At 36.0% G+C, this 249,856-nt stretch overlaps 1 long non-coding RNA gene across 1 annotated transcript; it reads right to left on the bottom strand.

Annotated features, from left to right (window-relative positions):
• Window positions 1-27,340: 27,340 nt before the first annotated feature.
• Window positions 27,341-165,894, bottom strand: LOC138696085 (uncharacterized). Its single transcript, XR_011331230.1, has 3 exons — window positions 165,688-165,894; window positions 35,029-35,219; window positions 27,341-31,666 (listed from the first exon to the last, which is right to left on the bottom strand). It is a non-coding gene; the product is annotated as an uncharacterized lncRNA (long non-coding RNA).
• Window positions 165,895-249,856: the final 83,962 nt, after the last annotated feature.

The following is a 249,856-nucleotide window of genomic DNA, read 5'->3' as shown; positions in this document are numbered from 1 at the left end:
ATATGTTAAAAGATTCGAAGAGAACGTTAGGATGTAGACCTTCGGATCCTCCCTCCTACCAATAATACAGAACACAATATCAATATGGCGGTTGTTGTTGTTGTTGTTGTTGTTGTCGTCTGCGGTACAACGAACTTTTTTTGTTGATTTCGAGTTCGTTATTTTTTTTTCTGGTTATTATATGCTTGTATAAGTTGCGTTAACTCTCGCTAAGTGGTTTTGTATTTTATTTGATCAATTTTAGTTATTTTATTATTGTTAATATTTTTATTTTATTATTATTAATTAATTAATTTGTATTACTATCTTTGTATTATCTCTCTCACTGTTATTCTATTACTACTATTATTCTTATTAATTAATTATTACTATTGTTCTATTATTTCTATCATCAACACTATTATTGATATTGATAATAATAATAATAATAATAATAATAATAATAATAATAATAATAATAATAATAATTGTCTTTTTATGGTCTTAGAAGAGAATTAAATCCATCAATCACAAGAAGTATTTATTACTTATGGAAGAACTGTACATATAAGATGATAAAGTATTATCATAAATATCTCATTTCTCTTGACTTTATTCGCTGTTATGTGAGTAGTTGTTTCTCAGACAGTCTCACTTCCTGAGCTGAGAGATCCCTAGTGCTTATAACCATGCCTCTTAGGTTTGCTCGGACTGTCGTGGCAGCATATTACATGCTCTGTAAACATCATATGCCATTCCAGGAGTCTTTACTGTTTATAATACTGGAGATTCTAATCGTGGTTACCATTATCGCTATTACCTTTGATGGCGATTTCCGAAAATGTAATTATTTACACACTAGGCCATTCTTCGTTCAGTCTGGACAACTGCTGAATTACCATAGAGCAGCATTTCTCAAAGTATGTTGTCGAGGTTCTGTGAGCCCTATATGATTTTAAATTTTGTTTTATACTTTTTTATTTGGTTATTTAACGACACTGTATCAACTATTACGTTATTTTGCATTGATGGGATTGGTGATAGCGAAATGGTTTTTGACGAGATGAGACCAGGGATTCGCCATAGATTACCTGACATTAGTCTTACGGTTGGGGAAACCTTGAAAAAATCCAACCAGGTAATCAGCCCAAATGGAATGGAACTCGTGCCCGAGCGCAACTCTGGATCGGTAGGCAAGCGTCTTAGCCGACTGGGCTGCGCCAGTGGCTATTTTATACTTAGTGAATACTATAAAAATATATGTTACGAAAATATGAAACAATAATAACATGAAACCACCGATAATAATAATAATAATAATAATAATAATAATAATCCAATAATATGCGTAATAATAATAATAATAATAATAATATGTTTAATGAACATCTAAAACGGAAAATAATACTTATCATTTTCATCATTGGATTCTCTGTGTATGTGTTCATTCAAAATACCGAAAAGACAAAATGCAGAGGTAGAACTGAGACTACATCTTTTAGCCATAAAACTAGATTCGTCCCACTGAACAGAATTATTGAGATACTAGCTTTCACTTGTCTGTTAATTATTAAACACTAATGAAATATTACAAAGATTCCGCAGTTACACTTTAGATTAAAAGGGGTTTCGCAGTGGAAAAAGTCTGAGAAACACTGCCATAGAGGAAAGAGTTTATGGATTTGTACACATGATAACCGTGATTGCGATTAGGTCGATAATCTCGAGTAGAGACTCTAGTCTACCACTGGTATTAGTGTTTAGTTAAAGGAATTGATGAGAAGGACATAATTTCTTTTGTAAGGGAACAGCTTATACATGGGATTGTCCATGGCTGATCTTGCTCCATAGCTGACGAAAGTAATCCTGAAAGGGTGATGTGTTGAACGAGGGTAATAGGCTACTAACTGCACATGCGGTACCCAGGACCTCCTGCTCTCCCTCTCTGCATATTGCCTCGCAAAGAAACAACTCAGGAAGTGAGACATGGGCAGTAGTCAGTCATGCAAGCTAGAGTCCCTGCATATTATGTATATTATTATTAGTAAGAGTTAAGAAATGTGGAATTTCATGTTTCATGGAATGTTATGTTTTATTTAATGATACTCGCAACTGCAGAGGTTATATCAGTGTCACCGGATGTGCCAGAATTTTGTCCCGCAGGACTTCTTTTACATGCCAGTAAATCTACTGACATGAGCCTGTCGCATTTAAGCACACTTAAATGCCATCGACCTGGCCCGGGATCAAACCCGCAACCTTGGGCATAGAAGGCCAGCGCTATACCAACTTGCCAACCAGGTCGACTGTTTCATGGATTCTAAGGCTCCTTTTGTCAATGATTAATTTCAAGTATTTACAACAGATCTGTTCTTTGCAATCAGGCTCATCCCTACCACCAAAACCGATACGTTATTGTGGAATGAAGGCGTTGAAATGGATAAAAAAAGGTATCCCCGTAACATACCATGAAGGCACTTGGGGGGCATGGAGGTAGAGCCCCATGCTTTCCATGACCTCGGCACTAGAATGAGGTGGTGTGGTCGGCACCACGCTCTGACTGCCTTTTACCCCCGGGAAAGACCCGGTACTCAATTTTATAGGAGGCTGAGTGAACCTCGGGGTCGTTCTGAAAGTATGGCAACGAGAAAAAATCCTGTTACCACCTGGGATCGAACCCCGGACCTTCCAGTCCATAGCCAGCTGCTCTACCAACTGAGCTACCCGGCCGCCCGTTGAAATGGATACCAATAATAAATAAATTTCTAAATGAAAAATTGATATTTTACAGTAAATGGCGATTTTAGAAACTTCAGATAATTATCGATGCTGATCTTTTGGCAATTAATACAATAAATTGATCAATGTTCTATTTGCATTAGAATGAACTATATGGGATTTAATGAAATAATTTTATAATGACAGGAGATGCTGTCCAGAAAAAGTGGAAATATTTACGTGGTTATTTTCTTCTGCACTGAAAGTGTCAAAATACCTAAAGTGTGCCCAGGAGATCCTGGAGACAATGCAGTTCGTCCTGGCAGTTCTACAAATTGGTATTGTTTATAAAAGACAATTTGGAAAGCAGAATGGGTTCTGCTAACATTGACTGGCAGGTGTAACATTTGCTACCAAGCTGACAATATCTGACATGTTTCATTATGTTCTTTCATTAATAACTCAAAAAGTAAGGATTTTCGGACATATGTTTTTATGAACTTTTTTCTTGTTTTGTTGTGAGGAACATGCCCCCAAGGTTTGTCAAAGTATTTCTGAAACACTCTGTATAAAAGATGTCAGTCTAAACAAAGCTTCTGTGGTACTATGAAGACTCTTAAAATCAAATTGAACGTGATTCATTCTTTCATGTGAGTTTAAGATTTGACTGAGGCGATTTAATATTAAGTGTTAAAAAAATTTACTTAGAAAGTTCAGCAAACTTATTGGCCTGTAGCTGTGGGGATTTATTGGGTCTCTACTAGGCTTAGGAATAGCTCTGATGTGAGCTGTTTTCCAAGCTATAGGAAAATAGTGATAGCATAGGCACAAATGAAATATTTTAGTGATGAGGAGTCGTTTCAGTGCTTCAGTACAAATTGAATCTGGGACTGGTGCTTTATTATTTGGTAAGTTCTTAATTATAATTTTAACTTCCTTAAGCCAACATGAGGTATGATCTTCGATGGAGGTCTAGTAAGTATTTGTTTTACTTGCTGAGTAACATTTATAGTGAAATTGTCATCTGAAGGTTGTGTACATGGGCAGAATCTTTCATAGAAACTATTGGCCAGAATTTGTACTTTGTTTAGGGGTTCGTAAAACGTATTGCCTACATTACTGTATCTTGCATAGGAGTTGGAATTTTTGACTTAGATTTTCCAAGAAGTCTTTTAGTGTAAGTCATTGAGCTTAGTTTGTAAATTCTTCCACTATGCAAGCTTGACTTTTCCTGCCTATTGCTCGCTGATAACAATAGTAATCTCTCTTTGCCTGAACATCTCTAAAACGTTGCCAACAGCGTCTTGCTTGATTTTTAGCTTTAACGAGGAACTGCAATTCTGTGTTGTTACTTGTTTGTACGTTTTAGGTAAGAAAGTTGTTGTTTCATCAAGAGTAATTATGGTATCAGAAAACATCTGTATTGCTGTGGCAATATCACATTTGTTTTGAATTGAAGGATTTCCTGGGATACTCTCATGTAGACGTTTGGTATATTCGTTCCATTTCCTCAATTTAACATTTTTAACTAGTTTAAAATACCTAGTTATGAATCTGCTAAAATTATAAGCACTGGTATAGCTCGCGCAAGGAACGATTACCGAAAAGCAATGGTGCTTTGCTATCTGTTTTGACGTGTGTATGTTGGCACGCCGAGGGGAGGAGGGGCGAGGGGTGCGGGCCGATGGAAGTACAGTCTCTTCCAAGAAGATGAACAAATGAGGACTCGCCGTGGAAATAAAGAACGTAGAAAGAGAAAAATTCGAAGCTAATTAAACGCGCAACATAATATGTTTACGAATGAAATAATAATACCGTGCGATATAAGACATGTATTCACATGCGATGGAACAAACTAAAGTAATGTAACTATCACAACGCAAGACCGATTCTATCGATGTCATTTCTCTCCCGACTATACTCTTGAGTATCATTCAAGTTATCACGTGACCTTTCCTGCCCCCCCCCGCTCTTCCTTATCGCATTGTTTCATTCACATTCCTTCCATCGGTATTCCTTCCTTGCGAGACCTATATCATATTCTGTGTTTCTCAAATATCTAATTAATAGTAAATATACAATCTGAACAGGCTCTGCCTTCCCTGAATCCATTTATTCTTTTTTCTTTTTGATTATTTATTCACATTATTTTAGATAATATGTCATTTTATTTTAATCCGAAATAAAGGGGATTTGCTACATAAATAATATATCCGTAATTCGCACTAGTCTAGCTATTTAGTAGGCCTAGTATATCGTATTATTATTATTATTATTATTATTATTATTATTATTATTATGCTTTATCATCATCGTCATAGTATATTATTCTGTCGCAACATATTTTTGTAATACCGGTATTTTATTTATGTTTCAAAGTTACCATAAAATTCAATGTTTGTCATAAACAGCTGACTGTATGGCGTTTGCATTTCAGTACTCATTATGGCAGGCAGAGGATTATAGTTGTCACCACAGTCTAGTATATACAGTGAAACCTCTCATTTACGGACATCGAAGGGACGTAACAATCTGTCCGCATCTGGGAGGTGTCCTTTATTGGGAGGGAGGCTCCTCAATCTAACAGTAAATTTATAATATATGCATTATGTATCCCTTCACGCTTTAAATGAAATGTATTAGGCCTAATGTAGTTTAATTTTAAATACAATATACATTAGTAAATTCTTTGCAACTTTGAACTACAGTAGATAAGACCGAAAAAGGAAAATACAGTACTATGCCAAGCAATTTTATTCTAGGTCTACAGTTATGCAGTATTGTAATTTACAGTTTTCAACTTAAACTTTACGTTAGGTGCTATGTCTCTCGAAACAAAACAACTGATTGAAGTGAAGAGAATAATCCTACTAACCCTATCATGTGTTGAATACAATTTTCACGATCGCGGAAACCTAGGACCCTTCAGACAGGTTAAATTTAATGACTTTGTGTATCCACCCGCTTCCAGCTACCAAGGGGTAGCCGTCGGCTAGACTAGTGGTAGCGTACAAGATCCTTATTCTCTGCTTTCACGTTAAGGAATTTCTGTACTAAATTTTCCATTTTTGTAACACATTAGGTCTTCAAATCCAAGTTCTGTCCGCAGTCAGGAGGTAAAGCACGCTTTAGGACTGTGAAACAGCTGTCCGTGTCCGTGTCTGAGAGTGTCCGTAAACGAGAGTTAAATTTATCATTATTTCTATATTATTTCAGTTGAGACAAAAATCTGTCCGTATATGAGGAGTGTCCGTATCTTGGGGGTGTCCGTAAGGAGAGGTTTCACTGTAATAGTCACGAAGCTTGAGTTGTTGAGGCTACTAGGAACAATAGACTGTGCCGGTACTATTTCGCATTGTCTGTGATGAGGCGATAGTAGCGATCCTAGTGGTTAGCAACTATCTATGGATGCATATTCCCTACATATTGAGCTTCGTGACTATATACTAAACTGTGTTATCACGAACGTCGATCATAATACACAATCTCTGAACGTTCGGTAGAAGTTCAAACACGGACGAAAGCAACAAAACGTAACGCAAGCGAACGTTGATCGCAATCCCAGCCTAAAAGTTATTTGCGCATTTTCTAACTACCGGTATATAAAATAACAGAAGTAAATCTATTCCATTTATTCGGTTATTGAAAGTACAAATAAACTAATATACATATGTTTTTTTGTAAGCAATATAACGCGTTTATATTTGAAGCAATGTTTAGTTGCAGTATTAGATTTACTTCTGCTATTATACGTTATAAAATACATAAATAACTTACTTTAGTTACAGGCTATTACAAAGAGGGAGATGCCCGCTAAGAAGATGCCTGTACAGGGTGTAAGGGGTATAAGTGCCGTCCTTTTCACAGTCGTCGGGGACGGTCTACAGGATCAAATAATGTTCATACAACGTAAGATCACAACTTTATAGTTTTCCCAGAAAAAAAATATTTCTTTGCTTATTTTATTTGCATTATACTGCTTATATCGTTACTAAAATTACGAAAGCAGTTACATCAGTAGGTATATCTAGCAAAGAGTTAATATTAGTTTAAATAAATATTTGTGTTTTCTATTACGTTTTCGTGAAATTAAATTTGTTAATATTTTTGCGTGAGAGACGTGACAGTTCAGCTGAGTTCAAGCTCCCTGTCCATAGGTCTCCTGCCGAGCGGATGGCAGTTCAGTACAGGTATTCGATAAACAACTTACAATGCCATTCACAGTTCAGGAATATCATATGTTATTAATTTATGGAAAAAGTCGTAATTCAAGTGCGGCAAGAAGGATGTACCGCCAACGTTTTCCGCAAAGAAGGTTACCTAATCGGCGAACTTTTGTAGCAGTTTCTCAACGAATATTAGAAACTGGGCGTCTTACCCTGTTTCGAAAATCACACAACCAGAAATTTATTTTAAAATGATACTGCTTTACGGAAGCGGGAGAGATTAAAATTTTGCATTAGAAAAAAATTCGTATGATTTTGTGCAGTAAACCATTATCGTTTCTTTCTTAGACGTACATTAAAAATGGAGCAATATTGTTAAATATAATGGAAATTTACCATAATGTTCTATTAATAAGATTGAAAGTTTGTATTTGCTGCTCGTTTTATGTAAACAACAGTATTGTTCTGGTCTGCCCCTGCATTAGAACAGAGCATCTGTTTTGTACCCACTTGAGCTGTACTGTGTACTTATATACCTCCTCTTCCCCATCCAGCAACGTTGTAAAACGTATAATATTGTAAACTTTAATAATTAGTTAAATATTGCAATTATAAAGAAATTGTAAGCACATTTTTTCTTCCTTATGACATGAATAATCATCAGTTAAAAAAGTAATGGTCCTTATACCCCTTACACCCTGTATACCCAATGACATTTTCTAAACTCCGAATGCTCTATAGAATCTCGTCAAGTCCAACTTTTCCCGAATGTTGAAATCTGTGCGTATTTTCAAAGTGTGTCTGCTGATAACACCTCGTAAGCCTACAAATGTTTTCATATTTTATAAATAAATGCTTAACAGTTATTTAGCTCGAGTTTTTAAAAGGGTTAAGATCAAGAAGTTACTTTGCTCCCCTGTACAATTTCCTGAAACGCATTTACGAGGTTTAGAATTAGGCAAAATATGATATACAGATTAAACCTCACAGTCTAATTGAACTTGTACGTTCCTCACTTTGTAGTCTGCAAACCAATGAGGACACAACGCCTGCACACGACACAGCAAAGAGTAGACACAAAAACAAAGAACCCCCAATAAAGTAGTATCACAGTCTAGTATATACAGTCACGAAGCTCAATACGTAGTAAATATGCAAACATTAGATAGTTGCTCACCACTAGGCTCGCTAATATCGCCTCATTACAGACAATGCGAGATAGTACCGGCACAGTCTATTGTTTCTAGCATCCTCAAAACTCTAGCTTCGTGACTGTATATAGTAGACTGTGATAGTATCATTCAGCATGCCGTTCTCTTGACATTTAAATAGCAGTGTTGTCATATTGTCAGAATACGTTGATATGGCATTTTGACCAGACAGCTTACAAGCATTGTTTATTGTTTATATTTTTAAATTTCAATTTGTTTTTTAATTTTTATTTCCTATTTAGGGCCCTCCAAATGCTGGGCCCCTAGCATTTGCTACATTTGCTAATAGTGTCAGTCCGATACTGAGTTTTATTTATGTTCTTATGGGCTGGTCATTTTGTACATCCGACAAATTCACAAGGAGTTACAATCCCTGATGCTCGAGAGCTTCGGTTTGAGTTATTGTTGGAAATAACGGGGAAAGTGTATTACTTTATTTAAAAAAAGGGTGAGCAGATATAATGTCTATCGTAGAATGTCCTATGCACAAAAATGTCCACATCATATTGTCCTGCACTATAGCGTCAAACCCAGAAGGTCCATCACCGGAAATGTCTACAAGGCAACTAAACGCCATTTCGTACAAGTTGAGATTGAGAGGATGCGAAGGCATTTCTTTCCCCTTCTACTTTCCCTGAGTCCGTCAGTGACAGACGGTGGCTGTTACCTCGTATATCTGCACCCCCTAAACTGTACACATTAGAAAAAATAAAATATTAACCAAAGTACATTGGTGAATATAAAATACAGTGACACAGATATTTGACAATTACATGTTTGAGTATATTTTAGTGTGGTTCTTACAATATTTTCAACTAATAATTAATTAAATTAAAGAACGTTAGTTTGTATTATGAAGTCATGGGGGAGTGACACAGTGCAGATTGTCCCATTGTGTATGCTTAGAGTAGCAACTAGCGGTAAAGAAAACATTTATCTCCTTCTGTCGGTAGCTTTTTAATTTGCCATTTAATATAAACAGCAATAAAATGAAATGAATTGGTCAGTGGAATAAGGACCGAAATCCAGAGAAGTAAATTTTTCAGGAGACGAAAAAAACATCACATCTCCTAAAACATTAGACCAACACTAACAAAAATTTGCACAGTTGTAGGTCACAGTGCACCACTCTGACTGATAATGAACATTCACGTGTGAGGTTAATAGTATGGGTAATAAATAGGATGATAAGTGGTGGACTTCGGTCCTTATTACATTGTTTTATTACGCAAGTGTAAAAGACAAGCACAATAATCTGAAATAGTGAATTTTATTTATTGAATGAATTGTATTTTCAGAATACACATCACTTGAGCTAATTGTCTAGAAAAGAAAAGGATATGACACCAATATGAATAATAATAATAATACTTATAATAAAGAAACTATTTCAATGTAATGAGCAACTGCTTTCTGTCCTTAGTCACTGCCAACATTCTGAGTTCTGCTACCTTCCTCACCCTTAATACTCTGCAAGTACTGCTGTGCATTCTCTCATACATATTTCAGGAGTTTAGATACATAAATGGGAGGAGTGATAGCAGGAGGAAAAAGAATAAAGTGTATAAGATTTGCTGATGATATGGCGTTGTTAGCAGAAGAGAAGATAATACTAAGGGATATGCTGCTGGGGCTAAATAACAGCTAACAAGACGAAGACTATGGTCATATAAAGAAAAGTAAAGAAGATAAACTGCGAATTATTCTAAATGAGGCAGTAGAGCAAGTGTCCACTTCAGATACTTGGGGTGTACTATACGCAGTAACATGAGCTGCTGCCAAAAAGTCAAAAGGAGATTAGCAATGGCAAAGGAAACTTTTTATGGAAAAAGGAGCATCTTCTGCGAACCTCCGGAGAAATAACAAAGGAAGAGACTAGTTAAGTGCTTTGTGTGGAGTGTAGCATTGTATGGGGCAGAAACATGGACATTACGACGAAGTCAAGAGAAGCGACTAGAAGCATTTGTAAATGGAAAATGATGGAGCATGTGAAATGGATAGAGAGAATAAGAAACGAAGCTGTATTGGAAAAAATGATGCTGAAACTGATCAGAAAGAGAAAAAAGTAATTGGCTGGTTCACTAGTTGAGAAGAAACTGCCTTCTGAAAGATGCTCTGGAAGGAATGGTGAACGGGAGAAGAGTTTGGGGCAGAAGAAGATGTCAGATGATTGGCGACATTAAGATATATGGATCATATGAAGAGACAAAGAGGATGGCAGAAAATAGGAAAGACTGGAGAATGCTGGGTTTGCAGCGAAAGACCTGCCCTTGGACAGAACACTACGAATGAATGAGTGAATAGATACATCACGTATCTTTGCACTTTTAACTGCCCGTAACACAGCTGTGGTACATTGAGGTTGGGAGTCATATTATTCTTAAGGTACGGTCACACGTCGCTACTTTTGCAGCGCTACTTTTATACTGCAGCTGCAAAAGTTGCGTGTTGTGTTCACACGTAAGCCAAAAGTAGCGCGCTGCACGCTACTTTTCGCGCTGCGCAACCCGAGTGCTGCAAAAGTTGCAACTGGAGGTTGCGAGTCTGTTCACACGCAAGGCGCTACTTTTGCAGCCGCAGTCATGCTGCAGGTTCCCATCTCCGTGTTGATTTCTCAATATACATTTTGTGGTTATGTTCGCATTATTAAGAAACTCATGCGAAAGCTTCCTTATCTATTATTTGCTTTTCTGTCGTATCTAGTATTCAGAAATTGACATTATTGTTACTATAAAGCTTTTAAAAAGGCCTATATACTTAAATGATAACCAACAGTATATTCACGTAATCAATGTTGGCAACCCTCCTGTTTGGAACTACGCTACGGAAAATTTAAAAAATGAATTATATCGTCACCAATTATGCTCAGACTGTGTTGTGTATTTAATAACTGTTACAAATAATTTATTTTCATCACATTTAACATTAAAATATATCCAAACAATAAAAGTATCATTGACACATTTGGGTGGTAACACTGGTTGCAACTGCAGCAAAAGTTTCAACAAAACCGATATCAAAAATGCTGCGGCTGCAACCCTGAGAACCCTGTTCACACGTCGCTACTAAGTTGCGCGCAGCATGGAAAAGTAGCGGGCAGCAGGTTCGGCAGCCGCTACTTTTCGGGTTGCACCGTTGTTCACACGTCGCAGTACAAGAGTTGCGCAGTTTTTTGTACTGCAGCGCTGCAAAAGTAGCGACGTGTGATCGTACCTTTAAGGAGACGGAAGCTGCTCATGACCATTCCGCTCATTACTTTACGACCTCTACGTGGTGCAAATGATAGTATGGGAAAATCTTGTATTTTGATACCTGAAACACTTCACCATTTTGAGATGCGCTTTTCTTGAAAAACTGTGTGAAATACCCATCAAAGTCTTTGAAAACAGTATGTGTCATTTCAACAACTTGGAAGTGACGTTTAACAATTTCAATCCATTCACTTGGGATATCCACTTTTCCACCTGCAGCGCCTCTATGAGACACTCTCCAAATCATACACGTATTTCAGCCAATACAATAATGTCCGAAGTCCCGGACATCGGACCTTGTTCCATGGATTGAAATTTTTAAGCCGCTGTAAAATAATAACGGGCATGGATATTGGTCATTTTAATAGTGCATAATGTGCCTTTAAGAGTAAATTGCACTCATAAAACCATTTTCGGCAAAACTTGGACTTCGGCCCTTATTCCAATGACCGCTTCAAATATAAACGCTTAGTATAGACTTTCGAAATATAGATTACTGGTAAACACTTTCAATAATAACATTTGTCACTATATTGATAGTGAATTAGTCGAACGTTAGTAAGATGGGCAGTAGCATCTTCCCCTTCACTGATGGTGGAGAGAGTGAGTAGAGGGGAAAGGCCTATCAACCAAACTGAAATGGGGAGTAGTTCATACCAAAATATCCACATGGTCAAAATGTCCACGTAGTAATGCAATTTCAGTATAATATTATGACCAAGAAAACTGCTGCAACAGTAGACATAATAATGAGACGGAGAAGTAATTAACACGTTACAGTAACTGGAATTCTGAAAAATGTTCAGTCATGGCTGAAGTTGTAACATCACAAAAAGGGAAGTAAATTCTAATGGTAGACAGTTACATGTATAATTTACACTCAAAGAATAGATATGAAGAGAGTTTTCACTGGGGATCTTGTGAAAGACTAACATGTAACGCTGCTGCACGACAAATAGCAACATTCAAAACATTGACGTCAGAAGGAATGGCAGAGGAAATGACAAACATTTGCTTGACCTTGAACTTGATTAGAAATGCAGCTACTATGCGAGCACAAGATGCACCAATTCAAATAATTCGTGATGTACTGGTTTATCGGATAGAAATAACGTGATCAGAATGGTGAATAGACAGCAGAACCAGATGCTACCTCGAAATGTTTTCAGCTTGAGGATATTGGAAATAGTTGCACCACAGTATACTATATACAGTCACGAAGCTTGAGTTTTGAGGGTGCTAGAAACAATAGACTGTGCCGGTACTATCTCGCATTGTCTGTAATGAGCCGATATTAGCGATCCTAGTGGTGAGCAACTACCTAATGTTTGCATATTTACTACGTATTGAGCTTCGTGACTGTATATACTAGACTGTGGTTGCACCGTATGAAAACACGATAACAGGGGAGTCTTTCCTACGTGAGCAGGAATTACGTAATTTTCTTAACTTGATGAAATCGTGTAAATTCTGTAACTTTTCACTTACTCAATGATGTAATTTTCTTATCGTTAATCATGCTAATGCTGTCTCTTCTCACTTACTTAATTGCACACATTTAGTAACCGTTTTCATTAATAAATTTGTGCAGCAACTTCTATTAAAAAATTAATTTTCTAATAATTTAATCTTAATATCTAGTTCATTCAACAGATGGGCATTATTGCGTGAACATTTTGGCATAAGGAAACTGGACATATTTTTAGTGGGGACATTTTTGTCATTGGACCAAATATCGACTGGACATTCATGTAATGGACATCCTGCGATGGACATTATGACCTGCAAGCAAAAAAGTAATATATTTTTTCACGTATTTTTTTAAAGTTGAATACAGACATACGGATGAAGAACATGTATGTTAAATGTGATATTTTGTTGACATGAATAAGAAAAACGTCCGCCATAGCGGATGAGTGGTAGACCACGGGTTTCCTGGCTAGATGAACGGGTTCGATTCCCGATGTGGTAAATGACGAAATTAATTTTAACTGATATGTGTTCTTTGTCTTAGACCATCCTGTGTTGTCTCGGTGGTGATCCTGTTTCATACTAATCTCACATCCAGGAAAGCTCACATTGTGCACTTGTCTAACGAACAATATAAACAAAAATAAATTTTGATGGCTGGAAAGAGCACAAAGAGATATAGAAAGAAGATAATAATTTGTGCCTCTCTGTGAAAGATGTTGACATACTCGTAGATTTTACGCTGAATCAAGTTTATTTCATCTAGAATAATAGAGTGACAGTCCATCCAGCTATACAGATGGAAGGCAATTTATGTAGATATTTCAAACAGTTTTCCACGTTATTATCAATTGAGTCACCCACAATCAAATTTCACTTTCTTCAAATTATGAAATATGAGATTAAGGCAGAATTTTGCAGACAATGTGATAAACTGCTCGGTTGGAGTCAAACTGGAATTTATCTGCCTTAACTTTAATAGTAGTTGTTTTCTAATGCCAGGCGTTTGACAAAGTCATTTGACCTCTTGCACTACAATATTTTTCAAAGATATTGTCATGGTCAGCCACTGAAGCACAGATTTTGAGGTGTTCCGAATCCATTTATTGGTTTAAGTTGCACAATGGGCAGTTAGGGACTGATACATTCCAATTCTATGCAGGTGTTTGGCCAATTGCATGGTAAATCGGGAATTAACTGTGGATTATGATGCAGAGAGTTCCATTTTTTCCCTTGAGATTGTGTTATCAAATTTTGTTTGTTGAAGTCTAAGTATGTAGATTTAATAAATCTTTTCACAGAGTAACAGTGCTGCCCTTCTTTGCTAAAGCATCCGCATTCTAGTTTCCCAGAATTCCACAATATGATGGTATCCATTGGAATACAATTCTTTTATTGAGTGTCATTAATTGAGAGAGCATTTTAGTTATTTCTGCTGTTTGAGATAAAGGTGTGTGTCTAGAGACTATTGATAGAATAGCTGCTTTGGAGTCTGATAATATAACTGCATTCTTAAATTTATTGATGTGGCATAGAAGATTCCTGATACTTTCACTTACTGCAATGATTGCTCCATCAAAACTTGTTGTTCCATATCCAAGAGATCTATAAAGTGAGAAGAGACAGTACGTAACACCTGCACCTGCACCTTGTTCCCTGGAGATCAAAGATCCGTCCGTGTATAAATGAAGCCAATTTTGTGGAGGATACCTAATATTAATTGTCTCTAAAGACAATTGTTTCATTATTTCAGTGTTTACTTCTGATTTCAGTATTTCTTGTGTTAAATTTAGATTATACTCTATATTCAATAGAGTTAAAGGATTTGGTTTAATTTCTAAGTTTTCTTTTAAATTCGGGATGTTGATTTTCTGTTTTAATTCTGCCATGGATATGATTTTTTTTTTTTTTTTTTAGTTTTTAATCTACAGAGAGGACTGTATGAATGCCAATTGTTTCCTGGTAATCTGATACGTTTTTACTTTAATAGTAAAATCACCTTTTGGAGTCTAACCGCACTAGTTTTTTTGTCTTTTCTGACAAATCAGATTTTTTGATAAAGTTCAGTTTGACTCTAGGTGACTCAAGTATTATCGTAGAACACTTGTCATTTGATTCACTTTTGCACACAACTGTCATACGTATAACCACGAAAGCAATATAAATACAAAAAGAGGAAACTTGGATATAATCTCGTATGTTCACTGTCCGCAAACAAACGAGGATAAGCAGTTCATTAGCAATGTACAAAGATAAGGTCCGACCGGTTCGACAGAAAAAAGAAAGCTTGTAATAAGCCGGCTCGAACAGGATGGCCGCTTCAGCCTTATCAGCCGGTACGTTCCATGCCGTCTTCTTCAAAATTATGCAAGATAAAAGTAATTGCTAAGGAACCTGATAATCGGCCGGTTTTTCTTGTTACAAAATATATGTTAAAAGTCCGATAAGTTAAAGACCAGGCGAACCAGACTGGTCTGTCATCTTCCCCAACGACTAACTCTCCATTCGAGTGGGTCTCAAATTGTGAACTATACCCACAACTCCACACCTTAGCCGCATAGAGCATATTCATACATCCACCCAGCCATCCGTACTTCGGATAATTAATCTGTTTTTCTATATTAACTTAGTATATCTACATGTTTATCCATATGCTAACCGATCTATTCATTTATCTATCTAACCATCCATCCACACACCCATCGACATATTTATTTACCTTTCATCCACATCCACACAAGAACCTGCCCGTGTACAGGGTTGGCCGCGTAAATTATACAGGGTGTAAGGGATATTAGCACAGTCTAGTATATACAGTCACGAACTCAATACGTAGTAAATATGCATCCATAGATAGTTGCTAACCACTAGGATCGCTAATATCGCTCATTAGAGACAATGCAAAATAGTACCGGCACAGTCTATTGTTCCTAGCACTCTCACAACACAAGCTTCGTGACTGTATATACTAGACTGTGGTATAAGCGCCGTCCTTTTCACAGTCGTCGGGAACGGTCTACAGGATCAAAAAATGTCCATACAACTTAGGGTCAAAACTTGATAGTTTTCCCAGAAAAAAATATTTCTTCTCTTATTTTATTTGCGTTATACTGCTTATATCGTTAGTAAAATTACGAAAAGAATTACATCAGTAAGTATATCTAGCAAAGAGTTAATATTAGTTTAAATAAATATTTGTGTGTTCTATTACGTTTTCGTGAAATTAAATAAAATTACATGCTTAAATTTTTAATAATCTGGCGTGAGAGACATGGCAACGTGTTCAGCAGGCAATACTCTGCACAGACATACGTACATGTCAGCTGAGTCAGTCATAAAAGAGACAGCAGCATTATATTTTCTCTATCTTAAAAACAAAACAAACAAAAAAACATAAAAAGCACCCGATGGTGTTCGAACGCACGGTCTATTTTGATTATTTTATGTAAACGCTCTCCACAGTGTTTTATTTAAACGATTTTTTTTAATTATTGTAAGGAAATAATTGTTAAAAATTAAATATCAGCACATAAAATGATTTTTTAAACAGATTGTTGTCTTCGTACTAGAGTCGGGCAGACTGCCTCATATTATCGCCCGTTCTCGGTTGCGTAATCTCCGCAGTCTCGCCCAGTGCGCGAGTACCTAACGTAGCCAAATGACTCATTGATAGAGAACACGAGATTCTCTTGGTCCCGAGATTACCGATACTAGATCACTCCCGACAGTCTCGGACGTCTTGGCGGGACTGTAGTACTGATAAGCAAGCAATATCGCTCGGGCCGTCCTCCTATACGAAGCATTGGCTTATACACTTCCCGGTTCTTTAAATATATATCATGTCGTAGCTCCTATAATACTTATTCAATCGCGCTGTAAATTTTTGGGTTGATAGCTCAATGTCTAAGGAAAGCATAGAAAAACAAATCGAACTGAAAATCTTTTTTGGAAAGTGAAAAAAATATATATATTAACTTCGATGGAGATTGATCTGTTCAGACTTCACCGCTGGTAAGCGGCAAACTTTTTTGTTTTTCACGTTAGATGGGGGGTCAAAGCGAGAGAAATGTTGAGAAAGGATGGAAATTACTTTTAAAAGTGATGGCAACTCAAAATTTTTACTGGTTCTCGAATAACGGCGAGTTAACCTGTTAGCGCGGGACTCATGACTCAAACGTTTGTTCCGTAAAATTTGTACGGAACCCTTCAACGCTTGAAAACTCGTTATTGTACGGATGGTATTAAATGGTATTTTAATACAGGTAGTCGAAAATGAGGCTATATAGTCCAAGATGGTTTACACTTTATAGTAATTAGGCTATCTTTTATAACAACTAAATAAAAAAAAGTTTGTAACACAATGATATGAAACATGAAAATATTAAAAGCTGGTTCACAATAAACCTAGAACGGAAACGGCAACGAGAACTAGAACGGAAATATTGTTAAAATAAATGTATTTAAAGGTAAGCATTCACAATTAACTATTCTGAATGCTCACATTTAAATATTGTACATTTATTTTAACATTATTTCCGTTCTCGTTTCCGTTTTCGGTTTATTGTGAACCAGCCTATACTATAGAAAACTACACTTTCTATTGGTGTGCACGTTATAAATTATTGTTACAGAACAATCATTATTGTATTCTAGCCATGTTACAATATAAAATTATATAGGCCTATATGGTTTATAATAATTGTCCTATATATTATAGGAACGAGAATAACAAATTAAGAATTAGTCAGATTTCTAATACTTGTACCGGTACCTAATGATAACTTACAAGACAGTAATAAATAATAACCATCATAATAATCCTGATAATCATAATCTTAATCATCCTAATGATTACGATAATGATGATGATGATAACAATAATACTAATAATAATGATATAATGATAATAATAATAATAATAATCGCTGTAGAGTAACGGTTAGCACACCTGACTGTGAAACAATCGGCTTCCGGTTCGAATCTTGGTTGGGACAAGTTAAGACTGGTTCACAATAAACCGAGAACGGAAACGACAACGATAACGGAAATATTGTTAGAATAAATACATTTAAATGTGAGCATTCACAATTAACTTTCACGTTCCCGTTTCCGGGTTCCGGCAATCTTCTCGTTAATTGTGAATGTTCACATTTAAATATATTTATTTTAACATTATTTCTCGTTGTCGTTTCCGTTCCCGGTTTATTGTGAACCAGCCTTTACCTGGCTGAGGTTTCTCGTCTCAACCCATTGAGAGCAAATGCTGGGTAACTTTCGGCGCTGGACCCTGGACTCATTTCGCTGGCATTATCATCTCATTCAGACGCTATATAGCTATAGCAGTTGATAAAGCGTTGTAAAGTAACTAGGTAATTTAATAATAATAATAATAATAATAATAACCCTCTTTTATTCTCTGTTGTTATGATAAAGCAAATATAAATGACACTCAGGAAGAAACGCAGAATAAATATGGGGGGGGGGGGAAATGCCTGTTATTATTCGGTTGAGAAGCTTTTGTCATCCAGCCTGCTCTCAAAAAACTTGAAAGTTAGAATTTATAAAACAGTTATATTACCGATTGTTCTGTATGGTTGTGAAATTTGGACTCTCACTTTGAGGAACAGAGTTTAAGGGTGTTCGAGAATAAGATTCTTAGGAAGATATTTGGGGCTAAGAGGGATGGAGAATGGAGGAAGTTGCACAACGTAGAACTGCACGCATTGTACTCTTCACCTGACATAATTAGGAATATTAAATTCAGAGGTTTGAAATGGGCAGAACATCTAGCATGTATGGGCGAATCCAGAAATGGATATAGAGTGTTAGTTGGATGGCCGGAGGGAAAGGACGTTTGGAGAGGCAGAGACGTAGATGGGAAGCTAATATAAAAATGGATATGATGGTAGAGACTGAATTAATCTTGCTCAGGATAGGGACCGATGGCGGGCTTATGTGAGAGCGGCAACGAACCTCCGGGTTCCTTAAAACGCATTTGTAAGTAATTATGATCAATTTGTGAAAGGATCTACTCTATTTCGTAATTCTGTCCTTCCCCTTGCAAAAGTGTTTCCATTTCACATTCAGCATTTTATCAGTTGGGAAACAAAAATATCTTTTGTCAGAGTCTTTGGTCCTTTATAGTAATATAAATAAGTATTAATTATTTTATTTCGTCCTTATACAGCGCAATAATTACCCATGCTGATGAAGATGCCCTTGCATAACAACGAAACATCCAGATGTGAACGCGCAATATAATAATAATAATACAGTCGTGTGATATCCATTACTATAGCGTATACAAAACACTATCGAATGATTAAATATGAATGTCAACAAAATGCTGATAGCTAGAAAGTATATCATAGCTCCAACCATAACTTGTTATTATTTTAGACTAGCTTAGGATTAGGTAACGGCTGAAAGTGCTGCATTATTTTGCTTCTCCGGAAAGGCAATAAATAGTTCATTAAAATAGTGTGACTTCTTTAAGAATGTCGACAATCATAATGTGCTATATTATTGCATACCACACTGCTGTGCCTTCTTAAATTACTTTATGAACATTAATATTTCAGAAAGAGTCACGAATTGCAGCGATGAGCGGCAATTAAGCCGGCAGTCAGTGTACGCATTTCATAACGATAAGTCGGCCGTGCGATAACAGGCCGGGACCCGGTATTCCTCGTTCCCGAGAGTGCCAATCTCGAGAATACGATTCTCGGAACTGGCGTTATCGGCCAGCTAGTCTCGCCTACGAGAACGAGCGGGAGTAAGAGGCTGTTTGCCCGACTCTACTTCGTACCTTGTGAGGATCTTCAGAAGGATCAACAACAGCAGGAACAGAAGAGCCAGAACCTACATCTAGCCCTTTTACAGTTTGTTTCATCAGAGAAATGTAGAGATATGAAATGTATGGCTTACAGATTTTAGGTCTGTACAGCTGTCAAAAGAAAAAGTGGCCGCTCTCTAGATATTAAGTTCCCTTCGGGTATCTCCGCTACAATTCGGAGACAGGCGATGTTACATGTTTTATATTATGTAGTGTACTATCCTCCAATCAAAAGTATACGATAATTTGGAACCAATTGTGCAATGCAATCTAGCCTCAGGGCTGGCAACGCTGTTCCGAAGTAACTTCCTTTCTGCACAGTACACATGTTGTTGGACCACGATGCCTGCTATATACAGTTTTAATTATTAGAACATTCTATGTGTTACACTTGTAGTGTAATGGTAGCGTTCCGGGCTGGTAGTTTAGATACACTGGATGTAGATTTTTTGGAAGTAGGACCTACTAGGGCCGCTATCACTATCTTCTGATTCTATTGCTACTATTTGACGTCAGAACCTATCACAATGAGATCTGATTTCTTACTGCCCGTACACTACCACGAAACACGACTGGCACAAGCAAGTACCCTACATATAACAAGCTGTTCCTTGTTCTTTTGTATGTACAAAATAGGCCCATATATTGAATATGTTTATTTTCTTTTTCTGTTATGGTGTTCTCAAAACATTACAACCAACTTATGTATTAGTTATTACATGCTTACGTGGCTACAGCAATTCTGTTTAGACTATCGAGAGTATAGGACATATTTGGAAATAAACAAAGGAATGTTTGTCGGCATCATTTTTGAATAGCCACAAGTAATGGTCACTACGTGATACCTTGTCACTATAATAATGTTTACTAATTCAAGTTGTCATGTCGCGTGGGCTTGGAGACATAGGAGAGCAATGTTTATAGAAATATGTTTTGCGACAGTCGAACTTGTACAGTAATTGTAACGCAGAAGTGCTACATGCAGAAACTACTATAAATGTATAAATGAAATATACCCGTAATACTGGAGAAATGTATACATAAAATTTCATTGTAATAAATATTTAAAATCCTCTCCTTTTGATATGTTTTACCCTCTTTGCCGATAGGACCCTACATTTTACGCACTATCCGCGGATCGCACATGATACCAAATTATCGCACATGCACGATCCATATTGTATGGTTGGCAACACTGCTTCGGAAGTATTTTATACGTAGTGATAGCATTGTGTGTAATTTTGAAACATGGAAACTCCGCCTACGATGTCATCGCGGGAAAAATACGTTCGCAAAGTAGAAAAATAAAATATAATCTATTTAAGTTCGTAAAGAAGAAAAAAGAGCGGTCTACTTAACCCTCTGAAAAGAGCTGTGGAAAGAACAGCGAAAACAGTGGAGAAGAGTGAAAAATCGGTAAGAAACAGCAAAAGAATGCGAGAAAGCTAGCATTTCGGGTACGCAGTGTATGCCTATAACATAGCGCATTTTCCCAGCTATGGATAACATTTTGACTTGTAGTAGTATGTAGTATCTTCCTCCAGGCCCTCCTCTCTGCTACGATTATAATTATTACATTCGATGTAAGTTCACGCTCTGAGTTACTCATACGAGTCTTGGGTAGGTAGGCTACTGCATTGTTGCAGGTTGTGTACATGCACTCTCCCTTTCCCTCCACTCGCCTAATACGCATATAAACATGATAGTGGCTCCCTCGAAGAGCAGCGGTGTTCCTATTTCCCCGAGTAATACGGATTTCTTCAACCTACGTTCTTAATTCGTGAGTACTGGATGCATTTTAATTACTGTAGATTATAGTATTTTACTACGTATTTCACTATTTTATATAGCTACTCTAATTCTAACTGCAGTATATTTCATATCAAACAAATTACATTCTTGTAATGTGGATCTCTCAATTATTTTGTATACGGTGCCACAATTACATTAATTACTAAAGACCGTTTTCTTAGTCCAACATTGGAATTAGTATAAGTGTGCACGGGGATACATTACGTCACGTGTCCTTCTGTAGGCACTCTGCTCATAAATACAAGTAGCTAACGCATACTACAGGATCACTCTAAAACAGGTTCCTTACTCCTAAACAAGTACAGTATGCTTCAGGTTAGCAGCATTTATGATATTATGCACTACTAGTTGAAATAAAGCTGTCTAAAACAAGTGTAGGAAATTACAGTGGGTAGAGAAATTCGGAAGAGAGTATGTCTGTGTAAGTTACGACATAATTGTGTGTAATTTTTGTAAGTCTGACATAATCTGTTCTAAAAGATGGTATTTACAGCAGCACTGTAATAAAAAAAGCATATAAACCATTTGAAATTTATGGAAAGAAGTGAGTCTGACGATCTACCATCAACTAGTAATTCAGTGCCAGCGGACGAATTTAGCAGAGATCTACAGTGTGTTTCCGAGGTGGTGTTACAAACTTTCAGGGATGATGGCGAAGGGCACATGTATCAATTTGAGATAAGGAACCATGGTCCGGAAATGACTGAGTCGAAAGTTATAAGCAAAAATAGTTGTGTGGAAATGGAATTGTAATTTCGCATCACGTGCCCTCCTTCCTTTAACCTTTGGAACAGTCGTGGAAAGATGGTACGGGCCGGATGTCTCCTACGTGGGTACTTGCCCCGATACAATCTGTGAGCTTGTCTACTGTTCCCATTGGCTCATCCGTATTCGAAAATCAGGTCTGCTTATTCCGCTCTCTTCTCCATTTCACTAGGACTGATCGACTGAACACTGCAACATGTACACATACACTGCTGTCTACAGACGTGCATATCAGGACCGACCATGTCCGTTACACATTACGCTATCTGCATTGCTTTAGTGTAGTTTCCTGTCCCCATCCCTCAGACAGCGCACTGAAAGGAATACTGTAAGTAGGCAACGTAAACAACGTCAGATGAATACAGTATGTGTAAGATGTACAGATAAATACACATAAATAAGGTGTACAGAGGAATAAAATTATTTCATTTCCACACAACTATTTTTGCTTGTAACTTTCGACTCTTATCATTTCCGGACCAGGATTTCTTATCTAAAATTGATACATGAGCCCTTCGCCATCATCCCTGAAAGTTTGTAACATCATCAAGGAAACACTCTGTAAATGAAATGATGGTGCATACCAGGGGGCGTCAAGTGAGTACACTCTCGTGCGTACGTACAAACCCTCAAGCCCTGACATACGGCTGCGGGCAAGGGTAGCTGCTGCCACAGTGGCGGAGCTAAGAACTTGTATGTGAACCAAATTTGTGATAAGAATATAAATTAATTTAAGCTTTTAATTGAAGCACACCTTTCACTGTTAATTGCACTATACTGAAAACAATACGCTATACAATTTGGTACAATTAACTAACTATATACGACATAAATGTTTGTATGTTTGCACAACAATGAAAAAAAACAAAATACTGTATACACTTTTATACAGATTAACATACTACGAAATAAAACTGTTCACTGTTTGTCTTCTTCTCATTGCTATACAGTTCAATTAACAAAATAAAACAACAGTACAAACGTTGTTATTCAAATCTCTAATAATAGTACTTTTTCTTATACATCAGAGATCCGCGGCGATTTTTACAGTTTTCTGTTAGTAAGCAGTTTTCAATTCGTGAAGCTATTGTTTTAGTACCACCAAATTGCAAACATGCTTTCAAGTGTTCATTACTTAATTGGCTTCTGTGACGTGACTTTGTAAACTTCATTAAAGAAAACAGTGTTTCGCTTACGTAGGTTGTCCCGAACATGCACAACGTTCTTGCAGCAAGATTGTGCAGTTTAGGAAGCCTTTCTCGTGGAAAACAAGTATAGGAGTGGTTAATACTTTTTCTGTTTTGATACTTATCCTTTAGCTCAATATCGCTTTCTAAATCAAGTACAGTATTTCTAATTGTAGTTCAGCAGGAACATCCAGGACACTCACTGAAAAAGGTGTTGCAAATATCTTAAATTGTTGTTCAAGTTCTCTAATTTCCTGATATCTACGTTCGAAGTCTTCGCACAATTGTTGCATTATTCTTATATTCTTTCATGTCCAAGGCTTCCAACAGGTTTCCCATGTACATCCATAAATAAGGCAATCTCATTCCTAAGTGAGAGAAAACGTTCCAGAACTTTTTCTCGACTTAACCACCTTACCTCGGTATGGTAGAGTAAATCCCCATACTTACTGTTAATATCACCAAGTAGTGCCCTGAACTCCATGTGATTAAGCCCTTTAGACCTTATGAAATTAATTGTTTGCGCAACAACATTCATTACATTGCTAAGGTTCATATTTTTAGCACATAAATATTCCTGGTGCAAAATGCAGTGCACCGGTGCCCCCAAGCGACCTCGATAGGTTCCACCACTGATGGACTGTAGTGTACAACTGTACTGCCCGCAATGGAAGCCGTACGCAGGCCTGTACGCCCTCTCGCGATCTTGAGTCGGCCTGGCGGAGCCTGCATACCAACATTCCTTTCAACGAAGTTGAGGACAACCTCTTTAAAATTTTATTGGAAAATAAACTTGTACACAAGGGCAGTACCTGTGTTATAGTTGTACCGGTATTTTAAGTTAAATTTTACAGGAAAGAGTATTGTAAAATAGGCTTAAACCTGTGTTACAGTTGTACCGGTATTTTAAGTTAAAATTTTACAATAAAGATTATCGTAATTTATGAACTTAAACATTGCATTAAGAGCGGTACCTATGAAACAATAACATTTCAAGTTACAATTTCACATCGGAGATTATTGTACTAATACAGACTTAAACATGTTAAGAGTAGTGCCTTTGATATAGTAACATTTTAAGTTAAAAGTTTACATCAAAGATTGTTTTAATATATACTTAAACATTTCATTAAGAGTAGTGCCTGTGAAACAATAACATTTTAATTTAAAAGTTCACAGCAAAGACATGTTTATTATTTTGTAATACACCACATGGCCCTATTCTTGAAATCATTATTTTATGTGTATTTAATCATTATAGATGAATTTAAATTTTATGACAGTGAACTGAAAAGTGGTGAAGTGAAATGGAGGTGTACGTTTCGAAAATGCAATGCAAAAGTTTATACAGTATCACAATGACTACGGCACTAAGCAATGGAAATAGAACAGCTGTTATATAAAATAATACGTTGTATGCATTGAAATTGGAACACACTTCGCAAATGGAACGGATTCTATCGGTCTTCCATACGGCAGGGACTGAAGCAGACAAGGAAGGAGATACTGAAGTATCGCTGTCTTTGTCTGCAGTATGTCGTCTTATGGAATTTGCCTGTGTGGTCTTGTGCGAACTTAAATTTACATTCTAAGATTTATTTTTGACTCCATATGAAGTTAACAACTACTTAAAATTGAAGAATAGTGACTTCGTGCATAGCATTTGGCTGCAACAACTTGCAAGATGAAAGAATTAAACGACAATTCTACATGCAAGTATACACTAGTAACTAAAACTTATTGATGAGTTCATTCTGATACTTAACATCTATATGCCTACACATTATTTATAATATCGAAACATTATTGTGACATTATGGGTAAAATGAATCATTAATTGCATAACGAAATATACACAAACTTATTTTGGTACAGGTAAATATTTATACTGCAAAAATTGATGTTTCACCATGGCAAATTTTGTTTATTAGACATTTTAAAATAAATCTTCAGTAAATATAAGTTTATATTATATATCATCAAATAAACAAAGCCACCGGCGTAACTTAGGCACGTTTGCCTGCTGATCCTGAGTTGCGCTCAGTCGTGGGTTCGATTCCCGCTTCAGCTGATCACCTCGTTGAGGTTTATCTGAGGGTTTCTCCAACCGTAAGGCGAACGTCAGGTAATCTATGGCGAATACGTGGTCTCATCTCGCCAAATATCATCTCCCTATCACCAATTCCATCAATGCTAAATAACTCAGTAGTTGATACAGCGTCATTAAATAATCAAGTAAAAAAGTCATCATTTTCAAAATGAAAACAATCATGGCATGAGTGGTATCAGTTTCACTTTAAAATAAACTATATTAGCTAGTAAAACAATATATCAGTGGATGCTAATATAAATAGTAATATCACATATTTTTCCTCGATGTGGTAGAGTTTTCATTAAGGTTTCAAAAAAGTTGAAAATGATAGAGATTGAAATAGACCTACCCTCTGAAACATTAGAAAGGTAATGAGGCTATTAACCTGTAAAGGAGTAGAATTATATTTACAATATCTAACAAGATAATTTCGACTGCAGAAGATTAAAAGAAGTAAATGACTTTAAAATTAAGATTTTATATAAACCGAAAACTCATATTATGAATTAGGTTACAGGTTTACACGCCTTTAAACAAAGTTAATAACTTTAAAATTCCATTTTATTCGCATCTAATGCCATCAGCGTAATAGAAACTAGCCTATGAAAGACAAAGATAGCAATACTTCACTTGTGTGGGTTGCATACTTTTCTGCCGGCCTCAGCCAATAGCGCATGGAAGCCGTTCAAATTGTGAACCATGTTCAGTGGTTGTATGATATTGCTAGGATTACTTTAAATAACTCTTAGAGCAAAATAAAGTGTATATAGTAGGCACTATTTGTGGACTTGGAAAAGGCTTTTGATAGAATGGATTGGAATAAACATATGAGAATCATGAACAAAACAGATCTGAATTGGAAAGAGAGGAGACTATTCTGTAACCTTTATATGAAACGAGTCAAAGTCAGGATAGGAGAAGAAATGTCAGAAGGAAGTGAAATAGGGAGAAGAGTAAGACAAGGATGCTCTTTATCATCTACCCTGTTCAACATCTACTTGGAATATTTGGTGAAGAACTGTTTTCAGAACATGAGAGGGGTAAAAGTTGGAGGAAGAAGAATGAAGTGCACAAGATTTCCTGATGATATGGCGTTGTTAGCGGAAGAGATGACGATACTAAGAGATATGCCACTGGAGCTAAATGACAACTGTGAGCAGTATGGGATGAAGATATATGCAATCAAGATGAAGACCATGGTTATCGGAAGGAAACTAAAGAAAGGAAAATTACGAACTCGAAATGAGGCAGTGGAACAAGTGGATAGCTTCAAATACTTAGTGTGCTATAAGTAGTAACATTAGCTACTGCCAGGAAGTCAAAAGGATCGAAAGGAGAATAGCAATGGCAAAAAGGAAGCTTTTAATAGAAAAAGGAGCATCTCCTGCGGACCTCTGGAAAAATAACTACGGAAGAGACTAGTGAAGTGTTTTGTATGGACTGTGACATTGTATAGGGCAGAAACATGGACATTACGACGAAGTGAAGAGAAACGATTAGAAGAAATTTAAATGTGCATGTGGAGAAGAAAGGTGCGTGTGAAATGGACAGACAGAATAAGAAATGAAGCTGTGTTGGAAAGAGTGGATGAAGAAAGAATGATGCTGAAACTGATCAGGAAGAGAAAAAGAATTGGCTAAGAAGAAACTGTCTACTGAAGGATGCAGGGAAGGAATGGTGAACGGAAGAAAAGTTCGGGACAGAGGAAGAAATCAGATAGACGACATTACGATGAATGGATAGTATATACGGAGACTAAGAGGAAGGCGGAAAATAGGAAAGATTGGAGAATGCTGGGTTTGCAGTGAAAGACCTGCCTTTGGAGAGAACATTATGAATGAATGAAACAAGGAATTATAATGAAATTCTGCAACATTTTAGTTATATTCTGCTCTACATGTAACATCAATTAATTACATAAGTGTAATCAGAAAATATACTAAACAATCTAAGAAATTGTAGTTACGTGGGCAGTTACAATATTAATACTAGTCTTACACGACGCTACTGCAAACAGATTAGAAACGTAGATCACTATAAACTGGGAACCATTAGGCCTACATATACTCTTTTTTTCAATCTCGTAGACGTGTGGATCAATGACTAAGCAGTACGTTACGAACCAGCAACTGGTCATTCACAAATAATTTAGGCCAGTGATCGGCGGGATCAGTGCTCTGTGATGTCACCTCTCAGAGCATTCGTCCTCTTTTTTAAGAACATCGGCATTCAGAGGTCTGAGGGGCGAAGTATAGCTGATAAACCTGAGTTGAACTCTACGGTGACGTTCTATACATCTGATTTCGTGCATATGATACGTAAAAACGTTTCCGATAGTACTGATAGCATGGTAAATTAAGATAGATATTTCAATTCTTCAAAATTATTACATATTGATAGTAGAATTCCTATGGACACAAAAGAGAATTACTGTAGCAACTGCAGTACAAAGAAACCCTTACCAGCTTATCTTTCAATTGTATTAGGCCTACATTCACCCATCAACTCGCTCACATTTGTCATATTCATTGGTATGGCATGCTGAATAATGATGCTTTAAATTTAAATTTTTTACATGTTGGAGTACCTTACAACAAATTAAACAATTTGTCATTGCTCACATAGCCTACTCCATAAATATAAATTTTTCCACACGAATAACAATGTTTATATGTTGATAGTCTTTATATGTTAATAGTACGGTACTTTCTCCACCAAATCATTTACTCTCACTTTAATATACAGGGTGTAAGGGGTATAAGTGCCCTCCTTTTCACAGTCGTCGGGGACGGTCTGCAGGATCAAAACTTGATAGATCTCCCAGAAAAAATATTTCTTGTCTTATTTTATTCGCGTTATACTGCTTATATCGTTAGTAAAATTACATTAGGCCTACATCAGTAGGTATATCTAGCAAAGAGTTAATATTAGTTTAAATACATATTTGTGTGTTCTATTACGTTTTCGTGAACTGAAACAAAATTGTATTCTGGCGTGAGAGACGTGGCAACGTGTGCAGCAGGCAGTACTCTGCACAGACGTACGTACATATCAGCTGAGTTCAAGCTCCCTGTCCATAGGTCTACTGCCGAGCGGATGACAGTTCGGTACCAGGTGTTCGATAAACAATTTACAATGTCATTCACAGTTAAGAATATCATATGTCATTAATTTATGGAGAAAGTCGTCGTAATTCACGTGAGGCAAGAAGGATGTACCATCAATATTTTCCGCAAAGAAGATTACCTAATCGGCGAACTTTTGTAGCAGTTTCGCAACGATTATTAGAAACTGGGAGTCTCTTACCCCGTTTCGAAAATCACACAAACAGAAATTTCTTTAAAAATGGTACTGTTTTATGGAAGCGGGAGAGATTAAAATGTTGCATTTTAAAAAGTTCGTGTGATTTTGTGCAGTAAATCATTATTGTTTATTTTTTAGAGGTACAATAAAAATGGACCAATATTGCCAATATTGTTAAATCAAAATGGAAATTTACCATAAAGTTCTATTAATGAGATTGAAAGTTTGTATTTGCTGTTCGTTTTATGTAAACAACGATCCGCCCCTGCATTAGAACAGAGCATCTGTTTTGTACCGGTATGTCTGTATCCGCTTGAGCTTACTGTGTACTTGTAAACTCCCTCCTCCCCATCCAGCAACGTTGCAAAACGCCTAATATTGTAAACTTTAAATAATTAGTTAAATACTGCAATTATAAAAAAATTGTAAGGACATTTTTTCTTCCTTATGACATGAATAATTATCAGTTAAAACAATGGCACTCATACTCCTTACACCCTGTATAGACAAATTTCCACACATAAATAAAATCAGAACTTAAACAATTCTCCCGAACTGCCTATTACAGAACTCTGTACACCGGAGGTAAAGACACTATGTCACAAATACTGAATTTTACAGGAGGGCTAAACGAAAGTGCTCTTTACCTCGATAGCATAAGGCATATAGTATCCTTTCCAACAGACTAAATCGCTTATTATTACACGGAGTTAGTGTTTTGCACCACTGAAAAGAGCGCGAGAAATAAAATGGAAATGTAAACACCTTAATTCCGTAAACAATGGACATAGTGCCCTTTACCTTCGGTGTACAGAACTATACTAGCTTGCCACTGCGCGATTGCTGTGCTACTCTTGGGTGGCTACCGATTCCCTTCCGCGGTTCATTTTTCTTCCCGATTCCCTCCGAAGCAGTAATTGTAAATATACCGATTTCCTCCGCGCCAAGAAGGAGCTGCTGGAATTGAATATTCCGATTCTCTCACGTAAAGTCTGGCTGGCTGGGTGGGTGGGTGGGTATGGTCTATCTGTTTTTTGTTACATATCGTCGATTATTTCATTTCACAGATGCCTAATTGCGAAAAAGTAAGACCATTCTGTGGCCACGTAACAGACAATTACATACGGGTAGATAACGATGCCCTTTTCTCACCAATTCTATGGGCTGGGAAAATGATACCGCAGTTCGAACGACGAAAGAGTGTGAAAGTTTCCACGCAAAATTTAACAGTTGCTTTTACACGTCACACTTCAACATTTTTGTGTTTTTGCAAAAAGTAGACAGATACCAAAATTAAAATAAATTCTGCCGTTATCCACCCAAGTACAACTACAAAGACTTATAAACAAAGAATAAAACTGAACAATTAGATAACGGATAGGTTAGTTTTTCTCGTATGCTATTGCAATGCCATGTCCTACAAGCCCTTTTGCAATGCTTTTATGTAGAAGATTAAACACACCAAGGGTATGGATTGGTTATTTCAATTATATCCTTGACAGTCCGAAGTCAATCAATCGACATGATCAATTAACATGATTTTTAAACACACCAAGAGTATGGATTGGTTATTTCAGTTATGTACGAAGTCAATCGACATGATCTATTAACATGATTTTTAAATACACCAAGAGTATGGATTGGTTCAGTTATGTACGAAGTCAATCAATCGACATGATCAATTAACATGATTTTTAAATACACCAAGAGTACGGATTGGTTATTTCAGTTATGTACGAAGTCAATCAATCGACATGATCAATTAACATGATTTTTAAACACACCAAGAGTATGGATTGGTTATTTCAGTTATGTACGAAGTCAATCAATCGTCATGATCTATTAACATGATTTTTAAACACACCAAGAGTATGGATTGGTTATTTCAGTTATGTACGAAGTCAATCAATCGTCATGATCTATTAACATGATTTTTAAACACACCAAGAGTATGGATTGGTTATTTCAGTTATGTACGAAGTCAATCAATCGACATGATCTATTAACATGATTTTTAAACACACCAAGAGTATGGATTGGTTATTTCAGTTATGTACGAAGTCAATCAATCGACATGATCAATTAACATGATTTTTAAACACACCAAGGGTATGGATTAGTTATTTCAGTTATATCCTTGACAGTTCGAAGTCCATCAATCGATATGATCAATTAACATGATTTTTAAACACAATCGACATGATTTTTAAACACACCAAGAGTATGGATTGGTTATTTCAGTTATATCCTCGACAGTCCGAAGTCACTCAATCGACATGACCAATTCTGTGGTGTTCGGGTAAAGGGGTATAAGTCATTTTTTGTGCACGTGGAATTTTGTTCCCCAGATGAATACACAAGTTAAATTATACAAGTGGGTGTGCAAAAATCAAAGAATACTAGCAGTTGATGTGTTTTATTTGTGTAGAAAATTACTTGTAATAAGGGTTCCAAGTTTAATTTTCATTTATCCCCGAACTCATTTTTATGACTTATCTCCTTTTACCCAAACACCACAGAATTAACATGATTTTTAAACACACCAAAGGTATGGAGTGGTTATTTCAGTTATGTCCTTGACAGTCCGAAGTCTGTGTAAAGTGTGACGGAAAATTGTGTCTGGTTAAGGCACGGAGGGAATCGGACTACACTGAATTCAAACAACAAAAAATTGGGAGGGAATAGGGCTGTATTCTTTTTGGGGAGGGAATCGAAACCTCATTTTTCGGAGAGAATCGGCGTTCTTCGCTCCTCTTCACGTGCTCATCTGGTCTGACCTTGCACCGACGTCACAAAATGCACAATCTGTCGACCATTGATTAGACCTATGTCGGTCGCTACTGAGATGCGTTGATAACTGGTAACAAGTTTAATTGTCTGAAACAAAATGAATAAACAGGCTTTAATATAAAATTTGTCCAAGAATTGGAGAAACACCCTCTTTGTACACTTGTGAGTTGGCTAAATACTCCAGGAAATATTTTATAATTGAAGAGAATGATTTTACGAATATACTTTTTGCAGATGGCCCGATAGTAATTTCCAGATCAGAAAATGAGTTACAAAAAGCAGTTTTTTTAATTAACCAACTGCAAACAATTTTAAAATGAAGTTAACAAAAAAAAAATAGCCTCTGTAGCAAACATATAATAAGAGCTAAGATATACTGTAGTTATAGAGAATGATATTATTGAACAAGTTAACTGTTTTATTTGTGGGTGTCAGATTTCTTAAATGGAAAATAAATACATCTATATAAAAATCAATCAATTTAGCTAATTTTGTGATACAGTTCATTAAGAACACCTTTAAAGAATATATTATATTATTGCGATGTACCGAAATACATATATTTCCGTGCAGGAATTCTGCGTTATCATATGATGAAGGATCGTAATGAGTGCACTTCTGCACATTAGTGTGTTAGACATTGTGCCACTGTACAATCTGTGACACAGTGCATGAGGGTTGGCCACTAAAGGGAAACTAAGAGGTGGAGCTTAAACTGAGAGGATTCAATCCGGCTTCGGAATTGGAATCCGGTGTGGCTTAGTGGATAGGGCGTCAGCACGTAGAGCTGAAAACCCGGGTTCGAATCCCGATGCTGGAGAGAATTCTCCGCTCCACCGATCCTTCATCATACTTTTAAAGAAGGTAAAATTTCTGAGGAAAAAAAAACCTCTTTGTGAAGGCCCAGTCGTATATGGGAGGATAATATTAAAATTGACTTGAGAGAAGTGGAATATGATGGTAGGGACTGGATTAAACTTGCTCAGGATAGGGAACGATGGTGAGGTCATGTGAGGATAGCAATGAACTTCCGGGTTCTTTAAGTAAGATAGGAAATTATATCCAAGTTTTATAACTTTTATCTGTAAAAAATATTATCAATGGCTGCACTACTTCCAAAGTGTATTCCGGTTGGGAAACTTACTGTATGACTAAGTTTCAAGAAGCGGGTTTAATTTTATGGTGCGCGGTAAAAAGGGCATAGTCAGAAATTGATAATTTTGAGTTATGACCGCCAGGTGAATACAAGAAATGTACTTCTTCAGATAGTATAAAGGGCATATGTCTATCCTCTTCCCATCTTAATGATATTGGTCCTCATTTCAAACTTTGTTTTTTGCTCTACTGAACACCTGACATTTATGATTTACGCTCCTTTACCGCGCACCATAGAATTTATTTCTACGTAAACTTTCTGAGAGACAGGCCTAATTTATGTTTATGTCATCACAAATTACAAATTCCATACTAGGTTTTTAAAGTATTTTCATTAATAAATCTAAGTTGGATATAATATTTTTAAAATCTCCTACTGGTGTCCTATACTCGTATACACACAAGGTAATAACCACCAATATGAATCCCACAAATTTCCACATTCTGTTCATTACAGAAATCAGATATATAAATTTTAATAAATAAATAGATCGTTCCTAAAAATACTGATACTAGCACTCACTTTTTGAAAGATACCTGTACAGAAATTAGAATCCAATATGTATCCATGTAAAGAAACTCTAATATTTACTGTTTCATACGATGGTCAGTGTTGTACCTAATAATATTGTGTGAGGTTTATGATTTTGAAATTGTAAAGCAATGATCGATTCTTTTTTAATCCTCAAATGTTTTTTTAATAGTCAAATTCCTATGTTTAGAATATTAATTATTATTTGAAACTTCATAATATTAATAATTTAGTTGATCTTATTTCACACAAATTGAATGGTTTGATTCCAAAACCTGCTGTTTTGCTCAAAACTCGATTTTGACCCACCTATATCTGTGAATCAAATTGTAAAGTTATTTTTTTGCCAACCCCTGCTATTTGTCACTGAAAATGATATTAAAGCACTCCCCCCCCCCAAATCTTCTATTTTATGTTTTGCAGGCCAAAACCTACTATTCATTTCATTCATAGTATTCTGCCCAAGACCAGGTCTTTCACTGCAAACCCAGCATTCTCCAGTATTTCCTATTATCTGCCTTCCTCTTTGTCTCCTTATATGATCCATATATCTTAATTTCGTCTATCATCTGATATCTTCTTTTGCCCCGAACTCTTCTCCCGTTCACCATTACTTTCAGTGCATCCTTCAGTAGGCAGATTTTTCTCAGGCAGTGACCCAACCATTTCCTTTTTATCTTTGTGATCAGCTTCAGCATCACTCACCCACTCTTTTCAATACAATTTCATTTCTTATTCTGTCTGTCCACTTCACACGTACCATTCTTCTCCATATCCACATTTCAAATGCATCTATTCATTTTTCTTCATTTCGTCGTAATGTCCATGTTTCTGCCCCATACAATGCCATACTCCACACAAAGCACTTTACTTGTTTCTTCCTCAGTTCTTTTTTCCAGAAGTCCGCAGGAGATGCTCTTTTTTCTATTAAAAGCTTCCTTTGCCATTGGTACCCTCCTTTTTTGACTTCCTGGCTACAGCCCATGTTACTGCTTATAGTACACCTTAAGTATATGAAGCTGTCCACTTGCTCTACTGTCTCATTTAGAATTCGCAAGTTTACCTTCTTTACTTTTCTTTACTTTTCTTCCTATGACCATGCTCTTCGTCTTGTTAGCATTTATCTTCATCCCATACTGTTCGCAGCTGTCATTTAACTCCAGTAGCATATCCCTTAGTATCATTTCCTTTTCTGCTAACAACGCCATATCATCAGCAGATCTTATACACTTTATTCTTCTTCCTTCTACTATCACTCCTCCCATGTTCTGAAAACAGTTCTTCATTAAATCCTTCAAGTAGATGTTGAACAGAGTAGGTGATAAAGGGCATGCTTGTCGTACTCCTTTCCCTATTTCAATTCCTTCTGACATTTCTTCTCCTATCCTGACTTTGATTCGTTGTTTCATATAAAGGTTATTGAACAGCCCTGGCTTTCCAATCGACGCCAATTTTCTTTAGGATTCCCATCAGTTTATTCCAATCCACTCGGTCAAACGTCTTTCCTGGAAAACCTACTATATTACATTTTAATTTAGAAACTATGAATTCTAGTACATTAAGTACATCGATTGGTAGGCCTATAAAATACCTGTAAGATAAAAATAAACATGTATTTTTCAAAATTGGCTCGTTTATTTTAAAGCCGTTTCCTGTAAAAATAACTGAAAGTGAAATAGCAGGTTTCGGCAACACCATTAAATTACTGTTGGGAGGTTAGTGAACTAACAAAGGAATATTGCAACTCTAATTTTAATGTTACCTTTGATGCTATTAGCAAAAAGAAGGGAAAGGTGCTCCTTGCCTCTACCGTTCAAATGCAGTGCATGTGATGTTAATCACATCTTCGTCCAGGACTTGTATCTGTTTTGATGCCTCAGGTCTCATCAGGGCCCGCACAAGCTGTTCAGTATTTCACACTTCACATACCCTCTTTCGTTCATACTGAAAAGACTGAGAATTCCATATAGTTATGGTTACTATTTTCAGTTTTATTATTGAGGTATTGTTCAATAATTATAATTATTTTTATCCATGTTACTACCTGGCCCATCCATATGATTCTTCTTAGAGAAGTTTGAACTTAGATTTTTTGAATCATCAACATTTTTAAGACAGCGATAGATTTAACTTACACATGTAAGACACTTCGAACTCATCACCAAGTTTTGAAATTGGTAGTGAAGAAATACCTCTACCGTGACTACTATCTAACAATAATACTTTACTTTTACTATTACTAACCGTTTTAGGTTTATAATCCGCATTTACTTACGTCGAGATTGGGCCTGAGTTATCCTGACCAATATTCAAGAGCACTGAATTTGCTGGCCAGTTTAAGTGATGCAGCATCTGTAGAGAATTTCTAGAAAAGGACATTTATTGAGATTGATTTCTTGCGGACAGCAATGTACACACTATTCGTTTTTTACCGTATATAACTTAAATTTCATTGTAACGGTAAAAAATCGAATCGTGTATACACTGCTGTCCGCAAGAAATAGATTCGAATAAATGCCCGTTTCGAGAAATTCCCGCACCGTGTGAACGGGCCCTTACACTTGGAGAAATTTTTCTGTTCAAACTACCTGTAAAATCCCCTCTTACTCTTAAAATGACTGTTGTCTTTCATAACTTTCAATTTACTAATTTCATTCTTTGCTTCATTCAATTCCAGTGCTAGGATTCTGTCTATCCATTTAATCAAGGATCCATTTTATATATATACAGTATACACACAATTTTTATATTCCTACCTATCATTTCCATCACCATTATCAAGATATAGGTAGTACATGCACACATTACATTTCCAATGGAAGCAGAAATCACAGTTTCTATAAATTAAACCTTGTGATACAAGCACCACACTTTTCAGATGAAGCATATATAGAATACATTATATAGCCTAATTTATTTATAGTTTTAAATTCAATTTCACTTAATTTCGAATCAATGTAGGCTATAGATTGTAATAAAATAAAACTGTAAAAAGGCCTTGGACAAGCCCAAGACATTGAATAAGATGTGACATACCCGTTCAATTGAGATAAGCATAAACTCCACCATATCGTGGATTTTTTTTCTACGTTTCTTCACTTGTTGCTGTTACTGAACGTCCACTGGGGAGGTTGTCTTCCACACATTCTCGATCATGTTTAAGTAGTGCCGCCCAGTTTTTCACAGTCGAAAACGCTGGAACGGATTCCCCCAACGTAGCATCCACGTGTGCTTTAATTTCTGTCGAACTCATACCTTTTTTTACGAAATATTTATTGACAGCACTAAGTTCGATATTTTCCATTTTTTCCAATCTGTTTGGCGCATTAACTTCAAAATTAAACTACACAAAATGTACGGTAGTCAACATAAACTTATTTTTCGTTCTTGAACTAATGTAAAATGGCGCTAACAATGGCAGCATTGTTTACACGTTTTCAATGCCATCTATGTGTCAGGCCACGAACTTTTTCAAACGCACCTCGTATCTATAGAAAGGAAGACCAGAGAAAGTTCTATAGCTTTTATTGTCACCGATAAGCATGACACTGGTGATTGTTCTCTGTCGAAACGGAAATTACTCAACATAAGATTTACACCTACAAGGTATAAACTGTGCAAGATATCAAGCAAATCGACAAATCTCAGTGACAAGAATTTTTAATTTAGATTCTAGAGCGTATTTATGAAAGCCAAGTTTTTTTAGTCATGTTATGCTTTCTAACAAGGCAGAGAAAGTTAACCGGTAAAATATCCGAATATGGGGCTCTCAAAACCCCCGTATTATTACGGCGCATATTCGAGACAGCCCTAAATTAAATTTCGTGTATGCAATATATGATAACTGGGCGTTTCTTTTTCATTGAATTTACTGTCACAGCATCATCGTACCTAGACATGCTAGAAGAATACATATTCCCACAAATTACACATAAACAGCTCAGCATAATCTTCCAACAAGATGGAGCACCGTCTCACTAGAGTACCATTGTGCGTACAGCACTGGACTACACTTTCCCGAACCACTTGACGGGACGTGGTGGTACAATAGCATGGACTCCTCGTTCTCCCGACATTACTTTTTCAGAATATTTTCTTTGGTGCTATGTCAAGGACATTGTGTATTCCACCAAGATTAGTAACTTTAACTACATATGTGATCTGATTGTGGAAACAGCAGAAACTATTACACCAGATATACTCAGAAAACTTGAAATTGAGCATCGTTTGGATATTGCTATCGAGAAGGCTCATTCAGAAATCTACTACTGATTGTTGTAAATTTGTTTGAGTAGTACTTTCTAATAAAGATGGCATAAATACCCCGACATTTTCCTATTTCTTTTGAGAGGCAGTTAAACTCAGGGAGGTTCCAGAGGACCATCCGAAAAATACAAAACTATTAAAAGCTGACACCATAATTATATTTTCAGGTTGTTGGATTCATCGTCGGTTTACAAGCAAAACACATTAAGTAAAAATATAACTTCTGAGAAAAAGGCGTGTATTATAATGTACATAATGTATGTGTATAACTATAAACACAGAATTGGAGAATAAAATACACATAAAGAGAAAAAAAACTTTGTCAAAATAATATTTCGAGGATTCAGTTTTGTCAAGAACATTCAAACGTATTTTTCTCAGAAGTAATATTTCTTACTTAATGTGTTTTGCTTGTAAACCGACAACATGCTTTCTTTATCATTTCATATATCGCATGATTTTATCTAAGAAATAAAATCATAACAATATAGTTATATCCGATTTTAAGTGGTACTGTAAAGTGCGGTTGTATTTTTAATAACGACCCATTAATTCAGTACTAAAAATCATTACAAGTTAAATCATGTGTATATAATTCCCGGATAAATTGACTCGTAAATACTGAATATGAACAGAATTCGTCCAATAGTTTAGGAAAAAGTCCACAGACGGTCAGCAAATAAAAAATCATGAAGAATGGGTAGAACGGACAAAAATTCTTTCCGGCACCGGAACTCGAACCCGGGTTTTCAGCTCTACGTGTTGACGTTTTATCTACTAAGCCACACTGGATTCGAGTTTCGATGATGGATTGAATCCCTCTCAGTTTATACCTCTCTGTTCCCTTTTAGTGGCCTATCCTCATGTACCGTGTCACAGAATATGTGACAGTGGCACATTGTCCAACACTATGTACAGAGGTGCACTCATTACGAGTGACTAGGTGGCCGGGGTCCGGCGGAACTGAGAGGGATTCAATCCGGCATCGGTACTCGAATACGGTGTGGATTAGTGGATAAAGAGTCAGCACGTAGAGCTGAAAACCCGAGTTCGAGTCCCGCTGTCGGAAAGAATTTTTCTCCGTTCTACCCATTCTTCACCATATGGTAATGCAGAATTCCTGCACGGAAATATCATAATGTACTTCGGTACATCATAGTAAAACCAAAAATCGTTTTTATTTTTCGGTATAAGAAATTCTGAAGACATGTATTTCAGTGAAAATCTTGAACCTAATATTTTTCTGTCTCACTGTACTTTCTGTAGTCGACATAAAAAATAAAGTAAAAACATTGCCTCTAGCGTTTATTGTTGATATTTACGTCTGGCACTAATCTCTATCCTGCCTGATAGCAAGGCAAAATATTTGTGATAAGTACAACTTTACGCTAGAAGATAAGTTTCATTGAGTCCGCATGTAGGTACACCGCAGCAGAGCGATAATTTCTGTTATCAGAGATGAATGAATGAACGCACGAGAGCCAGTTGTGACGCGAGCCTACCAGGAACAAATATCACGAGAGTGAGATGACGTGCAGGGAACGCGTACGAAAGACGAGGAAAATATAATTAAGAGAAGAAAGGAGTATGGAAAATATAAGAAAAGGTGACAAAGTAAAGACGCAAAGAAAAGAATAACAAAGATAATATAATGAGGACAAGAAACGAGACGGAAAGGAAAAAGCAACGAAATAGAAAGAAAAATAAGGAAATATGAGAAGTGGGTGAAAGGAAAAAGAAGATAATAGGTGTTAAATAGAAGCAAAAAGGAAAGTACAAAGAATGGGAGAAGGGGGTGAGAATGAAAAGAAAAAGTGAAACGGAAAAAGGAATATAAATAAAGAAAAACAGAAGTACAGAATATACACACTATTTAAAATATAATTTTGGTCATAATGCAGACATATATCCACTTTACACTAACTGTATGTGCTAAGTATCCAAAGGGTCAGTATGACACCATCATTCTACTCACACAAAAATAATGCGTCGCCAGGTTCGGTGTGACATTCGCCTCAGCATTGCTGGTGTAATCTGTTGCAAAGCGCGTCGCACGGCGTCCTTCAATTCATCAATGATGTCGTACCGTATCTGTGCAACGATGCTCTTGATGGAACTTCACAGTGTGAGATCAGGGCTGCGAGGTGGACAGTCGAGAGGAGCTCTTAAGATGGGTGACCTACAGCAAATCCAGCGTTGTTTCAATTTGAAATTATTCAAACTTGCTTTACAGGGAGCTACTACCTGAAAGCCAGATTTGCATATTTGGGCATTATTACTAAGTGGTTGGCGAACTACCATGGCTACAAAGACGTACTTCTACGACGAGAGATAAGAAAATGAGAAGACGATGACGTTAATGATTGTGAGTTAAGAGCAATGGGACAGTGATGCAGAATAAACTCAATTCAGCGCGATACTTCTACTCGTCGTGACCTGAAGCAACATATAAAACTTTGCGTGGAAAAAGACAAAGCTAGGACAATCCCCCTACCTTTTTTTATACCTTAAACTTTATGACTCATCAACTTTGTGAATGCGTTCCTTACAAAAAAGCATAGTGCACAATGGGAAAAATCAGAGAGTAGGTACTTCAAATAATTGTCTTATCATTTGAGCTGAGAAATTTTAAAATTACTATTAACAGAAGTGTCTACCTTAATTGAGTCGTGAATTGAAGAAATTCCACATGTCCTTTTGAATAAATTTCTCAGGAGACAGAAAAAACTGATCATCTTCAAGGGAGTTTGGTATTTTGAAATTACTATTTTTATTAATGCATAATAATAAGATCTAGTGTTTCATGTATATGAGCTTGAATTTTTTTCCTCTAGTGGGCTATTTTCTGGAAAAAAAAATCTGAATTGCTTGGACATGTCAGATTTCTGCAGTTCATGACAGATAACAATGATTTTACTCCTTTACAACAGGATGGAAAAAAGACAATTTTTATCTTATGTTGTTTGGGTAAAGGGAGATAAGTCACAAAAATGAATTTGGAGATAGATGAAAATTAAACTTCGGAACCCTATTGCAAATAATTTTCTACACAAATAAAACACATCAAATGCTAGTTTTTTTTTTCGCACACCCACTTGTAGAATTTAACCTGTGTGTTCATCTGGGGAACAAAATTCCATCTGCACAAAAAAAAATGACAATCCCCTTTACCCGAACACCATATATATTAGAGACCGGCAAATCACACATGACTCACGCCCGTACCCGGTTGCCGTCAGGCTTGGGTTCCGATGACGCTACAAAGCAAGTTAACTTTTAGCCTCAACCCATTGAGCCCGGGTTTTATAGGTTCAGTCCAGGCGGGACCCAAGAAAGCCTGCCTGTTTGCTCGTATTATAAGGTAGAGTGACTTGCATTCACGGAAGCCAGTCTGCGCTGGTTAAGATGAAACAGTACTAGTTTGAAACCTAAGTTCGTTGGCTATTTAGTCACTTAAAAAAATATTTATTTTATGGTCCAACACGGCAGATATTTCTTGATTAAAGAAACACAGTTTTACGATTTATTGCGCTACAGAATTCATAAAGTAATAAGACAATATTATACATTTCATATTCCTGCAAAGTGCATCTGACTCAACAAAATAATATTTCGTAACTTGTGACTAGTTGAGAAGAGAAGAGAAGAGAAGAGAAGAGAAGAGAAGAGAAGAGAAGAGAAGAGAAGAGAAGAGAAGAGAAGAGAAGAGAAGAGAAGAGAAGAGAAGAGAAGAGAAGAGAAGAGAAGAGAAGAGAAGAGAAGAGAAGAGAAGAGAAGAGAAGAGAAGAGAAGCGAAGAGAAGAGAAGAGAAGAGAAGAGAAGAGAAGAGAAGAGAAGAGAAGAGAAGAGAAGAGAAGAGAAGAGAAGAGAAGAGAAGAGAATATTTCATTTTAACTTTTTCCTTATCAACAATTAAAAACCTCATGAATACCTGTAAAATGTTTTTCGTTCTTCAGAATATTGATTTGCTATTTAACTTCTGAGGGACAGATTTCTTTTTATTTACGAAGCTGAAAGTTTGAATGGTTTGCATTAAATTTATATTAATACGATGAAAAGGAAAGTACAAGTAATTTATAATAACTGTTGGCATTTAATGGATATTATGTTGACGAGAAGGGAAGGGAAGGGAAGAGAAGAGAAGAGAAGAGAAGAGAAGAGAAGAGAAGAGAAGAGAAGAGAAGAGAAGAGAAGAGAAGAGAAGAGAAGAGAAGAGAAGAGAAGAGAAGAGAAGAGAAGAGAAGAGAAGAGAAGAGAGAGTAGTATGTTGAAAAGATATTGGTAACAATTATTATGAATATCAACAACTATTATAGAAAAATATTTCATTTTAACTTTTTCCTTATCAACAATTAAAAGCCTCATAAATACCTGTAAACCGTATAAAAGTTTTTCGTTCTTCAGAATATTGATTTGCTATTTAAATTCTGAGGGACAGATTTCTTTTTATTTATGAAGCTGGAAGTTTGAATGGTTTGCATTAAATTTATATTACTACAATGAAAAGGAAAGTGCAAGTAATTTATAATAACTGTTGGCATTTAATGGATATTATGTTGACGAGAAATAGTTTTCTTTGTCTTTATTAACGGTACGTTTCAGAAGACAACGAATTAAGTTTTCAGTAGTTATCTATATCTATAGGCTTCTTGTCAGGTTTGAATGACTTGGTTCATATTTATCATGCATCTGAAAGCAGCAGTCTGCTGCAGGTTGGCGGAACCCAACAGTCCTTTCGGGTCACTCTTAGGACTGTTTGGGAGTCACGTGCAACCACACTGCCTGCCTGCTTGAGAGGGAAGGTTGCAGGCGGGCGAACGATAGGAAGCGTAAGCCCGCTCACGGACGTAAACAGTCATGGGCAAGCCTGATCGACAGTTTGCCGGCCTCTACTATATATATATATATATATATATATATATATATATTCTTTTTAAGCGAAGTTTTTTAAGAAGTACACAGACATAAAAAAATGTAAAGTTATGTGAATAGTATATTTTATTCCTTTAAACTTAAAAAACAAAGAAAAGCAAACTGAAAGTTTTTTTGGTTTCTAAAAATTTACACTTCTGCTTTTTTGCAATTTACTATAACTTACAGCTGTAGTGAAAGCTAGAATTTTCAGTGGAACATGGAGATTGGGGATTGAGGTCTCTTCTATCGTGACTCATAGTCTGTTTCGTCGAAAATCCGCGAGAGGCTCGTTTCCTTTTGTGTAATGGGTGCAGCATGAGCTGAAGTGTTTTAAAAATTGCCTTTCCTGCACAATTTGCTCAGTGGTGCTTGTCCAGTTCGGCCGCACGCAATTCACGATTCAATTGTTGGAAGCAAAAATGTCACTGTGATCACGAAACGCGACTAGCATTCAAAGATTACGTAAAACGTTCGACCGTATAAATAAGAAGAAATTGTGGAATATTATAACAGCTCATTGAATACACTTATTAAAGCCATAAAAGGCTTACATAATAGTCGTAGAACCATGAGGAAAACAATCAAAAGAATAAAAGCAAAGCAGTAAAACATAACTTCTTTTTCTCGCCCACGCCATTGTACACCCATACATATAGGTGTTTCAGACTAAATGTGTAGAAAACGAAAGAAGCATTTCTGTTAGCTCTCTAGTTTAAGTTAATTCAATACATCTACAAGCGAAGTTATATCCTTAGGAAATTACTTATATAAAGAACTTTGGAATTATAAAACGCTTTTGTCATTAAACCAAGCATAGGCGGATTTATGGGTTGGCATAGGGGGACACTGCCTCCCCCCCGCCAAACATGTTTCAACTCTTTTCTTTATATTAACGTTAGAAAATATTGAATTAATTTTTTTTCTCTCCCCCCCCCATACTTAAACTGATCAAGCCATCGGCGCGTGGCTCAGTCGGTTAAGGGGCTTGTCTGCGCGTCTGAATTTGCGCTCGGCGCGGGTTCGATCCCCGCTTGGGCTGATTACCTGGTTGGGTTTTTTCCGAGGTTTTCTCCAACCGTAAGGTGAATGCCAGATAATCTATGGCAAATCCTCGGTCTCATCTCGCCAAATACCATCTCGCTATCATCAATCCCATCGACGCTAAATAACCTAGTAGTTGATAAAGCGTCGTTAAATAACCAACTAAAGAAAAAATAAATTAATCAGTTAATGTCTACAGACCATATGTCTGGACTATAATATGTATTTTAAATTTATGAATGTATAAGAATTTCTATACCTCATTTGAGGAATGGAAGCACTGTAATGTTTCTTTTGTAACAGCCTGTACTCATGTATTAGAAGTCTGCAGGTATTCAGGCCGCCACTTGGAGAAATATGAATAACACTGCACAACAACGCAGAAAAAAGAAACGTAATCCCGGTACAATGTGTAAACTTAAAGACAAGATTAAATAAAATAATTACAGTTTACATTTCATATATGAAGGGGTTCAGAGCTATAGTGGGCCAAGCGCCATTTATTAAAAACGGAGAAAGCAAGGGTTAAAGTTAAGTGAATACCATAGTTTAATGAAGATTGACATATCATTTAGTTTTAATGTGTGTACTTTATATTACTTGCTATATGTTTCCATTGAATGGTAATAACTTCATTTTAACCCTTGTTTTCTACGGTTTTAGTAAATGGCGCTTGGCCAACTATGGTTCTGAACCCTTCATATTATCTTTAGGAAGGTAAATTTCGTATAAAAAGTTTGTTAGCACTGTTACTTAGTTTTATTGATGTATGCGTGTGTTTCTGTACGAGAGAGAAAAAGAGGGAGATTGTTTTGAGTTATATCCTATTATAATTGGACGGAGTTTTGAAATAATAGACCAAGCGACAATTTGAAGAAGAAAAAAAGAGATATTAGCAAAAATCTGTTGATGGCAGGCTAATTTAACTCGGAAAAAATCAAGAATGCGATATCTGAATTTTGCTGCTATTTATAAGCAAAAATTCGTTTATTGCATAAAATTCGTTTATTTATTTTGCTTTGAAATGTTATTTCAACTGCTAGTCTCTTATTAAAAATCGGTTTAGCCTTTCTTGGTATTATTTGTGCTATTTTTTGTAATAGATGAATGTTATAATGCTTCTTGCATAAAATGTTTTATATAAAAAAAACAGATTTATTTCAATGGCCAATATCTCGAAACAGGTTTTTGGCGCTTGGTCTCTTATTGCGAAACTCGATTCAATTTGTAGTAGACCTACAGTTCAAGCCTAATACAACTAGGTCCGAAACATAGCGGATATGAATGTAACACTGTAAGAAACATGCCCCCCGAAAATACCTTTGTTAAAATGATCATATTCCTATATACTGTATCACGGTCAAGCTATAACAGGGGGAGGTAAATGATGTCCCCCATAACCCCGTTATATGGGAATTCTATGGTTTTGCTTTGCCCCCCCCCCCCCCCCAAGGAAACGGTTCTCTTTCAGCCAAGCGCTCAAGATTACAACAGACTTTGAAACAGGAATAACCACATTATATTCTTCGTTTACATGTTAGAAAAATTGGGGCTATTGGTGTAGCTCAAGTGGCAGGTTGTTTGTATGCTCATCTGGGATGTGATAAGTACATAAGAATGATGTCATATTTAGTTAAAAATTGAAAAACAAAATCTGTACAAAGCTATTGATAACACATTTTTAGCTTCAGAACACTAGCCAATTAAAGAAATGACACTTCTGAACAGTTCATTCTCTATTTGTAATATTCTTTACCCTTAAAACTAAAGAAAAAGGTATTTTACTAACAACTTCATATTAGTGTAGTTCTGAAAATACTGAGATAAGGACAAATGTTTATATGATGTTTTTTGCCCAGAATGTCTTCGGAAATAAGCTCCGTAAGTGACGGTAAATCCTCGTGAATCACTCTGTATAAATTTGTGGAAAATTACATGTTTCTGTAAACCGTACAATTTATAAATGAAGTCACATTACTTAATTTTGGGACTTGCATTATGTGTATTAAATGATTTCATTTAGGTAGGCCTACCCATGTATTTCGAATAATAATAATTCAAGCAAATAGACTACAAACGGTAATATCATTCACAACATAATAAAGAAATTGAATTGTAGGAAAATATGTAAAATGAATAATGTCCATCGCTGTGGACTAATGGTTAGCAAGTCTGACCGTGAAACGAGCGGGCCCGGGTTCAAATCCTGGTTGGGGTAAGTTATGCGATGGAGTTTTCCCTCAACCAATTGAAGCAGAAATGCTAGGTAGCTTTCGGCGTTGTACCTCGGATTCATTTCGTCATTATTAATATACATAAACATCATTATCATCCATCGCATAGTTCGGGTTAAGTTCACGGTGCGGAGTGTTGTACTTGTACAAGACTCGGTCGTTCGGCTACCCAATCACGCACAGAATAGGAGTGGTAAATACAACAAGCCTCAGGTTGCAGTGCAAGCCTTCGGGTTCTTCCGCCGTACAAGAGAACAGAAATGAATAATGAAAAGTATGTATTACTTTTGCGACAGTCTTTTCTTAATTTTGGATACAATTGTGCTTGTTACAAGTCCAAAATCAACAAGGGAGACTCGTGAAAGGTTAAGAGAACCCACTAGCCGGGCTTTAATATTCATACCAAACTTAATTCTGTCCAAAATCTTCCTTCGTCACACTTTATAGCAAGAAAGTATTATTTAGAACTACGATATGACAGAGAATAATAAATGGTACATTTGATCTAATTCCTTCTTCTCTGTGAATATTAAAAATGTGCCTAACACGTCTTGATCTTGGTGAAAGTATTAAGTAAACATTGTTAATGAAGGTTACTTACTTATGTTGCCTTAAATTTGCTAGTGAACAATGTTCATTGAAAGGATTTCGAGAGGGACATTACATAAACAATGACAAACAGGCAAACGTAAATTAATGTCGAGTCAGTTGACTTCAGAGCGAGAAATGAACATGCATTGGTGCTACCATAACTGCTTGTTCTGCGCACGCGCTATTTGTTTGAAATGAGAAATCATGCTGTTTAGCACTAAAAATTTAAAGCTAGGAAGTGAAACTGCATGGATTGGTTAGGTCTATGTTTGCGGGATACAGCAAGGAGTGCCCAAACTAACTTGTATTCTTTCAAGTATTGCAACGTTGCATTAAGTGAAGAGAGGATTGTCAGATAGACAAAAGTGCAGCTTCACAATAGATATTTGTACACGCAGCGTTGCCAAGTTTTCAGAAAGTAAATAAGAGGCAGTTGCAACATTTAACTCGAGGAAAATAAGACATCTTCCAAAAGAGAAAACACTTGCACAATGTTCATAATGTTTAAATACTATACTTAATTACTTACAAATGGCTTTTAAGGAACCTGGAGGTTCATTGCCGCCCTCACATAAGCCCGCCATCGGTTCCTATCCTGAACAAGATTAATCCATCATATCCCACCTCCCTCAAATCCAAATACATGTATAAAAGGTTTGTAATGTTTGTATTGAAAACTGCACCCATATTTTTGTTTGATTACTTTATATTCTGATGATGGCTCAATAGAGCCGAAAACGTTCAATTCAAAATATATGTAACAAAGTATTGAAAAACCAATAATTTTGTTAAGAGGATAAGCATAGACGGTATATAAAATAAAACCTCGATTGTTATCATTAATAAATCAGCTTATCGGTCTCATCATGCCTTTAAATTAATACCATCAATTATTTTAAATCGGTTATTTAGCGTCGCTCTATCAACTACCAGGTTATTTGACGCCGGTAACAAGGTGATATTTGGCGAGATGAATTCCAGGATTCGCCGTAGAATTACCTGACATGCGTCTTATAGTCGGGTAAAATATAGAAAAAATCCAACCAGGTAATCAGCAGTTTGTATCAGGTTGCTTGAATTATTCACAACCCATGAACCACAATTTTGAATTTTGTTTACTTAAATTCAAGTTCACTCGTTTCAGTAGAAAGTCGACACTGACAATGACAAGATGCCATCAAGCAAGTTTGTTTGTAAACAACTCCCACGCAATCCTACTCCTGCGTTGATTGGAGTAAGGAAGAAGGGATGGCAAAGTGAGCAGGATTTCCCTATGGTTTATATTCACCATTCTCCGTCCTCATTATTGAGAGAATTCTGAACTATTATTAGACAACCACAAACAGTGCAGTTCTCTCATGCTATCAGCATGGTGCAAATGTGCCATTGGAGACAGAACAAAGATAGAGAGGCATATGGAAGGGAAGAGAAAGGCATATGGACAGGGCCCGATTTAGGCAGGAGCCCTTGATGCTCTGCGCAGGACCTCATCTTTCTGGGGGCCTCAAAATCCAGGAACTAACTCTTTTAAAACGAATTATGCAAATGAAATAGATAACTCTGCCAACTGAAAATCAGAATTGAGGAAATAAGTAATTCCGTAATGAATTATTATGTTAGAAAACGCATTAAAATCGCTTTATTGTTTGAAGTTTAGAGTCATAAGTTGATTGCAGAGTTTAATATGTTCAACTTGTAAACATTGGCTACCATATACAGTTTATTCAAACCGTAATAGTAGGCCTATTTAAATAATTAATAATGAATTCAGCAGCCAAAGTCAACAACATTGTCAGTTCTCATTGTATTGAGTGTTAAACCAAGTGTCTAGCTTATCTAATTTTTGTTGGCATAGGACCATTATCGGTGTGTAGTGGTAGCGTTAAAGTGTTTTTATAGGAATGTCCGTAATTAAAAATGGAATCCCAAGCAAATTTGAATTAAGAGCCAATAAAAGAAAACGGAAAGCTACTGAAGTTCAACAACAGCAAAAACAACGCTGATCATTGAGCAAGCATGTTCGTTCATAAGCAGTAACTCCTTTGCACACAGAGACCTCCAGTTTCAAAAAAGTTAAGAATGTTTTAACATAGACTAATGAAGATTTTGGCATACAGAGGCAACAATTACAGCTACTAAACTGTGGACAGCCGAGGTATCTTTTTGTGTAAGCTAAGCCAAAATTGAAGAAAATGAACATCTCTTTCAAACTTCTGAATTACTGCACTAGAGGAAACAAGGAGCAGTACCGGTATAGTGGCCACGTTCAATTAGTAGGCTAGCGGTGTCAAAGAGGACGGAAGCTTTGTAGTTTCAATAATTTTAATTATGTCGCTCTGTCCGTTGTCGTCGTCAAGTCTTTTGAAGGCCGCTCCAATACTCCACGCGGAGTGTATAAACCAGAGTTGCAAATTTTAGCAGTGTGTCTTGTTCTAGTTCACAGTGAAAATTAATTATATTACAGTTCAGTGTATAATAAAAATGTGGAGGCCGTGGGAAGCGAGTGAAGTGTCGGAACCGATACCCATGAACGTCAATAACGACGATGGTAATAATAATAATAATAATAATAATAATAATAATAATAATAATAATATATCAGTTAAATAACAATTCAAATTCAAAAGCTAGACCAAAATTATGTAAGCAGTGTCAAACGTTTGTGTGCAATGCTCACATGTATGTTCTGAAAAACAATTTAGGTCAAGAAAAAATTTCGGAGACATCTAAAATTCTTAAATTAAATAGAAATACTGTAAGTAAAATTGTAAAACAGGGATCTAAGACACCTAAAAAGCGTGGACACAAAGTCACAAAATTTAATAAAGTAGATGGTTTTACGTGTGATTACATTCGCCGTGAAATATATAGTTCTTACAATAAGGGCCAATCCTTAACAATAAAATAATTATTACAAAAAGTCAAACTTTCCGGTTTTCCTTATGGAGAAACAACCTTAAGAGAATTGGTTAAAAAAACTTGGGTTTCGTTTTCGTATCCTGAAAAGGAAACAAGCTATTATGGAATCCGCAAGAATTGTGGCATGGCGTTATAATTATTTGCAACGCCTAAATAAACTTCGGTCTGAAGGATCCCAAATTGTATTTCTTGATGAAACATGGTACGATACGCACGATGCTGTTCGGAAAGGTTGGGATGATGGCACATGCAGTTGTATTTTGAAATCTCCATCTTCAAGAGGGAAGCGTATCATGGTGCTTCATGCTGGGGGAAGAGAGGGATGGGTTCCCAATTGTCTTTATTTATCTGCAAGAAACATACAAGATTCTAAAGTGGATAGTCACGATGAAATGACAGGTGAAGTTTTCGAAAATTGGTTGAAAACTAGATTACTCCAAAATTTGCCACGAGACAAAAAATGTGTTATTGTTATGGATAATGCGAGTTATCACTCCAGGCAAGCTATCAAATCTCCCACTCTTAGATCATCTGTAAAAGACATCATAAATGTTATGCAATATCACAAAATTCCAGTGCCTCATCCCATTCCTATTAAAGCAGCCATGATGCAAACAATTAGGAAAGCCAATATTAATAAAACATACATAGTGGACGAATTAGCTACCTCTTATGGACATGAAGTTCTTCGTCTCCCCCCTTATCATTGTGTTCTTAACCCGATAGAGCTAGTATGAGCTCGCCTTAAGTCCCATGTGAGAAAAAACAATACAACCCCAACCCTCAGTGCTAGTGTGTGTGAGCATTTAAGAGAAGGAGTTGAAAACATAAATTCTAACCTCTGGTCGTCCTGTGTTGACCACACAATCAAGGTCGGAGAACGGTACTGGATACAAGACACAACAGGAGATAGGGAACGTTTCATTGTGGATTTAAGAGAAAGTGACACGGATGATGAATAGATATTAAAAAGTAAGTACGCCTATTTTAATTAATTATTTACATTTAAAATAAAATTACATAATTTTTACTTATATTACTTTATTTTATTATTCATTTATTCTATTTAATTATTTCTTTAAATAATTAATTTAAAATAAATAATCTAAATAATATAAATAATCTTCAAATTAACTCAAATTAACTCATGCTTTGAGCAATTAAGCCTAGCCCATATCCATGTTATATTAATATATATAGCAGCAACAAACAAGACGTGACAACGTCGCATTTTCATTTTATTATCGGTGCATGCAATAAAGACCTACAAATCTTAAAAGGAATGCCGCTGCCTAATAATTAAACGAGGCTACTATATTACAACCAATGCAATCATCTCTGACTTGTCTTGTGGCCACACATAACAACTGATACCTTATGGAACCACTTTATTTTTAATCGTTCTCCTCAAAATAGAGAATTTATAGAAATTTCTATCAAATAAATACATGGTAAAAGGAGATAGGTGACAAAATTTAAATAAAATAAGATAGGCCTAGTTATAGGGTTACCATGTGAAGAAATTCTATAGGACATGAAATCTGAAATAAGAGGGCATTGCTGAAAAAGGAGGACTTTTTAAAAATTGGTAGGAACAAAATTAAAGATAAAAACAATGGCTCACCTTAGTCAGATTTCTCACTAGTTGCTGGATCAGTATTACATCTGTACCCTACTTATCGGTGGAGCCCACTTTGTGCACAAGAGCCTGAAGAGATAAACTTCTATCTTGTAACAAATAACTATGGAAATGTTCACAGGACATGTCCTTGAAATTATATTTCACCATGATGATACCTCAGACTCTTCGTTAGCATGCGATTTCATTCCTTTGTCCATTGATCAGATATTGGGGAAAATACTCTCGCAACACTTCCATTGTGACTTGGAATAAATAAATAGAATTCACATATTTTTAAGAGTTCTGAGAAAGTTTCAGTGCTATCAGAACTATTGGAATTGAATAATTTGCATCATTGTTTATCTGAACTTAAATCTTTGTCCAAATTAACTTGCTTGGCATATCTTTGAACATTGCAGAATAAAATTGAAAAAATAGCTTAGAATCATGAATAGTGAGTTTTTAAAGTGTAAGAATTTAATGCATATCAATAGGTCATCATATTTTATGTTTTTTATGTGCTCCAGCTTCAACCATTCAATAAAGCAGCTTTATTCTTTCATAGGTTTTCACCATTTGTTTAGATATTCTATGCATAATATCGCACATTATTCAATATTCATATTAATTCCAGTTCAAATGCGAAATGCCGGACATTTCAAATTTAAAAAAATGCCTGTCGGACAGGATAAAATTATTAAAAAAAGAGGACATGTCCTCCTTTTGCCGGACGGATGGTAACCCTACCTAGTTACCATATATGAAAAGAAGGGGCCTCATAGAGAAAATTAAGCTCCGGGCCTCTGAAATTGTAATCAGGCTCTGAATATGGACGGAAGATAAATATATCCACTGTCTTCAACACTGTAAAGTAACCACTGAAGCGACAGCTGAAGTCCGAACATGGTTCGAAAGAAACAAGCCAACATTTATGATATTATGTAGGGGACAACAGCTGAGACGTAGATGGGAGAATAATATTAAAATGGATTTGAGGAAGGTGGGATATGATGATAGAGACTGGATTAAACTTGCACAGGATAGGGACCGATGGCGAGCTTATGTGAGGGCGGCAATAAACCTCAGAGTTCCTTAAAAGCCATTTGTAAGTAAGTAAGTAAGGGGACAATAGCTAAACACTGTTTACATTTAACCGTTGTTGGTGCTTGCCAACGTATTTCAGATTTGAACTCCATCGTAACATCCGGCACGAACTTAAGACGGTTTCCCGCTAAACAGGGAGACCTTTCCCTCTTCCGGCCTGGAGTGACGTCACCTCTACAGGAGGTAAACAAGAACGAGAGAGCGAGGCATTATTCATTACGAGTTACATACCTATTATTAAAAAGTGGTAATAATACTTGCAATGCGCCGCCATTAGCCTGACCCAGATACGAATGAGTGGGAGGGGGGGGGGGAGGGAACGGTCAAAGCTCTGGCGAAGCGGACGTGAACTACAAGACGTGCACTTAGGAAGGTAGAGGAGAAGAAAAATGAAACGAAGTAGAGAATTAATAGACTACAGGACGAAAGAAGAATAAACGGGAGAAAACACTGCTGAAGAAAGAGAAGGAATGACTTTCACAAAAAACTTTCAATAAATAAACTAAAATAATAAACATAAACGTAACTGTTTTCAGCAAGTCATAAAACTGCACCTTGACATGAAGTAGTTTTTAAAAACAAATCAAGAAAACCATTAACCTAAAAAGATTTTCATTATAACGGCAATATAAATGAAAGAAGGAAAAACGAATAAAATAATGAAAGGAAGCAGAAATTACAGAAACAAAAGGAAGAAAAATGATAGAAATGAAAATGAAATAAATAATGGCTAAGAGAAAATGAAATGAAAGAAAAAAAAGAGAGAAAAGCAAGGAAGACACTGAAAGGCAAAGAAAGAAGGAAAGATTCAATCACTGGAAAAAGTACAGACATTTAAATTAAATAATTTAATAAAGGATAAAAAGGAAAAATGAAGTGTGAAATATAGGAATAAAATTGAATGAGAAAATGTCAAAGAAGAAAAACAGAAGAAAATGTAAAAGAAAAAAAAAACAAATTGAAGAATTAAACAGAAAATAACAGAAAAGTACAGTAAAAGGAAAAAAAAAAAAAACGTTATGTTTTATTTAACGACGCTCACAACTGCCGAGGTTATATCAGCGTCGCCGGTGTGTTGGAATTTTGTCCCGCAGGAGTTCTTTTACACGCCAGTAAATCTACTGACATGAACTTGTCGAATTCAAGCACATTTAAATGGCATCGACCTGGCCCGGGATCGAACCCGCAACCTTTGGCATAGAAGACCAGCGCTATATATAGTAAAATGAATTAAGAAAGGATGAGAAAGAGGAAGAAAGAAACAAACTAAGAAAAAATATAGGAAAGAAAAAAGAGGAAAATCCAAGGAAGAAAATGTTCAGTGAAAATAGAAAAAGACAGGAAGGTAGAGGTAAAGGCAACCCTAGGACGGTCCAGAGAGTGGGGCGAAAGGTTAGCCTAAGTCTCCCATCTTTACAGACAATCGGCAAGTTAATGGCAGTAGGATCTCAGTCCTACGTGCTCGCCGCCTTTACCCTCAAGGAAATGCCCCTGGTACCAGTGGCGGCTCGTGGGTATTGAATTAAGGGGGGCTGCATACAAAAAGTAACCAAGCAACTTATTTTATTTTAAGATTAGTTCCATGCGCCTTGTCTTGTAGGTTGCAAACTTTTGAATCATCTTCTTATTAAAATCCGGTATGTCGTTTAACATAGTCTTTACAATGGAAAACATAGCTAATGCGGTCAGTCTCTCTTCTCTCATCGTATTTCTAAGATAGGACTTTACTCTCTTCAAACACGAAAAGCAACGTTCTGGTTCGGAAGTTGTCATTGGTATGGTGATAGCTATGCGTAGTAGTTTCACAACTTCTGAAAATGAGACCTGCAAGTTCTCAGATAGAAGAAACTGCAAGAGCTTGACTGCGTCACTGATATTTCTGAATTCTTGTCTCTGATACAACACAGTGAGTTCCGTTTTTAGTTTGTCTTTATCGAACATTGGAAAAAGCTTCACACATACATTTAGGTCATTTTCAGGAAATGAGCTCTTATAGCATTCCAATTTTTCTTGACACAGAAGAGAAGATAATATCGGATGAACTATGATCTGGAATCGGGTGTTAGCTTGTGTGATAATGAGGTTACACACTTCTTTGGCTGCCGCAACCCTTGTCTGAATCTCTTCGACCTTACGACGCTTTTTAGGGTTTTCATTTTCACAGATCTCGCAGCTCAACTGTGCACTGTTCCGTGCTTGCCTCATTTATTGTGATGTTAGATGTTTCAGATTCCATTATGGTTTGAAAACATTCTAGCAATGGCTCCTTCTTCTCATGAACAACATTTACTGTTCTTATTTTAAACTCCATCTTGTTGCCCCAGCAGTTGTTGTCTTTGAAACACATTAATCTAATACACACTGTAAGGAGATCGAGAGAAGAAACCAGGGATACTGGATAAATTAGCAAAAAATATGCGAGCCTTTGTATTTTGTTTAGCGGCTCTTTCCATTATGAGATTCAACTGATGGGCACTTAATTTCACATTTCTCCTGAATTGTTAAGGTACTGAACTGAATAGACTGTAAATATTGTACAGAATTAAACATTGTTGCACTTGTTATACTCACAACATTAAAGAAAATGTATTTAAAACTGCGCGCTACTGACAAACTGCTGCAAATTTTGCAGCGCCTGGAAACTCTGGATTCGCGGCAAGGGGCAGCAGGGGGAGGGGTAAAACTAACGCGCAAAGCATCCGAGACGAGACTGGCAGCTCCAGGGGAGGAAGTGGCTTCATCTATCCGTCCTTGTCTCTCGTTTCGCTCTGGCAGCACCAGGGGAGGAAGTGACTTCACTAACGATTGCGTGCATGTCAATGAGAGCGAAATTTTATAAAATTTTATAAAAAAATTCGAGCCGCTAAATAGAGACTGTATAATAAATGTATTTCACAGCATAAACCGAGACAAGAGCCACAAATGTCTGGGGGTGCTGCAGCTCCGCAGCTGGAAGTATTAGCTCAATGGAAAAATCCATGATCCCATCGGGAATCGAACCCGCCACCTTCCAGTTTTGTAGTGTTACGCCTTAACCGCGACACTACCGCGCGTCCCAAAAGGACAGGAAAGTACTGTATATGAAATAAATTAGACTTTGAAGAATGAGAGAAAGAACGACTGAAGAAAGAAACCAAAGAAGAACATTGAAAAAGGGAAAGGACAAACAAAAATTAAAGAAAATGGAAAGAATGAGAATTTTAAAGAAAAAGAACATGGAGGAAAATGAACGCAATAAACAAAGAATGGAAAACTTGGACGAAAGAACCCAAAGAATAAAATAAGAAAGAAAATGTAAAAGACAATACAAAGGAGAAACAAAAGAAGGATGGAAGGACAAATGAAAGGAAAATTAATGGAATAGCGGATGAAACAAAGAATGGAAGGAGGAAAGGAGAAGTATAAGAAAAGAATAATGAAGAAATAATAGAAGAAAGGAAATTTAAAAATAAATGGGGAGAAAAATAGTATATTATGGAACACACGTTTGTGAAGTTATACTTTATTGCACGAATCAATGTTTAGAAAATTCACTTTGCTCGTTTCCTAATTTTGATGAATGCAGTAACTGTTTAACGTGTTTCATACCCTATTTTATGTACGACAGCATTATAAAACAATTAATAAAGAAATAACATATAAAATTTATAATGGTTGACAGTTTGAAATTATGGTGTAGGTAAAAATGAGTTGCTAAGACAGCAAATTGCACGGAAAACTGTTTAATAATATTAATTTTATGGCTCACGTTACGTTTTAGTTGGCATGCTAATATTTTACTGCACTTTGGTGTCATAATGTGGCATATTGTGCATAAGTTTGACTAAAAATAAGACTGTTTTTAGTGCTGGCAGGGAAACCCTTTTGAGCGACAAATTTTAATGTTTCTTTTGAGCGAAAGTCTTTTTTTTTTTTTTTTTTAGCAAAGTTTTAGGTGCAGAAATTTTTGAACGGACTGTACTTTTAATTGACAGTCAACTACTGTGACGTAACGTTTTGAAGGCATTGGTTGATTTTGGTACAATTAGGCCTACGTGGTAAAGCGAGCAGAAGTTTGAGTCTTTGGCGAGATGTCACTAAAACTCAAAATGTATAAAAATCCTGTTTTTTCATGTAGAATGGTTTTGATTTTTTTTTTTTTTTGGAACATATTTTCCTAACACCTTATTCTGTATGAAGCGCACAGAGTTTGTCTAGATAGCGTCCTTTCGTTTGGTGCGTGGAAATGTTCATTTTATTTTGTTTCACGATCGCCAAGAATAAACTCTATGGTGCACCTGAAATAATGATCTGAATGAAAATAAAATCAAAACGGTTTAACTTCCCTTATTAAACTTAATAGAGATGTGAATCAAATTAAAATCAAATAATCATGTCGTTACTTCCGTTCATGCCTCTTGTAACGTACGCCATGATCAAACAGCAAGAATCACCTAGATCACATTGGTATAGCTGTCTGCACTGGTAAACAGTCGAAAATCGCCGGGCGAGTTGTTTAAATCCTGTTATGTACAGTCCGTGTGAAACAAAAATAGGTCTACATAAAATTGTGGCCCAAATGGAACTTCAGAATATACTGTTTTCGCTCAAAAGATACGTCCCCAATGCTGGTGCACAAAAAAGTATGTATTTAAAGAAAGTATGTAAAAACATCAGAAACAGGAAGGCAAATAGAACGGTGAAAGGGTGATTGAAAAAAATAATGGAATAAAAGGAGGAACAAGTAAATGCAAATGGAAAAGCAAATACAAAAGAAATGAAAAGAAAGGAAAAAGAAACGGAAGACTATGGAAGGAGAGGAAATCATAGGAAGAAAATAAGAGAAAAGGAAGCCGTAAGCGACGTAACAAGCACATAGAAGGAGATGCTGTTACTAATATTTTTCTAGATTCTTGCTGGGCAACTGTAGGAAGCTATTTAACCATTTTCTTCCTGCGTTGGAAACCACACGATCCTCGTGCTCTGGGCGTACAACCCACAACATCCGTAAAACATTCACTGCATTTGTTTGTACTCAGGAATGACTGATCCTTGATCGTATGCCTGCGTTGCGGGGTTCGGGAGGAAGTGTAGAGCTATTTGAAACAAAGGAACTGCGTAACCTCGTATTTCACGGAGTAGTGGACTGTTAACTATTGCAACTTACAACATAAGACTGTGACTGGCAAAAAGAATAGTTTCTCGTTACCGTTATATACTATGATAAAAAATGTATAATTATGTGTGTTACACGTTGTACAACAATGGGAAACACGAACTGTAGCCTGTATTTCTTTATTAGGTCTAGGGAGTAAAGGTACATGCTTTTATCAAAATGTTTTTATTGCAGACAACAATATACACGGTGATCGTTTTGGGAAGGCAAAATAAAAACGCGATAACATGAGTACTGTTGCTATTTTTTATTCAGCGATCTGTTCATGCATTGTAAAAGAATGGGATTTTTTTTTTTTCCAAATTAGGCCTCAAAATGCCCACCACGGCATGCACGACACATTTCATATCGTGAGGATAATTTCTCCCATGTATGATCTAGCACGTGAAACTTTCTCAAAATCTCAGAAAATCTTTTCTCTGAGATCATGAATATCCTGGCCCGCTGCGCATACATGTCATTTTTTTTTTTTTTTACAAAATTCCACAAAAAGGAATACTTGAAGGGTTTTGTGACTGGAAAATGGAAATCAATCTCTCTGTCCAAAATCACATTGAGAGAGTTACTATAAATATCATGCTTCATTTATACTTTCATCTTAATATGGGAGAAAAAACAAGATAATTATCGTACAGTAGCTTTTTAGTAAACTTTCATGTTGTGTTTTTTTTAATCAAATGCCCATTCAATTTGTAGCAAGAATGATTAGAATAAATATTGGTAATATTGTGGTACGAGTAATATTGTGATAGTTATTTTTCAGAATTCATTACAATTTTTGCTGAGCCAGAAAATAGCCGGTTTTGTGCAGCAACTTGTCCACGAACATTCCCTTAATACGTTGAGCAAAAAACCGGTCTTTCTCTCGCTCAATAAAATTGTAATAAATTCTCAAAAAGAACTATAACAATATTATTCGTATCACAGTTTTACCAACCTTTACCCTATATTATGTGTATTATTTTTCTATAAATGTACTGCTAAATACTGAATGTGCACGAATCTATCCTAACAGTTAACAGAAAAACCGCTGTACATAGACAGATAGACGACATGATAAAAGTTTTGTTAATTAGACTACCAATGGTGCTGCAAACGTTTATTTCTGTGACAATTTTGAAATATATTTTTCTCGGCATAACTACAACTTATCCTTCGTATAATACGAACGTGAATGTGTCATCATTCTACATTTTGAGTTTTTTCTGATGATACTTATTCATTCATTCATTGTGTTCCGCCTAAAGGCAGGTCTTTCACTGCAAACCCATCATTCTCCAATCTTTCCTATTTTCTGCCTTCCTCTTCCTTTTCGAATACGATCCATATAGCCTACCTTAATTTCATCTATCATCTGACATCGTCTTCTGCCCTGAACTCTTCTCTCGTTCACCATTCCTTCCAGGGCATCCTTCATTAGGCAGTTTCTTTTCAGCCAGTGACCCAACCAATTCCTTTTCCTCTTCCTGATCAGTTTCAGCATCATTCTTTCTTCACCCACTCTTTCCAGCACAGCTTCATTTCTTATTCTGTCTGTCCACTTCACACGTTCCATTCTTCTCTATATTCTCATTTCAAATGTTTCTATTCGCTTCTCTTCACTTCGTCACAATGTAGGGTTCCCATAATGTATTTAAAAAAACTGGGAAATTTCCAGTTTTTTTTCACTTAAAAACCTGGGACATTTTGTAAAAAAAACGGGACACAATAAAAACTGCAAATTTTTAAATAAATCCACCACATACGTCACAATCACATTTTAAACAAATTATATAAATATATCATAATGCCCATTCGGCAACCCTTCAAATTATTATTATTATTATTATTATTATTATTATTATTATTATTATTATTATTATTATTATTATTAAAATACAACTTGATGATAGGTACTGTAAGAGTGAAGATAATATTTTAAGATGCATTCAAGTACTTCTCAGATTTATGAACATGGTTGACTATATCTGACCGGCCACCATGTGAAATGCAAAATCTAGAATTTATTGCACAATGTACATTCCACATTTTCATCCGCACCTTTGATGAATGGGAATTCTCTTCTGATGCTATCGTTTCGGCATGATGCTATGATACTGAATGTAATTGGAAACGGAAATTATAACTAATACTGCCAACATAAGCATGGAGAGAGAAGAAAAGAGCATCGTTCTAAGTATCACCAACACTGCAATAGAAATAATGTTCTATAAATTAGTCACGAGGAGGGCTACTTATTGAAAAGAGAACAACTTTCGTAATCCATTTTTAGGAAGGCTATTCAAAAGCGACATTTGAAAAAAAAAAAAGTCGGGACAACGGGACATATGATCAGAAAACGGGACTGTCCCGGGAAAAACGGGACGAATGGGAACCCTATCATAATATCAATGTTTGTGCCCCATACAATGCTAAACTCTACACAAAGCGCTTCACTACCTCTTCCTCAGTTCTTTCTTCAGAGGTCGACAGAAGATACTCCTTTTTTCTATTAAAAGCTTCCTTTGCCATTGCTATTCTTCTTTTGATTTCCTAACAGCAGCACATGTTACTGCTTATAATACACCCCAAGTATTTGAAGCTGTCCACTTGCTCTACTGCGTCATTTAGAATTCGCACGTTTACATTCTTCATTTTTCTTCCGACAACCATGGTCTTCGTCTTGTTTGCATTAATCTTCATCGCATACTGCTCACAGCTGTCATTTAGCTCCAATAGCATATCTTTTTCTGCTAACATCGCCATATTATCAGCAAATGTTATGCATTTTATTCTTCTTCCTCCTACTATCACTCCTCCCATGTTCTGAAAACAGTTCTTCACTAAATCCTCCAAGTATATGTTGAGCAGGGTAGATAATAAAGGGCATACTTGACGTACTCCTTTTCCTATTTCACTTTCTTCTGACTTTGACTCGTTGTTCTGATGATATATGGTTCTATATTTGTTGTCGAATCGCTTTTGACGTTGATTTCAGAAATGACTTCCATTTTTACCCATAACGTCAGGTTTTTACACGAACTAGAAGTTTATGTTTTACGGAACAGTTATCACAACACACTAAACGTGAGATGCACAAGTCCTCCAAGGTCACATAACACACATCAGCAACTTTAAGCTTAAACCACAATCTAGTATATACAGTCAGGAAGCTTGAGTTGTGAGGGTGCTAGGAACAATAGACTGTATAGGTACTATTTCGCATTGTCTGTAATGAGGAGCTATTAGCGATCCTAGTGGTTAGCAACTATTTATAGTTGCATATCTACTACGGATTGAGCTTCGTGACTGTATATACTAGACTGTGCTTAAACCCTGAAACGGAAAAAAAAAAAAAAAATACTCTCAATGAATTCATTTCCTACTGGCATATAACGCTCTCAACGATCAATCTTGTGAAGTAAGCTTGTACATTTTGTTTCATTTAACGATGCTCGCAACTGCAGAGGTTATATCAGCGTCGTCAGTGAGCCGGAATTTTATCCCGCAGGAGTACTTTTACATGCCAGTAAATCTACTGACATGAGCCTTTCGTATTTAAACACATTTAAATGCAATCAACTTAGCTTGGATCGGACTCGCAACCTAGGGCACAGAAGACCAGGACTCTATCGACTGCGCCACCCAGGTCGACAAGTAAACTTGATTCTATTGTGGAAGAAATGATAGGGTATTAATCGAATCCTTATAATTCTGTAAAACGTTTATGCTGTTCGTGATTGTTATTGCGAGCATGGTTGGATTTGTAAGATGTTTGGGACTTGAAATAATATTCTCTGCCACCGATGCGACGTAGTTCAGTCGGTTGAAGTTGCGCTCGGGCTTGGGTTCGAGTCCCGCTTGGGCTAATTACCTTGTTAGGTTTTTTCTGCGGTTTTCCCCAACCGTAAGGCGAATGCCAGATAATCCATTGCGCATCCTCGGTCTCATCTCGCCAAATACCATCTATCACTAATCCCACCGACGCTAAATAATCAAGTAGTTTATACAGCGTCGTACTAAAAAAATAACCTTCTCGTTAATTACTTCATAATTATTTTCTAACCTATGACTGAGGTCCCGGCTGATATGTACGTTTATTATCAGGCAGTACATCTCACTTGACGGTATATGTCAGAGGAAGAACATTGTTTGTATGCATCTGAAGTCTGATTAGTGTAACATGTGGCTAATCGGCGATGTATGCAAGAGAGGGGGAAAGGAACTGGCCACTCTAACCTATTATTTATATGCATCTGAAGTCTGATTAGTGTAACATGTGGCTAATCGGCGATGTATGCAAGAGAGGGGGAAAGGAACTGGCCACTCTAACCTATTATTTATATGCATCTGAAGTCTGATTAGTGTAATATGTAGCTAATCGGCAATGTATGCAAGAGAGGGGGAAAGGAACTAGCCACTCTAACCTATTATTTATATGCACCTGAAGTCTGATTAGTGTAACATGTGGCTAATCGGCGATGTATGCAAGAGAGGGGGAAAGGTACTGGCCACCCTAACCCATTATCTCCTGGCCTAGTTGCCTCATGAGTGATGCCTTGTTGGTATCACTTGTGGGATTCAAACCTGTCTTCGGACAATTGACTAAACAACAATTGGTTTCTATTTCCATGAGGCCTGCTCTCGAGATAAGCAATTCAGTTAATAGTCGAAAGTACCTATTTATAGCCTACGTTAATATGACGCCAATGAGTTGTTTGAAATTGTAAATAATAGTAAGTCATTGCATAGCATTGGATTAATCACCGATGTAGCTCAGTCGACTAAGGCACTTGCCTGCCGATCCGGAGTTGTGTTGGGCGTGGGTTCGATTCCCGCTTAGACTGATTACCTGGTTGGTTTTTTCCGAGGTTTTCCCCAAATGTAAGACGGATATAAGTAATATATGGCGAATCATCGGCCTCAACAGGCCAAACAACATCTCGCTATCGCCAATCCCATCGACGCTAAATAACTTAGTACTCGTATATTTATGTGAATACAAATGAATCTGCCTGTTGTTGTTTAGTCAGCTGTCCCAAGACAGTTCTGAAACTTCAGTCCATTGTTTGTCTGCTTATTTGATGCATAAATTTGCTTCATTTAGAGAGCTTGCATAGAAATAGCACATGTTTCCCTCGTCTTGTGTTGTCCAGGCGGTGTTCGTACGCCCAACTGGTTACTGGCTAGTAAATCTCGCTACTGTCAATATTAATTGGGATTCATAGTCCTCTCTAGTGGACGGACGTTTCAGAAAGTCCGATGTTGCCTATAACAATGAGCATATACAGACCAGGGATGTCAAAGCGTCTGCACTGCGTGCTCTCAAGAACCCGCACAACATTTCCTTAAGAGCGCTGAAAAGTGAATCTTGTTGGATTTGTATTGCTTGTAGTATGAGCACGTAATACAGGCGCTTTGACATCCCTGATATAGACCAACAGTTTATAGCGATTTAAAGCATAGAAAATGAGGAGCATGGTTTAATGGCAACCTGGCCGGAAGGAGTCATTTATTATAACACGAGAAAATTCAATGAGCGTTTAAATTTTTATTATCATACCACTGAAGCGATAAGGTAGTTAATTGAATTAAAAGGAAACCATTTTTACCTCCCCATTATGGCTTTTTTTTTTACAGCTGAGAAAGCTATATCCATCAGACCCATAAGCTTTTAAATTTTTGCAGCGCTACTTCTAAGCTACTTAAAGATGTTGTGCAACTCCTCACTGGAATTTTTTTTTTTGCCAAAAGACACGAAAGGATAAGGAACCTTGAGAAGAATATTTCATCAGTAACCAGGCACCAATAAGGACTCTGTTATCCAGGAACGGCGAACATGGAACATATTACACATACAGTCATTTTATATAGATTTCTTATATTATGTATGAAAGTACAGAAATCAATAGGACAAATAAAGGCAGAATAGCTCTATCACAATCAAATAGCGTCTTATGAAAAATAAATATAACGTAAAAACATCTTACTGCATTTCTTATCAATATAATATTTTCTTGAGCAGAAACTTACATGTAGAACAGCCCTCGGCACTCATACCACTCCGGTAGCTGAGTGGTCAGACCTCCAGCTGTCACACAGGGGTCCGGGTTCGACTATCTATTCATTGAAAGATCCCTAGTGACATTTGTGGCGGACAAGGTCGCAGTTGGAGTTTTTCTGGGAATTCTCCACATATTGGGCATCTACATCATTCCGTCAACATTTCTCCATTTCGTTGTCATTCCATAGCATCCCGAGCGCCGGCTGGTGACGCACGGAGGGGGCTGGCCTAGGGACGAAAGAGGTTGCCTGCTCGAAACCTGGGTACGCAGTAGGGCGTATCGAAAAAACCCCGAAATTGAAAATAGTTTCTACTATAAGCAGTAAAAAAAAAGAGATCTCTGATTGCATTTTTCACCGAGCCGCAGGAGGTCTAAAGATTAGTATATAAAGTTTTATTTTCTTATTTCCATAATTCTTCGGTGCATGGTCAATAAGCTTGTCACCTTTTATTTATTTTTCTTTTACAATTTTTAGTTTCTGATAAGCTATTGAAAAGAAAAACTTCAGTTTAAATTTGGTATTACGGACTTGGGTTTGGATGGAATAACAGTCATAATACAGTAAAATGATCAGTTTACTTTAAATCTTATTTTCTAACATTTTGTCGGTACTAACGGTTTATGTCGACATATGTCCTTAGTATTATCGCTATATGATGTACTGGAGAAATACTATGTTGACCATTTAAGATTTTCATGCCTCTATACTTTAACACAGTGGTTCCCAATCTTTTTTGACTGACGACACACTTTACTGACCGCCCACTATATCGCGACGCACTTATTTGTTTTTATTAATAATAAACATAATAATAACAACCAGTGCTTTTCTTCTGGCGAAAAAGATGGTGGAACTCTGTGTAGAATATTTTATAGCGATCGGGGAGATGATTACTGTTCACTGCACGGGAATTTTGTCGTTTTTTATCACCCTTTTCGTCACTTGGCCTTATGGTTGACAGCCCAACACGTAAAATATCTTAAAGATGCAGCAGTCTGTTCCTTTGTTTACATTTCACTATTTTTATGGTAGAAAATGCTGATTCACACAGGTATGACGTTGAAAACGATAGTTCTAAATGCATTTGTAATTTATTCGACACTATCGCCTGATTTGACAAAACATTTCCGTATATAAAACACTCGGGATTTTGTTTATATTCATCTCCACGCCACGGTAAAACCATATCGCAAGTATTCATCACTATATTAACGAAACGCAGGGAATTTTCGCTTACATTATTTGAATTAGCACTGCTGTCATCTAACCCAGAACTTGATTCAGATTGTCTTTTTCGAATTAAAAATCTGTCCATGATAAAATGTAAATAAAGCGCTTTTAATAAAATAGTCGCACTATCACCCGCTCACACGTATATAGACCTACTGAAACTGACCAGTATGTTCGGACGATCTTAAACTCTGTTTATTCCTAAGTGGGAAGAATTACTAAGCATTGTCGGAGGTGTTAACTTTCAATCGAATTATCGCCAGGCAGAAGAATTAAACTGAGCTTTGTTGCAGGTGTTCACGTTTCATTGGTAAAGTCTGTCTCAAAATAAAATGTACCATATCAAAGACTTCGTTGCAAATAAAAAGTGCGTTATAAAGAGACTTTCTGGATAGCATAAAATTCATTTTTCAATTCCAAAATTTCGCGACACACTCCATGGGGCTGCGCGACACACCGGTTGGGAACCACTGTTTTAACATGTGCCAGAACTGTATTGATGAGGAAGCTTAAGATTTATATTTCTACCGTTGTTACATTCCAGAATATAAACGAATGTATTAAAAGAATAGCATTAACCAGTTATTGAAAGTGTTTTTAAGATGTTCTGTAGTAGAAAGGAAATTATTCTTCTTGTACAAAAGCAAGTTAACATTGACAAAGTAGGTAAATATTTTTAATTTAAAAGGAGTATTGTCTGTAGATATTTCTATTTTTAATATAAAATAAGCAAATTGACTCACTCTATGGATTAGGATCAAATTAAAATCATGATTTTAGTGACTGACATTCATTTACTACATACAGCTGATTCTGCGTGGGTTATTTTTTGACTACTGCAATAAAATTTCCTTCGAATTTCACTTCTCACAACAATAATATGTCGTCATAACAATACATACATGAAGGATATTGAATGCACTCAATTCTTACGAATTTTAAATTTGTTATAGATCAATGCTGTGATGATAACTACTTCGTCACCACCAGTCGAAGTAGGAAAAATTTCCAGATAATATATTATTGGAGGAAAACATCTGATAAAAGATCACAAAACAAACCGAGATATTTATTATCAGATTTATGAATTACAATAATGACAGCGATCGAGACAAAACATATACCTCAGAATCAAAAAGTGAAAACAGTCTGGAATTGAACCCAGAACCTTCCATCCGCAGCCAGTTGTCAGCTGAGACACCCGGTCACCAGTTTTTTTCCTAAATTAAAAGTTTAGTAAGGCGAAAAGTGCTTCTAAGAAGTCAATTTTTTTGTGGGAAACGTTGGCACCATTATGCAACTTTCTGGAAACATTAAATTCAGTAGTTACAAAGTACAGTACAACAATAATTAATGCACTAAATGTCCGTGTTTTTCAAAGAGCAAATTCTTAAATCTGGCCTCTGTATTCGATATACACTTGGGTGGAGTGGATCTATACATGAAATTGTTTTTTTATCTGTTTTCTAAATTTAATAGTTGCAAAAATATGTATTTTCACTTAACTTAGGAATGTGAAAAAAATGGAGTTTCTATATTTAATTTTTGAGGTGCCCTAAGTTTCTTAAAATTATAATTTTTTTGTCTCTTTGTATATTTGTTCTATTATTTTGTTTTTCATTACATATCTAATGAATTGCTGTAAAACCACATATTTAAATATTATTTGGAAGACCCTAAATTGGGCTTGCAGTGTACAGTATTTTTGAGGGGATCCAAAGGGACAAAATATATAGTATTTTACAAAATATATGACAAAAATTCCATTTCAACCCATTTTCTTTAGTTAGAATTTATTCTTATTTTCTTTTTCATTGCTTTCTGAGTGGTAACTGAATCAACAGGTCCAATTATCATCCTTCTTTCTGTTCTTTGCTCTAGTAAAACATTCTTTCTTGTTCTGGGACACGGCGGTCTTTATTACAATTAGGCCTACAGTATAGGCCTAAATTTTTGTTTTGCATTTGCAACAACATAATATATCAGATAGTTTGTTTGCTTTTTCTTTGATTTTGCAATGTTGTCATTTTAGTTGTCGTCACTATGTCGTTTCTTACAAGGCTTCATTAAGTTTGTATATTGATCATGGTAAGCACGAATCAGTTGTAATATTCTTGTATGACTGACTTTCGGAATTTATGCCTTTACCTGGATTTCCTTAGTTTTGATAGGAACTCTTTCTAAAATCTCTTCAACAATGGATTCTTTTGATTTGAAATTAGATTTTAATTCATTTTTGACCCATAGATAATATTTCATTACGTCATGATATGTAGGTAATTGTGATGAGTTCAGCCCCTCTGGCATTGCGACTACAGGGTAGAAAGTCATATTTCATGTATTAATTAGAGATATTCTGATTTAAATATCCTGCAACATAAAACGAATGAATTTCCATTAATTTTATTATATTAATTATATCATATCTAAGAGTTTGGTGATTATTCCCAATTTTCTTATAAATTGAGGTTTTGTGACACTTCAAGTTGAGACAACAGAGGACCAAAAATATGCCGAGTGTCTTTTAACATGTATTTTTTAATATGTTCCTGGTATCCTGTTCAGATTAAATCACTGAAGAATGTTCCCTCGCTAAAAAATCTCAACCTCAAAATTTTGTGAAAATTTCAAAATATGATGCTCTTGGGGCACCTCTCAATATTACTTACTTACTGGCTTTTAAGGAACCCGGAGGTTCATTGCCGCCCTCAAATAAGCCCGCCATTGGCCCCATCCTGAGCAAGATTAATCCAGTCTCTATCATAATATCCCACCTCCCTCAAATCCATTTTAATATTATCTTCCCATCTACGTCTCGGTCTCCCCAAAGGTCTTTTTCCCTCCGGCCTCCCAACTAACACTCTATGTGCATTTCTGGATTCGTCCATACGTGCTACATGCCCTGCCCATCTCAAACGTCTGGATTTAATGTTTCTAATTATGTCAGGAGAAGAATACAATGCGTGCAGTTCTGTGTTGTGTAACTTTCTCCATTCTCCTGTAACTTCATCCCTTTTAGCCACAAATATTTTCCTAAGCACCTTATTCTCAAACACCCTTAACCTATGTTTCTCTCTCAAAGTGAGGGACCAAGTTTCACAACCATAAAGGACAACCGGTAATATAACTGTTTTATAAATTCTAACTTTCAGATTTTTTGACAGCAGACTGGATGATAAAAGCTTCTCAACCGAATAATAACAGGCATTTCCCATATTTATTCTGTGTTTAATTTCCTCCTGAGTATAATTTATATTTGTTACTGTTGCTCCCAGATATTTGAATTTTTCCACCTCTTCAAAAGATAAATTTCCAATTTTTATATTTCCATTTCGTACAATATTCTGGTCACGAGACATAATCATATACTTTGTCTTTTCGGGATTTACTTCCAAACCTATCTCTTTACTCACCTCTAAATATTAATCTAGAGAAAATATATTTTGCATTGTTGTTTATGATACCACCCCACAACTTTTCCCTGGTATTATTCCTACATTTTGATTCCATAAACTTCATATTTTCACTCCACCCTAATACACACACAATGATATCATTTTCAACTTCAAGGAAATTTCTCGCGCAGACAAAGAACTTATTTTGCATGAATACAAGGTTACAAATGTTATAAAAAATTTAAAAGGTCTTTTTGTAAGCTCGAGGTATTCCCGCAGTTTTTTGATCCAGAAGTGGTCTATGTTCTGCGAAAAGAGTTTAGTTTCAGCATTCCGTCAGTAAATGCATATTTCAGTGAGTCTTTCCGCCATATTATTTTTTTAATTTCAGCCACTGGTTTTGAGTAAAATTATGGTTATTTGCAATTTTACAGGGATTTGTATTTTTCGAATGGGATCAAGAACCAGAACAGTAGTGTGGGGTCGCAAACAAAATTTTCTTCCAAAACTAGGTTTCGCCTTCAAAACATTTGGAAACCACTGACTTAGATAAAGCAACTTAAACCATTAGTAGTGACCATTGTTGTACGTTTGCGTTAACAAGAGCAGAGCTGTTGCATGAGTACCATGTTGTTTTCCACTGTCACAATGAACCGCCGGCCTTGGCAACACAATGAAACATGTTTACTGTATTTACGATAGGCAGTAAACAGAAACAGCATGTCATACGTTATTCCACAAACAGCAAACCGTGCTAGCTCTGTTGGTAGAGGGAATGGCTCGAAGGTCGCGAGTTGTACTTTTGATAGTTAATTTTCTGGGATGTCACATGTCATCATTAGACATCGGATGTTTAGGAAAATGCCTATTTTATTTGAATGTTCATATTTAAAGACTTTTAGTAGGTAAGAGCTGACTGACATCTCTAGTTTGCAGTTTAACACTACTTTTGTGAGATTCGATTTTGGAATCCTCAAAAAGTGAAGTCACGAAGATGACAAGTAGCATTTCATTATTATAAGATTTATGCATTTCGCAACAATTCAGCTCCTTTCCATGCTTCGAATTATGTGACTGTTTATACTGTAATCAGGGTTGGGCGAATAAATTACCTGCACGTATTTTACGTGTAATTTACGTGTAAAATAAGTAATGTAGACAACTGTTTTATACACGGAGTAATAAACTAAGCTTTATTGATTTGACAATCTAAACTTCAATTATTTCATCCCGGGTTCGATTCCCGGTCGGGGCAAGTTACCTGGTTGAGGTTTTTTCCGGGGTTTTCCCTCAACCCAATATGAGCAAATGCTGGGTAACTTTCGGTGCTGGACCCCGGACTCATTTCACCGGCATTATCACCTTCATCTCATTCAGACGTTAAATAACCTAAGCTGTTGATAAAGCGTCGTAAAATAACCTACTAAAAATTACTTCATTCCTTTTAAGTCCTGATAAGAAAAATGTATGTTGCAGCAGAATTTTTTTTCTTTTTGTGATTTTATACTATAGTTTTATACATAGATTATAACATTTGTTCATACTTTCATTCACTCTAATACTTAGAAAAATAGCAATGCTTTGGTTGCTATCTTCGCTTCCACTGGCATTACTATCTTTATTGGTCGTAGGCCATGTGTACAGTTCTGTGCAGAATCCTTTCACTTCATCCAGTATGAATAAGCAAAATCTTCTTAAGGTCTCCATTTTTTAAACATTAAATGGTAGCCTCGAGTTATAAGCTAGTAAATTTTCATCACAAACTGAACAAAGAAAAACTAAAAATAAAAGTTCTTGGAGGTTTTTTTTTTACGTATTTTACATTTGTTACGTTAATTACGCTTTACTTACGCGTATTTTACTGTAATCTAAATAATCTTTTTTTACGCGTGAAACCCCAACCCTGACTGTAATTCATTTTCTTCAACTGTTTTCCAAAAGACAAATCTATAGCAAATGAAAACATTTCATACGCTCCTGATAGAAAGTTGGACTTACATTCTTTGTACTGCACACCAAAGAAATTTTTTATAATACCAAAATTAACGCACTTCAGTTTATTTATAAATTAAACAGTAGCTATATATTTTTCACATATTTACACATAGGTTACAGTAGTACCGCAGTCTAGTATATACAGTCACGAAGCTTGAGTTGTGAGGGCTAGGAACAATTGACTGTGCCGATACTATTTCGCATTGTCTGTAATGAGGCGATATTAGCGATCCTAGTGATAAGCAACTATCTATGGTTGCATATGTACTACGTATTGAGCTTCGTGACTGTGTATAGTAGACTGGTAGTACGCTCTCTTTCCCTCTTCCTCTCTATAAAACACACATACACACACTAACGATTTCTAATGATTCCCTTTACAAAAATCGGTGGTTGAAAAGTAACATGACTTTGCTTTGGGTTCATTCACGCATATAGTAAATATGCTTATATGAAAGGATGCTAATGCTATAACAATGAAGTCCTCTTCGCTAACAAGGAAACCTTAAAAACCTGTCATATTTTTCATTTATTTTGTATTTTTCATTTATATATATATATCTGTGTCTTTTATTTATTTATGTATGTATGTATGTATGTATGTATGTATGTATGTATGTATGTACGTGTGCAGTACGTACTTACGTACGTACGTACGTATGTATGTATGTATGTATTTATTTATTCACACTCCAATGGGTATATACCCGGTGGCAGTGGTAACTAATTACACTCAATAATGACAATAACAAACTTATTAATTAAAAGTACAGTTAATAATAATACCAATAATTAATACAAATAATTAATACTAACAATAATTTATAATAATAATAATAATAATAATAATAATAATAATAATAATAATAATAATAATAGGGAATATTCTAAATTAAATGAAGCACGATCACTTAAAATAACATTTAAAATAAATTTAATTTGTATCTTAAATCTAAGTTCGAACTGAAACCCACGAGAATGATATGTTCATATCTGCACAAGTACCTTTCCACATTACACTCATTTCGCTGTCAACTCACTCACTGCACTGGAACTACGACACATTTCACTGATTCTGTTCTGATTTCACTAACACTTCAAAAACATTTCACTGTTCAAATACTTTGCACTGCCACTATAAACTATATAGCTTCCCTGACAGGAACACGTTTCACTTACACAACACACTTCACTGACGCAACATAATTCTTCACTGATACAACACTTCAATAACAAAATATCATTTACATCCTTTACATACTGTGTATAATTACCGTCTATTAGTAAAGTCCTTAAGCCTACTTTTAAATACGTTTTTGGTTGTTGGTAAAGCCTTGAGTAAGTCTGCAGGTAAAGCATTCCAGTCCCTGATAGTACGAATGAGAAAAGAAAACTTTCCAGTGTCCGTCCTCTGTCTTCTTTCCCTCAATTTATATGAGTGGTCGTTCCTTGAAGAGTAATTTGGCGGTTGCAACCTATTTTTTATTTCTCTCCAGGCAGGCTCACCTCTGTATGTTTTGAACAGTGCGCATAATCGAATTCGCGTTCTCCTGTCCTTGAGTGTGTCCCATTTTAATGGTGAATTTTTCTGACAACACTTGAGAGCCCGTTTTTTAATCTTTTCCAGTGTTTTAATATGTTCTAATCTGTAAGGATCCCAACATGCAGCACCATATTCCATTACCGGACGTACTAGTGATTTATATGCAATCTCTTTGGATTTATCAGAGCCTTTTCTTAATACCCTCATCACAAAGTGTAACGCTCTCCATGCTTTTCCCGCTGTGTTCGTAACGTGTTCCCCCCAGCCGAGATCGCTGCTAAATGTTATTCCGAGGTATTTACATTTGTTAACTTCCGGAATGGTTTCACCCCCTAACGTATACGATGCGACTATTTTATTTCTTTTCCTTGTAAAGCTGATGACTTTGCTCTTTAGAGAATTTATTTTCATTTTGTTGGCTATTGCCCAATCGTTTATTCTATTTAGGTCAGTCTGAAGAAGAGTAGTATCTTCATAGCTTTTTATTTCCCTGTATACCATACAACCATCCGCGAATAAGCGAACCCTAGACGAGATATTAACTGGCAGATCATTTACAAAAGCCAGGAATAGAAGAGGCCCCAAGACACTCCCCTGTGGGACTCCGGAAGTAATTTCAATTGGGTTCGATAATTCCTCCCCTACCCGTACTCTCTGAGTACGACAAGTTAAAAATTCCTTGATCCACTGGAGTATTCCGAAGTCAATCCCCGTTGATTGTAGTTTAACCAACAATATATCGTGTGGGACTACATCGAATGCGCGTGAAAAGTCAATAATCACTGCATCTACTTGGCTACTGGAATCTATTCCGTCTTCTAAATCCTGACATACAGTTACTAATCGACTCTCACATGAATAGCCCCCCGAAATCCATGCTGACAGTTATGTAACCAATTTGAGTTATCCCAATGCTGCCTTAGATAAGCTGAAATCAAGTGTTCCATCTGTTTGCAAACCACAGAGGTGAGGCTGACCGGTCTGTAATTTTTTTTATCTAAGCGAGACCCTGACTTATAAATTGGAACCACTATTGCATCTTTCCAATCTCGCGGGACAGTACCATTGTTAATTGATATTTCAAATATACGCACTAGATAGGGAATCATGGCTTCCTCTCCCAATTTCAGTACGTCTCCGGCGATACCATCAGGTCCTACTGATTTATGAGTTTTCAATTTAGAGATCCTTCTCCTTATGTCCCTAGGCTTGATAGAAAACTGACCCGTATTTTCCACAGAAGCTAAGTGTGGTATTATTGTCCTCATCCCAAAAACAGTGGCATAATAGGAATTTAATTTTTCTGCTTTTTCGCTGTCCTGTACGATAAATTGATTGCGGTCATTTTTTAGGGGGAGGCTCGAATAGTTTTCCTTGCGTCGTCTCTTCACATATTTATAAAATTCCCCCCACCCGTTTTGTTGACCTTTGAAAAGTTTATTTAGGTAATTTTCCTGCGCTATCTTCTTCTCATTAAGCAGTTCTTTCGATAGTTGCAAGGCTTTCCTTGCGCTGTCTGTAGGATTTCCTTAGTTTTCTTTTCAGTTTTCGTATGTGTTTATTATAATATTCTGGATCGGGATTGTTTGATAAGCGTTTAACCGGGATAAATTTCTGTATTCCTGTTAATATAATCTGCTTGAACTCCGCCCAGCATTCTTCTACACTACTGCCCTTCACTACCCATAATGAGTACTTTTCTCTAAGATAAGATAATAGGTAGTATCTATTTGTCTGTTTTTTTATTTTTTATTTGCATTTACACTTGTATCTTGCATTTGTATCTATTTTATCTCTTTTTTTTCATGTTATCTCCAATTTTATGCTCTAAGCAAATGTTTGTACTGTCTATTGTAATTTGGGGCTTTGCCCTGTTATAGACAGAAATAAATAAATGAATAAACAAGTAAATAAATAAATAAATAAATAAATAAATAAATAAATAAATAAATATTTGTTTATTATTTTGCAAATGGCTAGTACATGACCAATGGAGTCATTCTACAAACAAACAACAACAAAAATAAAATACTAAATAGACCTACTTCCACGTGGTGTACTCCGGAAACGCCTTTTTTTTGTGTCTAAAGACAAAAAGAAAAACAATAAATAAAAAAATAGATAAATGTTGTGGATTTTATTCAATTTTCGTCTAAAGGAAGGTACTGGCATAGTCTAGTATATACAGACACGAAGCTTTAGTTGTTGATTGTACTAGGAACAATCGACTGTGCCGGTACCATTTAGCATTGTCTGTGATGAAGCGATAGTAGCGATCTTAGTAGTTATCAACTATCTATGGATGCATATTCCTACGTATTGAGCTTCGTGACTGTATATACTAGACTGTGGTACTGGAGAGAAAGAGCGAATACAAAATAATTGCCTTATTATGTGAACAACAAGGTCCTCAAGTGAAGGTTTGAAAATCTTGAAAATACATAGCTTCAGTAGCCCAATGGCTCTACTCGGACGGTTGGCTTCCCGAGAGCCTGAAGATCTCCCTCCCTTCCTGTGTGGTACTATTGCGACTAGCTTGTCGTATCAGGCATCCAGAAGCGTGTATATAAATATTTATTTCAGTCAGTTTAAGATTTCGCGTTGCCGTTGTCGCATATTGATATAGACCTAATAGTATAAAAAACAACTTTATTTTAATCATTCAATTGGAAATCCTCATGTTTGTTATTCATACGATGAATAAAACGAACAAGAAATGAAGAAATGTTATGATTTGAAGTTTATCTAATCATGCATTTATAATACACAGGCCTATATAATATAGTTAACATTCATTATACTTGATTATTTTTTTATTATTACTTATACTGACAGCCTATACGTATCTCTATACAAACAATTGATTAAATGGTGATCTTACTCGTGTTAATTATGTAAGCATGTGCGGCTTACATTGACTACAAACAAACAACAACAAAAATACAATTTGAAATAATCCTACCTCCACGAGGTGTACCCCGGAAACGTCTTTTTTGCGTCTAAATGGTCTATAATATGGTAAAAAGAAAAACAATAAATAAATACCGTACATAAATGTTGTGGATTTTATTCAATTTTCGTCTAAAGAATGCTTACATAATTAACACGAGTAAGATCGCCATTTAATCAATTATTTATATTCAAGTGTTAAAAGTAGTGTACGAAAGAGTCAACATGGATTATCTCTATACAGTTAACAACTTGTTCTCTTAATTAACAAACACGTTTCGGGATAATGTATCCTATCTTCAGTGTTCTTATCGATATTATTAGTTACATTGTATCAAGTCCATGATTTTAAATATCATTATATCTTGTTCATGTTAGGTTTACATTACTGAAATTCAGTTTTAATATTCCCTTGCTAAATTTTATTATCGTATAAACTAATTATTTACATGTTAATTAATAAACCACATATAATTTACTTACTTATTGTAATATATACTGCATATACGCTTGTGTTCTTTTATATACAATTCTAATATAGGCCTACGTTTACCCTAGCATTGTACATTACAGGAACTATGTTCGTTTCAAGTTTGTCAGGTACTGCGAAGTTCGATATTCGCCGATGTTCGCTCTGCAGGAGGCCTGTCGTGTTTGTTCCACCTTTTTGTAAAAATATTTGCTGCCCTTCATTCATGCTTTAACGCTTAAGAATTTTAGCACATGTCTTGCGATTAGTTTCTTATTTATTTCCTTTCTCTTTCAGATAATGCCCTACTTGATTGACGTACGATATTATTCTTCTCTATGCTAATAGTGTGTTATGTGATTTTATTGTAGCTGTTATTTTATTGGAATGAAATAGATTTACTTTTTTATATAGGTACTACCGTGCGTTAGAAAATACGGAAATAACTTATTTAAGCTAGATTACAAACGGGGGTGGGGTTGTCCGCTAAGAAGATGCCTATATACATAGTGGTATTTTCTAAACTCTGAACGCTGTACAGGGTACATCCTATCAACTCCACATGCCCCTATACTAATAGAATGAAAATATGTTGGGAGAAATAGAAAAACCCCAGAAGAAACCGAATTGAAGAGTTCAGAACCATAGTGGGCCAAGCGCCATTTACTAAAACCGTAGAAAACAAGGGTTAAAATGAAGTTACAGTATTACCATAATTCAATGGAAACATAAAGCAAGTAGTATAAAGTATACATATTAAAATTAAATGATATGACATTCGTCATTAAACTATGGTATTCACTTAATTTTAGCCCTTGCTTTCTCCGTTTTTAATAAATGGCGCTTGGCCCACTATGGCTCTGAACCCTTCAATTGACTTTGTTCGCCACAAAATGTTAAGCCCTGCTGTGGTTTATAATTAATGAGATTCTAAGCTATCCTTTTTTTTTTTTCAAAGAAACGGAAATAATATTAAACTGATAGTTGGAAAACTAGTTGTTTCTATGGGGATCACCCATGACTAGCTAGGGGATCAGAACTAGTGACGGATAATTCTTTACAAGAAACAAACTCTCTAATCGCACAGTGTTCTGTAGTACCTGGGCCGGTAAAGTTTTAGAGTGAAATTGCAACAGAACGTTGCCTAAAACATTTCGAAATATTTTTCGCTTCATACGAACTGCAACGTTTCATAAGTCAGTTTATTATATGTACGTAATGCAAAAATCTCCGATTAATACCACCTAGCCACCGGCGTACCTCAGTCGTCTAAGGCGCTTGCCTGCTGATCCGGAGTTGCGTTCGGGCGAGGGTTCGATTCCCGCTTGGGCTGATTACCTGGTTGGGTTTTTTTCCGAGGTTTTCCCCAAACATAAGGCAAATATCAGGTAATCTATGGCGAATTCTCGGTCTCATCTCGCCAAATATCATCTCCCTATTACCAATCTCATCGACGTTAAATAACCAAGTAAGAAAATACCATCTAATATAATATTAAATCGCTATTTTGTATTCTTGATTTTAAATAAAGAAAAAATATTTTTACTAAACTTTTTAGCTGTATTTTATGTATGCCATTCCGGTATAAATTAACAAGTAAATACTGAATATGAACTAAATGTGCCCAACAGTTTAAAAGAAATCGTGTGTAGGCCTAGATGTCGAAAAGTACTTTTTTGCACGACCTTTTTTTTGCTGTATTTACAGGTATTGTTGTTAGGCCTTGAAAGCTAGAATTTCCATACATGAGCTTGTTGCTAGGGAAACCATTCATAATAACATAAAACTACACTCTAGTTAAATCACACATGTAAGGTCAATTAAACAGTGTTCATGGGTTAGATAAGAAACATACAATATACATATCACAGTTGTATGAACACTTTAACGTGTTCATACAACTGTGATATAATATATATTGTATGTTTCTTATACATTCTAGTATATACAGTCACGAAGCTCAATACGTAGTAAATATGCATCCATAGATAGTTGCTAACCACTAGGATCGTTACTATCGCCTCATTACAGACAATGCGAAATAGTACCGGCACAGTCTATTGTCCTAGCACCCTCAGAACTCAAGCTTCGTGACTGTACGTATATACTAGACTGTGATAAAACTATACTGAAATAGAATTACAGTGCACTTATTGTTACTTAGTTACCATTACATTGCAGTTTTGCGAAGGCTTTGAAATAATACTGCATTAAATTTTCAATGCAAAATATATTGTAGTCTACCTGCAATTTTAAAAATATGATCGTGCAAAAAATGTTGTAGTACAATATACGTTTGCAAAATCTCGGAAATTGAAAAAGTCGCTCTGTTCGTTTTTCAAACTTTTCCTCCAGTTTGTAAAAAGCACTTCCCAGCCTTGTATCATAATATACTATTTCGGTATAGAGGATTGTGAAAATGTAGTAGCTTCATCTGTACTTAATCCATTAGTTTTATTACACAGAAGATTAATAAAAATTTGTCTAACCAAAAATATGGATTACCCAACAAATTTAATTTACACAGATTTTAAATTATTAACTATTGAAGAAATTTATAAATATAATTTTACTAACTTACTACCACAGAAATCAAATAAAACATAAATCTAATCGACATGAATATCGTACTCGAAGACAAAAGTCTGCTTTCCCATTAATTGAGCCTAAATGTCACAGAAGTGCAGCTTTCAAACATGGTGCTAGTTTCGGCCCAAGACTTTAAAATAAAATTACAACCATTTTCCAAATTTGAAATATTTCAAATTGAAGTTTTTAAAAAAGAAATTTGTACAATTATTCATGATATATAATATTAACAAATGTGTGTATTTTTTACCGTTTATATCTGTCGACTATATGTTTTTTTCTCTTTTCCTCTTTCTTCTTTTTTTTGCTCTTGTGTGTTATTTATTAATTTGAATTAATATATTGTATCTAGTAAACTGTCCTTGTAAATGTTATGTTATATTATTGACTAAGACCACACAGTACACGAGCCTGGCTCATGCGGTAGTGGCTAGAAACATTTTTGTTTTATAATTTTAATTTGTACTCACTAGCTAGATAGCTAGCTAGCTAGTTAAATAAATTAAATAATTAAATAAATAATTACGTGAAAATCTCGAAATACATTTTTCAGCACCACAGTAGTTTTTGACAATTATTTAGTGTTATGTCAAACTCAATTATGAAATATTCAAGTTCTGAATACAATATAATTAACATTTAAATGGATGTAGAGGAAAACCGTTATTGACTCGCTTTCTTAAATTTTGTTGGTTAGTTATTTCTTGCAGAATGCCAATCACATGAAAAAAAAAAATGAAATGGTAGGAAATAACTTCTCTAGAGTAATTTTTCCACACCAACTATCCGGAATCGAAGATCCGCCTTTGTGTGAGGTCGCCAAAAGGTAAGGCCTTAACTAGCAAAGTACCAAACAAAAGGATCGCGTTGCTAAGTTAACACAGATCAGAGAAGCCGAAATACGTGACAAACTGTTGAAACAAACAGATCTACGAAAGCTCTCTGTTTGCAACAAGGCGTTGAATTTTATCGAGATGTGTCATTTTAGGTTTAATGTAAATTTCCGGATAGCCTCGAAAAAGGAAACATACTGAGGAGAAACAAGAGGGGTGGGTGACAGTCTCTGTGTAAAGGAAATGTCGTGTGCTTCCTCGCCATCCCTAAGAAATACATATATTTGAGTTCAAACATGGAGGGCGCCAGTGCTTGTAGGCGGTGGTGGGGGTGGTGTTTGTCGGCATTAGGACTGTTTGTCCCGTTCAGGATGTAGTCCCTAGCTCAAGACATCCTTCGGTCTCTGCGAGATGGGATAAGGTCCGAGTCTATGCTGTCAAAACAAGATAGCAGCAAGACAGGAAGGGACCAACAAATGCAATCGATGCTTGCAGAAATAGATAGTCTGCACTGTGAATTTTACCATATACAGATAATTAGATTACTTACCCTTATCTGTATTCAGCTTAAACAGCCACCCTATTAGGCGCCAAGTATGTGTCAATGCATAGTATACAGTGGAAAACATAGGCCTACACTGCATTTTAATTTTCTAATAGATTCCAAAGTAACCTCGAAAAGACGAAGTATATGATTATATCTCGTGACCAGAATATTGTACGAAATGGAAATATAAATACTGGAGATTTATTCTTCGAAGAGGTGGAAAAAATTCAAATATCTTGGAGCAACAGTAACAAATATAAATGATACTCGGGAGGAAATTAAACGGAGAATAAATACAGGAAATGCCAGTTATTATTCGATTGAGAAGCTTTTGTCCTCTAGTCTGCTGTCAAAAAATCTTAAAGTTAGAATTTATAAAACAGTTAAGGTAGGGTGCCCATTTATCGTCCCCCATTTAGTTTTGTCTCACCATTCATATACCATTAAAGTTGAAAACTTGAAACTAATCTAGTTAAGAACTTTCAGCATTTAACTACAAGACACAGAATTCTAAATTCATAAATTTGGAATCAAATTGAATATAAAACATGAAGAATGAAATTATGCAATTTTTTACATTTCAATGAAGATATCTAAACATCGTCCCCTATACTCTTTAACATATTGAATGACAATTATTTCAACAGTACAATGAAATAAAAACATAGAACACCAAGAATGTTTATTAATGACTAATAATTATAGAAAGTATGTAAGAGAGCATTCAGAAAATTATTTAAATTACATTTTGTAAATTAAAACTCCTTCATGTGATATTTTGTTAAGGTTCGTAGCACTTCCAAAAAATTACAGTTTAACTTTTTAACCTAACATTAAATAGTTCATTACGTCCAATAGAACTAAAACCTTTCATTTTTGTGTTTCACTCATTCAGACATGTCACAAATAAATTTTTTTATGTTCACAAGATGAGCACATTTCGTGGGACCAATGGCAGCATTGCGTGTATTTGATCCCTTTCTGTCCTTGTTTATGGTATGAAAATTTTTACCACATAACGGGAATACTACATCTTCATCATTATTGTCTTCATCATCACTTCCACTGTCGCTAGAAGACTCGCAGAAAATTTTTATTTGTTGTTTGTTTAGGTGCACTTTTTTTGGTTGAAATTGAGGCTGCAGGTTGTGAAGCGATAGTGGTACAGAAGTTGACGTTAAGATTTCTTCTCGTCTGCTTTTGCTTTTGGTTTTCAGACTCATTAACTTTTCTTTTCTTTTCTGCTGCTGTATGAACATTGTTCTTAAGGGGTGTACTCGTTACTAGAACTGCTGTACCACGCCTATTGGAAAACGATGGCTCTATCACTGGAACCTTCCGAATATCTTCTGGACTGATCACAGAATTTGAAGTTTCAGGTTCAGTTTCCTGATGTTCTGTCACTTGGGTAGGTTGATGTCGATTAGATACCAATTTGTAGCCCATATTTTTCTCCCTTACAGGTTTTACGGCTTCTATCATTTCCTCCTTGCTCCATAGTTTCCGTTTTCCCATCTGAAGGCAACTAGAAATATAAATGGCAACAGCCTTACTGAAATTACATGATATGGAAATAGCATTCCGAAATCCGTCCGGGTACGAAATTTAGACACGTCCTGGGGGACGAAATTTAGGCATGTGCACCACAAAAGTATGGCGGCATCTCGTTCTAAGCACGCTGCAATGTCCGGTTCATTTAATATATATTCTTATACTAGACATTTTGCTCTATATATAGAAGCAAAAAATGTTATAAAATACGTAACTTAGGCTGTGAAATACTGCTGAGAATATATAAGAAGAATAGTTTTTCACCTTCCAGATTTTTAAAACTTAAATAACAACGAAACAGACAATAACACTCGCTCCAACTGAAATCACGCTTGCTACTGCATAAAGAGGGATAGTCTCTACTGACCATCACCAAGGTGCGACACATTATGGGCGAATTACTGTGGGGGACGAATTTAGGCAAGGGGACGAATATTGGGCACTACACCTTATATTACCGTTTGTTCTGTATGGTTGTGAAACTTGGACTCTAACTTTGAGAGACGAACAGAGATTAAGGGTGTTTGAGAATAAGGTTCTTAGGAAAATATCTGGGGCTAAAAGGGATGAAGTTACATGAGAATGGAGAAAGTTACACAACGCAGAACTGCACGCATTCTATTCTTCACCTGACATAATTAGGGCATTGAGATGGGCAGGGCATGTAGCACTTACGGGCGAATCCAGAAATGCATATAGAGTGTTCGTTGGGAGACCGAAGGGAAAAAGACCTTTGGGGAGGCCGAGACGTAGAATGTTATGTTTTATTTAACGACGCTCGCAACTGCAGAGGTTATATCAGCGTCGCCGGATGTGCCGGAATTTTGTCCCGCAGGAGTTCTTTTACATGCCAGTAAATCTACTGACATGAGCCTGTCGTATTTAAGCACACTTAAATGCCATCGACCTGGCCCGGGATCGAACCCGCAACCTTAGGCATAGAAGGCCAGCGCTATACCAACTCGCCAACCAGGTCACCAAGACGTAGATGGGAGGATAATATTAAAATGGATTTGAGGGAGGTGGGGTATGATGATAGAGACTGGATTAATTTTGCACAGGATAGGGACCGATGGCGGGTTTATGTGAGGGCGGCAATGAACCTGCGGGTCCCTTAAAAGCCATTTGTAAGTAAGTAAGTAAATATAGATTCCAAAGTCCAGAATAGGGGTGAAAATTACACAACTTAATAAAAATAGCTTATATTAAAAATAAGAATGCATTTCAGTTTTCCATTCTGTGAGGCACCAACAAACGGGCGTGATGTCACAGAACACATTTAGTTTGCACAGGAACAGACACTTAGCGACTTTGGATCTGGTTATGTGAAACGTTTTTAATTCATTGTTAATTCATCGATGAATCATTGTGACGTCACAGATTATTAAGATGAGTGATGAAGAGCGACTTGAGGAAATAAGTGAGCAGGGAGTTTATATGACCTACCACCCCAACATATTAACATAATGATTTCTTTATGCTGCGTAATCTAAATGAGGCAGTGGAACAAGTGGACAGTTTCAAATACTTGGAGTCTAATAAGCAGTAACATGAGCTGCTGTCAGGAAGTCAAAAGGAGGTTAGCAATGACAAAGGTAACCTTTAATAGGAAAAGGAGCATCTTCTGCGGACCCCTAGAAAAAGAATTAAGGAAGAGACCATTGAAGTACTTTGTGTGGAGTGTGGCGTTATATTGTGCAGAAACATGGACATTACGATTAAGTGAAGAAAAGCGACTAGAAATATTTGAAATGTGGATATGGAGAAGAATGGAGCATTAGAAATGGATAGACAAAATAAGAAATGAAGCTGTGCTAGAAAGGTTAAAAAGAGACAGTGACGAAAAAATATTGCTGAAACCGATCAGAATGAGAAAAAGAAATTTAATGGATCACTGGCTAGAAGAAACTGTCTACTGAAGGATTAACTGTAAGGAATGGTGAACGGGAGAAAAGTTCGGCGCAGAGGAAGATATCAGATGATAAACAACATTACGATATATGGATCGTATGCGGAGACTAAGAAGAAGATAGGAAAGAGAGAAGATTGGAGAATGCTGGGTTTGCAGCGAAAGACCTACTCTTAGCAGGAAACTATGAATGAATGAATGCTGCGTAAGTTTGTTCGCAGTTCAAACGGTTAATTTTCATCACAAACTGAACAAAGAAAGACTACAAATAAAAGTTCTTGGAGGTTTCTTTACGTATTTTACATTTATTACGTTAATTACGCATTATTTACGTGTATTTTACTGTAATGCAAATAACATTTTTTTACGCGTAAAGTCCCAACCCTGGTTAAAGTACACACAGGTTAATTATTGTTCCCAATAAAGGGCTGTGCCAAGCGATGTGAAAACAATGGTTGTCGTCATTGTGGAGTGGGATTAATGTTGGTCAGGGCCTTGGGCAATGTCACTACGTTGTTCTTCAGACCAGGAAACCATTAAATGTAGCGAGTCTTGTTGCTAAATTTCTCCCAGAAGGTATTAAGATACAAGATTATTCTTATGTGAATGAAGTTGTGGCAATGTCTCATGTTGAAAAGTGTGTGACAGTCCCATCTTACACACAATAGCCCCCTAAAAGAACAAGCTATTTCGTAATCTATGTTGCATACCCAATGTTGGACGTAATATATATGAAATCTTTAAATAAATAATTATGTATTATAATTTCCAATCAATAGACCATTTCTCCTTGTATATTTTCCTGATATTTTAGGTCTATTATTTGAATACATATTTCGCCTATTTTTTACGTAAATGAGTTTTGATAGCTACCACATTTTGTCGCAGAATATTCTTTTTTAAAATTTCATTATGTATTTTTTAACATTAATTTACATTTTCTTTTTTGTTCATTTGAATTGATTAGGATGCTGATATTTTAAATCCAAGATTTGGACGGCTATCATTTCGATTTGATTTTTTCACACCTTAATTTTCCATAAAAATCCCGGTCTAGTTATTATTATTATTATTATTATTATTATTATTATTATTATTATTAATGGAACGTGCGGTAGCATGATCGTTAAGCCACTGTGCTGCAAGCCAGAAGGTCACGGATGCCATTCCCATTGGGTTCAAGGATTTTCTCCATTGACCAAATACTTCCGGCCACACCATGGCCCTGGGGTTTACTGCATCTCTGCTGCTACTAATTCCGATTGTAAACTGATGCAGAACTTCAGACTTCGACAAGACTCCATTGATGTTCGATCAACACATGTGATACACAGGCCTAAATGGAATTTTAGGGGAACTGTAAACTTTAAACCATGGGCATAAATACAAATATTAACACAATTCTATTTGCAGTCGACCAGGGCTACTAACAAACAGTCAAGATTTACAACGAAATGTAACAACATTAAATAACATTCTACAAAACTCTGATATGAATATTTCCTATGACTATTACACTTTTACTACGTCATACTACTTTTGACCTTTAAAACGGTACAAAACGACATGTTTCAACCAATTATGGCTGCTTATCCTACAATTTTTATCACCTCTCTAGCATTTGTTTGTTATCACCTCCCTAGGATTTGTTTCTTTGTTTGCGAACATTGTACTTTCAATAATTGCACGTTTTAAAACCATACATGTTTATTTCATCATCCTTAATTAAAACGTTTCTATCATTTATCTTGTTTATATTATTTACGTAATATTATAGCTTGTGCTGTATGAGATTGTGGATAGTCACGTATCAGAGATTGTTAAATATATATTTTTAATTGAAGTGGAATTGAATCCAGATCTGATGACGGGTGCAGAAGAATCAACTTTGACTACAGCTGTGGAAGAAATAAGGAAACGATTGGAAGATGTGGTGCTGTTTATGGAACAGACTAGGGAAGAATTCAGGCAGCTACATACAGGAGCACAAGAAAAAATCGAAACCAACAAGGAGAATATAGGGAAGCTGCAGGAGGAAAACAACCGCTTACAAATTAGAATAAATAATTTGGAAACTAATCAAAGGAAGAAGAATTTGGTTTTCTTCGGAATACCGAGAATTGAAGTGGAATGCAACTGTTTTAATAAAAATGAAAATGAATCAACAAAATCTTCTTGACTAGTAATCGTCCATAGAGTTCAATGAAGATTGTATAGTTGGCACAACTGGTAACAAGAGTACAGCTCATCATAACACACTACTGCCATCTACCGGTATAGGGTAAATGTTGGTAATATTATGATACGAGTAATATTGTGTTAGTTGTTTTTTGAGAATTTATTACAATTTTACTGAGCGAGAGAAGGACCGGTTTTGTGCAGGAACTTGTCCACGAACATTTCCTTAATACTTTGACGCAAAAAAAACCGATCTTCCTCTCACTCCGTAAAATTGTAATAAATTCTCAAATAGAACTATCACAATATTACCAACCTTCAGGCCTGCCCTATTTCTAATGATGAGGTGGTAAAATAATATATTTCCAAAACGGTTTAGTATTTTAGTAAGTCAATATTTTATTGTATTAGAGTAATTTATTTCTTACAATCTTTATATACTTTCTTCTAATCGTGTAATAGTCAATTACTCGAGTTTTGAATTTTTCTAGATCAATGGTTCCCAAACTTTTTGAAGGTGCAACCCACTTTTGAGTGAGACATTTGTTTGCGACACTTACCTTCCCCCCCCCCATTACCATATCAGGAATTAATTTCATTCGAAAAATAGGCTACAAATGCCTGTAAAATCGTGAACAACGATAAATTTCACTCAAAACCAGTAGATATCACCCAACTTTTAATGTGTCGATACCTGCAAGACGAAAAATTGCAATATGCAAACTATTTTTTTTTTTGCACGATCGTGTTTTTTTACTGTACTTAGAGCTATTGTTGTTAGACCTTGAAAGTTAGAATTATCACACAGAAACTTGTTGCTAGGGAAACCATTCTTCATAACAAAACTATACTGAAATAGACCCATTACAGTGCACTTATTGTTACTTAGTTACCATTACAGTGCAGTTTTGCGAAGGCTTGGAATAATATCTCATATCATATCATATCATTATGGTATAACTGGATGGGGAGGCATTACAAAAACTGCTCTTTTTCCTCTAATTATGTTGCAAAAACGTATAATCAAAATTTGTTTGAAAAGGTGACTGGATTATCCAACAAATTTGATCCATTCCGAATTGAATGTTTTTAGAATTGGCCAAATTTATAAATACTCTTTAATGAAATTCTATCATAAAAATAGAATGGAATTTGTAGCTCAGCCACATGCTCATAATACAAGACGAAATGAAATTCTTAAATTAGTTGAACCTAAATATTTCACATCTGCTGGTTTACTACACAGTACAAATTATGGTCCACGTCTATATAATTCGATAATAAAATTTCATCCAGAATTGACTACTTTAAGCAATGAAATTTTCAGATCCAGAATTAAAAAAATTATATGACAGACTTCCCTCTATATATATTATGTACCATGTAATGTAAAACAAGTTTATTTCTATCCTAAGTGTATTTTTCTATTTTATCTTGGTTACTATATCAACATGACCTGCACTAATTACACTACTAATAATAACTTAATATTAATCTCAACATCGTCTCTTTTTTCTCTCAGTTATTACTAGTATTATTATTTACTAATTTTATTATCATCTTTATGTGAGCTTTTTTCTTAAATATTTTGTCTACAAAGTATGTGTATCTATGTAACGGAACTGTCCTCGAACACGAGCTTTGCTCTTTCGGGGTATTTTAATGTAACGTTTTTATGTATATGTTGTTCTTAAATAAAATCTACTGTAAATCTAAATCTAAATATCTCACCTTCTTTCGAGAAGTTATCATGGCTTAGGTTACATGAGAGGAGAAATCTGCACTCACTTTCTCTCTTATATCGAATTATGCACTCTTCATCCCCCTATTATTTATTCGCTCGTTTTCATACTCTCTCTCGCTATCATAATATTAATACTCGATCACAACGCGATAATACGCTAGAAATTTCACTTCACACATCGTCTCTGTATTCCTCATCTTTCACTGTTGCTACCTCTCGTCACTGGAACTCTCTGCCGCCTGAAGTCAAGGGCTGCCGAACATTGAAATCTTTCAAATCCAAGTTAGAAAATTATCTTATGACGAGTTGCCAAACTAACTTACTATTATGGCAAGTGTTGTGTTGCATGTTTCCACGTATTCACATTTGTTTATGTTCTAGTGATATTCAACTTATTTTATATTTTTGTTTTCATATTTTCCGATAATGGTATATCTCTAATGTGATAAGTTGAGCTATATATAATCATAATTTTCCTTACTATGTGTACTTAAAAATATTGTATTCACTGTATGCTTTGTACTGCACTATTTTATTACTACTATTAGTATTATTATTATCATTATTATTATTATTATTATTATTATTATTTTTATGGATAATTGTCTTTTTTATACTTTGTATGCCTCATTTATTTTGACCTGCTGTTAACATTTTATTATGCTTTTTTCTTTCTTTCTGTATGTTATATATTATGTCTGATTTCTTCTTACTTGTTGCTTACATTTTATTATTATTATTATTATTATTATCTTATTCAGTTTTTGTGTAAAATTGTAGTGTACTTTGTAAATTTGTAGTGTTTTTGTAACGCAGTTTTTACTCCTGGTTGAGTGTTAGAGAAGGCCGTATGGCCTTAACTCTGCCAGGTTAAATAAATCATTATTATTATTATTATTATTATTATTATTATTATTATTATTGCTCTAAATTTTCAAAGCAAAATACACTTTGCTACGCTCTACAGTGACAACTTCACGTTTGTGAAGTGCATTACAAAATCTCTGAAATTGAAAAACTCGTTCTGCTTATTTTTCAAACTTTTCCTCAATTTTGTAAAAAGCACTTCCCAACCTTGTATCGTAATATACTATTTCAATTTTTTTTGGCTTCTTAGACTGGCCTTCCTTTCTGATATATTTTTTTTAAACACTTAGAACACTGAAAGCGAAGCCAAGATGTTAACATAACAGCCAGAGATAAAATCGACGGATTTATGAGGAAACTTGTTTTCTGGTGGACGTTACTGGACAAAAGGAAAATTTATTCATTCCAGTGCATTAAAGAACTCCGGAAAATTTAGCTACGTATCGTATAATACAACAAATTCTTAGTTTGTTTTTTGGACATACAATTTACTTTGCACAGTTTTAAACAACAGCTTTTGAATATCTTCCTGAAGAAACTAAAAGAAAATCATGACAGTGACAGATAGATACTGAATCCGTTTCTAACAGTTGCTTTCCTGGCTGAAATTAAAAAAAAATAATATAATATAATAATAATAATATAATAATAATAATAATAATAATAATAATAAAATAATAATAATAAGGAAATAACTTATTAAAATATGTGCTTACTGATGGAAGGTTAAAAGTATAATTTTTTCACAGAGCGTAGATTAGTTTTAGATCAAAAGGATGTAAGAATACTTCGAGCTTGCAAAAGAAACTCTTACAGTTTTGATAGCATTTGCAAACTCGTATTTATGCAAAATAAGTTTCCAGTCTATGATTTCCATCACAACAAAAGCGAGAAATCTCCTTGAAAAGGGAAATGATACAGTTGTGTGCATATTGAATACAGAGCGAAGATTTGAGAAGCTACTTCCTCAAAAACAGACACATTTACAGCATTAAATATGTTTTACTTTAGCTAGAACTACTGAAACTTTATTTAATTTTTATGTTTAATTTTGTTTATGTTCTGAATGCAACATAAGTGTGTTAATAAGGCATTGTTTGTTTTATTTTCTAAATCAGACCTGCACAAACAGCGCTCAACGAGCGCGCGCGCTCTTTCGGAGCGGGAGAGCGGTGTTTACCGCTCGCCGAAACGGGGAGGAAGATACGCCAGAATGACAGACTTGCTATAGGTAGAGGAGAGGGAAACGACCACTCAGCTATCTAGTGGAGTGTAGTGTGTAGGCCTATTTTCAGTAACTGTTTCACGTTGCTTACCTACTGCTACAGTATAGTATGGAGGAATCTAAAAGACGGAACATAACATTTAACATTTAACATTTAACGATTTACAGCTCGAACTTATTGATCTTCAATGTGACCTAAGAGCTAAAGATCGTTTGAATAATACTACTAGCCTGGTTGAGTTTTACAAGACTAAACATTAGCAATAATATACACGACTACACAGGCTGGCTGTGAAAATGATTGCTATGTTTGGCTCAACATTTATATTTGTGAGCAACTGTTTTCTGTTATCAACTTTAATAAAGGCAGACATCGAACATCTGTAACTGATGTTTCATTACGATCAGTAGGCTACTGTTCCTTTCAGCTGCCAACAGCATAAAACCTCGTTTTGATGTACTGATAAATAAAAATATAACAAAATGATATTGTACATTTAAGTAGCTATAGAATTTCTATTACTTCTGTAAAATAAATATGTCTTTATTAATTAATAATAGTCCAAGATAGTTTTGCAAACAGTGAACGGGAATTTATTTCATAAGTACTCGTAATAGTACTTTCTTTTGTGTACATTTTGTACGAGATCACCCCTTCTTCCAGTCCACCCTCATAACAGAGCGCAGCTAATATCTGCATTCCGCTCATGAGCTGTGAGAGCGCAAACCTTGTGCAGGCCTGTTCTAAATCATCTCGCGACTGCCCTCAGCTCTTTACACGACTCCCCAGGAGGTCGCAACCCTCACTTTTGGAAACGCTGGTCTAGATAAATCAAAACCTCTAGTGACATTACTATAGATAAAACCAACATATTGGCAACTGAAGGATGATACCCAAGAAGAGACAAAATGGTTATTAACAAAAAATATCTTTGAACGAGGGACTAATTTAATGATCTGGGATACCCTATCAAACTATGAAATGAACACAGACCTCGAGAATGTAGTTAAAACATGACAAAGTAATCTATGTTATTAAAAAATGTTCAAATAGGATTTCAAAAGGTTACTTCAAAACTAACTTTGTTCTATGGAAGTGAAACATGGACATTAAGAGCAAATGGAAAGGAACGAATGGAAGCTTTGTAAATGAGATTCCTGAGATCGGCATTAGGAGTTATATGTCAAGGAAAATTTAAAACATTCAAGAATGAGAAATGAATTGAAATAGAATTTTGTACAGAATGAGCAAGAATACCAAAATTAATGATCCCAGCATATAAATAGAATGTCCTCGTAATGTCTTCTACGGCAAAGTATTTTATGTCGCTCGCTCGGAAAACGTGACTTGGGCCGACCAAGTGCCAGCTAGGAACCATCTACAGAGTGAGTCGTAATTATGTGCTATAAAGTATTGCGGAGTATTCTATACATCAAAACAAACATATTATCAATCATATACACTTTTAGTCGTGACAGCTTCGTTATGGGAACAGTTTAGAAATACAAACAACAGATACTTTCTTAGAGGGATTTTTATTGACATTTCAGGTGCACAGAATATGTTCGAAATGTTCACCATCAATTTCACAACACAATTCCGCCCTCCTTCGTCATGAATATATTGTTAGCTGGAAGATATTAGGTGTGTTCCGGATTATATTTCCTGCAGCCATGATTGCATTCAACAGATGCTGTCTCGTAGCGTATCGTTGGGAATGAACTAGTCCTTTCAAGTGGCCCCACAACCAAAAGTCGCAAGGAATGAGATCGGGTGATCGCGCCGGCCATTTAATAGGCCCGTTGCGTCCAATCCAACTGCATGAGAACCGTTCATTCAAATTAAGTCTCACAGCACGATCGTAATGCGCAGGTACTCCAATTTGAAGTTGTCACATGTTAAATCGTGCCAGTGGTACAACGTCCAATTGTTGGGTTAGTGAATCGGTTATTTCAAAATTAACATGTGACATTTTCGCGCATGTTACTTTTTTCAACCAGAGTGCTCTTTATTCTTCGCTATAACATATTATTATTGCTAAAAAATCATAAAATATGACACATATTTTATCTATAGAAATGAATAAGAAACTAACTTTTAGTTTGATTGATGTAATAAATGGGTCATTCCATATCAAATCAACAAGGCGCTCAACCCGACCGACTCAGATTCCTTTCAAATTTTGAGGGTTTGTTTTACCTGCCGCTCTAACTAAAACTGCCGAGTTTCATATGTCATGTGCTTTTCGTTTTCTGTCAGTGAAGAAAACATGAAGAAAAATCATATTTTTGTAAGCACGCCGCTTCAATTAAAATTATATATCTCAACAACGTCTCCAGATAAATTTACAAAAACTGGGTGATACATTCTTAATATGTGATAGTTTTTATTGCTTATATTGTTTTCTGCATTATTCAATTACACTAAAAAAACATGGTGAAACAATTTTCATATATTCATATTTAAAAATGCGGGGGTTCTATTTTAAGGAAAAAAATATATAGTACGGCTCAATTAGTGATATAATGAACTGATAAGTTTCAACTTGGAATCATCATAGGTTACAAAGATAAAAATTATTATATCACTGCAAGCGTAAGCTAACCGTATAAGTCACGATAATTATGTCCCACACATTCGTTGTATTTAATTATATTTGATCATATTCTTGAATGTCGCTATGTAATTTAACATGTATTACATAATTCGAATTTTTTAAATTATTACATGAAATAAATTATTGTCACATGGATTTTGTTAAACCTGAAGTTCTGTAAGAAATGCTTATCTTTCATTGCTGAGATGAAATAGCCTGATCATCTTTCCAGACAGGATGCTGCGTTGTTTCAGCTGCATTTTAAAACTACTTAGCAAGTATAATACCCATCCTAAACAGCAGGACTGTATGAAACTTGTGTTCCAGGCACTGCGGTGGATTTTGCAAATCGAAGAGCAAGCATTTTTTCCTCTTCAGTATAGCTTTTTTCAGTCACATAAACGGTATTAATGTTTGAAAGATGATCCGTTGTCCAGTCGTACAATTCCCTAGGTGTAGTTATTTTTTTATCGGGTGGTCTCTGCAAACTAGCACAAACCGCAAACCTTTTAAATGTCCCACCTACAACGTCGCATGCTCTTTTGCCATGCGATATGCAAAAATAATGCAATTCTGTTGGAAATCCAAAATCTTCTTCATGTAATGTGAGGTTTAGGAAATTTTTTCCTATTTTTATACTGAGCAGAGAATCCTTCGGAGAAATACATAATTTTTGTGGTGAATTACAGATGTTAGTTTCAATGACTCCATTAGATATTTTTTAAATAGATGTACAGCTGTAGTGTCATATTTCGGGCAGTGTGAAATTATTTTACCAGATTTTTAATAGAGACTGTATCGGATGACGATTCGTTATAATATATTACGGAAGTATGAATGGTTGTCTGCACATTAGTCCTATGATATGACTGAATTTCATCTTGGATTACGAAATAATAGTTTTCAGCGAAGTCGCATAACACAACAAGCTGGCATAGCTGTAGGAATGATTTCATATCACGTAGAAACTTACTTAGTTCAGATGATATAAATGAGTGAGTCAGTAAATCACCAAGTTTCTCCAAGAGACAGTCGAAAAATTTGTCTGTGGGTTTCATTATGGTCTCAAGCGTTGATCGGTCAGTCGTCGTCCACTGCTTGTAGGTCACTGATTCACTGAAGTTTTATACGAAACTTTTCTCTAAACCCTCTCTTATTTTGAATGGTTCAGGACATTCTGTACATTTCCTGAACAAGCAATTTATATGAGGAGGATTGCACACCATAGTAGCCAAGAAATGTTAAGTTGGAAGGTATAAAGAAAAATTTTCTTGAAGTCCACGTAGACCTGAAACTTTAAATAAATTGCTTCCGGCATAAGTTTTACATTCTGATAAGGACACAAACACAGACAGTATAGTTCCACTAACTCCAGCTAGAATACAATTTCTTGGTCAGGGTTAGAATTTTTAAACACTGCATATAATTAATTTTTGCTCATGTGATTTACTCCCTGATTCTTTAATCACAACAAATATTTCTTACCAGGCATCATTCTGCTTATCTCGTCAGAACAACAGAATTCTTTAACTTTACCGGCAACAGCCGCGAGCAAGGGTTTTCCAGGTTTCGGATTTGGTGAACACAAAATTCCCATTCCCTTTGCCAGGACTTTTGCTTTCCGAATTATGTATTCGAAAGCTGAAAGAAACTCTTTTTTATATTATTTACGCTTCAGCTTTTAGGTAGTAGTGTTAAAATGTGATTTTCTCACTTTTACCTGAATTTTGAAAATTTTCCTGCAACTGAGACAAAATTTCAGAATCAGAAAGGTCCTGGTTCCTCGGCGTCTTTAATATCGAAGACTTTATCTTTTACAATATTTTCAAATTTCTGTCTCTTATATTTCTCTTGTTGTAGACTTTCTTGTTTAATAAGGAACATACCTTGGTCAAAAAGACTTGTATTTAATGAACTTACATTTGCTGTAGAATCGACGTATTCTTCAGTACTAGGGTCATTATGAGGATTCTGCGTAATAGCATCATATTATATTTTTATTTCTTTGCGACACATAGCGCACACCTTTTGTTCCTGTTTTAAATCAGGAAATACATGAAGCATTCACGATATAACACTTCTTAAATTTTTCCTCTAATTACAATGCCCTGATTTCTCGAAGGGATTGCAGCAAACATAGGCCTATAACTTAAAACGCGACTCCATTACATCGCACAAAACTACCACATACTACAAAAACTAACGACACTGCACTTGAAACAGATTGCACGTTTTGTATAAATTGAAGACTGTATAAACTGCCACTCATGACGGCCTGACAGATCGATGACGCAGCTTATCAGACAAGTCCGAACTCGTGCGCATGCAGTGTTGGTGTAAGACGGGTTTAAGTGCTACAAACCAATACACTGATATATTTTTTTACTGATATTCCTGAAACGTTTCCAAAATGAAACTTACACCAAGGGGAGAATACTCATACCTCTATAACATACATTGTTCGCGAAATAATTTATGTCCCGCATTTATAGATATTCAATGTTAAAATGTGTTTCACGTGACTATTCAGTAAAGATTTCATTACTTTGATGCAAACCTATTTTTATTGAAACGTATGATCCATTACCTTTAAAATAAGCCCAAGTTTAAGATTCTACCTCAATTAGAAGACAAGTTATGAATTATTTTTGTTGACATAGATGCGATATTTTTACATTTTTTCTCGTATTGACAGAATTGCTGTATGGATATCGTGCATTATTGAGGGCTAAAATTTCACATAATTAATTAATTTAAGGTTCTTTACCATCCCACCAAATTTAATGAAAATCTGAGGTGGTCGGGTTGAAAAGTCCACTTTTTTGTGTTGATTTGACATGGAATGGCCCAAATGTTATTGAAGTAGTTTGCGTAGAATTGTAGGCAACATGTTACGTTTTCGAAATAACCGATTCAGTTCAGTCTGCAGAAAGCGTAAATACTCAGAACCTGTTAATCGTGCAGGAAGTTCATAGGCCTCCAGTAAGATATCCCCAATACACTCATCCAGATATTGATGAGTTGTTGCGAATGTACTTCCTCAATAATAATAATAATAATAATAATAATAATAATAATAATAATAATAATAATAATAATACTTTATTGCCAGAACAAAGATACATATTGATTTTTTTATATGAAAACACTCTCGCACCCCAGGAAGAGTAAGTTACATACTCGCGCTCAGGGGGCATATATCTAGGTAATTGTCATTGTTTCAATGTAACCCATAGTGATTATACTATACTATTCCTTTAGTTGAGTGATTATATTCATATGTATTATTATTATTATTATTATTATTATTACTATTACTATTATTATTATTATTATTATTATTATTATTATTATTTTAAGTTAATAGTCGTGTTTTTCGTTTGTGATTCATATGTAGACTATTCAACCTTTATTATTATTATTATTATTATTATTATTATTATTATTATTATTATTTTTTTTTTTTTTTTAAGTTAATACTTGTATACTAGTATGTATTTTCCTGTATATGCTTTGACCTTGGTTGAGTGGGAGAGAAGGCCTGATGGACTGACTTAACTCTGCCAAGGATATTAGAACTATTATTATTATTATTATTATTATTATTATTATTATTATTAGTCCCGCGCCGTGGCGTCGTGGTCTAAGGCATCCTGCCTGCGACTCGCGTTACGGAATGCGCGCTGGTTCCAGTCCTCATGGGAGAAGAAGCTTTCTCATGAGATTTCGGCCAGTGTATGGGACCAGTGTCCACCCAGCATCGTGATGCACTTGGGGAGCTACGATAGGTAGCGAAATCCGGTTATGCAATCCAGCTATAACGGCTGGGAGGCTCATCGTGCTAACCACATGATATCTCCATTCTGGTTGGATGACCGTCCACTTCTGCTTCGGCATGTGGCCGTGAGGCCAGCGACCGGCTGGTCGGTCTTGGCCCTTCGTGGGCTGTAGCGCCACGGATTATTATTATTATTATTATTATTATTATTATTATTATTATTATTATTATTACTTGTGAAGTTCAGACCTGTCTTCGGACAGTTGACTAAACAACAACCAAATATAATACAAGAATGTATTTATAAATAAAATTCTAGACGTTGACTCGCAGAGAAATCTGTCCACAAATCAGGACACTTACAGAGATGAGAAATAGTTAGCCGTTAATTTTGTCCGGCACAGGGAGAGATTTCCTTACGTGTCACAATACACGCTAGGCCTACGTTTAAGGAAGCCATTATTTCGCCCTCTGCCGGGTACTCTTGGTTTCACAAGTAAAGAACCTTCGTTGCAGGGTTGAGTTCAGGAAGCATAAATCTGACAGACACACTCCCCCAATTAGTGAAACTTTGGACAAAGATACCGCCAGGGGACCGCCGAGAATGCTGTGTTGTGAATTTTCCATTTTTGAAAGAATCCAACCAGTTGCAAAAGAAAATACATTTAAAGAGTCCAGCCAAGAGCAAACGTGGCAACAGCTTCCCCTAACTGGCCTGTCAATCACTGTCATCTGTGCAGAAGTGGTGTGAGGCCAGGGTTCTTTACTTGTGGAGCCGAGAGTATGAATAGGTGACGTGTAGGCCTATCTCTTATAGTTTCGTAGCAGTGGGAAGCTGTCAGACGGGTAGGAAGACACGCGATAGAGATGAATGCTGTAGGTACGCCTCCTGAGAGATACCTGACACTGCCAGCCACATCTTCTCGTGTTCAGGGGGCGGGACCTCGCCACGCGTCCGCCTGCCGCCATTGCATTGCAGACACTGCCTGCTGCGCATCCTCCTGCCACACATGAGGCTCTTCATTTTCTTTCTCTTCCTCTTTTCTTTTCCTTCTTGTATTTTCTCTCTCCTTTTTTTTCTTCTATTTTCTACTCCTTAGCCTACTTGCTTTCTTTTTTCCTTCATTCCTCATTCCAACCTTTCTCCTTCGATATTTGTTTTTTTTTCCTTCTTCTTTACCCACTCCTCCTTTTTCTTTCTTGCCCAATTTCTTCTTTGTATTTTATTTTATTTGTATTTGATTTCTTCCATTTCTTTCCTTCCTTCTTCTCTCCCTAGTTTGTTTTAATTTTGTTTGTTCTCTCCGTGCTCTTCTTTCCAACTTTTTCCTTAACTGTTTGTTGTTTGCTTCTTGCATGTTTTATTCCTTTTTTCTTTCTTCCTTCCGCCTTTTTTGTTTGTTCCTATATTACTACACTGAACAACAAAATTTTTACTTTTTGTCTTGCTCCGAAATGCTGGCCATCCTTGTATATAGCTCGACCAAGCGGAATATATAGCTACTAGCTCTTTCGTCTGTCTCTTTCCTTTCCTTTGTAAAGCGCTCAGGCTCTTCTGAGCTCTAAAGCGCGCGCTTGCGCCTATGGGCATCAGTTGACATCACTGGTCTAATACAATGGATATTACTAACTTTATGAAAAAGAAAGAAAGGAAAATTGAGAATGTTGCTATACAGGAGGACAAAACAAAATTGGCAATTAAAGATGGAAATCAAGAACTGCGATGAAGCGCTTCCTTCCTTTCCTTCTTTGCTTGTTTCAACCTTGCTTCTTTTCTTTTTCCTTATTCGTCTGGCCTCCTTCCTCTGCTTGGTTTTTTCCTACGTATTTTTTTCCTGCTTCTTTCTTTTCTCGTTTCCTTCAATTGTTTCTTTTATGCTTGCTTGATACATTCTCTTGTGTTCATTTCTTTTTCTGATGGCTTCTTTCCTTCCTCTTTGCTTTCTAACTTCATTTCCTTTCTCCCCTTCTTTCCTCAATTTGTTTCTTCCTTCCTTTATTTATTCACTCTTTTCCATTTACTTTCTTCCTTTTTTATTGGTTCCTTCATTGTTTTAATTAGTTCTCCCACACTCATCTACGCCCTGTAATACAAAGTAATCCAACGGTCTTATAAGCAATTTGTTCTTCAGGGAACGACGTGCACTCCATTTCAAACTGCTCTGCCTGGTGACACGCATGTTTCAGCTATCGACTGGGCATGTATACCTCAGAGACCCGTCGGGATGTTTGCGTACCGGCCCCGTGTCAATATTGATCCTCAAGACTAGACTGGATCACGAAAAATGATCTGTGGGCATCACGTGTCTTTTGTTTAATCTGAAATAAACACCCAAGAGCACCTAGTTCGAACTAACGAATCAAACTCATTCAAGTGAATAAGTACAGGGACATCATTTTATTTTTACTAACATTTTTAATATTAACTTGCCTATACCTCTGGATCAACGCCGTTTGCTCCCCCTTCCACGAGTGGAGTTCGATGATACTGGCGTAATATACAAACAAATCACTTTGCTAGGTATAGGAGAGAAGAAAAGTAGTTCATCCATTTACGTAAACTAGGAAATATTGCGCTTTTGAGTTTAATCATTTTCATTAGGTTTTTGTTTAATCAAAATACAGTAAAGTATTAACAATGAGTGTTTTTACTCACGAACTGAGCTGTCCATGTGGACGTATTCATTATGCAGTATATATTATACTGTCTACAGCACATTAGCGTACAATATAGAGAATGAAGTTAAATTGAAAAATAATCATAATTTAAACACATTTTTTTAAATGGTGGCCGTTCATTTCGATACAGGCTTCAGTTCTAATGTGCCTATTATCGCACTATAGACTATTGTACTTAATTCAAATCACCAGTTTTGTTCTTCGTACTAGTAATTCATGTTGAAATAATTCTGTATCTACTCTATAAAAGAGTACCTTACGTACTGTAAATTCAATCTCCACTTCTGCCCGATCCGAAAAGATAAAATTACTCAGACATAGCCTACTATCTAATGTCCGTCCAAGTGGTTATGTCGTGGGGTCGTAAAAAGGAGGGAAATCACGTGACAGTTAATTACTTGACGAAGCCCTTTTATTTAAGTTATTTTAAACAGTTGTATAATATTACGTAGACGTCCAATTCCTAACAGAAATTAATGTTCTCAGAAAAGAGCTAAGACAGCCCAGCCACTAGCTGGCGAATAAAAGCTGGTGGGGGAAACCGAGATACGACGTAGGCAAATGGACGACAGTACCTGTGCGAAAATGATTCAATATTGAAAGCTTTTTCATCACTGGAAAACGCGAACATATTTTTGGAACGTACTGTGGCTACTATGTCTGTATAGGCTATGCGGTCTTGGATCTGTATGGAGGACGGTTGAACTTAGTTGTTAGAAGGGGTGGGAGTGACGTACATTAAAAAACTCAGGTACAATAAAAATTGAAGTAAAAATAAAATGATGTCCCTGTATGTAGGTGTACATGCTTGTACAGGGACATCATTTTATTTTTACTTCAATTTTTATTGTACCTGAGTTTTTGAATGTACTTCACTCCCACCCCTTCTACTAAAGAAGTTTCAACTGTTCTCCAGACAGAATCAAGGCTGCTTATAGTAAACAGCACTGAGTTACTGAGTATAGTACGTTCCAGAAATATGTTCGCGTTTTCCAGTGACGAAAGAACTTTTAATATTGAATCATATTTTCGCACAGGTACTGTCCGTTTGCCTACGTCGCATCCCGATTTCCCCCACCTGCTTCTGCACGCCCCTCTGTAAAAGCAGGGCTGTCTTAGCTCTTTTCTGAAAACATTAATTTCTGTTAGGAATTGGACGTTTACGTAATATTATACAACTGTTTAAAATAACTTAAATAAAAGGGCCTCGTTAAGTAATTAACTGTCACGTGATTTCCCTCCTTTCTACGATCCTGCGGCATAACCACTTGGACGGACAGTAGATAGCATGTCTGAGTAATTTTATCTGTGCGGGTCGGGCAGAAGTGAAGATTGAATTTACAGTACATATGGTACTCTTTTATAGAGTAGGTACAGAATTATTTCAACATGAGTTACTAGTACGAAGGACGAAACTGGTAATTGGAATTAGATGCAATAGTCTATAGTGCGATAATATGCACAAAAGAACTGAAGCCTGTAGGCTATCGAAATGAACGGCTACCATTTTCAAAAATGTGTTTAAATATCCATATTATGATTATTTTTCAATTGAACTTCATTCTCTTTATTGTACGCTAATGTGCTGCAGACAGTATAATATACAGTGCATAATGGATACGTTCGCATGGATAGCTCAGTTCGTGAGTAAAAACACTTATTCTTAATACAGTACTGCATTTTGATTAAATAAAAACCTAATGAAAATGATCGAACTCAAAATCGCGATATTTCCTAGTTTACGTAAATGGATGAAGTACTTTTCTTCCCTCCTATACCTATTAAAGTAATTTGTTTGTGTTTTACGCCAGTATCATCGAACTCCAGTCGTGGAAGGGGGTAGCGAACGGTGTTTCCGGTTCTCTAAAGGTATAGCCAGGTTAATATTAAAAATGTTAGTAAAAATAAAATGATGTCCCTGTATAAGAATGCCACATTCCCTTAAATCTTACAAATAAAAATCACGTTTTGACTGATATTTACCAAATATTGCACACTTAGCCTTCACAACCAGGGACAAAAATAAAGGCTACATTATGATTAGGCCTATGTTGCCAATTTCGATTAAGGAGGTACGGAAGTAGATATTGATCACGACACATAATTGTTGGTAATGATAATGAAGATGAGAATGGCTATGATGATGATGATGATGATGATGATGACGACGACGATAACCATATTCATAATGAAGAAGACGGTAGTGATTATAGATGAACCAAACTAATTGCCGCTCTCGCTCGCTGTGTTCGTTGCAGTTGTCTTTCGAGTTTCGTCTCGTCATTCTCGTGCGCTTCGAGTCTCGCTCATCATTCTCGAAATAGCATTTGGTCGGCGTGGAAAGATTTCGTAACTTTGAATAACATACATCATTGAAATAAAAAACATTATAGATGTTTAATTGATACAAAAAGACAAAACAAAACAGTATCATAGTTATCAAAATGTTCTGGTTCTACCACGAGATATTACCTGTGGTGTCATAAATAGAAAAAATTCTCAAATAAATTTGTATTTCTGAGAAACATAAAACATAACGTTAAATAAAGCGTTAATATTGTTTTACTTGAGATTGTACACTTGATCTCAAACATACGAATAAGAAATCCTAGCCTTTTAATAAGGGCCTAGTAATTAAATGAAGATTGGGGAACGGATTACTACACTGAAAGGTAGAGATAATTGTTTATACATATATAACAGTTGCCAAAATAGATAAGAATTCACTATAAACAACTATGGCGATTCAAGGCTGCTTGACGTTCGAGAGTTGACCACTCTCGATGTCTTGAAAGTTCGCTAAGCAGTCAACGACGCGACGTAGGCAATACTGTCGTGCGGGTTTTCGGCTTTGCGGACGCTGTTACTCTTCCTTTCTCGATTGCTGTTCAACTCTAGTAGTGATGATGAAGATATGTCTGGTCCTGTTTTGAAATGAAGGCGGTAAGCCTCATCGTCATAATAGCGACCACAAATCTGCCGATTTCCCATGCCACGCACAACACTGTAGTCACCCTATTCGTCTTCCAAGCGCAGAATTGTAATTAAACTAGAATCATGCGATGTTCGAACATGAGAGAGGATATCAAGATATTAGAAACTTCGCTCTACACCATTGGCATCGAACAATACATAGAGTTGAAGCATGTAAACTAAAACAACAGAGTTTATCTTAACCCGTCTTATTGTTAGCCCAAACTCATTACAGATGTACAAATTGTTTATAAATGACTAAATAATGTTAATTATGACCTATAGAAGTCTTGTTTATTGAGAATTCATGGAAAATTATATTTACAAACGGAGTGTAAGGGTGTCACCTGTAGGTGACATTGGGCAGTAAGTCTTATTGTCACATTTAATGACTGCAATATCATATTTTATTCAGTGGAGAATATTTAAAATAGCATATGTGTAATAATACTACTGGATGAGACTGAATCGCTGGCTGGATGTCTGTATGGAGCTTTCCCATATAGACTACAACATACTTGCACGATATTTCGTCGGAATTCACAATATGTCAACTCTTTTTGTATTGCATCTCTTCTTGATACTAACCACGCATTATGACAGGCTGCATCGAGACCAAATGCAAAAAGTGGGTACCACCATTTCTTTCCACGAAAGCTCACCCTCAAAGAATGAACATTTTCGTCAAATCTATCTACTCCTCCCATGTATTTGATGTACTATTCAATAACCGAAGGGCAATCCACTTGAATTTTGCTTCATTTCCCTGCAATAACACTGACTCGATCTGCTTTCAAAATTGGAGTTACATTGTGGCAGTTTGAAGCAAGAGTGACAATATTATTATCATGCCATCGAACAACAGCATCATCCTATGTCACAGCCAAAGATACTGCACCACGATTGCGCTTTTTCATGTGCTTAGCATCATTTTTCAACCACACACTTCCCCATGGGTTTTTCTCTAATGGTCATGTTCCTCCATTTGTGTTCAGTAAGAACTGACAACAACTTGAGACTTGTGAAGAAATTGTCAAAGTAAAACGAGGTGTAAAAGTTGCCGGTAATCTGCTTTCACGTTCCAACACAACAGCAGCTACTAACCCATATTCTGCTTGGCCTGTTTAGCTCCTTCGTATGGTTCAAACGCAGCGAGATAGCCAAGACGTGTAGCTGCTGACTATAGTTTATATCCAAAACGCAATGGCTTTCCATGAATATGCTGATTGGCACTATGTCTCCCATAATAGGGAACCATTTTTTCATGAATAGATTTGTGACTCGACTATATCTTTTCAAACTGTTGGCCAAAATTGTTATTTAGAATCTCGAAATATCTTCGGACTTTACCAAATTCATCATTAGGAGGAAGTTTGAAATTGTCCGAAAGATGTAAATATTTATGGATTTCTGTAAACCTACTTCTCCTTATGGTATTGTGTACAAGTTCATTGTGAACATCTGATTTTGTTTCGCAAAACATTGTTATGCTTTGGGGAGACATGTAGCCCGTCAGTAAGAGAATGGCAATGTAAACTTTTTATATCAATTTGTCCAATTCATTAGAATGATTCCTTTGGAAGGCATACAATTTTGACATTTTACACATGACAGCGAGTATTTCTTCACTAAACAGCAGCTCGAAACATTAGACAGGAGTAAGTTTTGGTTCATTATAATCTGTAAACGTTTCATCTAAGTCGCCTCTTCGAGATTTACAAGTAAAGATTTTTTCTTTGTCAGACCACTCTTTATCACGAAAAGAAATGTTAGAAGTAGATTTTTTTTCTCTGCTGAAGTCTGACTAATACTAGAAATAGATTGTCTTTCATCGTGAGAAATATAATAACACTGTGTTCTTTCGTAGACCATAATTATTTCTTCCATGCATATTCAGATCTGAATTCGGTAGTTTGTTTTTTTCTGTTGAAACTTGAATTCTTATTTCCTCAACATAAGAATTGGGCATTGTTATCTAGTCAATTGTTGATGGTCTCGGGTTATTTCTTTCATCATTATCTATTAGTACATCATTGGCAGAAGTAACGTTGACTTCAAATGTAGATCTGAGTATTCTTCCTGGAAGATGATTGATGTCACTGGTTGTTTCGTCACCACTTTCCTAATCGATAACTGGTCCATCAGCTGCTGGAAATATGGTAATATCACTTACAGACGATGCTCCAACTGTATCTTCGTCCATCATCTCCAGTATTTCTTACACAGTCAGACTATAGAAGAAAAATAAGTAACGTAACTATACTAATATAATGAGATCGGACGTTTAATGTATCTGACCAATGTCACCTGGAGGTGACATGTCACTTTGTAGTCCCTATATACACTATATGCACTTTTTTACTTGTTTATGAAAATTGCATATAAAATATAAATAGTTTAGTAATGTATATATGGAAACAAAAATAAAACTACTTAACTCTTAGTTCTATTTTCACAAGCCATTATGTGAAGTGCGCACAAAGTTGAGATTCTTCTGCATCCACGCTGATGTTTTCTTCTCTACTGCTGCAGATTTGCGAGCTAGTCGCCTACAGTGGTTGAAATTCAGTTACCAGATGTCTATTAAGGCATTATCGACGGCGATTTATGTTTAAATATATTTACTGGTAATTTTGGACAGCTTGTTAGGAAGCGGCACCTGTAGATGATATTGGGACATCAAGAGTAAACAGGTAGGCTATAGGTGAGGAGGAGAGACTTGGCATGTGAGCTGTGTGAGAAGGGACAGAATGAGCTAATTTAGGAGCACTGATTTACAACATTGTTGTCATTACTTTTCGAATGCCCTAGTGCTTTCATCATCCGCATAGTCACACAAATATTGTTACCGAGTAACTGCGATTTATCTTAATATTAGGTGAAGAACGTAATTATATTTTCTGTCGGTAGGTATTTTGGTATTTACTGTCGTGTATTTAAAAATGTATCGCGATTTATTTATTATATACACCGTGTCCCGCTTAGAGGGATCGAGAAATAAATGCTCACCACTTAAAATCAGATAAAGATATAGTTGTGATTTACATCTGACAAGATAGAGAAATTGTCCAAGTTTATACCGCAAAGTTTTAAAATAGCTGCATGCATAACTTTCGTTTGTATAGGCCTATGCGTAATTTTCGTTTGTTTGTTGCTAGGCACTAAAACAAACTTGGCGCCATTTCGTAGAACACGCTATGGTAAACATGTGGACACCACAACAGAAAGTTCAGTGCGTGCTATGGCTTGCAGTGAATGTTTGATGTGGATTGGCGAGGAACTCCATCATTGGACCACTCTTCTTCGTAGAGGCTACAGTCACAGGAAATGTGTATCTGGACATGTTGCAGAACTTTCTTGTTGACCAACTTCCCTCACGACCGGTTTTTCAGAAGGATGGGGGCTCACTCCATTATCATCGAGTCCGTGAGGTCTTGGACGAAAAATTCCCCGGTAGGTGGTTCGGAAGACGAAGACCCCTTGCCTGGCCCGATCTGACCCTTTGGATTTTTTTCTGGTGCTTTGTGAAGGATGCTGTGTACCAAAGAGGGAAGAGTTAACACTTTGAAGGAACTGAGACAACGCATCACAAATGCAGCTGCGCCAGTGACTCCACAAATGCTCCAGAACAACTGGCAGGAGATTGAATACCGTTTAGATGTCTGCAGGGCAACTCAAGGCGCACACATCGAGTTGCATCCAGCATTCTCTAACTCGGAGAAAGTTTTTACATCAAGTTATGTAAAAAGATATCTTAATAAACCATTATTTACACTTGGAATGATCACTTATTTCTCGATCCCTCTGTGCGGGACACGGTGTATGTATAATATATATATATATAGAAGCAAACCTCGGAAGACTCGACAAACTTGAACCGAACAGAGCGTCTGTAATGCACAATGATAGACCTAAGTTACACATGGAAGAGATGTGTTACTAATTCACCGAACTTCAATCCTTCCTTGGAACATTACACATTTCTTATACTCTATTTACAAAACAATCCGTTATTCTCTGGTAATGATCCAATTTTATTTTCATGTTTTGAACGTAAACTTTTAGGAAGAATGCAAGTTATGTTATTTGATTGAAATTTGAAATAAATTGTTTGCATACATAGATAAATTAGTTTGTGGACGGGGAAGTTGAGACATATTATCTGGCTTCCTCGTCTTGTTTGTTCTGTATTGCCTTAAATAATGGTGGACTTACGACATAGGCCTAAGTTAAACATTTCGGTATTGTTAAGTCTAATGTGTCATTAATAATCTAGCATGAATGGGACAGATCGGGTGAATGGGTCAAAATATTGAAGCCAGACGATGATCAGACATTTGAATCGAATGTGCTGTTTAACTAATGTGACTAACAAAAAGCATCGGCCAAAGACCCAGCTTTGAATCTTGCCTTCACCAAGTTGAAACATTAATAGACAAAGATTCTGTTCAGGTTCGGTACTCCGGACATTTCTGTTTCTTCTAACATTATTACAAAGCTCTGGATTCTCAGGTTCGAATCTAGTCTGCTTCTATATTGTTAATTCGTGGCTGAAGATCCAGTGAAGGAGTTGTAGTATTTCACTGGATGGCTTCTGCAATGACACTCGAGGCGGACCTATTCGGGGGAGGAGTTTCGCCACGACCGATAGGGGGGCCTTGGGAAATTTGCCGAAGGAGGAATGGTATATAGATTCTGTCTGCTGTAGGGACCGGTCGTCAGGGAGTTATGTGGTTAGGGCGGTGCGCGTAGGGGATCTGTGGCACGCAACTCATTCCATATCGATGGTTAGCGCAATAGATCTCAATAGGTCGCAGTGGTGGACCATCCGTGCCCCCCTCAGTTAAATTCCATTCCATTCCATTACTTGAAATCACAAGTAACTGTGGTGGAATGAATATGATTCTTAAGACGAACAGTCTTGGGACAAATAAATATGTTTCTCGGAAAGAATTTTCGTTGTACGAATTTACCGGTACGAATTGTCCGGATACCGCCTATAGCGATGGATTTTCAGGGCGATAAAATCCTTTGCATGAATTCCCATGGGAGGGAGGTGAAGCTAGAAGGCTCTTGCCGCAGATTTACTGTACGTAAAAATCTCTATTCCTAATAGAGAATTACAAGAAATTTTTTTCTGTCATTTCTCGTTTACTTCGATTGAAAGCGTCGTTGTACAGAAGGTACTAACAATGTCAGAGTTCAAAGTTAACGTGTTATTCTACATTATATTTATATTATTTCACTTCCAAAGCATTTTCAGATTTCATAACCCCAATTGCTAATGAGGTATCCATGCTTGTTTAGTGAACAAGTCATCAATCAAGCAAGCATTTTCGTTTACTAGCTACTACGGACTTGATTGCTGTGCACTATGTAGCTTTGGATCATAACTTCTGACGTCAAATCCGACTATTTAGTCAACAATCTAGTTCACTTCAGCTGAAAATGTAGCTTTGAGACACGGCCTAAGGAAATGCTGACCCGAATACCGAAATGTGAAGGGTCAGCAGGACCAAATATATTGAGACATATATATAGCATATCATATATAACCTTCTTACGTCATCCAACTTATTGATCGGATAACATTGGATCCTACCAAGAAATAACTATTGAATAATTGGTTTGAATTGATTTGAATTCGTAGCTAAATGCTTTCAGTCTTATTCGAGAAGTGAAAAAAAAAAATAATAATCCACATCTGCAAGTGTTTTTTTAGGCTGTGTAAAAAGTACAATGTGAGTACCGTTAGCACGAAACATACGCGAAGAGAATACAGGAAGTTACTCCATGTTAAGCAACGAATAGAACCGCAAAGTACACTCCGAAAAATGGTTTACTTGAAATAAAGGAGATTCAAAGCGCACCATGCGGCTGACAAAATATAAACCTTGAAGCGCACCCTATTACTATCGATAGTCAAGTTCAGTACCGTCGAATGCTTCATTCAGTATGCTGTCTGCCGTCATTCAGTTCGTGTTGTGTGTGTGTGTTGTATTAACTGTATATGAGTAATGGACGCTGTTATAGTCCACGTTACAGAGACACGACAAGGAAATAAAAGTATCGTAATAGAACATTATAAATTTCGGCAATACAAGTTTGTAAAAAGTGGATAGTGTTTCTTTCGTCGTATCCATCGTATGTGCAAGGTGACAGTCAAGAAAAAATTCAGAGTAAGTTACAATTTTTGTTTACTTGTTTCCTGATATTTAGTAATTGATTTTGTAAAAGGATGTTTACTTTTCCATTTTATGATAAAGGATTTCTTGTTGGTAGGTTCTTGCAGTGTCACATTTACCGCACAACGACAACCTCAACAGACACCAAAGTATCATGGAATGTTGTGATGGCGAGCCTAAAATGAAAGGCAGAACATGAACCCCACGGAAGACCCAAAAAATGAATAGAAAAAACTTCAATCCAGTATTTCAATTATGAAAGAAAATGTTTGCCATGAAGATATGCGTAGGCTGCGAACAACAGCAATGTATAACGTTCGTCGTAAACATTAGTGTCTATCTAGTTTATTCAAAATCGTGGGACAACTTCATCGAGCAGTTAAGAAACTGTGAACTTAAAGGTTATAATATTTGACAGTTGTAGGAGACCTTACAAACCTAACTAATCAGTGTTAACTTAAACTTTTGTGCGACAATCTGGATGTGTTTGGTGACGACATATTTTCATACGCTTCTAAACATTTCGTACAGTTGTGTACTATAACGGACTACAAAAATAATTTTTCTCTAGTTTTATACTTATTGAGAAATAAACCGTCGCAGCCCTGTAAGGCCCGGGTGGCATGGGTCGTGTAAATGAACCTAAAAAAGGAGAGGTTAAACTAAGAAGAAGAAGAAGAAGAAGAAGAAAAAGAAGAAGAAGAAAAAGAAGAAGAAGAGAAATAAAGCCGAGAAGACATTGCAATATGTGAGCAACGTTAGGGATTTGTGTGAAAAAAATGGACCTTGTGCTATTTTTTTAAATAACACTTTCAAAGTTCTTAATGCTACTTTAACAGTATTTCCACAATATAAGATGATATGTTGTGCATTTCACCTGACACAGAATTGATTCAAACATATTCAAAGCAACAAGACTATTTTAAGTGAATATTCCAAGAAAATTTCTAAAGTTGGGAGCTGGATGAAAAATTGAATCCATTTTATTATAGGATACCGGTATCGATAATGACAATGAGTTTATGAGAATTTTTGATGGCTACATTGGAGAATGGGTGATGTCATAAGATTGACGTTATCGGTTAGTGTGATTACTTTTTGTGTTTGCTGTGGATTCCGGTGGTTAGGTTGGTACGTGTGTAATTTTTATTCACTAATTAACGTTATAATAGTTTCTTTACTGAGTTAATATTATAAAAATCACCTGGCTGACTAGTTTCGACGTGGTGTCCGTCACTGTTCGAAGCCTAGTGAGGTTCAGCGCTATCTTCTGGTTTCTTTTGGTGGAGTGTGTTCATGATTGTATCGAAAAGGATGGGGTTTGAAATTGAGTTGAGTGTTCAGGATGTTCTGTGGGTGTACTTTTGTAGGATTGTAAATTTCATATTGTTCTGAAGTGTCAAGTTTCTGTTTTTTGGCTGGATGTAGTATTTTCATGTCAGTGTCTATGTTGCTGTAGTTGTGATGTGTTCTGCGTAGGTTGAATTGTTGTGTGGTTTGGTTATGGCTGTGTTAGGTTCCTTGTAACGTGTTTGAAATGATCTTCCAGTCTGTCCAATGTAGAAGTCGTTGCAACTATTGCATGATAGTTTCATTGTATACATCTGTTAAGTAGTACTATTTGTTTGTGTGTTAAGATGTTTTTGTAGTGTTTTCTGTGTTCGTTAATTTTTGTTGTTGATTGGTATTAATGAAGCTTGAATAGTATACCGGTAAAGCAAGTGTTTCGGTGGTGAGTAAGTCGTTGTATTATTTTTTAATTTGTGATCAGTTTCATTATTGTTTATTTCATTGATTATGGACTGCGTTCCTGGTCCGAGTGGAATAAAGCGAAGGGTTGAGCATAGAATTTGTGATTCGCTTTCGGATTCCAGTTCTGAATCGCCGTACGAACCTTGCATAGTGCCTCGGGTTAGGAATTTTGACAATTTTTTGAGATAGAGGTAGTGGTGCAAATGTGGAAGCCTGCTGGTAAAATGGAAACGTCGACTATATAGCTCAATAGGTGCTGCAGACTACCGGAAATCGTGGAAAACTATTCTTACAGTTCAAAATAACTACGGTAGAGTGTTAGCAGGCAGTTGTATTGTGTATTGTGAATGGAACATCACGCAACAATTTTCCAGCGTTTTAAAAACTTTTAGAGGTAAGTTTTAGCCCTCAAATTAAATAAGTTTATTTCATGCAATTAAATTAAACACTTGATATTTTTGGTTAACGGTTTAATTTAGCAGTTCTTTACGATTTTAAATCAAAGTTAAACATTTAAGTTTTAACCAATAACGACTCAGATTCCAATATGGCGCTGTGCTGGTAATGTGGAAACGTACAAGTGAGTCAATAGTGGAAGCGTTTCCACATTACCCACATCTAAAGCATTGTTTATAAAAATGCTATTTGCATGTTTTAGATGCCACGGACGCATATTGGACCTAAACCGAAGGCTGTTTTGAAGAAGTGGGATACCAATGACATGATAAAAGTGATAACGTCTGTAAGGGAAAAGAAAATGGGATTGAGGAAGGCTGTAAAGTTGTATAACGTGCCACAGACAACACTTCAAAGATTTGTTAATAATAATATGTCACCTGAGGAGTGTGTCAAGTTAAAAATAGGGCGTAAGACAGTTCTTCCAGCTGAACTAGAGAAACAATTGGTGGAATTTCTAGTCGAAATGGACAATCGTTTCTATGGGCTGACAAGAACAGATGTCAAAAGGATGGCATATCAACTAGCACAGCGGAATAACATTCCACATCCTTTTGGCTCTAACGTAACAGCAGGTAGAGCTTGGTTCGATCTTTCCATCAGGCGACACAAGAATAAACTCACCATCCATAAACCCATAGGAACCTCTTTCTCACGTGCTAATGGATTTAATAGAGAAGCAATAAACAAGTTCTTTGATATGCTGGAAGCAGAATATGATAAACACTCTTATCCTGCTGATTGGGTCTACAATGTGGACGAGACCGGACTCACTGTGGTTCAGAGCAAGATACCACACGTGATTGGACTAAAAGGTAAACGGCAAGTGGGTGCCATCACATCAGCAGAACGAGGATCTCTGGTGACTGTGATATGCTGCATGAGCGCTGGTGGTACGTTTGTACCACCAATGATGATTTTCCCCCGGAAAAACTGGACCGACACGCTGATGAAAGGAGCACCACCTGGAGCAATGGGCAGGTGCCACCCTTCTGGCTGGATTCAAACAGAGCTTTTCACAGAGTGGTTTGATCATTTTCTGAAAAAGACGAATCCAACCCAGGAGTCTCCTTTACTGTTGATACTTGATGGGCATAACAGCTATTCAAGAAACCTACATGTCATACAGCGCGCACGAGAGAAGTGTGTCACAATCGTGAGCATTCCTCCCCACACATCTCACAAAACTCAGCCCCTGGATAAGTCTTTTATGGGCACTCTTAAGACATACTATAGTGAGTATATCCGTCAATGGCTACATCTCCAGAACCGTCCTTTAGGACCATATGATGTTGCAGAAATTTTTGGGAAAGCATATCTTCAATGCCAGACAGCCTCTATTGCTTCCAAAGGATTCTTGGAGATAGCGATTTCATTGCTTCCACCCCTCCCCTGACTTCGCAATCTGCAGAAGACCCTCTGCTATCAAGTGATGAAAGTAGGTCTACTGTGCATAACTCAGTGATAGAAATGAATTCTGCCACGGCTAGTACAAGTCAGGCTACATTAGGTGTTGTGATTAAGCCATCTACGTCAAACGTCAATCAGCCTCGAACCGACCCACATCAACCAAGTGAAGTTGATTTACGAGAAGATGGTTGTTCCAAGTCTGCTAACAGTGACTCTCAAAAGGCATGCGTGTCTCCCAAAGACATAATGCCAGTACCTCAGCAGAAGAAGAAAACATCCAACAGAGGTCGTAAGCCAGGTTCATCAGCTGTCATTACATCTTCACCCTACAAAGCTAAACTCGAACAATCTCTAGTCAAGGCTAAAGGGATAATTGCTGTGAAACCTAAGCTCACAAAAAACAAGCCCAATAAAGGAAACAAGATTAATACATCTAAATCATGCAAAAGACGACTAATACTGGATCAGGAATCGGATGAAGAATCAACTCCATCAAACATTTCTTCAGGAGAATCAGAGTTGGACCTTCCAGTTGGCGAAACTGCTCCATCCGAAGAAGATGCCACTTGCATATTTTGTGGCAATGCTTTTTCGATCGATGTTCGAGGAGAACTTTGGATACAGTGTTTAGTCTGTGAAATGTGGAGGCACTCAGAGTGTGCTGGAAGTGAAAATGAACATTACATATGTGATTTTTGTAAATAAACACAAAGAGACAAGTAGTTAAGTTATGTTCTCATAAAAGTACTGTCTTTGAGTTATACAGTGATTATTTGCTGTTATTGTATTTGTTTCATTGAAATGAGTTTTTTTTTCAGTAATGTTTAAGCGTTTCCATATTATCAGCACTTTTTAAAAATTCAAAAAAACCCAGACTTTTGTGTTTCAATTTTTTGTCAGCACCTATATATTATTATTGTGATTTTGAGTGCGGTTTTAGGTTAAAGATATATCAAAGTATGTTTGTGCAAATTTTCATATGCAAAGAGTCATATATAAATTTCCTGTGTAGAAAAAACAAACAGGGTTTCCACATTTGCACCACTATCTCTACTCATTTTTGGTTTTATTGTGTTGGGATTTCGGGAAGGGAATCGCATTTTTAAGGGAAAGAGGTTTAATTTCTAGGGAATATTTTTGTCCAAAGTGTGATAAAGCCGTGGTAGAGCCATCAATTTTAGAGAGCAGAACCAAGCATCGTTTCTTGTGGTACTGTGGAAAGAATAATGTTTGACGGTCCATAACGAAGGGTTATTGGTTCTGTAGGAGTACCTTGTCTCTTTTAACGATTGTTTGTTTGAGTTTTATTTGGGTTTGGAGACAGCGGATAGATTTTATTGAGAGATACATGTGAATGCGAGACTGTGGTTGATTGGTTCAATTTTTGTGGGGAAGTGTGGGATTGGATGGCACGATAAAATCGTACAGGTAGATGAATCTTGTTTTGATGAAGTTAAATATCATAGAGAGAGACCAGTCAGGAATACGTGGGTGTTTGATGAGGCTGTTCAGAGTTCTGGGGGGGGGGGGGGCGGGAGGCGGAATTGTTTTTTTAGAGCAGTTCAAGGAAGGGATAAATCAACATTGCTGAAAGAAATAAAGAATAATATTCGTACGGGTAGGATTATATTTTTTGATAAGTTGGCGGGATATGGGGGTTTATATGAGGGTTTTAGGCATTTTACTGTTAATCATAAACTTCAGTTTAAGGATTATGAAACAGGTTGTTGTACTAATAGTATTGAGGGGTTGTGGTCAGCTTTAAAACTTAATATTGGAAGGAGAGAAAGGGTGGGTTCAAATTTGTAATGTCATTTAGACGCGTATATATGGAGAAAGAATGTAAGTGAGGGTGATTGTGTTGTGAGTGCATTTTTTAAAGATGTGGGTATATTTTGTTTGCTCCAAAAATAGGGACACGAGTGTTTTGTTTTGTTTGTTTGTTTTTTTTTTTTTGAAGAGATATTGATTAATTTTGTTTACTTTGGAATTGTTGCTTTTGTTATTATTACCCTTGTTTCTATACAGGTTGTATATTTTTTTTATTTTGATGAAGGATGAGTAGCTTTTTATTTGCATTCTGTAATTATGGTTTCTGGTTCTTTCTCAAGGGCAGTAATTATGCATGACGAATGATGTTTATTTTATTTATTGAAGAAATGGATTTTTGTTTTTCTCGGTGTTTATACACGTACAAGGCTATTCATAAGTCCGTGAAACATTAAAAAAATTCATAACTATTAAACTACGCAACGGTTAACGAAAATTTTTACACTAAAATAAAGAGGAACTGTCCAAGGTTTGTTACATACCTTACAAATGCTCAATGTGTCCACCCTCGCTGATACGGCAGATATCGATGCGGTAATCCATCTCTTCACATACACGCTCCAACATGTTATGGTCGACCATAGCCACGGCAGCTGTAATCCGGTGGCGAAGTTCCTGAAGATTAGCGGGGAGCGGGGACACATAGTTCCTTCACAAAGCCCCATAGGAAAAAGTCGCACGCAGTTAAATCCGGTGATCGTGGTGGCCACTTCATTAACGCGTTATCTTCTTGTCCAGTGCGTCCGATCCATCTCTGTGGTAAATGTTCATTGAGGTAGTCTCGCACGTCGTTGTGATAGTAACAGGGACATCCATCTTGCTGAAAGATGTAATCATTGCTGTCTTCATTCAGTTGAGGCATCAGTCAGGTTTCTAGTATGTCCAAGTAAACCATTCCGTTAACGCTGGTTTGCACAAAGAAAAATGACCCATACGTCTCTGCAAAATCACAACTGATGAGGTTCGTGCATATTCCAAGACACAAAATTATTGCTCACGTTCAGTAGACGCCATTTTCCCATTATTTATAACTACTGCCATCTAGCGATAAATCATGGCAACTAAACGTGGACTTTCTTTATAAAAAAAACTTGGAGAGTTTCTCTCTCTATTGACACAACAATTACCATGATGTGTCGCGTACTTAATTTTTTTATTAAACTTTAAAATGTTTCACGGACGTATGAATGACCCCGTATATGTATATGTATACATATGTGTGTGTGTGTATATATATATATATATATATATATATATATATATATATATATATATATTCGTTGTTTCTTTTTATTTATACTCAATTTGGGATTTAAAATTGTAAGAGGAGTGCGGTAGGAATTGTTATTTTGTGGATAATTTGAAGGTTAGTTTCTTGGGTTTTCCATAGCAGCGACACTCGTGGATTTTTTGATGAAATAAATGGAAAAATGGTCTAATTTTCATAGGGAAGGTAGCTTGGAATGTGAATAGTTTTATAAGACGTCATTTGACTTGAAAACTTATTAGGAAATAGATAAAAATTGAAAAGAATTGATCGGTGTAAACAACCTAAAAGTGATTATTTAACAGGTGAAATAAAGAGATAAAACATTTCAAAATATAGCGGGAACCACACATTTCACTTCACTTAGTATATCCAAGGCATACCAAAAATCTAAACTAACCTAATCTGTCACAGTTTCATATATACAAAGCACACGAAAAGTTTAAACTAACCTAACCTGTCACAGATTCCCGCACTGGAGAACTTAGAAAATGTATTAATTATATATGGTTTTTTATATATAGACATATAAATAGAGTTTTTTCATAATCTCTGATATGAGTGACAGGTTAGATTTGGTTTGATCAAGTTTTTTGTGTGCGATCGAAAAGTCCCTCCGCAATTCTATTAGTTCTAGTAACCCTAGAATACAACTCTGTAGAAAGTTGACACTTCCCATTCATTCCGGTTTGACAACCTCACATCCCCAGTCTATCATATGCTTAGCTGCCACTTGAATTCTCTACCAAATACACTTGAATTCTCTACCTAGTGGATTCTCGGCTACACAAGCACTGCAGAGATCGCACTGTATATACGAATATCTCGCCACACCACACACGGAACTGACGTCTGATTTGCATTTCGTTATGGGTTAAATGAGGGGATAGCTAAGTGATATGATACAGAGGTATGTGACAAGGTTACAGTGGGTTGGTTAAGGGAATATGAGTGACGTGAAGCCGAAGAATTTCAATTCAATGCTTTAAGAGCGTTTCCTCTCCCGTGTATAGTATGGGGAGATACCGAAGTTTCGCCTATGGGGTTGTGTTGATATAACACAGTAAATACATGCTCTATGCTGATGATGCCGTTATATAAGCACATACACGACCTGAAACTCTAAATGACACAATAGACCAATTGAACAGTGACTTGAACTCAATATCAGCATGATCTACAAAATTCGACTTAACTTTAAATCGAAATAGTTGCAGGTAATTCTAATCGGGCAACAACAGCTCTTACGCATTTCAAAATCTGCTATTATAAATTCTGTAAAATTAAATGAATCTATAATCCCATTCAGTCCCTATGTTAAATATCTAGGTGGGCACATGGACGCGGACCTCAAGTGGAATGTCCAAGTCACACACACATGCAAGACCGTCTTCTCCATCCTTCATTCATTAAATCGCTTGAAAAATTTTCTACCCTTTCAATTAAAAAGAACTCTCATACAAATATTGGTGCTGCCAGATTTTGACTATTGCGACATTCTACTAACAGATTTAAATTCTAACTTGGCCCAAAGATTGCAGCGCGTTCATAATGTCTGCATACGTTTCATTTGCAACATCCGCAAGTACGACCACATTACACCTTCCCTTGAAACGCTCCAATGGGTAAGATTACAGGACCAAAGATATATCCATTCACTAATTTTCCTATATCGCATCATCAATACTTCTTCGCCTAGCTATCTTTCGGCGCGTTTTAATTTCTTGTCTTATCACAGCCTGGGTACTCGTTCTAAAAATGACCATTTATTATCTATGCCTTGCCATAAAACAGCTCACTATTCTTCCTCTATCACAGTATCAGCAATTCGTTTCTGAGACTCCCTACCCAGCTCCCTCAGGAACTGTCGAACGATATTGCAATTTAAAAGTAAATTGTTTAAACATGTGACCAGTATTCAGGTTTAATTCTCCTTTGTGTGTATGTGTGTGTATATATATGTAATTTTCCTCAGTGTTGTATAGTTATAATTTACTTTGAATTTGTTATTCTTGTAATTTGTAATATTGGTTCACTTACCACTTGCATATTCATTCAATGTAACTTCTAGCCTTATATTATTTTGTAATTATTATTTAGTATGTTTGCATTAATTTATTCAACTTGTGCTTGTATGACTAAATAAATTTTTATTAGTATTGTTTAAATATTAGTAAAATTGTATCAGCTTCTTTTGTTTCTGGCTTAGTGGAAGAGAAGGCCTGATGGCCTTAACTTTGCCAGAATAAATAAATTATTATTATTATTATTATTATTATTATTATTATTATTATTATTATTATTATTATTATTAGTATAGTTTTGGCCGATGAATTGTATATGCTTTAAATTGAATAGTAATCTATATAGCTCTACTGATAAATTGTTTGTGTTTGTAATTTGAAGTAGTTTGCATGATATGTATTATCAATTTCTGTATATCACAACTGGTTGAATTGTTTATGCCTTAAATTTAATTAAATTGTTTTGTATTATAATATAGCTCAACTTATGAATGATCGTTTGCGTTTGTAAATTTAATAATCTGATTGGCTATGTATTGTATACTTTTAGTAGAGCCATCGATGTAGCTCAGTCGACGGACTCGCTGGGCTGCTGATCCGGAGCTGCGTTCGGGCTTGGGTTGGATCCCCCTTTGGACTTTGGTTTCTTCGGAGGTTTTCCCCAGCCGTGGGACTGAAGCCGGATGGTCTATGGCGAGTCTTTGGCATCAACCCCTTTGATTTGATTACCCCCTTTGATTTGATTACCTGGTTGGGTTTTTCCGAGGTTTCCCCCACCGAAAAGGCAAATGCCGGGTAATATTTTGGCGAATCCTCGGACCTCATCTCATCTCACTACATCTCGCCAAAATGTAAAAAAATGTAAAAAAAATTGTACAAAATTGTAAAAATTGTAGAAAATTACTAAATTGTAAAACTATAAAAATTTGTAAAAATTGTAATTGTAATATTGTAAAATGTTGACATGTTCCACATCTTAAAGCTTCATTGCTCATGTAAGATCTATGGAATAAAATAAATGAATGAATGAATGAATGAATAATTTTATTATTTTCAGTAAGAGCGGATGAGTTCTGTTCCAGAATGGCGTATCGTAAAATTTTGATATCCTATCGTCAATAAGAGCGAATGGGTTCTTTGTTGTAATGGGATATCTTGAAATTGTGTGTAATGATTGGTTTTTAGGTAGTTTCATTTACTTGTATTATTTTACGTCGGCCATGTTGTGGCGTCATCGTTTGTTAAACTTTACTAAAATTAAACAATATCCTATGATAAAAGAATCCCCGCGAAAGAAATAATAGTACGAATAGGCACATGGTGGAAACATAGTAAAGGTGTGGGACTGCGCATGCTGTTGCGATAGCGGCCGAGGCGTGTGACGTCATCTTTACTGCAGACAGCGATCGCAGCTCATTGCGTTGAGTACATTTTCTTTAATAAACCTAACTAGACATTAATTACAATACATAATTTGAACTGATTGTTGCCAATGTTATTCATATCCTTTTCATTGTGCGTTTAAGTTCATGTACTCTTTAAAGAGTTATGAATAAAATTTAAAAAACATATAAAAAATTAACAGTAATAACTTAAAAGTCGCACCCTCAAATCTGCCGTCCTAGGCAGCTGCTTAGTCTGCCGAGGCCTAAATACGCCCCTGATTTCATGTAGGCTACTGTACCTGTTAACTTTCAGCGCAACAGGAGCATCCAGCACTAATGTAACAATGGAAAATCGCGGAGCCACTGAGTCTACTGTCACAGAGGAATGCCAAATACTAATACAAAGAATTCAAGAATTAGAAGAGAAGAATTACTCTCTAGAAACGAGGATTAAGGAATTGACAGCTTCCAACAGGAAACATGAAGAAGACAAAAGAAAATTACATGAGAATGTAATTTCATTGAAAAACATTAGACAAACAGAAGTTAAATCTAAAGTGGCTGAAATTTTGAAACCATTTTTCACTATTGGGCAAATTGATGCTCTTTTGAATAAAAAGCGTAGGGTGAAATGGTCTGTAGAAGATTACGGTACTGCAATAACACTTCGAAACCTAAGTCCAAAAACATACCGATACTTAAGAACAAAATTAAATTACCCGTTACCTGATTTGTCAACTCTGAGAAAATGGGCAGTAAAACAATTATCGCTTGAGGAAGGGGTACTTCATGATGTCTTAAAATTGATGAAGGCGAGAGCTACAAATATGTCGGAGTTAGATCGTGTAACAGTATTAGCATTTGATAAAATGTATTTAAATGAGGAGGTTTCTTTTGACAGTAGGGAAGAACAAATAATTGGACCTCATAAGGCAGTGCAGGTTGTTTTTGCACGTGGTTTGTTTGCAAGGTGGAAGCAGCCCGTATACTATAAATATGATCAGACAATGACAAAAGAAATCCTAACAGACATAATTTGCCAGTTAGAAGACAGTGGTTTTCAAGTTATGGCCACAGTTAGCGATTTAGGTGGAAGTAACAGAAAATTGTGGCATGATTTGAAAATGTCTACCAAACTAAATTGCAGTTTTCCTAATCCAAATGATTCAACTCGAGAAATATTTTTTTTCAGACGCTCCACATTTATTGAAATTACACAGGAATCACTTTCTAGATCATGGTTTCAACTTGAACGGATTGAACATTTCATCAGAACCAATTCATGAACTTTTACGTGCATCCTCGTCCTCTGATACAAAATTAGCTTACAAGTTAACTCCGTTACACTTAAGTGTCCGTGGTACCCAAAGACAAAAAGTAAGTTTGGCAGCACAATTATTTTCCAACAGAGTTGGTATGGTGAAAACGAGCTGTTGAGATCAAATGAATGGAAAGAAACTTCAAAGGCAATAAAATTAACTAATGGTTGGTTTGATTTATTTAATACCGTTTCTAAATTCGGTACCCACAGTGGGCTGCATAGTTACGGAATAAACCTTCAAGATCAGAATATTATACTCTCAGACCACAGTTAAAGTAGGAGAAGCAAACAGGAAATTACCTTATCAAGAGGGGATTCTAATAAATAATAAATCATTAACATTGTTGTATGAGGCAATGAGGTACAAGTACAAAATTGAATATATCATCACAAGAAAACTTAACCATGATCTGGTAGAAAACTTTTTTTTTTCCGGAAATTAGAAGCATGGGTAGAACAAACGTTCATCCCTCTGCTTTAGATTTTAAACATTCTACTGAAGTGGTACGTACTAGGTCGAAATCCATTATCTCAGTTTTGTGAGAACAAAAACACCTCCGATTTGCTTTCGGAAGAAGAGGCATTAATAGTGGGTCCTAGTACAAGCCAATCAGAAGTCAATGATAATCTGCAGAAAGAACTATGTGCAACGGCAGAATTTCTTAAAGGCATTCTGAAACCGGTTAAATTTACCAACGATCGAGATCCTGAAGAAAATATAGGCCTCCCAGAAAAAATATGTGAAATCTCTGCAAGACAGCGGATATCCCAGGAAGGATTAAAATATATTGCAGGATATGCTACATCAAAACATATGGAGCAATACCCGAATCTTGGAATTCCCACAAAATTGTCAACTTCTGCTAATCAAAAAGACTGGATTACTACAGTGTCCCGTGGAAACTTAATTCTCCCTTCTAAGGATCTGCAATTGGTTGCCATGCTTGTTGAAGTATATTCTCAGATGTGCACGAAGATTCTGTTTCTCATGAGAAATTTATAATAAAAAAGACTGTAAATTTGGTTAATTCTGCCATGAAAAACGAAGCAGAAATCAATTCTCCTCTTCCGCCAGAAGTAATTGCGACATTGGTTAGAACAAGAACATTTATTAGAATTAAAGAAATTTATAAAATAATAAAAATGTCTGGAATTTCAAAGAGAAATATTATAAAGAAAATGAAAAAGATTGCATAAGAATAAGTATTTACTTAACAGAGTGGGATTTATAATGGTGAAATTATGTTATGTCGTGTGTGGAATAATAAGGTAAATAATGTAGTAGACTATATTATGTCTCCAATAGCCTGAATATATAAAAACATTTGTTTACTATAATGACAAATTATTCCAAAAAATTCATATACATATGTTAATGTATTTGAAAACATGTACAAAATAATGTATGTTATAAATAACTGTATAGATCTAAGTATGTATATATTTATTACACATTGTATTGTAATAATTATTATAAAACCACGTGTATATTACAGAAGGCAATATTATTAATGACACACTGCCATATCACATTGTTTCTTGAAACTTGAGTTTAATATGTAATAGATCATAATTTTATTACGTTATCATTTCAGGGTAGTTCCTATTGTACTTGAATTCATGTGTAATATAATTTGTGTGATATATGGGCCTAATTTTGTGCATATTTGTAGCATAATGTATTATAATTATTATAAAAGTACGTGTATATTACAGAAGACAATTATTAACGTTGCACTAACATATAACATTATTTCTTTACTCTTGAATTTAATTTATTGTTCACTATTTTATAATGTTATCACTTCAAGATAGACCCTATTATGGCCTATACTGTCAATATTTACTGAATACACAAACCATGAGTTTTATTTATTCATTTAAATCTAAGGACGCAGATCTAACCATCAACAATCTGTTATGTTGACTGTGTCATTCGAGTGCGGCCTGCAGTAAAGGTGACGTCATGCGCAGACTGAACGAAAACACGCACAGCTTGTCCCACACCTCTACTATGTTTCCACCATGGAATAGGCAGGCACCAAAATAGACAGACGTAAATTATGCAGTGAAGAATGTATCAGCTAACATGCTGCAAGTTGCTAGCCAAGATCAAGTTCAGCGCACGTGGCGACATGGCACTGTACACCAGTAATTGGAAGGTTTCGAGTTTCGGTATTCTGTTGTTAATAAAGGTTATCATAATGCGCTACAGTTCAACATTGTAAAGTAATACAAAGAAAAAAAATAAACAATTATACAAAGTGGAAAAAATAAACTGAGCATTAAAGTTACACTGAAAACAAGTAAAACAAAAAGTATTTTATGCTCAACCATGCCGAAATGTAGTAATTATACACCTGGTAGCAGCCCTTTAATGGACCTCATTAAAGTACACCTATTCATTAAAGTTAAGGTTTTATACCAATCACAAACACCATTGTAGCAATATTAAAGCGCAAGTATCGATTATTCTCGGATATGCAATCGAAAGACAACTAGCGAAACGTCACGTCACGGAGGCTGGAAATCCAATACTGTCGCAGAAGGTTATGTTCTGTTACTATAATAATTAGCGTTAATTGTAAATAATATTAAAATAAATTCAATTTGTCATCTCTTTTTTCAATGTCTAAATCAATTTCAAAGTTATATCAAGATTAATGTTCATTTTACTCTCTAAATTATATCAAGGTCAATGACTTTGTTCCTCGGAAAAAATCAATACTTTCGCGTCTGCACACATCTCACACTTTACGAGATATTGCACAAGGTCAATTCCGCTCTCCAGTCAGATAAGAATAATATGAATACTTATGAATAATTTCAAGTTAGAAATATGGTCGAGCATAAAAAGTCGTATGAAACTTGCCTATAATGGTAATTAAGACGCTCGTATGAAAATTATGAAACTCGCGCTCGTTTCATAAACACACTTGCGTCTTAATTACTACCATTATATGCTCTAAAAAAAAAAAAAAAAAAAAACATTGTATAGTGAACATGTTTTACAAACCTAACTTTTAATGGTCTTTATGTATACACTTAGCAAACAAATTAGAGGAAGTAGTTTTCAGGTTTTGTAGTGTTTCGAAATAATGATAGGCTTTGTCAGGGGCGACCAAATTTTATTTGGAGGGTCAATAACCACGAGCATGATCAGTCGCGGGTAGTATATTATAGGCCTACTAAAGAGAATTCCTCGAAATAAAAAACGGGTCTAGATAGTTTTGACATCACTATAAATCTGTCCTGTCGTGTAGTAGTTTGCAATCGCCCGACAAACCTGTCGTTCTCGACGTCAGAGTTTGCAAATGACGAATGAGACACCCTGAGGTCATTGGCCACATGTCACATTGTCCTGCCTTCTTGAAATAGAGCAAGTTCAGGATACTTCTGCTTTGTTTAGTTACCTCATTCTGACTGTTCCGTACACGGTAAAGACTTGTTTACAATGAGCCCCTTTTGTTTCACGTCGTGAGGGTTTGCACCATGATTATGTCAGATGGGATAAAAACTAAAGGCTGGTTCACAATAAACCGGGAACGGAAACGAGAACGAGAACGGAAAAAATGTTAAAATAAATTCATTTAAATGGGAGTATTCACAATTAAACTATTGTGAATGCTCACATTTAAATACATTTATTTTAACATTATTTCCGTGCTCGTTCTCGTTGTCGTTTCTGTTCCAGGTTTGTGAACCAGCCTTAAGCATTGTAGAGAACTCAACTGCTTTAGGAAAGTATGTATGAATAATTATCCACAAATATTATGGATCGCAATCAGTAAAATGCAACATTATGAAGTTTCAAACATTCGTTCCCCTAATTTTTTGCTAAGTGTATTTGTTTTGTTAAGATTGATATATTTATCTTTCATACGAAGTTGGCGTTTGTCTCTTTCTTTGCTAAAAAATTTGCAATGACGTTATCCAGATTTCGCCGTGGCATCACATCTCTTTCCATTAATAACGATGCTATTATCTGTGCATTTCGAACTGACGGATCAATGCCACGTACAAACGTACAAAAGTACAAACCACGCACGAGTCACTGAAATGAAAACTGTGAACTGAAGCACTGGTAATTCCGGCTGTTCCAGCTGACTTTAGTTGAGGAGAATGATCCAGGATTGGGGTAAGAACACGTGGCAAATGCAGCCCATTGCTTGTGAAGTAAAACGTTCTTGAGATATAGTTGTTCTCAGATTGGTCTTCATTAATTTCAAACGAAAAAGACTTCTTTCTGGCTTCGAAGCTTTATCAGCATTGTTACATAATTCTGTACGCACTAGCTGTATCCGGAAAAGGATTTGCCTTATTGTTAAAATTGCAAAACTCGATGCTTGTCTTAACTTCCTCAGGTATAAATTAATTGCTTTCAGTTCTGAGAAAAGTGCATCATCGCATATATCGAAGAGTTTTCCCCACGTGAAAGTCCAGATCTTTGCAATGTTCCATGAGTTCATCATTAATTTCACTCGCTTCTGACAAGGAATAAAAAAATGCGAACATGTCACTAATTTTTTAACTAATTAAATCGAGTCTTCAAATTTTTAATGCAGTATCCACTGTAAGATAAAAATATTTGACCTTGAAAACGTCTCTCTGTGCAATCTGTGAGTCTGAATAACCTCACGATGTGCAACACGACTGGACTATCACTGCAACATTTTGATCCAACAAAATGTGTACAGCAGTGGTACTCCAGCAGCAAAATCAAAATAGCTGTATGTCTCGCAAGTACGGATTACCGACGGAAGGAATGCGAATCAAAGACTGCGATAAGGAAGAGCGGGCGACAGGAAAGGTCACGACATAACTTGAATGATTTTCAAGAGTATAGTCGGAAGAGAAATGACATCGATAGAATCAGTCTTGCGTTGTGATAGTTACATTACGACTTTAGTTTGCTCCATTGCATGTGAATACGTGTCTTGTATCGCACGGTATTATTATTTCATTCGTAAACATTGCGCGTTTAATTAGCTTCGAATTTTTCTCTTGCTACGTTCTTTATTTCCACAGCGATGTCCTCATTTGTTCATCTTCTTGGAAGAGACAGTACTTCCATCGGCTAGCACCTCTCCCCCCTCGGCGTACCTACAAACACACGTCAAAACAGACAGCAACGCCATCATTACTTTTCGGTAATCGTTTCTTGCGCGAGCTATACATGCTGATGGCAAGTACTGATGCGCCAAAACTTCTGACGACGCGGAAAATATGCGAACCACTACTGTAGATCGGCTGATATCATCTGGCCGACCTTTCACCCAGCCGCCAGTGTTGCCAACCCGAAAAATGATAAAGCGCTAAATCCTGGAATAATTTCGAGGGAAAAATTGTTCCGGGGCCGGGTATCGAACCCGGGACCTTTGGTTAAACGTACCAACGCTCTCCCACTGAGCTACCCGGGAACTCTACCCGACACCGATCCAATTTTTCCTCTATATCCACAGACCTCAAAGTGGGCTGACAACCGTCAAGCAACCAACATTTGAGTGCACACTAACTCTGTGTGACTTTAAATTGTGGTTTTCTGTTACGTACAGTGACGTGTATTACCCGGCCCGGAACAATTTTTCCCTCGAAATTATTCAAATTAACTTTACAGGGAGTTATTCCTGAAAGCTTAATTTGCGCTAAATCCTTGTTCAAAAACCACCAGAAAAGCACCAGAACTTCAGTAAATAAGCCTATAATCAAACGTTGCGTATTCACTTTTACACTCGTTATACAGTTATAGATATGTGGTTATGGTATTTTTTTCCTTCAGAATAATACCTAATAACTATTCCTAGCAGTTTTGTGATAGAAATGTCATTGCTCTCATCAAGTAACAAACTATACCCTTGATCTTCTAAGTCATTGATTATCAGTTGTTCAAAATGCGGTGACAACACATCATATGCAATTGCAGTGCACTTTGCACGATGGAGCTTAAGATCAACTGCTCCTATGCTAACAGAAAAACAGGATTTGCATAGTTCACAGAGATGGTTTGTTGTTTTAATTGAACAGTGTTTTGCAATAAAAAATCCCGTTTTCCTCTCCACTAATTTCGATTCCTCCTTTATCTATCGGCTTAAACGGTAAAACAGGTTGCCGGTTAGGTTAGTGCTAAATAGTTCCGCCACTCACTGCGAAATCGCTGTGCATACTGCGTCTTTCCCATGATAATGAATTGTTATAATTATTTTTAATTGTTTTCCTTACTTAAATTAACAGTTCACTATTACAATATTATCACACATTTAAAACAATCACTGTAACACAGTCAACTTTTTAACAGATAGAAACTAACTTTGCTGCGACCGAGACTCAACCATATAGTAGAACACAAACACCCAAGACAGGCAAGACTCGACTGATTTGAATAATTCAACTAATGGCTTGTAGCAGCAACTGCTGCTTGATAGACATTGAAAACCACAATAAAATTCCTATATACAAAGTCTTACATTACTGATACTATTCATGACCTTCAAAAAACCTAACACAGCTGTATTATTAACTCAAATGAGGATGAAGTACATTACGTGAACCATGGCCCTCTGCATAACACTACGAAATGAACTGCAAGATGTCTTACGGTATACGTTTTTGCTGCGATGAACGCACATATTTTTTTTAAATATTTTACATCGTAATATGTAATACTGTCTTCATGTATAATTTCACTTCTTGAAACGTTGTTACAAACATCATTTTCTACATAGTCGTTTATGAGTTCTTAATGCAGATACATTTCTAAACGTTCTACCACATTTTCTTGGTCGACCAGCTACACTCATAATAGGTAAAAAAAAAAAAGGTATCCCCGTAACATGCCATGAAGGCATTTGGGGGGCATGGAGGTAGAGCCCCATGATTTCCATTACCTCGGCACTAGAATGAGGTGGTGTGGTCGGCACCACGCTCTGACCGCCTTTTACCCCCGGGAAAGACCCGGTACTCAATTTTGTAGGAGGCTGAGTGAACCTCGGGGCCGTTCTGAAAGTTTGGCAACGAGAACACTCATAATAATGAACTAATAAAGAAGAATTAAATTCACAACGTAACAACACTATTACTTTTTTACTAGCACCAGATAAAAAACACACACGTAGGCTACTATATTGAAGCACGAAAAAATACGTGACAATTGAAAGACGAACAAACGATTATTATCGAGGTCTCGAAAAGCATGATATTGTGACGTCAACATCTCGCATGTACAGAAGGCTTCGATAACTACTTTTAGGCCCGTAACACACTTGCAGAGTTTTCGTCAGCGAGAAATGTGTTGCGAGAAAATTAAAAAATTGATAACATGGATTCAAATGGACGTCCACACACTGGAAGAGATTCTCGCTCGAGGCAAAAACCTCGCGCGAGTTTCTCGCTGGAATCGGTAGCTGAGCGAATTTTCTTGACACATTTATCAAAGATGTTTGACATTTATACTCTTTATGACGATTGAATGTAGAAAAAGATATCACAGGTAGCGATGAATTGTATTGTTTTTATTTGAAAATGAGGAAAGATGGCTGATAATTGCAGTCAGAAACTTATCGAACTTGTACGATGTCACCCGTAGGCCTATTTATATGATACACGGGATGAAAACTATAAAAACACGAAACTTAAATAAGAAATCTGGAGATTATCTCAAAATAAATAGGGCTATATTTTATTTTGATGAGATTTAATAGTATTAATTAAACATTTGAAATAATGTATCTATATGTCTTAACAGTTTACATAATTTTAATCACAACATAGCAAAGAATCCTTTATCATATCATGAATGGCAAAAAAAACTGTGGTCCATTGAACCTGAAATAACGCCTAAACGTATCATCATTCAAATCGAAACCAGTGTCCAAAACTCGCCCTTATTTTCGTAAGATACAATGTGATTTTCAGATATTTCTGGCTTTAATTTTAGGTCTAATTTTTCTTTTCATTAACAAAATATGTTAATGTAACTCCATTTCCTCATCACCTGAATACTCAGATTCAACATAGAGGTCGTACGTAATTTGTAAAGTACGACAATATACTTACAGGTTATATATTTAAGTACGACAATATACGTAAATACATAACCTATAATATTTCCCCCAACGAGTCATTACTATAATCAGAAAACTTCTTTCTGCATGAAGGCAGGGCATAGATGATCATAGCGAGATGTGATCTGTGATAGCGAGAACTCGCCAAGTGTGTGGAGGAGGCTCTTCGCCTCTTTCTCGCAACACATTTCTCGCTGACGAAAACTCTGCAAGTGTGTTACGGGCCTTATGAACGTTTTAGGGAAACACGATGTTTTATTGTTTGAAATGTCATTATTTGAACCATAGCCCCACATTACTGACACCATTCATGAGCTTCAAAGAGCCTAAAAAAGCTGTATTAATAACTGAAACGAAGATAAAGTACATTACGTGAACCACGGCCCTCTGCACAACACTACGAAACGAACTCCAAGATGTCCTATGGTATACGCTTTACTGCGACAGTCGTACATATTTTAAAAATTTAGAGCTTTTTATGAACTTCGCTACAAACCATTTCGACTTTCCGCAATATTAATATTATTAGCTTCAAAATTTTGTCCGATATTCTTTTGAGAAAATTATCTCCATATGTAGATGAAATTATTGGGGATCATCAGTGTGGTTTTAGGCGTAATAGATCAACTATTGATCAGATATTTTGTATTCGACAGATAATGGAGAAAAAATGGGAGTATAAGGGTACAATACATCTTATAGATTTCAAAAAGGCATATGACTCAGTTAAGAGAGAAGTTTTATATATTCTTATTGCATTTGGTATTCCCAAGAAAATAATTCGATTAATTAAAATGTGTTTCAGTGCAACATACAGCAGAGTCCGTATAGGTCAGTTTCTGTCAGATGCGTTTCCAATTCACTGTGGGCTAAAGCAAGGAGATGCACTATCATCTTTTTAACTTTGCTCTAGTTTAGAGTATGCCATTAGGAAAGTCCAGGATAACAGAGAGGGTTTGGAATTGAACGGGTTATATCAGCTGCTTGTCTATGCGGATGACGTGAATATGTTAGGAGAAAATCCACAAACGATTAGGGAGAATACAGAAATTTTACTTGAAGCAAGTAAAGAAATAGGTTTGGAAGTAAATCCCGAAAAGACAAAGTATATGATTATGTCTCGTGACGAGAATATTGTACGAAATGGAAATATAAAAATTGGAAATTTATCCTTTGAAGAGGTGGAAAAATTAAAATACGTGGGAGCAACAGTAACAAATATAAATGACTATCGGGAGGAAGTTAAACACAGAATAAATATGGGAAATGCCTGTTATTATTCGGTTGAGAAGCTTTTATCATCCAGTCTGCTGTCAAAAAATCTGAAAGTTAGAATTTATAAAACAATTATGTTATCGGTTGTTCTTTATGGTGTTGAGACTTGGTCTCTCACTTTGAAAGAGGAACATAAGTTAAGGGTGTTTGAGAATAAGGTGCTTAGGAAAATATTTGGGGCTAAGAGGGATGAAGTTACAAGAGAATGGAAAAAGTTACACAACACAGAACTGCACGCATTGTATTCTTCACCTGACATTAAATCCAGACGTTTGAGATGGGCAGGGCATGTAGCACGTATGGGAGAATTCAGAAATGCATATAGAGTGTTAGTTGGGAGACCGGAGGGAAAAAAAACTTTGGGGAGGCCGAGACGTAGATGGGAAGAAAAAAAGCGATGGCTAGGGAAATTGCAGCGCATGGGATTGACAACGCTGTCGGTCAGTCAGCTAGTGAAATGTGTGACAAAAGTTATAGAAGTTTTCGATCTGGGACTTCGTGGAACACAGTAATAATATACAATAGTCAACCGCAAGGCTGACTGTATCTTTTTCTTTCAACAAACTAAACAATCCTGGCTGCACGTGCATTTGTTTACATGTCGGTCGAACTCTGCAAAGCTTATCGGCGATTGTGCAATATATCACTGCGGTAACCGGCGAGAATTAGCTGAATGAAACTAACGCTCAGGTTAGGCAGAGTTCGAATTAAATTCTCCAATGAAAGCAAAAGATCATATTGCACAAGAGGTATTAATTCGTCATCAATAGGGAAAGGATGTTCATGCATTTGCATATTTGTTCTCTATCGTTGTGTGAATATGCTGAAAGATTACCTATATGAATTACAAATTTCTGAATACAATGATATTATTTTTATTGTGCATAAAAGTGCATATTTTGCCTTTATTTATAAAAGCATCATATTTCAACATTTATGCAGGGAAACTGCATATTATGTATGTTTATTTGGCTTTCCTTCATTTTAAAAGTGTGTAACCTCGTAAACACGACTAATCTATGTTTATGAATTTTGAACGTAATGATGACGCCCTCATAGGGAGCCTCTCAAGTTATAGGCATCCAACAAGGAAAACTCGGTGCGCGCGTGATTGTCTCGTGCAGATGACGTATGTTCCCATTTCCAGCATGCTCTCAAGCCTTTTGCAGTGGAGTAAGAAGGGTATAGCATGTGCGCCGTGAGGAGTCCGAGCTGAGTTTTGCTTGTGGGATGTCTATAGCAATTGGTATTCCTTTTTTGCAGTCTTTAGCAGATTTCGATAGAACAATATCCAGTTTAACATCAGTTCCAGGAAATGTAGGAGATAAAGTGAACGAGAAAACAGCAAATATTCTTTCCAAAAACCCTGGCTATTATCAACTTAAAAAAATTAAAGATATTCTCGAAGGAAAAACACCCCAAAAACCAACAAAATTTTCTATAGAACAGCTTACAGCTTTTGTGCAAGCCCCTCTTACTTCTTGTGACGTAGAACGAAGCTTTTCGCGCTACAAAGCTATGCTGAGAGACAACAGGCGAAGAATGACAACAGAAAACATACGTCACTGCTTAGTTGTGAACTGTAACAGCATAAATGGAACATTCAGCAATGAGAAAAGGACTTCAAAATCCATAGACTAAACGTAAGTTACCTATACCTTACTATTCCATTAAAATAATCTGACTGATAATGCATATTTTGTAGCATATTTATCTATTTTTACGGCATAAATGCATGCACATTCTTCACGTTTTTAGGGCATGAACTTCCTTTCCCTGGTCGTCAATGATCCTAAGGTTGTTGGATATGAAGCTTGAGGATCCAAATCCAACCCAGGACGAATAAATTTTAAAGAAACATAGTCATTTTTAGTTAGCATAGCTTTCTCCGGCCAGTGTTTTCAGGTCTGGAGATTTATCGTAATCTTACCTACTTTTTTTAAATAGCCAAAAAGACTAATTTGGATAGTAAAAATGTAAGTTTGCCATTATATGGATACTTTTTTAAAGTTGTACATCTAATTATTTTTAAACTTCAGTTTTGGCTGCGAAAATGAATGCAAGATGTAATCGAGGGAAATCGTTTAGTGTGACGGTGTGCACATTTAACAGTTTTGAAACCTAGGGCCTAATAATTTTTTAGATAAATAAGGTCAGTCTAATTTTTCAGCAAACAAATGTCGAAATTGGAAATTCCTATGACGCTGTAAAACTGTTGATAATGTAGCCAGCTAGGACGGTTTTTAAACCAATTTTTGTACAGAATGGTTCACCAGAAATCATTGATTTTATTGATAACGATCTAAGTCTGCCTACATAATAATAAAGATTTTGACTTACGTTCAGTGTTTTATCGAGTATTAGAAAAAATTAAGCTCGAAAATAGTAAGCTGCTTCAATTTTACTGCAAAGCAGAGTAAAAAAATTCGTTAGGACAGTGGGAGGCATTTCTTGACTCTCGAGTGAAACCATTAATACACAAACATGGCGGAGGGGTAAGGCATGATCTTCCTCCCCTTAGCCATCACTTGTTCATTCAACGTTAAGCAGTTTGGGTATTTTACACTCCTACCTTTCTCTTTGCTGTGTATTACGGGCTGCGTTTTATATGACGTAATCTTTGCCGACCACTGCATTAGGGTGTTAATTGGCCATATCGTAAAAAAGATTGCCTACAAATTTAAGTCACTTTAAGGAACTCCAGTACATCAGTCCCAAAATGTGCCTGTTTCAAACATCAAGGACTTGACAGGGCGATTTAGTTTTTTAACGACGCGTTTTACTTATCCTCCAGACCCTTTATATTCGGAGGTTACGTTTGTTTAGTATATGTTTTTAACAAACTTCACTTTCGGACCTTTTACATCCGTGCATTTTACAACTGCATAAGATAACTTATTTCTGGTGGAATTTGTTTTATTATTTTATTGTTTGTTTTTAAATACTACTTAGGGTCTGAGAACTACCCACTTTTATGTTTTTTATGCGTCACCTTGCTGAAACTGCATTTGTGAACCTCGTTTTAACCGTGACAACGCTTTTTAGTTCTTTTAATGAATCAGGTTATTATATTGTTTTAGTGAAGGATTTTAGATAAGGGCGCAAATAGCCATAGTAGCTGACGCGCCCTTTTTAAACCCCACTAACTAACTAACTTCAAACATCAAAAGCGAATTTGAAAGATTTTCCGTATAGACATGCTGTAAGCCTATTTAGATATTGTTGAGAATCATAGCAATTTCTATTCACAATGTTAACTGATCTCAATTTTATAGTCGTGACATTTCGACAGTTTCGTATAGGCTTATATTTCGGCGAGTAATTTTACATCAGAAAATTGCTGAGGCTCTTTAATTTACAGAAAATTTGCTGAATTTACACTACTGTTGTTGTCTTCAGCACAATGAATGCAACAAAAGCAAAACTCAGAAGTATGATGGAGCCAGGAATGCTTTATGTACTCTTGGGAATTAAGGTCCATTTCAACTCTCTAAATAAATATTCCATTGACGTTGACTTTTTAGTATACTAAAGACATGTTTGAAAGACTCAATTCAATTTACTCAACAGCTGTCAATAGCTATACTGAGGAAAATGATGATACAATAATATATTAAAGTTGTGATACGGCGACATTTCGGCTACGTTTTTTTCTGCTACAGTGGAATGGAAAAACCTGACAACCCTGCCTCCAGGAGGAAAATAAAGCTGTGGATCTCGTGTCGTAGATTTACGGCAGATAAAAATCCTGTCCCTGACAGAAGGTTCCAGGTCATTTCTTGAATTTGAACTCTGAATACTACTTCTACTACTATTGTACGTTCGCTCGAAGAAAAACCAGGGGATGGGGGCTGAAAGCAGAAGGCCAGTACTGCTGTTTCGTTCGTCCCGTGCAGAGATAAACACCACATAGTTGCCAGTTCTGTAACGACTTGGAGTGCACATAGTTTGCATTATCTGTTTAGTTTTGTTAGTATACATTAAAATTAGTAAAATATGTGGCGACCCTGGGAGTTTGTTGAAGAGTGAACAGCATAGTGATGATAACAATTGTAATATTCGTACTTCTCCTGTTGAAAGAGGCCATTCATTATAGAGATAAGCTGCACATACCGGGACATCACTTTATTTTTACTTGCATTTTTATTGTACCTGCGTTTCTGAATGTACTTGACTCCCACCCCTTTCACTAATGTTCTTGCTCTCGTCAGCCACACGAACTTGCGGCCGCTGTTGCATTCGAAGTCTGCTAGCAGTGAAGTAAACAGTATAGAGTATAGTGTGTTTCAGAAATATGCGTTTTCCATTGAAGGAAGAGCCTATATTATTGAAGCTTATTTCCAGGGGCAGGTATTTATGGAGATTAATTTTATCATTTGTGTTTTTTAGTCTAATATTGGTGTCGGCGGAGATTGTTGGAGCTTGATTTATACTCTTGTTGCATATTAATGGAAATTTTGGAAAATACAATTATTTTGAAATTGGAGTATTAATTCAGTATTCATATTACTTTCCAAATAATTAACATTAAAGATTCATTGGATTCTGGTAAAGGTGCGGTATGGCCAATATACAATATTTGTTGGATTGAGACTGTATTTAACACACATTCATTAAAAACGAAAAAAAAAAAAAACTTGCAGCCCTCAAATTAATACTTTCAAATTATTAGTGAAATGTTGAATTCTCCATCTTTTGAGTTCACTAATGTAATCAGAACACCTGGAATACCATGTAATGTAGCCTACTTGAATGTGCAACAAATTCAAATGAAAAAAATGTCCGAAAAAAGAACTCAGAATATGAAATTCGCTATAAAACGACACAATAATAATAATTCGCGAATGTGTTCATATTTCGCTATTAGAACTCTATTTCGCGATTTGTCGTGATTGTTTTATCCGCATATTATTAATCAGAATCACTTAATTCGTAAAGATTAGTAAAAATCTATTGTGTATATCTATTATGTCGTGAGTTTCGCGATCTCCGTAAATATCCGCCCCTGCTTATTTCGCAGAGGTACTGTGTGTAGCATGACTAAATAACTTTATCTGTGTGGACTGAGCAGAAGTGAAGATTAGAGTTACCGAAAGTACGGTAATATGCTGAATAAAGTAGCCATTATATAATGAATAAAACCGCCTGAAGAGTTGAGTTTGTGAAAAAAAATGTTACTACTCTACTGTATTTTGATAAAATACCGTAAAAGTAATGATCAAACTGAAAATCCTAATGTAACATAAATGGATACACTACTTTTCTCTCCTCCTATAGCTAGTAAAATGATTTGTTTATATATTGCACTAGCAACACCAAACTCCTGTAATGGAAGGGGGTAACAGTGTTTCCGAGTATATCCAGGTTAATATTAAAAATGTTGGTAAAAATAAAGTGATGTTCCTGTATTATAAAAAATGTAGGCAAATGTGATTCACCAATTACTAAAACTGTTCGCGCTAAGGGTGTTTCAAGATCATTAGTGAAGAAAGTAATTTCTATCAATATAACAGAGTATAACACTCCTAAAAAGAAAACTCAGACTGCATTACAAACAGTTAAGAAAATGAATAAACTTGATTTCGGACGTGATATAATACGACGCACCATTTATGAATGTTACAACAACCACATATCCCCTACATTGGATATCATTTTAATTAAGTGCAGTGCAAGAAAAGACACCAGGCACAGATTGCGAATTGCTGTATTGGCAAAAAAAATGTATGACACAATTATTATAGATTATAGGCTACTATTCTGAAATTTCTGAAGTTCACAAATTTATGATAACTGTATAGGAGAATAAAACTATTATTATATGACTCAAATAAATATACTTTTTTTCATATTTATAAAATGGGTCTGAGAGATTCAACCCGTGTAGTTACATAACTTTTCATGGCCCGTTCACTGGCGGTATAATAATAATAATAATAATAATAATAATAATAATAATAATAATAATAATAATAATAATAATAATAATAAGCTAACAAGAACGATAAATATTATTAGTGAAAAGAAACATAGATCGTAAGAGGAACGTTTAAGTAACGCTGCTTCCTTAGTCATGTGTCGAGTTGTGTAACAACAACCACTGCTTCGGTAGCTTAATCACTTATTGTACCCCTTCCCCTGGTTTTTCTCAGAGCGAACGTGCAATAGACTAATATTACTACTGCTACTGCTACTACCGCTGCTGCTGCTGCTGCCACTCGATTTAAGCCCCCCTCATCGGATAGGTCACATAAGAGAAGAGCTAATAAGAAAACCATATTATAAGAAAAAGAAAATAAAAACAAAAGGCACAGTGAATCCATAAAATCTTGCAGAGAAGAAATACTCGCAGACACAACACTTGCAATCCGGTCTTGTACGCTAGCTGTGGTGACTTTGGAAATCATCGTGTTGAACACACGTTAACCTCGTAGTGCTTGGATGATCGTTCACTTTTGCTGAGACATGTGAACGAGAGACAGCAGTCGGCTAAGCGCTGCGGATTTAGTTTTTTGATAGATAGCCCTATTTTGTTCGGATTCAAGTAGTACAGATGGAATCGGGGTTCGTTTTCCCATGACTTCCAAAACTATCAACTACATCTACTAAGCTATATACAGTTGTACAGGGACATCATTTTATTTTTACTTCAATTTTTATTGTATCTGAGTTTTTTAATGTACTTCACTCCCACCCCTTCTACTAATGAAGTTCAACCGTCCTCCACACAGATCCAAGACCCCATATACAGTCATAGTAGCCTGACGGTCATAATAAACAGTACGTTCCAAAAATATGTTCGCCTCTTCCAGTGACGAAAGAGCTTCCAATAGTGAATCATTTTCTTACAGGTACTGTCGTCCATTTGCCTACGTCCCATTCCGGTTTCCCCCACCGGCTTCTATTCGCCTCTCTATAATGACTAGTGGCTGGGCTGTCGTAGCTTTTTTCTGAGAACATTCATTTCTGTTAGGAATTGGACGTCTACGTAATATTATACAACTGTTTAAAATAATTTAAATAAAAGGGCCTCGTTAAGTAATTAACTATCACGTGATTTCCCCCATTCCTACGACCCTGCGACATAACAACTTGGAGTCGATCTGGTTGGCAAGTTGGTATAGCGCTGGCCTTCTATGCCCAAGGTTGCGGGTTCGATCCCGGGCCAGGTCGATGGAATTTAAGTGTGCTTAAATGCGACAGGCTCATGTCAGTAGATTTATTGGCATGTAAAAGAACTCCTGCGGGACAAAATTCCGGCACATCCGGCGATGCTGATATAACCTCTGCAGTTGCGAGCGTCGTTAAATAAAACATAACATTTAACATAACAACTTGGACGAAGTAAATAGCATGTCTGAGTAATTTTATCTTTTCGGATCGGGTAGAAGTGAAGTTTGAATTTACAGTACGTAAGGTACTCAGTATAGAGTAGGTACAGAATTATTTCAACATGAGTTACTAGTACGAAAGACGAAACTGGTAATTGGAATTACGTACAATCGTCTATAGTGCGATAATATGCACATTAAAACTGAAACCTGTAACAAAATCAATGGCCACCATTTTCAAAAAAATGTTTAAATATCCATATTATGATTATTTTTCAATTTAACTTCATTCTCTATATTGTAAGCTAATGTGCTGTAGACAGTATAATATACACTGCATAATGAATACGTCCACATGGACAACTCAGTTCGTGAGTAAAAACACTCAATGTTAATACTGTTCTGTATTTTGATTAAACAAAAACCTAATGAAAGTTATCAAACTCAAAATCGCGATATTTCCTAGTTTACGTAAATGGATGAACTATTTCCTTCGCTCCTATACCTAGTAAAGTGATTTGTTTGTGTTTTACGCCAGTATCATCGAACTCCAGTCATGGAAGGGGGTAGCAAATGGTGTTTCCGGTTCTTGACTGTTGATTGAAAGATATAGCCAGGTTAATATTATAAATGTTAGTAAAAATAAAATGATGTCCCTGTATATCTGATCTTTTTGAAGGTTAAAAGACGGTCGAAACATGGTGCTAACCAATCATTTTCCTCTAGTGTTGACTTATAGAAAGTGTGGGAGACTGGGAGCTCTACCTGCGTGCCTTCGTGACCTCAATGTTATGTATAATACGCATCCTGTGTAAAATGAATTATATAAATACACGAATGAAATTCATCTTACCGTAGTGTCGGAGAAAATCTGTGTTATAACTCGCTGTTCACATGTCTTCCTGCGCAGCCTTACAGTAGTGGTATTGAACCAATGAACAACAGTAACAAACAGTGATGCGTATTATCTGCCGGAGGGAAGGTTTTACCGACACAATAAAAATAATCATAACACAGTTAAGATAAATCAGATACAAAAATAACTCGGTCATATCAGAGCAATGAAAACGTCATTCTTCCGTCATCGCCTATCTCATGGCGCGTTGCGGGTTGCAGTTCACTCACAAGAGCAGTCTCCCGAGGGAAACGGAATATTTGAATGAAAGTCGTATCTAATCGTAGAGTTCATTCCAACATGAAGTATGCCATGTTTTACGTCATTACTAGCCCTACAGAAAGTATTGTGATGTTGTTTAGTCAACTGTCCACAGACATGCTTAAACTTCATATGGTCATAAGTAGACAGTGGATGCGGGATGACTTATCGTTGAATGAAAGTGCACATTTACTGTATGTTACATTTTTTTCATTCAGACCATTGGCTCAACAGGTTTTAAACGTAAACAGACGATGTCAACATGCTACTGTATCTCCGTACAGTCAGAAGGAAAGAAAAATAACGTACTGTAGTACATACCTTGCAAGGTTCAGTCCTCGTCAACATTGATGCAATTAACAGCGTTGCAGTAAACCACGATATATTCTCGTAAGTTGTCGAAGATGAATCGTCTTCGCCTATCGCTTAAATAGTTTTTTTATCGAGAGAATTTCTGAAGAAAACCTCTAAAATTTCTTTAGAGGAATATTTGTACTGAGCATCATGTTGCACGTGTCGTTAGACCCGCACAACTAGATGATGATGATGATGATGATGATGATGATGATGATGATGATGATGATGATGATGGTTCCTCAGATTTCATTTCAACGCATTTCCTGTGGGATGTACTGTTGAAATGTTTCTCTATAGCCTGAGTTGTTCTGGTTTTTATTTCAATTTTACATACATTACACACGATATTGTCTTCGTTAATACATAAACTGTCACTCTCATACTTCTTAATTGCATTTCGTATCTCTGAGCGAATTTAACGTTTTGTCATTATGAATGGATCAGCACAACATATTCAACGCGTACTAAATACTTGAGCAGGATAACACAACCGCACGGATCGGGGTTCCTTCGTTTTGTGCGCTGCTGTACTCGCCAGATACACAAAAGACGGACGGCGCGGCACGTGCCATATACTCTGATACGAAACAACTTCACTTTTCCTTAAGTCATCCCGCATCCACTGTCTAGTCATAAGTAACACCAATAGGGCAACTAAACTAGAAAAAAATTTGAAATTTTTGCAGAAATATGCCAATTCTAGTACAGCTCTCTTCACTAAGGATAGAGATTATACGTAGGCTTGTCCCCCAAGCAAATCAGAACACGTTACAAACTAATATTAACACATCTTTCGACGCATGCGCCGGTTCAGAACGTTCTCAGAACTAGCTCGGGATCTTACGTTGTTGGAACGTTTCTTGAATTATTTTTTCACGGTATTCTGAGTTTCTTTTTACATTAAAATTATATTCATCTTCCTAACGTAATTCATCATAAAATATATTACTATTACCTTCCAAATCACTCATGATCGACTATTTTTTAAATTTTAACCTGATCAGTCTCGAAGCGTTTTAAACAATCCCGGGCCATAAGCTTGAAATGGTGGAAACGAAAACGTGTACTAGTATGGCCGTCAAATTACCCATAGTTCATCTCTTTTTCCGGTGTGTTATCAGCTGTTTTGTTCATATTATTACGATTACAAATTGTTTCGTGTTGTGAATATTTCAAAAGTGTAGTCAAGTTCAGCAGGTGTTATTTTTTATAAATAAGCTACTAAAAAAAGTTCTCCAACCAGGAGATTAACCGTGAAAGGAATGTGCTTACTATTGCGTCGTCTATTGGAGCGAAGTAGATAGATAATATTACCGTTATAATGTCAGTTTAAAAAACATGCGCTCTCCTGCATGTTATTTCCTATATGGAGGGATTAAAAGATCAGGAGATTAACCGTGATCTAATTTTGTAACTAGGGTAGTATAAGTATGTGTATATCAGTGTTATCGTTTGTGCTTTGAGAGTTAGCCAATGGAGATGCGTGTACCCACGTGTGTAACCTTATGACATCAACATTCATTCACAGCATTACCCTGTTGCGTCTTATTCCCCTGAGACTTTCTCCTGGTTGGAGTACAGTAATATTCTGTTCGGCTCAACTGTAGAATACGTCCGTTGACATGTTCCCCTATGCTTTAACATGAAGGAATGCGAACATCCTTCTTGATAAAAGAAAGAATGTGGAAATGAAGTGTTCAGTCCATGTCACAACCATAACACTTTTAATAAATACCTATACGGTGAAATGTACATTGATATAATAATCTGCTAATACTCCTGTTACCTCCACATTCATTCTAAACCGTTTACGTATGACCGAAACTGATAGCAGCAATTTAAATATTTGAAAATTGGCGTTATTTTGCTGTGGAGTATGGGGCGTAAAAGGTGTAGTTTGACATTATATCCGTTGCACCGATTTGTCCGGATTACTCTTTCCTTTATTTTTATCGTCTCAGGTTTTAACTCACATTAAACCACCTGCGCATGCGTGCGCAGTACAGAATTCCCAGTTCCTGCTCTTAATCCAAATTCACTCGTTCCGGATGAATTCCAAAGCACGTTAGGAGAGGAAGCTGGGAGTTCAGAACCGATTCTGGATCAATTAAAGTCATGTTGGAACGCATATTGAGCTACTGCACACGAGCAGTCAATTCAGAATCGATTCTGAACCATGCTGAAACAAAGCTTATACCTGGCTGAACCTGGAAGCTATTTGGGCTTAGAATATTCGCAATGGAAAATACAAAAATTCTGTGATAATTAATTTCTCCGACACACAGGAATTTAGGACACATTGTACTTATCATTTCATTTGTGAAGATACAAATGAAATGATAAGTACAATGTGTCCTAAATTCCTGTGTGTTTCTTATGAAGAAAAAAAAATCGTTTTAATCGGTTTAGAGTTCATAGCTATTTCGGGCTTTTAGTTTGAAATAAAGAAATATTATTTTTTTACTAAAGTTATATTTCACGTGCATCATATGATCATATACCGATAAACTGACTCGCAGATAATGAATGTGGTCAGAATCAGTCCAATAACATAGGAAGGATAGCTGTACACCGGCGTTCAAAGATACCTGACCTTACTAATCGATAGTGATCGACATTAAAAATTTGTTGGTGTAAGTGTGGCTCCTCTAGTTATCACTTCTAGGAATAGATGGTGAAAGTAACAGTTAGTGTCGCCAATAGTACATAAATATACCTGCATTATAAAATTCAAAATTTCATCCCCCTCTAATGATTGTAAAAATGTTAGATTTAGCGGGAAACCGCTGATATTGCCAGTTTTGAGAATAATTTATACTTAATCTACGTAAACATATTGTCCACATCTGTGGGGTAAAGGTTAGCGCGTCTGCCCGCGAAACCAGGTGGCCCGACTTCGATTCCCGCTCGGGGCAAGTTACCTGATTGAAGTTTTTTCCGGGGTTTTCCCTCAACCCAATATGAGCAAATGTTGGGTAACTTTCGGTCCCTGGACTCATTTAACCGGTATTATCACCTTCATCTCATCCAGATGCTAAATAACCTAAGATGTTGATAAAGCGTCGTAAAATAACCTACTAAAAAATAAACATTTTCCCAAATACTTTTCTGCCCGTCCCAATAATAGTGTCACCTATTGAGAACTAACGGAACTATTTCAAAGTTTGTCGGTCTGACTTTTCCCTTTGTTAGAAAGTTCGCTTACACGATCCGAAAATTGGAGGCCAGATAACTTTGAACGCCAGTGTACACAAATTAATGGACAGACAGATGGCATGCCTGCCAAAACCACTTTCTCTGTATCAGGACTACTATAAGAATGTAAGTCCTCGAAAATGAATAAATCGACTTGTTGTAGTTCGCAATGTTTTTTTTTTTTTTTTCTGACAAGAAAGTAAAAGTGAGTCACGAAGATGACACATGCTTTCTCATACGTTCCACGAGTTTCAAAATGAATTTCCTTGTTATTAATGGTAATACTGCCAACAGTTCATTTTCTTAGATTATCATCGAAGGAACATATTACATGAATGAAGGCTACGATCTTTCGTGTTCTGGATTGGACACAAAATCACATACCGGTACCGTAAACATTTAGATTATATGTAGAGAAAATATATGAAACACCATTATTTGAGAAGAAGAAGAAGAAGAAGAAGAAGAAGAAGAAGAGAACCCGTTTGTCCAAAGCCGCTACCAGTTCGTGCAGTCGAAATGGTATATTTTTACTTCCCGAGTACTAGGAACGAATGTTTTGGTTATAATTTAATATTGCTGCTTGGAACGCGTCAGCTATATACGCGCTACGTTGCCTTCTCATTTTGTTTTATTTCTTTTTTATTTTAGCTAGCACGTTCAGATACACAAGACAAGGCACGGGCGACAAATGAAATTTATTGTTATGTCTTTTTTTCGTAAGATTATATGGCAACAGTGGAAGTAAAAGAGATTTGTAGGATTAGTTCAAGAGCATTCTGAATAGTTGTATATTCTGTTAAGAGCAAATTGTGGGTAATTTTCGACGTTGAACCCTGGACTAATTTCGCTGGCATTATCACCTTCTTCTCATTCAGACATTACAAAACCACAGTAGTTGAGCAGTTGATAAAGCGTCGTAAAATAATCAATTAAAATAGAGAATGAAACAAACCAATTACATCCCATTAAGGAGTTAGGTACAGCTTACAGCAGTAAAATTCTGAAAATATTCAACATTTTTTCCTCCATTACTGTATCTTGGACAATAATGAAAATTAGTACGTGTAAAGCACTGTCTTTCTGCTATATGAAAAAAAAATATTTTTATGATAAAAAATTGTTTAGATTTTTTTTTCAAAATTCTGTTAACTGCGCAGTGATGAAGCGTTTCCCACGTAACTAAAAAACTATCCAACATTCTGTGATTCCATTTTTGTTTGTCACTTATTTATGCATGTCATATGTACAATATGATGTATGATCACTTCTCTACCTTTGGTAGATTGTCCGATAAAAAATAAATTCATTAAAAAACATGGTCAAATATCAGTATTTTCTTCTAACACAAAAAATTATTTATTAAGGAATGTAGTTGAAAGAGCATAATATTGCAAACATGAGTTTCAGTAATAAAATAAAAGAGAGAGAACATGAAAAAGTTAACAAGTTTATGAGTTATGAGGGAAACGCTTCATCTCTGCACAGTAAACTACCACCGTTATGAATTTTGAAAAAAAAAAAAAAAAAAATACATATATATATATATATATATATATATATTTTAAATCGTAAACATATTTTTTTTTTCATATAGCAGAAGGGCAGTGTTTTACACATACCAATTTTCATTGTTGTAGAAGATACAGTAATGGAGGGGAAAAAAAAGTTGAATATTTCCAAACATTTTACTGCTGTAAGCTGTACCTAACCCCTTAATGTTGCCTAACACAATACAAAATATATAACTTAATTATTAAGGGAATAGAACAGTTTTCTTAGATTATTTCAATGCTGAAAAAAAGACTTAGTGTCTTTTAACAATGACCGAATTAAAGATGGAGAAATGATCACGAGTGTCCAACGCAGAAAATTGCTCAGCATTTGCTTCGAACTGGTTCAGAACATCCGGGAAAAATTCAACCGGGAAATTTTTCCAGGCAGAATTTGAAGAAAAAATTAAAAACCGGCGCCTATAGATGCACATGTATCATATGGTGAATTTCAACTTTTGTGAATATTACGCGAAAAAAATAATAGGAATGCTTTCAATATTTTTCAAATTATTTCACATCAATGTTGTGCAATTTCTATACATACTCTGTAAATCGCTTTATGTAACATATTTTAGGCTGTTATAAAATAGTACATTTTACATAAAGAAGGATGGATTCTTTAAAGCAGCCGTGGCGAAAATGTTATAGTGCGCCGAGTCACTGTGTAACCCGCAACGTGCATAGCACCTATGGAGGGAGGCGGACACCCGAAGGGGAAGTGAAGCAACTGTCTGACTTATCAACGGATTTCATTTTCCTTGTATCAAGCATTTAAATATAATTTCATACAGTATAAGGTTACAAACTAATGTTTAGTACGTGTAACGAAAGAAATGAACAAGAAAACATAGGACACACTATTACAACCTATTAACTGACTTCAGAATGTCTCCGCGACAGAGTTTCAAAATCAGGAATTAAGTCACTTACTGCCAGTCGTAGTTGATCACGAAGATATTTGTCTGTCAGTCGTGATCTAAATTAGGTTTTTACTATTTTCAATGTTGAAAATATTTTTTCACAAACGTAAGTTGTAGCGAACATGGCTTCAACAGAGCAAGCGAAAGAACGAAACTTCGGATATTTATTTTTTGGAAAAGATTTGAAAAGTTCAACATTTGTCAAGTCCTTACATCTAGCGTTTATTGAACATCACATTGTAAATCTGTGAGTTTAAATTGAAGATCTAACAGCATTATTCGTACATCTGCTGAAAAAGGATCGATGTAAAGAGATAATAATAATAATAATAATAATAATACTTCACCTTTTAATGTTTCATGAGTGACATGTAGTATAATGCCGCTTTATTTTATACAACCGTTTCCTCGTAATACTTGTGAACAAATCATACATTTAATATTCTCATCATATTGGCAGAAAAAAATGCGTACTCTCATCCTACTTGAAACTTTCGTTTTGTAGAGGTACATGGTTTCGAGAGAGACATTGGACGATACGCCACTCGCAGGTCAGAGACAAATACAAATGGAACGGAGTTTGATTCCAGTCATTGAAAGGGTGGGGGTTGGGGAAGGTAAGAAGCGAGAGAAATGCACAGCTATCAATGCGAGCCACAATGTGCTTGAGAGTCACATTTTCGCCACGGCTGCTTTAAAGTATCTCACCTCCCTGCATGAATAACTCCTATAAGGATGTTTATTAATCAATAAATAGACCGGCCAAGGACTTCCTCTGTTTCTACTTGTACCTTTGCTCCTTGTCGCCAACGCATTGATGGTCATAATGTCGAACGCTAGAAATAGACTGCCAGGAATAAAATAACTGAACAATCAAGAGGCCGATAGAAAGAAGTTATGGCAGCCATGGAAGTCAACGACCTGCGTGATATATATCGTAGGCAGATATGCAAGATTATGTAACATGCTCGGATAACTAGAGTTTAGTGTTGGACTTCTAGAATAATATGTTTGTCTTCCACCTGCCCATACTCATAATGTGAACTACATGATTAAAGACCGATAAGAATTCTTTCACAGCGGCAATTAACTAGAACTGGCGCCACTGGCTGGAATGTGAAGCAGGCTAGAAGCAAGATGGTGATGACGACTAAAGCAATACTGTTATATACGCGCATGTAGGTCTATATCTCCACGTATAGTAGGAGCCAGCAATTTTGGCAGATGGATTTTTTTAATCTGAACTCCAGAGCGAGTTACTCACTGATGCAAGGTCGGCTGATATCTCTGCAGCAAGCAAACTGAAGCTGGAATGGGTAGGACATAAGGGTAAACATACAGGCTCGAGATCCGAGTGGACTTAGATGGACAGTCATTTCTAAAAACTATTCACATACAGTATAGCTAAACTACAGAACTACTGTAGTCTATAATGTGTGCATGTACGTATATGAAAAGGGACCAGTTTCCGGCACACATTTTGCGAGATAATTCCAGTTGCCGCTGCATAGTCTTTTCCTCGATACTATAAAGTATAAAGACAATCTATATGATAAAAAAGGCTATTCTATAATCAACACACTGACTGATTCGTCAACTTAAATATCCTTAAACGCTATACATAGATTTCTGTTAATCCTTAGTTAATAGATAAGACTGAGTTTTACGAAATACGAACATTAAGAGTTGGAAAATGAGAGGCAGTAATGATCAAAATAATTATACCCATTTAATTGTTTTTAACCAGCCTTTAAATTTAAAACTAAGACTCGTTCATAAAACTGGGTTAGGCTATTCATCTCATCTCTCAGAATTGTTTCTAAAATGTATAAGGAATGTAAAAATATTCAGTTTCACGTACTCCCTTCAAATAACTTATGAATTTTTTTCACTTCCTAACGGAGCAAAGAGAGACAGAGAGAGACAGGGGAGGGAGAGGGAGAGAGAGGGAAGTGGGAGGGGAAATGAGGAGGAATGGAGGAAGAGAGAGAGAGAGAATTGACGGTTTTAAAAATTTACTAAAGTATAATTAACTAGAGACGGTAACATTTAAAATGAAGGTTACTCTTTACAATTTTGGTTAAACATTCTTAGATTCTTTAAATACCACCTCCTAAAGTACTGATTGGTGAAAAGGCAGAAGGGAGTGAGAAATCTCATGTCATCCGATCTCGACGAAAATCAATATCTGGGGATCTTTGCGATCACAGAATACGAATAAGGTATTATTTTGTCCGGCTTTGTCCCTAAAGTGGTGGAATGGGACAAAAATGGGTGAAAAATTAAATTAGATATCTTAGGAGTTTTCGAGACGATAATTACAAATAATACAATTTGTACGAATTCAATATGGCAGTTTCAGTACTATGAATTATATTTAAAAATTAAACATCGGATAACTCAGATAGACACAAACACAGTTAACACATGTACAGTATTTAAGAGGGTAATGTAACACATTTCGATAGTATACATTTAGTAAAATCCAAAAGTGTAATTTCTACATATTCTGAATTAATTTTGTGTTGGAATTTAGTATAATCATCAGCCAATACCTCTAGGTTAACAAAGAACGTTTTTAGAATTTATTTAATGTGAATGGTAATTATATTTTTCAATTGGTGCAATTTGTGCAGGGAAAATTGGTTTTTCCGATATTTTGTACGATTTCGAATATTTTAAAATGCTTTCTTCTCTGTTTTATTCACAATGTGTGTGTTAATAAATTATTGCCCTTGCAATATCCATTGCAAACCTATTTATTATACCTTTGTGCGAGATCGTGCGTATTTGCTTGCTTTCCGCACAAAACCAATAAGCGGTAAGTGTGAAATACCACATTCAATATTTCCAACCTAACACACATAACAATTTCCCTCTTCTTACCGCTTAAGCGCCACATTCATTTTACTGCTTTAGGCTTTTAACATATTATTTTTAGAGACGTTTAACATAGTAATAATTATAAATTGGAAACTTACCACTGCAATTTCACCTAAATTGCACTGTTAATTATTGTTTTTAAATATTTGCAAAAATTAAGTAAACTCTACTACTCCACAAAAGTTATTGCATTCCTGATGCAAGTAACATTAAGGAAGCCGTGAAAAAATCAACAAGATTCCAGATGCCGATGTTATTACTGCAATATGCTATATAAATAATATTGTTAAAATATTAAAATGAAAAATAAATCATTACATAACCTTATCGTTTGTTTTAAGTTCGCATTTATAGACTGGGGGAAAAAAGACAGACGTATATCTCGGCCTGCTGGAGTATAGTAAACACAGAAAACATTTTATAGCAACAATGTTGAAGATAGATATTTTGGTATTCCAAAGTTGCCGTCATTAAACAGAAAACAAGATGGAGATTTCATTGCAACTAATTAGAAATTCGTCTTTCAGGTATGTAATAAACGATCTTCGCACAAAATAATGTACGATACACGAGCGGTATGTTTGTTTTCATGTTCTCAGAAATTGAAAAAGCTCAACTACGTTTCGCTTTTTCAATCTTTTCCTCGAACATGAAGACGTCAACATACCGCTCTTGTAACGCATATTACTATTATATAAATCTAACTTCCGCGGCATGCAATTTTACCCAGTTAATCAAATTAATATTTTGATCAATAAGAAGAATCGTAATTTCACTAACATGAATTGGCGCACGACCAGTAGAAGACGCCTACATTATTACTGGACAAATCTTGTAGGGTAAAGTTGCCTATTTCCGTGAATGTCAGTCAAAGCTTTGCCGTTCGACCACAGCGCCAGACATCTTTCTCGATAGAGTGCATCTTCCGCCTACTTTTGAGATACCGGTGAACTTCCTCGCAAGATACCCAATCCCGTAACATTCAGTGAAAAAATCGTATCACGGAATTAGGGTATCACGGCATTAGGCAACTTTACCCTATATTGATCTGGTAAGGGTAGGATTATATTATATAGACCTATATACAATGCTTTTTTCCTTTTCATTTAGGAAATGTAGGAGGCGTATTGTAAAATTATTGCGAACGAAAGTCATTTACTTATATTTAAGGTATTCTTTGAATCGGACTGTACCGTGGTGTGTTTCATAATAATAATATAAGCTGCGTGTATGAAAATATAAACGACGACTCAGAACGTTATCGCAATTCATTCCTGCAGCTCACATAAACAATATTGGCTCGCCTACTGGAAATGTCATCGAGTCACCTGCCGAAATCGCTGCCTCCGGCTGTACCGTACGTGAGTTTTAAAAATTTATTTAACCGTATAGCAGGGCACGAATTAAGATTTCTGATGAGGGGGGATAGAATCCTAGAAAGAGAATATTTATTTATCTATTTTCCAATGGCGAGAATTGACGATCAAGTCATTTTCTCTAGCTTACCAGTACAAGCCAAGCACAGTCTGTTGTGCAGTTGGGTTTAAAGCTGGGCAGAACAGAGGGTATTGTTTGTCCATGATTTGTTCAGGGTTGTTGCACAAAACACATCTGTTGGATTGGTAAGTATATGCCTATCCCGTGTAGATGGTGAGTCAAACAGTCATGTCCTGACATCAAACTAACTAAATTTTGCTACAGCTTCCTTGCGGCCTTTATAGGGTTACCATCCGTCCGTCATTTCGCATGAGAGAGAGAGAGAGAGAGAGAGATTTGATTAAATTTTCAGCCCTCCAGTGAGGGTAACCACAAGGATCCAGAATACAGAACAGTTATGTTTTTTAAGTCGATTAATTAAAAAAATACTAAATTTTGGATTTGGGATGCGCTTGATGCCAAAATGTCATATTGATAAAATTACCTGTCTTGAAAATATAGATGATATTGAATGATATGTAAAGAGTCCCTAAGAATTTGTAATAAGATGTTCTGTATTTGAAAGACTTGGAATTTTAATTTCACTAATAGTTGGTAGGTAGACTGTGGAAGAGAACCTCTTGCTCCGAATAACATACCTTTGACGACCCATTGATTAACAGATATGTTATATTTAGAAGAGAGGAAAGGTAGGCATGGTTCATATATTTCTTGTTTTTCCTTGTTGACCTCGTCCGCTTGTGAGAGGTTTCTCTCAAAGCGGATGGTTAGATCTAATACCATGGCCTTATCCTTAACCCTGTCGATGTCTATGATGTCCGCGCGCCTGTTGGAATCTGCGGCCGAAATGCAGTGAACCTCTTCACAAACCTTACAACCAAAGTGTCTTAGGACTTCTGCAATACTTGTCCTCACTCTATGATGTCTGTTGTTCCGTAGCAGCTCGCTTTTCCTGCAGAATTCCAAGACGTGACCGATAGTTTCTGTCTCGTTGCAGTCAGTATGCCTACAACGGGTTGTATTAAAGGATCTGACAGGAACGGATCTTACAGGAATAAGATTGCAAGAAAGCTTCACCGCATTGACGTATTCAGATGTTGAAAGAGGTTTTTTGCTGAACATCCATGAATTAGCTGTAGGGCACTCAGCATACATAATCACTCCTTTCCCTTTATGTGCGATATTATGCATAGAATATCTAAACAAATGGTGAAAACCTATGAAACAATATGTAACTCTTTTGAATGGTTGAAGCTGGAGTACATAAAAAACATAACATATGATGACCTATTGACATGCATTGAATTCTTACAATAAAAATGTCACTATTCATGATTCTAAGCTATTTTATCAATTTTACTCTTCATTGCACAAAGATATGCCAGTCAAGTTAATTTGGACAAAGATTTAAGTTTAAATAAACAGTGGTGCAAATTCTTCAATTTCAGTAGTTCTGCGAGCACTGAAACTTTCTCAGAACTCTAAAAAATATGTCAGTTCTATTTATTTATCCCAAGTCACAATGGAAGTGCTGAGAGAGTATTTTCCCTAATATCTACTCAATGGACAAAAGAACGAAATCGCATGGTAACGGAGACAGTCAGAGGTATCATCATGGTGAAATATAATTTCAAGAACATGTCCTGTGAACAGTTCCATAGTTATTTGTTACAAGATATAAGTTTGTCTCTTCAGGCTCTTGTGCACAAAGTGGGCTCCACCGATAAGTAGGGTACAGATGTAATACTGATCCAGCAACTAGTGAGAAAACTAAGGTGAGCCATTGTTTTTATCTTTACTTAATTTTGTTCATACCAATTTTTAAAAAGTCCTCCTTTTTCCAGCAATGTCCTCTTATTTTGGATTCCATGTTCTCCTATAGAATTTCTCCTCAGGGTAACCCTATGTAGATGGTGAGCCAGGCACTCATGTCCTGACATGAAACTAAATTTTTTGCTACAGCTTCCTTGCGGCCTTTATATTTTACTTCCGTTGACAGTTCATGAATTTTTTCCCTCTGGCAGGTGCTAAATTTTTTTTTGCGTGTTTTCCATTTGAAATGCTTTCTTGATTTCTTCAATCTTCCTGTAGAGGTTTGATTTGGAGTGGATTATTGTTTGGGTTTTAGTGCTTTTTTTTGGCAAGTTGATCTGCTGTTTCATTGCCAAATAGTCCAACATGTGAAGGTATCCACTGGAAAGCTATTGACTTGTTTTGATGTCCTAGGTGCTTTAGGAGTTTACGGCATTCCAAGATGGTTTCATTTGCTGGTGTTTTGGTTATTATTATTTTCATTCGATAGGGCTCAACATTAGTCGTACTGAGTTGCTTGTTCATATTTTCGTACAGATACTGTGCGTCCTTTTGGTTACGTCGCATCCCGGTTTCTCCCACCCGCTTCTGTTGGTCCCTCTGTAAAGGCTAGTGGCTGGGCTGTCTTAGCTCTTTTCTGAAAACATTTGCTGTTAGGAATTGGACGTCTACGTAATATTATACAACTGTTTAAAATAACTTAAACAAAAGGGTCTCGTTAAGTAATTAATTGTCACGTAATTTCCCCGCTTTCTACGACGCTGCTACACTTGAACTGATAGTAGATAGCATGTCTGAGTAAATTTATCGTGCTGTACGGGCAGAAGTGAAGATTGAATTTACAGTACGTAAGGTACTCTGTTATAGAGTAGATACAGAATTTACGTACGAAGGACGAAATGGAAATTGGAATTAGGTAGGCTTTAATATAGTGCGATGTGATGATAAGCAAAAAAATAACTGAAGCCTGTATCGAAATGAACGGCCATCATTTTCAACAATTTGTTTAAATATCTACAATAGATTATGATTATTTTTCAATTTAAATGCACTTTCTATATTGTATGGTAATGTGCTGTAGACAGTAGCCTATGCTATAAACTGCATAATGAATACTAGTTTACGTAAATGGATGAACTACTTTTCTTCCCTCCTATACCTAGTAAAGTGATTTGTTTGTATTTTATGCTAGTACCATCAAACTCCAGTCGTGGAAGGGGGTAACGAACAGTGTTTCCAGTTCTCAACCGTTAATCCAAAGGTAGAGCCAGGTTAATATTAGAAATGTTAGTAAAATAAAATGATGTCCGGTACAACTGACATTCCGCAATTTTCGATTTTTCAATAGCTGAAGTCGTCGCGAAATTTATACCAGTTAGAGCTTTAGTTTGTGTTCCAACTATAATATTTTTTTGGTTCAATGTGTATCTTTTAAGATGCCTTCAAGTCGCTTAGTTTATTGCATAGTGTTTTATTGCAGAATTTGCATTTTTCTATTTCACTAGCCATACTCTGACACACATTTAACCATTTTTAAGCAAGGAATCGTGCAGCCATGCAGAACAAAATTTCTGTTGATACCTTGGTTTAGGCATCTATAAACGAAAAAGATTTGGACCTATCAGTTCACTGTAATTATTGTGATAAAGGGGACTTTTTAAATGTAGGCTATTGCAATTTACTTGCTGTACATATATAAAAAACACAATTCTTTATACGTGCACTGAAAAAATACATCCACTTCAACCGAATGAAACCTAATCCTAGACACTGTTAAAGAAGAACGTTTGAAAGATTTGAGTGATCGATATTTGATTTATTAAATGTAATAATTCTAATAGGCTGGCGAAAACTACTCCATTGATTTTTGGTTTGTTCATTAACGCTTCTAATTGGCTGGTGAAAATATATTGCTCTACAGCAATCATGTCAACTGATGCCCATAGGTGCAAGCGCGCGCTTTAGAGCTCAGGGGAGCCTGAGCGCTTTACAGCGGAAAGGAAAGAGACAGACGAAAGAGGTAGCATATGCGTTAGTTTTGTAAAAATATAGACTATATATTTCTTTCCTTCCTTTCCCCTTTTTGTTCTCTCTATCAGCCGATGAATTTATTATTATAGCCTTTTTATTGTGAATTTTACTTAATTTTCGTATTCCTTTTCTTTTTTATTATTATTTTATTACATTCCATTTTGTTATATTTTTCCTTACGTTTTCCATATTAACTATTTGTACAAAATGAATTGCTTTTAATATATTCCAATGTATTTTACTTTCTTTTTTTCTATTATGCTATTATTTTCATGTCGTTTAGTGTCGATTTTATTATGTTATTATTATTTGTTTTAATAGGTATGTTAGTATTCTGTTCTTTAACTTTATGTTAAATTTTAACTGCTTGTATACTTTGTGACCTGGTAGAGTGTAAGAGAAGGCCCTATGGCCTTAACTCTGCCAGTATAAATAAAGAATTGTTATTATTATTATTATTATTATTATTATTATTATTATTATTATTATTATTATGCCGCTTGGTCGAGCTATATACAGGGACGGCCAGCACTGATTCAATAGATAAAGGGAAGAGAACTTATTAAAACTGTATCCATGTTAATTTTTAGATTTGTCTGAGAAGTATAAGTGCATTATAAGAATGTAAGTTTTTAATTTTAATGATCATTTTTCACAAGCTCGTTTTTTATTCAAAAGGAATATTTTCTCAAATTTTTTTTACAGAAAAGTGAAATTTTCAGATACCGGTATGTTTATTTTGTAGTCTTACAGGTATTGAAACAATGTTTTCGTAAATCTAATATATCGTAAATACGTATTACTGAAGATAGTATATTGAGAAATGCTACGGTCAGAATTCTTACAGTGATCATTGATTCAATATGACAGTATTGACTTTTATTTATTATCACAGTGAAGATGGTGTATTAAAAATTTTGAAAATATTTGAATGGAAAATGTTTGTAAGGAAATGAATTAACAAAGCAACTACTGTTACATAATAAACAAAACATGTGCCCATGTGTCGTAAAAACGTCAGCTCTATAGCTTCAGCAGATTTTGAGAAAATAATTTAATAGTCTGATGACAGGAGGTTGAGCACCAATATCACCTTAAACACATAATGCGATACGAGTTTTGTTATGTAATATTAGTTACAGTTAAAACATATACATAGATAACTTTGCTTTGTACTATAATATTCTTTTGATTAGTTTATTGATTACTCTCATAAGGCTAAAGATACCATAAATATTAATTCCAACGTATCATGCCATATTCAGTCTCTTTCTTTGGGATATCACTTTATTTATTTTATTTTATTTTATTTTTTATTTATTCATTTGTTGTTGAACATAACAGGCAAAGCCCAAATTACAATGTTCACGACTAACAAATTAATTATGTTTCATTCACTTAGTACAGTATTGTTGTACTACTATGGAATTTATGTGAATATTCCTTCTTAACTCTGTATCATTTATTGACGTTTAAACCATAACAGCAATATTAAAAAATTGGTGTTAGTAGGCTACTTTTGTTTTACAGACAATATAGATAATATCAAATAGAAAGAAGCCATATAAAAATAACGACATAAAATTTCACGTTCCGTTTAAAGTTTGTGCACCACTGTTTTCTTATTTCAACAGGCTGCTTATTCATATACATAAGCCTTCTTTCTTCCATATCTAGTGCTTGAAACCCGCGCACGACGTCAAGGTCAGAAAAATGCGCTTGCTTTGACATCACTGCTCTACAGTCTACACGCACGAGTGTGGCAATGTTAAAAAATTTGCTGTCTGATAGTGAAATGGAGTGAGTGCTATACTTTATAGATCTTTAGTATAGAGCTCACTGGTGACATGTGAAACCGCCGGCATAAAGCTAAAATTAAACTGAAAACGGCTAGAAAATCCGCTATCTGCTAGACAGAAAATATTCCAGCTAGATTGAGGTCGCAATCCGCTAGATCTGGCGGAAATTCCTCTGTTTTGGCAACACTGCTGAGAAGACTGATAGGTCACTCCCTATTTTTAAATTGTTATAATTTCTTTATTCATGAATCGATTCTGTTAAAACTAACGCCATTATACTCTTCATTCATTGAGGTTTCTTTTTCTTTTTCTTCAGTTGAAATGCTGCCTCTGTTGAGAGTGGAAGAGCGGGCCAGAATAGCAGCTCGTTATGGGGTTTGGGGATCTGTGATACGATTACAAAGTACGTGTAGAGCTGAGCGTGGGATCCGTGCAATACTGGGAGCAAAAACAATTTAAAATTGCCATCGGAAGCTACTAACAGGCAGTGTAGGTGATGCAAGGAGACCAGGAAGACTGTTAACTTCAAGGACACCAGAGAATGTTGACAGAGTTCGTGATGTGTTCATAAGGAGCCCGAAGAAATCACTGCGTCAAGAAGCTCATGAAAGTGGTCTTTCACGTTATGTACAGGATTGTTTCCGATCTCTGATAACGAATTTGAATGGCATCATGTGTGTCACAAATCACACCGACAGCTGATTGCGACGAGAGGTGAGAGACCAGTAGTGAGTGATTTCATAATCAGAGTGCACGGTGTATCACAGTAGCAATGCCCAAGAAAATCGAGCCTTTTTGGGAGGAGTACATAACAACCCTTTCCAATGCCAAGTACAGTTACGTGAAAATCATAGGAGCCTGCAAAAAAACGTGGTTTCGTTATTTCCAAGAAAGGCATCTTGTGTGTACCTAATAGAATTGGCAAAGCTCGGATGGGATTAATTCCAGAGTGGAAAAAGCAAACAAATTCATCCCCCGTCACAACGGAACCTCGTTAATGCAGGCTTCTTTATTTTCACTTAACTGTACTTGGCATTGGAAAGGATCGTAATGTACCCCTCCCAAAAAGACTCGATTTTCTTGGAAATTTCTGCTGTGAGTCGCCGTGCACTCTGACTAATGAGATCACTCACTACTGGTCTGTCACCTCGCGCCACAGTTCAGCTGTCATGTGACTCCTGACGCACATGAAGTCATTCAAATTCGTTATCAGAGATCGGAAACAACCCTGTAGTTACAACCATTTTTAAGAAAGATCTCACTTTTAAGCCATGGAAGCCACATTACGTGCAGCAATTGTTTTCTGACGACTGTGACAGAAGAATGGAGTTTGCAGAAATTTTCTTGTGTTGGAAAAATGATTGGTCCGAACTTTTTCAGAATATTCTGTGGTCTGATGAGGCACATTAGTGGCTTTTTAAAACAGATAGAACTATCATTATTGGGCACTCGTAAGCCCGCACGATTGTGTTGAAAAAGCACAGGGACGTCCGAAGTTGGTCAACAATGTTCCACGAAACTTTTTGCAGGCAGCAGTAGCGAACGTATCAGCTCGCGTAAGGAAATGTGTCCAGAATGGTGGGGCTTAATTGGAGAATTACCAGGATCTCAAACAAAACCTCAAGGAGTGGTGTTTCTAATAATACTAGTTATAAACAATTTGGTTAATAAATAAAGAAATTATAACAATTTAAAAATAGGGAGTGACTTATCAGACACACTCTACATATGAGATGTTTTTAAGCTGTACAATAAAGTCGCGCCCCTATTAAAGAAATAGAGCCGTTATTGTTTCTCGAAATACGAGAAAAATTTTATTGAACTTTACCATCAATAATCTCACTACTGCTGGACCCATATTTAAATCACTCTGTAGCTATCGTCGTAGCTCAGGTGGTAGCGCGCTTGCCTTCTGATCCGAAGTTGCACTTGGAGTGGGTACGATTTCAGCTTGGGCTGATTACCTGTTTTTTTTTTCGAGGTTTTACGAAACCATAAGGCGAATGTCTGATAATCTATGCGAATCCTCGGTCTCATATCGCCAAACACTATCTCGCTGTCACCAATTTTATCAACACAAAATAATCCTGTAGTTGATACAGCATCGTTACATAACCAAGTAAAAAAAATAATCAGTCGATGTATAATATCACAATTACATATAGTAAAACAGTAAAAAATTTAGGAGTATATTTAGATTCAAATTTAAATTTTCAAATTTAACGACGCTGTATCAACTACAAGGTTATTTAGCGTCGATGGGATTGGTGATAGCGAGATGATATTTGGCGAGATGAGGCCGAGAATTCGCCATAGAGTACCTGACATTTGCCTTATGGTTGGGGAAAACCTCGGAAAAAACCCAACCAAGTAATCAGCCCAAGCGGGAATCGAACCCGCGCCCGAACGTAACTCCGGAACAGCAGGCAAGCGCCTTAAATCGCCTTAGCCAACAGAGCTACGCCGGTGGCTAAGAAAACTTTTTCCATAATTTATTCCCTCAAACAATTAACCAACGTTCTACCTCTCAGCCTTAAAAAGAAACTGATCCAAACTTTAGTGATGCCCCACTTCGATTATTGAGATTCTCTATTCACGAATGTACAGTAAATCCTGGTCTTGCCCACAGACTACAGCGTGTTCACAGTATCTGCGTCCGTTTCGTTTGTAACATTAGAAAATTCGATCATGTAACACCGTCACTAGAATTGTTGCCTTGGAATCCACTTAAAGAAAGAAGATTCTTCAATTCCCTCTTATTACTATTTAATTTCCCTCCACATCCCCTTACATAGCATCTCGTTTTGTTTACCTTTCACTACCTCGAACCGGGAACTACCTTCTCTCTATTCCACTGCACAGAACTTCCTTCTACTCAACATCTTTCAGCATATCGATTCCACTCCTCTGGAATTCTCTCCCTGACCATGTCAGAGACTGTCGTACAATATCAAAATTCAAATTTAAATGAAAGGATCACATTCTAGTTCATGGAATTGCTTGTTGAACACCCGTCAGGTTGCGCAACTTCGGCTTAACCCATAACATATAATAAAATATTGTAACTATATTATAGTAAAATTGACAAATATAAAAAGTATTTATTATTATTATTATTATTATTATTATTATTTTATTATTATTATTAGTTATCACTATCATTATTGCTATCTTTGTTTTGCTTTCTTTTTTTTTTTCTTGTATTAGCTCGATGAGAGCTCTATAGTGTTCTTTTGACTCTGTTGACCCTCTATAGGGGTTTAATTTGATTTGTATTATTTTCATCAATGTTTGTATTTTTTGTTGTTGTATTTTTTGTGCTATCTGGTAGGATGGAAGAGAAGGCTTTATGGCCTTAATCCTATCAGATTAAATAAATAAATAAATAAAGAAAGAAAGAAAGAAAGAAAGAAAGAAAGAAAGAAAGAAAGAAAGAAAGAAAGAAAGGAAGGAATGAATGAATAAATACGTCGTCTCTGAAGTCTTTTCTGTTTCGATCAATTCATCGTTGCCTCTTAGACACAATCCCAAATCGGTGGAGGTGGCGATATACTTAGAAACACCAACACTAGCTATGAGCTATAAGATACGAGTAAGCTATTAATACTACCATCGTGTTCTTGTTGTACCTACCATTATTGTTAATATAAGTTGGATTTACATAATGCAGACTGGTTGCTAGAAAAACAGATTATTGTCAGAACTCATAGCAGTGCTGTTATAGAACTAACCAGGCTTAGGATCCGAGACAACTTAAGAATGAAGTGAAGTTAACAGTACAACGGAGTATAGATGGAGTGAGGTGGTGCATTGAGCTTTCTTAAACTGTGCGTTAGTGTACAATCCGGTTCGTGATCAGAGGTACAGTTAGTGATGGAGCAAATAATTTAAATACCGTTATATTGATATTACAATAATTGCAAACCTAATTTCGATAATCGATATTGCAGAAAATTATCAAATTGCATTTTCAGATGTACATTTACTGTATTACAATAAAATTACTTAAATTTTAATATTCCTTTTTACCATTGAAATTATCATAACAGTCAAAAGCATTGTATTGGATTAGTGCATAAGTTTGTAGCGTAAATAAATACTTGGTTGCTATGGAAACATGGATAGTAGATGAATTAAAGTACAGAAAAACGCTACGAACGTATACACCAATCTAATAAAATTGTAACAATAAACAATACATTTTCAATACCATATGATGTAAGTCCTATCCTAAGTCAAAATTGTGGTGGGGGCAAGGGGTGGCTTAAATGACATAGTGGGAAAGAGTTAAGTGAGTATTTGATATTGGGAAACGATTCAATTCTAATTTTATATAGGATTCAATCCAAGACACAGATATAATGCTCTTTTCTACCTAACAACGTAATAATTTTTAAATGTAAGTAAACAGTGCTTAGAATGTTACAAGTTTTAAGAAACTTCACAGTTATATATTATTACGATGTACCGAAGTACATATGATATTTCCGTGCAGAAATTCTGCGTCATCATATGATGATGGATGAGTGGAACAGAGAAAAATTCTCTCCGGCACCGGGATTTGAACCCGGGTTTTCAATTCTACATGCTGACGCTCTATCCACTAAGCCACACCGGATTCCCATGCCAATGTCGGATCGAATCCTCTCAGTTTGTTCCACCTCTTGGGTTCCCTCTAGTGGCCTACCCTCAGGCACTGCGTCATAGATGTATGACAGTGGCACAACTTCCATACATGTGCAAAGGTGCACTCGTTATGAGTGACTAAGTGACCGGGATCCGTCGGAGTAAGCGCCGTCTTTAATCACTAAGTGATTATTTTTCGCATATCACATATTATTACGATGCACCGAAGTACATATGATACTGCCGTGCAGAAATTCTGCGTCATCATATGATGAAGGATGCGTGGAACAGAGAAACTTCACAGTTGATTTGATACAATCCTTCTATAGTAAAACCCGAGTCACACGGGGATAGTTTACAGGAGTCAAGTGCTCGAAGCCTCTAAACTTGATGCTATATTTGTGATCACACGGAGACATTAAACTTGAAACCATGCTTGAAAAAAAGCGCGCGCTGAATGTTGTATTCGCAGTGGTGTTTTAATTCTTGTATTTTGTTATAGTTAATAAAAATCAATAGTGAACTGACATTTTTAGTTTGGTGAAACTGAAGATGCCACCAGCACATATTAAAGCATGTGTGCAGCTAATTGGCGCCTTGTTATTGTATGAATTACAAAATATTCTTGAAAAAAAGGAAAAGAGAACATGGGTTAAGAAATGGATTCGTAGAAGAATTATGCACGGTGCATCTAATACCTTGTTGAAAGAATTAACTGAAGAAGATCCTGCAGAATACAGGAAGCATCTCAGGATGAGTCCTGTTTTAAGGGTTTTTAACTAATTTCGAACCACTTCTACGTCTATGTTTTCGAAACCTTGTTTCATGAGTTCACTGACTAGTTTCTGGAATAATAATTCCCGCTTGTTTTTATTGAGGTATTCTTTGTCACGTATATTCCATACAAGTTCATACTTCTCATACACTTTCAAAAAACTGTACGATATCGTTGGAATTCAACTTAGGGGCGCTCATTATTAATTTACTTCGACAATAGGCCTAAAACTACAAACTTCCTACTTGCCAAGTTGCTACAAGTTCGCATTCACACGCGGGAAGTGGTGGAGTCAAGTTGGTCACGTGACGGGAAAGTGGACACAAAAGTTGACGGGTCGTCAACTCAAATTCTGCTTGACCGCCAAGTCACAACTTGACTGTCTCGACCATATCACACGGGGAAAGTTGAAGGAAAGTCGACTTGCTCCAAGCACTTGACTCCTGTAAACTATCCCCGTGTGAATTAGCCTTAAGTTCCCATTGCAAGTTATTGTTATACTCCAACATTCTAAACAACAATGGTGATAATGATAGGGATAGAATATTTATGCACTAAAAGATAACATAAGAAAGCAGAATGTCAGTACTATGTTGTGCATAGAAATCACAGCCGTAAACAAATGTCACACCGGTATAAAGTCCTTGTTTCTCTTTCCATATCAGAATATAGAAATAAATTTTTGATAGCCGTTTTGAGGTCAGACTGTTCTCTTTGAGGGTGGGAGTTGCTCATGCCTTGGGGAACATTAATAACCATAATAAAACAGCAATACGTAGATAAACTCCCATCTGTCTCACTTCGCATACGTTGCATTTTGAATTTGGTGCTGCTGTTTGATTTCGAATTCCATTCCAGCCAATTAGAGTACGGTATTGATTGTTTTGGATATTTCAAGGTTGCACAATAATTATGTACCATAACTGTCCACCTTCATTAGCGCCATCTCTCGGGAATTATCGGAGTTGTCTAGGTTGAATGTTGTTGTTGATAATGATAATAATTCCACAAAAAAGAAACGATAAATTTATGACAAAACGATATATTATACGATATATTGAATTAAAATGTCGATAATGATATATCGATATATCGAAACGAAAATATCGGTATTTCGTAAAAACCGATATAGCATTCCCATCTATAGGTACAGTATTCTTCCGTCTCTCCCTACGAAACGAACTCAGGCCACCACAGTGCATTTCCAATTCATAGTGAACAGTTTTTTTCGAACTAGTTTCAAGTATGTACATGGTTGTTTATTGTCGTCGAGGGCCATGAAATTTGTGAGGTATGTATGCTACTTCATTTTCCACCGTCACTAGATTGTACTATTAACAGTAGAATATAACACAGCACATTGACATCGTCGTTGTTTACATTCACAGTATGTCTGTCTACTATGTTCAAGGAACTCTATAGTCAAGTTGTGCGTACATTGGTTGCTAAAGTGTCCCGGATCCTAAGCCTGGACATAACAATACTAATGGATTATAGCTGATTTTCCCTAAATCTTCAGTAGGTATTCATGTCCACGGATGTCAGAATCATCGCTTTCAATCATTTTAGTTGTTATAATGTGTCGGATGTACGGGATATCACTTTATTTTTACTTGAATTTTTATTGTACCTGCGTTTCTGAGTGTACTTGACTCCCACCCCTTTCACTAATGCCGTCAGTCACACAAACTTAAGGCCGCTGTTGCATTCGAAGTCTGTTAGCAGTGAAGTAAACAGTACAGAGTATAGTGTGTTTCAGAATTAATATTGTTGCGTTTTCTATAGAAGAAAGAGGCTATAATTATTGACGCTTATTATTTTCGCACAGGTACGGTGTGTAGCATGACTGAATAACTTTATATGTGTGAACTGAGCACAAGCGAAGATTAGAGTTACCGAACGTATAAAATGGTACGGTACTTGACAACATTATTTAATCGAAAGTTTTGTTTTACTGTTTCTAGGTATGAAGGACGATGATGGAAACTGGAATTGCAATATAACCGAATGTGAACAACGGTTTTCTCCACGGTTTCCTGATTATGTCATTACGGAATATTTTCGTAGAAATGTCATTAATCTGGTAGATAAATTTAGAGTAACAGGGTATGTAGAAAGGAAGAAAAGTGCAAGACGGCCAACAAAGGTGACAGAAGATGCTGGAGAAAGGATGCAGCGGAGTCCTAATAAGCCGGTCAAGAAGCTAGCTGTAGAAATTGGGATTTCTTACGGAAGTCCTCACAAAATGCTCGGAAAGATATTAGGAATGTTCCCATACAAAGTATTCGTAGTTCAGAGCTTAAACCTCCTGACTTCACAGCAAGACTTCAATACTGTCATTGGTTCCAGCAACAGATAACAAACTAAATCCTAAACCTAACCTTTTATACAGATGAAACATGGTTTCATCCCTCTGGGTATGTCAACAGTAAAAATTTCCGGATATTGAGTACAAACAATCCGTATGAATTTATTGAAACACCCTTGCACGCAGAGAAAATTGGAGTCTGGGCTGTCATGTCACGAAGAAGGATCATAGGACCAATATTTTTGATGAAACTGTAAATGTACTGTATACTGAGAACAATTGTTTAAAAAATTCTTAGAAGTCCATGATGATGAATTACAAGAGGGATATTTCCAATAAGATGGTGCTACTGCACATACTGTTGGCAGTACAATAAACCTCTTGAAAGCATTCTATGACATAAGATTAATAAGCGGAGGATTATGGCCCCTCAGGTCGCCCGATTTGAGTCCTTTGGATTATTTTTTGTGGGGTTGCTGTAAAACAGATGTGTTTGCTAAGCATTCGGCAACGGTACAAGAACTAAAATATTACATTCAAGAAACGATAAATTAAATTTCAGAGAATATGCTTCAAAATGTTTTTAATAATATACGTAAAAGAATTGAAGCCTGCATTGTAACGAACGGCAACCATTTTCAACAACTTGTTTAAAAATTCAGATTAGTTTATTTTGAATTGAGGTAGCTAGAAGCAAAGGGATGCAAGTGACATTTCTAATAACATGAGTTAAGTGCATCCAGGGTAAGCTAAAGCATATAAAATTTTAGCGGCAAAAGGATATATCTTTTAACCACATCACACGTTAAAATTTAAATTAAAAATTTCACCGATTTTTCGAAAGCTTAAATACTTTGAACCCCATTTTCTCAAAAGTAACTTAAGTTCACTTACATCTCTTTGCTTCTAACCCCCGCAATTTAAATGACTCTCTAAATTGTATGTTAACAGCGGTAATATGCTGAATAAAGTAGACATTACATAATGAATACAAATTCCTGAAGAGTTGAATTTGTGAAAAAAATTGTTACTACTCTACTGTATTTTGATAAAATACCGTAAAAGTAATGATGAAACTGAAAATGGTAACACCGTATTTCCCTGTAACATAAATGGATACACTACTTTTCTCTCCTCCTATAACTAGTAAAATGATTTGTTTACATGTTGCACTAGTAACACCAAACTCCTGTAATGGAAGCGGGTTAACTGTGTTTCCGAGTATAGCCAGGTTAATGTTAAAAATGTTGGTAAAAATAAAGTGATGTCCCTGTACTATAACACCAACTTTTACTAATGTTTTTATGAAAATAAACTATCTTGAATGGCGAAACATTAAAGAACGCTATTCTTGGGATTACTTAATTAACTTTTGGCTTAGAATAAAACAATACGTAAAAAGTATCGTAAAAATAATACAGTGTTTGCAATTTTAAAAATATCACTGTGCAATACATATATGTGTTAAGTGCGTAATAGAATCTCGGAAACAGAACATACTAGACAGACACACGCACGCACACACGCGCGCGCACATACACACACACACACACACTCTCTCTCTCTCTTTTTTAACTTTTCCTCGATTCTGTTATATGTAGGCCTACTTATCATCAGAGACATCATTTGGGGGATTTGTCGAAGATTAATACAAATTAATAATTGAGTAATACTACTAAAGGAAAAAATTAGAATTGTGCTTTTAATATTAAAATATCCCACATTTAGAACGCTTAAGAAATAAAAATCAAGCTAGTTAATGACTTTATTGAAATGAAACTTGAGTGTTACTGTTTGCTACATAGTGGTAGTTACCTATTTCAAATAAAAGAAGTGCTAGTCTATATTTATTTTGTTAATTTGAATTAAATTTTTATAAATAAAATTGTTTATGTTCATTTGTTCGCACCTACAACAAATGAATGTCAATTATTTATCGTATAAGTAGGATAAGAAGTTAAAACTAGGCCTATGTGTGGAAGCTGGAAATGTACTGTATGTGGGGTAAACTTGACGAGAAAAGAAAAGAAAAAATAAATTATGATCTCAGTTCCATTTTGTGACTTAAATAAAAAAAAAACTAAAAAAATGGAGAAAAATAATTACCGGTACCTTTAAACCTATCTTTAGTCAGACCCTTCTTCAGTTACAAGCCGCAGCCATACGTCGGCAACGCTGTAATTAACTGTCAAGCGGAGGCCTACTTTCCAGAACATGTGTTTGTGTTAATTCCGATTTTCAATGTAAATTAATGTTACAATATAAGTGTGTGCCGATGGAATTATGTTCGCGGTAGTACCAAACGTTGATTGTTGATATATAATAAACTAAGTGCGTGTTGGCGATAAAAGCAATACAATAAATTAAACTATGGCTGCAGTCTTTAGCAATTTTTACGGTTATTATTAATGACAAAGTGATTGACAATTCTTCTAAATATTAAATATTGTATAAACTACATGTTTATAGTCTTACTTGTGGTTTGTGGTGTATCAGTATTCTAGCCAAATTATTGGGTCTCGCCTGCTGCATCAGTAAAGTTACGCCGTTGATTTTCAAGTTCATTGTAAACAGCTGTTTTGTGATCCCAGAAATGTTGCAGTTTTGTTGAAGATTCGGAATGCCTGCTATACATCAGAACTACCTATAATTTGTAGATGCATACTCTCACTTTTTGGTTTTCAAGGTTTATTTATTAATATTATTTCTTTGTAATAAATTAGTTGTAAACATGTTTCTTTTCACTTCGTATTTACTGGATTTAAAGTTCACTGAGTTTACGCTAATTGGCACATACTTAATAGATAATGATGTGTTTTGTTACGTATTATGTTGAAGGCATGTTTCTTCATTTTCTCATAGATCTTTATGCTTGGCCTAACTGTATTTATTTTACATCCTCATACTTTATTATAATATATCAATAGTTTCTTTTGTTTACATTTTTATTTTATTTGCATAGTTTACATTCTTAGCTTGTTTTCTGTAGTTGGGCCTATATTTATGTAAAATTATATTAAAAAAATTATAACAAATAATTTAGGATAACAGTATTGTTATGGTGACTGGCGAGGTTCAAACTAAAACTGGCTTCCTGGGCATCTGAAATATTTATAGAAAAGCACAACAGATAATCACATGAAATTAAAATTAGGCCTATATGATATCCTAGACCTTTCACGTCAGAGGTGAAACAACATAAAGGGGCAAATCATTGTCAATTTACTAGCCACATAATGGTTAATTGATTGGAATAGGGTATTGCGAAAGGACATCGTTATTTTATTTATTTTTGGTACAAGTAACATTTCTTTAAGTATTTATTTATTTTCCCTTGTACCATCAATAAAAAACACGTATGCTTTTAATTTTTTAAGTTATAAGTGGTTGTATGCAAGTACTTACGCGGTATTCTGAAACTCAAATAAAATACCATTTCGGATTCCGTAATAAATTACGTACATCACTACACTGAATCTTGATCATATGCACTTAGTTTTGTATCAATTAATGTCGCAAATATACATGTGACAACGAAATCAAAGCACTGAAACGTCAAACGTCATGCCTTTATTTCGCCTCCGCCCGCCTCCACTCAGCGTTGCCAAATCTACCCATGCTCCGGTTTGTAACTGAAGATGGCTCTGGTTTAGTGCATATGATACGATTTAAATCCCTTTGTTTATGGTCAAGTTGACCCCACTTTATGGTATGAAAAATGCTTCATTTCCGAGGAAATAGGGAGCGAGTACGACACGCAATATACCCTGTAAGTTATATTCTTAAAAAAAAAAATGTTGCTCTCCCTCTCCAGCAAAAACTAAAATGACGCCAACGCTTACTACCTTTATATCGCAGTATACTGTTGTGGAACGCAACAACGCAATCAATTGAAATACAAATGTGAAAGCAATTTTGTGGAACAGTTTTTCTGATTTACGAGTATGTGTGCTACTAACTGACAAATTTATGTGTATTTGACATTGTGTAGAATCGGCTTGTGATAAATTAAATTCATGAAACACTGAAAAGTTCATGTATTGAATACTTTGACCTTGCATTATGTATGCCTAATCTGTACGCCGAGAGTTGAAGCATTCTTTTCAGTTTGACTTAAGGATGTGATGACACGTTCACAGAAACATGATATCAAGAGTTTTAAATATAAGAGGGAGCGTTAAAAAGTAAACTTAATAAATATTTTATTAATTGAATATGTACAATAAGATTACAAACACTTTTCAACACAGTATAACAGGAACACTTACATTGAACGTAGTGGGGACTATGTTGAAAAGTGATTGTTTGTAGTCTTATTGTACATATTCAATTAATAAAACAATTATTAAGGTTACTTTTCGACTCTCCCTCGTATTTCAAATGAAAACGGGATTTTACTTGGAATCGACAATATGAACGTGACGACTCCTGAACACACCCGTCTATCTACGTTGTTCGCTTTAGCCAGTCATGCCCATAGGCATTTGTTACTTTATTTTATTGTCAAATCTGTGGAAATGCTTGCACGACTCGATATAGTCCTACTTCACTGCTGCAGAATTTCCATAAATGTATTTCGTTTTCAAAATGATAGAGTATTAAAAATTAAAGTTGGCATAAATAGTTGTGGCGTGTTTGCTCTCCTTTCGTTATGCACCCCCACCCCCGTTCCCCGCCGCGAGATCTAGCTCCCCCCTCCTTCCATACTCACACATACACCCAGCATTGAGCTAGTCAAGTAGTCTGGCATAGCATTACCATTCCGGCTGAAAGTCGTGCACGCTTAGCTTCGCGGCACCACCGACCATAGCCGAGTTCATCCCCCGTGTGTCACTCGCAAAAAATACATACGCCTATATACTGGTGATAAGAGCGACCACAGTTATCACCGTCATCAGCGGACGAATCACAGCGCATGCGGCCAGCTGCTTTCTTGGAATGACTTCTTCGAGGCTGGATTATCTGTGAGCATTCGGTAAGTGCAACTTGTTATCGGTTTCGTGATAAAACAGTCTGATTAACCATGTGCTGTTATGTGAGTAAGGTTATGGCATTTAATGGAAAACTCTCTAGCCTTTATCTCGGCAAATCATAAAAATTCTCTTTTTGTACATGCGTGTGTGTTATGGCGCTGTATTACATTTCCTGTGCTGATAAGTAATCGTAAACGTTTATCAGTAATTCGTGATGATAAAACGTAGTATCTATACCACGTGGCAGTTTTATGTGTATACAGTTTCAATATGTTTGAAGGAAGGCTGTATTAATCTCGGCTCCGGTCAGGCAATTTATATTACCTGCCTTCCAGATTTGTCGCACAAAATGTAACGAGTATCGGTGCTTTATGAACGGAATCGCTGCGAGATTGTGTTCAATGTGGCAAGACATTTCTGCGGTTCGCGTTGGCAGCCAGCTTTACGAGGATTTCAGTGTAAGGCGCAGTTCAAAGTTTCCGTCGCTTCAGTGACTTAACTTTTCAAATCTGTAGTGCAAATAAAACAAATGTGAAACAAGAAAACAACATTCTACCAGCGTGTATTCAATTTGTGAACAGTTTAAATAAATAATTTAAATGAAATTATACATCCACTGCACTTTATATACCTAATATGTTGTGTGTAGGAATAGGGCCTAGATAATGTATGTATCTAGTTGAAAACATTTACTAGCAATATCTATCAGTATTAATGAACCGACTGTGAATAATGTTATGATTTTTGTGCATGTCTAGCATATTTTAGGAGAAAGGGCGATGAGAATATGTTATTGCATATTTCGCTTTATTACGCAGGATTTCTAGCATGATATTACATTCAATATAAATGGTTTGCATACGTTTTCGAAATGGTATGTATTCTAGAATCTAGATGTTTGAGTAATGCGTTGAAACAGATTTCGACATACAGTTATGTAAATAAAGCTAATAACTATTTCATCAACTATATATATAGCCTAAGCCGGAAGCTGATATATCGTAGTTTGTATCACATTGCTGGGAAGTAAATGTTTAGCATTTCTAACCAAAATTTCACTTCAATTTGTACACTTGAAAAGCCTACACATTTTTGTCTACAGGAGGCACTGCAATAATCCAAAACGTTTATTTTCACACAAGCGAATTATTTTCGAAAGTAAACGTTCTGAATATGACTAAGTTGCTGTCCTTTTTCTGGAACGTCCACCTTGTGCCCTGACTAATAGCTGACACGTGGAAGACCTTCAGACATTGTGCGATATATTACAAAGAACTTGTAGGTGGTTTGGAAGCAATTATTTGCATACGACCGACGTCGACGTGGCGGTCCCGATATCACACAACAAAATCCTACCTGTTGCCTCGCAGACGTTCCACGCGGCCAGCACAACTCACAACTCTTGACTCTTGAACACGAAGCATGAACTGAAGGGAACAATTATCAACCACACCTCCAGGCTTCCCATCCCCTCTTCTTTGTCCGATTATCACAGCAGCCGACTTAAGATAAAAACCTATGCAGACATATAGTAATAGCGCTTGTACACAGTACGTCAGTGTGGGTAAAAATTATCAGAATACGTAGCGATAACATTCGATATACATAGAGGCAGACTGGGGGAAGCAAGATAAGCGACCCCCCCCCCTTCTGTTACACTGCTGCTAGATTAGCTAGTTTATTTGTTCCCGTATGGAAGTGATTGGTTCTGCTGTATTTTCGCTCCCAAGTCCCAAGTTGCTAGGCTGCCAAGAAGCAAAGAAATGCGATCATTACATAATTATTTATTTTTTATCGTGTGCTAGGCTTAATTATTTCTTTGCTGCGTTACCACATGACTTACGAGAGAGTTGTTTCTTCATAAATTTAGGGCGAAGTAAATCGGTCAAAATACGCCTCGCAATTCTTTCACTGTGATCCGGTTACGGCGAGGAAGATTTTGAGTTTTGTCGAAGTCGTGTGTTTATATTCAATTTCATCGACGTTTTGAAACTACTCCCAGGTTTCATCGTGGCATGGGAATCTTCCAAAATCATCAGGTACTGTAAAGGAAAACTTTGATACTAAAATTAGGTGTCAATACAAACTGTAAGGCGCAAGTAAAACCTGTTTTTGTGTAGTCTCTTGGAACAACGCGACTTTCCTTTCCTTATCGGCTAAAACCGTAGACCAAGTAGACATTCTGTCTTCAACTTTCTATATCATACTCGATTTCAATTGACAGATAGGGTGGGAAACTTTTTTACAAGACTTTGATAGTCCAATACACAGTTCACATTAAACATTGAATTATAAGATAGGTACCCGACGCCATTGCAAAGCAATAACGACTTTACATCACCATCATTTTTCACCTTTACAGCATAGAAATAACTTATAAAACATTAAAGGAGGAGCTTTTGTCACAAACGTAGATGTATGACAGTGGGACAATGTCCACATATGTGCAGAGGTGCACTCGTTATGAGTGACTAAGTGGCCGGGATCCGACGGAATAAGCGCCGTCTTAAATCACTAAGTGATTATTTTTCGCATATCATGTATATTATTATTATGTACCGAAGTACATATGATATTTCCGTGCAGATATTCTGCGTCATCATGTGATGAAAGATGAGTGGAACAGAGAAAAGTTCTCTCCGGCACCGGGATTTGAACTCGGGTCCCACTGTTATACATCTATGACGCAGTTCATGAGGGTAGGCCACTAGAGGGAACCCAAGAGGTGGAACTTAAACTGAGAAGATTCGATCCGACATCGAGATGGGAATCCGGTGTGGCTTAGTGATTAGAGCATCGGCATGTAGAGCTGAAAACCCGGATTCAAATCCCGGTGCCAGAGAGAATTTTTCTCTGTTCCACTCATCTTTCATCACATGATGACGCAGAATATCATATGTACTTCGGTACATCGTAATAATATATATAAATAAATACATTAGACAAGCAGATTTAATTTTCACTCTTGGGTTGGACAGAATAAGTAGAATTCTCTATTACTAGCAATGTTATTTCTGTATATATCCGAAGTCACAAATCACTACATCTCGCCAAAAAATTGTAATCTTGTAAAATTTTGACTTGTTCCACATCTTAAAGCTTCAATGCTAATGTAAGATTTATGAAATACAATAAATGAAATTGGGGGGGGGGGGGAAGTCAGAACGAATTCAGTCTATAGAAAAAAAATTCAAACTTGTGAAGCATCCTAATAAAAACTGAATATGTTGTCGGTAGTTATTATTTTGAAAAGTAAATCTCAGATTATCAGGGGCCGCAATAAATGAGGTCTGGGCCGCCAGTTGGCTACCGCTGCTCTAGGTAACCAAACGCAGTACTCTATAGTGATGATCACGTAAGTGTAGTTCCCAAAAATCGAATTTGGTCGTCTCTTCAGTGTTGCCAACTAATATCAGATATCACCAAAGAGGGTAAAATCACAATGCTACGTACTGAAATTAATAATAATAACAGTATTAACAATAACAATATCTTGCTTATTTACCATATCCCATGTTTATGTTGCGAGGTGTTTCCTAGATGGTTCAATAATTTATGATATAGTATATTTTTCTCTTGGACTTCTCGCATATTATGTTGATAATTAGGATTAGTATGATCTAATATTAAAATCTATTTTGTTTGGCAAAATGAAATTCATTGCTTTGACTAAAGAGTTTACGATTCATGAGACCTAACTTAAAAATATATTTAGGTCTACTTGCTTGCATTTTCATCAGTTCCCTTTACTGCAAACCGAAATTGTTGCTGCCAACATAACTTAAAATAACTGCCAGTTGTAATATTTGTCAGTACCCGAAATTCGAAACGAAGTTGGTAAAAGAAAATTCAACCTGACAGCTAGAAAATCACTTTAATCCACTAGCATATGTAGTAATAGGGGAAGAATGGTTAGGTTTCACCCTTTGGGTATAAAGGTGATCTGGACTTTACTTATGACTATGAGTTACACCAATTTACCTCCACTATAAGTGTGGGATGAGCCTTCGCTAGCCACAAGCACCAATAGAACGGATCATATTATTATGCTCTTTTTCTTCTTTTTTTTTTGTGCCTTACAGTGTTGGTCGGTTGGTTTTCCTTTACAGTATTTAGTAATCAAAACTCTTTATGGCAGTTTTGACCTCATTTTCTTTTCTTTTAAGACTCATATCGATGGATCGCCTACTCCGTTGATCCTGTAGGGATCAGTACAGTGGCGTAACTTACATCCCTGCAGACCCCGTGTTGCGGGGGGGGGACGAGGCCAGGGGGGGGCCGAAAACGTTCAGTGATACATATTTGGAAATGAGTGCAAATTACAGTTCAAGTATTTTCCATAACATATAGCCACTCTTTTTACTCTCCGGCATATGGAAATCTGTGGTAATGACCGCCATCATTGAACCCGAAGATGCGCATTCAATGAACCAACTGGCAGTACTTCGCCTCAGTAGACTCGCTCACAACCATGCTGCAGTTGAAAATGTGACATAGGCCTCGTGATTTTTATGGATGGAGACGTTGTTTCTCGTGGTGTATTTTCATGTCATTAGGTTGCCAGCAGTTGTCGCAGCATATAAATAGTAAACGCACATTGAAATAGAGAAGTTTTGTATAGTAACACGTCTACTTGTTACTAGACTTAATTCATCATTTTTCTTGTGTTTTGTGACAACGGAACCTTTTATAAGTAATTATGAATATTTAAAACGCAAAAGGAAGAGAGAACTTGAAAAATATGTTTCGAAATTGACAAAACAGACTCAGTATTTTAGACTAGGCAGTCAAAATACAAACTACCTGTGGTGGAACGAATTCCAGTGTTTCAGTGCCATGACTCAAAAAAGACTTAGTGCTCTCAGTGTATTAAGTATTGAATGTGAAAAGCCCCAAAGACTTGATCTACATTATTTGAGTCATTTGCTTCTCAAACGGCCAGAAGGAAAAAGCGCTTGTTGAACTAAGTTCCACATTAAATTTATCTTGGGTATTATTGTGTAATTGAAGGGTTCAGAACCATAGTGGGCCAAGCGCCATTTACTAAAACTGTAGAAAACAAGGGTTAAAATTCCACTCCACACCTGTGGAGTAACGGTCAGCGCGTCTGGCTGCGAAACCAGGTGGCCCGGGTTCGAATCTCGGTCGGGGCAAGTTACCTGGTTGAGGTTTTTTCCGGGGTTTTCCCTCAACCCAATACGAGCAAATGCTGGTTAACTTTCGGTGCTGGACCCCGGACTCATTTCACCGGCATTATCACCTTCATCTCATTCAGACGCTAAATAACCTAGATGTTGATACAGCGTCGTAAAATAGCCCAATAAAATAAAAAATAAAAAGTTATTACCGTAATTCAATGGAAACATAGAGCCAGTAATATAAAGTATACACATTAAAACTAAATGATATGTCAGTCTTCATTAAACTATGGTATTTACTTAACTTTAATCCTTGCTTTCTCCGTTTTTAATAAATGGCGTTTGGCCCACTATGGCTCTGAACCCTTCAATTGTAGCCTTAGTAAAATAGTAGTTATAGAATTTAAGTTTTTTCATTTCTGTTTACTTAATTTTATTAAAAAATGGAGTATTTTGCTATGCTAAATTGTTTTATTCAAATTAGATGTAAAAATAAAATTATGAAGATATGAAAAAAATGACAATAAGGAAAGGGGCCCAGATTCTCATTTTTGCAGGGGGGACCGGCTATAAAAAATTACGCCACTGGATCAGTAGATATCAATCTTTCTTATCTTAACATTTGCCATATATCACATCTTCAGGGTGGTCTAATATTATAACCTTTACGTCATGAAATACTTTATGCTTGAGTCAGTGAAAAGTTACTTGTACTGCATAATGCATTGGTTGCAAAGAGTGGATTCCTTACCACTCACAGTCCAGTTGAATAGTTCTTCGTAACGGCTCCAACATAAGGTTTGCCTTCCTTTCCTATGATATAACCATATGTTCGAAACGTTGAAAATGAAAAACTGAAAAGTATTACACGCCTTCCAGTACAGCGAAAATCTTTCATCGCTCATACGATTTCCTATACATAAACTTAAAAAATTAGTTTCAGAGGGAACGGACTGATTAATTTTATGAAATGTTCTGCTAGAATTTGAAGGTTCTAATTATGCTGCTGTTTTGCGTACAGTTAATTAGTAACGGATCTTCGAAATATATTTGTAACAAGCCAGGATAAAGCAAAATTGGTTTATTGAAGCAACGGAAACAAAACGAACTTTGATTGTTTTTATGCGTAGCTGGTGAAGATAAATTAGTGTCTGACGAACTAGTAGTCTGTATACAATGTTCAACATAGAAACTGCATAATGCTAAATTGATTCCACCAGCAATAACAATTAAAATTCAAACTCTGGCTGTACCGGTATGTTTTTTCCTGCATATACCAAGCTTATCGTATTATCTGCAGCTATGCTGTGACAGGTATTAAATGTCAAGACAAGCTTGTTCTCACATATTCGTGAATTAAAATCACCACGACCTAGCCCAGGCATGTCAAAATCCTGCACATTGTGCAGTCGCGCACATTGTGCATATTCTCTGTGGGATGTGCACTTTCTATTCCCCTACCTGGAGGGAGTGGATCGCCTCGGAGGGGAACGCAACAGGGCTATACAGACCTGCAACAGCATATCAGCTTTTGTTTCAGTAACTCAGTTTCAGTACGGGTTCTGATTTGGCTGTCTGTGAATGAATTATGATAAATAAAGTGAGGAGTTCACAGATAACGAAGAAGGGAAATTATGAATCATATAACATAATTGTTATAATGTTTTCCTCAGCCAACAATAATTATTTTAAAATGAAAGGTTTTGATCAGCCCATGTCGAGGTAATAGTGTTGTGACAGTTTAGATCAGATTAGTAAAGTTAATCAGTACTCTCACGGCAAAACAAACTTGACATTGGCGTTGTTTTAGAGTCTGTACTAACAGCCATAAAAAATTAGACGACTTACGACTTTCATTTCATACGGTGGTAAGTGATGAGAATATTGTAAGGAATACATTAAGACTCTTGAGGTTGTAAGGAGCGAAGAAAGCAACTATTTGCAAGGCGGAAAAATTTTCTGGAAAAATATATAATGGCAAATTTTCTGTCTCACGTCACTATATTATGCTAATATACTTACATTAATAACTCTTTAAACCTGACATAAATAGAATATCGTCGCTTCACAACTTGTGAACTACACTTTTAATTTCTTTCAGTAACGCTCCCAAGTTGTCGATACTTGCTCTCAACGTTTTCTAAATAAAATATATGTGAATTTAAATTCTAAGCTTAATTTATACAATTTATTAATATTAATGTTAATTTATATTGATATACAGCAAGGAAATTATTTCAGTGTAAAAATTTCACAATGTCCTACTGCATGTAATTAATTGGGAGTATATTTTCTTTAACATTTGTGTACCAGTGTTCCCAATAAATAATAATAATGCTTGACGAACAATGAAAGAATAGGGTCTATTATTCAAAATAATTAGTACCTACTACGTAAAATGAAATACTTTTTCGTTTTTTTTGTTGTTTCGAAATTACTGCAATATTCTTTCTCTTCAAATACTATATAAAAATGATTTTAATAAATTATGCTTTACAAACCACTACTGTGTCAAGTATAACTGAGTAAGCCGAAAGTTTTTTGTATTGCAATTGTCAAATATAGACATTGATAATAACCGTGTTTTTTTCCTTCTGCTAAGTGTATTTATAATGTCCAAATGTCTATTTAATCCAATACTAGAAGCGCAGAATAGATTATTGTACACCCCTCCAGCTAAGAACTGGTAAGAGCAACCCTTGAATGATGCAGTCCGCACAGACTGGCGATCCGCGCACATAACTGCACATTCAGAGTCTGATTTCTGACATGCCTGATCTAGCCCATAGATGTCCAATTACATAGTAACTCGTACGAGGTAGCCCCTGGCGTAAGCAACCTGCAGCGCATATTCTTTAAGGGTCGTTTTTCCTATTACTTACTTACAAATGGCTTTAAGGAACCCGCATGTTCACTGCCGCCCTCACATAAGCCCGCCATCGATCCCTATCCTGTGCAAGATTAATCCAGTCTCTACCATCATATCCCAACTCCCTCAAATCCATTTTAATATTATCCTCCCATCTACGTCTCGGCCTCCCCAAAGGTCTTTTTCCCTCCGGTCTCCCAACTAACACTCTATATGCATTTCTGGAATCGCCCATACGTGCTACATGCCCTGCCCATCTCAAACGTCTGGATTTAATGTTCCTAATTATGTCAGGTAAAGAATACAATGCATGCAGTTCTGCATTGTGAAACTTTCTCCATTCTCCTGTAATTTCATCCCTCTTAGTCCCAAATATTTTCCTAAGAACCTTATTCTCAAACACCCTTAACTCTGTTCCTCTCTCAAAAGCAGAGTCCAAGTTTCACAACCATACAGACCAACCGATAATATAACTGTTCTATAAATTCTAACTTTCAGATTGTTTGACAACAGACTAGATGACAAAAGCTTCTCAACCGAATAATAACATGCATTTTCGATATTTATTCTGCGTTTAATTTCCTCTCGAGTGTCATTCATATTTGTTACTGTTGCTCCAAGATATTTGAATTTTTCCACCTCTTCGAAGGATAAATCTCCAATTTTTATATTTGCATTTCGTACAATATTCTGGTCACGAGACATAATCATATACTTTGTCTTTTCGGGATTTACTTCCAAACCTATCGCTTTACTTGCTTCAAGTAAAATTTCCGTGTTTTCCTTAATTGTTTGTGGATTTTCTCCTAACATATTCACGTCATTCGCATAGACAAGAAGCTGATGTAACCCGTTCAATTCCAAACCCTCTCTGATATCCTGGACTTTCCTAATGGCATATTCTAGAGCGAAGTTAAAAACTAAAGGTGATAGTGCATTTTCTTGCTAGTCCGCAGTGAATTGGAAAAGCATGAGACAGATCTGGCCTATACGGACTCTACTGTAAGTTTTACTGAGACATATTTTAATTACTCCAACTAGAGTTCCTTGGGAATACCAAATTCAATGAGAATATTACATAAAACTTCTCTCTTAACTGAGTCATATGCCTTTTTGAAATCTATGAATAACTGATGTACTGTACCCTTATACTCCAATTTTTTCTCCAATATCGTTTTTCCTATTTTATGTGGAAAGTTACTGACCTTAGCAGAGCATGCTTGACGTGCAATATCTCCTGCTTCTATAGGCGTTTGGACACATGACCTAGCCTATCCGCATAATTCTACATTCACTCTTCAATTTAGGATATAGGATTTTCTCGTTTACATATTTTTGTACATTTTCGATTCCGACCTAATTACAGGAATCTTTGTGAATGCTGTGACCAATAACAATAACCTTTCATTCATTATTTATTGAGCCTGAATGCCAGCGGGTCTCGCCAGCTGGGCGATCTTCTACTGACCCGTAGCTATTCCTTGCATGTCACTGAGGCTCTCCAGATAATTATCAACTAGCGTTGAGGACACAACCTTAAGCCAGTGGTCTCGCCAAATTGGGAGTCACCGACTATCGCAGGAGTGCGGTTGTGAGATTTTCACGAGAACTGTCCAACTTGAATCAATCTGTTACGCCACACTATAACTGTATTCCTCGATGACTTGAAATATTACGGTGCAATAACGTTCTAAGTTGAGAGAAACTGAGAAAACCCCTACTCTTCTACGTTATCACTTCAGGCAACGCCAGGAATCGAACCCGGCTCGCGGAATGGTAATGGTCCACACTGTAAGCACTAAGGGAATTACAATAGAAAGGTAAAATCATAAATAAATAAATAAATAAATAAATAAATAAATAAATAAATTTCAGGGGCAAACAATCAAAGTCACAATTCTTATAAGGATAATAATCCAATTCAGTATATTACCGAAACATTTATGTGTTTCTTATCAAAACTGGTAAAGGAGAATTATCACCACGAATACAGTAATCCTTTCCTACTTTTCATTAGGAACAGCATACAGCAATAAAGTTTACGGTAATATCACAGCCTAGTATATACAGTCACGAAGATTGAGTTGTGAGGGTACTAGGAACAATAGACTGTGCCGGTACTATTTCGCATTGTCTGCTATGAGGCGATAGTAGCGATCCTAGTGATTAGCAACTATCTATGGATACATATTTCCTACGTATTGAGCTTCGTGACTGTACATATTAGACTGTGGTAATAGCCTATACTGAATTAGATGATGACATTGCCCTTAAGAGAATAAATTGTCACTTTGATTGTTTTCCCCCCTGTACTCTTCAAGTAAGTAAATGAAGGAATGAAGAAATAAATGAATGAATAAATGAATCAATAATGAATAAATAAGTCAATAAATGGATAAATAAAACTATAATGAATGAATGAATACACAAATAAATAAACACAGAAATACATAACTAAATACTGAAATATGCAAATAAATAAATAAATAAATAAATAAATAAATAAATAAATAAATAAATAAATAAAACAACTTGCAGATATTTTATGGGTCATGCAATAATTAGTGACAACAATGTTTGTATGTGGCGCTATCAACGGTAAATGATGCAAGCTGACAATAGTGAGGAAGAAGAGCATCTGGTGTGTATTATCTGTGAGTTTGAAGACAATATCATTTAAGATATTTGTAGTGAGTTTAATTTGTAGACTGTTATACCTGTAGTGCTCTAAAATGTTTAGCAAATACGAACAAAGCTGCTTCATTGAAATTCAGATTGCAAGAGGCAAGAATGCTCGACAATGCCATACAGCATTACTGGAAGCTTGTGGTGGAGAGACTTCACCATATCTTACTGTGGTTAGGTGGGCACATGCATTTCGCAACGGGAGGTAAGATGTTCATCAAAAACGTGGAGCTAGCAGACCGCAATCGGCAAGGGATTTTTTTATTTTATTTATTTTGTTGTTTATTTATGATGTGCATGTGAACGCTGTAAGAGCACTGCTGGAAGAACACCGTTGTTGGACTTGTATTGAACTACCAAGGGAAGTTGGAATTGCTCCTATTACGATTCTTCACATACTTACGAAGTTAAAGATGAGGAAAATCTGCGCTCGGTGGGTTCCAGATAATCATAAAGAGGAAAACATGGCAGAGAATGGAAACAGCGAGATTGCACTTAGAACGCTATGGACGTGAAGGCGAGCGTTTCCTTCGATGTATCATAACTAGATTAAACCTGGGTTCGATGCTACCAACCAAAATTGAAGAGATAATCAAATGATTGGCGGCACAATGATTCCCCACGGCCAAAAAAGTATCGGCAAGAACAGGATCCACTTAGTCATGTTCATTGTTCCTCATTCAGTTCCTTCAGGAAATTATGTGAATGGTACACATTACAGTTACTTTCTAAAACACCTTGCGTGCGCCGTAAACGTCCAAATACCCTGAATTATCATCCTATTGCGCTACATGATGGTGCTAGCTCTCACATAGCTGCCCCTGTGGTTAATTTACTTCGCAGATGAAACTGGGAAATTCTGGAGCATCTTCCATACTCCCCAGATATGAACCCATGCGATTTTGACCTTTTCGCGGAAATGAAATTACCACTTAGAGGAGTTCGCTTTAGAACCAGACAGGCAATTATAGCAGCAGTAGAGCAGTCTGTTCGAAGATGAGTACAACAAGACGCTGTGGATGGCATCCGTCGTCTCCCTGAGGTGTGGAAGCGGGTTCTTCATGTTGGAGGAGATTACTTCTGAGCACTGCAACAATATGACTGTTCCAAAGATGTTTTCTTTGTTGTTAATTCAAATGTTGCTACTAATTATTGAATGACCCATGAATATTTTACTCTACGCGATGACAAGAATTTGGATTCTGCCCTTATCTATTTTGTTTCTGCGTGGGGCTTATAGGACTTTTGGAGACATTTTTTTTTCAAGTCCAGGGAATACATAATTATTAATTTCAGTTTTATAATGCCCATTTCGGTTGTTACGTCTTCAGAGTAAAGTGCGAGTATAAACCTATTACAATCTAAACAGGATAATTTAAGAGCCAAACTTGTTTTTATTACTCTGTTTTATTATTTTTATTTGCATAATAATGAACGTACAGAAAGCGGACATATTTTCCTAGCAGTCATACCACTTTACTCGTAAATGCGCAGCTTTATCAATAATTAACATTATTCTTTTCTTTTATCCGTCTTATCTGACCTGTAGCACCACTGTGGTGTAGGGGAAGGAGGATATTGTATCTGAATCAAACCTAGATTCTTGTGCATTGCAGGCCTCCACAGAGGCACCACAGACATTACAGGACGGTCACAAGACAACGGACAACCATCCAGTCTCGTAGACGGGATATAAAATTGTTCTTTATGGAAGAACCAAATCACAGTTATATGCGAGGTTTCATACAGTATGAGAAACTGGGTACAGGTAAAAATGCCAGAAGGAAAGACTGCTAAGGGGAGATATATAGGTTTGAGCACTAAAAAATTAGGGATATTCAATATATTTTTTTCTCAGCAACTAATGACTCTTTTTTCACCTTGCAATTTGACATGCTTAGTATTCACTGCTTCTGCAGCTATAGACTATTTTCAGATTTACTAAAAGTTTCACCATTGTCAGTACTTATCATAACACAAAAGTGGTCGTTTTTGTGCACTCATGTGCCGTTTCTTAGCCATTCCTTTTCTATTTATTCCTGAATGTTAAATGAACAATATGTACTACAATCTTTGAAACGGCTACAATAGAAGTATTTTTTTAATTTCTTGTAAGAAGTTAAACGTTTAATGTTTTTTTAGGTAAAAGACGATTTTTTAAAAATAAACTATAAATGTTACAGCAATAATTGTAGTTAATCTTGTTCACAAGTATGAAAGACAGTTGCATGCAAAATTTCACTGCGGTATCTTAAAAACTTACTGAGTTATCAGAAAAAACTGTTTTAAAAAATAGAAGTTACGGGAAATGAGCGTCAAACATACCTTATGTGTGGAGAGCTAAATAAGCCACGCTCGCACGTTTATGGTCATACCTACCAAAATATTGTATATATCTTAAACATTCCTTCACTGACATAAAGATAAATGTCCAATCTTTATATAAAAATTAATTGAAAAATGACTTTTTTTACCCTCAAACTTGTATATACCTCCTTAAGCAGTTGGTTGCAAGGGATCCCAATTTTTCTGTTGACTGTAGAGTTATTTTGTGCCAACCTTGCTATGAATTTTCATTTTGAGTTCGCTGTGAGTAATTTGGCAAGTACAGTGTTAAAATTGAAAGATACTTATTTAAGTATTAAAAATATAATATTGTTTCAGTTTAGAAACCCTGAGGAGTTCATATTACAAACTGACGTGATATTTTGCTATTTCATGAATATATAATTATGTATACACACAGACAGCCAGCCAGTTGTCGTATGGATGGATGGATGGATGGATGGATGGATGGATGGATGGATGGATGGATGGAAAAGCTTTCTTTGCCAACTGTATCATTGAATGTTATTTTATTTAGTAAAAGCACAGTCTAGTATATACAGTGAGGAAGCCCAATACGTAGTAAATATGCATCCATAGATAGTTACTAACCACTAGGATCGCTAATATCGCCTCATTACAGACAATGCGAAATAGTACCGGCACAGTCTATTGTTCCTAGAACCCTCACAACTCAAGCTTCGTGACTGTATATACTAGACTGTGGTAAAAGTATCATTGCTTTTTAACAAACTTCGTGATACCAATCGGCACTTTATGTATCGATACCATTCATTCGATATTATGGGACGTGCCTGGTTCTAATAGCATTAGAAACCGTGCCGTGTCGAGCCTCGAACCAAAGGAGAGGAAAATAATTATCCCTGGATCGAAGACTCTGACTAGCTCAGTTTAGATGTTACAAAATATCAAGTTAAAATGAGTAATGCGTTTAATCATCGAATAAAGACGAGTACCGTTAAATGGGCAAACTTGAAACAGTGTTTTAACTTGGAATATTATGATAGACTATTTTCGTTTTGTCACAGTGGTAACATAATCTTCACTTGTTACTTCGTTGTGCAGCACATTAGTTCTATTACAGTTTGGTGTTACTATGACAAAACGAAAATACTCTATGATAATGTTTCAAGTTAAAACATTGTTCCAAGTTTGCCCATTTGACGGTATCCTCCCCACAAAAATTACACTTTCCCTTCCACCAAAAGAAAAATCAGGGAAGTATTTGCCCTGGAATGATGAATTTACAAACTTCTCTGTACAGTTGGCCTTCATTTCTCGCAACGGTGCGGTACTGTTTTTAGCTGCGTACTTACCTGTATTCTAGAGTCATTCCAAGGTGAAAGCTGTAAATGACTATGCACGGACGATATAATATAGCCACAATATTAGGTTAAAAAGTTGTTCCTTCTGTCCAGATGTGCAATACGAAATGTAGAATACAATACGAAAGTATACACATAATATAACTCAATTTATAAAATAAATAGTATAGGTAGGCCTTTTGAGCTGTAATATGAGATTTCGCTTCTGTTTTAATTTCGTAAATAGCTCTAACGCTGAATGTCATGTTAAGTGTTTTGCGCACAGCTAGTAGAATAGTAAGTAATAAATGAAAAATAGATATTAACACATATAATTTATTTACATCGTATCATAATATTTTATTTGCATATTCGTAAAGAAACAATGAAAATATTTATTTACAAATACGACTAGAGCCACCTAGTGTTAACTTGGACTCCTGATCAAGGTGGCCCGGGTTCGATTCCCGGTCGTGAAGTCAGGGGGATTTAATTCGGACCTCTTCACGGGGACTGATTGTCCATTGTCCATGTGTGTGTGGTGTCTCGCAGTGTTCCCCGGGTACCATGACCCAGTAAACGGTGTGTGTGTGTATTCAGTAGAGTTGTGGGTCTAGGCACTAGAGATGAAAAACGATCGAAAAAACGTGACTAACGGTGCCCGCAAAGCCGAAAACCCTCACGATAATGTTGTATTACGTCGTGTCCTTGACGTAAAGACTGGTTGTGAGTGTTTCGAGACTCGATATTGTGATCAAGTCCCGAAGTCAGGAGTTGTTTATACCTGACTGAACTTTTATCTACTTTGGCAACTGTTATATATGTATAAACAATCAAGTAGCCTATTTGAAACATTATCTCTACCTTTCAGTGTATAATAATCCGTTTCCCAGTCTTTAATTACTAGGCCCTTATTAAAAGGCTAGGAATTTTATTTTCATATGTTTAAGATCAGTTGTGCAATATCAAGTAAAAAGATGTTAATGTTATGTTTTATGTTTCTTAGAAATGCAAACTTATTTGAGAATTGTTTTTTTTTTCTATTTATGTAACCATAGGTAATATCATATAATAGAACCAGAATATTTTGATAACTAAGATACTGTTCTGTTTTGTCTTTTTGTCTCATTTAAACATTTATAATGCTATTTATTTCAATGTTGTATGTTATTCAAAGATACGAAATCTTTCCACGCCGAACAAATGCTATTTCGGCAAAAAACTAAATAAATAAATGTGACAAATATTGTAAACTACTAATATTTGATAAATAGATAAGCACAGACGGATCCTGATAAAACTTCTATTGTTAAATGCTATTTCGAGAATGACGAGCGAGACTCGAAGCGCAGCGAGAATGACGAGCCGAGACTCGAAAGACAAATGCAGCGAACACAGCGAGCGAGAGCGGCAGTTAAGGCTGGTTCACAATAAACCGGAAACGAGAATCGGAACGAAAACGAAAACGGTAAAATTGTTAAAATGTGTACATTTAAATGTGAGCATTCGCAATTAACGAAAAGCTTGCCGGAGCCCAGGATCGGGAACGGAGAGTTGGCCAAGTTTCTACTTTGACGTTCACGTTTCCGATCACAGCCCACTAGATTCATTCTATTGCCATCTACAAGCTATTTTGTCGTATATTTTGTAGCAAGAAGACCGTAACATAACCTATGCATTATTTTTTTCTGTACTGTGCATCATGGATCAAGTTTTATTTAATGAGATTCTAATATTGAGTGTTGAGGAAAATCCTCGCGTTTACGATAAGCGGCGCGCCTCGTATAAAGATGAGAAAATGAAGGAGAATACGTGGCTTTCAATAGCTGCATCTTTGAACACCGATCGTAAGTGAATCATATTTTATTACTGTATTGGTTGTATTACACATTACATATTCATGCTTCAATTCAATAACTACTGTTGTGCTCATTTTTGTTCTATTACAAATGTTTCTTCTCTAATTATTTTACGTTATGGTAGACTTAAAATAGGTTGTGATAATAAAGATGCATGGGCATATTTATAGTACCGTACCCAATGAAATGTTTCAGTTGAAATTTCGAAGTTTGTTAATCTGTGTTCATGTTGGCTGCCTTGTACTCATGAGAGAACGCCATTGGTCAATTATACACAAATAACATCAGAATGCATAATATCGACTTTACATATCGTTATTGACATGCATATCGATATGCATAGTCGTCTACGTTCTCGGTTTATTGTGAATCAAAAATTTTCATATTCACGTCCTCTGCTTCTCGTTTTCATTTGGTTCTCATTCCCGGTTTATTGTGAACCAGCCTTTAATTTTGTTCATCTCTACTAGGCACAAAAGCCTCAGGCTGCGGTGCCGAAATTAGTAAAATAAGTATCCTACTCTAAGTGTACATGTGGCTGTACACAAAAATAACGGAATAATGGACATGCCCATTTTTATTACAAGCACAATGAGATTTAAAAAGAATGGAAATTGAGTTAAATATACATTCCAGAAATGTAAATGTACTGAGTGCAGCCACTCTGATGATGAGGAAGTTGAGTTGATTGATTATTTTTTAGATTATTGATATGGTAAATTATGTTTGTGGAAACAACTGCTAATCATCAGCTACAAGACGAAAGTGACAATATGACCTCAACAATATTGCATAGTAGAGGCTCAGACTGGTTGAAATTGAACGGATTTTTACACTCTGTTGGTATGAGCGAAATAGTAACTTTAATTTCTACTTATTAAAAATTAATTTAGGAAGATTCCTCAAAAGGTGGAAAAGACTGTAGGTTAATGTGGAAGTCGTAACAGGTTTTAATAGGCCTAGCACTTGACAGGATGTTGATGATGAGATGATGATGATGATGATGATAATAATAATAATAATAATAATAATAATAATAATAATAAACTCGACGGCATGGCGTACACCATGAAGACTAAGCACAGGTACGTATACTTGTTATAAACTAGAATGAACCAAGCAACTTGCTTGGCAGGAAAAATTGTGTGAGGGTGACAGACCCAAATTGAAGAGACCATTAAAATAAGGTTAACAGATTTTTTTTCCCCCACAATTTCTGGGGACAGATATCGACAAATGAAAAAAAGTTACTTTTAAAATTCCTGTTACTTTGCCATTCACTTACATTGTTTTCACACACTGTATTCATTCTATTTACTAAAAATATCCTTATATTTTCCTACTACTTAAACATCGGCATTTTTCAGCAGTGTTTTTCTTAAAAGAAGGTCTTCTCTAGATCCCAATTTTGCAGAAAATTCCTGGCATATGTTGAAATTGGTTAAGAAAACAAGCATGGCTTTAACAGTTTCTAAACTGAATAATTTCAAGGAAAAAATTGTTCCGGGGTCGGGCATAGAACCCGGAACCTTTTGGTTAAGCGTACCAACGCTCTACCTACTGAGCTACCAAGGAACTCTACCAGACACAGATTCAGTTTTTCCCTTTACATCCACATACCTCAAAGTGGGCTGAGGAACCGTCGAACATCCAACATTGAGTGCACACAAACTCTGTGTGACTTGAATTGTGATTTTTATAAAAGAAAAAACTGAGTCGGTGTCTGGTAAAGTTCCAGGGTGGCTCAACCGGTAGAGCGTTGGTGCGCTTAGCCAAAGGTCCCGGGTTCGATGCTCGAAACAATTTTTCCTTGAAATTATTCAAATCAGCTTCACAGGGAGCTATACCTGAAAGCTAGATTTGCAGTTTCTAAACTCATTCTGTATTTTTGGGATGTCCACATCATGTTTATGTGAGAAAAAAATATCTCCACTGAAACAATACTTCCAAGGAGACACATAAATAGTTTAATCAACTTCTGAAGTTGTGCAAAGGAAATCGTTTTATTGCAGAAAAATTAAAAAACATCAGCTCCGTTTTGTGCAAAAAGCATCATTTTCTTTATTTCGCTTAGATATTTTCTCTGAAGTCACATATTTCTTTAAGCAAGAAATTTCATCAAACTATCTTCTTCCATGTCAAGTCCAACTAACTTACATTTGAATGAAAATAATGGACTGTGTCTACAAATGGAAGGAGATCACAGCTTTCTGCAATACGTTAAATTACAGAGATATTTTATCTTGTGACTAAATACCGCAGACATGAGATATTTAACTATTTTCATAATATTATAATACCGGTAATTAACATTGGGGACAAATTATTATATCCGGAGACGAATTTTGCTCAGGGATAAAAAGGGGAAGTCTGGTAAATTATGAGCAGTATTGCTATATCGTTGGTACTTAGGAGATAATAGATCATGTGCAGTATTGTTACATCGTTGGTACTTAGGAGATAATAGACCATGTGCAGTATTGCTATATCGTTGGTACTTAGGAGATAATAGACCATGTGCAGTATTGCTATATCGTTGGTACTTAGGAGATAATAGACCATGTGCAGTATTGCTATATCGTTGGTACTTAGGAGATAATAGATCATGTGCAGTATTGCTATATCGCTGGTACTTAGGAGATAATAGATCATGTGCAGTATTGTTACATCGTTGGTACTTAGGATATAATAGATCATGTGCAGTATTGGTATATCGTTGGTACTTAGGAGATAATAGATCATGTGCAGTATTGCTATATCGTTGGTACTTAGGAGATAATAGATCATGTGCAGTATTGTTACATCGTTGGTACGTAGGAGATAATAGACCATGTGCAGTATTGCTATATCGTTGGTACTTAGGAGATAATAGATCATGTGCAGTATTGCTATATCGCTGGTACTTAGGAGATAATAGATCATGTGCAGTATTGTTACATCGTTGGTACTTAGGAGATAATAGATCATGTGCAGTATTGCTATATCGTTGGTACTTAGGAGATAATAGGTCATGTGCAGTATTGCTATATCGTTGGCACTTAGGAGATAATAGATCATGTGCAGTATTGTTACATCGTTGGTACTTAGGAGATAATAGACCATGTGCAGTATTGCTATATCGTTGGTACTTAGGAGATAATAGCTCATGTGCAGTATTGCTATATCGTTGGTATTTAGGATATAATAGATCATGTGCAGTATTGGTATATCGTTGGTACTTAGGAGATAATAGATCATGTGCAGTATTGCTATATCGTTGGTACTTAGGAGATAATAGATCATGTGCAGTATTTCTATATCGTTGGTGCTTAGGAGATAACAGATGATGTGCAGTATTGCTATATCGTTGGTACTTAGGAGATAATAGATCATGTGCAGTATTGGTATATCGTTGGTACTTAGGAGATAGTAGATTATGTGCAGTATTGTTACATCGTTGGTACTTAGGAGATAATAGACCTTGTGCAGTATTGCTATATCGTTGGTACTTAGGAGATAATAGATCATGAGCAGTATTGCTATATCGTTGGAACTTAGGAGATAATAGATCATGTGCAGTATTGCTATATCGTTGGTATTTAGGAGATAATAGATCATGTGCAATATTGCTATATCGTTGGTACTTAGGAGATAATAGATTATGTACATTACTTTTTACCGTCGGTACTTACGTGATAATAAAGTAGATCCAGTATTTCTTTATAGGTGGTATTTACGAGATAACAGCTTTAGTATTGCTTTAACGTCGATATTAACAAGATAATGAATTAAATATTCTCATTATACTACAAAGTTTGTTGTAATCACTTCAAAATTTTCCAACAATCCTTCCTTAATTACTTAAGTTAACATACTGTAATTATTAAATTAACAAATTGTAATTATTGAGTTAATATACTATAAAGTGACCTAAGCCAACCCTTTTTTTTAGTTGTACAGTCGGTTGAGATCGCAGAATGCATTGTTAAATTTTTAGAGCACGTGCCGAACATACGACAATGTTTTTTTAAACACACGTTTAACGTCGCTGTCGTCACATTCCAGAAACAGAAAATAGCAAGTTTGCCAAATTTATGTTAAGTGTCTAGCAATAAAATGTTTACGATGTTTCAGTAGTCATTGCCGTGAAACAAAATGTCGCTTTCTTCATATATCTAATAACCGCAAATATGAACTTATAACTAAATTACCCATTTTCTTGCAAGAGAAAGAAGATGTAGCCTATATACTGAATATATATCCATAAAAACCTCCATAAAACCTCTTGTAGTATATTATAATAAATTATCAAGCAATATGTGTTGTGCATTTTTATCGACATGTTATAATATAATTAGGGAAAGAAAGTTAATGCATTTGCATATTTGTTCTCTATCGTTGTGTGGATATGCTGAAAAATAATCTACATGAATCACAAATTTCTGAATACAATGATATTACTTTTATTGTGCACAAAAGTGTATATTTTGTCTTTATTTATAAAGGCATCATATTTTAACATTTATGAAGGGAAACTGCATATTATGTATGTTTATTTGTCTTTCCCTCATTTTTAAAAGTGTGTAACCTCGTAAACACGACTAATTTATGTTTATGTAATTTGAACGTAACGATGACGCCCTCATAGGAAGCGTCTTAATTTAGCAATTGGTATTCCTTTACTGCAGTCTTTAGCAGATTTCGATAGAACAATATCCAGTTTAACATCAGTTCCGGAAATGCAGGAGATAAAGTGAACGAGAAAATGGCAAATATTCTTTCCAAAAACCCTGACTATTATCAACTTTAAAAAATTCAAGATATTCTCGAAGGAAAAACACCCCAAAAACCAACAGCATTTTGTATAGAAAAGCTCATAGCTTTTATGCAAGTCCCTCTTACATCTTGTGTAGAACGAAGTTTTTCGCGCTATGCTGAGAGACAACAGGCGAAGAATAACAGAAAACATACGTCACTGCTTAGTTGAGAACTGTAGCAGCATAGATTAGTAACACCATCATACTTTCGCAGGCCTGATCATATTAGGAAGTTTAAATGCAGAAAACAAAACGGACGTGGCAAAATTTTCCTTTGTTAACCGCACAATAGTAGACTGGAACAGCTTACCTCAGCAATCTTTCAGGGTGGTGCTCTCAAAATCAATACATTTAAGGAAAGGTTGAGAAGATTAGACTGAAAATGTAACTTCAGGTGCAGTGTAATTATGTAAGTTGTGTCATGTAATTAATTAAGATATGTAATTTAGTTGATATGTAAATAAATTAAGGTGATATGTAATTAATTAAGATTATATGTAATTAAGTTGATATGTAATTCATTAAGATGATGTAATTACTTAAATTGGTAATATGTAGTTGGGTGAAATAGAAGTACTTATAAGCTAGGTTTACTTTTGCTTATTGTAAGCGTTATTATAGAATAGTTTTTATTTATAGTCCTAGGTTTATTGAATCTATTTATAGTTAGAAATAAAATTATATTCATTTTATTTTATTTTATATTTTTATTGCTGTAATTACTGTATTATTGTAATGGTATTATTGTGTATTATATATCACTACCACCGGGTGTATATCCAATTGTAGTGTTAATACATGCATACATACATACATACATACACGCACACGCACACGACTACGCACACACACACACACATACACATGGAGCATTCAGCAATGAGGCAAGCACTTCAAAATCCACAGACTAAACGTAAGTTACCTGTACCTTTTATTCTGTTGAAATAATCTCAGACTTATAATGCATATATTTTTTAGCATATTTATATATTTTTACTGCATAAATACATACATATTCTTCAAGTTTTTAGGACATGAACTTCCTTTCCCTGATTATAATTTATCGACAGTGGTCACAAGACTAATCTTACTTAACTTTATTTTATGCTTTATTATTATTATCCAAAATATAAAGAAGAGATATTGTAATGCTGCAAATTTCTATTTCGACATTTTCTGGACACAATGATGCCGAGAAAATGGTTTTCTCCGTAGATCTATTGTGTATCTGACCGTCCGTCCTGTTGTTTGCAGCGATTTATTCTATTTGATTGATTATGTTTAGGATATTCAGCATCATATTTCAACATTGGTGTCATTCTAAATTTTTAACAACCGATTCTCTTCTCTAATTAACAGAAAATTTTCGTAACTTTAATATCATTAATATTAAACGAGACAGTAATAAAATAATATTACAACGCAACATGCTATTACAGAAATTGTTCGTGTTGTGAATATTCTGTATTCCCCTTCTTGACAAGAACGTCAGTAGCTGTCTAAGACTTCACGATAAGTGTTGAATTCCAATGAGCAAGAGGCATCATAGTGAAATTCATTGTCATGAGATGCAAATATTTTCATCGAGCAGAGAATTTATTTTGTCTGCTGCAATGCTGTTCATTAAAGTGTTGCTACATGCCCTGCCCATCTCAAACGTCTGATTTAATGTTTCTAATTATGTCAGGTGTGGAATACAATGCGTGCAGTTCTGCGTTGTGTAACTTTCTCCATTCTCCTGTAACTTAATCCATCTTAGTCGCTAATATTTTCCTAAGCAACTTATTCTCAAACACCCTTAATTCTGTTCCTCTCTCAAAGTAAGAGTTCAAGTTTCACAACCATGCAGAACAACTACTAGTAATATAACTTTTATAAATTCTAACTTTCAGTTTTTTTGAGAGCAGACTGGAAGACAAAATCTTGTCACCGGATTAATAACAGGTTTTTCCCATGCTTATTCTGCGTTTTATTTCTTCCCGAGTGTCTTATATTTGTTACTGTTGCTCCAAGATATTTAAATTTTTTCACCTCTTCAAAGGATAAATTTCCAATTTCTATATTTCCACTTCGCACTATACTGTATTTTGATCACGAAACATAATCATATACTTTGTCTTTTCGGAAATTATTTCCAAACCTATCTCTCTACTTGCTTCAAGTAATATTTGCTTGTTTTCCCTAATCGTTTGTGGATTTTCTTCTAACATATTCATTCATTCGCATAGACAAGCAGCGGATGTAACCCGTTCAATTCCAGACCCTCTCTGTTATCCTGGACTTTCCTAATGGCATATTCTAGAGCAAGATGACAGTGCATCTCCTTGCTTTAGCCCGCAGTGGATTGGAAATATGTGTTCTGCTGTACGTTTCACTGACAAATTTTAATTAATCGAACTAGTTTCTTGGGAATATCAAATTGAAAAAGCATAGGCTATTATATCTACAAAACTTGTCTTTTAACCGAGTCATATGCCTTTTTGAAATGTATGAATAACTGATGTACAATACTGTTTTTTTTCTCCGATATCAGTCGAATAAAAAAATATGATCAATAGCATACTCGATCTATTCATTTATTTTATTAGGTTTACGACGCTTTATCAATAGCTTAGGTTATTTAGCGTTGAATGAGATGAAGGTGATAATGCCGGTGAAATGAGTCCGGGATCCAGCACCGAAAGCTACCCAGCATTTGCTCATGTTGGGTTGAGGGGAAAACCCCGGAAAAAACCTCATCCAGGTAACTTGCCCCGACCGGGAATCGAATCCGAGCCATCTGGTTTCGCGGCCAGACGCTCTAACCGTTACTCCACAGGTGTGGACTACTCCATCTATTATGCCAAAAACCACACTGATGAACCCCAATAATTTCTTCTACGTATCGAGTTAATCTTGTGAAAAGAATATTGGACAAAATTTTGTACGTCAACAAAAGTGATATCCCTCGAAAGTTACTAGTTAGTACTTTTTTCCCCCGTTCTTAAAGATAGGTATAATTTGACGGAGTTTTGCAATAATATACCAACCGACAATTTGAAAAAAATGAGATATTTGCACAAATCTGTTGATGGCAGGCTAATTTAACTCGGAAAATATAGGTATAATTTGACGGAGTTTTGCAATAATATACCAACCGACAATTTGAAAAAAATGAGATATTTGCACAAATCTGTTGATGGCAGGCTAATTTAACTCGGAAAATATCAAGAATGCGATATCTGAATTTTGCTGCTATTTATAAGCAAAAATTCGTTTATTGCATAAAATTGATTTGTTTATTTTGCTTTGAAATATTAATTCAGCTGCTGGTCTCTTAGCCTTTTTTTGTATTATTTGTGGTATTTTTTGTAATGATATGAATGTTATAATACTTCTTGCATAAATTGTTTCATATAAAAAAAACAGATTTATTACAATGGCCAATACCTCGAAATAGGTTTTTGCCGCTTGGATCACTATTGCTAATCACCAGGGAACGGATTTATATGGACTAAAAATATATGAAATATGTAAATATATATGTAGTTATTTTTACCAAAATATGGAATTAAATATGGATTTTTACCAAAATATGGAATTAAATATGGACTTAAAATTATAAAAAAATGACTATGTACGTTAAATATTGGTACATTTTAATCAAACTAAACAAAAAATATAATGGACGTACCTTATCTTCCAATGTAGTTTCAACAAAACACAATTTTTATTGTCTGTTACCATAACAATAGGTTACAAACATTTCTTTCAAGTGCTGAAAAGTGAATCTTCTTCTATTGTCTCTGAGGATAGATTTATACTGACTAAAAGAGCGTTCGACGTCACAAGAAGTAACTGGTACATAATTCAATTTCACAATGTCTGCTGGGGATAAGTCCAAGTTAATCTTCACTGTTGATTCACCACTCATCACAGCAACAACCTTTTGTAGTTCTTCATATCCAGGGTTTTTTGAAAGTACAGTGTCCACCTTAGCTCTTACTGCATCTGCAACTTTACCTCTACCACGATTCAGTTGTTCCACAGTACTATTTATAATTTCAAAACTTTCAGATAGTGAAAGGTGCCTATTTTGGAGACTTTTGAGCGTTTTTATGATGCATGAAAATGTATGCTGAATGTGAGCTAAGTCATTCTTCACACTTATGTCACAGGTAACTGTTTTCGCAGTATCAATTGAGACTGCATCTTCAGAGTCCAATGCAAGGAGAACATTGTTAATAGAGTCTATATGTTCGGCATAATATTCAACTGCTTCTAGCCATGTACCCCATCTAGTTAAAATTGGCTTTGGTGGCAATGGAATTTCAGGGTACATTTCTTTCAACACGTTAACTCTACTGGGAGCTTTGAGAAATACTTTTTTCACTGATGAAATCAACAAATCTACTTTAGGGAAATTGTCTCTGACCACTTCTGCCACACGATGAAATGCATGCGCCACACAAGTAAAATGAGTCAATTTAGGATATACAACAGATAATGCTTGTCCAGCTTTGACCATATAAGGGGCAGCATCGCTAATAAAGAATAACACATTATCGTACATAATACCCTTTGGCCACAGGATACCCATAGCTTCGTTGAACAGTTTAACTATAGTTTTGTTATTGCACTTTTCTAGAACATCACAATGTAAAAGAATTCGTTCAGAATATTGTTCACTTAACAAACCGATAGCTACATTACCAACAAGTCTACCTTCTTTGTCGGGAGTCTCATCAATGGAAACCCAAATTGAACTATCTTTAATTTCATCTCTTATCTTCTGTATTGTCTCATCGTAGATGGATGGAGCATACGTCTTCCTAAGTGTTGACTCATCCGGGATTGTATGTTGAGTATATTTTTCAAGGAATTCCCTGAAGACCTTATTCTTTAGTTTGTAGAGAGGAATATCAGCAGAGATGAGAGAACGGCACAGGTCGATGTTAAACTCAGATCTTACATTCGATGTTGTTGGTTGTGTTAAAAACAATTGTCTCTGCTTGGAATTTAGTTGTTTGTTGGCCTGATGTTTACTAGTTGTAATGTGTTGTTGCACCAGGAACTTTTGTGTAGATGATACTGCACACTGACACAAATTACAAAATAATATTTTATTGTCAGTTGATAAACCATCTTCTTTAAATTCTGAAATGTAACTTGTTAGTTTTGATTTTAAATTGACTGAATGACGTACTTTTGGCATATTTACCGTCTTTATAGTATGATTTACAAAACTGAACCTATGTGTACTCTGACTGGCATTTAACTGTTGAGCTGCACAACTGAAGTCTGTTAAAAATTTTAAATTAAATTAATACAGTTTTGTAACTTACTTTCCCATTGTTGATAGGACTGCTAATTTTCAAATAACTCTGATGTTAAAGGGATTACTGAACATGTGTTTAAATCTCTATTGTTGAAATGTATTTTTAAAAGTTAATGGAATTTTGTTTTGTTTTATTGTTAAACCTAATATAATATGGACTGTTTTATATGAAATATGGAAAATATATGGAAATTAACGAAAATATGTACTAAACTCTAAAATATGGAAAAATATGGAAAATAAAAGTAGGATTTTTCAACCCTACACATTGTGAAACATAAAGATAATGCAAAATATAAATTATATTAGCTTTATAAGTAAATATGTATTTACATATAAATCCTTTCCCTGCTAATCACTATCCAATTATGGACTCCTAGAATTGTTCTGATATAATTTCCTTTTCCGAAATAGTTGAATGCAATGAAGAAAACGCTCGGGATTTCATCAAATGGGCCACGATTGCCCGAACATTTCGATCGCAAAAGGCGCCGAGAACAATGCAGGTTCCACACCGCAGTCGAAATATATTAATGTTTATTTCATCTTGAGGAATTATATATGAATCAAATTCCACTTTTGCAAGCAGTAGGGTTGTCGATTGCACTGAAGCGTTGATAAAGAAATCGGGCATTCGCGAAGGCGACTGCATTAACCGGAAAGGAGTGTCCCGCAATAATGTGCATGTTGCATGCAATTTTAAATAATTCACGTGTTGGTGTTACTAAGCCTGACTCAGTATACGACAAAGACATTTGCACAATGCGAAGAAATCAGGCAAGTGCACTATTTCTTGATCCACAGATAGTACATCCAAAACCTTTCGTCCAATGACATATGGTCCCGTCGGACATTTCGTCCGCAAACAGTTTTGTCTGCGTATTGTTTCGTCCTGTCAGACATTTCGTCCACCGTATTGTTTCGTCCTGAGTTTTGTCCTGAATGGTTTGGTCCGTTGCACTCATATCATTTGCTGTTTTGGAATTACGATAAAATAATAATACAGTATGTTTTTGTACAGACTTGGGAATTATTGTCTTCTGGGTACAATACTTTCTGAGAAAAGTGCACCAATATCACAACAATAAGAAAGTGCAGGAAGATGGTGTCAAAGTCTCCGTATCTTGCAATGTTAAATTTCTCAATTTTGGGCGCACTTTTCACAGAAGTGATAAGAGATAAAAATGTAGAAAAAATAGGACATATGTAACATACGTTTATGCATACTTCCGGCTAAATAAAATTAAAATTCCACTGAGCGCTTGGCAAGAAAAGTTTTTTCATTATTAACGCTTTTCTGAAGATAGGACTAAAAGCTGACAATTAGAAGAAATAAAATCATATTTTCATTATTTTACACATATTAAATTACCGAAAAACGATAAAACCAAAATTTCATTGCTTTGTCAAAATTCGGTGTACAGACTCCCCTAAGGTCAATCCAAGATATCTAATTGATTCAGCTTGTGGTACATCCTCGCCATGTAGCGTAATTGTGTAAGCAACAGTGTTTATTTTGTATGTAAAACTATTTTCGACTTTCTAAGGTTCATGAGAATCCTCCATTTTCTGTACCATATAGCCACTTCAAACACAACTGTTGCATTTGATTTACTACTGTTTGATTAGGACCTTTGCTACGTACTGCAATAATGTCTGAGATATACACAGTCAAAAGATACGGAATTGAAGTGTATGACAGCAGTTACAAATTTTAATATAAATGATAGAATGCAAAATAATTATGAAAGGAATGAATTGGTATGGAAGAATCTCACAACAAATATTACAGGATAGCCCAAAGCGAAGACTTAAGTGTCGGACGACCTATACATAGGGAGCGTATTTTTTTGCTGAAATAAAATGGGTGATATCGCTGTTAACATTATCATTATCTCTATGGGTATTTCATGAAAAAGGTGTCAATTTTTAAATGTACTAGTATGTTATTTTTTTCTTTTTGCTTACACATATCAGCATCACCAAAATATCATCCCCTTCTGAGCACGAGTCTTATTCATTCAGGAGTGGGCTAGTTTATCTTACATTGTATCAACTTGTATCCATGTCAAACTTACTAGCAATGAAATAAATAAATAAATAAATAAATAAATAAATAAATGAACTAAGTATGGTTTGTGCATTGTACGTACGCACGAAAATTTGTTAGACAGTGAATATTTTCATGTACGCCAGGGATGAGACGATATTAGCTCCCAATCACGGTAGAAGAGCTCGACCTTGATCACGAGCGCATAGCGCATCCACTTCTTGGCGTCGTAACGTAGACAACAGGGATGTACAGTACATGCACATGCAGCAAATAAAGGCAGCAATTATTAAAATAACTTGCGTTACTAAATTTCTGGCTATGTAATAGAGCTATTTACTAAGTTATTTAATATACATGTACATATATAAACAAATCGCAAAGAGAAGGGTCTTTTAGGAACAAAAAGAGAAATAGGGAAAGTAAATTGTATGTAAACCATTTTCTTGTTAAAAGCAATTATTTATTATGTAAATACTTCACTTAATTGGTTAGAAGAAACTAATAGGGTCTACCTGCTCGACGTGTGTGATCTCCAAGTACTTTTGAGTATTTGTTGAAAAAATAATAATGGCAATATTGATTGAAATAGAGTATATTGATTATGTGATTGTGAAAATGTAGTCCTTACTCTCCAGTCGTGATTATGTAATGAGTTTTCTTAGAGTGATTTGTGAGATGCGCGTAACACGAAAAAAAGAAATTGATTAAATTAAGATATTGAGAGCTATCGTAATTTTTGGGGTCAATCATTTAAGGGGATATGTATGACTTTTAAAACTTTCAGTCCACACCTGTGGAGTAACGGTCAGCGCGTCTGGCCGCGAAACCAGGTGGCCCGGGTTCGAATCCCTGTCGGATCAAGTTACCTGGTTGAGGTTTTTTTCCGATCAAATGCTGGGTAACTTTCGGTGCTGGACCCCGGACTCATTTCACTGGCATTATCACCTTCATTTCATTCAGACGCTAAATAACCTAGATGTTGATACAGCGTCGTAAAATAACCCAATAAAATAAAATAAAAAATTAAAACTTCCACAATTTCGGCCAAAATTTGTGAAATTTAAACTATATAAACAGATCTATAATAATATCATCTGTACAAAATTTGGTGCAATTAGGTCTAATAGTTTTGAAATTATATTTTTAAGTATATTTTATATTGACGTTACTAAAAAAGCTCCTTGCATCAAAGTTTTCAAAATATTTAGTTCATATTTGCTAAAAATCCTGAAAATAGTTATTGGAATAAAAGTGAATTAGTTTTTTGAGCTTAGTAATAGTATAAGTTAAAGTGCAATCAAAAATAAAATATTATTTCTAAATTAAAGAAACACGTAGTCTAATAAGAGTAAATATCCAGAAACAAGCAACAAATAAAACATCAACAATACAGTCCACACCTGTGGAGTAACGGCTAATGCGTCTGGCCGCGAAACCAGGTGGCCCGGGTTCGATTCCCAGTAGGGGCAAGTTACATGGTTGAGGTTTTTTGCGGGGTTTTCCCTCAACTCAATAAGAGCAAATGCTGGGTAACTTTCGGTGCTGGACTCCGGACTCATTTCACCGGCTTTGTCACCTTCATCTCATTCAGACGCTAAATAACCTAAAATGTTGATGAAGCGTCGTAAAATAACCTACTAAAATAAAAATCAACAATACATTTAAAATAAAGAAATAAAAGGAATCTAAATACTATCTACTGACCCAAATGTAAATTAATTTACCTTCGATATCAATTCCGAAATGAATTTATTTCTCTCTTCTCCTGAATAATGTCTATATTTTTTTCATGTTGCGTCTCATAATGCCGTTTTATGTTGATTTTTTTGCAAATGATATATATATTTTTTTTGCACAACAAACACTGGACTTCATCACCATGTTCGAAGCATAAGTTAAATATTGTATCTTCCACTCGTCCTTGAAAGGTTCAAGCGCTTCCGTTCTGTCATGATGCGCTGTGTTCTAAGATCTGTACATCCTTTAGCAATGTTTACAGGTAAAAGAGCTCCGCGCGCGCGCAGCGGGCATAAAATAGCTCTCGCCCGCAATTATTAGTGTCCATCGCAAGACTGGTGTACGCAGTAAAGCCCCTCTCACGTCCACATTAGATGTAGAAAACTATACTATCTGCAAGCAATTCACACCAAATTCATTGTGGACCTCTACTAGTCCCCCCAAAAACCATTTCGCATATGCTTCCGGTGCATAACATAGTAAATTGAAGAATGTTATATGTTGCATAAAACATTATTTAATCTTTGCTCCAGTCGTACAGAAATCGATCTTTTTTTCGATAGCCATAGAGATAATAAAAATGAGTACGAAATACCCATAGAGAAAATACAGAAATATTTGCGTTACCACAGTCCAGTATATACAGTCGCGAAGCTTGAATTGTGAGGGTGCTAGGAACAATAGACTGTGCCGGTACTATTTCGCATTGTCTGTAATGAGGTATATTAGCGATCCTAGTGGTTAGCAACTATGTATGGATGCATATTTACTACGTATTGAGCTTCGTAACTGTATATACTAGATTGTGGCATTACTAAGCGATTGACAAATATTCACAAACATGTTTTCTTAACAATATTGAATAACATTTTAGTGCATATTTCGTATTTTTTGCGATAGACGAGTGTACCGTATTTGACTCGAAAATAAGCCGCCCCCGGATATAAGTCATACACTTAATATTCGAGGAGGAAAAAAATATTTATGTACGAAAGTAAGCCGCACCCGGATATAAGCCATACATTTAATATTCGAGAAGGGGGAAAAAAAAAAGTTCATGGACGAAAATAAGCCGCCCCCGGATATAAGCCATACAATTAATATTCGAGGAGGAAAAAGGAAAAAAAAGTTTATGTACGAAAATAAGCCGCCACCGGATATAAGCCATACACCTAATATTCGAGGAGGAAAAAGAAAATAAATGTTTATGTACGAAAATAAGCCGCCCCCGGATATAAGCCATACACTAAATATTCGAGGAGGAAAAAGAAAAAAAAATGGTTATGTACGAAAATAAGCCGCTCCCGGATATAAGCCATACACCTAATATTCGAAGAGGAGAAAGAAAAATAATGTTTATATACGAAAATAAGCCGCCCCCGGATATAAGCCATACACCTAATATTCGAAGAGGAGAAAGAAAAATAATGTTTATGTACGAAAATAAGCCGCCCCCGGATATAAGCCATACACTTAATATTCGAGGAGGAAAATGAAAAAAAAATGGTTATGTACAAAAATAAGCCGGTCCCGGATATAAGCCATACCCCTAATATTCGAAGAGGAAAAAGAAAAATAATGTTTATGTACGAAAATAAGCCGCCCCCGGATATAAGCCATACACCTAATATTCGAAGAGGAAAAAGAAAAAAAAAACTTTATGTACGAAAATAAGCCGCTCCCGGATATAAGCCATACACCTAATATTCGAAGAGGAGAAAGAAAAATAATGTTTATGTACGAAAATAAGCCGCCCCCGGATATAAGCCATACACCTAATATTCGAAGAGGAGAAAGAAAAATAATGTTTATGTACGAAAATAAGCCATACACCTAATATTCGAAGAGGAAAAAGAAAAAAAAAAACTTTATGTACGAAAATAAGCCGCCCCCGGATATAAGCCATACACCTAATATTCGAAGAGGAAAAAGAAAAAAAAACTTTATGTACGAAAATAAGCCGCCCCCGGATATAAGCCATATACCTGAAATTCGATGAGGAGAAAGAAAAATAATGTTTATGTACGAAAATAAGCCGCCCCCGGATATAAGCCATACACCTAATATTCGAAGAGGAAAAAGAAAAAAAAATGTTTATGTACGAAAATAATCCGCCCCCGGATATAAGCCATAAACCTAATATTCGAGGAGGTAAAAGAAAAAAAAAAGTTTATGTACGAAAATAAGCCGCCCCCGGATATAAGCCATACAGTTAATATTCGAGGAGGAAAAAGAAAAAAATATGTTTATGTACGAAAATAAGCCGCCCCCGGATATAAGCCATACACCTAATATTCGAAGAGGAGAAAGAAAAAAAAAGTTTATGTACGAAAATAAGCCGCCCCCGGATATAAGCCATAAACCTAATATTCGAAGAGGAAAAAGAAAAAAAAATGTTTATGTACGAAAATAAGCCGCCCCCGGATATAAGCCATAAACCTAATATTCCAGAAGGTAAAAGAAAAAAAAAGTTTATGTACGAAAATAAGCCGCCCCCGGATATAAGCCATACACTTAATATTCGAAGAGGAAAAAGAAAAAAAAAAGTTTATGTACGAAAATAAGCGGCCCCCGGATATAAGCCATACACCTAATATTCGAAGAGGAAAAAGAAAAAAAAATGTTTATGTTCGAAAATAAGCCGCCCCCGGATATAAGCCATACACCTAATATTCGAAGAGGAAAAAGAAAAAAAAATGTTTATGTACGAAAATAAGTCGCACCCGGGTTAAAGGAAGAAAATTTTATTTTTTTTATACTTACATGTAAAAATTTTTCCTAACTCATGGTACAGTACAATGACACCTAATAGTTTGCATTACGTCTTATTCATTGTCATCACTGCCAGTATTCTCTTCATCACTCACATTCTCACTATTTTGTTTGTTAAAAGGACCGAAGTCCAGAAACAGAAATTTTGCAGAAGAAACAAAAAAATGTGTCCTGCTTCATCATTTAAGTTTATTAATTTTCTGGATCATTCAAATTAAGAAGTTATACTTAACTCACATGCGCGAGAAGTGTATTTGGAAATTAAATCAATCATGCCCTTACTTAGGGGCACTTAAATTAGCTGGATATATGTCCTTTTACAAAATAATATATTTTAACAGATTTTTTTTTGTTTAAATATAATAAAAACGAGTTTTGTATGAAAAACAAAATTTATTTATATGTACCGGTATTACTGTATACAAAACTTTTTTATCATGGATTTGAGCAATTTGAAATTTATTTTTTGTAATATGAAAATATAGCCTAATATTATATTGATGTTTGATTTTTTTTCACATCAGTGTTGGGTCCACTGTTCAGTCTGCTCATAATATACTTTAACATTATCCTCAATGTATGATTTTACTTTCTTTGCGTCATTAAGTTTTTGCTTTCTAAGTCAAAGATTTCCTTCTGAATATGCAGTAATACTAGACAGTTCAATAATATGATGCAAAACAAAGATGTGAGTGGTAAGCCCAATGATGAACGGTAAGGCAATAATAACTCCTGGACGCTCCTTGCCATAAATAAAGTGGTACAAATTACCGATAGCAAAGGAACACCTTTTTATGACTAAGCATTAGCTTTCTCCACAGATTTTTCTTAAAGCCACCGGTCTTTAAAATGATAAATTTCGACAGATTTTGTTGCACTTCCACAACGGCAAATTTGAGCGAAGAACTGCTAAAAATAATTATTTAAATCAATTGCCATATGCTGTAAATTCGAGTATGCTTTTGTAGAGCTCGTTTAATAACACTGGTCTACAAAGAAAATTCATCAAGAAACATAATAAGCGGATTTGGCTAAGTTTGGACTGCTGATTTCAAATCTGTAATTAGTTTTTTCTAGCACGTACAGTTTTTTAGATAATTAGGGGAGATGATAGACTGTGATCCATGTGAAAATTATATAAATAACTTAAGAAAATTCTCTGTTTTTAAGCAGATAGAATGCTTTATGTGCACATTTGTTAAAAAAAATTATATGTGGTTAATTCTCATAACATCCGCAGCTAGTTTGCTTTGTTACTTGATTATATTGAATTGATACAAGAGGAAAGGCAAATGGAAATGACTATTCCTTATGCTTCTTAATTTGTGTAATCGGCACTTGATCAAAGTTTAGAATTTAGATGATGCTCGGAGCCGAAACCTTTTAATCAACAGGAACTGAATGATTAAATTAGAGACCTTTATTACCGAAATACAAAGCACTTCTTGCTTCTTATGGTTGATGGTCTAATGGTTTATTGTCATAACATTAATGCCCTATTCACAGAACTGCATCAAGAGCATATACCATCACATTGGAGACTATTCATTGACTCTTCACAGCGAAGTCTGAAAGCTGTACTTCTCCATAATGGTAATTTGTAATATTCCAATTCAATTGCCCATTCTGTGCATCTGAAGGAAATCTATGACAACATGAATCTGCTACTAGAGACACTTTGTTACGATCGTTACCAGTGGAATATCTGTGGAGATATCAAGGTTTTTGGCATGTTGATGGTAATGCAAGCTGACTTCACAAAGTTTTGCTGTTTCTTATGCTTTTGAGTAGCCGCAATACAGATCAGCATTATATTGAACATGACTGGGAACTAAGGAAGATGTATGAACCAGATCATTGCGTTAAATACCAACCACTTGTGAATCCCAATAAGATACGAGTATTTCTTCCTCCTCTACACATAAAATTGAAACTGATTAAGTGCATAGTAAAGACAATGGCGAAGACAGGGTCACAAGGATTTCAATATCTGTGAGATAAATTTCCTCGACTTAGCGAAGCAGAATTAAAAGAAGGTATCTTTGTTGGATCTCAAATCCGAAAAATCCTCAAGGATGAAGCTTTATTTACTATTCTGACAGACGAAGAACAAGCAGCTTGGGAAAATTTCAAATGAGTTTGCAGCAATTTCTTAGGCATGAAGAAAGCTCCTGATTTCAAGAATGGTATCCGCAAACTTCTACACTCATACAAAGAATTTGGGTACCGTATGTCATTAAAAGTTAATTTCCTGCATTCCCATCTAGAATTCTTCCCAGAAAACTTTGGTGAAGTAAGCGATGAGCAAGGGGAACGTTTCCACCAGGATATAAAGTCAATGGAGTAACGTTACCAAGGTTTCTGGAATCATTCCATGATGGCAAATTACTGCTGGATGTTGTACCGGGATACTCCAGAAACCGTAAACAAAAAGTATGTTTATTATTATCATTTCATCATATTTTAGGTCTTAGATTTACGGATATCAATATAGCCTGCCTCAATAACGTATCATACGGTTCGTTCCAACAAGCGGTTCATGGATCAGTTCATGTACGGTTCCTGTACCATCTTATGCGCATGCGCTATTTGAGCATCTGCTATGGGATTGAATCTGGTCTGGACGCTGTTGGAACGCTTTCGCGGATCGTTATGTACTAAATCCAGAGATGCTGTAACTGTGATCATCTTTGCTAAGAACGGGATGCTTATTATTATCGTTTCGCAGCTAATTATAATTGGAGAAAATAGAATTTCGATCATTTTCTATAAAAAAAATATGATAAAAAATATGGAAGGCAAGAATTCCGCTAATTCAGTGTCGTGTAATGGGGGACTCTCATCTAAAAATAGTTCTTTTTTAAATTATTAATGTATGTACGTTATTTATTATACTTTTAATCAAAGCTGCATGTTGAAATTGTAATTAACTAGTTCAATACCCAAATAATTTCCATTCTCTTTCTTTTTGACGAAAATTTAAATTAAATCTCTAGTTTTATTATTCGTCTGTACTGTCACTTTTCATCTTAACCTCATTGATGTGAACAGTCGATGTTATGTTTTATTTATCGACGCTCGCAACTGCAGAGATTATATCAGCGTCGCCGGATGTGCCGGAATTTTGTCCCGCAGGAGTTCTTTTACATGCTAATAAATCTACTGACATGAGCCTGTCGCATTTAAGCACACTTAAATGCCATCGACCTGGCCCGGGATCGAACCCGCAACCTTGGGCATAGAAGGCCAGCGCTATACCAACTCGCCAACCAGGTCGACTGTGAACAGTCGATCATGTCTTTCTTCAGTATCCAGGAGACGTTGGTGAGCTTATGCGCATGCGCGTCTCGCGTACTCTTCCGTACATGCCTCAATCCGCGGACTATTTCTGACCGTTCCGAACCCGTGTCAGGACTGGTTCGGATTGTGTTGGAACGCTTTTTCTGTACTGCGCATGCTCACGATGGTTACGGACAGTTCCTGACTGTTGTTGGAACGAACCTATATACTGTACTGTAAAAATTGCACGTCTAGAAAAAAATAAAAATAATTTTCATAATCAGTATGAAAAAATAGTCTACAGACGCATACTTTCATTTCTGCTGATTAAAAAAAAGTTTGATTTTGTAGATCAGTGTAATCTGTCACAAGGCTCAAACTGTGGCCTCTGATAGATTTTGCATCAGATTTGTCGCTTCGTGACATGAATAGTTAGTTCTGTAGCTGCTGCTCTTTTCGAAGCATAATAGATGTGTAGATGCCTGGATTTGCAAGATTCTTACCTTTTTAAATATTAATATTAACTACAGCGTCTACTTCACTATCAGAATTCATTGTAATGATATATTAAACATAATAGCATGTACAGTACGATTATTTAGCCCTGACAGTCGCCGGAGATGTGCGCCTGAGTCAGGCGAGTCCATTTAGTTACGCCAAGGGATGTTTGGGCTAGTTACTCGCTTGCCTTCGTAGCGATCAGATGTCATGCGTGCGGTAGAGCGGTATGTTTCTAGTACAGTTAAGCTGTACTGCATTCCTTTACCAACCGCTAGCCCTCATTTCTACTCCGGAGCTCCTCCCACTACTACTATTACTTCCTCTCTTTCGCATCGCTGAGCTGTCAGGACTAAATAATCGGTCTGTGCACATCTTATAAAGCTATGTGTTGACTGGAACACATGTACTGCAACATCGACCACAAGTTTTATTTTTAGCTTTTACATACATAACTTAATTGATGAAGATTAGCCAACATCTAAGTTCCCAAGTGCATAATGTTGTTTGTTAAAAGAGCACATGTCCTACACTTTGCCCTTTTAATAAAAATCACGATATTGAATGCCGTCTAGTTGCCACTTGGTGGATATTTGTCGGTTCTTCTAACATAAACCAATGTGTCTATGTTCAAAGAACATTATAATGTAAGAAAGTGATTTTCGAAAAAAATGTGACTTTGGCCCTTTTAACAAATAGCTATTATTTCTCGTCAAATAGGCATCCCATCTTTCCTCTCATCTTGCACGTAGGAAAGAATCCTAGCTTCAAGTTTGGGATATTTGCCACATTTCGGTCCCATGAGCGATTTTCTCGTTGAAACTGCTTTTTTTCCATTTTTTTTCTGAAGCAACCCAACTTCGCACATTAGATTAGTCGAATCCATACTTTCTTCCGGCCTCTCTGTTGATTGTGCTTTTGGCATAACGCACAACTGCAAGTTTGAAGCTTACATCGTAATTACGCCGAATTCCTCGGCTTGATGCTTTTCACTCTTAAGGATTATTCATATCCGCGTGAAACAGGCTTTCTTACCAGCATCCAACTTCTTACTGAAACTGAGCTGAAATATACAAGCTTACGAAGCAATAATTAAACACAATTTTAACGTTAGGTAAAAGTTCGCATTATTGTGTCATGAAATGTCGCCAGTTTCACTTACACTCGCTAGCTGTATTGTTGCAAATGAGCATACCGTAATTTTTAAACAGCACATGGTATGTAATAGCGTAGGTAGCGAATATAAGCCGCATCGTGTTTTTTTTTTTTTTTGCAGTTGAGAATTGGATTAAGAGTGCGGCTTATATTCGGGTCAGTACTGTATTTCATGGTTATTCAAATTTCGTGTTATTTCGCGAATTTGTTTTACTTAAATATGGTATATCAGGTATTCAGAAGGGTGAAGGAAGCAGTTGTGGAAAATTTCGCGCCTGTCGCTGTTACCAAAAAATTCGGCCTCTTTTGTAGCTAACTTAGGCATCATTTGAAAAATAACCTCTGAGACGAAACAGCTCTGTGACCTATCTCGAAGCTGACGCTGGTGAACAAGAATGCGTTATTGGCGGTAAATTAATTGCATATGCACCTGAAATAACAATTTAATAAGACGAGGATCAATAAAGGTAAAGTCCCGTCGCTCTTATTTCCGGCAGCCAATCACGTTGCAGGTCGGCTACATTTAAACGCTTGCGTCTTGTGATTCGCTGACGATGACGTTTTGCGTTTCCGAAGGCTCGCTAAATACTTAATATAATCGCCCGCCATTTTGGCTCTTCCGTTGGCGTTCGCAGAAAGCACACGAGGACGTTATTTGCCGCTCAATTACAGTGCGTTTGATTTATTTTCATAGAAGCTACGACATGATAATGTTTAACAGTGTGGCAAATAGATTCCTCGCAAAATCTCATCAACTGCGCGCGAACAGCTAAATTGTAAACACATCAACTACGCGCGAACAGCTATACTATTAACATTAATATTTATATATTATTATTAACATTAAGCTTCAACCATCAACAATAGTAGCAGATTTTGAACAATCAATTCATAAAGAGCTGAGAAGCAAATGTGGCCTACTTCATCTATCATAGGTTGTAAGTTCCATATAACACAGGCATGGTGGAGAAAAATTCAAGCTTTGGGCCTTTCGTCTAAGAACATTAATAGTGAAACTAACAGATGGTTGCACTAGGTATTCGGCCTAACATTTCTTCCTCCGCAGCAAGTAGGTGATGCTTTTGTTGAGGATTTATTGAGTATAATTCTCACAAATCCAATTGTAACTAGCTTGGCTGATTACTTAACTTCTGATTTCATAGAGTCAGATGCAACATTTCCTTCCGAAATTTGGGCTTCTGTTACACCAACATCAGAAAGAACCACAAATGCTTGTGAGGCTTTTCTTAGTGCTTTCCACACATATTTTTGTTGACACCATTGTTCAGACACAGACTAGCATATATCAAAATTAATGATAGCGAAAGTGCCAAACCTGATTCTGCGTATGAAAAGTGCAATAATATATGAAGAGTCTACTGCAAGAATGATGGATGTCACTTTCTTGTCGAACCAAGACTGTCAATGCATAGCTTAAGACATATAGAATGTACATAGAGAGTTATATGGCATTAACACTAATAGTCATTGTCCAGTAATGATCGGAAAATCACAGTTAAGCTTTGAGCGCTAAGCATTTCAAACTTTCAATTGTTTCTCCTGCAAAATGTATTCCAAATGACATCCATCATTCTTGCAGTGGACTCTTCATATGTTATAGAACAACTCATTTCTTAATACATACCAGAAAATATTAGCCGATTACATTTTATAATATGAAATAATTTTTTTGACAAGTATTCAGTTCGAGTATTACCATTTTAACTTCTTGACATGTACCCAGTTCTGATACTAGACCTAGTATTTTAAATTTCTTGACAAGTAGCCTACCAGTTGTGGCATTTTTAACCATTCCTATTCATAAAATAGAGAGTCCTAAGTCTCTGAAAAATGGGAAGAAAAATGCAAGAACTGATCCCTGCGCGTAGTTGATATAGGCTATACCCAGAATTGACTCCGCTCCTAATTGATATATCTCCAGTGATATCCCAACTGACCGCCGCGCGCAATTGATGAGTTTCTGGCAGCTAAAATTTTGGCTTGCGTGTAATTGCCACTCTCCACATATAGCACAGTCGCTATAGCAGGGCTGGGAGTTGGCTTCCCGTATGAGCGTTTAATCGTACGGGCAAATGAAAACAGGTTTGTTCCCTCGCGAGGACTGCTACCCCTCTGTAAGGTAGAGGTGTTAAGGGGAATGTAGGAGTTCGATTAGTACAGATCTGAGGTGAAGTATGCTATGTACAATAGTGGCAAAAAAACCGGACCGACCCTTGTAGCTGATTTCAGAGTCACAGATTCAAATTTTGCTAGTCACAAAACACATCCGTCTTGTATAATTAATTATTGTAACAATGAAATTTATTGCATTTACTCGATTCTTAACATCTTTTATTTTCTTCAGTGCCTCAAACTTACAGACGAATAAATTTTGAGAGTTTTATTTTCATCTAGCATCAATAAATATTACGTTTCTACCTCTATCCGGCAAAGATAACTGCGTATTTTTACATTAAATAGCAGTACATACCTCTGGATTCACTATCCATATTGAAATTACCACAGTTTGACACAATACACAGCACAGGATTCTTTTGTATCAGCTACAAAGGTCGGTTCGGTTTTTTTTTTGCCACTCCTGTACATCGTATCTCCATGGATGTCGCAAAGCAGAAACCTGGAACTGAGTTTAACAATGACTGGAAATTGTTATTTTGCCTGGCAGAGTTAAGGCCATGAGGCCTTCTCTTCCACTCAACCAGGTTTCAATAATATACATGAAATACAAAATTAGATTACAAAACAACACAAAAGCAAATACCTTAGAAATTTGTGGAGGTGTACGATCATCCTCTCCTCTACTTCTTATAGCGGCTGTTATTCGCCAGATGTATGGTACATTGGATGATTGGATGTGCGCAGTGGAAGACTTTTTAGAAATAAATAGTGTGAATTTGTATAACAGATATGATTAACAAATAATGGATAACAATATACATGAATGATATATGAAATAACATATAGGTATGAAATTAAGTGAATGAAAATATTATAAGTTAATCTGAATAAGCAGTAAACCAATAACTAAATCGTGGAGACTAACTATACTGGGCGAACATACTTACAAGTCGTAATATAATCTGATACACCCATTTCTCAATAATCAGTTGCTGACCTATTAAGGATTTAATCGTTGAAACATTCTCTCAATATATATATATATATATATATATATATATATATATTCAACTAGATATAAAGCTCAACATGAACGCCCAGTCAATATGCAAACTCATAACACATGCCCCATTCAATTACAGATAACATAAAATCTGATTAACCAAATTCAACGTACACATGAACTCAATATTTCACAAGAATTTACCCAATACAAACTGTCACATGACTTATCACTATATAAATTACCAATTCCACATATGTCTCAAATAAACTGTGCAGATAGCACTAACAATAATCTCTGTACCTTACAATCAAACAATGCCCAAGAGAGAGAGAGAGAGATACAATAGATAATAAGTAACCGACGATAGTTTCAAATACAAATGATCGTTTGAATAGCAACGGAAAGTCAATGCACTAAATTCCTGAATACCGGCGCGGAAACCAATAATAACCAATATGGAGTAGCAAGTACTAGAATAGATAAATGAGGCCCATACTATTCTAGTTCATTACAGCGTCTAATACGACGTAATCCAAGAGATCGTAATCACCACGCTATCACCCAAACCGTCTTGGAACTTCAATACTACCTCACATATCAAAGTTATATCTCATCACGTAATCCCCCAATACTATACAACCTCACATATCACAATTACATCACTTCACGTAATCCCAATTACTTAACCCAAGACGTATCATCAGCGAGTGATTTCCTTACACGATCCATCACAATATCTCTAACACATACTACCCAAAATAACAGTAATATTACAACCCAAATTTGACTATTCCAATAATAACAAATCTGATACAACTTGTTACCACACTAAATCCCAAAATATATTTCAAACAAGGTTTCATATAATCCGTAAATACTCAAGTGAAATATAATGATACACTATTCTCGAACAATCTAACACGATGAACTTAAGTTACAAGTGTAGAATACAATTCGAGCTCTATTTCCTGAGTGCACGTCGATTGCCTGAATGAAGTTGTCGGTACGCGGCCTGGCTGCTGAGTAGAGTTATCGGTACTAACTCCGACACCTGAGTAATGTTCTCGATACGGGCTCCGGCTCCTGAGTAATGTTCTCTATACGGGCTCCGGCTCCTGAGTAATATTAAATATAACTGCGCGTAGCCAAGTAACCTCGCTTTCCCTCTCTCTTCGTCTGACATAATCAACCGGCCAATAGGAAATTTTTGGATAAGAAAATGAAGGAAATAGTAGCGCTTCTATGACATATCGTCTGAGAGCACTCTGTCGGGCGAAGTGACGTACTAGGTGAACAACTACGATGTCGAGCACGGCTCAAATTACATAAAATATAGTAGAAAATTACAATAGTCAAGATCAGTTCCATAATATAACATTACAAATAGTCAAGATTGGTTACATAATATATAAAATGAAGTAGAAAATTACACATAATCAAAATCAGTTACATAACATAAGGGGAATATACACACTCACACACACAAACACACAATTTATAAGATCTAAAATGCTCGAGATAAATTCGACGATTAATTCACTTGAGATATATTATACAGTTAATATACTAATAGGAGAATACATGTGGGTTACAAGACATAAAATGTTGATTAGCAAAGTCGTACTAAATGGCATACAAATACAAATGATTAAGTAATATATCAAGATAATAAAAAAAATGAAAAGAAAAAAAAAGAAGAAGAGGGAGGAGAAAAAAATAACAACTTGGTCATTTAAGGCTATTTAGAAACTTCCGCAAGAGTCTAGTTCTGTTCATTAAAAACATTTCTAAGTAGAATGTACTTAAAAGTTTTTAGACTCCAACTGGTCCTAATTTCCTATGATAAGGAATTTCAGGAACGAGCTGTGTGTATTGTGAAGGAAGCAGAGTAGAGAGATGTTTGATGGAATGGAATTGATAGAACAAGGTTATGCTGTGAACGTGTATCACGGTTGTGGTGGGATGCTAAAAGTGTGAAGCGAGGAACTAGGTAAATAGGTGTGGAATTATTTAAAATCTGATACAGCAGAGTGAACGAACTGAACGTCTCTCCCGTAAACGAAGCCAAGATAATTGAAAGAAATACTCGGAGACATGATCATAGCGACGGCTGTTAAAAATAAAACGAACACAAGCATTATGAACACGCTGAAGCCTCAATGACAATTCAACACTAAGATCACTATACAAAACGTCGCAATAGTCAAAGTAAGGCATCACCAGGGTCTGTATCAAGATCTGTTTCAGTTTAGAAGGAAAGAAATTTTTCAGTCTTTTCAGTGAATGCAAGATTGAGAAAGTTTTCTTACAGGCATATTTTACCTGTGCATTCCAGCTGAGATTCGAGTCGAAATGGAAACCTACGTTTTTGACCGTAGTACTGAATGGTATTATAGTATTATTTAAAGCCACTGACAAAAGTGTGTTATTGCTGATGGAAGATAGGAATCTTTGATGTCCTAGTAGAATTACTTGCGTAGGGAGTGGGCAGTGTCTTATTTGTAAAAAAAAAAAAAAAAAAAAAAACATGTCAGGTGCAGAAAATATAATTTAAAATGTCATTATGATGTGTTCCATGCTGAAAAATATAAAGATATCGTTAGTGACGAAAGATGAATTTAGTGACTGTATTTAGTGAGAAAGTAAGGTTAAGTGGTATTATTTCAATTTGTATTTAATGTGTTTAACAATCTAAAGTTCGATCCTGAAACATAATATAGAGAACGAAAAGAATGAAGACAAATTAAGAGCAAGTGTGACGGATTCCACTTCGAAGGTTAAGATCTGTAGAGAGGCTTGCTGTATCAAAGTCCGTTACACCATCCATTGAAAATATTATTAAAAGAGAGATGAAAAAATAAATCTAAGACCTTTGTAAATCTGTGTGTTTTTTGGAGTAAGATAATATTATATTATTTTGTATTCTGATTTTAAAAAAAATTGACGTGTATGAAATTAACGTATTCGTTTCTGTTGCGTTAATTATTTTCACTATAATGTGCTGTTTGTTAGGTATGTTTATATTGTTTATAAAGTTTTAGATTCACAAACTGGGATAATATTATTTTCTTTGACAAAAAAATTTAACGTAAAAGCTGGATTTATTTACTATAATGTTATTATTATTATTATTATTATTATTATTATTATTATTATTATTATTGAAGCATAGTAAAGAGTATTATAATTTAATACGAGTAGATTAAACTTGTTTAGTTACTGTTATTTTATTTTGTTTCTCTATTTACTACTTATTTTATTATTACGTACAGTTTGTTTACAATCACACGCAGTGGTACTACTGATACAACCAGTGCCAGCGTTTCTGGCGCGTATCCTTGAGTAAACAGCCAGTCAGTGAGCACTTTTTGCCTGTGCAGCTGAGAACGGTACCGCTCAACACGTCACGTCAGCAATCTGCCAATCACAGTTGTCAGTCTATTGCCTACTGACTGCGTCAAAGACCAGACGCTAGCACTTTGCGTTTCTAGAGTATGTCCTTGAGAACACTGTCCAGTCAGTGACATCTGTTGCCACTTCGGCTGAGAATGGTTCCACTTCCTAAACAGATGTGACGTGAGCAATCTGCCAATCACAGTTGTCGGCTTCCTCGTTCACAGACCGTGGAAAAGATAAGATACTGTCCACACCTGTGGAGTAACGGTCAGCGCGTCTGGCTGCGAAACAGGTGGCCCGGGTTCGAATCCCGATCGGGACAAGTACCTGTTTGAGGTTCTTTGCGGGGTTTTCCCTCAACCCAATATGAGCAAATGCTGGGTAACTTTTGGTGCTGGACCCCGGACTCATTTCACCGGCATTATCACCTTCATTTCATTCAGACGCTAAATAACCTAGTTGTTGATACAGCGTCGTAAAATAACCCAATAAAAGATACTCGCTGTCAACGTTTCCATTACTTATTTCACGCGCCAGAAACGGTGGCTTTGGTTATAAGAAATAAGCATGACTTTCCACCGCCGTGCTGTTTGTTAAATGTACTGCACAATCCTATTCATGTCACCACACAGCACTACAGATATCTCAGGCTCTCAGCTGTGTTTCCATACGGGCACGATCCAGTTCTGTATTGCCAATGCGTGGATTATTCCTTGCCGGTCATGCACTATAGTCTTTGTGTGGCTCAGGTGGTAACGAAGCTGTGCTATGACTGAGTTCGAATACTATTTGGGCTGATTACTTGAATGTATTTCCGAAATTGTCACCAACTGTAAGGCAGGGCTTGAAATTGATCGGAACAACGTTCCTGTTCGTGAGTTTCAGGAAGATTTCCGTTCCGTCTCATAAGAAAATTGATATTGTCCGTTCCGGATCATTTTAATTGGGTAATAATTAAGTATTGCATATTGTATGATTATAAATGAAGTGTGAATTAAATAGTTAAAATACTGTCGATATTGTCGGCGCTGCTTCATTGCATTATAGCATTCGTATAAACCAGGGGGTTGACCTGGTTGGCGAGTTGGTATAGCGCTGGCCTTCTATACCCAAGGTTGCGGGTTCGATCCCGGGCCAGGTCGATGGCATTTAAGTGTGCCGGCACATCCGGCGACGCTGATATAACCTCTGTAGTTGCGAGCGTCGTTAAATAAAACATAACAATAACAATAAACCAGCGGTGACCAGAGCGAATGTCGTGATTACATCGTGTAAACGGGTACGAGGAGTTTCCTGTACATTGCTGTGTGTTTCATTCACGTACTGGAGGCAAGCAGTGGCGGTATCATGTCGCTCTACAACCTCTGTCTCTACAAGCAGTAAGAGGTGAAGTTATTTGTTGTTCTGTCGGACAAAATGTAATATGTTTACTTTGGTCAAAGGTTCAATTAGGAATATATGGAAACATTAATTGCCACGCTGTATAATGCATTATTATTATTATTATTATTATTATTATTATTATTATTATTATTATTATTATTACTGACCACCAAGTATGTGTTTCTTTAATTCTTCTGTACGTGCATGGATATTGATATTTTTTTATCTTCTCCTTAGAACAGTGGTGACCAAAACGGGTGTCGTGATTACATCGTGTAATCACAGACATTCAAACGGGCACGAGGAGTTTCCTGTACATTGCTATGTGTTTCATTCAAGTACTGTAGGCAAGCAGTGGCGATCCATGTCGCTCAACAAACTCTGTCTCTACAAGCAGTAAGAGGTGGTTTCGTAAAGAATGAGAAGGAGAACTTTTTTGTTGTTTTGTCGGACAAAATGTAATATGTTTACTTTGCTCAAAGGTTCAATTAGGAATATATAGAAACATTAATTGCCACGCTGTATAATGCATTATTATTATTATTATTATTATTATTATTATTATTATTATTATTATTATTATTACTGATCACTAAGTATGTGTTTGTATAATTCTTCTGTACGTGCCTGAATATTAATATTTTTAGATCTTCTCCCTAAAACAGCGGTGGCCAAACTGGGTATCGTGATTACATCGTGTAATCAGACATTCATACTGGTAAGGGGAGTTTCCTGTACATTGCTCTCTGTCTCGCTCACGTACTGAAGGTAAGCAGTGTCGGTACCATGTCGCTCTACAAACCCTCTGTCTCTAGCAGGAACAGAAGGCTTCGTACAGAATGGGAAGAGGAATCTATTCGCTGTTCTGTCGGAGAAAATGTAATATGTTGCTTTGCTCAACGGTTCAATTAGTAGTAGTATAATAGAAGCGACATTACAGGGCATTATGCTGAGTGCACAGGCATAAGAGGTATAATAATAATAATAATAATAATAATAATAATAATAATAATAATAATAATAATTATTATTATTATTATTATTATTATTAATCAGCAAGTGTTACCATAATTCTTATATACGTGCCTGAATATATATAGACCTACGTCTTCCCTTGAAGGATAAAATAATTACTAGACTACGCTATATCTCCATTTTAATTTTTTTATTCTTTTGATGACTATTATCAGTTATTAGTAGTTACTGATTTAATAATAATAATAGTAATATTATTATTATTATTATTATTATTATTATTATTATTATTATTAACAATACTGTACTGATAGCATTACCAGTAGCAGCAGTAATAATAATAATAACAATAACAATGCTGTACTGATAAATAATAATAATAATAATAATAATAATAATAATAATAATAATAATAATAACAATACTGTACTGATAGCATTACCAGTAGCAGCAGTAATAATAATAATAATAATAATAATAATAATAATAATCTTCTTCTTCTTCTTCATTTCCTAGTTTAGGCATTAATTGCCTGTTCCGTCTTCACTAATAGATCTAGGACCATCTCTTCCGAGGACGTCCAAAGCATGCATGCGTAATACAGTTCCCATAGTGAACACTTAGCCTCTGCATGTCAACTCCTTTCCCAACCTGCTCGAGGTGGACCTGCTAATCCGAATAACCCAAGTCAAGGTTGTGGTATAAAATCCCTTCGGCGATTTGGGTCGGAGAACTGATGGGAAAAGGGGGTCCTTTCTCTGGGATGATAAGAGGCCCATGCTCGGGGAAACATGAGTGAAGTCCACAACGACAACTAATTTAAATAGATTGGCGAAAGTGGCAGCCCTCTGGATGGGGTTAGTACATACAGAAGTTGGACCTAAAGCTTTGAGGTGGCAGCCCCACCAATGGTCTACTCTGCATAGTGTTGGTAGCGCGATCAGAGGAAAACACAATTACTCATATTCTTCACAATAGGAACTCGGACGGATCTAACGAAAGACGACCTCAGCGTAATAATAATAATAATAATAATAATAATAATAATAATAATAATAATAATAATAATAATAATATAGAGAAACTGATTGAATATTACGTGCTAGTGTAGTAATGAAACGAGCTATTAAATTCCAAGAACTGAAATCAGCCATAAATCATCGTCATGAGCAGAAAGATGACGTAAATAAAATGTAAGGAAGCCAGCTATCTAGTGGCGAACGAAATAGCGCGTTCTCTTAAGCCTTCCAACCAGGGGCGGGCGCAGGATTTTTTTTCGGGGAGGGATTTGAGGAGATAGTAAAAATGGAGTAATGGGAAATAAGTTTATATACTCACAATTTGTTTCCGAGTCACAAACATTTACAAGTTGGCCTGAGTAGCGTAGTATGTATAGCCTTCTGTGTTCGAAGTTGCGGGTTCTACCCCAACCCAGCTGGATGGCATTTAAGTGTGTTTGAATGTGACAGGCCTCGTATCAGTCGATTTACTGGCATGTAAAAGAAGTCCTGAGGGGAAAAAATTCCGGCACACCGCGACGCTGATATAACCTCGGCAATTGCGAGCGTTGTTAAATAAACCATAATTTTTTAATTTTAACATTTACAATGACTCCAATACAAAAAGAATGACATTTACAGAAGAAGGCGACGAGTCTTCTTAGACATTTCATCCAGTACTTCATGAACTTTTACTTCTACATTTTTATGTATATACATCAAGGCCAGTCCATTTAATCTGTCTGCTCCCATCGTGCTCCTCAAGTAAGTCTTCAAATACCGCAATGTTGAGAACGACCATTCTGGTGTTCCTATAGTTACAGGCAACGTGCAGAAAAGTTTCAGCGCCTTGTGAGTGCAGGGAAAAACAATTTCATTGCACCTGTTCAAAGATGATATAAAATCAGTAGTTATTAGGTGAAGATTTTTCTGGTCAAGAAAATTTCTTCTCCACATCATCATTTAATTGAAGAAAGACTCTGGTGATGCATCAACAACATTGGGCCACTGATCACTACAGCCTCAACAGCAGTTTCTAAATCTTCATCTGATGCTCGCACTATGTTTTTAGGCAGCAAAGTTTGTATGGAGTTTAGGATTCCCTTATGATTTAAAAACCTGTCCTTGAGCTGACTAATGAAATAGTCTACGAAGAGAAGGAAAATTAAAAGCCTGAAATACTTTTCATGACTCTCTGTCTTGAAGTAAGAACGCTGTGTTTGTCTCCCTGCAGTTCTTGGGATTTAACACTTTAGCAAAGAGAATTATGTGGAAAACTCTCTAATTCCTATGTACATTCACGAATTAAAATTAATATTATTTTTGTTTCTTGTTTCGTATTTTTCTCAAAATTTCGGGAGGGGATATATCCCCTTAATCCCCCCCCTTGCATTCGCCCCTGCTTCCAACGAAGGAGAATTTTATAAAAGCGTAATGATCAAGTGGCTAAAATAATTTGTCAAATGAAAATTGTTAATTAATTTTGAAAAACTGCGCTTTCTCGACTAAATATCCAGAAGAGAATTCAGGAGATTTCTGATTGTGTTCATGAGTAATATTTAAAAAAAGCAACAACAAAAAAATATATATATTTGGCTCTTGATGACAGTAGTGACATTGCTGGTACAGCAAAGCTTGCGATTTTTATTAGCGGGTTGATAAAGAACTCAATGTTAGTGCACGACCCACCACTGGTTATAGTTTTCATGCCAAGTACCTCTCCTTCGTCTCTTTACTTCATGGACTCTCGCGTGTAATCACTGCCGTTCGAGTATTGGTCACCGCTGCACTAGAAGGATAAAATTATTAGGTTTCAGCTCACTTTTAATCTTCTTAATCTTTAAATGAGGGTAACTATTTATTAGTTAGTCATTTAATAATATTGTAGAGAAACTGATTCAGTATCATGTGCCAAAGAACTGTTAAACGCCATGAATTGACATGTCTTAAATCATAGCCAGGAAGAGAAAAATGAGATAAATGAATGTAAAGAAGTCAGCTACCTAATGGGGTTTGAAATATCTCGTGCTCTAAAGCCTTTTAATAGAACAGAATTTCTCAAAAGAGTAATGATTAAAATAGCTTAAATAACTTGTCCATAAGAAGTTTTTAATTTTGAAAAACTACGAATTTCTCGACCAAGTATCGAGAGAAGAATTTAGAAAATTCCTGATTATATTCAAGGGGAAGGTTAAAAAATAAAAGAAGCAAGAAAAATCTTATATTGTTCACTGGCTCTTGATGACAGCAGTGACATTACTGGTACAGCAAAGCTTGAGATTTTTATCCGCGGGATTGATCAAGATGTTAGTACAGGAACCACCACTGGTTGTAGTTTTCATGCCAAGTACCTTTCCTCCGTCTCCTTATTTCATAGGCTGTCTGTCGCATGTAATCGCTGTAGTTCGAGTTTTGTCACCGCTGGTATAAACTCTTGATACGTTGCTGCATGGCTTTTAATATGTTTGATCCTGCACTGAGTATCGTTGAGGTTTTGAATAATAAAATAGCGCGGTGTTGATGCAATTAAAAACACTGGAACTCAACACTTTATCACTCCTTATCGAGCTAATGATCAGATGCCATAGACCACTGCTAGGCAATGGGTCGAATTTCTTATTGTTATTGTTTAAACTGCGATCTGAGTATCCATTTCAAAGACTTTGCGAATCAAAGGTTCCAGTCATAAGCATAGGTAGAAAGTACCAAAACAGTGGATCCCAGTTGAGTATAGCGAGGAGTATAGATGTCACCCGCGCCTCGCCCTGCTATCGCTCGCTACTGACGATAATAGGTTTGTTCGCACAGCAAGTTTGTGATGGTTTGAGAACTGTTTGCAAACTGTCCTGACATCACCTAATGCGCATGACCGGTTAGAAAACCAATTTCAAACCATCCGTGATTTGAGCCGTACGAACGCATTTCCAAACTGGTTGGAACCATTGCCGTCTAGGTACTTATTTGAACTTACGACAGCAGAATCAATTAGTTAATTAAAATATTGTGATACTTCAAATTGTTTAGAGGGATTCTCTGCTACATGGCGGGTTACACGGAAATAATAATTCCTGTTATTGTGCCTAGGGATAATATGTTGGAAATAAATTTCATTTTAGGGCCTGTCTTTTTCCCCAGATAATTCCACCAAGTCTGACTCATCCCCATTGGATATATATTCCATATCGTTATCACCATAAGTGTTTCAATCAGACATCTGAAACAACAATTACAGGCCTAAATTAGCCTAACTTCTATTTTAAAACACTTCCGGAAAATAATTTTGTTAAATTAATCTGGAAACGACTTCAGAATAATACCGCGTAAGTACATAACCTATATGCCGTTATTTCATCATTGGTGCAAGACATCTTTTTTATGCACTTATTTATTTATCTACCCTTGTACCATCAATAAAGAAGCACGTTTTTTTTAAATATTTTCAATTTGCACAGTCTTGCTATACTCGTATAAGTACTTACGCGGTATTCTGAAGTATAGCTTTAGTTTTAATTGACACAGTCATTGTACATAGCCTACATAAGTACTTACACGGTATTCTGAAGTATAGCGTTTATCTTTATCAAGAGCATACTCATAATCACAAACTATGGATTTTGTTTTAAAAGTGAACTAAATTAAAAATATTAACTTCGTCTATACTATATATTGGTTTTATAAATTAAATAAAAATAGCTTGACATGACGTATCAAGAGAATTAAATGTTACAGCTATTGAATAACAAATAATAGTACGGTTATAACTTACGTGGTAAAACTTTCGAATAGTACGCACGTTTATATATAGTATTACCTTCCTGAAAAATGGCAATTATACAAAAACAGTACTAAAATACAATTGATTATTTATTTAGGGCATATTCGTGTAGGTTATGTTGTAAATATCATGCAGAAAACAATGTCAAAACTATCTTGATGCGCATGCATCATCTATGATTTGAGATTGGTTTGGACTTAATTCACAAATCAATTCTGACTGTTAGGAACCGATTTGTGACAGTTTGACATGCTGTACGAACGCGTGACTATTAGTCAGAAACAGTTTGAGTCTGAAGTTTGCGCTGTGCGAACAGTAAAATCCATGTGCGCATGACCGGAACTTTTCAAACCAGTTTGGAACTGCTGTGCGAACAAACCTAGTGTGTTGACAAACAAGGCATAGTAGCATTCTGTGAAGCTGTGTAGAGTCGTGAATAGTTTGAAGAATATTGTTAATTTATATTAAAATTCTAGGTTCTGAACAAAGTCAGCTATTCTGTTGTTATTCTATTATTTTCGTGATGTTAATATTATGTATGATTCTAAAAAGTAAATTCATCTGTTATTAAATAATTATGCAAACAGGAGTGTGTAACACGTTTATTTTTTCCCGGATTATTCTTCGTTAAATGTTGATGTCTCGTGCTATGCATTCATTTGCGTTACAGTCCAAGTTAAATATCAGAATTACGATACGAACTTCCTGGCTGTCGTTACAATAGAAATGAAAATTTTTCTTGAAAACAATTATGGGTTTAATATTATCTGTCACATACGAGATAGAGTATTAGAGTCACAAAGTAGTTTATGGTAAGAAATACTGTATCATATTTCAGATTTCCTCCAGTAACGTCTTGTGACGTAAAACGAATATTTTCAGAGTACAAATATTTTTTTTTTTTGTCAGAACATATAAGGAGTATTTATTTTGACTATTACACTTTTACTACGTGATACTACTTTTGACTAATAAAACGGTACGAAAGGACGTATTTCAACCAATCATGGCTGCTTATCGCACAATTTTATCGCGTCCCTAGCATTTGTTTAATTTTATCGCGTCCCTAGCATTTGTTTCTTTGTTTGCCAACATTTGAAACTGCGCTGGTCTGGACGTCAAAAAAAAAATATATATATATATAAAATTACAAACCACTCCAGTCGATGCACAGCAGTTTCAAATATGACTCGCATTGGCATTCAAGAACAAGAATTAATAAAAATCACTTATCATACCTATGCATCTTCTGAAATCCGATTTACAAATAAATGAAGAGCACCATTCGGAAATCCTGAATAAATTGAATACACCATGTAGGCCTAAATCAACGAGTTCCACTTCTATTACGCACACGTCCAATATAACATCAATTGAACCACCAATCATATTCAAATTTGAAAATTGTACATTCAATAATTATTCCTTTTAAAATTATTCATGTTTATTTTTTATGTCATCGTCGTTAATTAAAACTTTTCTAACACTTGTGTACAGTATATTAGTTAGGTTATGTTATAGCTTCTGCTATATGATATTATGGATAGTCACGTATCAGAGATTGTTTAATCTTAAGATTTATTGAAAATCATCTGTCAAGTGACGTTGATTACTGAGATTCGGATAATTGAAGTGGAATGTTGCATTTTAATAAAAATGAAACTGAATCAACAAAGCCTTCTTGACTAGTAACATTGCCATCGTGTATAATAAATCGAGAACTTCTCGACGAGGAGGCATTGCTCACTACTGCCATCTAGCATGCATCTAGCGTAATATTTGTTATGTTGAGATGGTACAATAATACATTTGAAGACAGTTGTATTTTCGTAAGTCAATTAATATTTTATTGTATTGGAGTACTTCGTTACTTCTAATCTATATATAGTTTCTTCTAATCGTGTAATAGTCAATTAAATCCCACTCGAGTTTTGATTTTCTCTAGATAAATCAAAACGTCTAGTGAGATTACTGTTGATAAAAAGGAAATATTCATTTTTATTTGTTATAATGAAGCTAGAATCATAATTTTTTACTTTGTATGTTATTTTTATATGTATGGGTAAATTATTTTAGTTGGGAGTTGCGAAATTTATAATTACAAATTATTGTTTTTTATATTCTTTTATTATTTTCTTTTTTTAAGGTTGTGGACGATTGGAGCACATGTATGGTTACCACCTGGCGGTACATTTTTGTCGTTCTGATACACTGACATTGAGAGATGCGCTATTACTTTTCATTCGGTAGAGATATAGTCCAAGCTCACATAACGTAACAGTTTTGACAACAACTTCCTAGCTTTGGTCATAAGTGTAGGGCCGAAAATCATTTTCTTTCGCTAGGAATAATATAAGTTACGTGTCGAAGTATTATTATTAAAGATGTGTGCACTTTATTAATTTTTTTTCGGCTGAAAGTGGCTATCGTGTCTGGTTTCTTTCTGTGTAAATTATGATAAAGGGATGAAAATGTCTGAAGACGTGTACGAAATTTTTATATTAATTGATATGTATATAAATATTTCATGGTAATACTGAGCGTTGCCTGATAGAGGTTCTGGCTGATATGTACATCTATTATTAGGGAGTACATCTCACTTGACGATATGTGTCAGAGGAAGAACATTTGTTTGTATGCATCTGAAGTCTTATTAGTTTAATATATAGCTAATCGGCAATGTATGCAATGCAGAGGGAAAGGAACTGGCCACCCTACCCCATTATCTCCTGGCCTAGTTGCCTCATAAGTGGTGCCTTGTTGGTATCACTTGTGAGGTTCAGAACTGTCTTCAGACAGTTGACTAAACAAGAAACAGCTAAACGTCATTTCACTGATCGTCAACAAGACCGCCGTTTCCGCAAACATAACAGAGACTTCGGTTCGTGGAAACGTCCATTTAGAGCCCTGCTGTAAGGCGAATACTACCATGTTTCCCCATTGGGAAGCCTCAAACCCATTTCGCTAAATATAGTGGAACATTTCAATAGCGGACACTTATCGGCAATAAAAATGTTCGATATTGGAGAGGGGGTACCTACATCTTAAAATGAAACTACCGTATTTTGACATATGATTAATTTATTCTGAATTGCGTAGCAATTATACTTCTGAATAAGAATTGTTATGCAGTAGTAGTAGTAGTAGTTCCATTAAAAAGTGGTGAATACTATGCAACATTGTAATAAACAAAGGCTCCCTGTCCCACGGTACGAAGCGAATGATTATGGAGTGCTTTCATTCTATTTAATCACGACACTCGGAGAGTTTAAACATCTCACACCTGCCTCTGTAAACAATATATTCTTCGTAGGCGGAGTCATGAGAGCCGTGTGACCTCAGAAAAGAGAAACATCTTTCGTCCCTTCTCAGAAGCGAACCATTCCGTATCAGTTGTATATAAGTAGTTCTCTGATTCATTTAATGAACTCTGTGCCCGAGACCGCTCATTACTCATCTACACACGTGCGCTTCGGAATCAATGGAGTGACGTAATGCTTGGACTCGTTCAGAGCGACGAAAGTATTCAAACGACCACCTGTTACTTGATCCCGGCGTCCATGCCGGTCCTTTGATGTGCTAAGTGTTAAAGAAATTCATAGTCAAAGAAACAATGCACCACAGCAAACTACAGACCGATTATTTAGTCCTGACAGCTCGGCGACGCGAAAGAGGGGAAGTAATATGAGTAGTGGGGAGAGCTCTGGAGTAGAGATAAGGGCGAGCAGTCGGTAAAGGAATGCAGTACAGCTTCATTGTACTAGAAACATACCGCTCTACCGCACGCATGACATCCGATCGCTATGAAGGCAAGCGAGTGACTAATCCAAACAACCCACTGTTGCCAACATATCGCCTTACAATCTTGCTAACTTTTCAACAAAAAGTAGCTAAATCTCCCCAAAGTTTGTTAAAAGAATCTCCAGAAATGTCGTTAAAAATTAATAATAAATATCACAAAATAAAAATAAGAAAAGTATACATATGCGGAGAAAAATATCATTCCTTCGTCGTCACCCTCTTCTCCGGAGACTGGTTGTGTTGTTGACGGCTGTGATGTTGAGGGGGAACAGCTGATTGTGAATACACTGCACTTGATCCAATCATTGACACTACACTTTCTGGCAAATTGTAAGTGTGGAAATTTTCACCTAAGCGTTTGACCACAATTTTTTTTTTTTTTTTTTTTTTTTTTTTTTTTTTTTTTTTTTTTTTTTTGTGTGAAATCGAACACTTTTTAAATATAAAATATATTAAAACCAGCAAACACTACAGTCTCATTTGCTTCCAAAACTCAATTGCCTCGGGTCGGTTCGGAGTGGAAAATCTCCGCGTTGCGGGGAAGAACCAAGATTACATTAGCTGCAATTCGTGACTAGTCACGTGTCAATCAAAGTTGCCACCTTTTATGGGTGTTGGAGCAGTAGCATTGAGAGAGAAACCTAACCTGTGAGAATCATTGAATCAGCATCTTTCCCCCCTGATCACTGATCACAAATATATGAGATCAGGGCTTTCACGTATGAATCATTAGACTACTCAGTAATGCACCCATGCCTCTTCTGAAACTAAGAAATGCATGACTTCAGTTGAATGTTTTAACTTAAAAAAATTAAAAAGTGGAAGAATGCAAAAGCCAGCAGAAAAGTCGCTAATCGTATTTTACCAAATTTGTCCCCGAGACTGATTCAAAATTCCCTAGATTTAGCGACTTATCGCTAAATATGGCAACACTGAAACACCCCTTGGCGTAACTAAATGGACTCGCCTGACTCAAGCGCAAATCGCCGGCGACTGTCAGGGCTAAATAATCGTACTTTACTACTACTACTACTACTACTACTACTACTATACATTAAGGTCCGAAAGTCTTATCACCCCCCTTGTTTGTATGTTGATGTGCATACATTTTAAACATGTCATAACAGATGTGTGACAATGGTTGATACTTCACGTTCCAGCTTGTTTAGTGATCCAGAACATCAGTATGGGACCATCATTGTCGCGGCACAAAATGATGTGGCGCCATGTCCTGTGTGAAATTATCCGCAGCAAAGGCGGTGTGATTTCCCTGAATGCCTCCCTAACAGCTTGCTTCAAATCTTCAATTGTCTGGTAATCGATGTTTCGAGACATGCTGCTTAATTATTCCCCACAGAGAAATCACACCGCCTTTGCTGCGGAAAATTTCACACAGGACATCGCTCAGCATCGTTTTGTGCCGCGACAATGATGGTGCCCATATTGATGTTCTGGATCACTAAACAAGCTGGAACGTGAAGTATCAACCATTGTCACACATCTGCATGTTCAAAATGGATTTACATCAACATACAAATGAGGGGTGACAAGACTTTCGGACCTTAATGTACACATAAGTGTGTGTATGTATGTGTGTATGTATATATGTACGTACGTACAATACAAATCTACACGCTTTGACTAATATTTACCATAGTTTACACATTAAGCGTTCGCAATCAGGAGAAAAAACATAGCCTACATTAAAATTTGACAAATGGAAGTTGAATTATTTTTAGAAATAAAAATAAAAAGTCAAACATGCACGTATAATATTAAAATAGCATCTTTTAAAGTAAATTGTTATTTATTTATGTTATATTGATAATCGATTTTCATGGTTCTGTGAAAAAAAGACAATTAATAAACATTGTTGATACATTATGAAAGACAAAATCTAGAAAATTCATGCAAAAGTAGTTAATATACAGTCCAGGACCATATTACGAGTTTCTCGAAAAAGTTGTAGATAGTGATTAGGCTGTGTTTTAACTAGGGCTGGAGAAAAGTATTGATATAGGTCTCGCAACCACGGAATACCGACAGAAGGAATGCGAACCAAACACTGCGATAAGGAAGAGCTGGCGACAGGAAAGGTCACGAGATAACTTGAATGATATTCAAGAGTACAGTCGGAAGAGAAATAACATGGATAGAATCAGTCTTACGCTGTGGTAGTTACATTACGACTTAAGTTTGTTCCATTGCATGTGAATACGTGTCTTGTATCGCATGGTATTATTATTATTATTATTATTATTATTATTATTATTATTATTATTATTATTATTATTATATTCGTAAACATATGTTGCGCGTTTAATTAGCTTCGAATTTTTCTCTTGCTACATTCTTTATTTCCACTCCGATGTCCTCATTTGTTCATCTTCTTGGAAGAGACAGTACTTCCATCGGCTCGCACCTCTCCTCCCTCGGCGTGCCTACATACATACATCAAGACAGACAGCAATGCCACCATCGCTTTTCGGTAATCGTTTCTTGCGCGAGCTATATCAGGGTAGTAACTAATTTCTACATACATTGTTTACAAAATGCGTACCGTTGCCGAGTATCTCTGTCTGTAAGAGCAGAGAGAGTGAACAGTCGACACTCCTTAATGTCCTTAATAGTAGACCTGCGTAAGGGACGTAGGTTGCATCAGAATGCCGAAACAAAAATCCAACAATGAACGGATAATAAGGCGACTGAATTCAGAACATAGGGAAAATGTGTTTGACTTAATTGATAAGAATGATATTTTTTGTAAATTTAATGTTTGTTCCGAGTTAATTAATATGAAACATACTGTAAGTAATCCTGTAAATGTAAATTCTACTATGGGTTCATTCATACGGAGTGGGCTGTACAAGCAGCCGCTACCGTAACTAGTCGAGCGTGCACATAAGCATTCTGTAAACACAGAGCTCTACGTACGATGCAGCTTAGCCTATACCCAATACTTTTTTTCAGCCCCAGTTTTAACCAACTGAATTCTTGTATCCTTTGAAACCACAAGGAATGTCAGCACAGTGAGCAAATGTCACAAAGTGAGCATTCGCCTGCACTCAAAAGTGCTGTATATTTAATTTTCGTTAGAGATGTCGGATATGGAACTCGCGAGTGCTACTTTCATTCTTATAGATGGTGTTATTTGTGAAAAAGAAAGAAAGAAAAATCAGAAACGATGGTGGCAAACGAATCTATAGAGACAGAAGTGTTAATGGTGAATCGAACTTACGGAATATTTTGGGGAAAAAAAATCAAGAAATCAATGACTAATACGGGTATAATAATCCATTAGAATATCTTCTACAGATTTCGAGCACTTGCTTGATGTAATTGAGCCAAGAGTTGCAAAGGAAGACGCTAGATTCAGTGTCATAGACGTCTGTTATATAGGAGAGAATTTATTAATTTTCTCTAACGACTCCATATAAAAGGGTACTTCCTCTTACATAAACGTAATGAGAATTTTCACAGAAAAATATTTTCTACTTGTAACTCCTGTGAAAAGTTTTATAAAAATTCGTTGGATAATAGAGAAGTTATTAATAGACTTCGTTGAATTGTCACACGCACCCTGCTATCAGGTTGCCGATGTACGGTAGTATAGAGGAGGTGAGCGACCGCCCGGTCTCGTAGTATAAGCAGTTCATGTTAAGAGTTGTGACCGGTCCAAATAGATAGAGCAGCTACAGCTAATGTATACCTACAGTATGTAAGCACTTGTTTTTGCATTACTTTGTTTGGAATAGTCAAAGTTTAACATTTGTTCAGTGCAGACAAGAATTCAATCAAACATACTACAATGAAAGTGTTGCTGTTCCAAATAATTGCCCCTGGAATACCCTTACCCCCGCAGCCAGTCTTGACCCGTTGGGGAACGTGGTTGGATGCTGTTAATTATTATGCAGAACATTACGTAAAAATAATGGAGGTAATTGATGCACTGGATAGCACAGACAGTTCCGCTGTTGCAGCTGTAAAATCATTGCTTTCTGAACAGCTACTGGAAGATATTCTGCTCATTGATTCTAATTTTAAAATCGTGTCCAAAAGCATCACCCTGTTAGAATCGTCTAAACTACAACTCACAGAAGCCCTTAATATAGTGGATAAAGTATCACAAACCCATTATCCAAAATAACAATTCACTAATTTCAGAAAAAGTGAAATGTAAATTGAGAAACATTATTGCTAAAAATTCTGCCTATTCACAACTTCGTATTATAAATGATGTACTGTCAGGTCACGACAAGACGTCTGAAGTTGGCGTACTAAAAAGTAGTGACTTTCCGTTCTTCAAATATGCACATATTACATCGTGTGATGTTGAACGTACATTTTCCTAATATAAAAACTTTTTAAGTGACCATCGGAGGAGGTTACTTTGCACTCGCTCAAAATGTACGTAACTCTTCACTGTAATGTACATATTCAAGGAATATGTGAGTATCTTACATTAAATTTTAAGAGTTAATATATCTCACTATAAAATAACTGTGTATTTATATGTTTAGACATTTCCTACTTCAATGATCATTCATTACATTTCTTGAATGCAGGATACAGGTTTTATTGTAACCGCAGTATACTGCTCAGTGTTTACATTAGAGGCATACTCCACCCTTTGCACGCCCGCTCCTCATACAGTCTACACCGCGTGCGCAGTAAACCTTACGAATCTCGTGGCAATTCCACGAAGTCTAGTTATTAATTTTATCTAAATGCGCGTCCTATAAAGGGGTGGTTTCTCTTATATAAATGCAATCAGAGTTTGTACACGAAATATATGCTACCTGTAGCCCCTGTACAAAGTTTAATACAAATCTGTTATATAGAGAGAAATTGTTAATTTTGTCCAACTAGATTTGTGTTCTGATTCACTGTGTGCGTGATGCAAGCTGTGCTCGCTGATCTGTACTGACTTGTAACGTAACACTCAGAGATTCGTGAAAAAAGCAACAGCCGAGTGGAGCACTCATGCTCACATTGAGCAGCTCGGCTCGGCGCTCATTTTCCTGCACTGACTAGCGAATTCATTCATTCATTCATTCATTCATTCATTCATTTTATTCCATAGATCTTACATGAGCAATGAAGCCTTAAGATGTGGAACAAGTCAACATTTTACAATATTACAATTACAATTTTTACAAATTTTTATAGTTTTACAATTTAGTAATTTTCTACAATTTTGTGCAATTTTTTACTTTTTTTACTTTTTTTTGCCAAAATATTACCCGGCATTTGCCTTTTGGTGGGGGAAACCTCGGAAAAACCCAACCAGGTAATCAAATCAAAGGGGGTAATCAAATCAAAGGGGTTGATGCCAAGGACTCGCCATAGACCATCCGGCTTCAGTCCCACGGCTGGGGAAAACCTCGGAAGAAACCAAAGACCAAAGGGGGATCCAACCAAAGCCCGAATGCAGCTCCGGATCAGTAGCCCAGCGAGTCTGCCGACTGAGCTACATCGATGGCTCTACTAAAAGTATACAATACATAGCAATCAGATTATTAAATTTACAAACGCAAACGATCATTCATAAGTTGAGCTATATGTATAATACAAAACAAGTTAATTAAATTTAAGGCATAAACAATTCAACCAGTTGTGATATACAGAAATTGATAATACATATCATGCAAACAAATTCAAATTACAAACACAAACAATTTATCAGTAGAGCTATATAGATTACTATTCAATTTAAAGCATATACAATTCATCGGCCAACACTATACAAATATATACAATACAAAGTAGCATACTTTCATTAAGCTATACAAATTTGTGCAATTAATATCAAGTAGATTAATTAAATTTATAATCATAAACAATTCATCAGTTCAGCTATACATATTACCATTCAATTTACAGTAGGTCTATCAGTAGAGCTACACAGACTAGTAAGTATTTTAAGAACATATACAATTCATCAGCCAAACTATACAAACATATACAATCAAATTAGTTCAATTTACAAACTTATTTTCGTTAAGCTATACAATTCATATGAAGTAGATTAATTCAATTTATAAGCTTAAACAATTCATCAGTTGACCTATACAGTATACTATTCAATTTACAGTACATACAATTCATCAGTTATGCTAAACAAAAAAATACAATATATAGTAAACAGATTAAGTCGATATAAAAACATATTTTAGTTGAGCTATATAAAATTGTACATGTCATTTAAGTAGAATAATTCAATTCACAAGCATAAACAATTCATCAATTGTGTAGAAGGTATAAGTATGTAGAAATTTGGTTAATTCTTTTCTGAACCTTTTCTCGTGGTTCTTCAAATCTTTAAGATAATTAGGCAGTGCGTTGAAGACTGTTATACATGAATAGCGAACTCCTTTTTTAAAACAGCTTAGACTAACAGAGGGTAGATGAAGATCTGATTTATAATGCTTAGGCCTAATACTTAATATTGAATCACCAATAATACTTATGCGAAATACTTCATCTTCATCATTATCGTCTTAATCTTCCCCACTATCTTCTTCTTAGCCACCGTAATTATCGTTAACATCATCATCATCATCATCATCATCATTCTCATATATATTTTTTTAATATTCGTCACCTTAATTTCCATCAACGTTGCCACGTCTGTAATATTCATATCATATTATTCATATTATTATTATTATTATTATTATTATTATTATTATTATTATTATTATTATTATTATTATTATTATTATTATTATTATTATTTATGCCAACTAGAAATGATGAGGACGAAATTCAAATACAAACTGCTGAGCCATTTATACCCGAACCCACACTTTCTGAAGTCGAAATTGTGATAGAAAATCTGAAAAAGTACAAATCTCCAGGTATTGATCAAGTTTCGACAGAATTAATACAAGAGGGTGGAAGCACATTATCTAGCGAAATTTATAAGCTTGTACTTGATATTTGGGAAAAGAAAATTGTACCAGAACAATGGAAGGAGTCCATAAACATTCCTATTTTTAAGAAAGGGGACAAGACTAATTGTAACTTTCGAGGAATATCACTTCTGTTGACGTCGTACAAAATGTTATGGAATATCTTTCAGAGAAGATTAACTCCATATACAGATGAAATTATTGGGGACCATCAGTGTGGTTTTAGGTGTAATAGATCGACTATTGATCAGATTTTTTGTATTCGACAGATATTGGAGAAAAAATGGGAGTATGAGGGTACAGTACATAATTTATTCATAGATTTCAAGAAGGCATATGACTCAGTTAAGAGAGAAGTTTTATATAATATTCTTATTGAATTTGGTATTCCCGAGAAACTAGTTCAGTTAATTAAAATGTGTCTTAGTGAAACTTACAGCAGAGTTCGTATAGGCCAGTTCCTATCTGATGCTTTTCCAATTCACTGCGGACTAAAGCAAGGAGATGTACTATCACCTTTACTTTTTAACTTCGCTCTAGAATATTCCATTAGGAAAGTTCAGGATAACATACAGGGTTTGGAATTGAACGGGTTACATCAGCTTCTTGTCTATGCGGATGACGTGAATATGTTAGGAGAAAATCCACAAACGCTTAGGGAAAACACGGAAATTCTACTTGAAGCAAGTAAAAAGATGAGTTTGGAAGCAAATCCCGAAAAGACGAAGTATATGATTATGTCTCGTGACCAGAATGTTGTACGAAATGGAACTATAAAAATTCGAGATTTATCCTTCGAAGAGGTGGAAAAATTCCATTATTTTGAAGCAACAGTAACAAATATAAATGACACCCGAGAGGAAATTAAACGCACAATAAATATGGGAAATGCCTGTTATTATTCGGTTGAGAAGCTTTTGTCATTGAGTCGGCTGTCAAAAAATCTGAAAGTTAGAATTTATAAAACATTTATATTACCGGTTGTTCTGTATGATTGTGAAACTTGGACTCTCACTTTGAGAGAGGAACAGAGGTTACGGGTGTTTGAGAATAAGGTTCTTAGGAAAATATTTGGGGCTAAGAGGGATAAGTTACAAGAGAATGGAGAAAGTTACACAACGCAGAACTGCACGCATTGTATTCTTCATCTGACATAATTGGGAACATTAAATCCAGACATTTGAGATGGGCAGGGCATGTAGCACGTATGGGCGAATCCAGAAATTCATATAGAGTGTTCGTTGGGAGGCCAGAGGGAATAATACCTTTGGGGAGGCCGATACGTAGATGGGAGGATAATATTAAAATGGATTTGAGGGAGGTGGGATATGATGGTAGAGACTGGATTAATCTTGCTCGGCACAGGGACCGATAGCGGGCTTATGTGAGGGCGGCAATGAAAATCCGGGTTCCTTAAAATCCATAAGTAATTTATTATTATTATTATTATTATTATTATTATTATTATTATTATTATTATTATTCAGGCCTATTATTAAAATTTCATCAACATCACCACCTCAACCCTGACCGGTATCAGCATATAATCATCATAATCAATCATGTTTTTCCCCAATCCAAGGTTCTGGCTGATACGTACATCTATTATCAGGCAGTACATCTCACTTGACGATATGTGTCAGAGTAAGAACAATTGTTTGTATGCATCTGAATCTGATTAGTGGAATATGTAGCTAATCGGCGATGTATGCAATGGAAGGGGAAAGGAACTGGTCACCCTACCACATTATCTCTTGGCCTAGTTGCCTCATAAGTGGTGCCTTGTTGGTGTCATGACCTGTCTTCGGACAGTTGACTAAAAAGTTCAGTGGGAGTATTGTTTTCATGAATTGACGTTCTTTAAGCTCGTGGATATAGTACAGCTTTTGATAAGGATTGTACTGGAAATTCTACAAAATTCTTTGTATTTTACTTGACATATGTAATCCGCATTACGTTGTTTTTTTTGTATTTATATCGTAGAAATAAACAGATTTTGCTACTTAGGCCTATTAGATTTTTCATTTCTTACCAGTCAAAACCAATGAAGACGGAGAAATTCACGATGAAAAATGAAAATAAGGAAATAAGTACACATATTTTTATTTTTTATGATTGCTACGGAAGATCAATCAACTAAGACGCGTTAGGATGTACTTTCATGAGTCACCATTCTCTTTTTCTCAGAATTCATCACTGGGCTGAGAGCAGTTCCATAGCATTGTAGTTTTGTTATGAGAACCTTCGCTTCGATGCACGTAAACAGAAATTAAGTACGACGTAAAGAAGAACTTTTCTTAGAATTCGAGATGCTGCCCCTGTGTTCCCGATGCTTGCCAGAATTTTAAACTATCAGTAATGTACTCCATCATCATGTAGGTTATTGTTGATAAGCGTAACGTAATATCTTCAGCGACTGCAATGGGAAAAATGCAAATAAAAAACATACATACGTACATGTATTTTAATTGAATTCTTACCAGCTTCTGGATTTGAAGAGTAGCATACTCCAATGTACAATGTAGAGATGGGAAAAGTTATTTTCTCGTAACAGTTCCAACTGTACCAGTTCCTTGAAACTACTGGGTTCCAAATAACAATTTCGAAATAACAGTACCATATGTAACTTGTGTGTAACTACAAGATGTACAGTAGTATCTTGGAACCGCACGATTGACCATTTACTAGTATCTGATGGAACTGTAATATTTTGGAACATGTACGTACTACTACAGTATGTAATGTAACAGTGGTATTTTGAAAAATGCACGTACGACTAGTATGTAATATAACAGTGGTATTTAGGACGCTAAATGATCACATATTTCCCTGTATGCCATGTGATGCAGTATGATGTCATAGTGAGCCGAGATGTGAATTCGTGGAAAATTCGTTTTTTGATGCCAAATTGAATTCGTAGATCATGTTTGTTCGAAGCAGGAAATGTAATGCAATTTTAAATTATTTGTAAATTTTATTGGTCACAAAATCGAAGTGGATCCCGATGGTAAATAAACCCTAACCTGTTGTTTCTCTTCTGCTCAGCTCAGTAGTGTTCAATTTCTCCAAAAATTAGTAAATAAAAGCTATAATCATTTCGGCCGTGCTAAAATTCATATTAATACCGTCATTAAGAGTAATAATCTCATTTAATGAAATATGAAAATTTACCGTCGTATTTTTGTAAATAAAAATTTTGACAATGTTCATGTTTCAACAGAATTTAGTTTAATTTGAAGAATTGGTAATGAAACTAAAAATTTAAAATATTTGTAAATAAAACATAACCCATATATTTTCATCTGTCTTGATAAATTTCACAATGTAGTTACTGTAGACACTCTAATAAAGGCATTATGTTAATAATTGTTTGATAGAATCCTATACTCAATTTCAAGATAATGTGTACATTTTTTTAAAGAGGCTCTTAATATCTTTACTATTTATCTTTCAAGTGCAATGTGTACTTCTTTAAAGAGGCGCTTCATATCTTTACTATTTATTTTTCACTTTAGATTTCAGTGCGAAGAAAGGATTCCCAATTCTACTTTCAAACAGTGGCGCCAACTTATATGGGCTCGTGGGATCAGAGTCCACCCAATAATTTGTAGTGTTATAATTATACTTATGACATTTATTTAACTTACACCTCAAATGTTTGAGTCCACCCAGTGTTTTCTAAAAGTTAGCGCCACTGCTTTCAATAGTGCCAAACATGTTCCATTCTGTGGAACAGGCGTTGTCATAATGTAATTCCAAAGTGAAACGAGTATTTTGTAACAGCAAGTATTTCGTACTACCGTTATTTTTTAACGTAGTATTCCAAGATGCTGTTACGTTGTGGAACAGTTCCAAGTAAGGATCTGTTCCAAAATAACCGTTACGTTATTTTTTCCCCACTTCTAATGTACAGTGACTTCATTTGGACGCAAATCTCTTAATGACAATTTTCCAAGACAGTGGATTGGCAGAGGATCCGAAACAATTGCTTGGCCGCCAAGTTCACCAGATATATCATCCTTGGACTTTTTTCTATGGGGATTCGTCAAGTATCAAGTATACAGAACACCAGTGGCTGACCTCGATGATTTGAAGCTCAGAATCCGCCTTGCGATTCAAAATGTCAATATTGATATGCTGAGGAATGCCTGGAGGAAGTGGAAAACAGACTCGGCATCTGCCGTGTTATAAATGGTAGTCATGTTGAAATGTATTGAAACTGCAACTCTTTAGGTATTAAATTGGTAACAGTTTCAATGAAATAAGTTTTTCATTACAGCTATGGACTTTTATTTTATTGGTATTTTAAGCGGGACACGATGTATAGTGCAATAATGATCAATTATAATAAAATAAAAATGTCAGAATTTTTACATACGTAATCAGTAGAATACGTACCCCTTGAGACAATCCCTCGTACTCCTGGGGTTACACGTACCATAGATTGAATACCACTGGTTTACACCACCGTGAAAAATGAATTTCGCGAGACACATGAAAACATCGCTGACAGTCAGTGGCGTATATTGGTTTAAGGGTCTGGGCTACCACTGACCCTATTATTACACAAAATATATTTTAAAAACCCTATAATAAAATTCCTTACCTTACGTCTTGATTGGGACGAAAATACTTTGATGACTTCGTCATTGAAATTGCAGTTGGGCCGCTTGCGAAGTTTCTGTAGAAATGACTTTTCAATGGACATCAGTGCCAAGCCGGATAAACGTTCTTGTGTATGAGTTGATCTACAGTAGGATTTTATTCTCTTCAACGCAGAAAATGTTCTTTCTACCGATGCTGACGTAGCTGGTATTGTCACAATTAATGTTGCCAATTTAAGGACTTCAGGAATAACTTGGTTCAGCTTGTTTTCATATATGGCAGATAATATTTCATGGATAGGTTTGTTCGAAAAATCAAAGACTTCTGCTGAATATATTACACTTAATTCATTTTTCAAACGTACTTGATCAAAGTGACTGTTATAGGACTGAAATAATTTGTTTAGTGCCTCATTCGGGAAGTTTTCTCTATAAGCAGAAAATTTTTGAGAATCTAGAAGATGTGTGAACTGAAGCTTTCCATAATCAGAAAATCTGTCAGTAATTTCCATGTGCATACGATCTAGTATGCTGTAGTACAGCTGCCTGTATTTCAATTCATCATCTCCTTTTCTTCGCTTTAATGGTGGTTCCATTGTATTGTCTGAAGAATTTTCATTTTCCATATTACTCCATATGGACGGAAACCCACTACGTCTGAACTCGGATATAGTATTTTTTAACTTTGATACCTCTTGCAAGCAGTATGCTATGTCTAGACTTTCTGTCTGAAGAATATTGTAGAGCACATCTGTATGTGCGAACACTCTAGCATAGACTTCAAGAATAAATATATTCTGAAACTGTGTGAAAAATTCAAATATCCTTGAGCCTACACAATTACATAATCATCCCAGTTTTCTTCAGAGTCATTACAAATGATATTTTCAAAGAAAGCAGTCAGTTGTTCTCTGTATTCCTTTACTATATTTACAAGCCAAGATGTAAAATTCCATCTAGTTGGTGCTACTTTTGGGAGTTTCTTTTTCATAAATTCCTTGAGTTTTTCTGATCTTTTAGGAGGTGATGAGAAAAATGCAGCTAAACCCGACAGTGTTTTGAAAAAAATGCGGCATTCTGGAATGGATAAAGTAGTTTGTTGCAAAACTAAATTGAGAACATGGCTGTAACAATGGATAAATAGTGCTTGAGGATACTTTTCTTGAACATTTGTTTTTAAGCCATTAATATTTCCCGCCATAACTGAAGCACCATCGTATGTCTGTGCAATTAACTTATTACCGATATTGTATTCTGCTATAACACCTTCCACATGCTGAAACAAAGCAGCAGCAGTTTTGCCCGAACTGACATTTGTGAATCCTATAAACCGTTCTTGAACATTGGCAGTACTGTCGACGTATCTTAAAACAGTGGACAATTGACTCTGATTAGAGCAGTCACTTGTTTCATCAACAACAATGGCCACAAAAGGTGCTTCTTCTATTTCAGATTTTATGTTCTTTATCATAACCTCACTTATAGCAAATATTAAGTCATTCTGAATTGCGGGAGAAGTACCACGGAATACTGTTGAACTCTCAAGATGATTGGCCAGTAAATGGTCAAATTCACTTAAGGAACTTAAATATTCAATATAATTTCCTCTATTGTCTGATTCCACACTCTCATTATGACCCCAAAAAGCCAATTCTTGTTTTCCTAGAAAGCAGACTGCGTTAATAAGACGCAGTAAAATCTCCCGATTTTTTTTTTCACAAGAGCATTGTGTTGGTTGATGTGTAGAGCTTTTTGCTTATCTAGCTGTAAATCAATTCTTGTCTTCCCAAAGTTTGCAAAGTTCATGCTACTATAAATATGAGCTTTTGATTTGTCGTGTTTTAGGACTGCCGTTCGAAGGGAGTTCATATTAGAAAACCCCTCTTTTGACCACACATTAGTTTCGCGGCTAAATAACAAACATGGCCAGCAAAATAGTTTAGACAGTTTAGAACTATCATACAACCAATTCCACTTACCATATGATGTTGAAGTGAAATGGCGTGTGTACTCACGCTGTTTTTCTTTTACGTCCATGGACAAATTGAACTCAGGAGTTGGTCTTTCCATTTTCACAATTTCAACTTTCTCGTTGTATGTACGACGGTTAAAAGGCACTTTTAATAAACCTTCTATTACACAGTCATTTTCAACACAAACCTCTCCAGAAACTTGTTCTGCCATATTTTTCACAATATCACTTAATTGGGAAATTAAAAACTTAATAATTCACAATTAATGTAACTCTTAGACACTCGAACAAATCACAAATTTAAAATACTGCACTGCAAGAACACAATCACATTAATGAGCTAGCGTAACTAAGCGTATTGTTGCTTCGCGCCTGCGAAGAAACCAATCACGAGAGCGGCAACTCACCCGGCCTACACTGCACGATAGAAACAGAAAGGAGCGGGGGACGGGCAGTTGTGAGCGGAACGGTCACAGGCTACCCCTCGTAGCAGCGGTTTCTCCACTGATGCCACCTTGACAACTTGTTTTTTTACTGTGGTAAAACTAATACGGTAATACAAAATTATTACATTATGTTATATTATAAACTTTTTCTTTTGTAATTTCCTTGGGCTACCGCCGGTAGCCCCGGTAGTCCGCAAAATACGCCCCTGCTGACAGTACTGACAAGTTTAGACCGGATTTGTCATCGGCTCGCTAAATTGTCGCATAATATCATTAGTCCTAGCACTGTCAAATTCTGCATTACGTATTATGCTTATAGAAGAAACCTTTGCGGAGCCGATAGGTACGATGAAACTGTAGCTGCTGCAATATACCTCGCTCATTAGCAACGCGAAGATTGGGAATGAGAAATACGAGCCAGTGTGTTGGGCGGCATTTCGCGTGAGAGACCGCTCACTGGGCTCTTTGCCATTTCCAAGAACCCCACACACCTACAAAGTGTCAGATTTCAAAGCTGACATCAGCATTTTCTAAGGTTTGACAGCTTCTCAGCGCGCGGTACCATTTGTTAACTTTTCTCACAAGTAGTGTGCCTGTCTCTATGTCGTATGATCGGTTTATTTCTATTTCCAATTAATGTTTTTATAGAGATGACAAAATAAAACTCAATTTCCTTTCTCAATTGAGATAGAACACACTCTTCCATTGTATGTTGAAAGTTCAACTGTGAGGGAAAGTGCCATGGACAATTTATTAGTGTTTGATGAAAAATATTTTAATAAAACCAGCCATGCCACTGAAGAAATTCATAGTACTCTGGCTGTATTATTTTGTTGTGTTTGATATTTTCAATGCTGAATAATTTATTATTGTATGTATGGTAATATATTTACTAATGAAAGTAATAATTATTGGTGATTTCGTAGATTTAAAAAAGACATATGACTAGGTTAAGAGAGAAGATTTAAATGATATTCTTATTGAATTTGGTATACCCAAGAAACTAGTTCGATTAATTAAAATGTGTCTCAGTGAAACGTACAGCAAAGTTCGTATAGGTTAGTTTCTATCGGATGCTTTTCCAATTCACTGCGGGCTAATGCAAGGAGATTCACTATAACCTTTACTTTTAACTTTGCTCTGGAGTATGGCATTAGGAAAGTGCAAGATAACAGAGAGAGTTTGTAATTGAACGGGTTACATCAGCTGCTCGTCTATGCGGATGACGTGAATATGTTGGGAGAAAATCCACAAACGATTAGGGAAAACACGAGAATTTTACTTGAAGCAAGTAAAGAGTAAAGTGTTGTAACAAATATTATTAGAAAGAGAGAGTGTTCGATATAATTAAGTGAATTGGAAATAAAGAAATGAATTGTAAAAGTGTCAATTTTGAATGAAGTCATTAGACTGTAAAAAGGAGGTATGAAAAAATTTAGATCGGAACAGAAGTGAGAGATTATAGTAAATAGTGAATGAGTGTAAGAGAATGAGGAGGATACAGTATTGAGAGAATGTAAGTATGACGTATGAATCTGAATTGTAAGAGCGTCTACAAAAAATATATATATTTGTAATTACTATATTAGTGACACCGGATACAAAATTGTGAGATCTACTTTAAATGGATGTTATTGATGACTTGAAATGTATCATAATTATATCAATGCCATCCGGGCCACCTGTCGGACTTGACCAATCATCGCGTAAGTTAGACTATTTGCAGAATATCATTTGTTGATTAAAATCTCTAATCTTTATTTTAAAATCTAGTTTACGAAAAATACGGTGGGTATATGTCAGCTCAATTACATGCCAGTGCTTTACGAATGTCATTGTGCTTTTAGGCCTCCTTGAAGTCCCACAACCTACGTGTTCCCGGGATTATTTTGAGTCGAAAAGTTCTAATCAACATGCGTCCGGATTGCAACGGTATCTATAGAAAACACAATTATAAATTAATAATTTTATTACTTGTGATTGACTTACAATTTTGTTTTGAGGAATACACATTCTGAATTATTACATTTGAGGTTCGAAATGGCCACCATGGTTGACGAAGCATCTTTGAGCTCTGTCTGTAACAAAGTTTATCACTCTCATTACAACATCGCCATCACTTCTCAAGTCTTGACCTCCATTATTTTCTAGAGAAGTTCGACCCTCGTGTTGGACCGAGCACCATACACAACTGATATGTGCCCCCAAAGGAAGTAATCTAATGGAGACAGATCTGGTAATCTTGGTGGCCAAGCCGCTAGGCCTCTTCGACCAATCCAACGACGATGTGGACATTGTTGATATAAAAATGCAGTCACACACCTGCCAAAGTGTGGAGGTGCACCATTCTGCTGCAGCCACATGTCTTTTCTTGATAAGAAAAGGAACATCCTCCAACAGCAATGGTGGTAACTCTTTCTGAAGGAAATGCATATAATTTTGAGTAATCTTTGGAAAGTCAGAGGTCTGACAAATTAGTTTCCAATCATACCGAGAACCGGGTTTGGAAATGTGTTTCCTCTTATGCATGTGGATTCTCAAACCGGTCAGCCCACACATGTGCGTTTGTTGTGTTTGTGATGCCATCTCTGTTGGAAGTTGCTTTATCTGTGAATAAAATCTTCGAGCACAACTCACGGTTTTGAAGGAGTCAAGTGCAGAAGTTTTCACGTGGAATGTAATCATTTGATTGCAGAGCCTGGACACTTCGGATGTGAAATGGGTGTAAACCGAAGTCAAGTAACTGAGCGATTCGCGCGCATTCTGTTCAACATTAACTGAACTTGCATACTGTTGTAGGTAAATCACAAATAAAATTAGAATTGTGTTTTCTGTAGATACCGTTGCAATTCGGACCCTTGTTCAGTAGAACGTTTTAACTCAAAGTAATCCCAGAAACATGTAGGTAAGCTATGGACATCCCGCTGCGGGACACCCTGTGTTAATCTTAATGTAAATGTGGTAATTTCAAAATGTAACTTTGTTTTGAAGGCCTTAAATTCATGTGGTTACGTCGATGGGTTTGGTAACTCCCCCCCCCCTCCCGTCAACCGTCCAGTTCCCCGATGAGCAGGCTCCTGCCCCAGCTGATAAGCGGCGAGGTAACTAACTGTTGATTTATAGAGTAAGGGATTCCCACGCCTTTCACAGCGGTGACGTAGGCTACCATGACGACCCGATCGCAGCGCATATTCCAGAATAATTGACCTGCGTTCGCTCTTAGATATTTTAGTAGTCTTCTTTTCCTGCAAATAGGAAAAACATCGACCATTGTAGTCTAATAGTCACAGAAGTTGCCCTAAATTTCGAAGCTCGTAGATATTAACCAGATACCATAAAATGCATTTTTAAGGAGTTGTATAACCCATTAACTCGTCTTTCTTTGTAATGGAAATAAAGATTAGGGTAGAAGTTATGGCACTGAGGCTTCGTTGCCACTAGCAGAAGATGGAGGTATACAGAAACATGAAAATTCAAGAAGCGTTGTTTACTGCTGAATGTGTGTTGACCTTGTAGTTCAGAATCAGGCACGGATGTAGTGGCAGAAGATGGAGGTATACAGAAACATCAGAACTCAAGGAGCATTGTTTACTGCTGAATGTGTGTTGACCTTGTAGTTCAGAATCAGACACGGATGTAGTGGCAGAAGATGGCGGTATACAGAAACATCAAAACTCAAGGAGCATTGTTTACTGCTAAATGTGTGTTGACCTTGTAGTTCAGAATCAGGCACGGATGTAGTGGCAGAAGATGGCGGTATACAGAAACATCAAAACTCAAGGAGCATTGTTTACTGCTGAATGTGTGTTGACCTTGTAGTTCAGAATCAGGCACGGATGTAGTGGCAGAAGATGGAGGTATGCAGAAACATCAAAATTCAAGGAGCATTGTTTACTGCTAAATGTGTGTTGACCTTGTAGTTCAGAATCAGGCACAGATGTAGTGGCAGAAGATGGAGGTATACAGAAATATCAAAATTCAAGAAGTGTTGTTTACTGCTGAATGTGCGTTGACCTTGTAGTTCAGAATCAGGCACGGATGTAGTGGCAGAAGATGGAGGTATACAAAAATGTCAAAATTCAAGGAGCATTGTTTACTGCTGATTGTGTGTTGACCTTGTAGTTCAGAATCAGGCACAGATCTTTAAGTTTTAATATTATACAATTATGTTGGTCGTCTAATGAACATAAACACTGCTTGCAAGGAACGATGGGTTACATAAGAACATTAATAGAAAATTAAATAAAAAGAATATATTAAAGAAACGTCCACACCTGTGCGTTAGCGCGTCTGGCCACTACACCAAGTGGCCCGGGGGTTCGAATCCCGGTCGGGGCAAGTTACCTGGTTGAAATCTTTTCCGGGGTTTTCCCTCAACTCAATATGAGCAAATACTGGGTAACTATCGGTGCTGGACTCCGGACTCATTTCACCGGCATTACCACCTTCATCTCATTCAGACGCTAAATAACCTGAGATGTTGATACAGCGTCGTAAAATAACCTACTAAAATGTCTATTAAAAATGAAAATAACCTAAATAGATCTGTCTTATGTAATGCAATGTACAGGGACATCATTTTAGTTTTACTAATATTTTTAATATTAACCTGGCTCTACCTCTGGATCAACACCGTTTGCTACCTCCTTCCACGACTGGAGTTCGATGGTACTGGCGTAATATGCAAACAAATCACTTTACTAGGTATAGGAGGGAAGAAAAGTAGTTCATCCATTTACGTAAACTAGGAAATATCGCGATTTTGAGTTTGATCATTTTCATTAGGTTTTTGTTTAATCAAAATACAATACAATATTAACAATGAGTGTTTTTACTCACGAACTGAGCTGCCCTTTGGGTCGTATTCATTATGCGGTGTATATTATACTGTCTACAGCACATTAGCGTACACTATAGAGCATGAAGTTAAATTGAAAAATAATCATAATAAGGATATTTAAACACATTTTTGAAAATGGTGGCCGTTCATTTCGATACAGGCTTCAGTTCTAATGTGCATATTATCGCACTATAGACTATTGTACCTAATTCCAATTATCAGTTTCGTCCTTCGTACTAGTAACTCACGTTGAAATAATTCTGTACCTACTAGTATATGAAAGATTACCTTACGTACTGTAAATTCAATCTTCACTTCTGCCCGACCCGCACAGATAAAATTACTCAGACATGCTATCTACTGTCCGTGCAAGTGGCTATGTCGTAGGATCGTAGAAAGGGAGGAAATCACGTGACAGTTAATTACTTAACGAGGCCCTTTTATTTAAGTTATTTTAAACAGTTGTATAATATTACGTAGACGTCCAATTCCTAACAGAAATTAATGTTCTCAGAAAAGAGCTAAGACAGCCCAGCCACTAGCTGGCGAATAAAAGCTGGTGGGGGAAACCGGGACACGACGTAGGCAAATGGACGACAGTACTTGTGCGAAAATGATTCAATATTGAAAACTCTTTCGTCACTGGAAAACGCGAACATATTTTTGGAACGTACTGTTTACTATGACCGTAAGGCTACTATGTCTGTATATGCGGTCTTGGATCTGTATGGAGGACGGTTGAACTTCATTAGTACAAGGAGTGGGAGTGAAGTACATTCAAAACCTCAAGTACAATAAAAATTGAAGTAAAAATAAAATGTTGTCCCTGTACTATTGTAACATATTTTAAAATAATTTTACCTTAATGTTACATGAATTGGCAATTTTTTATTTGTGTAGTTTTCAATAAAGACTTTAGAATGGAGATTTTGTAGTTTAAGGAACGGGATGCCAGCCTTTACCATAATCTCACACAAATCCAGTTAAAATTGTGATTGTTTATTTGAAATGGAATTACCTGTTGGCAGATCTTCACTTTCGTTTATCGATGCAAGTTTTATATTTTCTGTGTGTTTTCTAGTGTTACAATGTCTCTGTATATATTGATGTTTGTCATTCCGCATGTTTACGCTACACAGTTTGCAAGTAATATATTCCCCATTCACTTCAAACACTCGCCTCCAAATTCTGTCACAAATTGATGCTCTTAGATCCCTTTTTTCTTCGTCATGATGTACTGCAGATGCACTATCTATGCAGATAAGTAGCGTACTGATGGGTAGTTACAAACTATATGTGTGTCGTGGTGAACAAAGAGTTGTTTATTTCAGTGTTCCTACCTACATAGTCTGTTGTGTACATGTGCCGCTCTTGCAGCTATACACAAGCTTATGCTCCAGCGTTCAGTTAACTTGCATGCACAGTGTTCCCCTCAATCGGTCCCCAAGATGCTGTAACACTTGTTGATTAGTCCAGGGGTTTTCAAACTTCTTGCTGTCATGGATCCCCTGAGCTTCGGAAAGCAGCACACGCCTCCCTTCTCGACAATTAACTTTTAATATGCGATAATGAGAGACAATTTTCTCACGTTCTATGTTTCAAGTAAGCCAAATATTAAGGAATAGTGTAATAACGAAAGTGCTGCAGTTACCGGTGCATTTGTTGTAGCTTGAAAAGATAGTGTTCAATTTATGTTTGAATTCTTATTAAGAAATATTGGCAGCCTATGTGTGATTAGCTACAGTTTGTATAAAACTACTACAATTATTTTACCATGTGTCATTCTGAAATACAAATCATATATTAGACGTCATGACCACCTGCAGCGTACCGTGGCAGTGAACTGCTTCTGCAGCGAAACTACATGCAACTTGTAACTGCTGCGGCTGGCTCCGTCTGTCTTTCTTTCCGTCAAGGTTTTTAACACTTCGTGAGCAGGAGTTGCCCATTCATGTTCATTACCAACAGTAGCACTGATGAAACCGACGTCCAAACACCTCTCGTCATATTTGCTGTACTTCGGTTTTGGTTTCTCGAAAACACTAGATTCAGCCTTATCTACGTAGTTCTTGTTTCTTACATGTACCAATATTTAAAAACTTATATATTGGGATAGCACAGTCACGAACTACTAAGTCTCAAATTGAAAACAAGTGGAACAAGCTTGTAAACCTCACTACACTTGGTGACACTGGTCACTAATGCTGCTCACCACTCCAGTTATAATCACGCTGAGTCATGGAGTTGTCAGACTGCACTTCCCATGTACCTGATTGTTATCAAGGAACTATGAAAAGAAAAAAGTTATTACAGAGTAGTTTTTATTTTATTTCGAATATAATGCATATTTTACAATTTCGGTACAAAAATCGAGTAAATTCTCGCGCCTCCCTTGGTAAACACTGGGGCCTCCCCAGGGAGGAGCGCCTTACAGTTTGAAAAACACTGGTTTAGTCAACTCTCCGAAGATAAGTCTGAACCTCACAAGTGATAACAAGAAGGCACCACTTATGAGGCAAGTAGGCCAGGAGATAATGGGGTAGGGTGGCCACTTCCTTTTCCTCCCCATTGAATACATCGCCCACTAGCTACATACAGTATTACGCTAGTCAGATTATAGCACTTAAATTTTGAATTTGAAGTGAGTGACTTTTGAATGGCATATATATGTGTGTGTGTGTGTGTGTGTGTGTGTGTGTGTGTGTGTGTGTGTGTGTGTGTGTATATATATATACTTATTTGTGTGTATACAGGGTGTTTTATAATTCCTATTACAAACTTCTAGGGGTTGTAGATGGGACCAAGTAGATAAAGTTTTGATTAGGAACACATTTCCCGAAATGTATCGTTTCGATGCAAAATAAGTTCGAAGATAATTCGATTAAAAATCTCCCGCTTCACGGCATGCAAACAAAATGGGCTGAGGGCGACTTCTGCAGTCCCCTGATATCGTGTGTCTTCTGTTTTCAATCAGTTCTACGGAGTTCTATCCAACTAACATTCTACACGCATTTCTGGATTCACCCATAGGCCTACTTGCTACATGCCCTGCCCAACTCAAACTTCTGGATTTAATATTCCTAATTATGTTAGGTGAGAAATAAAATGGGTACAGTTCTGCGTTATGTAACTGTCTCCATTCCTTTGTAACTTCACACATCTTAGCCTCAGATATTTTTCTAGGTACCTTATTCTCGAACACAACCGGTAATGCACGACTCATGTATCACGGACGTTTTCCGCATCGCCTCACTCCAGCACATATCATTTTTGTCAGAATACAAAAAAAAAACTTATTTTGCATCGAAACGATACATTACCGGACATGGGTTCCTAATCGAAACTTTCGTCCACACCTGTGGAGTAACGGTCAGGGCGTCTGGCTGCGAAACCAGGTGGCCCGGGTTCGAATCCCGGTCGGGGCAAGTTACCTGGTTGAGGTTTTTTCCGGGGTTTTCCCTCAACCCAATACGAGCAAATGCTGGGTAATTTTCGGTGATGGACCCCGGACTCATTTCACCGGCATTATCACCATTTCATTCAGACGCTAAATAACCTAGATGTTGATACAGCGTCGTAAAATAACCCAATAAAATAAATAAAAAAAATCAAAACTTTCTACTTAGTCCCCTCTACAACCCTTAGAAGTTTGTAATAGGAATTATGAAAAACTCTGTATAGTGTATAAATGTAGTTATAAGAAGGAATAAGCACAAAAATGCGTATAATACATCTTCTCCTTCTGTACAACGTATCGAAAATAACATTAAAAATAAATTACTTTTCTAATTAATGTGATGATAACTTCTTGGTGCCGCGATTGTGATGTTGATAATGATGAGGATAGCTGCTTTCGTCATGTTAGCGGAGTGCGGACATGCGTTGTCGTGTTGCAGCAGCAATTAATGCAATCTTCCCGGTCGTTTTTCTTCAATTGTGGCCGCAAGGTGTATGAGTTGTTGGCAATAAATGTCAGCAGCCATGGTTGTATTCCTGGGAAGCAATTCGTAGTACACGACACCTTTTTTATCCCACCAGACCATAAAATCATCTTCTGTGGATGGGCACTATCTTTTGTACGGGGTTTTGTATGTTGAAATGACAGAAACATTTTCTTGCAGTGCTTTCTCCGATGGCATTCTCCCCGTGCACGGCACAAGTTTTTCGGACCGCCTTCATTGCTTTTCCTCGTCTATTAAATTTAAATAGAAGAATATGGCGGAAGTGTTCGTTTCTTTCCACTTGACATTCCATCTTCTTAGGCTACGAATAGCGAAAACTTTCTTCAAATCCGCAAAATACAAGGCATAGTTATAGGCATTACACTCCAAATAATAAATGACAAACGATAAACTATCTCTTAACGTCATCCCAAAGTCTCAACTTTTAAGGATATAAGTATTTTCTTCTGACCGAAATAAAGGTGGAAATATTGCTACTACTACTACTACTACTACTACTACTACTACTACTACAAGATATGTTATACATTTCATTTATGTGACGAAATATTTTTACAATATTAGCCCCACATGCGAAACATGACAATTGGTGCCAAGGACGGAACCCATGTTTCAGCGGTAAGTGCCATAGGAACTTCCGTGGCTTCCTGAATGGGTCATTGAATGTCCAGTAATGGTGACGAGGTAGCGCCGGCAGGTGGTGACGTGAACACGTGCGTGATGACACTGATCTGGATTACTAACGCATTCAGAATGCAAGATAAAAACACAGGTGATTCGGCCAGGCATTTTCTGTTTCATAATGGCCGCCTCCCAAGGTGCAGTGAAATAGTTATCGCACGTGAGTAATGCCGCAACGGTGTGTAATAATTTTTATCCAGTCCAAAAATGTGTACTTGCCTGTGGGTTTACAACGGCGCCGCCGGGAGAGATCAAAATGGACGAAAAGCAACAAAAAACTTAGCAAGATTCTATCTTTTCTGTCTCTCTGACACTCCATTATTCCCAGAGGCAGGGGGGGACCCGCCCCCCCCCACTTTTAATGAAAAAGTTATTTTAAAATGCCTTAATTATTGCTGAATAAATTGCCCATTTACTTGTTATAAAGCAAACTAATGAATTTAATGAACTTAATTTCACATTAATTTCAAAGTTTTATTTATTCTATATTTTATGCTATTTTTTAAATGTTTTTTATTCTGTTTAAAAATATAACAAATGAAATAAAGTTTAAACGTAATATTTTAACATGCATAGTACATCCAGTACACGCACACCACAATCAACATTTTTAGATAGTTCTATACAACCAACTGCAACAATACTGTATGCATTCAAAATATGGTATATCTGACAGTGTCGACTGTCACTTACTCTAACAATCACAAAATAATTCGTCGTTTTGCAAGTCCAGTGTTGCCAAGTCAGCGGTTTTGTAGCTAAATCTGGTGTTTTCAGGACTATGGTCAGCTACAGGATTTTACCGTCAGCGGCTAGCTATTTATTTGGAGTTTTTTTATTATTCCGGCAGAGGGAGACGATATTTTTAAGTTTTTTTTTCTGTAAAGATGTTATAATTGTTTTTATATGTACTTGCGGACAACAATATTAGTTAATCATAAACCAGAGATTAATATGGTATTAACACAATTTTTCATTGTGCGAGTATAAAATATCAACGTTTTATGTTAACTCGATTTGGTACAACTTTGTCCATTTTCTGCCTCATACATTGTTGTACAAATAAGGTATGCCGCATTCGTTAAAGTCTTAGTCTAATCATATATGCATTGGTTTTTTGTTTGTGAATTGATATGTTTAATCATAAAGAGTAGATAATGAACTGAATTATTATTTTCATTTATGATAACTTATATTATGAGTCATTCATTCATTCATTCGTAGTGTTCTGCCCATGAGCAGGCCTTTCACTGCAAACTCAGCATTCTCCAGTGTTTCCTACTTTATGCCTTCTTTTTTGTCTCCTCATATGATCCATACATCTCAATGTCGTCTTATATTATTTAATTTATCATTCCGCATTGTAGTTTATGTAACACAGACATACTTAAAACTTAAAACCAGACTCATTGTTGGCAGGCACGTCTCCAACTCAGTGTGAAATCGGATTTCGAACGGACTGGTGTTATTGTGAAGTGTCTAGTATATTATTCTTGATCTACTTCATTCAGTTTTGAAGAAATATGCCGCGTAAAACTCCATAGGTACAAAAGTTTAGAGATGTATAAAAAACATACTGTGTTGAAAGATTGGGTGGGAGAAGTTGCCGGCGATAGTTGGAAAGCTCGATGTAAATGGTGTAAGGTGATATTGAATGCAAAATATTCAGTTTTAATTGCCCATACGATTTTACATAGAACATACAGCCTACGAAGTGATACACACTTTCCATAATTTAGTCCACATTTTTATAAAATTCTCCAGTTCCTAAAACTGTATAGTTTGTATTTCAAATTTGGAAGTGATGTGTTAAGAAAAATCTGGATTTTTTCAACTACAGTTTAGCAATTTTTTTAAAAGATTGTGCAGCGGTAAATGGAATTCTGAATTGGCAACACTGTTTGCAACAGTTTTCAATAGCAAATGTTTAGTCGCTGATGCTAGCAGTGTTCTTATATTAGTTGCGTTTTACCTAAACAATGTAATATTTTGAAGTTTTTTTTCCCCCGTGATAAGCGCAAGTGCAATGAAAGTGTATGTGAACTTAGTGACCCGAAATGTCTTAAACTCTCCCCTCTCCAACTTCGCGATTTAAATGCAAGTTCAAATATTTCTAATGTAGACAAACTTCCATATGATGTAAATGCATCGATATCTCCCCAACTCCGTGACGCAAATGTTTCTAATATAGATGAGAACCTTTGATATCAGTGCATCGATCTACGATGTTCAATGCCAACCACGAAAGTCAGTTCACAAACAAACGTTATTGTATAATAAGAATGGAAGTTTAAACAGTAAACGATTTGATAGGTATAAATTCATTGAATACTCTGAGCAGAAATGTGCAGTTTCATGTTTTCGTTGCTGCCATTTCGTTCAATCTGATTCAAGCAATGCTGAACATGTTTTCACTAAATCTGGATTTTTCAATTACAAGAATAGGAGAAAACTTGCAAAGTATGTTGATAGTGAATCTTCAATAGTAAAATGGAACAGTTTTCTGGAAAGTGAACGTAGCGGCACAGTGATTTCAAAGCTAAGCGAGAAACATAAAGATGACATATTGCTTAACCTCTCAGGGTCTCAGCTCTGGCAACAATGTCGCGTTACTTTGTGATCGACAAGACATTGAGCTTAGAGGCCATCGCGAAACTGCTTCGGATGACGATAATGATAGATGATAATAATAAAGCTAATTTTGTTGAAATTTTACAAATTATTAACCCTCGCAACTTACCTGCTCTGGAATTTCATGCTACTTGTCTGGCGTCTTTTTCACCCCAAGAATATTTGTTAGTAATAACTGTTAGAGATGGTAGATTTTCGCAGACGCGATAAATGCGGAAAGTTTCCAAATGCTACGTAACCACGTAATTGTGCCTTAGAGAGGGAGTTTTCATACCTTACTGTGGTTTTGTAATCCGGGATAAAATGCGAAATCGAGTACAAAATACAAAGTAGAGGAGTTTCTGCGAATAAGTGTGAAATTATAATTTCATATTATTATTTTTTTTATTTTGCGTGCACTTTGGTCAGCCTTAAAATTTTTCTTGCACGTGGACAGCCTTTGCTTTCCGTTCCAAACCGCCCCCCCCCTCCAGTTTTAAGCATCTAGAATCGCCACTGATTATTCCCTTTGTTTCTCTTTTTCCTGCTGTATTTTTCTTCTGTTCTATTTGATTTCATTTCTTTCATCTCCCATTTTGCCGCCTTTATGTCTTTCTTTCTAATTGTATTTATTTGTTATTTTATTTCCACCTCTTATCTGCCATATCCTTTCCTTGTGTTCTCCGTATCTTTTTCCTGTTCTTTTCGCCTTCCTTTCCTTCTACTCTCTTTCCTGTTCTTATTTTCTTACTTTCAACATCCTATTTCGCTCTTTCTTTTCTTTCCACTTTTTTCATATTTTTCTTCCTTTCCATTTCCTTCTTTATTTCTTGCCCTCTCGTTGTCATCGATACTTCTACTTTGTTTCTATGCTTTTCCCTTCGTTATTCATATTTCTCCTCGCTCATCTCGCTCTTACCATCCTAATCGTTAGATCCGAGGTAGACCACCGGCGTAACTCAATTGGCCAGGATTGCCAGATGATTCCAGATCACTGTTGCCAACTAGAGTCGACGGCAATTCGGAAGACGGTAGTCTGCTAGCGTTTGTGTCGAGAGAGACAGATAGAGACAGCAAGGCAGCGTACAACATTACCACATCGTACTTCACGCGCACGTGCAATACAAATAGCGTAGGAGAGAATTTACATTATCAAAAGACAATAATGACCTTAGCCGTTGATTACTGTAAGCATGACACCAAACAAATCCTCTTTCCTTCACTAAGAATATTCTTTGCACGGTTCTCAATCCCACATCACATGCTTCTGCAGTCATTTCTTGAGCGTTGGCAACGTTGCAGCCAGCATCAAGATGGCTGGCAGCGTTCTGCTCGTCAACGTTTTTAAAATAATTATACACCTTAAACACTATTTTCCGCGCCTGCCTGTGCAATACTTGTCTTTTTACAGTCTCTTCTTCCATTTATCTTACATACACGCAGTAAATGTTAGTTTTACTTATTCAATGTATTGAAACATTCACGTGTGAACAAACGACCTCGGGAAGTACATGTTAGAGATTGATTCCGATTGGTTCTACTGTACAAGCTTGTGACGTCACATACCAGAAATGCTATGGCGCATATAGCAGCTGATCGCTTTCTGAAATGCCGTCTAGTCTATACACCAACAAGGCGCCAGAAAGTAGCCAATTCTCTCTGAAGTTGATAGTGAAAGGAGTAAGAAACTGAAAAAAAAAAAAAAAAAAAACTTACAGTGTAGGCCTAATCATGAACGTAACCATTTATATTTATTCATAAATTTGTAATAATTTTACTGTTAATATTATTTAATACAAAGATACAGGATCATTAAATGGCATTATTCAGCTATGATGTGTAGCTTTGATACTTGCATTTTGCTGTTAGTTCAACCTGTATTCTGTTGTTTACAGACATCACATACTTTACAAATTGCTTTTTCGATTTTTCTTAAAATCTGTAGTCCCTTGAAGTTAGCCTGAATATATTAATTTCCTGCATTAGGTGAGTCTGTAGTCTAATGGTGAATTTTTTTTAAATTGTAGTGATTTTGAATTATGACTAAATACCGGTACCGAATTTCGAGGCCAGGCCCGGTTCTCCCACTCCTTGTACCAAGCGAAAGAGTCTACTAAAATGCTAATAGGCTCGGTAAATCGCTGAATTACCGCTTACTGCTCAACGTCGTTTCTATTAATTATCGAAGTTTAGAAATAAAGCATATAAATGAATTTCATGCAGGCCTATTTTGAATTAAATGTTCAATTGTTAATAAAAACATCATTGTAAATCACAGATCATATATACACGTTTTAGATCCCCGTGCCAGAGCCTGGGGGGGGGGGGGGTTGTACACAACCTTGAACGTTACTCTGCCTTCTTTTGAAAATGAACGAAACTACAATAACTGACGAATATTTATGTACTGAAGAATATTACTTTCAAGAGATCACAGTCTTGTGAAAAAAAAAAAGTTTTAAATTACTTTCTATAACTTTAACATTAAAGACACCAGAAAAGTAGCCAGGTCGCCAAATGATAATTTTCGTCGCCACAAGGAAAGTAAAAGGCGCCAGAATGGCGACAAGTAGCCACGCCTGTCAACTCTGCAATCGGCTAAGGCGCTTGTCTACCGATCCAGAGTTGCGCTCGGGCGTGGGTTCAATTCTCGCTTGGGCTGATTACCTGGTTGGGTTTTATCCGAGATTTTCCCCAACGTAAGGCAAATGTGAGGTAATCTATAGCGAATCCTCGGCTTTATCTCGCCAAATCCCATCGACACCAAATAACATAGTAGTTGATACAACGTCGTTAAATAACCAACTAAGAAAAAAGATTCGAGGTTCTCGAGTTCAAACTCGGCAGAGGGCAGTAGGGCCAAATTCCATCCTCATCAAATACCTAGTAATTCATAAAACATCGTTAAATAACCAACTAAAAAGAGATTCGAGGTTCTCGAGTTCAAATCCAGCAGAGGGCAGTGGGTTTTAAGGTCCGTTAAAATCCTTAGCATGGTCTCATGGTCTCCTCGGGGTGGAAAGCAAAGCTGTGAGTACCGTGTCGAAGATTTCTGACATGTACGCGTAGAACTGCCCACAGACGGAAGACCCCAGGAAAAATTTGTCGGAAGTGTCTCTCTCACGATGAATTTCGACTTTGAACAAGCTTCACAGTTCAAATAGTAGGTAGTTAAATAAAGTACTACAACTACTGCTAGTACTATACTGTCACCACTACTTCCACCAGTACCACTATTAGGCCTTCTTCTACCAGCACCACTACTGTTACCACAACCACACAACTAAGACCTCTGAAAAATAATTAAATATTGCCATTAATAGGAGAAAATGTTTGTTAGAGAAAAATCGAGAAGTATGTATAAGTATATTTTCAACAGTAATCTCACTAGAGATTTTGATTTATCTAGAGAAAATCAAAACTCGAGTGGGATTTAATTGACTATTACACGATTAGAAGAAAGTATATAAAGATTAGAATAAATAAAGTACTCTAATAAAATAAAATATTAATTGACTTACTTAAATTCTATTTCACTAATGTTAGCTTCACCAAAACGTTTGGACGGAGTCGCCATTTTCAGTTGACTATCTATGCAGGAAACAAATGATGATCGCAAAGCATGTTTTATAGAACCGTAAAGAATTTGCATTTTGAAATGTTAGCAAACAAAGAAACAAATCCTAGGGAAGTGATAAAAACAAACAAATGCTAGGAAAGTGATAAATTGTAGCGATAAACAGCCATGATTGGTTGAAACACGTCTTTTCGTACCATTTTATTGGTCAAAAGTAGTATGACGTAGTAAAAGTATAGGTAATACATCTTAATTACACAACTTTTAACACTATATCACTTCGGAATATATATATATATATGTATATGTATATATATGTATATATATGTATATGTGTATATATATGTATGTATTGTATATGTGTATGTATATGTATATATATAAATGTGTATGTATATGTATATATATGTGTGTGTGTAAGTATATGTATATATATGTATATATGTATATATATTATGTATATGTATAGAGGCGCATCCAGAAAGTAAGTTTCCCGATTTTTTCCCTTTGAAAGTAAACGTAATTAGCCGTATCAATTATATGCCAGCCGGACAGGTCCCGCCTGGTGCCAGTAGCATGGCAGCAGTGGTCCGAAATGGAAGCTATTATTCCTACTCCCGCCGCCGCATTGCGTCAAT

This window comes from Periplaneta americana, chromosome 3 (assembly GCF_040183065.1).
Source record: "Periplaneta americana isolate PAMFEO1 chromosome 3, P.americana_PAMFEO1_priV1, whole genome shotgun sequence".
Lineage (NCBI taxonomy): Eukaryota > Metazoa > Arthropoda > Insecta > Blattodea > Blattidae > Periplaneta > Periplaneta americana.
Note: the sequence above shows the minus strand (reverse complement) of the source record. Positions and strands in the feature narration are given on the sequence as shown.